The following is a 282,735-nucleotide window of genomic DNA, read 5'->3' on the forward strand; positions in this document are numbered from 1 at the left end:
TTTGTTGAGCACCTACTGCATGCATGGCACTCAGCACTTCTGGAGTAAAGCACACAGTCCCCACCAAAGGGGCCTACTGTGACTTGTACCACCCAGTCCCAGGCACTGAGATCTGAGATTACCTCATGTAACACTGTCTCATGTAACCCCCACACCTCCCGGTCCAGGCCGCACCCCAGAGGTCAGGCTCCCCAGAGCCCAGCGCTGCATCACACGAGGGCCGGAGCTCAGTAGGTGCCCCACGAACGGGCTCTGAAAGACAAGGGAATGAGGAGTGTGAGGAGTGTGGGATGGGCAGGATAGACCCATTCCTAAAAGAGCAACCAATCTGGCAAACACAGCAGACATTCTGCTTTTGGAAAAATTTAATAACACAGTGGCACTTGTTCATGGAGACTAATAGAAACACCACACAATCCCACACTGCTGAACCAGCCAGGGGATGGCTCGTTCTTCTGGGAAACATTTCCCAGGCGCCTACTATGTGCTGGAGGGAAGGGAGAGAAGGGAGAGAACGCAGGCTGTCCACCATAGGAGAGGCTGGAGGTCAGCAGATATTCACGATGGCAGGGAGAAAAGCGGCAGGTGCAGCCCAGGACACTTCAGAGGCGGCGGCGTGTGCTCAGGAAGGACATACGGAAACGTGGAGAGGTGCGGCCCAGCAGAGGGACCAGCCTGCACAAGGCTCAGAGCCTCCAAAGAGCACGTGGGACTCCCCTGGCCAAGAAATTTACCTTCCAGGAAGGCGTCCTGAGGCGCTAACTGCAGGCTGCCCTGCTATTGCCGTAGACAGTAGCCCCAAACTGAAAACAACCTAAATACCCATCCAGAGGGGATCATTTTTTTAAATGACAGTATTTCCAGGGAATTTCAAGAAGCCAAATCATGTTGCTGAAATATGTATGGTGGGAAAATGATGTCCGTGCTCAGCACACATCCCATGAAGGGGGAAGCGGTTACATGACAGTGTGCCCAACTCTACGTTTTGAAAAATGAAAAATAGAGGGAAAGAGAGAGGAAGAAGACAGGAAGATGAGCAAAAGGTCAAGATTACGATGCTTTTTTACTCTATTTGTGGGATCTTTATTTGCCTCCTACTTTTCTGCGACCTTCAGCATATCGTGAAGGATAGGGGTGTGGAGCGTGCAGGGAGGGGTGTGAGCGGAGTGTGCGGTGTGTGTGAAGCAGGGGCTGGGATGGGCTGGAGGTGCCGGCAAGGCCCAGGCCACAGACAGCTCTAGTGCCTCATTGACATTGTGACCTAAGCTTTCTCACCTTCTTCCAAGGTGATAGGCTCGGGGCCAGCATGCCAGGAATGGTTATTATCCAGCAAGCATTCACATGCACTGTGTTGGGCCCCAGGAATCACGCTGGTGGAGAAGGCCAGAGGAGTTCGGGGAGATGAAAGTCAGTGCAGAGGGGTGGGGGAGAGGCTCCCAGGATGAGGGGACCCAAGCTGGGGCTTGCAGGATGAAGTCTGGTTTCACATCCCTGCCTCTGCCAGCCCAGGTCTGTCTGGATTCTCAAGCAGCCCAGTAGGGCGTCACCTTTAGGCCAGCTGTCTGGGATGGGCCTCATCGCAGCCCTTCCTCTAGGCACAGAGCTCAAGATGGAAAAGCCATGCCCTGTCAGGGTGGCCCTGGCCACCTCCAGCAGGCTCGAGTACAGACTACAATGACTACCCTGACTCTTGAACCATGCCCTGACCACATCCTGCCTCTGCCACTTACAGCTGTGACTCTGAACCCCAGTCTCTTCTTCCATAAAGACAATGCTCTAATCTCTACCTCAACAGCGGTGCACATAGAATGTCTGGTATATGGTCAGTGTTCAGCAAGTGGTGGTGGTTAACATGTCATATATAGTTCTAGATACCAAGTCTGGGAATCTGGATCCTAACCCAGTTCTGTCACTAACTTGCTCGAGATATTGGGACAGTCTCATGACTCTCTGAGCATCAGTTTTCTCAGCAGAGGAGAAGGGGATGTAATAGCTCACTCCTGGGCATGCTCGTAGATGAAATGACAAGATGTGGAAAGGCCCCAGCGCTCCTCCAGACCCCCCGCTTGCCCCTGGCTAGAGGTCCAGTCAGGCTGTTGTCCGAATGAGTCCCCACCCCACTCCATGGCACTCCCCCCATGTGACCCCAGGCCATCACCCAGAAAGCAGGTGGGAGCTGGATGAAGGACCAGCCCAGGCAGGCTCAGCCACCCCCTGCAGCCTGCAGGATCCAGGAGGATGCTGCAACCCACAGCTCTCCTGAGGGGAGGTCAGCGCCTGGTGCCACTCCTGGCTGTATGGGTGGCCTAGGCTCCCAGTACCCATGGGCCCTGGCCCCTCACATGCTGCCTGTGAGCCCTTTACTGTTTTTAAAGAACTTTTCCAGATGCATTGTAGATGGTTTATTTCTCATAACAGCCTGACTGGGACCTCAGTAAGGGGCAGCCCTTGCTGTGAAGGGAGACTAGAAGCCCCATTTTATAGAGGAAGAAACTGAGGCTCCAAGAGGGTTCAAGACCTGTCCAGCTAGTGTACAGTAAAGTCAGGACTATAAGGCCAATCTTCAGACTCCAAGACACCTGCTCTCCCCTCTACCCAGCCCTGCCTGGCTCCCCTCAACACCTCCCCAGATGCCAGGCTGGCTCTTCCCACCCCACCAAGTTCCCCAGCACATCTCAGACCCCATCCCAGCACTAGCAGGGACAGGCAGCTCTACTGAGCTGTCCAGGGTCCTGGCTGGGCCCAGCCCTGTTCCACAGCCTTCCCTGATCTTTCCCTGGCTGCCACCTCTCCGACCTCCTGGATACCAAAGAAAAGAAGTGGGAATGTGTGAACTTGGGCTTGCCCCCAGGGCTCCCATCCCTGCACTGCCTGCACCCCCTGTGTGCCCTTGGACAGCACACTTCAACAGTCAGGGCCTCAGTTTCCTTTTCTGGACTGTGGGCATAGCATGGGGCAGGCCAGGAGGTGGTTCATGTTCGGTGAACTTCCATAGATGTCTCTGCCACCTCTGGGCCAGGCAAAGCCTGCCCTTGAGCGATGGGCTCACATGCTGCCAATGACCCCCCGCAGCTGAGCTTATGACTTCCTCAATGGCCCTGAGCTCAGCATCGCCATCCAGGAGGTAGATGAAAGCACCACCTGCCTCATGGGGTCTGACAGTGCGAGTGGCACACAGGCTGTCACCTGTCCCTGAAAACCGGGCCCCCCAGGCTTGGGGATGTTTTGTTCTGCTGCTGGGTCCCTGGTGAGCTCACGAACCTGTCCTTGCGATGGCACTAGGCATCTGCTGTGTCCCTTTGTCTCTCTGGGATGGCCCCACGACAGGATCATTCACCCCCCACACACACACCCCTGCAGGTCAACGGTGATTCCAAAGCCAACATGGGGAAGGAGGGAGCCAAACCAAGTCTGCTGCTGGGACCTAGGAACGGGACAAGAGAGAGGTCCTGGCTCAGGCCGTGAAAGCCCAGACCCAGACCTCTGCTGACCCCTACCCAAATGCTGCCCCCACCCATACCAGAGAGGTCCATGGGAGGCTCAGATTAGAAGGGGCTCGGGACATGGGCCTGGGTCCCAGCACTGGCATCCCAGCAGGGAACAAGCAGATAGCAGGGCCCCTGGGGTGGGCACAGACCCTGGAGCAAATACCTTGGGGAGCAGAGAGCTGGGGGTGAGGGCACTAGGCACTGGCTCAGAGCAGTCACCTCCTCCAAGGACAGTGAGACCCGAAACCAGGGCGTCCCCATGCACTGTCTCCTGTTCCTTACTCCTGCATCAGGCAGCACCCCAAGTCCTGTCCACCTGCCTCCTGAATCCACCTCCGATCCCTCCCATCCTCCCTGGGGTCCCTGCTTACCCTATCCCCCTGCTCCCCACCCAGAGTGAGGGTACCCCTCCCCAGCTTAGGGACCCTCAGTGGCTCCCCCTTTGCTCTTAAGTCTACATTATGTTTGCGGGGAGGGGGAAGGTCCTGCCTGTCCTTCCAAGGATGTACTTACCCAGACAACCTGCCCCTCCTGGCCCAAAATGGGACTGCGGCTGCTCTGCCCACTACCTCAGCCCACGGCCAGCTGCAGGGCCTGAGCCTGTGAACCTTGGGTAGGATCAGGAGCCAAGGGGGCAGTCCTGCAGCATGCTCAGCGGGGCTTCTTGCTACACAGGTGCCTTCCTGGGTCCAACTCCTGTGCCGTCCAGAGTGCCTCCCCTGTCCCTCTCCTGCCAGAAGCCCTCCTCACAGCACCCCTTGCTGGGAGAGGCAGTGCAGTGAGCTGAGGAGAGCCCAGCCTAAGGAGGGCAAGGTGCTGGACTTGTTGTCTCGACTGTAAAATGAGGGTAAAGATATCTGCCTCTCAAGGTTGCACTGACTGCATGGGAGGGATGAGGACTGTGAACTGCCTGGTGCTGACTCTGCCTCCCAGCAAATACACATGCCCCAACCCCTTCCGCAGCACAGTGCCCCATGCTACCGGACCCCAGCTCCCTTCCTGCCACCCAGCAGGCACTCAGTAAACACGTGAAGCACCAGAATGGGTCAGATGGAGGAATCCCCAGAAGCACCCCCACTTTTGTTGATGCCTGAAATCTGCCCAGTGGGGAGCCATTTTCCCATGGTGAAAGGCAGTATCCCAGGGAGGCAATACAGTAGAGCTGGGGAAGGGACAACAGAACCAAGATAGGAGCAGTAGAGCTGGGGGAGGGACGTAGACCTGAGGGTGGTGCAGTAGGGCTGGTGGAGGGACAGTAGAGCTGAGGGTGGTGCAGTAGAGCTGGGGGAGGGACAGTAGAGCTGAGGGTGGTGCAGTAGAGCTGGGGAGGGACAGTAGAGCTGGAGGTGGTGCAGTAGAGCTGGTGGAGGGACAGTAGAGCTGGAGGTGGTGCAGTAGAGCTGGGGGAGGGACATTAGAGCTGGAGGTGGTGCAGTAGAGCTGGTGGAGGGACAGTAGAGCTGGAGGTGGTGCAGTAGAGCTGGGGGAGGGACAGTAGAGCTGGAGGTGGTGCAGTAGAGCTGGAGGTGGTGCAGTAGAGCTGGTGGAGGGACAGTAGAGCTGGAGGTGGTGCAGTAGAGCTGGGGGAGGGACATTAGAGCTGGAGGTGGTGCAGTAGAGCTCGTGGAGGGACAGTAGAGCTGGAGGTGGTGCAGTAGAGCCAGTGGGGGGACAGTAGAGCTGAGGGTGGTGCAGTAGAGCTGAGGGTGGTGCAGTAGAGCTGAGGGTGGTGCAGTAGAGCTGAGGGTGGTGCAGTAGAGCTGAGGGTGGTGCAGTAGAGCTGAGGGTGGTGCAGTAGAGCTGAGGGTGGTGCAGTAGAGCTGAGGGTGGTGCAGTAGAGCTGAGGGTGGTGCAGTAGAGCTGAGGGTGGTGCAGTAGAGCTGAGGGTGGTGTAGTAGGGCTGGGGGAGGGACATTAAATCTGGGGTTTGGGGTGCAGCACAGCTGGGCAACTGTGCCAGTGTCCTCGTGCTGCTGCCCCCAGCTACCCTCTTTGGGAAAGAAGGCCCATTCCCCGCATTCTTGGGGCCCACATGTCTCCTGGGTCCATCACTCCACACTTCCCAGTGGTCTATTCCTACTTTGGTGGTCTCTACTATTCAGGAGGGTCTTCCTTCTGCTGCGCTGTAGCTTCCTCCCCTTTTGCTCCTCACCTCACCTCCAGGGCTGCACAGCACCTTGGCTCCCTCCAGGAAGGCCTGGAGGAGCCCTGAAGCCATCAATAAAACTCCTTGAGCCTGCTGCCCCATAGCTCCACAGCCCATCCCACACCTGAACTGCTCCATGTTGGTCCCCTTCTCCAGATGGCCTCCAGGCTCTCTCTTCCCTCAGGGTGTGACAGCCAGACTAGCTGAGACCAAATGCAGCTTTTAGGCAGACGTGGGGTGAGGAAGAACCCAGCTAAGCAGTAGCATGCTGCTGTAGTGGCAGTCATTCACACCTTAGTCTGTATGTTTCCAGCCCTTTAAAAAGCATATTTGAGTCCGAATCATCAAAGTTAGATCTGAAAGGGACCACAGTATTCTCCTCCAACCCCACTCTATATTCCCACTGTATAAAGAGGAAAACTGAGGCCGAGACTGAGTAAGAAACATAGGAGAAGGAACACTCTGTGCCCAGATTAGAGGGAAGGATAGGTTCCCAAAGAGGAGGTCAAGGGCATGGAGGACAGAGCTAAAAAGAGACTTTTGTGTTTCCTCCATCCAGGATTGTTGATGCCTACTTAGCAGAGGCCTCAGAGGCTGCTGATAAACCTTACTGTGCTAATTCATCAGGATAATCACCCATTTTACAGATGAGGAAAGCGAGGTTGGAGCCCTCGAGTGACTTGGCCAAAGGGTGCATTGCAACCCTGCTCAGATCTTCATGATCCCAACCTTCACAGGTTCTCACTCCCTGACACTGCTCTGCAGGCTGCCAAAGGGAAGAGAAAGGTGTGTGTGTGTGTGTGCGGTCCCCAGGCTTCCACCCCAATGGGACTTCACTTGCCCAGCCTCTCTCCTGACTCCCACCCCATACTCCTCTGCACCGCCCTGCCTCTGCAACCCACTCCACTCACAGTGACCAAAGACACTGTGTTTGAGCCTCCCCACTGAGCTGGTCCCTCCACACATATTAGGTCTTTAATCCTCATAACCATTAGGAAAGGTGGTGTTATTATCTCCTGCTTACAGACAGTAAACTGGGGCTGGGAGAACAGACTTGCCCAAGTCACACCTTGAGTCTCTTGTAGGGCTGGAATGGCAGCCAGTTCTGGCACCACTCCATCCTCTGGTCTCTAGCTGTCTGCTGCTGCCTGCACCAGCGAGGATGGCCCAGGCAGGGGCAGCACAGAAACTGCCAAGCTCTACACCTTGCATCATGTGTCCACAGCAGACATCACTCATTGATCACAGCACTTGTTCCTATTAAACCAGGATGCAGCCGCAGAATCCTTGCACAGGGTTCCAGGCAGCCACTGGGAGGGGCTGGCCTGGAAACAATGTCCACTCGCCACTCCTGGCCAAGCCAATGTTCTCTGGGAGCAGTCTGAGCATTCCAGGCCTGCCTCCTGCTCTTATTCAGCTGTGACAGAATCCCAGGGCATAAGGCTGGAAGGACACTTTGAAAACCTCTAGCACAGAGGTAGAGAAAGAGGTGACCTACCCCAGGCATATAGCAAGTGGTCGAACAGCCCATGCTCCAGGCCAGGCCCAGAACTCCTGGCTGGGGTCCAGCAGGGCTCTGCAACCCTCCACGCTGCCCTCTCTCCCCAGAGACTGCCTCCATCTCACAGCTCACAGCTCTCTGGGGACTCCAATTCCCCGTCTTGGAGATGACCACACTTGGTACCCCACTGATACGTGGAGACCCCACTAGTTTAAACCCAAAGCTGCAGCCCTTCCTGAAGCCCTTCATTCCTGTCCCTCCAACCTCTCTCGCTCAGAGGCCCCTCTCACCAGGACCCCCTTTCCCTCATCCCCAGGCCTCCCCAGTGCACCAGCCCCTTCCACCTGCATTCATGCTCGCCCACGTCTCCTGACCTGAGAAGCATCACCTTGCAGCTACTGTCCGTCTCTTCCACCTTTTCAATCGAGTTTACTTTAAAAGTCATCCATGTGTCCCCTCTCTGCTTCCTTGCCTCCTCAGGCCAAGGCAGGGTCATCGACAGTCCCCCGGTGTCCATGACGGCCTTGCCCAGACCTCACTTGTCCTGCTCATTTCTGGCCATATGGATCCCTTCCATTGCTCTCAGGACAGAGTCCAGCCTCCTGGCTGTGGCCCTTAAGTCTCCATGTTCTGGTCCCAGAGTCCAGCCTCATCTCACCCTATTCTCCAGACACTCAGACCAACTTCCTTCTCATTTGCTCTGGGACCGCATGCTGGCTTAGTCCTCTGCACCCTTGGTAACCACAGCAACAACAGTAACAAAGCTATTGCTTGTCTGGAACTGCCATGTCTCCAGCACTGTGAATGAATGAATGAGCCAGTCCCATCCTCCATCAACCCTATTTATCCATGGACTCCAGAAATATTTATTGAGCACCGACTATGTGTGATACACTGTTCTAAGCACTGGGGATACAGCAGTGAACTGTGATGAAGGTATCAGGTGCAGAAACCAAGGCTCAGAGAGGTTAAGTGACCTTCCTGGGCTCACACAGCCATGAGGTGGGCTCTAAATTCTGCACCCATGCACACTCCCATTACATTGCCTCCCTGTGGGCCACGCACTCCATGACCCTGCCCACCCCCGCCCCACTCCCTCGGTTGTCCCTGGAGCCCAGCACCGTCGGCGCTTTGTTCTCCTCCCCAGGGTCCCCCTCCCACCATCCCCATCACCCAGCCGCCAGCCCGGCTGCTTCCTGCCCTGGAGCCGCTGCCAAGCTGTCAGCTCCTGTCATCACCCCAAGGCAGCCAGAGGGAGCCCCAGCAGCAGCCTTGGCACACACCACCTCCAGCCACTCTGCAGCCGCCAGGCCTGCAAGCGGGCACCCAGCACCAAGCCCATGGCTGCAGGAGGTGGGGAGGGTCAGCACTGGGGAATCCAGCCCTCCCCATTACAAATAAGGAAACTGAGGCTGGAGAGGAAACTTTGGGGCTTAGCCAGGCCTCCTTTGAAATTGGCTTCGTAAAACTGACCCCTCAGAAGTCTGTGGACAGCAGTTGCCTCTGCTGGAATGCTCCCCACTCAACCTGCCGGCCCCTCAGAGCTCATGCGGGTGGGCACTGCCTCAAAGGAGTACTTCCACCCAGGTCGAAGCTCCCTCTCCAGTGCTCATGGCACCACCCCAGATGCCCGGACAACCATCAGCCCTGGGTGGGCACTCAACACTGAGGCAGCTGAGGGGTGGGAGATGGGGCTTCCCAGGGCCCACTACTGTCCACCTGCCAGCGCTGCTTCTCCCTGAGCATGTGCACCTGGCGGGCTCTTTATAATGCCTGCATTCAGAGGCTGGACCTCTGTGTTCTCAGAGCCTGTTTTCCTCGCTCTGAGTCCCCAGACACAGCTGAGGGCTGGGCAGAAGGACATGTAGCCCACAGGGATGCCAGCAACCTTAGGACACACTGTCCCACAGCCTTGGTATGTGGCGAGGATGAGAAAGCCTGGGGTCACCCAGGCCTGAGGCCAGCCCTGACTCCAGGGTCACCTACATCGAATCCCTTCCTGCCCCTGAGGCTTAGCTTTCTCCTCTGCCAAACTGAGTCTGAGTCTTGCTGGTGGGACCACTGTCAGGTGAAAGGAGGTGACGGAGATTCTGCCGCCCCCTCTCAGAGTGAGAACTCTGTGAGCAGCAGGCGGGCCCTGGGAGGCAGGCAGGCAGCCGAACGGCCCTGTCTGGGGCCTTGTGAGCGCTGGCAAAGCCCCTCACCGTCTGCCACCTCGGGGCGCGATGGAGGGAGGCAGGCAGTGCCAGGACGGGAAGTGCCAGCACGGGCAGCCGCCAGGACTTGCTGGAGGGGCTGTCTAGGGCTGGCCTCGGCGCTTGCCCAGCAGCAAGGGAGAAGAGCCACCGGGCTGGGTGACAATTTGGGCTGCAACAGGAACCAGGTCTGGAGAGCTTAAAGAGAAAGGTTGTTTTCTGGGTGTGGGCAGGGGGTTGAAGTAAAGGGTGAGAAGTGCCTTGTCTGGGCACCTGTCAGTCACCACTGGCTCCAGGCTCCCGGTCTCCTCCCCAGCTTGGGTCCCCTCATTGGTTCCTGCTTGGGTCAGGTGTCCATCCTGGACCCATCAGCCATAGCAGAGGCAGAGCCACACGGCACAGAGTGAGCCTGGCCAGGCCCAGAGAAGGAAGAATCTGTGGGCAGGGCAGTCACCCATGGGTGGCTTCCCATTTTACAGGGGGAGGTTGACAGTCCTCAACAAAATGTCCCTCTGCAGTGTGCCCCAGTGCTCTTAAACCTGTGGTGGGCAGGAGCCAGGTGTGTCCTGGTGAAGAGGAGGGAGAAGAGGAGGGTAGGGCTCCAGTGGAGAGGACTCTGGGGAAGGCAGGAAGACTTCAGAGCATGCGGCAGGACAGGCATGACAAGGTCCCTGTTTTGTGCAATGACACTGGTAATGGGGGGCTGGGAGTGGATGCAGGACAGGGATAGAAGGTAAACAGCTGGGCCGGGCCACAGGGCAGGTGGAGGGAGAGGAGGAAGCTGGCCGGGGTTCCGGGGCACACAGTGGTGCTTGCTGAGTGAGATGGGGGATCGAGGCCGGGAAGCCAGCCAGGCAAGGACTAAGAGTTCAGTAGGAAACATTTGCAGCATGAGGTTCTGTAGGGTACGCGGGAGAGATGGCCAGAGGGCAGTGGCCACAGGGGAGAGAGGCCTGAGCTTCGACTGGGGACTTGGGGGTGACTGGCAAGAACAGAGGTGGCCCAGGAGACCAAGGGAGTAGTCAGATCACCTGAGAAATGCCTAGAAGGAGGGGGCCCAAGGCCGAGTCCTGAGGAACCCAACATTGGGGAGAAGGATACAAAGAAAACAGAGGAGCAGCCAGAGAAGTGGGAGGAAAGCAAGGAGGGGCAAGACCTGGTCCAGGAGGGGAGAACAGGAGGGCCCCGGTGAGAGAACTTGGACTTAACAACTTGGAGGTCAGAGGGGACCTTTAGGAGATGGTCCCCAAGAGGGCTGGATGAAGGGGGTGGGAGCAGGAGACACCCCAAGCGAGGCGTCCCTCCATGCCTCCCATTCTCCAGCACCACAGAGTGATTCTTGGTTATGTTGAGAACGATGACCCCAACATCCATCAGGGGCAGAGATTTCTTTGGCTAGAAGGAGCCAGTGTCCAAAACGTGTTGGGAAATGGCTGCATTGAGTTCCCGGGGCCCCCTGGCATAGCCGAGGTTATGCCCATTTTACAGATGGGAGAGTGGGTGGAAGCAGCTCATTGGAGGAGACATGGCAGGTCAGTGGCAGAGCTGGGACCAGCATCAGGTCCCCCGGTGTCCTGAGCTCTCTCCTCCTGACCCTGACTATGACTCTAGTGATACTACCAGTGAATGTCATGGCCATTGCAGGGGAGGGAGACTCTGGCTGACTTCATCTGTTCAGGCCTCCGCCCTCGCTCCGGGAGCCTGAGCTGGGCCTCTCTGTGGCCACAATGCCCTCTCCAGACAGCCTGGTGAGGCCGGCAAGAGTCCCAGCCTGCAGGTGCCCCGGCTGTCACCGGGAGGCCTCAGGTGGGAGTCAGCCCCTGGGGGGCCTGGATGTCCTGGGCAGATGCCCACTCTGGTCAGCACCAGCATCTGGACTCCAGGAAACAGCCACCCCACACACCAGAGACCTCAGGAAGGAGGCACGGAGCAGAAGGGCTCTCAGACGGGGCCACCTCCAGGACTGCTGAGGCTTGCTGGAGCCAACACGAGTGCTGGAGCTTGACAGGCCCAGGCTCACACCTGGCTCTGCTGCTTGCTACCTGTGTGACCTTGGGCAAGTCTGGACGCCCTGTCAGAACCTTAGTCTCCCCATCTGGAGAGTGGGGCTTATGTGCCTGTCCCCAGAACTACCATGAGGATTAAGTGAGTCGCCCTGTGACGAGTGGCCTGGCACGGAGAGGGAGGCACCCTACGTACATCAGGTGTTGACCTGAGGACCAGCAGAGAGACAGAGATGGACCCAGTGCAGAATCCAGCCTCACGCGGCTGACGGGAGAGAACAGACAGCAGCCCGCACGCCCAGCACAACAGTGAGGCGGCAGCGCCGTGGGACCGCCGGAGCCCGTGTCTCCTCCGAGGACGATCCTGTATATTTCCCACCACCCTGCCTTTGCTGCGCTGTGCCCGGCACATCACACCCATCCTTTGAGGCTTTGGCTGACCGTGGCTTCTATCTGCACCATCTGGGCTGACAGGTCCTAACATGTCACGTGGTCCCAGCTGTCCTCTTTGGCAGCAGTCATTGGTGCCACACGGATGGCCCATTTGAAGCTCATGTTCAAAACAATCAGCCACTCACAGGCCCAGGAGGCTGAGGAAGCCAAGTGGACCCCCCACCACTCATGCCTGGCGCAAGGGAGGTGGGCAGGACCAGGCAGCCTGCAGAGGAAAGCGGGTGTTTACATCTCAAACAGCGGCTGAGGACTCAGCTCCAGGGAGGTGCAGGCGCCCAGGTGCCAGCCTCATGTCTGCCCCTGTCCCCAGGGTTTCTCATTGCTGCCCGCAGCCCGGAGCACTGATTAGCTCAATTTGTCTGCAGCGCGCGCAGCGTGTGCCATGTGTGGGTGGCGGACGGGCTTCGTCTCCGCGTGCTCAGGGAGCGGCCTGTGCATGCTCACCCTCTCTGAGCTGGCTTCCTCCCGGCTGGGATCCGGCAGACATGGAGCCTGCTGCCGAGCAGCCTGGCCCTTAGCAGAGAGGCAGGGCCCACCCTGCTCCCAGCCCCAGCCCCAGGCCACCACCCCAGCTTCATCAGCCCCCCACTCCCTCTCTGGGTTCACCTCGCGGTCTGCAGCATCGCCATCTGATCACTGTCAACACTGCCCCAGCAAACCCCATTCTACGTCTTGCATCAGGCCCCGTGCTCCATACTGGGGATGCAGAAACGTGAGGACAGGCCTGGAGCACAGGTGCTGCAGCCAGACTCCGGCCTTGGGGATCACCAGCTGGGAGACCTTGGGAAAGTTCCTGCACTGCTCTGGGCCTCATTTCTTCAATTGAAAAATGGGATGGTGCTAACCACAGGCTCCACCTCATAGGGCCATCGTTAGGAATAATAAGTCAGGGCAGGTAAAGTGTTCAGAAAGGGCCTGGTACCACCCACAAGCTCAGCGGATGCCAGCTGTTGGTACCTCGCTGTCATCATCAGGGCTGGGACCAAGGGAGGGTGCCAAGGACTGTAGGTCCAGAGGCAGGAGAGGATGCTTTACACTCATTACCACCAACCTGGAGATGATGTTTTCAGACCCACACAGTAGAAGAGGAAGCTGAGGTCCCACCAAAGCCACCAGGCCGCGAGGAGCCTGGATTTGATCCCCCAAGCCCAGGTGAAAAGGACTGGACAGGGAGGGAGGGGAGAGTGCACAGTGTTTTGTTTTGCTGGGGAGGTGGCTTCTGGGGGCCTGCCCAGGGCCCACTAGGGCCGATCCCATTGTCCATGTCCCTTAGGAGGCCAGCAGCCCTGTGGCCCCATCTCCAGCAGAGCCAGGATAACCATCCCTCCCACTGGTCCACGTGTGCTGACCCAAATGTCCCCTCCTCTGAAAGGCCATTGAGCTCCCCACGGTTCCAGCCCCAGTGCTGGGCTAGACCTGCGCTGCACAGAGCTGGGGACAGAAACAACGCTGGCTGGTCCTCACCTTCCAGGCTGGTGGAAAGAGCGGAGTGGGTGGGAGTGGCCATGAAGAGTCCCCCTCCTCTCTCAGAGAATCCCTTCAGGCCCATCTCCTGTTCTGGATGTCTCGAGCCCCAGCACCCAGAAAACAGGATGGTGTATCTGTGAGCAAGCAGAGCAAGGAGGCAGCTCTGGTGGAAAAAGCCAGGTAGCTGTTGGTCAGGGCTGCCCCGTGTCTGCACAGCGAGAGCCACAGCACCCAGGGGAGGCCTGTCCTGACCGCAGCTCCTTGAGCCTCAGTTTCCTCAACTGTAAATAGGGCTGATGACATCAGGCCCCGTGTCACAGGACTGTGGGAAGAGCACCCGAGATCCAGACTGTCAGGTGAGCACTCAGCAGAAATTAGCTTCAGCTCCACTTGAATCATCGCCGCCCCCACCCACTTCCCACCGGCTTTTAACATGGAAAAGGTTTTGCAGAGGGTCACAGTCATGCAGCGGTGTTTTAGGGGTTACAAAGATGGGGGGACATGGGGGCACAGAGACCTGGCGAAGTGGGAAGAGTCCCACCAGGGGGTCAGGCACACGTGGATTCGAGTGCTGACTCCATCATGTAGGAGCTGGGTGACCTTGGTCATGTTGTTTAACCTCTCTGAGCTTCTTTGCAAGGATTAAAGGGAAAAAGGTACATGAAGGGTCTGGGAGGTGTCTGCACACAGTGGGAGCTTAATTAATGTCAGTCTCATCAAAGCTTCGCTCCTTGAACTTGTGAATAGTGGGGGACGACTTTGTTCACGCGTTTATGCACTCTCTCTCCTCCGCACTCTACCCCACTCTCTCTCTCTCAGAGCCCTGGTGGGTAGAGTTTGGCAGTTTCTACGGTGTAAACATTCCCATCACGGTCAACGTCAAGCCACCAACCTACGCACAGCATTGGGAACAGCTGTGCACAAACACCAGCCCCGTGACACCACGGCCTCCTCTCCTTCTCCGTCACCCCCTCCTCCTGAACCCCATGCCCTCCTACCACCCAGGCCTCATTTCTGGTCCTCACACGTGCCAAGCACGTTCCTGTCTCAGGGCCTTTGCACTTACTGTCACAGCCTCTGCCTGCAACGTTCCTCCCATGCTTGTGGCATGGCTGGCCGTGTCTCGCTTTCCAGAACTCAGCTCAAATGTCACCTCCTCCAAGAAGCCTGCCCTGACCACTTCATTAATAGTATTTCCCCCAACCCCCACTCCTGCCACTCTGTGATTTCGTGCTGTTTTATTTCCTTTGTGGCATTCACTCAGCTTGAAAGTGCGACACACATTTATCTGTCGTGTGTATTTATCTGTTTATTTTCCGTCTCACCTGCTACAGTGTTTGCTCCATCAGGGCGGGGCCTCATGCACTTGGTCACTACTGTGTCCCGGGTGTTTAGCACAGTGTCTGGCACACAGTAGGTGCCCAGGCACTATTAACAGCACAGAAGAATGAATGAACAGTGAATGTCAGAACCTACCTGGCCTGACCCTCCCAGGCCCTGCCAGGCTCGCTGCCCCCTCCCCCTCCACCGACTCCCCCTGCAGCAGCTCTAATTGGCAGAGGCCCCCTCCCCCCCAGCGGCCCCTTGACTGCAGCCCCATTGTGGAACCTATAATTGCAGTCTCTTGCCTCTCCCCCCACCCCGAATCTCCCTCTTCAGCAGAAAGACAGACTCCAGCCCTATTGTGCAGCCCCTGTTGACACAGGGATGACCTCACCGGGGCCTCCTAAGATGAGGCCCAGGAGGGGAAAGGGGGGTGGAGAATAGAGGGTGGGGGGGTGGCTGGGCCCAGGTTGGGAAAGGCCTGGAGGCTGTGGCCTGGGACAAAGGACCGGAGCGGGGTGAAGCCCTGAGAGAGAGAGAGAAAGTTTCCAGGGGTAAGACAAGGGCGCTTTTCATTAGCGGGGATAACTGGGGAGGGGGATTAATCCTTAAGAAAAGACTCCAAGGGAGGCCTGAGACAGGAGGCCATGCGTTTGAGGGGGATTTTGGAGACTCAGAGAGAGACCGACCTGGGCCTGGAACCTGCCCGTTACGCAGCCTGGATCATGACTCCCTTGCCCTAAGGCTGTATCCTCATCTGTAAAACAGGTGAATAGTAGTACAACACCTTCCGTGTGGGAGTGTTAAGGGGTCTATATTAGACAGTGGACATCAGGTGCCAAGTACGCAGTACGTGCTCAATAAATAGCGACTCCTCCCCGCCCTCTGACTCTGGCTCTCTCTCCTCCCTCTTTTATGGACTTTGCAAGCTGTACAGAGCTTGGCAGGGCCCCTCCCCCAATCGCCCCAGCTGAGCCCCCACCAGCGTCCCTCCCACTCTGGGCTCCTGAGCCCAAGGCCAGGTGGGCCTGGGAGGCCCTTTGTCCTCAGGTGCTAGGCCAGGGCAGGGCCGCCGGGCACCTGTGCCCGAATCTCGGCCGAGGGCTCCTGGTTATTGCTCTAGCCCTGAGCACCTCTCCCTCAGCCCCCTACCTGAAGGCCCTGTAGGAGGGGAGCCCTGGTTTGCTTTTTGCTATGGGTCCCTCTCTGTGGGTCAGGACAGCTGCTGGATGGAGGCAGCCAATTGTGCAGACCTGGCGAGCCCTGCGTGCTAGAGGGACAGTGTGGGGCTTGGTGAGGACAGAGAGTAGGATGTGACAGAGAACGGGAAGCCAGCCAGGCCTTCCAGCTCCTGTCTGTGCGTAGCAGACACCGTGGTTAGAATGTGTCGGCACCACATCTCCTTCAGGAGCGAGTGTCGTCCAGAGCAAAGCTCCTCACGTTCATTAGCTCCTTGGCCAGTCTTCTATCGAGTGTGGCTAAATTGTTTCTGGTTTATTACTTCTATTTTCATTTGCATTTTACTGAACTTACTTCCACTGGCATCAATATCATCCCATATGACATTGTCCCTGAAGATTCCATCTTCCAGTAGTTTTCAGCCCTGTCACTCTGCCCCTCATAGCTTCTGCCACCGTGGGTCTCCTTTGGTGGCCATTTTTTTCTGCCACGGTCATTTCAGAGACAGATGTTGTAAGTTCTAAACTTAGGAAGATTTGATTCTTCCAACAGTCCCTACATCAAGGTTTCCGGGTGCAGGTTTGAGTTGAGGTTGATAATTCTCATAACGAGATTCGTCCTGCTCTGGGAAAAGTACTCGGGGCTGTGCCGGCTCGTTGCAGCGAAGAGCTTCAGAGCTGTTCAAGTACAGGGTCAAACCACCCTCGGGCTCACATGCCCTGAGTCCGAATGTGGCCCAGGTCCATGCCAGCAGAATCAGAAAGAGAAAAAAGTCCATGGAAACTACAACAGTGCAGTCCAGGCAGGACCACTAAGGGCCCAGACTCTTAGGAATAAAGGTTTGGGTCATGGGACCAGGACCAGCTAATGGGCTGCTCCTTGCTGTCTGAATGTCTGTGTCAGGCCCTGGTTATTGCTGCGGTGGGCAGCTTCCAGGAGGCCCCCAAGATCTCTGCCTCCCGGTATTCACACCCCTCCCCTTCAGTGTGGGCAGGACTTGATCCTAACAAATGGAATACAGCACAGGTGGCCGGGTATCACTTCTGTGATGAGGTTACATGGCTGATAACTTCTGTCTCGCCAGCAGACTCGCTCCCTTGCTGGCTTTGCTAAGGGAGCTGCCATGTTGTGAGAGAGGGACATGTTGTGGAGAGGCCCACATGGCAAGGGGCTGTGGGGGCTCCCCACCAACAGCCAGCCAGGAGCTGAATCCTGCCAACACCCTCGTGAGCTTGGAAGTGGATCCTTCTCCAGGTGAGCTTTCAGGTGAGACCACTGACCCTGTTCCAGCACCTGATTGTAGACTTGTCAGAGACACTAGAGCAGAGTGATACCCACAGAAACCATGAGATATTGAATGTGTTGTTTTAAGCTGTGGTCATTTGTTATGCAGCAGACAACTAATCCACGGGGCGAACAAATAACAACAGTAATAGCAGTCGTATGTAGATGTGTTTACAGACTGAGCACCTGCTGTGTGCCATTTAGATGCTCCACAGGCCTTATTTATTCCTGACATCAACCATCACCGAGTATGTTTACATTTACAGATGAAGAAACTGAGGCTAAGGGACGTTATAAAGAATGTGATGCACCAGAGCGTGGCTCTGAGCTGAGAACTGGCTGTAGACAGGGGAGAAGGTCCAGGAGCAAACATCCCACTTCCCTTTTTCGTCCCCCATGCACCACTCGTCCACATGGTCTTCCTCTTTGGGTGCAGAAACCCTTTATCTTGTCCCATGAGTGATCATATGGACAAATGGACCTGCAATATCTTTCTGCAGACATATTTCCCAGAAACATAACATCAATTTTACCTGCACTTTTAATAAGCATTTAATGCCTTCAATTGTCTGGTGGTCCATTTGCAGGGGAAACCGAACTGATCATTTCTCACTTCACCTGCCGTACGGGAAATAGATTCAATTAGAAAAATCTATCGCGAATTTGAAAGCTCTGATTCTATAATTTCCTACGGGGAAGACATGTAAATTGCGTGTTATTTAACACCCTTTCATGGCAGGTGAGTTCCGCGGGGGGCAATTATAATCCGCTCTCCACTCGTCTTACGGATTCCTGACAGGGGAAGACGGGGGAGGGATAAGAGAGAGGAGAGGGAACAGGAGAATATGTTGAAGGCTGGTCTCCAGGTGGCTTTAGGAACCCCTGAATTTGAAGAGCCTAGGTGGGGTCAGCTGGTTGCTGCCCTCCTTCCGGGCACATGGGCCAGGCCCCCAATTGCTCTGGCCTTTCCCTAACCACCTGGAGAATCACCACAATGGGGTAAGGTGGTCAGGATGCCCTGACCTGCACTCCAGCTTCTCTGCCACCAGCTGTGTGGCGTGCAGCTGTCCCCTAACCTCTCTGGCCATGTTCCCTGTGTGTTTTATGGGAAAACCGTAACACTCCCCAACCTGAACTGTTGGGAGAACCAAAACCAATACCAAACGTAAAATAAAAAGAGGGGGGCTTTGCAAACGACAAAGCACTGTCCCCCCGTGAAGGGTGTGAGCAGTGGGAGCCAGGCTCTGAAGCACCCCCTCAGGGTCTGATTCCCACCCGCTCCTCATCCCCACAAACTCCCAAGGAGGTCTTTCTCTAGTAAGACCCTAATCTTTCTGGCTAAGGGGTTTTTCGAGGTATTTCCTCCCATACAGTTGTAGCAAACAGGCTCTGTGCACCTCCATACACACACACAGAACACAGACCTGAGTAGATGTCTCTGGAAGAATGTTCAAGAAGCCAAGGGGCCTCTGGGTTAGGAAGCTGCGGAGGCGGGGAGCAAAAGGACCTAGTTTTTACTTTATGCCTTGTGTACTGCTTAAACTTCCCCCTTCCTCCCTCCCTCCCTCGCAAACATTCATTACCTATTCAAAAGCATGATTTTGTACATTTATGCATGGATTCATTTTGAACACATGAAACGTGACCCAGGGCTCCTCCGTCTTTCCCCCCACCCCGGGCCCCTCCTTCCCGACCTCCGCCCGTCTCCTTCTCTCCACAAAATTTGAGCACCTGCTCCAGCCAGACTCTGGCTGGGCTCTGCTGAGGGTGACCACTTCCACCTGGAGCTGCCCCTTGAAGCTGCCCACCTGGAGCTGGTCCTTGAAGGAAGCGCAAAAGTCTGCTGCTCCCTGCAGCGAGCTGCGAGCAGACACACCCCAAAAGCCAATACATTGGGATGGGGAGCCCCAGACAACCCTGTGCAAACAGCAGGGCGCCCACTGGCCGGCAGGCGGGGGCGGGCGCCACCTGCTGGGCGCAAGTGAGGCGTGCACGCTGCCGCCTCGGTCCTTCAGAAAGGCCTGCTCAGGACTCCGCTGCCCTGGGCCACTCGTCCTGGGCTCCTGCCCAGAGTTTCTCCCAATAGCCATTTCAGGTGTTTTTCACAGACGTGACATTTTTACATATCAAAGTTGTGTCAGACACTATAAATCTTCATTCACTCTCCAAATGCGTACTGAGGGCCAGCCTGGTTCTAGGCAGCAGTGACAAGGTGACCAGCAAGATATTCATAGTCTCCGCGGGCTCTGAGGGCTGAGGCTGAGATTAAACAATTCACTACACAAGGAACCATTTAATTGCAAGCATAACCATGCTTAATGGGGAAGGAGAGGGTGCAACACTGTTTCAGTTGATCTCCCCAACAGTTCTGCAAGGTAGGATTGACTGCTATTTTACAGACAGGCTGAGAGAGGTGGAGTGACTCCTTTAACATCACACAGCAAGGGGGGCTAGGGCTCAGATAGGAACCCAAGTCTGCCAGGCCCCAAGAGGCTGGGAAGTGCAGGGTCCCCAGCAGACCCACTGCCAGGCTGCAGAAGTAGCCACAACTTCCTGCCTCATAAGGCCATGGGGAGCAGCTGTTTCTCCAAAGCCTGGTTTCAGTGGGTTTTAGACCAGGCCCTCTGCAATAGCTGCATTCTCCTCCCATCTAAAGGGACGAGCAGAGTCCTGAGTCCTCAAACACCATCTGCCAGAGACTGCCTTCCTTTCCCCATCCTTCATCAGATGAATCCACCATCCTTCAGAAGGGAGGAGGACCCTGCAGTAAGATGTAGCAGTGACTGGCCACCCAGGAATTGCCATCTTCTCCCCAGCCTCAGTTTCCCCTCCTGTCCAGTGAGAAGTCGGACTGGACAGCCTAAAGGTCAAGTTGATCTGAAGTGTTATAATCCTCTCCACCTACCTCCCTTCATCAACCAGTGCAGAGACAAACAGGCCCATCAGTGGTACTGGGGGGTCCTCAGTTTCCCCGAGGTGACCCGTTTTGGGGAAACCAAAGCCAAAACATGGAGGCAAACCGAAATGCCAGGCCACGTGGCAGCTCCAGGATGCAGCAGGCAGGACAGTCTGGCCTCCCTTTGGGATAGCAATGCACCCGCGGGCTGCTGGGAGGGCTCAATGGGCCAGACCCCTGGGCCTGTGCCCTCCCTCTCTGTGTTTGGGCCCCTCACTGTATCTGAAGACCCTCCTTGAGCTGGAATCTGAAGCCCCTCGTGGGCAAATTGTGCACTTCTCTAAATGTGGTGGCACAGATGGGGGGTCCGCTCTGATTCCCGGTCCCTGTAGTGCTGCTTCCAGAGCTGTGTGCCCTTGGGCAGGTTATCGGCATCCTGTCTCATCATTTGTCAAACAAGGATGGTGGCAGGATCAGACAAGATGCTCCTATGCGGCAGAGGGCAGTACGCCTGGGGCATCGTTAGTATGCACACAGTTAGCCCTGATGGTGACTGCTGCCCAGGCCGCCCCAGGGTGGCCTCCCCACATGTGGGGAAGGATGGACGGGCAAACGGTGATTGCGCACACACCAATCACCTTGCACAGTACCTGGCACTCTCGCATCCAGTACCTCACTTAACCTCGCAAAAACCTGTTTCCATCCCCATTTTCCAACTGGGGAAACTGAGGCCCAGAGAAGGGGAATGTTAGTCCCAGTGTCACATGGCTCTGGGGCAGCACTGGAATCAAACCCTGGTCTCCAGGGAGGGTCAGCTTCTGCTCATCAGGGAACAGCCAGGACCCTGAGCCTATGTCCTGGTGGAAAATCACAGACCCTCTCCTCCACATCACAGCCAGCACCTCCCCACTCGGCCACAGGGCGGCAGCAGCAGCCCGGCCATTGCCGGCTGCAGGCAGTGCGGCTTCTGCTCTGCCTGGCAAGGGGAGCCCGGGCAGCAGGCCAGGCACAGAGGAAGAGGGGCTGGGTCTGAGGGCCTCTCGGGTCTGAGATGGGCTCAGGCTCAGTCCTGCCGCCTCCACTGCCTCGGTGCAAATGCCGAAGGAAAAAGGCTGGGGGAGCTGGGAGGCCGGTGGAAGCTCTGTCTTGCCGTGTGACTTGGGCAAGTCCCTGTCCCTTTCTGGGCCTCAGTTTCCCTGTAAAATGTGGGTGTTAGTTCAAGTCAGGGATTGCAAACTGAAGGTCTGCAGCTTTGTTCAATCTGCACAGGGTTTTTCAAAAATTGTAAATGGTTGGGACTGGCTGGTTAGCTCAATTGGTCAGAGCGCAGCCTTATAACACCGAGATCACTGGTTCTGATCCTCATACCAGCCAGATGCAAAAAAAAAAAAAATTGTAATTTGTTGACAGCTTATCCTCCTCCAAAATAGCCTGGCCAGGCAGGAGGTTGATGCGGCCTCCCCCACCCACCTCTGCCAGCATCCAGAAGCAGCATTCATGGACGTGGGCACCCCCATCTCCCAAACCAAAGCCTGAGCCTGTCAAGCTACCCAGCTCTCCAGAGACAACCAGGAAATGAAGCCAGCAGCCCCCAGTAAACCAGGCTGGAAAACTGGCCTTCCAGGAGGCTCTGACAAGGCCCCTACCCCAGCTTGTCACCTGCCATCCTCAGGAAGACCACCAGGGTCCAGGGCAGCCTGTCCCCTTTGGCAGGGAAGGCTCAGCCTCAGGCATGGGTGGAAACTGATTATGTTTTTTGGCCTCACTTTTTCTCCTCTGTAAAAATGTGTATAAATCCAGAGTGGTTGTGAAGTTTGAAATTTGTGTGTGTGTGTGTGTGTGTGTGTGTGTGTGTGTAAACCCATTACAGGGCCCACGCATACTAATCATATATGTCTACATCAGTCCATCCTGCAATCCCACCATGAGAAGTTCCCTGAGCCCCTCTTCCACTCTCCCCTGTCATCCAGAACCAAGTATGAGATTCTGGATAAACAGACTCCAGGACAGCAGAGGGGTGGGACATCAGGATCTGTCGAATCCTGTGGTCCCTGGATCCCCCCAAGAGGAGCTATGAACCCATCAGAGCAGTCATGGGAGGGGGATCCCTGAGTCAATCTCCGTATGTCACAAACACTTGCAGACCTGGGGTGCATGTCCCCAGTGGCGCAGCCAAGTTCCTGATAACCTTGAGTACTTCTGCCAGGCCAGGGCAGGGGAGACTAATGAAAGGGGTCACTGGACCACTGACTGGCTCCAAGCCTCCACTTCAGAGAGAAATGGAGCATGGTGGTGTCGCTGCCTCCATGAGGATGAAAAGTGGTCTCCAAAGGCTGAGCAGTTTGCCAGGGGCAGGTGCAGGGTCTGGACTGGGAGGCCATATTGGTTCGTCTTCCAGGAGAGACAGGCCACTTGCTGAAGCCTTGACCCACTGGCGACAGCCTCCAGGATGTCCACCAGCCAGTCACAAACTCAGTCCGTCTGAAGCCAAATCACTGCCCTCCCATCAGCGAGTGGTACCACCGCACACGAAGTCCCCCAAAGCCTGAAACCTGGTATCATCAACTCTGAGTCCCTTTTATCCCACATTCCACATCCAACCTGTCACCAAGCCCTGCGGATTCTCCCCAGGCCCACCTTTTAGGATGACAAAAATGGCCTTGAACTACATCATGGCTGTCCCTTTGGACTAGGGCATGTGCTTTTTACTTTGTCACAGGCTTCACCGCTCCCTGCTGCATCCCTGACTCTGGGACCCCATATCTAGCATTGGGTTGCACTATGGTGCTGTTTTTTTGTTTTTTTCAGCTGGCTAGTACAGGGATCCAAACCCTTGACCTCGGTGTTACAAGGCTGTGCTCTAATCAACAGAGCCAACCAACCAGGCCAGCACTGAGGTGCTCTTTACAGTGGAAACAAATATTTCTTTACCCCATCGACTGTGCAGAAAAGAAAACTGAATGGAGAAGCCTGCCTCTTGAAGAAAAAAAAAATCAAAGACTTTTTCTTCATGAGAGAAGGCAATTTCTAAGGACCATGCAACCAAAACGTATAATATGTAACGTGTATAATGTATAATATTTCTTACACTCCACCCACATTACCCATTTTGGACACCTGTGTGACGGTAGGTGTTGGCATCCCTGGATTGGAACAATCACAGAAAGAGAGTTACAGTGGGGTGGGGGTGGGGGTGGGTGGACGCAGAGGGAGAGTCAAGTCATGTTAGCTGACTTGGGTTTCCTCTCCGGTCCCCAAAAGGGGGGGTGGGTGCGCAGGTACTACCCCCTATCAGATTCATGGTCACTGCCACTTCCACACAGACCCTCCTTAGTCTCCCCACCCAATGTCCATGGACTGGACCCCTCCACTATCTCCTGCCCACGGTGCAAGTTGTGCAGCCTTGAGCTGTCTCACAGGCTTCAGCCAGGTGAACTGTGGCAGGTCCTGCAGACAGCCGGGGCCAGCTGCAGGTGCAGGGAGAAGTCTCCGAGGTCTTGCTTACATCTTGGTGTCCATCCCATGAACACTCAGGGCTGCCTGTTCCTGCGATTGAAGTTAGCACCCCACAAGGTGGAAATTATTTATTTGATCTAAACCCCTATGAAGAAAGAAGGTGTCAATGTCCCTCCCATCCCTGACCTCCGCTGTTGCATAGAGGATGATGTGAGTTGCCACCTCCTCGGCTGCGGAACCTTCCAGAATCACAAAGTGCTGCATCACCTTTTAATGCCATCATTCTTTGTTATCCATGGAGGCTGGGGTGCTCAGTCTAGACTAAATCCTTGGATTCCATGCTTGCCCTGTGATGGGGGCATCACAAATATTTGCAGCTCACAGCCAGTCTGTCCCCCTGCTCACCAGACCCAGTCCAGGAATGAGTGACCTCTCTCATTCTTTCCTTTTATTTTTATCCTGAAAGGTACAAGGTTGATCCTGGGTTTATATTTGTTATTTTTCCGTGTATAAAATTGTGACTGTACTCATATTATCCATACAAAATAGTGTTTATAACGTATCTGTTACAGAATAATAATAATGAAATGCTCACCCATGTACTCACCATCACCAAGAAACAGAGCATTGCTCCTCCCTAGACGTTATCGCTACCCTGAATTTTGTGTTAACGGTTTCCTTGGTTTTCTTTAAAGATTTACTACCTATGATGGTCTTGCCTGTTTTTGTTTTTGTTTTCTCCCAATTTTTTTATTGTGATAAAGTACACATCACATAAGATTTACCATCTTGACCATTTTTCAGCACACAGCTCAGTAATGTCTACGCTGTACTCACATTGCTGTGCAATCATCACTGCCACCCATCCCAGACTCTTTCCATCTGAAACATCTTTTTAAAATTAGTTTTCTAACTAGTTGTAGGTGGTGTATACAATGCAATAATTTTGTGTGTGTGTGTGTGTTTATATATTGAGAAAATTACTACACTCTTGATTTTATTAATTTATGGGTAAATTCTTTTGGATTTTTTATGTGTAAATGATCATATCATGTTAACAACATTGGTCTCATTTCTTCCTTTTGATCACTATGCCTTTAATTTATTTTTCTTGTGTTATAACCCTAGCTAGAACCTAGACCACGATGTTGGAAAGAATTGGCTACAGCTAGATGGCCTCTGAACTTAAACATGATGCTTTCAATAGTTCATTATTCTGTATGAAATCATCTATATCTATCTATACGTGTGTGTACACACACGCACGTGCCTCTTTCATTTCTCTATCAAATTAAGGATGTTTCTTTCAATTGCTAGTTTGTAAAGAATTTTTATAATAAATGAATGTTAAATTTTATTGAATAATTTTTTCATCTATTGAAATAATTATGTTTTCCTTTTAAACTGCTAATGTGACGAATTATGTTAACTAATTTTCTAATAATAAGCCAATCTTTCATTATTTGTAAAATAAACATAACTTAATCGTGATGTACTATATTTTTCAATTGTTGCTGAATTCGCTGTGCTAATAATTTTAAAGAATTTTTGGAGTAAAACTGACTTGAAAGTTTTCTTTATTGCACTGTCTTTATCTGATTATCAAGTTTATGCTAACCTAACAGGGTAGGCTGAGGAGTGTTGACTATGTTTCTCCAACTCTGGGTAGAGATTTGGGTAAGCTCCAACTTATCTGTTCTTTGAATGTTTAACAGAATTCAGGTATCCAGAATTGACATCTGGAGCAGATATTTTCTGTATAGGAAAACTTTAAGCTACTATTTAATTTGTTTAATAAGTATAGGACCATTCAAGTTTTCTATTTCTTCTTTAGTCAATTTTGATAAGTTGTACTTTACAGAAATTTGGTGATTTCATTTAAGATTTCTAACATATTGGTACAAAGTCATTTATAATATTCTTATATTATTCATTTAATCTATGAAGCATTTAGAATTATGTCCCTTTTTTATCCTTAATATTGTTTATTTGTCCACTCTTTTATCTTAATCTTGTAAGAGATTTAATGTTTTTATACTTTCAAAGAATAATCTTTTGTCTTTGATTATCCTCCCTTTTTATTTTATTTCATTAATTTCTGTTCTTATCTAAATATCTCATTCCTTTTGCTATCTTTGGGTTTATTCTACTGTTCTTATTCTAACTTCTTAAGTTGGATTCTTAGCTCATTCATTCAGAGCATCTTTAATTTGCTAATACAAGCATTTGAGAATATAAACCATCCTCTAAATGCCACTTTGTTTGGATCTCGCACATCTTGATACAAAATATTTTTGTTAATGCTCAGTTCTAAGAATTTTCTAATTTCAGTTGTGATTTCTTTTTTGGCCTGCTGATTGTTTAAATGTACTATTTTTCCAAAAGTAGTAGCATTTTTCAGTTGTCTTTTTGCTTGTCAACCACTCACTTGTTTAGATTGTGATAAAAGAAGACAGTGTGTGTCCAAGTTGTGGGAGATGCTGTGAGTACTGCCCAGCTTCCTCTTCTAGAAGGAGTACTTACTCCCGCAGCTGCTGGGAGAGCTGCCGGAGGACGTCCCTCAGCTGTCAACTCTCCTTGGAGGTTGCCTGAGCTGCAGAAATTGCCTTGCCCAACCAGCGCTGTGCTTCCTTCAATGGGCAGCCTGCATTCGATGGCTGATCAGTGCAGGACTGTTAAAAGCCTGGCCCCTTACCCCAACTCAGGACAACTCTGAAAGACCATCCCAGCTCCGGAGCTCTCCCTGGAGCTAGCCAAGCCTTCCATTGGTGCTGCACTTCTCCCCCTGCACAGACCTGCTCCCTTCCTGCTTTCCACAGATGCTGATCCCAAGCATGTTCCCTAATAAAATTCCTGCACCCCAATCTCCATCTCGGGGTTGGGCTCCTAGGAGATCTAACCTGCGCCCCTATTCTTTGAAATGTGTTGAGGTTTGCTTTGTAGTCTAGTATGTTTTCTAAATGTTCTATGCATGCTTGAAAAGAATGTGTTTTTCCTAATTTGGGGGTTCCATATGCTACATGTTGATTACATTAAACTGTAATTGTATTTCCCAAATCTTCTCTATGAAGAGTTACTGGCCCAAAAATATTCCATCATGAAGGTGGATATGTCTCTCACCGTTCTTTCCATTTTTGCTTTGCACTCATGTTTTTTTTTTGCAACTATGATGATATTAGTAATACATAAACTGAGAATTTTTGTAGCTTTCTAGTAAATTGAACTTTCCACCATTATCTATTGACCATCTTATCTCTAATAATGCTTTTCTTTCGTAAAGTCTATTTTTATCTTATATTATTACTGCCACAGCAGCTTTCTCTTTGTTAGTATTTGCCTAGTATATTTTTTCTATATTGGACTTTCAACAGTTTGGGGTCCTTATGTTTGAAGCATGCCTCTTGCAAACAAAACATGATCTAGATGTTTTAAAAATTCAGCCTGACAATCACCTCTTAACTGAAGAGTTTAATCCTTCTACATGTATTACTGATAACATATATTTAGATTAATTTCTACAGTCTTATGAATTTTCTGCTCATACTACCTTCCTGCCCACAGCCCCCTTTCTTGCTTTCTTTTCAATCATTCGAGTTTATATCTTCTTTTTTTGTCCCAATTTTTCTTCCTGAATGTTTAGAAGTTATACACTGTGACTAGTTTTTAGTGGTTACCCTAGTTATTTACACTGAGCACATAACTAAGTCTAAACTTAATTAGTATATTTGCCCTCCTCTTAAATAATTGAAAGACTTTGAATATTTGAATTTTGATTGTCCCTCCCAAATTATACAGTATTGTTTAATATTTTAGTGTTAGCCTGTTTTTTTCCTACTGTAAATTAGACATCATTATTGTAGAGTCATACAGGTTATGTTCGTTTATTTTTCCCCCAAATATTTGCCCATGTGTTTGCCCACTTTTCCTTCCTATGTATCTGGCCTTTTCTCTGGAATAATTTTTATTCCATCTGAAGTACATTACATTTAGAATTTTTCTTTAGTGAGGATCCTTTGGTGATAAAATTTCAGTTTTTATTGGTCTGAACATGTCCACTCTCATTCTTGAAGGACACAACAGAGTTCTAAGTTGACACATTTTTTCTCAGCACATTAAAGATATAATTCCACCATCTTCTGGTTTTCATTGATGACAGTGAGAAGTCAGCTGTAAGTCTAATTATTGATCCATTAGAGATACTCTTTTCTTTCTCTGAAGCTTTTAACATCTCTTTTTTTCTCTTATGTTCCACAGATTTACTGTGATGTATCTAGATGTGAATTTCTTTTTATTTACTTTGCTTGGGATCCACTGGGCTTCCTGGATCTGAGGTTTGTTATCTACAACAATTCTGCACAATTGTTAGCCATTATCTATTTGTGTATTGCCTGCTCCCTCATTCTATTAGCTCTTGCTAGAACTCTGAATAGATATACATTAGGCTCTCTCACTATTCTTCTGGATAATTTCTTTGGTTATACTAGTTCACTAATGCTCTTTCTTCAGCTGTGTATAATCTGCTGTTTAATCTGCCCATTGAGTTTCAAATTTCAAGTATTATATTTTTCTTTTTCTTTCTTTCTTTTTTTTTTTTTTTTTTTTTGTGACCGGTAAGGGGATCGCAACCCTTCGCTTGGTGTCGCCCACACCGCGCTCAGCCAGTGAGCGCACCGGCCATCCCTATATAGGATCCGAACCCGCTGCGGGTGCTGCTCTCCCAGCGCCACACTCTCCCGAGTGAGCCATGGGGTCGGCCCATATTTTTCTTTTTTTTAAGTTTTATTTGATTCCTTTCCAAATCTGGCTGTTCTTTAAACTTTCTCGTTTTCTGCTATTTTCAAACTCCTCTCTTATTTCCTTAAAAACATAAAAATATTTATTTTAAATTTGTATTCTGCATATGATAATTTCAAACCTGAAAGCTCTGAGGATCTATTTCTACTGTCTCTTGTTTCTGCTGGTTCTGTTTCTTTCCTTGTGAAGTTTATTACTTTTCACTGTGAGCTACTCATTTTCTTTGGAACTTTATTTGCAGACATCCTATAAGGCCGATATTGTAATTGAATTCCTCAAGGGAGGTTTAGGGTTTGCTTCTGCCACTTGACTAGGGACACTATCAAGCAGAGGCCACATTAAATTAAATTCTTGATTTGAGTTTTCTTTTCTTTCTTTCTTTCTTTATTTATATTTTTTTTGGTGGTTGGCCCATGTGGGGATCTGAACCCTTGACCTTGGTGTTACAACACCATGCTCTAGCCAGCTGAGCCAACCAGCCAGCCCCTTGAGTTTTCTTGAAGCACATAAATAGCACGAATTCAAAGTGAAAATCATGTGACGGCCAGCTCTGATCACAGGTTCTCAGTGGAGGTATTTTTCTCTCAACCCAGTGTCAAGGTCAGGGCAGGCAGGTTTCCTTTCTGTTTTCTTCCACAGAGTGAGATTTACTTTTCAATCTTTCTGACACTCTGGACATAGACCTTTTGGAGTCTAGCTTTGAAGGGGTCTCCTATTACATCTCCCCTTGGGTGAAGACCAGACTGTATCTCCTGCTCCTTGCATCTCACAGCTATCAAAACAGAGGCTTCAAGGCTCCTACCTACACTTGATCTTGGAGATCCATCATTTTCTTTTCATGCCAACTCAGCAATGTATTTTTTAAAAAAGATTAAAAAATATTTTATCCAGCATTTTAGTTATAATAAAGGGGGTAATTAAAGGTATCTAATCTGGCAGACTGCAAAAACAGAAGTCCTCTCTAAGAAGTTTCCAGAGCTTGCTTTGGCCTTTACCCGTTCTTCACTTTGAACACGCACAACATCATACTATATTTATCTGTGGGCAGTTGTGGTTATTTTTCTCTCCACATGGGCTTCTCAAGGGCCAGGAGGGAGGGAAAGTTCATTGTTCTCAATCTTGATATGGTCAAAGAACAATGAAGGCACTTGAGAAACGTATGAAGAAAAGTTGAAAAATTGAATGAATGAACGATTCCTCATTGTAACAGCTAACCCACGTCATCTGCAACGTCCCAGATTCAAGTACAGCCAGTGCCCCAGGCTTGTCTTATGATCCCTCCTCGTGTGCAGGGGAGAAAGGACAGCATTTGTGCAGGTATTTGCACACCTCCCACTGTGAGTCACGGCTGGCCTTCTGTAACGAGGACATTTCAACCAGGATATGGTCACAGACAGCTTCAAAACTAACCTGTAAAAAAAAAGTTTTAAAGCCACAAAATGAAAATACTTCTTGCCGGTTGGAATCACACCAACCAAATTTGGGGCCTGTGGGTCTTAACAGCCCTAACCAGAAGGCCCAACTGACGGGCGTCAAGAGCCAGGCAGAGAACAAGCGGGTGACTCAACCCTCATCTTTCTTAAAATGGAACCATGCCTGGTACCTAAATATACACAGGTCTTTCAAAACCTTGCTCCTTCTCCCACCTACCTACCTTCACACTTCTGACTCAAGGGGGAAAAATAACCCACCAGCAATTCATCTTCTTTAGGGGCTGCTGGCAAGCTTATAATTTTTTTTCACAGCTGAGTTATTTCTGATGTCGGTCCTGGCAAAAAGAAGCACAGAACAACAGTGGCTGGGAGACGCTTGGAAGCTGGGCCAAGCCAAACAGTGTCTAAAAGTCTACAGCTGAGCCGCCAGCCTGCAGAAGTGTGTTTTAACTTTGCAAAGAACTCCTTAAAACACTCCTGCTGTAAAGCCAGTTGAGAACAAGGGTCAGAAAGGAAACTCTTATGAGTTATAATGCGAGTCTCAGCCCTGAACATGCGGCCTCACTCACCCCTTCTGAGGGTGTGGGAAAAATCACAGGACACTGGAGCTAAGCAGGCCCCGGAGACCCCTGGTGACTGCAAAGTCAGAGGTGAAAGGCAGGCTCGTGAGTTGGACAAAAGTGGGTTTGAGGCCGTCCCCTCCTCTTCTCGGCTGTGTGACCCTAAGCAAGTCGTTTGGCCTGAGCCTCTATTTCCTGAGCCATAAAAGACCGCTGATGCCAATAAACCCCGTCAGAAGGCTGGCATAACAATCAAGTAAAATGCCATAATTCGTATAATCACCGTGCTTAGCAAGTTTCTAGTGCTTACCAAGGGCTCATCATGACAAATGCCACATTTTACATTTGTATCGACACATATGAGATGATGACGGTGATGATGATGATGGCGAAGAAGGAAAAAGGAGGAGGAGAAGAAATTGAACCTGAGAGAGAAAAAGACATATTTAAAATCATTTTTTAAAAACTGGTCCATGGCAGAAGCAGGATTCCAGCCTAGCTCTCCTGACTTCCAGCCCTGGATTCTTCTACCACGGCCTGTTCCAAACACTGCAGCCAGACTCTTACTATGACCCCTGACGACCGACATCCCTAGAGTAGTTAGTGCTCCCCCAGGCTCCCCCACACATCTTCTTGCTTCTGCTTCATATCAACTTTGTGAGAGAATCTGGGTATACCCATCTTGCAGATAAGGACACTGAGAGGCAGAGAAATAAAACGACTTGTCGAATTCTTGCAAGTCAGTAGCAGAACTGAGATCTGAATTCAGATATCCTGGCTTGAGATCTGCCTCCCTATGAGAAAGTTTTCTCTTCTAAAATATCGGATTACTCTTTACTGAGGCCAGGTCCTGTGCTCGCTCAGGGGATTCGGAGACGAATTGGAACCACTCCTGGTCCTGATGACATTCACAGGTTAATGGACCAGACAGACATTAAAAGAAATAAACAGGGGCTTTCTAGAGAGATGACAGATTCAACACCTGCATCGACTTTTTCTCCCTCCCCAAACTCTATTAAAAGGGTAGTAAAGAAGCGTCTTCAAAAGCCAGAAACTCAGAGGCACGGAGAGGGTGGGAGAGGAGGGAGCGGCGACCAAATTTAGGACACTGAGGAGCAGATGGACTAATTTTGCAGGTGAGGAAGCCACTGCTAAGTTGATGAGGAGGTCAGTCAAGAACCCACTCTTCTCACACTACAAATCCCCAAAAGATTGGGGGTCTGGGGAAGCAAACGGGGCTTGGCTAAGATGAGGGGCAGCCAAGCGACACCCCGCACCACCACTCCCTGGCAGAAGCCTGGAGGTTGACAGTGGAGGGGGTGAGGCAGAGGCCCTCTGGACGGGCATACATGGGCTACTGAGGATCCTAGGATCTTCCTCCTGTCCACATCCTAGAACACTAGCAGCCAGGCTTTCACCTTCCAGGCAAGAGATTGGAAGAGCTCTCTCCAGGGAAGCACCGGCCCAAGGGAAAAGATCTTTACGTACAAACATTAGTATTTCCTCAACTAATCATCCCAGCCAGCTGACTCCCAGAGAAGCTCCTATCACCAGGCCTCACCCAAACATTCAGAAAGACCCATCAGGTCTCAGTCTCCATGGACAGGCAACCAAGAATTGTCAGACATGGGAGAAGAGCAGCATGCGTGAAACAAACAATCAGACAAAGGCCCCTTGGAGGAAACAGAGACTTTCTGGGGCGAGGAAAACTTCAAGGAAAAAAAAGCTGTCCTTGGGGCTGACCCCGTGGCGCACTCGGGAGAGTGCGGTGCTGGGAGTGCAGCAGTGCTCCCGCCGCGGGTTCAGATCCTACATAAGGATAGCCAGTGCGCTCAGTGGCTGAGCACAGTGCGGCCAGTCACAAAATGACAAAAAAAAAAAAAAAAAAAAAAATGCTGTCCTTGATATCCTTAGAGAAAGAAGAGAAGATATTGTACCCATGAAGCAAAAACAGGATACTACAAAAAATGAACAGACTGAGAATTTTAAGAGAGCTCTTGGAAAACAAAATAACAGAGATTTTAAATACTCAATAGAAGAGCTGGAATATAAATTAAGGAAACATAATAGAAAGGAGAGCAAAAGGACAGAGATGGAAAATAGGAGGTGTGATGATTAATTTTATATATCAACTTGACTGGATCATGGGGTGCCCAGATATTTGGCTAAATATTATCTCAGAGTGTGTCAGTGAGGGTGAAATTAGCATTTGAATGGGCAGACTGAGTAAAGCAGGTGGTCCTCCCCAGTGTGGGTGGGTGTCATCCAATCCTCCAGGGTATGAATAGAACACAAAGGTGAAGGGAGGGCAAATTTGCTCTCTCTGCCTGACTGCTTGAGCTGGAACATTGATTTTCCCCTGCCCTCAGACTGGGACTTACGCCATCAGCCCTCAGGTTCTCAGACCTACACCACCGGCAACCTGGGTCTCCAGCAAATAGATTGCAGGTTGTGGGCCTTCGCAGCCTCCATAATCACATAAGCCAATTCTCTATATATACATAAAGAATTATATATATAAACATACATATAATAACCTATTGATTCTGTTTCTCTGGAGAGCCCTGACTAATATAGGAGGGAAAACAAAAACAAAAACAATGGAGCAGTCCAAGAGGTCTGGCATCCAATTAATAGAAGTTCCAGAAAGAAAGACCAAAGAAAGTGGAGGGAAGGTATTCACCAACAATTTTGGATATTTTTCAAAACAAAAAGACCTAAATTTATAGATTGCAAGGATCACCAAGAACCCCTCCAGGCAGTGCATAAAAAGAGTCCTATACCAGGGCACCTCATCATGAGTTTCTGGGACAAAAAGAAGATCCCACAAGCTTCCAGAGAAAAGGAAGTGTCACACATAAGGGTCAAGGATAGCTCTGGACTTTTTGACGGTAACACTGGCAGCTGGCAGGCGCAGGGGCAATGCCCGCAAAATGCTCGAGGAAAAGCATCTCCAACCTAGATTTCTTTACCCAGCCAAGCTATCAATCAAATGTGAGAATAGAGTGAAGATATTTTTAAATATCCGAGGTCTTGAAACACAGTTGGTCTTCATTATTCTCGGATTTCATATTTGCAAATTCACCTACTTGCTAAAATTTATTTGTAACCCCCAAGTCAACACTTGCACGAAGTCACTGGAAGACATGCACACGGCAGCAAAATATTTGAGTCTCTTGACATGCACATTCCCAGCTGAGGTCAAACAAAGCTATGCTCCGTCTTACTGTAGAAGCACATATTGTAGACAAGTGTCCTTTTCAAGGTCTGTTTAGTGCCCCGTTTTTCACCTTTTTTGTGCTTTTTCTTGGCAATTTCCTTCTTTAAAATGACGCCCAAGCACAGTGCAGGGCAACTGTCCAGAGTTCCCAAGCTAAAGCAGGCTGTGCTGTGCTGTATGGAGACAATGCGTGCTCTCTCAATAGAGAAGCTTCGTTCAGGCGTGAGCGGTGAGCTGTTGGTCATGAGCTCCATGTTCATGAGTCAGCACTACAGATTAAAGAAGGCGTCTTTAAGCAGAAACACACATAAAACAAGGTCATGTATTGATTGGTTGTTGAAAATATTCTGACCACAAACTCGTAGGACCCTAACCCTGTGTACTTCCCCTCAGAGCAATGGCTCAGGATGGGCTGATTCAGTGCTCTCAGTGACTTTACGGAACGAAACTGCCATGAATGAGAATCCAGTACATTGCCCTTACACCCTTTCTCAGGAGGTTTCTAGAGAAGATTCTTCACCAGAATGAGACGATAGATCAAAAAAGAGGAAAACATGAAACACAGGAAACAGGAGAAAGGCAAAGAGATCCCCAGGCCTCTGGGGAAGGGAGCCCCCAGGATGGCAGCTGGGCCCTGGGGTCTGGGGAACAGGCATGGGCTCCTGCAGGCTGACACGAGCGGAGAAGACCTGGTGCATCTGGAGTCCTGCAAGGAAAGTTTGGGATTGAATTAGTGACAATTGTGTAGAAAACTATGCAAAGGAGAGACAAGACTAGTTGAGGACGGGGTACCACCATGCAGGGACGGGTGACAGAGATGGAGGCTTTTCCTTATCCTCACACTGGTCCAGCACTTTCTCTGTTGGGTGCTGGGTTTTACATGAATTGACTCATTTAAAGCTACAGCCCATTGGGCCGAGCCCGTGGCGCACTCGGTAGAGTGCTGCGCTGGGAGCGCGGCGACGCTCCCACCGCGGGTTCGGATCCTATATAAGAATGACCAGTGCACTCACTGGCTGAGTGCCGGTCACGAAAAAATGACAAAAAAAAAAAAATAATAATAATAATAATAATAATAAAGCTACAGCCCATCAAGGCTGGGTAGACAGCTCTCAAACACGAGGGTGGATAATTAGTCCAGGACCACACAGCTAATAAGTGGCAAAGGAGGTTTGGAACCCAGGAAGGTGGCTCCAGTCTCCTTGCCCTTAATCACTGAAAACAGAGGTGACCACCAGTCTAAGACTGCAAGCACAGGTCTGAGGACATGGGAAGGAGCATGTGGTGACAGAGGGCCAGGAACTGGAGAGATCCTCACCTTTCAGAATGAGGTCACTCGGTAAGGCTGACAACTAAAACAAATCCAGATGCAGTCTCAGAGGCACTTTATTTGACAACACAGAGGTAAAAACCAAAATAATTAGTTAAAGGGGGTGAAATAGTTGCCTCTGGGGAGGGCACATAGGACAGGTGGGGGACCGGGACAGGGAGATGCTGTTTTTCTTAACAGACCTTACGGAATTATTTGCCTGTATATGTTTGATAAAAATAAAAAGTAAAAGTAAAGAAAAGAAGTAAGCAATGTTCCCTAATCCTAGATGGAGCCCGCAAGCCAGAACTGTCAGGGCAGGGCCAGGGGTGCAGGAGCCATCGCGTTTCTTGTTTGCTCTTGAGACTCCGCCTTTGACCTGACAGACACAAACCCTGGCCCTCCAGCATCACATGACCTATGGCCCCAGATTGGCTGGAGATCCCAGCAGGGAATTGCCTGCGGAGGACCCCATCTGCACTGACCTTTCTGCTCATTCTGGGGCTGCTGGTCTTGACCTATTGATGTCAACTGCAAATGAGGGATCATCCCAGGGCTGCTCTGCCGGCCCCTCATCCCAGACCGGTGCTCCGAGGGCTGTTACCTCGCACACTAATGACACAGGCACCGACACATCAGGCCCTCAAGAGACATCCCCAGCACCTGAGGTCACAGAGACAAAGTAGAATCCATGGGGGGCGGGACACTAATTCCATCTCAAATCACACGTTGGTGCCCCCACTTCAGTCCAGATGGGACTCCCTGCCCCTTTCTCCTGATGCCCCGCACTCTGACCCACAGTTGTGGGTGACAGCTTTTACTTAAGAGTCACAGGTGACAACCCCCAGAGCACATCATCTGAGACTGAGTATTAGACGCCATTACATACACATCAACCCCCTCTCTTCCCTCTTCATGTCAAACAACAATCAAAGTTGCTGCAGAATAGAGACAATTTCCTTCCTATGGGAATCTCAGATCCTAAAAAGCACACTTTTCCCCCTCACAGCTATGATGACTGTGTGTCATCTAGTCTGTCCCCCACCCTTCTTTTAGCTCGAGCAGACGCTCAGCCAGAGGAATTAATACTTCCTCGCCTGCTGAAGTGAACAGGGTTCTTGTGAGGGCCAAATGAATCACGCAGGCCAGGGTATTTGGGGAAATAAAAGAGTGAGAAATCCAAAGAATATTTTGAGAAATGCAAGCAATCAGCCCTCTCAGATGTTAAAATAGATGATTAAGTCCCTGATTAAACAGCAGAGCAGGCATGAATGGAACCCAATGGAGAGCAGAGAAACTTTCTCATGTATAAAAAAGAATTGAACATGTGACAAAGTTGTCTTCAGTAGATAAAGAACAACAGAAGGAGTAGCAAATAAAAAATCAACTTGGATGCATTCTTCACACCTTTCACGTATGCTGAAAAAAGAAACTATTTATAAAGCAGAGAAAATCCGAGAAAGACTGGCCAAGTATATAAGTGAATATTGACCAGATCACTGGAGAAATGGGAACTTTCCAAGCTTTAAAGTCATCGAGGAGATTTTTTTTAAAGAGAAAGGAAAGCTGATTTGACTGTACAAAAACAAAAAATCTTCTTTACCACAGAAAAAAATTAACAGGATGGAAAACAGATGGACAACCCAACGGAAAGCAAAGGGTTAATATCAATAATCTATGAAAATCCGATACTCACTGGTAAGAAAAGCCTTAAACTAACAAGGCTTTTATTTTCTTCTATTTTTTGGAACTTGAAAAAATGATACCAAATTTCATCTGGAAAGATAAACATGTGAGACCAGCCAGGGAAATTCCAAGGAAAAACAAAAGTAATGAAGGAAGGCTGGCTTTACCAGATGTTAAAACATATTATGAAAGTACATTAATTCTTAAAGTTTAGTACTGGAAAAGAAATAGACAGCTCAACCCAGACCAGAGTGCGGAAATGGATGGGAACATATGTGGGAATTCAGGATGTGAATAAAAGAGGCGTTTCATATCAGAGGAAAAAGATGCATTGTTTGAAGCACAGAGCTGAGATAACTGGGTAGTCAGCCATCTGGAAAAAATAAAGTTGGATCCCTACCTCACCCCTTATACCTATATAAATTCCAGATGGACCCAAAATGTAAACAAAAAAATTGAACTGTAAAAATTCTGAAAGAAAACATGGGTGAACTTACTTATAGTCTTGGAAAGATTTTTCCAAGCAGGATACAGAACCCAGAAGTCAAAATAAAATTCACTGGGGAAAATAAATAAGTGATAAATCTAAAGAAAATTTTGAAAAAGGTGAGGAATAAGTCTTCTCTTATATTAAAATACATGATTAATAGAGAGCACAGAAAGAGGCTTTCCTACATAAAATAACTCAGTAAATGGTAACAATAAATAAGGGGAAGAAAGTTGAATCAATGGAGTTGGGACACCACGTAAGGAAAAATATGTTTAAATCAATTTTCACATATACATATACTGAAGAATAAATTATTTATAAGGCAAATAAAATCCTAGAAAGATTGGCCAGGTGATAAGGTAATGTTGACCAGATCCCTGGAGGAAAAGACACTTCTAAGCTTTTTAAAAGTCTGGGTCAAAAGAAAAGTATAAAGACAAAAGCTAAAGAAGGACTGACATCTCGTAGGATTAATTGCTTTAATTTAGAAAGTGCCCATACAAGTGAGTGCAAAAAAGCCTTGTAACCTAACTGAATATTTGACAAAAGCTGTATATGAAAAGGAAGTGCCCAGAAAAAAATTAAAATGAACAATAACCGTATGAAAAATATTCAACCTCACTCATATTTAAGAAATGTAAGTTTAAAAGATAAGATGCCCATTATTACCTATCAAATGAGCCGAGATTTTTAATTTTGAAAATATCACGCGTGTACGGAGACGCAGCCGTTCCCAAACACTGTTAGTGTGGGTGTGAACCGGTCCGCCCCGCTCCGTGTAATGTCTGTGTGATTCTCGATAAGTGCATGGCCAGTCCCCGTTCACAGACATTCTGCGGAGATATTTTTCTAGTTTTAGTGTGAAAACCAGTACTGTGATGAATGTCCTTGAACGTGTATTTTCGTATACATATGTAAATATGTTTGTATGAAAAATTCTTGGCCATGAAATGGCTCTGTGAATGGGCCTTTGCATTAAAAATTGTGTTGGATAAGTCCAAACTGCCTTCCCACAAACTTGCAGCAATTTACACTCCGACCAGTCATCTGTGAGAACACCTGTGCCCTGTACCTCCTTCAGCACCAGAGTTATAACATTAATACTGTTTTAATTGTTAAGTATGTAAAAAAAAAAAAAAAAGAACAGGGTAGGGGCGGGGATAGGAACCAACAGGAGCTACAAATTGTGGCACAAATGTAAGAAATCTTTCTCCGTTCTGCCTTTGCCATTTACTTGCCATGAGATCCTCAGCATAACGCCTCTCTGCTCTGGTCCTGTTTCCCCACCTATATAACGAGGGGAGTGAAATAGATTGGTACTTCTCAAACCTACTCACCAAATGACACAGACGAGTGAATCGCTCTTTCCTCTGAGTGTCTGCAGAGACAGGGATGTGTGGGAGGTAATCCCAGCCAACTCTTCCCTTCCACACACCAGAGAGACAGCCGCACTAGGGGCTCCGCTTAAAGCAGACAGGGCTCAGGCCTCATTCCCCAGCTGTAGCCCAGGAAAGAGTGGAAGCCAATGTCTACTCTGTTCGAGAGGCTGTTGTTTTTTCCTGCCGTGAAACAGGTTGGACCCCAGGGCTGCCTTTCCTGGTGTCTTGGGTGTGGGCCATTCAGCATTGATCTGGTCATAAACTTGATCTTGGTCAAAAACCGTCAGTGGCTCCCAATTGCTACACCTCCTGATTGATTCTGACCTTGAGGCTCCAGATTCTAGTTCCAGCCTCCTTCTATGGTTTGGCCAGACACACAGTCTCCATTTCCCACAAACTGAGCTTTGAAAGTACACTTTATCTGGGGGCTTTCTTTCCCTCAGTCCTTTGTTCACCTGCAATGTCCTCCCTTCTGTCTCTGTTAACTTCCTTTGCCACAATTGTGTGCACCCTTGCATAAGAATCTATGGTGTGTAATCTGATGTGGAAATCAAAGGGCCTAGGCTCATAACAGGGAAAATCTATAAGTTTTCTGACTTGGTGAATCTTAGAGAATCTAAGGGGAAAAAAGCTTGTATATTCAAAATAGTGCACAGTATAACTACAGTTGAGTTTGGGTGTGTATATATGTGCAGGGAAAAAGACTGGAAGGAAATATATTAAACCTGATTGCTCTTATCTTTGAGTATCTTCATAATAACAATAACAGTCACAGTGGTGATGACGACAGCTTACAGCGTTGGGCACTCCATGCCAAGCACCACACTCAACATTTGACATGTCCTTTTTATTCATTTTTATATTTCTCAAGTTCTCTGCAATTTTTATGTATGACTTTTATAACCAGAAAAATAAGTGCTGTTTTCTAGCATACTGTAGTTAAATCATGACAGGGAATGATTTTCATGTAATTAAAGGCAGTTTCTGGACACAGACAGCTGAGGTCAGACTCCCCCCACCCACCTTCCAGATGGAGCTCCCAAGTTTCTTGACCCCCTCATGTCCTGCTCAATCCCCCTACCCCTACAGCCCCCCTAAAAAGGCCCACCAGCTGCACCCCCACTGCACATCCTGAGAGGAACAGAGCTAGAACCCCATATCCCAGGAGTCCCCTCCCCTGGCCTGCCTGAACTGCCCAAGCTTCCACAGCTACCTGGCAGGAGGGTGGTGGTGAAGAGCTGTCTCTGGCAGTCAGACAAGCCAGGACCCTGCTGTATGTCCCTGTGTGAACTTGGCCAAATGACGCCTTCCTCTGTGCCTCAGTTTCCCCATCTTGTAAAATGGCCATCATAGCAGTGCCCACCTCCTTGGTAGACCTGTGTGAGAATGAAATGGGATGAGTTAAGAAAAATGCTGAATCTAAGTCCCGGCACAGGGTAAGCACTCCATAAATAGGTGCTCTCATCACCATGATTATTATTATTTGTTACTAATTTGTTGAGGGATGCTCAAAGGCAGACAGACAGTCCCCTCAAATAAGTACTTACGAAGAAGTCCTCTGGACCGAGGCCCAGAAAACCAGAATTTTAAAAGGATAAGTAGTCTCCGAGAGCTGGACAAGTCTGGGCAGCTGGAGGGGAAAGGGTAACTGGACTGCAGAGAGAGGTCTAAGCCCTGGACAATGGGCACCGCCTGAACTAACCAGGGCCGCTTCTTTGAGTCGTGAGAAGAGCTATTTTCTTGTTTAAAGCCTTAAAGAGCTATTAAGTTGGGCAAATCACTGGTAAAACAGCTGGAAACCTAAGTAGCAATTTAAACAGCCCATTGCCCTTCCATCCCGGTGACACAGAATGTGAGCCGCCAAGGCAGGCCGTTTATGGGTCTGACATTGTCAGGCCTAAGAGGATTGAGTGGGGACCCTTCCCCAGGCTCTGAATGCAGCCAGAGCTTTATTTAGCAAATCCACAGTTTCTACCCCGCCCCCTCCTCTTTTTTTTTTTTAAGTGAGCAGACCGAACTCTGATTTTCCCTCTGTTCTCTCCCCAGCCCCCTTGAATCAGCCCATTCTTTCATTATGTGGAACTAATGAAGGCCTCGCAGAGTCCCTGCTCAGGAACAGGGCCTTTAAATAAAACATGTTTCATTGATCAACTTCAAAAAGTCTTTGGTGGGGTTGGAGGTGGGAGAGGGAGGAGGCAGTCGGGGTGGGGTGGAGTGGGGGAGGGTCTCCTGGCCCCTGGGAGGAAGACCATGGGGAAGTCTGCGACCGGCGAGTGACAGCCCAGGGAGGAGGGGGCGGCGCATAATGTCTGTTTCTGTCCCCAAGATCCAATCCATTTGTTTGTTTTGTGGGCCAGCGATTCTGCAGGCGCCAGGGCCGCCTGCCTGAGGCCCCACCATTCACCCGCAGTGAACAGAAAGGAGGGCTGGATTGCTTTAAGTTTTTTATTTTATTTTTTCTTAATCTCCCCACAAATAAAAATTTTGGCCAAACAACCAGAGCTCTGGCCTTGGAGCAGTCCCCCAGGAAATGTGGTTGCCAGCTCTAAGCTTCCCTAACATCCATTCCAGCAACCTCCCCTGGGGCGCACAGTCTGAGAGGGGAGGCACCGCAGTGCAAGGACAGTGGAATCCCTGCCTTCAATAAATATGAGTATTTAGCGAGCACCTACTATGTGCCAGGTGCCTCTCTGGATTAGCTTTATTTTTATGGGTTTTTAAAATTGTTTTAATTGCAAAAGCAGTTGACTATTGATTGCAAAACAATTCCGTGACACACTATGGCTACACACAGAAAAGTCGAAGTCCACTAGGGACCTCTCAATTCCACCCCTGGAAGGAAACCACTGTTAACATTCGGAGGTGTTGCTTTTTGAGACTTTCTTTACACAAATACACACACACACACACACACACACACACATATACACACATACACAAGCAGACATGGTTTTCTAGTTTGTTGTGGGTTTGAAAACACAGGATCACAGATCTTGTTTTAAAACTTGTTTTTGCCACAATGTAGAAGGAACATTTTTTTCAAGACACTCCTTATTTGCTGCATATTCGTATTCTATTGTGTTTATGCCATAATTTACTCGGCCATTCCCCTACTGGAGGATACTTAGGCTGTTTTCAAGTTTTCCTTGTTGTCAGTGATAGTATCCCAAACACCCTTGAATGGATATCTCTGTTCATGGGCAAGTATTTCTGTAGAGATTCCTGGATGGGAAATTGTTGACTCAAAGTTAGTTGCATTTTATTTTATTTTTATTTTTCCTTTTTATACAATATGTAGCATACGGTGCATTATGCATTCATCTTAAGTGCTCAGCTCAATAGCTTTTACACATGTATATAACTGTGTAATCCCACCCAGACCAAGATACAGAACACTTTCAGCACCCTAAGAAGGCTCCTTCATGTGTCCTCCACAACAACCCCCTCCCTAGAGGTAAGAAGGAGAAGTTTAAATTTTGATAGATAAGCCCTGTATAAAATCTGTTCCAATTTACCTCCCACCAACAGTGCCCAAGACTGCCCATCTCCCAACAACCTCGCCAGCACTGGATGTTTCTGATCTTTGTTTTTTTCTGCCAGTCCCACAGGGGAAATATGACTTAGTTGACCCCTTGGATGGGAGTGAAGCTAAGCTTTTTTTCCCAACAATACTCTGCCTTTCAGTATTTCCTCCTTTGCAAATTTCCAATGCACATCTTTTGTCCATATACTCTAGTCCCTTAAGAATTAATTATCTGGTCCCCTGAAGCTTGGGATTGGTCTGAGCCCCTTTCCCTCCACATTCTCTAATTCCTCTTCCCTAATACTTCCAAACTCCTCACCTTGTTAGTTAAAGAAGAATTTAAATATCCTCCTTTGTTTGCTTTTGTGTACCCATCTTCCTGGTATTTTTACCCTGGAACACCTGGGACAAGTCACTTAACCTCTCTTAGCCTCAGTTTCTCCATCCGTAAAATGGGGAGAGTCACACTTTCATGGCAAAGATGTTTTGGGAACAAGGCGAGATTGTAAACAGCCAGCTCATATTAAGAATTTATTCTCTCAGCCTTTTCTCAGGTTCCAAAATGAGGAGCTCCCCAGAACTGGATTCTTGTAGCTGAAAGGCAAGGGAAGACTAGGGATTTAGAGGCTCCAGGTCCACAGTGGTGAGGCCCCCAAGGTTTAATTTAAAGCAGTTTTTCTCAAATGCTGGGATCAGAAGGGTCTAGACTGTTCCTCAAAGAGTGTTCCAAAGAATCTTAATAGATGCTGCATGATTAAAATTAAAAGGATGTGGGTGTGGCCAAGCCAGCATGGGATACACTGGGCCAAGAAAACATATGGATGCCTCTGCTGCAGGATCTCCCAGGACCCTCAACGTGCCCACAGCTAGGTCGACTTCCCAAGAGGCAGGGTGCACGTGAGGTAGTTCCCTAGTGGATTTGACCGTGAACTCCCAGAGCAGCAGGAGAAGTACCTTAGGTTTCTGCTCTCAGAAAGCCACCTATGAAAAAGACTTGGGGTAGAGTTAAACAAATGCCTTAACCCTATTTGCAGCCTCCCTACCTAGACCAGAGGGATCTTTCTAGAACACAAATCTGTCATGTCATTCTCTTGCCCCAAGCCCTCCTGTAGCCACTGCCAGGATAGAGTTGGAGCTCCCTGCTCCATGTCCACAGCTGTGCCTTCAGAACCACCAAACTATCTGCAGCTACCTCTGCTTCCCAAGACGTTTCACGCCTCTTCTTCCTCCACTTGGAATGCTCTTAGTCCCCAAGCTACCTGTTGAACTCCTACTTTTATCCTACAAAATCCTACTTACATCTTCTGTAAAACTTTACCCTCACACGCATGCTCCTCTTCCCCCTGCCAGGCCTGTTGAGTTGATGCCTCCCTTTTTATCACAAAACTTTATGTTGTACAGTCCTCAACCCAGCCTCTGTCTCTCTGAGAGATCACTATCTGCTCATTTCTATGCCTCACTAGACTCTGGGCTCCTGGAGGGCAGAAACTGTACCCAGAACAGTACTTGGCATAAAGTGGGTCAATTGTTTGTTGAATGACTCAATGAATGTCACTCTAACAAAATGTTACCCAAACAAAAGCGCAGTGGTTTGATGACAGTTGCTTTCTTCTCACTGAATTCTATGGAATTAATTATCCAGGCACAGAAACCCAAAAAGAAAGTGAAAGCCCAGTCATTGGCTTGGCAGGGAAGGCACTGCCAAAAATGCCACTGTCCCTCAGGTTCACATGAGGTAATGTCCTCTCAAGTCCTTCCTGGACAGTTCATGGTGGCAGAGCACAGAATCCCTTTCCCTATCACCCATAACTTTGGGGGTATGACATTCTCCCTGCCTTTCAAGGCCTAGTGACAATGCCACCTCCTCCAAGAAGCCCTCCTGGAAGTATACAGCAAGTGCTCAGCCGAAGTTTCCTTTCTTCCTTCTTTTCTCCTAGAGCACAGCATCTGCTGTGCCTGCAGCCTGGCCTCCAATGCCCCTTCTGGCCATGGCACCCCTTTTGGAAATTCCCCAATGCCCCACAGCCTATAGTCTGGTGGGCTCACTGGGCAAGCCCTCCAAACCACCCTGACCAGTGTCACTCACTAAACTTTCTCCTGGGAACTTGAATATTGACTCAAGGCCAGAGACTCATTGGAGCTGACTCATCCTGGCCCCTAGTCCCTGCTGCCTGAATCTCCAAGCTGTCTTGGTCCTGTCCCTTCTGAGACTCAGGTTTTAGGTTGTACTTTATTAAATGAGGTGCCCACCTCCTTCCGATCTTGTGTTGCTTCAGTATTCACAGCCACAATCAGCGGCCTCTAAGCCACGTGCCAAAACCCACCCAAGCCGGCACTCCCTACACTTCTTTACATGTATATCTTGATACTTACTCTATCCTGTCTTAAATTTATATCAGTATTTATTGAGTACCAGCTGTATGCCAGCCACCATGACTGAGACTCTACATGTGTCATCTCATCTCTCTCACTGAGCCCCAGTGATGAGTTTTTTATTCTCATTTTACATATGAGGAAACCAAAGCTCAGAGAGGCAAAGCACCTTCTCTGAGGACACACAGCTGAGGGTGCACAGCTGGCTAAGCAGTTGTGTCCACTCAGGTCCAAAACCAATTCATGTGGTCAGTAGCGGCAGACTTGCAGTGTAGCAAAGAGAAACAAAGGCAGATTTGGGAGCATGCCCCTCTGGCTGGAATCTTGGCTGCCTCCTGCAGAATTCATTGTGTCAGAGTCTCCCTCTCTAGCCTTGAGCTTGGCATGGGTGGGGGCTGGGTCTCTTCCTGTTTCCCTAGCATCTGGTACAGGGCCGGGCATGGAGTCATTGCTTAGTAAATTTCTTTCTAAATGAAATGAATTCTCCTGCGTCTTACTGGACACTCTCACAACAACTAAATCACTCTTATCCTTTCTCTAACAACTTAGGTGAGACCAGCACAGGCTGCGGCAGGGGGTACTTAACCTTTCTGGGCGTTAATTTTCTGCAAAACAAAGAAGATGGGATTCCCAGCCTCAGCCTTTGACTATAAGAATCAAACAACATGATGGGTGTGACTGAGTCTGGTGATAAACTGTGGAGTCCTGCACAAATGCCCAGTGTCACTATCACCGTGACCTGCCGCTGCTACATCACAACTATGATGCTAGTTATCAAAGAGCATAGCTGGCCTTGGGGACAGGAGAGACCAAACTCCTTGGTCAAGCTCTCCCTGGCCAGTCTCCACTCCCCCAAATTCCTCAGAGATAAGGATGTCAGGCAAGCGGCTGTAATGGCTCATTGTGTGTGGGGTGCTGTGTCTGTCTCCAGCCAGTGTGGGCAGCTGTGAGGACCCTTTTATCATGGTGATACTTGCACCCTCCCCCTTTGTGCTGGAGACAGTCTTAGAGTTGGACTAGATTAGGCCTAGAACTGGAGAAGGACTAACATCTTCCATGCAAAACAGCAAAACTATAGACCTCTGGGCCATGAACCCTTGACTTTTTTCTGAGTCTCAGAACGCTGGGACGTTACTGACCAGCATTATTGCTTCCTATCTGTATATCATCACTGCCACTAATTAGCCTGGGAGGAAGATGTTTGAAGGGAATCCAGGCAAATGTCTCCACTGCCCACATATTTTGAGTGTCTGCTCTGCTAGACAACTTGCTGGGCACTGGCAGAAGAAGGGAGAGCAGGAGATTAGTGACCCCCTAATGCATTTGTGCCCCCAAATTCATGGGGTCCCCTCTCTGCATGCAGTGTTAAGGCTCCTGCCCCCCTTGCAGCCTTGACGCCCTTATGTGGCTTCCTGACGGTACCAATTCTTTAGAGGACAGTGTTGGTCTTGGGTTTAGAGAGTTGCTTGCAGCCCAGGTAAGTAGCGTCCTTGGACAGGGGCCCTGGGAAGGGTACTAGGTAGTGACTCCAAACGGCAGAGGAAACCAAAATGATGAAGGCTCCTCGGATTTGGGAGATACTTAGGAGGTAAAATTGACAGGACTTTGTAACATGTTTCTGAGAAGCAATTTGGCAACAGGTGTAATGACAGAAAACTTGATTCCCTTCTACCCAGTTATTCCATCTCCACAGATTTACTTTAAAGAAATTACCAGAGATGTTGGCAAAGATTTAGATGCAAGGATAATCCACTCATTGTTGTTTATAACAGCCAAAAATTGGAAACAGTCTAGACCTGTTAAGTGAACTGTGGAGCACCCCTGCAATGGAATACTACATGACCGATTTAAAAATCACATTTTAAAAGAAGATTTCATGCTTATGATTCTGAATGAAATGAGAGGAAACAGGTTGCAAAAATAATGTGCATGTTGAATGAAACTAGAAAAGCATGCTGAGCCAAAGAAGCCAAACAGAAAAGAGTACACCATTATGCATGATTTTATTCATATAAATTTCTACAACAGGCAGAATTAATCCATAGTCAAAGACATCAGATCAGTAGCTGCCTGGGTTGGGGGCTTGGGGCAATTGACTGGGAAGGACAAATAGAAGTTTTGTCAGGACTGGAAATGTTCTCTGTCTTGATTGTGGTGGAAATTACACGTGTGTATGCATTTGTCAAGACTCACTGAATGGTGTAGCAGCTGTGGAAAACAGTAGAGCAGTTTCTCTAAAAATTAAATGTAGAATTACCATATGATCTAGCAATTTCACTTCTGGATATATACCCAAAGGAACTGAAAGCAGGAACTCCAACCAATACTTCTAGACCCATGTTCATAGCAGCATTTTTCACAATAGTGAAAAGGTGGAGACAAATGTCCATCCATGAATGATTCAATAAACAAAGTATGCTATATCCATACAATGGATATTATTCAGCCTTAAGGAATAAAATTCTGATACATGCTACAACATGAGTAAGCCTTCAGAATATTAAGCTATGTGGAAAAAGCCAGACACAAAAAGACCATTCTATGATTCCTCTTATATGAGGTACAAAATTCATAGAGACAGAAAGTAGAACAGTGGTTACCAGAGACTGGGAGGAGGAGGAGGAATGGGGAATTAGTGTTTAATGGGGACAGAGTTTTAATTTGTGAAGATAAAAAAGTCCTGGGGATGGGTGGTGGTGATGTTTGTACAACAATGTGAATGTACTCAATGCCACCAAACTGGACACTTTTAAATGGTTAAAATAGTAAATTTTATGTTATGTACATTTTACCACAATAAAAAAAATTTTTTTTTACTCATTGAACTATGCACTGAAAATGATCCATCTTATTATATGTAAAGTATGCCTCTATGAAGATAATTTAAGTAAAGTAAAAAATAAATAAATATAGAGGCCAGAAAAATATGCTGTATGTGTACTACAATCTTAATTTTATTTTCAAAAATGTATATGCTCATAGAAAAAAAGACTGGAAGGAAATACAGCAGAATGTTAATTGTCATCCAATCTGGGTTTTTTCTGTATTAAGCAGATGTGACTTTTTAAGTTGGGGAAAATGGTAATTTTTGTGTAAAAGGCATTTTTGCGCAAATCAGCATTTGCAGGGGCAAGTGGGTGAGCGCACACTTGTGCCTGCATTCAAAGCACCCACCACCAACCCCCTCTTCCCACTCCCACTCCTGTCATGCTGCTTAAACAATGCCAGCAGCCCAGTCATCCTGGTAGAGAGGACTTGGTACAGGCTACATTGTCGCTAGAAAAAGAAAAGATTCTAAGAGAATTTCGACGATCAAGTCCACTCCATGACTCTCTGAGGCAGAGTTCCAACAGCTCTCTATCTACCACTGCCATCCCATCTTGGCATGGTGGCTCCTTTTGTTATTCAGCTTCTGGGAGAGACCTTGGATGACCACTCCATACACACCCCTTCACACTGTATCTCCCTGCCCTACTTCAGTTCTGTGCAAAGCCCTTCTCACTACCTGAGGCTTTTCTTGTTTCTGGTTTGGTTGTTCATCCATCTCCCCCAGCTGGCCTGTGAGCTCCATGAGGGCAGGCTCACTGCTGAATCCCCAACACCCAGAAGAGTGTCTGGACAAAGCATGTGCTCAATAAACATCCTTTGAGTGGATGGGCTACTAGGCTGCCACGCATTCACTGCCTAGCCTATTTTACAACAGCGATCTAATGAGAGTCTCATACTCACTCTGTGAGGTTGGCATTCTTAGCTCAGTTTTACAGATGGGTATACTGAGTCATAGAGAGGTACAGTGGCTTGCCCAAGGTCACACAGCAAGTAAGTGGCACAGCTTGGATTAGAGTTCTGATCTGCAGAGTCCTTGCTCTTCCCTCCACCCACCTTGGACATCCAAGACTGCAGGACAGAGGGAGGACGGAGGAGCACTGGACAGGGAATCAGGAGCCCACAGCTCCTTCCCACTCTGGCTCTGATTGGCTGGGTGATCAAGAACAAGACTTCCCATTCATTCATTCATTCATTCACTTATCCATTCCACAGGTAGTCAAGGAGCTCCAGTTCTTGCTGTCATTGGAATAGTCATGGAACATGATGTTATTTGTCAGGAAGGAAAAACTAGAAACACTTTTAAATGACTCAATTGACTATGATAGTTACACCTGTCCGAGTGGCTGAGCGTGTACTCTGGAGCCATAGCACCCAAGTTTGATTCCTGGCTCTGCTATGTGACCTTGGGCAAGTCACTTAACCTCCCTGTGTCACATTCCACAACTGAAAATGGGAATAATAGCAACTACCTCATCGGGTGGTTGTGGAATCACATAAGTTAATTAATGTATGTAAAGTGTTTAGAACAAGGCCTGGCATATGTGTTATTCGTCGATGGCATCATTTCATGGAGATACCCCCTAACTCCATGCAATGGTTGAGCAGGGCTATTTTGGCTGCAAGTGACAGAAACCAACATAACTGTCATAAGAAGGGATGACTCAACCAGGGCCTCAAACACTGTCGGGTCCCTCCTGCCCCTCCTCTCTACTCTCTCTCTCTTTCCCTCTCCAACTCTCCCCTTTGATTATCTCTGACTGGTGGATCCATTCTCTCAGGCCAGCTGTCCACACAATTGCAGAACCACAGTGACAGGCGGCTCTGGACACCCATCTTTACTGCTTTATGTCCGCATAAGAAAGAAGACACACCCCACCAGCTCCACTTAGAGAATTCCAGGAAGGCATCTGACTGGCTTGACTTAGTCACATGTCCTTGCCTGAACCAATTATATAGCCAGGAGGTGGGATACGTGAATGGCCCAGCCAGTCACCTGCTCAGCTATGAGGCCTTGGGTGGAGGTCTGGAAGGGATACTAGGTAACCACAAAGTCTAACTAACCTACACACTGTGCACACCCCAACATTTTGACCTAAGCGGGAGACAGATCCACTAACTGATAAGTTCCAGGTTTCAAAGCTGTATTAGTGCCTGCGTGGGGAATCATGCAGGGCATATTTGGGACACAATGCAGGGCTGGGCTCCGAGAAGAGGGCCCTGAGCTGAGCCTGCATCTATGTCACCAGGCCCAGGGGACAGAGAAGGGCATTGCAGGAAGAGAGAATGGAGTGAGCTGTGGCTCAGAGGTGTGAGGCAGCACAGAGCGAAGGTGAAGCAAGCGTTCACCAGGCAGATGGCTGCAAATGGAGAGGTCCACAGGGCTCCATCTCCAAGGGTCTTGAGTGGTCTTTGTCCTTCAGGCAGCAAGGAGTGGAGAGGTCAAGGTCAGGCCAGTCTTTTGAGAGCCGACTTTGGCTACTCTGGTGGGGATGAGTTTGAGCCTCTGTGGAGTCATTTAGATCTCAACAAAGCTAGTGGCCGAGGGGATGGAGAGACGTTACAGGGGCTGGAGTGGCGTGAGAAGAAGCAGGAGGTGCCACCCCTAAGACAGGAAGCCCTAGAGGAGCAGGCTTGGGTAGGAGGAGCTGAGGGCCCATTCGGTGGAGTTTGAGATGCCTGAGGGGGCTCCAGGTGGACATATCCAGGGGCAATGGATCTGTGAGACTGGGCCTCAGTTTCCCCATCTGTACAATGAGGAGCACCAGCTGGGCTGTCTCTAGGATTCTTTTGGAGCGTTTCCTGTCGATGTGTTCATGCACCCACAGCCACGAGTCAATACCATAAGTGCACTCCAGAGGTGATGGGTGGGCACACATCTGCTAAACTGCAAGGCTCTGCATGACGTGCTCATGAAGGAGAAGCTCTGTTTAGGACACTCTGAGAAGCTGTTCTTGGTGATGCCCTGTCTCATGTGCCTCCTTGGCATTCTGGGGTGGGGGGTAGTTCCAACAGCGTTTGGAACTGTTAGAAAGATGAGAGAACATAAAACTGGGTAGTACCTAAGATCAACCATGTGAATTATGAACTGTTACAATTTGTCTGGCCACTATATAAAAACCACTTTTCTCAATATCAAAACAGAAAAGTAAAACTCGAGGCATTACAGCCAGGAGCGCCGTATCGCCTTTGTGCCCTTCAGCCCTTTGAAACACTGGGTGTGTTTTATAAACTGGTAAGATTAAGAGTGGGTCTTGGGGGGTCATGCAGATCTGGGTTCAATCCCACATTTACCATTTGCTAGCTCTGTGATCCTGGCCAGGGGGCCTGAGTCCCAGTTTTCTCAGTTCTAAAGCGGGGATAGTGGCAGTTCCTATCTCACAGGATTAACAGATGCAATGCACAGCCCAGCCCAGCAAGTGCTGGGCACATGGGACACTCCACAGATGCTAGCAATTGTTACAGCTAGGGATGAGGCAGTGGTGACAGGTCCATACACTGAGTGTCACAATTTAGGCAGATCCTTTCAGAGTTAGAACATGGGCTCCTGGAGACTGAGACTCACATTTGACAGGTCAAGCCAAGAAATAAGGCCTGTGTGGCCCAGGGTCACTTAAGGATTGCCAAAAAAGACTTCCCTCAAAGGCCTAATGAAGCATGCAATCAACAGGGGTATCATGCAATTTCATTTTTAATAGAAAAGAATAACAAAAGCCTCTAAAGTCATCAAGATTGGGCTTCATGTCCATGTAATGACATTTTACACTTGCAGAGAACTTTTTCTCTGAGAATTTTCACAACTGTTATTTTATTTATTTATTTTTTGTGGCTGGCCAGTATGGGGATCCGAACCCTTGACCTTGGTGCTATACCACTGAGCACTAACCAACTGAGCTACCCCGCCAGCCCCTCACAGCTGTAGTTAATCAAAAGAATACTGCCTGAGGAAATTTTTTAAAAGACTAAGATGTTCTTAACCAGTTGGATATTACTACCATCAACTACTAATAGTAGTAGTATTAGTACTAGCAGTAGTAGAGATTCTAATAATAATAGCAGCATGTGCTGACTGCCTCTGTATACAAGGCATGATGCATATCTCATTTAATCCTCCCCAGAGCCTAGTGAGGAAGACATTGGTATCTGTCCCATTTTACTGATGAGGAAACTGAGGTTCAGAGAAGTCCCACACCATTCCTACCTGTGTTTAATCCTCCAGACAACTCCAAGAGATTGGTTAGACAGAGGAGGAACCTGAGGCCCGCAGAGGTGTTGCGTGATTTCATCAAGGTTACAGGGCTGGCAAGTGAAAAAGGCGCAGACTGAACCCAGTGCCAATGGCTTTCCCAACACTGAGGACCGGGGTCCTCCACAGGAATCAGCATCACAGAGGGTGTGCCTGGAAATAAGGAAAAGGGCAGCTTACTTCCTCCTCTCCCCTCTTCGCCTCCCCAGACCTGTATGAGGCATCACCAGGGGGAGCCAAAGGGCCCCAGATCGCCTGCTCTGGGCACCCAAGGACTGTGGTCCTGCTGACAGACCCAGCTTCCCCACGGGACACAGAGGATGGAGGTGGACAGGAGAGAACGGGCAGCTGAATTCACCTTGCAAGGCCCCATCAAACAGCCAAAGAATTATTTTCATGGAGCAGTAAGAATTCTCAGTTAAATGATGTCTGTCTGGTTTCTTTGTCCATTCATTCATTCATTCATTCATTCATTCGACAATAATTTCTTACGCCCCAGCTGGGAGCTGTGGCCTCAGACACATATCAGCTGTGAGCCCTGCCCTCAGGAGCCCCCACTCTGGAAAGAGACAGATGTGAAACCCAGGATGAGCTGGGCTCTGTTGGGGGAAGCCCGGGGATCTATGGGAGCCCAGAAGAGGCCCTACACCCAGCTTGGGGGCAGGGGTTGGGGTGTGGGCAGAAGAGGGGGGTGAGACTCGTGAGGAAGGGGAACAAAGGGTGCTCCTGGCAGAGGGAGGCACACAGCCCCAAGGGTGCGAAAAGCAGGATATTGGTGGGACTCTCTTTGACAGCAATTTGGTGAGACTGGGACTGCTGGGGAGGGGCATGGGGTGCCTCATTTACCACACAAAGAGCTCACAGGTGGTTCGGGAAGTGATGGGAGCCATGGAGTATTCCCTCCCAAAGTCACTGCGAGATTCGTCCTCTGGCCTTCAGTCTCCTAGCTCAGTCTCCAGCGGCTCCACAGCATCCCTTGCTGGAGTCCCTGCCCGCCCATCCCACCCCGGCACAGACAGGCCAGTCTCTGTGGGAAGCTCTCCATCATGTCACTGTCACATGTGCACAGTGCTCTACAGTTTTTGAGTTGTTTCCACAACACTCTCTGGCTCACTTTCTTGGTCCTTACCTTCTCTCATGGACCTTGGCACATTTTCTCCATCTGTCCTTCCTTGTCCATAAGGGAAATCTCCTCATGCTTTGGGCCCAGTTCCAGGTCACCTGCCCTGGGAGGCTTCCCTGACTGTCCCCCGGGCAGAAGTAACCTCCTTTTTCTCTGCCCCGTAAGCCTCATCCTTTAGTTTATCTGCAAGGGGCTCACAGGTGTCTTCTCTCCACTGCCCTCCTCCCCTGCCCTATGACTCCCTCACACAGACCCTGATTTCCTTCTGGAAGGAAGCACTTTTTCTCTGTCTGCACACTTCAGAGGTGTTAGTTCACCAGCAAACTTGACCTGAGCAGTTACTTGGGGACGGGCTGGGGACTAAAACCTAGTAAGAGAGCTGCCCTGGGGCTGTGCGGGTCACTGCCTCTATTTCTGCTTTGATCTGGAGGAACAGTGTCAGGAAGATTCCCTGCTGCCATCGAGCTTGGGGGATACCTGGCCAGGGGTGGGGAGCTCCCGATGAACACACACATTAAAGGATATTGTTTCTAGCAGGACAGAGTCCCTCGAAAGGCCCTATTGCCAAATCCTCAAGATTATATGTGGTTCTGAGGGAGTTTTTTCTCTCAGAAACCCAAAGCCACAGAATTAAGAGGGGGACAAAATAAAGCCTGATAACAGAATCTCCCAGGTTAAATACCAGCCAGGAGCAAACTTGCTGAAGAAAATGTCTGGAGTGGTGGGGTGGGGGGCTTAGTGGAGGCGAGAAGCAGCCCTTCCTTCCTCTCTGGTCCTTTCTGATCGCCCGTGTGGGGGACCTCTTGCCTCAGCCACCAGTCTAGTGCCACAAGCTGCTGAAGTGAAGTCAGACTGGAGCAAGAGCTGGCTGGACACAGAGTTAACTTCCTGGGGCTGAGGGGATCATCCACAGATCGTTGCACAATATGTGTGAGGGTGTTGTATGTGTGTGTGAAGGTGTGTGTGAGTATGTACATGTGCCAGAGGGTCGATGTGAGTGTGTGAGGGTGTTGTATGTGTGTGAAGGTGTGTGTGAGTATGTACATGTGCCAGAGGGTCGATGTGAGTGTGTGAGGGTGTTGTATGTGTGTGAAGGTGTGTGTGAGTATGTATGTGTGCCAGAGGGTCGATGTGAGTGTGTGAGGGTGTGCGTCTGTGAGGACCTATATGAATGATTGTATGTGACAGCTCGTGTCTTACGTGTGAGAGTGTGGGTGTGTGTGTGAGGGTGTGTGTCTGTGAGGACCTATATGAATGATTGTATGTGACAGTGTGTGTCTTACGTGTGAGAGTGTGGGTGTGTGTATGAGGGTGTGTGTCTGTGAGGATCTATATGAATGATTGTATGTGACAGCACGTGTCTTACGTGTGAGGGTGTGGGTGTGAGGGTGTGTGTCTGTGAGGATCTATGTGAATGATTGCATGTGACAGCACGTGTCTTACGTGTGAGGGTGTGGGTGTGAGGGTGTGTGTCTGTGAGGATCTATATGAATGATTGCATGTGACAGTGTGTGTCTTATGTGTGAGAGTGTGTGTGTGTGTGTGTGAGGGCGTGTGTCTGTGAGGATTTATATGAATGATTGTATGTGACAGCGCGTGTCTTACGTGTGAGGGTGTGGGTGTGAGGGTGTGTGTCTGTGAGGATCTGCATGACTGTATGTGACAGCACGCGTCTTATGTGTGAGGGTGTGGGTGTGTGTGTGAGGGCGTGTGTCTGTGAGGATCTGCATGACTGTATGTGACAGCACGCGTCTTACGTGTGAGGGTGTGTGTGTGAGGGTGCATGTCTGTGAGGATCTGCATGACTGTATGTGACAGCACGTGTTTTACGTGTGAGGGTGTGGGTGTGTGTATGAGGGCGTGTGTCTGTGAGGATCTATATGAATGATTGTAAGTGACAGTGGTAGTGCGTGTCTTATGTGTGAGAGTGTGGGTGTGTGTATGAGGGCGTGTGTCTGTGAGGATCTATATGAATGATTGTATGTGCGAGCACGTGTCTTACGTGTGAAGGTGTGTGTGGGGGGGGGCGTGTGTCTGTGAGGATCTGTATGACTGTATGTGAGAGCACGTGTCTTACGTGTGAGGGCGTGGGTGTGTGTGTGTGTGCTGGGGGCAGGGAAGGGAGTTGGTGTGGAAGGGAAACGTTGGACGCAAACTGGTGCAGACAGTGTGGACAAAAAGAGAAAAGTCCTGTCTTTGAGTGGGGCCTGGAGAGCAGGAGAAGAAAAAAGGAGCTCTTATTGGTGGTTGTCAAGGAGATGGGCCTTGGGGTTTGCTGAACTTTCTTCCCTTAAGGCGTCCTGCCTCGAGCTGAGAGGGGCCATTTATTTCCCGCCGCGGGCTCAGCCCGGCCGAGGCCGACAGGCGTCAGGTGTAGGCCCCAGCCGGGCCAGAGCAGTTCTGCGACCGAACCCCCGGCCCGCCGCCCCGCGCCCGCCCCGCGCCCGCCCCTGGCCTCGCACTCACCCGGCAGCAAACGTCGCCGGCCCGGGTCGCCCGGCACATGGGCCGCGCCCGCGAGGACTGACCGCTCGGGGGCGTCGTGTGCCGCCGAGCTGTGCCTGGCGCCCATTCCGGACCGGGTCCTGCGGCTGTCCCGCGACAAGCACACTTAGGGGCCATTGTCCTTTGGGGAGTGGTAGAAAGTTCGCTTGAAACATCCGATTTAAACCGATCTTCACGACTTCTTCACATCTGGCTTGTTCGCTGCCGCCTCGCCCGCGCCTGGCACTCAGTAGGTGCTCAATAAACGTGCACGGGCTGGCTGCGCGGACAGGGCCGCTCTGCGCGTCGTCACTACGGACGGAGGCTGCCGGGCCTTTCCCGACCTCAGGGAACCGCTTCGCAGGCCCCCTCCTCCCCCTCGGGCGAGGGCGCGCTGGGGGCGGGGAGGGTGCCGCTCCCTGAGGGGCGACCACCCTCGACGACTGGAGCTGAGGCGGGGCGGGGGGCGGCCTCTGAGCACGCCCAGCCTGGCCGAGGCGGTGCCCCCGGCGGCCGTGCGAGCCGGCCCGGGGCCCCCACCCCCCACCTGCCGCCCGCCGGAGGGGAGGGGGCGGCCCCGGACGCCCGCGCCCGCCCCTCCCCCCGCGGGCCGGCGGCCGGCGCCCATTGGCCGGCCGCGCGCGGCGCCCCGCCCCCTGGCGGCCGCGGGCCAATGAGCGTGCGGCTGTCAGCTCGTCAGCCGCGCCGGCTCGGTGGCTCGGGAGCCCGAGCGGTGGCGGAGCAGCGAGCAGCCGGGAGCGCTCGCGGGAGCGGCCGGTCGGTGGGTCGGTCCCCGCGCCTCGCACGCCCGCACGCCCGGCCGGGCCCGCAGCGAGCATGGGCGCAGCGGCCGTGCGCTGGCACTTGTGCGTGCTGCTCGCCCTGGGCGCGCGCGGGAGGCTGGCGGGGGGCAGCGGGCTTCCAGGTAAGCGCCCCGACAGAGGGGCCGCGGGCGCCGGCGGGCGCCGGCGGGCGCCGGGGGCTTGGGGCGGTGGAGGCGCGGTCCCGGCGGCCCCCCAGCCCGCGCCGTCGGGAGGGCGGCAGCCCGCGCGGCCCCGCGCCCGCCCCGCCTCTTTGCAAAGTAACTTCTGGGGCTAGCCCGGGGCGCCCCCTCCCCGCAGCCCGGGCGGCCCGGGGCTCCTGGAGCCCGGCGGGGCCGCAGCAGGGGCGGGGTGGGCTGAGGCCCCGGGGAGGGGAAGCGTGAGGCGGGAGGAAGAAAGAAAGCGCGACGGCTGGCCGACGGGGGTCCCGGCCAGCGGACCGAGGCGGGGCAGGGACCCCGGAGCCAAGAGGGGTGCTCCCCCGGGGGAGAGGGGAGCGCGGGCAGAAGGAGGGTCGGAGGGGCGACGGGAGGAGGTGAGCCGAGGGGGAAAGGACGGATAGAGAAAAGGAGGGCAGGGAGGTGGTGGGTGGAGGGACAGACGGACAAAAAATGAGGTTCAGAGGGAGCAGACAAAAGGACACGGGGAGAAGCCCGGAGAGAGACCAGAAAGACCGGAGGGGGAGAAGGAGGCAAATGGACAGCAGGAAGGAAAAAGACAGATCGAAGGAGGGGGGACATGAGAGACGGACCCCCACCGGTGGACAAGAGGAGAGAGCAGGAGAGGTGGAGACAGATGGACACCAGAGAAAGAGATAGGGGACTGGGGTGGGGGTGGGGGACAGAGGGAGGGAGACAGAGAAGGATGGAAATGCCGGGAAAGCCATGGACAGATGGACAGTCCGACAGGAAGGGAAGGAGAGACAGAGGGGAAGAAGGCAGAGGGGACAAACAGACAGACACAGAAGGAAAGAGGTGGATGGGAGCAGGAAGGGGAGACCAGACATGGGATATCAGTGGCGAGGGGATCCAGGAGAGGAGGCAGGAGACACTGGAGGAAATGCACATGAGAGGAGGTGGGCTTACCACGGTGATCCCCTGTCTTCCTGCCCTGTCCCCTCCTGTTCTCTTGTTGTCTGGAAGGGACTCCCTCTGTAGAAAAGCTAGAATCACATTCTCTCCTCCCAGGTCTTCAGAGGAGCTTCGTCCCTTTCTCTCCTTGGAGGGGGAATGTGGGGGGAGTCTCCTGCCTGCCTTTGCTCAAGCTGGCCTCCCAGTAGTCCGTTTTGGGGCAGTGTGGGGTCTTTTCCTGAAAGTCACGCCCTGAGCAAGGATGCTAGGCCATTTAAACTATCTCACAGTTGGAGCCATGCTTTTTTCCCTGTGCCCCCCTCCTGGAAGCTGGGCCCTGCTGCCCGTACCCCAATGTGTCTGTAGGTGTCTCTCCCAGGCTTTGGGGCCCTTCACCTCTGTGCAACTGTGTGTGCCTCTCTCCACCTCTCTGTTCCTCTTTGTGTCTCTCCATGTCTGTCTCTATCTCCCGTCCCCCTTCTCCCCTCCGTGGAAGCCCTGTGACTGTGAAACCCCAGCGGCCGTTCCCCAGCATAAGCAAACCAAAGTCAAGGTGAGCAACCCATACTGGGAGAGCTGGGCTGCCCTGCACCAGGAAGCTCTGCCCAGGCCAGGGAATGTGGCATGAGGACCTGTAGGGACAAATGGCCTGTTGACTCCTCTCCCTCTCCTCGAGCTCACCTGCCCTCTCCCCACCCCCTTCTCCCCACACATAAGGTGTGTTGGGAGATAGCCCCACCCAGCCCTCACCAGCATCCATCATTTCCATCCCGATGAAGACGCTTACCTGGATGGGAGATTAGGGTTGGGGGGCTGCAAGCAAATCCAGAGCCCCAGGCAGTTTCCTTTCCCTCATTCCCACACACTGACCCTTCAGAGTGGGAAGAGCCATCTCTGTGACCAGCTGACTCTGCTGGTCCTGTCTCAGATGTGGCCCGTGCTTCCCCCTGGAAGCATGTAGGTTGGCCCTCTCTGGCCTCTGGCTTCCTGCCCTTGAGGCAGTTCTGCCCCTGCACGGGGGTCCCTCTGTTGCCACTTCCCCAAAAGGCCCCAATGTTCCTGCTGGCCCCTGGCCTTCATCCACCACCTCTGGCCCCCTTTCCACCCTCCCTGAGGGCAGCTGTAGAGGATGGCCTGCCCACTTGAGCAGACACAACCACCCTGAAAAGCCATGCCATGTCTGTGTGCATGTGTGTGTGTGTGTGTACATGTGTGTACGCAGGGAGGTCATTCTGTTGTGTTGCTTTTTGATGCCTCTCTTTCTTCAGGGGTGGGCTGGAGCCTTGGGGGCTGGGGCAGAGGAGGAAGAGTCCTGGGGAGGGAGGAAGTGGATCTCTTAGAGAGGCCCTACTTACAGATTTGGAATCCAGATGCCAGACAGGGGGCTAATTCAGAGGGGACATCTCTGGGGACCAGGCAGCTTAAGGTGAGGACAGAGACTCAAAGAGATGGGGACATTCCAAACTTGCCCCTGCGGGGCTACGCTCGGGGTGATGTTCTCAGGGTAGCTGCTGAGGGTCCCTTGTGCTGCTCTCCTGGGTCCTTCTGTCTGTCAGTCATACATCTGTATTCACAGCTTGCTGGAAGTAAATGGCACATAGAAAAGCTTATTCTGTGCTGGACTCTGGTCCCTGCCCCTAATGAACTACTGACCTATTAACAGCACTCATTGGGCTCAGTTCCCTCATCTACAAGAGGAATTAAACTGCATTACAACTAAGGTTCTTCTGGCTGGGCTATCCTGTGCCCCAAGGGTCCTCTCCATGTCTGAACTCTGTGTGTGTGTGTGTGTGTGTGTGTGTGTGTGTGTGTGTGTGTGTGTGTGTGTGAGAGAGAGAGAGAGACAGAGAGAGAGAGAGAGAGAGACAGAGAGAGAGAGAATGCATGGTTCGGGTGAATACACAGATACACAGAATCTGTTTTGCATTATTTTGCCACGGCAGCTGTTCCAGACTGAAGGTGTATATGTGTGTTAGGGGTGGGAGAAGGCAGGGAGTACCAGGAGCCCTCAAAACCTAGACTGAACTTGAATTTAGAAGTTGGCATATGAGAACCAGTTTCATATCTAGATTTCTGAGGTGGGGAGGAGAATGGGGGAGATCAAAACTATCGATGAGCCAAGTTTAGGCCAGTTGAGGGTGTGGTTTTGCCTCTGGACACTCCAGTCTGGGGATGTGGATGCCAGATGAAGAATCCAGTATTTCTACAGCCTAGGGGCTGGGTGGGATCCCATGTTTAAGTCACCTGCAGGAGCCTCCTAGCATGGCCTCTGCTCACTGCTCCACCCTAGCCTCAGTTTCCCCATCCGTAACCCTTATGGACTGGATTTAAATTCCTCCAAGGACACTTCTGGCTTTAAATTCTAGAATGAGGAGAGTAGAGGAGGGTTGGAGTGTTGCTTGTGGTGAAAGCAAGACACACAAAAGAGAGCCATTTCCTTGATGTGTCCCTATGCCCCAGCTTTCTCATCTTTTCAGTGGGAATAATAGCCCTGCTCAGTGGGACTGTTGTGAAAACAAATGAGATCAAGCATACTGGTAGCATTGCGCCTAGCACAGTGTAGCTGCCCCAAAGATGCTACCAGTTGGTCTTTGTCACACAAGATTGTCATGTGACAGCTGTTATTGTTAATTACCCCAACCATCAATGGAAGAGCAGAGGACAAGCTCCCCTACCCCATACTGTCGCTGCCTGCTTCCCTGGCTACACTCACCTGTTGTTTCTCCCACCCCCCAACAGGGGCAGGTGATGTGGATGAGTGCTCGGAGGGCACAGATGACTGCCACATTGACGCCATCTGCCAGAACACACCCAAGTCCTACAAGTGCCTCTGCAAGCCAGGCTATAAGGGGGAAGGGAGGCAGTGTGAAGGTGAGTCCAGTCCTGCCCTTCTAGCCACACCCTGTGGCTGCTGGGGGCCCTGCAGGTGGCCAGTGCTCCACCATTTAATGCCAGGCAGGGCTCAGCTGCCAGCCGCACAGTGAGGGGGGCTGACAGCACAGTCTTCTCTCAGCCTAGGGAGGGAGGTTGCAGGCTTTCTGGGAACATGAGATGCTTCCCTGGAGAGTGGAAGCTGGAGTCATGGGTGCCTGACTCACCCAGGTTTGCAACATTTTGTTTTTTAAAGACATTGAGATGAAGCATTGAATGATATATTTGTGCATCTGTCCCTTACTGGATATATGGGGGAGTAAAGGCCTGGGGTGAGTCTCTCCACACAGTCCCTAACTTTAAACACAATACCACCTGTGTGGTCTGTAGCTTCCCACAAAGGACCTGCTCAGTAGCTGGCCATGGTCACAGGAGACATGAGGCTGGCTCAGGTCTTCTGTCTCAAGCTCCAGAGCTTGGACAGGGTGGTGGATTGGTACCATCTCTCTGTCTGGCCTTTCTTCCCTGCACCTGGGCTGGTGGTTTGTCCACCTGGCTTTAGAAACTGCCTCCCTGGAAGGTTGGAAGTCAGAGAGAAATGAGCAGTCTTGGCTGTGTTCTGGACTCTCCAAGCCAGATGGAACCATTGAGAGCATTTGTCCATGAGGGTCTTTTCAGTCATCCTGACCCCATGGGTCTAGGGCAGGGCCCAACCTCAGGGGGCTGGAAACACCTCCCTCCATGATTGATGTGCACCCCTGGATGGAGCCACTGATCCAAATCTTCTCCATTCACTCCTATTATATAGAAGAGGAAAAATGAAGCTCAGAGAATAGAAGCAACTTTTTAAAGTTCCCAGCTTTGTGACATACTGAGGACTGTAACCCAGCTCTTCCAATTCCCACTCAGTGACTCTCTAGCATCTCCTTTTCTCCCTGAGCCCTGCCAGCTTAATTTTTTGAAGCATGAGAGCAACTTGTGAGAACAAGATGGGGGTACCCGGTCTTTCTGTCAACAGGCCTAGCATTTTATAGGAGGTGCAGCCACACCTCCTTGGGATGCTGGCAGTATAAATCCATCTCATTTATTGAGCATCTACTTAAGGCTGAGTGCTGGGCAGATGACATCATCCTGGATCATGCCTGGTTTGGTCATATCCCTGGCTTGCTAGAGGCCCGGAATCTGGATAGGGGCACTGGCACCTACCACAGACCTCTGGAAGGAGGCAGATAGAGCAGGTCATGAATGAGAGGCCTGGCGGGACAGCCTCCCCAGCTGCTGGAGGGCGTGGAGGATAGCTCAGTGGTTCAGGTGGCACATGCAAGGCTGTGTGTGACAGCTCTCTGACCCTCTGCTCTGCCCCCCAGACCAGTGCCCTGGACAGGGAGGGCCATAGGCAACCCCCATCTCTGCTGGTTTAAGCCACTGACCGGGCCTTTTCCTCCCCGAGCCCAGCACCAAAGGTCCTCTCCCGCTTTCTCTGCCCAGGAGGTCCATGCTTTGTCTCCTACCTGCTCCCTGAAGACATCCAGAGTCCAGCTTTAACTCCCCATTTTGCTTGAGCCCTGGATTAGCAGTCAGACTCTTGTCCCAAGCCCAGCTCTGCCACTTGCTGGCTCTGTGGGCCTCATGTCCTCACCTGCTAGAGGGGGAAATCATTTTCCCCTCCTGAGTGTAAGGATGAGAGAGGAGGAGACTTGTGAATCAGCACATGTTGAGTTGCCACCTTAACAATACATGGACTGACTACTAGGAACCAGGGGAAGGACACCATGTGGTCACTTGCTCCCTAAGTCCCCTGTGAGTGAGTGCTGGCAGGGGTTCTGGGGACCTAAGTGGACCTTCTCCCACTTGCACTCAGGTTTTCTCACCCCTGGGACCCACCCACAGTCATCAATCAGAATTGACACAGCCTGCCAGAGTGTTCACCCAAGGACCATCAAATCCCCCACTGGCTTCCCTGTGAGGACTTGGGACTTTGAAAAGTAGAAGGGCTGGCAGGCCACATGCAGGGGTGGCCTGAGGGAGCTTGGAAGCCATGCAGATGTTCACTTCCTTAGCTTACAGATAGGGAAATGGAGGTCTGAGTGGGGAGGGGTCTTGCCTGAGTTGCAACTAGAACCCAGGTTTGGTGGACCCATTTCTCCCCACTATTTCTGCAGGTGGTTATCACTATCTGTGGCTTTCTGTTTCTAGAGGAGGGAATAAACAGTCCATTTTCAGTTGAGCATAGTGGTTAAAAAATGAACTTTGGAGCCAGAGCTTCTTGGGTTCAAATTCTGCCAGGGCACGTTACTTAACCTCTATTTGTTTATCTGTAAAATGGACATACTACACCTACCTACTTCGTACCATTAGTGTGCAAATTAAATGAGTTAATATATTTAAAGCATTTAAACATAGCTGGCACATAGGTGTACTGTATAAGCATTAGCTGCTGTTACTGTGATGGTGATGATGATGGCAATGTTGATGGTGTTGATGACAATGGTAATGATGACGGTGACGATGGTGGTGACAGTGTTGATGATGATATTGTTGATAATCACTATCATCATCATGTTGACATTCATGATCATAATTTTCTTCAAAATGTGAAAAGGGGTGAAGCTTTGTCTTTTTCCAACAATTCCCAGGATCTGAAATCCTTGGAAAATGGGGTATTCTGGTTCATTGACTATACCTATAAATCATACGCATATATCCATATCCCCACAGAGACATACGCGTACATGTGTCATTCGCCGATGACCATTTACCAAGAATGTACAATAAAAAATACATGGGAGGCTTTCCTGTGGTCCTACTAAACCCACTTCAGGGATGGCAAACATGCTGTCTGTCACCTTCTCTTCCACAGCAGACATCAGTAATCAATCACTGTACCCTCCAGACAGTCATTTCCATGGTAGATGAAACCTGTTTTCCCTCACTGGGCTCCTGCATCTGTGGGTCCTGAGCTGGTGTGAGGTTCTACAGAGGTCAGGGTTGCAGTTTTGGGGGAAATGAGTACCCTGTCCTACAGATCTCATAGACTTTGCTATTTCCTGTAGTAAACACAGAGGATGGATTCTCTGCAAAGCAACGTCTAAGAGCGTAGCTTCCACAGTCTCCCCAGTTCTTCATGAGAAGTGGGCCCAGGTTGTGGGTAGCCCTATGTGGGGCTGATCGAGCCTCTTATGTCCTTAATTGTGCACCTTGGAACTTCTGCTGCTTGTGAAATCCTCTTCAGTAAACCCAGCACTGGAAGACGCCTGCCCCCCATTCTGAGGACAGTTTCTTACTACACCTTCAAGGTCATCTTGCTAAGTGGCCAGTGTACATGTGATGTTAATGTGGCCTCCACCTGAGCAGCCATATTGCAGATGTGTCCAGAGAGCAGTCAGGGGCCTCAGGTGGTCAGCATAACACTGGCAGGGGCTTGCCGCAGCCAGAATGAGGTGCCTCAGACAGCTGGGAAAGGCTGAGCAAGGCTGAGAATAAATCAGGGTTCCCTGAATGATTCACATCTTGATGGAATCTGAAGCAACTTGAGTTAAACACATGGATGTGTAAAGTTAGAAGAAACTTTAAGGGCATCCTGGGCAGCACCTGTGTTTTTACAGGTGACCACCCCCCCTCCTGTCCTCCCCAGACCTGCACCCTCCATTGTAACCCATCTCACATTGCATTTATGTTTTCTCACGTCTCCTCCTGGAATGTGGGCTCCTCAAGGACAGGTCTCTGGCCTGTTCAGCTTCCATCCCTGGTACCTAGCACTGGGTCTGGCACAGGTCACAGAAGGCATTTGTTGGGTGAAAGGGAGGGTAGATGGTCCCAAGGGTCACCTCCTCCAGCAAGCCTTCCCTGGTTCCCCAGACAGAGCTATCACCTGTGAACCTCCCTCCTCAGAGCTCCTGTCATACTAAGTTGTGATGACCTGCATGACTTCACTCATGGCTGGGCCCAGAGCTGGTGTCGGTAGACAGTGAATGACCATTATCAATCCTGGGGGTACCAGGAAAGGCCTCCCAGAACCTCACAAAGTCTGAAGGTCTTACAGATGGGAAAGTTGAGGCCCGAGAGGGGAGGGGACCCATTTAAGGATATCCAGTATGGACCAGTGTCACAGTTAGCCTGGGGAAAGTGGGCCCCAAGAGGTCAGTCTCTAGCCAGGTTGTCCAGAGGAGAGGCAGCAGAGCCTGGATTCCAACCCCAGTCAGCCATGGGGTTCCCAGCAGCCTGTCTGAAAGCATGAGGAAGGTTTCCTTAGCTATGGAGTGATAGAGAGGGCTGCGGAGACCTTTTCCTCCTTTAGCGCCCCCCTGCCTTGCTGCTACTAGCACGTCTGAAAGAGCAGCAGCAAATGTGAAGGGCTGAGAGCACACCAGCCTTCCTGTAACTGCGAGGTGACACCACTTGGGCTTAGCCCAGCTCTCAGCTCAACCACTTTAAGTTACTGTTATTTTTTATCCTTTCCTCCCTACCCACACTCCAGTACCACTGTCTTTCTTTTCTTCTTCAAACTTGCCAGCTCCTTTCTACCTTGGGGCCTTTGCACATTCCGTTTCCCAATCCCTCTCCACTTAGCAAAGCCGAGGCATACCCAGCTCACCCTGCCCCTTGGGCATGGGGCTTTTGGAAGCCGCCAGGACAGGCCCTGCGCTGGCCTGGTCTGAATTAGCCAGGCCTGTTTATGCTCATTCTGCCAAGGGGGGCAGGCTGGGGGCGATGAGGGAGCATTTCATCCCCTTTAAATGCTTCAACTCATTTAATCTTAATTGCCTTGTTTTCATAGACATTTGCTAAGGAAAAGGACCAAATTATGGCTTGAATTGGGTCTTACTAATCTTAATTAAAAGCTCTCGTTTATAATCAGGACCAGGCCCCAAACGAGGAGCAAACCGCCCTCAAATGGCTTGTTTAAATAACTAAGACCCTCTTGATAATCACTGTTTAGTCTGAACCCGCAGCGCACATCACCCCTTCTACGTGTACTTAATTTTTTAGACCATTTATTCAAGTGGTTTATTCCACTTGCAAGTTCCAACTCCAGCCTTTTCCAAAATGCTATAATTAAAACTCTTGGGGGAAATAATTTTTGTTTTGGCCACAGTATATCAAATATATTACTATTTTCCTTTTTTGTGTGAAAAGGAAAAAAATGACAACCTTATGGCCATCAGAGATCACAAAATTAGCATGTATGTAATGAATGTAAACAGTCACTTCCTGAATTTTATATCCCCAGGGTCTACTTGTCAATCACTGAAGTTAGGTAGATTACAGAGCATGTTATTAAAGTGTTTTAACAAAACTCCTAATAACATACCCAGTGATCCATTAGGTTTAACATCAGAAAAAAACCTTAAAACCAATTGGCCTTCTTAGGGAATAATGTCCCTGACCTTATTAAATCATTTTCATCGTCATTACTGCGCACTTTATTGAAACTCCAGATAAAATTCTGCTTTTTGGGAGGCCAGGAAAGGCCGTAGGAGGTAGGGTTGGAGGAGGAAAAGGGGAGGAGGACAAATTCTTCTCCTCCAAGTCTTAAAACTTGCAATTATGCATGCTAACGTGTGTTCTGCGGAAGATGAAAGCACTCAAGTCCAGCAGAGCAGCGGGCAGGAAGAAATTGGATGTGACTTAAAATTCCAGGTTGTTGTCAATTAGCAATTAGGCTGCACTGCTTGCAACCAGTCCCAGCTCGGCCGCAGAGTTTAGGCCTCTTGGTGAATTCTCGGAGCCCATGTCCATTTTTAGAAGGTAAAATAAAGCTCATGCTGTTGGCATTTCTGCATTGGAGGCAAGTGTGCCTTTCTGAGCCTCAATTTGACCATCTGTAAAATGTGTGTGCTGGACTGGATTCAGTTAAGTATCAAGCGGGTTCACTGAGCACCTACTCTGTGCCAGGTTTGGTGCTGGGGCCGAGACATGTTTCCTGCCCTTGAAGACCTTGCCGGTTAGTAGGAGAGACAGATTGGGGAAGACATGTTCATTATAGGGTGTAGAAAGTGCAGCAATGGAAATACAGACAAGACTCAGTGGGGGTGAAGAAGAGAGATTGCTTGTCTCTGCCTGAAGAAGGGAAGAAATTAGGGAGGGCTCTATGGAGGAGGTGTCGCCCGGGCCAGGTTAGAAAAGCAGGGCAGAAGCAGGTCTCTGACATTCCTTCCTGCTCTGATGGTCAATCGAAACATTTGTACCGTGGATTCAGAGGCCTGTGTTTCGGTCCTTGCTGACCCAGTAAGTCTAGCGAGTGACTTAACCATCTTGAGCCCTGGTTTGTCACCCATCTAATAGGAGCAACAACACCTGTGTTATGGAATGTGCATTTGAGCAGAGATTTGAGGAGGGAAAGGAGCTTCACTGTCGGTGAGAGGATGTTGAAGTCAGCATCGGTGCTGCATGTTGGGCTTTTATTTCTCTAAACCCCATTTCTCCCAGGGTTAGGGGTCTCTGCTTCAATCTTCCCCCTGCCCCTCATCTCCGAGCTCCCCGGGCAGCAGCCCCTCTCTGCCCCCTTCCTCAGGCCCTCTTGCCTCCTCCTGGCCGTTTCTTATTGCAGTGGCTGTATTTGTTTTTCCATCAGAGGAATGCTAACCAGAAAAAAACCATTATTTCTAAGAAAATAAACTATGGACTTGTTGGCCTTTGAATGCTACTGAAATGGATGATGGCCCTCCCCGAAGGCCTTGAGACTACGAGGGCTGGGGCTTGTGTGTGCCAGCAAGGTCAGGGGCTTCAGAGGGTGCTCTGAGGGGGTCCTCCAGATGGGCCAGGGCTGCCCCTGGAAGGAGAGAGTTTAAAAGCCCAGCTGGCTGGCTAGGACTTCTGGCCTGGACTAATAACAGCTGCTGGTGTTCATCACTCCTCTCTCCCTCTGGGTCTCTAAGATTCACCCCTCTCTCCAGGAGCTCCCATGCCCTCTGTCTGGGCCTCCTTCCCATTATGTCAAGGGGAGTAGAGCTGGGAATGGGTCTGTGGGGACCTGGATTCCAGCCCTGTGTGACTTGGGGCAGGTTCGTGGACCTCTCGGGCCTTAGTGTGCTGACTGCAAAGTTCAGGGGTAGGGGGAGGTGGACAGTAGATCCCAGACCCCTCGGACTCCTGTTGTGGGCAGCTCCTTCCTCAGGCACTCCTGGCTTTGGTGGCGCCCAGCGTTGGCTGTCTATGGGGGTGGTGGGTGGGCTTCTGCTAGGCTTAGCCGCCTGTACCTTCCCACTGCCAGCACTGTGGGCAGACATGGGCATGAGGTTGTGTTCATCTGGGTCTGGGTCATTCTCCCCCTCTAAGTTGGCAGCTCCTGTGGCCAGAGTCCAGGCTGAGAACAAGGGGCTTGTCCTAGGGAAAATGTTGGCACAGAAGGGAAGTTGGCAGAGAGGTGACTTGATCTTCAGCGAGGACTGTGGACCTTGGACCCTGGTTCACTGAGATGTGGGACTTCTATGGACAATCGTTTCAAGGCTAGGAGGGCAGAGTCTGGAACCAGCCTGCTGGTGCATGAACTGTACCTTTGCCACTTATTAGCTGGGTGATCTTGGGACAGACTCTTGAGCTCTCTGAGCCTCACTGTCTTTTTGTTTGAGATAAGGGAAGTGAAGACCTTCCTACCTGGGCTATAGTGAGGGTTAAGCCACTTGCCATTAAGATGGTGTCTGGTGGGAAGTTGCCGCTGCTGGTATTTTTATTACTATTGGAGAGAAACTCCACTGGGGGATTTGGAGAGAAAGAGAATGAAATGGAACTGCAACAGGCCAGCAGGTCCTGCCAGCTGTAGATCCCATGGGTGGCCTGTGAGGTTAGGGCAGGAAGCCTGAGCTGGCAGTCCTGAGTTCAAGCTGCTTTCAGCACCTTTCTTGCCGATGAGATTAGTCCCTCAGTTCTCCTCTTTGAGCCTCAGTTTCCCCTTTATAAAATCCAGGGCAGTGGATCAGAGGAGCCCTAGGATCCTGGCTTGCCAATTCTAAGTGGCAGCTCAGACTTTCTGGCAACCTTGTGTTTCCAATTTGCTTCCCATTGAGTTCAGAGGTGGTTGGGCCTGTGCAGCAGCCCTTTAGATCCTGCAGTCTGGGGGTCTAGGGTATCTCCCCTGCCTTTTCTTAAGGGGACAGGAGAATGACCATGCCTGTAATTGGCAGGAAGGAGCAATAAGGACTTAGACTCAGACTCATGGCTGGCAGGGCCCCCGAGACGCTCCTCACTTCCATCTCAGACCAGATTGCTTCAACGTCCATTAATCGTGATGCCAGAGCCCAGGAACAGCACACAGTGAAGGGTTCAGGGTGTCTTTGAAGGAGAAAGGAAATGATTAACTGGTCCTTATCCTATTGGTTTGGCAGGGAAATCCTCCCTGGTTCTTGGGAGCTAGCACACTACCATGAACCCAGGCTGGACAGCTGGCATTTGAGGTCAGTTCAAAGTGAGCATCTTTCTCGTTTACCTGCATCCAGGCAGAGTCCTGGAGACCCACCTAGCCTAGTGGATAAGAGCACCAAAAGCATTAACTTTTTGGGGGGAGGGGGGGGTTACTTTTAAAATAACTTTATTGAGTTATAATTCATATACCATACAATTCGCCCACTTAAAGTATACAATTCAGTGCCTTTTAGTATATTCACAGAGTTTTTCATCCACTACCATAATCAATTTTAGAATTTTTTCTTGACCCCCCAAAAGAGACTGCATACTCCTTAACCGTCACCCACCCCCCACAGGCCTTCAACCCCTCCAGCCCTGGAAAACCACTAATCTGCTATCTGTCTTATAGATTTGCTTTCTTTAAAAGCTTCATGTACATGAAATCATACAATATATAGTCCTTTTTGACTGAGACAGTATTAACTTTGAAATCAGGTGGCCTGGCTCGATTCCTGGCTCCCTTGGATTAGCTGTGTGACCTTGGGCAGGGCAGGCAACATCTTTCAGACTCGGTTTCCCTTGCTGGAAAATAAAGATGTTGGCACACACCTCTTATGTCATATGTCCAGAGCCTGCCTACCGCTTTACACATCATAAGGGTCAGGGAGGCTATGATCATGATAATCATTCATTCATTCAATGTTCAGCAGACTTTTGTTGAACACACTCTGCTAGGTTCTGAGGCTTAAGCCAAACAGGACACAGTTCTCGTCCCCATGGACTTGGAGCATAGAAGGACACATACATAAGCGGGAGTAATGATAGTGTTTGTTCAGGGGGTTGTGGAGCCCAGAGCAGGAGCAGGGGTGGTGTCTGCCAGGAGATGAGCAAAGGCATCAGGGAGCAAGTGATGCTGGGCTCACTGTGCAGAGGTGAGTCCATGTTTGTGAGGGAGCAGGAGCTCCAGGCAGAGGGAAGAGCATGAGCAAAACTGTGGCGGCCTGAAGCCACATCAGGAACTGGGAGAGGTCACCAGGCAGCTCAAACCCCATGGTTATCATGGATCACAGAGTATGTGGAGAGGAGGGAACCTTCCCACCCTCTGGCTGAGCCACGGTCATTGTGTGCAGTTAGGAATGAAAAAGTATATAGATTTGTGTTGGTTTTGCACAACCTTTGACCTTTCCCGTAATTAACTGCTGGGCCCACTTCTGGCATTGTCTCAGCAGAAGGGAAACCTGATCGATGGATGCCAGGGGACTGCGGAGAGCAGGTCTCATTACTCAGTCATTACAAACCCAGAGCTTAACCCTGCGCCACCGGAGACAGGGGGCTTAATCCTTCCTGCTAGGCAGCCCAAGAAACTACCTTCCCGTGAGCGTAATTAGCCAACAAACCGGATTAAGATTTATTCATCAGTAAGGACTCAACTTCCTAAGCCATACATCTCTCCTAGAATGGTTGCCTGATCTAAGGAGTGCATGGTTTTTCCTAAAGCTCCCAGACAAAGGAGAGGACGTGCTAGCGCCCAGCCAGGGAAGGGGTCTTTGTTAGAGCATTTGGTCTCTGCTGTCTGTGAGGAATGTCTAGAAAAAAATGCCAATTTCAGGGGGAAATGAGAAGACATTTTCAGTAATGATCTCTGAGAGTGGAGAGTCGGGTGCTTTAAAAATCCCTATTTTGAGAAGGTTTCCAGTCCTGATTTTCAGGAAAATGCCCTAAAATAGTATTAAAATGAGAAAGCACTCTGATTCATTACAATAGAATCTTTTAGAAGCTAGGCACCACAGAATAAATTACATATTTTATGGGGCAATGAGAATCAATTTTGAATTAAATGAAAAAAAAATCCATCCTACTTGGGTTCCAAACCAATGTTGTTGGCACATAACCACAGCTATGGGATTGTGTATGTGCACATGCCATTTTAATATAGAAAAAGTAGAACTGTGACCTTTCAAAAATCCCATAATGAGCAGTTCCCCATACTGTTTTTCTCTGCTCTATTGGATACTTGGAGCTGTCTTCTGTTGATAATTGAGTTTTCATTAAAAAGAATTCCAAGCTGGGGAAGGAACAGGGATGCCTGGAATGAGTTGTTGGACTTCTCATCTTCAGTGTTCAGAGCTCTGAAAGCTGGTCAGATCGTTTGTCCTGCCCACTTTCTCTGTTCATATGAACCATCCCTGTCACCACCCCTCAACTATCACCAGTCCCTCAATCTCAAGGGTAGGTACAGACTTTGGAAAAAAAAAATGCATATGACATCTCTTCCCCACCTTTCTCCTTAATGACTTTTTGAAGCATGAAGCACTTTTAAAAAGTATTCATCTCATGTACCCTGAGAATGTGGCTCCAACAAGCAAGAATAGAGCCCACATTTGAATGCAGCCACTGGCTGGGAGCCTGGAGACAAAGTGTTTGGATAGAAGGGTGGGTGTTTGGATCAATGAGTAGTATATGGATGGGTGGTGGGCATTTGCATGGATGGATGTTTAGGTGAAAGGAAGGATGGGCATCTGGCTGAATATTTAGATGGATGGATGGATACATACGTGCCTATTTGGGTGTATGGATGGAAGTTTGGCTAAATAAATGGATGGGTGAATAGGTGATTGGATGACTAGAAAGGTGGTCGGCTGACTGGATATGTAGATGGATGGATTTGAGGAGCATAAATAAATAAATGGAAGAAAGGTTGGGTGGGTATTTGAATGGATAGGTTGTGGGGTGAGCAGATGGATGGAGAGTGGGTGAATGGATGGGTGTTTGGATGAACGGATGCATGGCTGGCTGGTTATCTGGGTAAGGATAGGCGTGCACACATGCGTATATGCGTGGGTGGATGGATGGATGCAGAACAAGTGAAAGGATAGATGGGTGAATGGGTGTTGGGATGACTTGATAATACTTCCTTGGTACTCAGTGTAAATGCACCAAGGGTGAAACAACATATATAAAGTACTTTGCCATTACTGGCATGTCATGGGCGCTCTAATTTATTAGAAAGGATGCGGGCTTTGTAGACTGAAAGACCTTTGTTCTGATCCTTGCCCCACCACTTACTATGTGCCTTTGAGCAATTCCCTAACCTCTCTGCACTTTAGTTTGCTCAGTCATAAAATGGAGTTAACATACCTACTCCAGACGGTTACTGCGAGAATTAAAAGGACTGGCATATGTTTCAGGAGTAGATAGCTGCATACTGCCTTCTGAGGTACAACATGAGACAGAGAAAAGATTCTTTTACCCAAGCATGAAATAAATGTCCTTTCCCCCAGTGTGATTGATCCATCCTAAGTCATGTATCCACCCAGGGACAAATAGCAGTTGCTAGTGGCACATTCTGTTTGGATTAGACTGATCAGGCTCTACCCCCAGAGCTGGGACCAGACCAGCTACCCTTGAATCACCTGCTTAAAGGAAGGAAAGGAGAGCAGGAACTATTTGGGGGCTGCTGGGTCACATCAGATGAAAGGTCATACTCATGCTGACAGGTAGTAGAAATAAGTGACCTGTGGACATGTAACCATGTTAAGGCTGTATAAAAGCCATGCTTTGGTAGTCAATTAGATGTCTAGGGAGCAGTGGAAGGAAAACAATATTCACTGGGATGGGGAACCCCAGTGAGGTGCAGGTTGGTGACTTAAAGTTGGGCTATATTGCCTTTGGAGTATCTGTGAAAAACCCAGGGAGAGAGGTGGTTGGATTTGGAGTGTCTGGGGCTCTGGAGAAAGGCCAGGAAACAGAAGGCTGGAAAGTGATCAGTTATCTCTTGGTCTTTATAAACCTATGTCCCCTTTCAATTAACATAAAATCTTACATCCTCCTTTAATGTCATTTACAATTTCTAACTGTGTTAAATATCACAATTAAAAATAATTCAGGTGCATTGCAGAATTGAGTCTGCTTCCCAGCTGTTGCAGATGGCCACAGCAGGCAGGTTAGGCGAAGACTGCTGACTCTTGGGCCTTTGGAGACCAAGGCTCCTTTGTTCTTCCCTCATCGTTGCTGGGTGGGTGGGCACCAGGAGTGGGCCACAGAACCCAGACCCTGCACTCTGGTGCTTTTTTCCTGCTGTTTGCACTGGTTATCTCCTCTGCTCTGCAGCATCTCTGTTTGGCAGGTGTCTGGGCAGTGCCCAGTCACCTTCAGAGTCAGGGAGCTCACCACCTCCTGAGACAGCTTCTGCCTTCAAGGCGGGCCTTCCTACCAGTGCATGTTAATTGGTCCCCATGGCTAACCCCCACTGTGAGCAGCTCTGCCCCAAAGGCCGGACCAGTGTGAAGAGAGCATGGAGCTCAATGTCTGCCTGCAGCTGCTCCTTAGGCAGTTGAGGGAGAGGCCAGGCTTGCCTTCAGTCTCCTCTCTTCTCCAGAGGCCGCATCCGCTCTTCCATAGCTAGAACCCTGCCTCAAAAATCCCTTTTCTCCCAGGTAGGGGACGGACTGCTCCTTCCCGCCTGGTTGCACGTAGGGCTGCACTTCTGGCTGCGTCTCAGGCGGGCGTGGCCCAGGGCCTGTGGAGGTCAGATGGGTGTCGGCTGAGGAGGGTGAGCCCTGGGGCGGAGGATCCACTGTGAGTCGGGCGCCCCTGAGCTGGGCTGCACTGGTTTGAATCCCATCTGTTCTACTTCCTAGTAGATGACCTTTGGCAAGGTTGTAGCCTCTCTGTGCCTCGGTCTTTTCAGTGCTTTTGTAAAATTGCAATAATGAGAATGGTGCCTACATCCCTGAGTTAGTGTGGGGACTGTGAGCAGGACTTGGGCGTAGAAGCAGCTCATTGAATGTCAACTAGGCGTGTTCCTATTATTCCCTGAAGTCTCTCAAATCTCTCTGGAACTCCAGAGCCGATAGCCCTTTGACCCCTGATGGGAAATGTTGAAAAAGACTCAGCAAAAAGGGTGACCTTTACAAAGGCCATCAACCATTGTTGACGAGACAAAAGCCTTTGTTATAACGAGGAAGCTGGAGCAATTGAAATCGAGGCATCAGACGCTGACGTGGAACTATTTGGGGGATTTAGTGGACTTGTCTGTCATTCCACACATTACACTTTTTGGTGATGTACAAAGTTAATTTTACTCGATACCCCCTGGTTCAAGACAGCCAGCTTTCAGGGATAGTAGGCAGCATTCCCACATGCTATTAGTGTTGAGAGGCTTTGGAGGGAGGCAGAGCTAGATGTGAATCTTGCCTGCTTCACTGTGGTAGGAACTGGAGGGCACCCCACACGTAGCCACCCAGCACGTAGCCCTGCCCTGCAAGGTGGTGGCCAGCCTTGTTTCAGAGCCAGGATCTTCACTTTTATAATCCTTGGGTCCCCATTCCCCAGGAAGGACATCAGTGAATATCTCTTGAGTCATCCTTGATCAGTCAAATCCTGGTGACTTCAGTAGTGGTGGGAGAGGGGACCCTCCCAAGCTCTTCCTCTGATACCTTTTGTGCCCCTCATTTTGCAGACATTGATGAGTGTGAGAATGACTACTACAATGGGGGCTGTGTCCACGAATGCATCAACATCCCAGGGAACTACAGGTGCACCTGCTTTGATGGCTTCATGCTGGCACACGATGGACACAACTGCCTGGGTGAGTGATGCAGCCGTGCCCTACCTTCTGGGCATAGCTTGCCTGTTTCTCAGCTCCAGCTTTCCGAGTTGAGGGCTGTAGGAAGGCTTGTCTCCTTTGGCACCTTGTATTAGTTTGCTGGGCTGCCATAACAAAATGCCACAGAATGGTTGGCTTAAACAACAGAAATTTATTCTCTCAGGCTTCTGGAGGTTGAGAGTCTGAAATCAAAGTATTGGGAGGGCTGCAAGAGGGAATCTTTTCCAGGCCTCTCTCCTAGCTTCTGGTAACCTCAGATATTCCTTGGCTTGTAGATGGCATTCTTCCTGTATCTTCACATTGTCTAAGCTCTATGCATGTCTGTCTGTGTGTCCGAATTTCTCTTTTTAATAAGGATACCAGTCATATTGGATTAGGACCCCTGATGACTTCATCTTAACCTGATCATCTGCAAAGACTCTGTAGTGAATTGAATTATGTCCCCCAAAACTCCCTGAAGTTTGCATTGTGTCCCCCAAGTTTTATGTGTTAGAAACTTAGCCCCCACTGCGAGTGTTAAGAGGGTGGGAAATCCTATTATAGTAATTGAAAGGTGGAGCCTTGAAGAGGTGATTGGATTGCAGTACCATGCAGTAGTGAATGGATTAAAAATGGTCAGGGGCATGGTTCTGAGGGCTTTAAAAGAAAAGGAGAGTCTGTCTCTCTTTTGCTGTCTCGGCTCTCTCTGCTTCCACCATCTTGCAATGTGAGACCCCCAGGTCACTGTTGCCACCACCAGATGGACTTTGGACTTCCCAGCCTCAGAAATTGTAAGCGATAAATTTCATTTTTCTTTATAAATCACCCAGTTCAGTTCAGTGTATTTTGTTATAGAACATAAAAAGGACTAATACAGACCCTATTTCCAAAAAATGTCACATTCACAAGTACTTGGGGTTAGGACTTCAACGTCTTTTGAGGGGACATCATTTACCCATAACAGAGGTGGTTTGCAGTCTGTAATCGGAGAAAGCCCAGGGCTCTCAAGGCAGAAATTTCTGTGTCCCAAGCCCTCATTTGCCACCGGCTGCTGGATAACCAGGGTCACAGCAGCTAGAGCCTATGGGGTAAGGGCATGGACTTGGCAGGAGCGTGGCCATGTCTGGGTCTCAGTCCCTTGTTGATAGAGGGAAGCTGTCAAGAGCAGCTCCCTCCCAGGGCTGTAGTGAGCAGTAACTGTTGTAACCTCCAGACAGCTGAGAAGCAGGCCTGGCGCAGGGGGGCCCTCAATAGCTGGCAGCTGTTGCTATCATCATGGTGTCTGAGCCTCGTCTTCTCCTCTCTAAAATGAGCATGATTATGACACCTACTTTACAAAGCTATGTGTAAGGATGAAATGACACAGTATGAAGTGAAGTGACCAGCACTTAGTAGGTGCTAAGTAGTCAACGAACGGGCATTGTTATTACTCTAGGTGACTCAGCTGCCTTTTGTGATTGAACATTTAGATTGTTCGCTTTTTTTGTTCGTTTTTATCATCAGAATCCAGAGGTCATTCTGGGCATAAAACTTCATCTTTTTTGCTGTTTTCCCAATTGTTCGCTTAGGAATGCTTCCCGAAAGTGGAACTACAGGGTCAAAGGATCATTTGAATTTTTTACAGCCTTCCATGCAGTGCTTTCTAAAAGGGCTCATCTTCCATTGTGCCAGCTGGTTTGTTGGTGCATGGTATAGGAAACTTGATGTCCTGGGTACTCTGGAATTTTCCTGTTAGTGGTATATTAGCCTTAGATTTTCCTACCTGTTTTTGTTTAGTGCAAACTGGATCTCAGATGAGCTTGTTATGGGAAACAGATCTGTGAACATGTAATTACACCCCAAAAAAGTGCCAAAACAGAGGACTGGACAGCAGGGTATTGAAGCCCAGAGGAGCCTTAGAAGAGCTACCCCTGGATGGGGTGAGGGTGGGGGTGAAAGTGGGGCTGACTCCCCAGGGAGGCCTCCAAGAGGAGGTAGCATTGAGAGGGACCTCCAAAGGTTGGGGAGAAGTTTGCTGGCTCAAGAACACAGCCTGAACAGAGAACTGCAGGCAGCTCCTTGAGGCTGGACTCAAGAGGTAGACAAAGCCTTTGATTACATTGTAAGGAACTGGGACTGTACATTTATTGTGCCAGATACCAGGGTAAGTATTGTCCTAGTGTTATCTCATTTAATCCTACCAAAATGTAAGTGCTTAGCTTTCCCAGTTGTTTGCTTCTTTTCAAGACGATAGAGAGGGTCCATTTTAGTAATTGATTAGTCAGTGAAGGCAGAACCAACAGTCCCTGGGGGGCAACCATTTCAAAGCAGCAGTGTCACCCAGTGGTCAAGAGGACAGACGTGTGATTTTTGGCCAGTTGCTTCACCTCCCCATGCCTAGGTTTCCTTACCTGTAAAGTGAAATTCGTAGTCCATATCTCATGGGTTCTTGTGAAGATTAAATGAGATCATAGATGTAGAGCATGTAGCAGAGTGCCTGGCACCAAACACTCAAAATGTAACTGGCATCGATCTGGTTACCAGCTTCCAGATGGGATGTTTTGATGTGAGCTGGTTTGGCATCTCCAAAACTTTGTGGGGGCCAGAGCCCTCTGTCTATACTCCCTGGGCTGGGTCTGACTCACGGGGTTCTCCTTCTAGCCACAGCACTGCTATCTGTGCAGAATCACCTATTTGTAAACACCCTTGTTCTTGACTGTGACATTCATACCTAGTGCCTCCAGCACCCGACGCCACCAGCCTCCAGACTAACGGAGACAGTGACGTCTGTGTGGGTCTTTGTTTCAACATTGTTTTCACAATGGATTCTTTTTGCAGTGATTAATTTAAAAGAACTGGGTGAGGGCCGAGCCCGTGGCGCACTTGGTAGAGTGCTGCGCTGGCAGCGCGGCGACGCTCCTGCCGCGGGTTCGGATCCTACATAGGACTGACCGGTGCACTCACTGGCTGAGTGCCGGTCACGGGAAAAAAAAAAAAAAAGAACTGGGTGAGACTCCCCGCTCCTCTGCCCCCCACCTCTGAGCACAGATTGCAACTTGACACAGCTCTAACTTGCACATATGGCAGCCGAGAAAAGGCTCTCTCTGTTGCTCTTCTGCTTTTAGCTGAGAGCAGACCCTTCCCAACAGACTTCTTTCTTTTTGTTTGGTCTTTCTCCTTCTCAAGACAAAACTCTGGGTCTCGAGAAGTCAGATGTTGGTTCTCACTGGCTCCGTCCAGCCCAGACGGACCTTATGACCTTGAGCTAGTTGTCTGACCTCTTAGAGCCTCAGCTCGCTCCTCCGTGAAATACCAGAAGCACTAGAGTACCTGGTACAGTGTCAGGATCGTGGGGCTTGGTAAATGTCGCCTGAAACAAATAATGCTGACAGAGAAAGCTGGGCTTGGAGTTTGAAGATTTAGGCTCAACTTCTGGCACCACCTTGAGTTTTATAGTTTGGGACCAGTTCCTCAAACCCTCAACACTTTAGTTCCCCAGCTATGAAATGGGTCAGAACACCTATCTCAGAGGGTCAATGTGACGATTAAATCTGTAAGTAGATGTGCAGAGCCGTACGTGCCGATGTAAAGTTCCATATACGTGCTGAATATTGTCATCATGTGTAGCAGAGGCTTCAAGCTGGCAGCCCACAATCCTCATCGGGCCCACAAACATATTTGGTTTATCCCCACAGTGGTGGTGTTTATTATTATTGAATTATGTGTCAACAGTTAGAAATTAGGGAATATCCCATAAAAATTGATATTTCCAACATCACTCCTCCTTGGCCACAGGCAGCCAGCCCCTCACATTTATGGGACTTGGGCCAGGAGTGCAAATGAAGGCACCAAGTTTTTATCCCACGTGGCTAAATATTTCAAAGTAATTATGAAGCTCCAAAACTAGAAGGTACTCTCTCTTGCACGTGGACAAATATTCTTTCCTAGTGACCTGGAAGGCTGGACTTGAATTTAGAATTCTAGGATTCCTTGGAGTTTTGTGCCAGAAAGTAGTAGCATGGGCAGTGCCCGCATCCCTCCTCTGGCTCCATCCACACCACAGTGAAGCAAAGGACACCCTAACCTGAATGCTCAAGCTCTGTCTTTTTGCTCAGACCTAAGTGTCATCGGTCTCTCTGAGGATTGGCAGGCTTGGGGCCATTTGGCCAGGAAATTTGTAGGTCCCAAATACCCAGGATGTGGTCTAGAATGGTGGGTATGTGTTCCAGGTGCCCATGACCCCCCTGTGGACTCCTTTCTCCATGGGGAAGGCTGTAGCCTCAGGAGAGGCAGAGCAGGAACCCCCAAAGCATGGGTCCCAGGGCAGGGGCATCTCTTGCCCACATCTCAGTGTGGTACTGGAAGCAACTGGAGGAGCTGCACTGCAGCTGCCCTCTTTGGAAGGGGGCATGTACTCTCCTGTTTCCCACAATCCCCACCACTCCCTATTGTCACAACCAGTCAGCTTTGGTCATTTAACTACCTGCTTGGAATTGCATTTGTGCTGCCTGACACAGTATCCAGCACAGGGCCTGCCCCCCATGGACATTCGGTGGCTGTGAGAGGCTGTCTAAGTCGTTGGAAGTTCTCCATTTTCACTGCCTTCTGCAGTCCTGACTGCTCCTGGTCAGTCACTGAACCTCACCCTACAACTCATCACCCATAGGGGACAGTTAGGCCCATTTGCATCCCCTGTTGTTTTGTCTCCAGAAGTCTGGGTCATGAATCTTGTCCGTTTGTAACATTCCTCTCTGAACCACCACTGAATTCCTTAGGGATGATGGCTGGGGTAAAATCCTGATCACCTTAGAAATAAACAGCACAGTTTGAAAGTGTTCTTAGTTAGTTAGAAATGAAGCTGATGGCTTAAGGGTTATTTTCTTGCCTAAGTTTTCACAGTTGAACCTTTTCTTTTCTTTCGAGTAAATGAGGTTATTTTCTTGTGGAGATGGCTTGCCTGTGACTGTGTCCTGGAGGGTGGCCAAATCTGTCCTCTGGGGAGCAAAACCCTCTCTCTGTTTGACATCTTTATTGAGGAATTTCTCAAATATAACAGAAAATGACACCAGAGGGAATTGAAACCATGATGAGATCTTGCTCGACCCAAAATGACTGCTTTTAGCTGTGTAATTACTTGAAATAGCAGTAGTTCTCTTTGAAAAATATTATTCCAAACTCCATGCAATTGGACAGCAGAGCCATATTTAGGCTAATAGAATAAGAATTTTTTTCATCTTAAATTAAAACCAGCAGTAGATAATTTTTTCCCATCTCCACAAATCAAGGCTCCTTTTTCTCTAAAGCCATTAGTTCACTTAGCCAGATGTTTTCTTTGACCCCGATCTTTACCTTGACTTACTGAAAAATGTTTCCAAGTTGCTCACAGTTTGAATTTCAGACTTGCTTCTCAGCACTTTTCTCCCTTGATGAAGAGAGAAGTCATCTATAGCCAGGTTCAGCAGAAGAATTGATTTGTTAACCAGATCACTCCATTCCCATTAGTATTTATTGAGCACCTACTATATGCCCAGCCCAGTGCTAGGTCGACAGTTCTACTTAGGTGAGATGAAAGAATTTTCGTTGAGTTTCTGCCATGCACCCAGAGTTGCCCAGGATGTCATGCTCATGTTCTCTTATTAGTCCTCACAGCATCCATGGGCAGAAGCCATTAGTATACTCTGTTTACAAATGAGGAAACTGAGGTTCAGAGAGGGAAAGTGACCTTCTCAAGATCATACAGTCAGTAAGTGTAGAGCTGGGACCAGAGACCATGTCTGTGGTTTTGCCAGTTCAAGCCTGTAAGCCTGCCCCCACTGCCCACCCCGTGCCCCATAGCACCCAGACAGCACCAGTTCTGGGAGCCCACCCCTGAACCGCGCTGGGTTCCCTCTCATAGGGTATTAGATATGCACCTCTGTCCCTGTGCATGAGTTTGGAAGACACTGAGGGCATTCAGAAATCCTAGCATCTGCTGGCCAGGCTGGTGGTGGCATACTAAAAAAGGGCAGAGGGCACCCCTCACTCCAGAGTTCACATCAAGGGTGCCTCCTCCCAAAGCCTGTTCTGCCTCTCTGGGCCAAAGTAAGATCTTGCTGCCTTGTTTAGGTGCCTCCCACCACCTTGCTTCAGTGTCTTCTGACACCCTTGAGCTTCCTTTGGGATGTGGTCACACCTCATCTGACCATGCAGAGCCCTTCTCTTCCAGAACCCTCCTCTCATGGCTCCCTCTGCTTTCACAGTAGTAGCCAGTTCGTGCACCCATTGGCTGACGAGGCCCCTCAGGCCAGAGCCCTGCCAGTGTCTTCCCCACACCTCTCACTCTTGCCCACCTGTGCCCTCAGGCCACCTTCTTTCAACCCGTAGAGTCCTTCTACACATCTCTGCTGTTGACAAGCTGCTCCCTTGTGACCCCTCCTCCCCAACATGGGCCTGATGAGGTCCTGCTCGCCATTCAAGACCCAACCCAATCTGCCCTTGCTCTGAGGTCTTCTGTGGCCTACAGCACATGGCACACCTCCATTGTAGCTCTATGTTGGGATCCTCTGTCCTTCCCAGGAAAGCAGAATGTGTTTTGTTTATCTTTCCATCTTTCTCTCCAGAACCTAGTGCAGTATCAGGCATGTTGTAGGCATTTAATAAATATTTGTCAAATGAATGGATAAATGGATTTGTAAAAGTGCCCTCTCACCTGAAAACCCTCTCACTCAGCAAACCTCTGCTAGGCTCATGGCAGAAATAAAGATGAACTAGACAGGGCATTTCTCACAGGGTTACCAAGTTTGTGAGGAAGGTGGAAATATTCACAACTGTTATAAAAGGTGGAAGGACTATATTAGCAGTAATACTAAAGATTTCTACCTAATATTCATTTGTTTATTCAAAAAAATTGTTCCAAGCGTCTACTCTGTGCCAGAGACTGTGCTAAAGATACAGTGGTGGAAAAAAGTGACAGCATCCCCACGTTTATGAACTGACATAATAAAGGGAGAATGAAAATAAACAAGTAAACATGTAATTCAGTAAAGTAATTAAAGTCAGGTCAGGTCCACTGAAAAAATAATAAAGTTAAATAATGTGATAAAAAGTGATGTGGGGAAGGATGATAGCATTGGATAGGGTAGGATTCTGATGACTATTATTGCATAAAAAACCAACACACACTTAGTGGCATAAAACACCATCTTATTCTGCTCATGGATTCTATAGGTTAGAAATTCAGACAGGGCACAGCAGGGACAGCTAGTCTGTGCTCTGCAGTGTCTGGGGCCTCAGCCAGGAAGACATGAAGACTGGGGATGACTTGATGGCCAGGAGCTGGAACCATCTGGAAGCTTTTTTGCTCATGTCTAATGGTTAATGTTGGCTGTTGGCCAGAATACTTATGAGTAGCCTCTCTATTTGGTCTTTCCACTTGGCCTGGTGTGAGCTTCCTCATAGCATGGCAGTTGGGTCCCAAGAGAACAAGATCAAGTGCTTGGAAGTTTTACAATCTGGCCTCAGAAGTCACTTACACCAAACTCTACCAGGGAAGGTGGTTACAAAGTTCTGCCCAGATGCAAGGGGAGGAGACATGGGAAGGGACCTCAGAGGAGGAGGAGGAAGTGCCATCTGAAGATCTAGGGAAGGTCCTCCATCCAGGCAGAAGGGGGACTAGTGCAGTGGGCCTGAGATGGGGACAAACCAGGTGAGTTTGGGGACAGGTCAGTGTGGCTGCAGGGTTGGGAGTAAGGGAGAGGGACCGGAGATGAGTTAAGGAGGCAGGCAGGGGCCAGGCCATGTAGGGCCTTCTCTGCACTAGAAAGGGGTTTGAATTTTACTCTTAAGTTCACTGAGAAGCCATGAGACATTTTAACCAGAGATTGACATGTTCTGATTGACATTTTAATAAAAATTCTTTGTGGCTCCTAAGTAAAGAATGTGTTACAGGAAATAAGGGGCAGAGTGGCTTTGGCAGAGAGACCACTGCAGATGTTGGTGGCTCAGTTCAGGGTGACAATGATAGAGGTGATGTTTGAACTCAGAATATATTTTGAAAACAGCCAATGGGAATTGTTAATGGATTAGATGTAAGAGGTAAGGGAAAAAGAGTATCAAAACCAGCTGCTAGGTTTTTGTCTGGAGTTCCTCTGTGGCTATGCTGCTACGGCTGCGATGGGGAAGACCTGAGTTGGGATGGAGAGTGTTTGGCTAAATTCTGTTTGAGATGATTGTGTTGGGGATGATAAACAGCCGAGTAAAATGGAAATAGTGTACAAGTTCAGAAGTCTGTGGAGCACTCAAGCCTGGGGGAAACTGTGAGAGCTGTCAGCTTCTAGATGGCTTTGAAAGCTGAGATCGTAACATTCATTCATTTCATAAAGAATTCATGAGCACCTGCCTTGTGTCATGCCCTCAGCTAGGAGCCTGCAATTGGGAGATGGATGACATCTTCCCTGATCTCAAGAAGCCTAGGGAATCAGCCTTGCTCTAAACCTGGGATCCATCACTTGCTCTGCAACCTTGAGCAAGTAACTTAGTTTCTCTGGGCCTGTGTATCTTCTGTAACGTGGGGCTGATAGCAGCATCTATCTGACAGGGAAGATACAGAGACCGAATGACATGAGCTTTGTAAGCACATACTGTAGAGCCTGATGCATAACAAGGGCTCAACAGATGTGAATCATCTAGTTATCAATTATGCCTACTGTGCAAAGTCAGAACACTTTTTAAAGAAATTGGATGTGTTTTTGAGCTGGCAAAGATGTAGGGGACGAGCCTGGCCCCTGGGCTGCATGTGAAGCCCTTTGGCTGAGACCCGCTCCTCCTGTTCCCATGCGGTGCTCCTGCTGCAGGAGGTGCTGCTGAGCAAGCCCTCCCTTCCTCCTGCATTGGCTCTTACACTCGTCATCCATTGACATGGGGTCTTGTGACAACAGGGCTTCCAATCCCAGCTCTGCCATGTACTTATTTTGTAACCTGGGACCCATCACCTCATTTCTCAGTCTCAGTTTTGGTTTCTGCAAAATAGGAATGGTCTCTATTGATGAGGATCAGATGAGTAGATGGATGTGCAGGTGACTCTCAAGGCTGCCAAGTGGAAGGAGAAGAGGAGGAGCAGGAGGGGCACCTGGGAGACTCCCAAAGAGGCCAGAGTCCAGCTGCACCTGGGGGAGAAAGTCACCCGTGGACGTCCCAGATGCTCCATGTTGGCAGTGGTTGCAGCTCTTTCCGCACTTCATCATGCCGCCTCCTCTCTGGCAGGATGAAAGGGCCTGCGCTGCTGCGGCCCTTTTGAAGGCACCCCTCTCTCATGCTAGAGGACAGCTGGAGACAATGTGTTGCTCTCTTGAACCCCTAATGAAGGCTCGAGTTGCCTCTGTTTATTTGTCTTTATACTTCAACAGCTCAAATGCATTTCTTGCTGAGAAAAAAATGCTGATCATTTTAATGTAAAACTAAACAGCTTCGGGCAGTCATATACTCATTCCATAAACACCAATATTTTCTAAGATAAACTCAAGAGGTTTCTTCCTCTTCTCTTTATGCCACCTCCCACCCCCCACCTTTTCCCCATTCTTGGCCCACAGTAAGGTGATCCAAACATGGTTGGAGGGATTTGATGTCAAAGCACAAATCAGATTCAGGTCTGCTTCTCCTCTTGGCTTCCTACAACTGCTAATCTGATGGAAATTCTTTGGCCTAAGAAAAAGAAACACACTGGACAGAGTTGTGCATCTTTACAAATGGGCTTCCTTCTTTCCCCAAATCACTACAAGCAAGGGGAGATCCTGGAACGGGGTGTAGGGAAGCAGATTGATTTAGACCCAGATTTGTTTGTGGAGTGGAGTAGCCTTTCACAGCCTCTTGCCATGGCCAGCTTGGGGATTTGGGGGTGGGGGGACAATAGGGTGCTTCTTACAGAGGGGGCCAGGCGGGAGCTGTTGTGAAAGAGCAAGCAGTGGGCCAAGAGTCAGGCTCTTTCGGCCCCTGACTCATTGGGGGACCTTGGGAAACGCCTTGCCCCTCTGCCTCAGTTTCTCATCTTATGTGAAATAAAGAGATGGGATTCAACCAGTGGTTTTCAGATTTTTGTGAGGTCTTATGTATAGCAGCAGAACCCTTTATTTCAAGCAGAATCATGCGGTAGTCATGCTGCTGTGGCTGAAGTGGGAGGCAAGACTGGCTGGGATCAGAACCCTGCTCATCACACGGCCCGTCTCCACCCCTGCCAGGTCCCTGGAGCTCCAGGAGCACAGTTTGGATCCCCTGGCTGGGCTGCTGTGTAAGAGCCCTTCTCCCTCCAGCATCTTGTGACATGGCAGCATGGCATTCATATGATTGGGCCTCAGGACAGTGGCCAAGCTCTTTGCTGTGTCCTCCTCATCTCAGCAAGACACAGTTGCCATCTACCTTTCCTTCCTTATTTCTCAGAACTGAGATCTCCAGCATGCCAAACAGCTTTCGTCCCCTAACCACCCACCCTTCCCTTCTCTAGTGTCCTTCCACTGGAGTCGCCCTTCCCCAGCCTCTCAACTAATGCTTTGTATGGCTGACCCACGCTTGTCACTCAGGACTCTGCTAGGCTTCAGCCCTCAAGCAAACCTCCCTGAGCTACACACCGTACCCCAGACTTCCTTCTGCTCGGCACTGAACTCCCAGGACTGACACTGGGCATCCTGGGGTGGATCTTCCTGACTTCTTTGGGAACTGCAAGAGTGCTGAGCTCCAGATTGATTTAGCTCTTCATCCAGGGCCTACACAGGCCAGGCCAGAGCAGGCTCATGTGTGTGTGATGGAGGAATGGGTGGGTGGACAGGGAAGGAAGCAGAATATTTGGTCCTGACCCTCAGGAGGAGCACAGCTTCACAGTGGTGAGTGTACACTTGAAGCTGGGTAGGTCTGCTGGGAAAATTTCCTGGCAGCCTCTGGTGGCCGTCTGATGGCTCAGGACTCCCCAGTACACATCTCCATTCCCAGCTCCTTCTAGTCTGTTTCTGGATGCAGGGAGAGCATGGTCTTGGGAATCACACGCATTGGGCCTTGACTCCTGGCTCCCTCCCTAGCTGGTGGTTTGGGGCCAGCTCTCTGCTCTCACTTTTCTTACCTGGAAAAAGGCGTGATGTTTCCAGGAGAGACTCTAGGAATAGAGTGAGGTGGTCTGTGTGAAAACATGGTGGCAGGCACACAGGAGGCATCAGGGCATTCACCTCCTTACTCTTCCTCACTCTCCCTTCGGTTGTCTGTTCAGGTCAGGGATCGATCCCAGATGAGGCCACCTTTCCCATCAGTAGGAGTCTTTGTTAATGGTCAAATATGTTCTCCTTTGAGCTGAACTCTGTTGTCACTCCTCCTGGTGCTAGCCCCACCTTTGGATAGGTCTCGATTTGGTGACTTGGGGAAGAAGTCCTGCTCTGACCCAGGGCATAGAATACCAAGTCCATAAACAGCAAAGAAAAACACCCCTCTGTGGAAGACAGGACGGGTAAGCAGACACTTGCCTTCATCTGTTCCTATTTGTAATCCCTATGCCAAGAGCTTGGTCAGAACTCTGAGAAATAAACAAAAATGTGTCTTGTGAAAGCTCTTTAAAAAGACCCTACCATCAAAACATGTGCCCCAAACCAGACCCTGAGCCATGTACCTAAAGCGGGCATTAGCAACAAATTAGGGTGTCCCAGAGTTTCCATTCCAGCACTTTCTCTGCTGACAGTCTTGCTTATCTTAGAGCAGCCTGGGCCCTGGGCAGTGTTTAGGGTCACCCTGTACATTTGCTGGGCCTGTCTGTGTCTGGGTAAATGCTGCAGCAACCCTCCTCCCCCAGCACCAGCAGGACAGGCCCATGCTGTTTATAGTGGCCATTAGCCAGCCCTGTGCACTGGCTTGCTGGTACCCCTCCCTGTCACCCACCTTGTTCCAACCACATGCAGCTAGAAATAGACCACTGACAGAGACACCGTGCACCCTGCTGGCACTCTTTATTTGTAAGAAGTGGGCAGTTATGGCAGCTGCCCAGCTGCTTGGTCTGGGGTCTTTAGCAGCCTCCCAGGTGCTACCTTAACAGTGGGGAGAGGATCCCACAGGCTGACATCCCCACTCCACCCCCCAGCTCATCTGCTGGCCACCAAGGGGTCAGACGCTAGTGGAGTCATTTGGGACCAGCAGTTGGTGGAGGCCCCTCTGAGTGGGATTTTCATGGGGCCCCTGTTGCCATTGGGGGAATCTGGCTTCCTTGACCTGGCTGGCAATTGGCCCCTTGTGATCTGGCCCCTATCTGCCACTCCAGCCTTTCCTTCTCTCCCTGTGCTCCTAACAAACTAAATATTAAACCTGTTTCTGAGCACCTACATCCTCCAGGCCTCTGCACATACTGTTCCCTTGCCTAGAGAACCTTCTCCTCTTGCCTGTCTCGAGTACTCCAGCTCTTCCTCCTGCACCTCTTCCCTGGCCTCCTGTGTAGAATGATTTCCTCCCAACTCTCTGCTCCCCTTGCCCTTCCCACCCTGCACTCAGACCAGCCAGAATCATACCAAATTGCAAATGTCTGTTTACTTACCCATCTTCCACACATGTAATGATTTACACAAAAACACTCAGAGAAATCAAGAGAAAAGACAGAAAATAATTCCTCCATTATCTTGCCACCCCAACAGATCAACAATTTTCCTGTCTTGATGTCTGTGTCCAGTATTGTCTGGTATAGACATAATTTTATCTGGTTATAATCATCGCATTGATGTTTGTATGCTTCTTTCTCCCCAATATTCTATCAGAACTTTTTTCACTGTTGATACATAATCATGTAGTCAAGATGTGGGAATGTAATCAAAGCCCAGAATGTGGGGAGCTGGCAGACAGTGGGCGCCACGTAAGAGCTGCTGCTGCTTGGACCGTCTGGTTGGGACAGCACAAATACCCAGGAGAAACGATTTATAACATGGCAAACATGTGCTCTCTGTCAGCACATGCCCCCTGAGTGCCCATATCTGCCAGATCAGAGGTTCTTATACTAGTTAGATGTGGCTCTTGCCCTCAGGAAGCTCCCAAGCCGTGTGGAAAAATAGTTCCAATATGGCGTCCTTTGTGTAATTGATACTAGGGTGTGTGCAGAGAGATGGTACAGGGTGGGCGACTTGTCCCGCCTGGAATGAGTACATGGTCCCCAGGTGGGAGCAGAGATAGAGTGAGGGAAGGACATTTTAGGATGTGGTAGCAGTATGTGCAAAGCTTAGAGGTTAAAAAGTTTTGGCCAGGTAGGAGAGTGGGCTCGTGGGTAGATGGTGGTGTCTCTGTCCGATGAGCCAAGCGGGCCAAATACTCCCTGGGTCTGAGACCTTGAAGTTGATACCCACAAGTGTAGGAATGTCAGCGGATCACCAGTGGTTGCACATCGGGTACTCCACAGACTTGAGCCTAGCTCCCAGCCCTTCCTGCCACAGCCACCAGAGCCCTACTGTCAGACCCCACCTGCTACTCCAGCCTCTTCATACACACACGCACAGGCACACACATGCAAACCACACATACACATGTGACCCACCACATCTCACCACCAAACACACCTTCCCTGCCCTGGTCCTCGCCTGGCTTAGAGAGAGGCTCCCCGCAGCTCCCTGAGGGCAGGCCTTGGCCTCTGCCTCACTGCTTGTCCCTGCACCAGTGTGGCGCCTTGTGCCCTTGTTGAGTGAATGAATGAACAGATGTGCAGCTCATCACTGAGGTTCTCTGGGGGAGGACGTGGGCATTAGCACGAGGCCACCGCGTTTGCAAACACTCTGGGGCAGGAAAATCAGTAAATTTTGTGCAAATTAACAGGGGTCCAGCAGGGAGTGATGGGAAGTGAAAAGCTCACGGTCTTCAACCCAGGAATCCCACCTCTGGGAATCTATGTGAAGGAAATAATCCCTAAAATGGAAAGAACTGTGGCTGACCAGATGTGTCCTTCACAGGCAGGGAGTTTATTAACAGGGACGGAATAGAAACAACTGTACCAAGGGCCTTGGATAGAAGGTCACTTGCTTATTGGAGAAATAAGCAAGTAAGAGGGGTGGTCAGGACTAAGTCACGGCATGGAAAACACTTTAACTCAACTTTCAGTGAAAGAGGAGGTAAATACCATCTACAGGATGACTTGTGATTAGGAGGAAATTAGCACATGAAAAGAGACAGAAACAAAATAGATGCTTATAACCATGGTTGTATCTAGAGTGTAGGATCGTTGAAACATTTTTTTCACTGTTTTTCAAAATTCCTTGTAAGTTCAAGATCTTAAATAATAGACCAGTTTTTATTGGACAAGCGATAGGGAGCCATGCTAGGTTCTTGAGGGGAAGAATGCCATGGAAAGGAAATGGCCACAAACTTAGACTGGAAGAATGGGGTTGGCCCTGGAGAGGCATGGCTGTTTCTCTGCTGCTTCAGCCAAGTTCAAGGGCCCCCTTTTCCATGAAGCTCCCTGGTGCCTGTGCTCAGCCCTCCACCTCTGCTCTCTTACAGCCCTCTGTCTGGCGCTTTCTCCAGTGTGTCGTCTCTGATGAAACAAAACAATTACTTAGTCATGGTTTCCACCAAATGACCCACCCCAGAGCCTGACAGTGAGGGACTGCTGAGTGCAGGAAGGAACAAACCAACACATGTTGAGCCCAGTTAAGGAGCCATCACAGGACATAGGGCAGTAGGCAGAGCAGCCTGGATAAGGCTGTGGCCACAGGCCTAGGATGTGCTGAGGGCCCTCACACTACTGGAGACCTCTCGGGTGGGGACTGGGGTGCAAGCGAGGGGCCCTGGCAAGGAGGAGGAAAGAACAAGCAGTCTCACAGCACTCACTGGCAAGTGGAAGGGCCTGGGTTTTACACTCAGTAGCTTTGGGAAGTGGAAGAAAATGCCGAGTTTCATTCGGAAGAATTAGTGCTCGAAGGTTCAGAATTCCAGACAATACTGAGGCTGGGAAATTTATGCTGGGAATAAATCAATCCATTTGGCTAGAGTCAGGCAGGGTGGACAGGCCAAAGGACCTGTGTCAACTGGGGTGTGATGGGGAGCTCCTGGGCCTCTCCTTGGTTCGGGGGACTTTTTTGCAAGGAGCAGGACTTCCCCTGCCGCCCACGCCCACAGGCCGGTGGAGATAATCACATCCAGCTGGGCCTGTTTTAGTTCTGAGGCTGTTCACTAAGAATCCTGTCAGAGCATTTCCCCTTTCTTTCTTGGAGCTTCTCACTTTGGTTCCGTGATTTGTTTGTTTGGTTTTCCACCTTCCCTCTTTCCAGTCCTCCATTCTTATACCCATCAAAGGAAATTTTTAAAAACTCCACTGCCTCCCACAGATGTCCAACCAGGATCACATTCACATTTGCTGCACTGTCAGAGGCCTAAGGGTGGGGATGAAAGCATCCACTCCCCATCCTGGCTGTGTCACTCACGTGCTGGGGGTTGTGGGCAGGCTGTTCACTGCTTGAAGCTCCTGGTTACACTACGACCGCCCTGGGCTGAGGTGAAATGAAATACTGTAAAGAGAGTGCCTGCCACAGAGCAGGGGCTCAAGGAACAGGGGTTCCTTTCAGTCTCCTGCAGCCTCATCTGCTGCCCATTCTTTAGAGGGTAAAGGAATTGCTGGTCTTGCCATCGGTGGCTTAGGCAAAGGCTAATGAAGTGTCATGCAGGAAGGGATTCCACTCTGTCTCCACACTCCTCCTCTCTCCACCCACTTCCTGAAACACTGCCCAGTTAGAGTGGGTTTTCTTCAGTAGAATACTTTGGTCCTCGTATCAGTGAAGATGCCAACAAAGCAGAACATGCTGAGCTGTGCTCACTTACCGAGACCCCCTGTGTGGGTCCATTCATTCACTGAGCAGACGTTATAAATGGCACTGAGCACCAAAGCCACAGGCTGGCAGTGACTGTGAGGGCATCTGGTTCTCTTGCATCAGGATCTCCCACAGGCAGGATGTGCTCACCCCCATGATGGGGCTCACTCCGAGGCAGGGCTAAGGCAGGCAGCTCTTCTCTGACCAGCCTTCTCTCTCGCCTCTTGTTGTACTGATGGCCTCAGCCCCCAACCCCTCAGGACCCACTGGCGGCCAACACACATTCCGATCACTCATCTAGAGCTCCTTTCTTGACTGGATCCTGGTACTGCAGGGCCTCATGGGAAGCCCCTCTGCAGCCCACACTTTGTAGGAGACAGCACCGAAGGCAGCTCATCCCTGATGGGACAGGCCTAGAGGCTCTATTCCCCGGCCACATTTTTGTAGTGCTCAGTCAGTTACTCAGTCCACAGACATATATTATATGCCCCATGCACTATTAAAATCCCTGGGATACAGTGATGCTCACGACAGACATGGTTCCAGTTCTCAAGGACTCTGTATTGTCTTGGGAGAAACGGAGGGAAACAATCACAGAGATACCAGGTGGATGGAGCATGCTGTGAAGGAAACAGGGCAGGGAGACATGATGGAGTGGCTTCTCTGCTGCTTCAGTTAGTGGCCAAGGAGAGTGTCTCTGGGAAAGAGACATGTGAGCTGCAGTCTGAAGGGGATGGAGCCAGCTGTGGCAAGATGAGGGAAGAACATTCCAGACAGAGGAACAAATGCAAAGGCCCCGAGATGGGACCCTTTCCAAGGTCACCATGCAGAGAATGATAGCAGGGCAGTGGGGGCAAGAGTGGAAGCAGGGAGGAGGCCGCTGGGGAGGAGAGTGCAGTAACCCAGGCCAGAGGGGAGGGTGGTTGGCCCAGCCATCCTGGCGGCACAGGTGAGGAGATATGCTTGTCCTTGGAGTTCATTTTGCAGGCAGAGATGACAGGACTAGACCTGCCGAGGGATGGATGCGAGGCTGGGGAAAGCAGTATCAAGAATGACTGCCAGGTGTCTGGCTGAAGCGACTGCAGGTTGTGTGGCCATTTGCTGAGATGGGGAAGGCTGAGGGCAGAACCGGGCTTTGTTGTGTTCTGCATTCGTGGGAGGTGCAGTTAGGAGTTCAGCCTGGGCCTTGTTAGGTTTATCATGCCTGTTGGACATCCAAGTGCAGACGCTGGGTCAGCTGTTGAGGTCTAAGTTTGGAGGGCAGCAGAGCAGGCAGGCCTAGAGGTTCAGGAAGCATTGGCAAATAGGTAGCTGGTGATGCCATCAGACAGGGTGAAATCTTCCAGAACAGAGCGTAAACCTGGAAAAAGTCTGTGTTCAGTTCTGGTCTGGGCCAACTTTAAGCACCATGACAAGCTGGGGCCTCCCAGACAAGGGTGACCCAGGTAGTGAGCAGGCCAGATGCTAAGTCAGGAGGGAAGCAGTTTAAGGGACTGAAGCTGCTTCACCAGAAGGCTGAGGCAGGGCTGAGTCGCTCCCTGCTGGTGTGGTTTGTTGTTGCTTTTCCAATTTGGAAGGGGCAGCATCCTTGTTCACCAGCTGCTAACATTGTTTGGTGGTTTGTGTGTCCCAGGCACTCTGCTAAGTGCTTTACCTCCACTATTTCTTTTAATCCTCAAAACACCTCAGATTCTATTGTCCCTGTTTTACAGAGAAGGAAACTAAGGCCCAAAATGACTAAGTGACCTGCCTAAGGTCACAGAACAAGTTACTCACTGAATCTTGTACCCCATCTGGTATGACTTGCAGGGCAAGAGCTAGGTCCCATAAATAGTGGTCACAGGGCAATATCACATAGATTATCATAAGAAGCCGTCAGCAGTCTGAGCTAAATAGCAAACTCTTAGTCCTTAGAGATATAGGGCAGTGGGGGACTGCAGGATAACAGCAGGGGTTGGAAGGCAGGGCTCAGAGGGAGGCACAGTGAGCAGACCCTGGAGTCCAGCAGGCTTCAACAGCCCCGGCCTCTGCTGGGCTGGCTCAGCGGGTCTGCATGTGAGCACTGGGCTTGCTGATCTGGAAAGGTGACCCCACCACTCACGTGCCTCATCTCCTAGCCCTGAGCCTAGAGTCAGGCCTAGCCCAAGGGGCTGCAGTGGTCGAACATGTGTCTTCAGCGCAGAGCCAACTTGCTGGAGAATCAGGAGCCCCAGAGAAGGCCTCAGCTGATGCCCACATCAGGAAGCAGATGGTCCTGGGAGACCCCAGTTGTACCTCCTGCCTGCCTGTGCCAGCAGCTCTTGACAGCTCAGGGAGTGTTCTGGATCTGGCAGAACTCAGGCCCCAAAGCTCTAAGACCCATGTGTATATTACCCAAAATCTAATCCATCTGGTTCTCATTTATTTACACTTAACTCATCAAATGCAATTTTGCAAGAGCCGCTTGATAGCCAGGAGGCTTTTCTGCCTAAGCCACTCTTCTGAAAGGAGCCAGGGGAGGGCTGGGCCTCAGCCCTTGGGGCCAGGTGGGAGCTCTCAGTGTTGGAAGTCAAGTTTGGTTCCTAAGATGGGCTGGGTGCCCTGCCTCTGTTTCCAGCCCCTCGTGGGGAGCTGGGACACCAGAACCAGCACAGGGCCTGACACACAGTAGGCTCTTGGCAGCCATGAAAACATGGGTGGGGTCCGAGCAGAACACAGGGTCTCCTCTTTTTCAAATCATGAAATGTCCATGGAAAACACAAAGCAACCAAAGCTAGATCCAGAGGTAATTTTTAGTTATTATAAATAACTGCAAACTTAGATTCTTGGTCCAACGTAGGACAAACAGCCAGCTATTAATAAAAACAAACACCAGCACCTTGGGCCAAAAAGCTGACCTCATGGGCAAACCACAGTGCTGCCTGCAGAGGCCTTTTGGATGTAGATCAACTTACATCCTGCTGGTGTCACCTCTGGAAACCCTTCTTGCTGGAAAAATACCATGACCCTCACAGTGCATGGGCCCCATCCCAGACATGACCCTTCAGTGGCTGGTGGGAGGCAGGGCCTGGGGTGGGTGCGGCCTGCACCTGTGAGGAGGGAGCACACAGAGCAGAGATGGGCAAGAGTCGTAGTTGATGGCTGTCTGCTCCCCATCCCAGCATTCAGACCTGTGCTCAAGCAGGTGCTGCAGAGTGAGAGGACGGGGACCTGACCCCAGAGACCCTGTCAGGACTTGATCTTTGGTGCAAGATGCCATGTCCTTTTCCTACGAGAGTTGTCACAGAGGCCAGTGCCCACGCAGAACGGGTTGAAAGACAGGGCTGGAGGCCAGGAGATCCAGAAGTGTGCAGGCCACACCTGTAGGGGGAAGTGAGTTCCAAGATGTGCCATGGAAGAGGGGGAGACAGATGGGCAAGATAGGGAGGAAAGGTCAACAACCTTGGTGACTGCTTGGGTGGGAGAGTGTCAGAAGGGAAGGGGCTTAGAGGACAAGATGGTTCAGGCCTGGGTGGCTGAGTGGGGTTAGGGCCAGACACTGAGCCAGAGTGAGGCCCCTCTTTTGCCCTCCAGGTGATCAGCCTTCCTTGGCACCCTTGTCTCCTTCCCTTCCTCCCACCTCCTGCCCTCTCACCACTGCTGGCTGAACATGGAGTGCTCACTGCACACTGGGAGCAGCTTTCCTCCACCCCTGGCCCAGAAGAATTAGGGACTCCATCAGTTCTGGTGGCACAATCACAGATGCATTTGTGCATTGAAGGAGAAAGCACATTCACCCAAGGAGGCTGCAGGCTGATGCCTTGCAGAGTGCTCTCAGGCTGGTCCAGGCAGCCCATGGAAGGCCCAAGCTAGCCCCTCACAGAGCTAGGGCCTTCAGACTCCTCTCTCCACTCTACATCCTTCCATTTGGTTACCAATTGAAAGTGTTTCCTGAGAGGAGCTTCCTAGAGTGCCCCAGAACCCATGGAACATCCTCCCTGCTTTGTAATAAAGTCCCCATGCTGAGGAGCTCCCTCAGCTGTGGTAATAAATAAAGATGAAGGACCGTGAGCTTTCAGCAGAATTCAGAGGCAGAGAGTTCCCCCTACCCCACCTGGAATCTACTCAGGGGTCCTGGATCCCAGGTTGGAAACAGGCCCAGTCAGGGCTCTCACTGCACACAGGCTCAACCCCAGCCCAAGGCCTCAGTGGTTGGTGACACTCTGCTTGTCAGGCTGCACAGATGCCTTTCCCAAGAACTGTACTCCTTGCCAGCCGGACTGGTGGGAGGACCCAGATGCAGGGCCAGGGTTTTTGAGAGCATTGTGAGGTCCTCTTGGGGAGGCGGGGGAGACACAGAGTAGCTGGAGCCTTGCTGAGCACTTGCCTCCACACCCAAGCCCTGACTCTCTTAGCACAACATTTCTGAACACTTCCTCCTCCTCCAGCCTCAGGTCACAAATCTCCCTGCTCTCCTCAGCCCAGCTACCACATCATCTCCTCCAGGAAGCCTCCCATCTCTGTGCTGTGGTCCAGTGCACTGGCAGCTTGGTGAGGGGAGGGACTTAACCATCCATGCTCACTTTGGTGTCCCTGGCAGCTCACAGAGTATATAGCACATACTCTGGTGCTTGGTGTTTGTAGTAAATGAATGAACAAAGACATTTCAGGTGGATTCAGAAGGGCAAGAAGAACTTCATTCTGGACAAGCAAGGGGAGGCTGTGCGTGTGCACATGCAGGCAAGTGTGAACAAGTGGGATGGGTTCACAACTGTAGAAGTGGTGGGACTACTGGAGAGTGGTGGGGAGGTGGAAAGTCTGTGGAGAACCCCGAGTGAGCCCTCTCTGTGTGCCCGGGAAGAACCAGGACCGTACTCTGCTCCAGTGGACTGGCCTCCTTGGGGGGTAGTGAGTCCCTGGCACAGGCATGTGCAAGCACAAAAAGTGCCATCCTGCTGATACATAAGCATACCCACTCGTGGCCCAACCCTCTGCAAGGAGCAGCTCTGTCTTCATCCAGAGCAGGGACAGGACAGCCAAGCCCTGTGGTCCAGGGCAGAGGAATTACTTAGCAAACAAAGGCAGGCCTGATGTGGAAGGCAGGGGAGGAGTGAATTCTCCTGGGCACCAGGAGGACTTCACAGAGGAAGGGGCTTTTGCACTGGGTTTGGAGAGATGGGTGTACAGAGTCAAGGAAGGTTTGTAAACATGAATACCTAGGTAGCTTATTCTTACTGCCATGATTGGGCTTGAAGTGTCCTCCTTATAAATCAAGTCATGGAAGAGCAGGGTTAAGAGCTGGACTCATTGGGCTTTAACTCCCCCTTCTGCCTCTTCTATAGCTTTGAGCAATTCTCGTCCCCTCTCTGGGCCTCAGTTTTCTCATCTGAGTATCAGGGAGGATATGAATAATGTCCCCTATGTGGAGCTGTCATGTGGATTTATTAAGATAGTGCCTGAGCACCTGAGCTGGGACTTTGCCGGCAGTGAGTGCTGTTATTTATGACAATAAGGCTGCCAGCCCCGCCCAGCCAGCCTTGATGTTCACCTCTGTGGGTGGGCACGGGGTGCGGTGGGATTCCCACACAGGGACCAGCTGCACAGGCCCGTTAGGGCAAAACCAGTTGGTTCCATGGGGCAGAGAAGGAACAGGCTTGCACGTGCCACAAGCACTCCAAGAAGACTTCCTGGAGATCATAGTTTGCAGTCCCTGAAGCTCTGGCACTTCTTGTGGACAAGGCCTGGGACCGCCCACAGGCTGCAGTGCAGGGCAGGCACAGAACTCAGGGAGCTTGACTCCCAAGTGTAGGCTCCCTTCTTGCCATGAGGGCACCTCTCATAATGCAATGTGTTTCTAAGTGCTGCAGGACCATGGAGCAGAATGCTGGGCTCGCCCCACCCCTCAGAGAGGACCGAGGGGCTATTTCCCAGGATGCCATGCCAGGCCTGGAGACGTCCTACAGATGAATTCTGTCTATCCTGAGCCTGTGGGCAGCCATCTCATGGGCCCAACTGCTTCAATTGGTCACTCTTCATACCTCACTGTGGGTCTCATTTGGAGGCCTGGAGACACAAGGGTGGAAGCGGGTATGAGAGGGGCCTCAGGCCCTTACCCCTACCCTTGAAGAAGTTGATAATGGCCTCAGGCGGCCCAAAGGAGTTCTGCAGCCATGATTTCCTGCCCTACTTAGGGCGGGGGTTGAGGCCTGTGTTTGGACCACAGTGGAAAAAGGGTGCAGAGGGTCAGCCCTCTCTTCCCGCCTGCTTAATCTTAGGGCTTTATCATTTGAGAGTGGGGAAAAGAAATGTTTACATGGCCTTGCATTTGTTTCAAATTATTCATCAGTGTTGGCGAGTCATTGTTCCCTGTTAGTGTAAACAGCCCTGTCCCAAGGCCCAGCCACGCTGCCAGGTCATTGAGGGTTTGTAGATGGTTACGTCAACCGCCCTTTAGTTCCTAGCTTTCAGTGAGGTAAAGAGCTGGGCCAGGCCAGATGGCTGCAGATGGGTGGCACTGGAGATCTTATTCATGGCGGGGATGGAGTAGCATTTCTGCACCATGATTTCAGCATTTGAGGGTCTATATCTGTTTCATTTGCTTTACAGCTAAACCCTTCTTAGGGCTGGGGATGCCAGAGTACAGAGCAAAGAAGGCAGTGACTGTGACTTGAGAGGGGGCTGGCCTGAGTCCTGGAACAGCTGTCTGTGTTTCAATCTCGTGGTTTTGTGTGTGCGAGAACATGGGCATAGACACCTCTACAGGTGGTGTTGGGCCAGAGATGGAACTAACCACACGGATGCTAGGTCATTGTTAATGCTTCTCATGGCAAGCTGCATCTAGGGTTCATGAGCATGTGCTCATGTGAACACTCGGACTCGAGCGCATGTTAGGAGTAGCTGGTTCTTCCTAACATTGGTCTGGACACACTTGGTGGCACAGCCAGTTTGGCAGGAGGGCCATAGGCACATGCTCTGGAGCTGGACAGAGGGTTTGAGTCCTGCCTTTGCTCTGACCCACTATGTGATGTTGCTCAAGTTACTTCAGCTCTCTCATGCCTTAGTGTTCTCATCTATAAAATGGAGTCAGTAATATGACCTATTACACGCAGGTTGCTTTGAGGACCTAGTGAGGCCTCGCAACTGACACATAATAAATACTCAAGAGATGTTAGCTTTGTGTGGCTAATTGGATGAGCAGGATATGGTGCCTGGCTTGGAGCTGGTCATAGTCCAGTGCAGACAGACGCAGAAGGCAGGCACACTGAGGTATGGAGGGGAGGGAGCCACTCGCAATACTTTGGGACTGTCCTCAGTAAAGGTGATATTGGCACTGGCCCTTTAGGGAGCCATCAGCAAGACTTTGTTGACTGGAGAAAGGTATTCAGAATAACCCCTCTCTGTCCTTCCCAGGCTTCCCTGGGTCAAATCTCAGGCTCGTGGTGTGCTCCTGTGGCTCCTCTCAGCAAGAGCCACCTTTCCCTTTTTTGCTATAACTGTTGGTGGCTTTTAGAGTTCAGAGCTCTGCCTCCCTCCTCTGGCTGCCACACGGTTGACATTTGAGCTTGCCAGAAAATAAATGACCCGCCTCACCATCAGCCTCAAAGGCAGCTGCGAGGTCTCTTGGGTGGTAAAGTGGTCTGTTGTCCGTGAGCTTAAATAGGACCCAGCTGAAATTGTTCCAGAGCTGAGTCCTCTCACAGTTCAGTGCAGGTCACTCTGCCTGACTCTTTACCTTTTCACATCCTTTTGGTCCCAATAGTAAAAGAAGTCTGTTGAAAATAACTGTATAAAAAGCTCAATGCCGAGAGAGAGAGAGAGAGAGAGAGAGAGAGAGAGAGAGAGAGAGAGTGTGTGTGTGTGTGTGTGTGTGTGTGTGAGAGAGAGAGAGTGTGTGTGTGTGTGTGTGTGTGTGTGTGTGTGTGTGTGTGTGTGTGTGTGTGTGTGTGTGTGTGTGTGTGTTGGGGGCTGGGGATTGGCTAGAAGCAGCCAGTAGCTCACTTTGCTTTTGTGGTTTTCTATATTTGCCTATTAAAATGACAATACAGACATGGAACATTAAGGTTTAAGAAGCCCTTCTTTCATTAAACAAACTGACAGAGTGGGGGGTTATGACTTTGGTAATTGAAACATGCTGTTCTGTTCAAGACCAGAACTCCATAAAGACTCTTTTCAGCCAACACCACCCTTTGTGCCAGTGGCCTCTGGTCAAAATGAGTGTCAGCCCTGAGGTCTGTCTCTCCTGGAGAGTGGGAAAGACCGCTTGGCAGCCTTCCGCCGCAGTCTTGGCAGCCAGGGTCAGGGCCTTTTAAAAACCTCCTCATTCTCTGGGCTTTTGAAATCAATTTGCGGGGCACAGGGGGTAGCAGGCTGCCCTGTCCTCCAGCCTCTCCCTAGCTCCAAGGTCTTGAGCTGCCAGTTGTAAACCTGAGGTATGACTGAAGAAAGAGAATAGTGGGTGAGGGTGGCAAGGCTCCTTGTGTTGCGGGGAGATGGTGCAGGCTGCACTGTGTTCCTAGAGAGGGGGATTCTAGCAGCATCAGGGAGAGCCCAGGTTTGGGATCCTGCCTCTGCCACTTATTATATGTGGGACCTTGGACAAGTGACTTTGCCTGTCTGATCTCAGTTTCATCATCTATAAAATGGGCTAATACCTGTATCTGACTTACAGGGTTGCTATGAGGATTAAAGGAGGTAATATAGGTAAGATGCTTAGAACAGTGCTGGGCGTACAGGATGCACTCAGTCAGGGTCAGCTAGTATAGCCACTGTAACAGGCTATTACTGTGGAGTCACTCTGGGGAGTTCTGTTGTGGAGTAGCACCACGGAGTACCACCATGGAGTATTTCCACGGCATACCACTGTAAAGTACCACTGTAGTGTAGCACTGTGGAGTGCCACCATAGAGTACCACCATGTAGTACCTCCATTGAGTACCACTATAGAGTACCACTACGGTGTAGTGTCATGGAGTATTTCTGCGGAGTACCACCATGGAGTGTGTCCATGGAGTGCCTCTGTGGAGTACCACCATGGAGTATGTCCCTGGAGTGCCTCTGTGGAGTACCACCGTGGTGCAGTGCCATGGAGCCCCTTCATTGCAGTCTGAGGAGATTGATTGCATCCGTGTCCCACCAACCCATCACTCCCACATCTAGCTCCAGGTGTGATTTTTTCCTCTCCCTTTCTCTTCCTCTTCTTGTAGATGTGGACGAGTGTCAGGACAACAATGGTGGCTGCCAGCAGATCTGTGTCAATGCCATGGGCAGCTACGAGTGTCAGTGCCATAGTGGCTTTTTCCTCAGTGACAACCAGCATACCTGCATCCACCGCTCCAATGGTGAGTATGGCCTGTGCTGACCAGACCTGCCACAGAACAGGGGACACTGTGTTGAGAGGGTGGAACAAGACCCTGGGTAGGGACTACCTGGCATCCAGTGCCACTAACAGAATGCTGTACAGTGGGACTCTAGAGGCCCCAGGCATGGTTTTTATTAGAAAACAGTTTCTGAGAAAGTAAAGGCAAAAACATTTAAAAGCTACAGAACTCAGATAATAAAGCAGAAACACTTAATGGACTCCTTAGAATTCTTAGTGTTTGTTTTGGCAGTTTCCTCAAAGACAAGATGGGCCTGCTAATCCCAAGCACTGCAGTGTCCCCAGAAGGACATAAAGACTGAGCTCCCTGGCTGCTGGGCGCTTGCTCCAGTCATATTGTCCAGACGCCACACAGGTGGCTCCCAGGCAGTCAGGAGCTCATTTGCTCCTTGTGAGACCTCCCAGCTTTGCGCCATGGGGTCAAGCTGCCCAAGATGGAGGCAAACCGCATAAATGAGGACTCTGAGCCCAAACAGAGTTGTATAAGAAGCAGATTTATGGGGAGAAGGGAGTGAGTGTGGGGGGAGGGAGTCCTGCTTTCATCCAGGAGAGGGGATTTCACAGGGCATCTGCTCCGAACAAGTAGTAAACTCCCTGAGGCTGGGGTGGCCCGAGTCTCTTCAAGGACTTATGTGCTCTGTTTCTTTGAAGAGTGCTTTTTCCCCAACAGCGCTCCAGGTGAAGCCGTGAGGCCCCTGGTGGAAAGGAGGGTGGGCAGGAAGGGCGGTCAGTACGATCCCTGTTTGGCCTGTAAGCACTTGCTGTACTGAGGAGGAGTGGGGTCAGGAGAGGTGATGACACGGGGCCATGCGCTTCGTCTGAGCTGGATGCAAGCCTGTGCACCGCCTGCAGACCACCTCATTCCACCCTTGGCAGCCTGGCAAGGGGCTGAATTGCGATCCGTGGATAGGTGAGGGAGCTCACACCCAGTCAAGTTGGGCAAGTGGGAGAGTCAGGATTTGAGCCCAGACTCACTAGCTGTGGGGCTCACTTCTCAGAAGGTGATAAAACTCTTAAGGAAGGAAATGGTGTAGTGGCATAGAGAGTGGCTGGAGCTGAAGGCCTCTGTGAGGAAGCCCCATCTGAGCTGAAACCAAATGATGAGAAAGAGCTACATGGAAGTATGGGAGGGAGTGCACCAGGCAGGACGTGCACAAAGGCCCTGAGGTGGGAATGGGCAAGGCACGTGTGACAAGCAGAACAGAGGGCAGGATGGTGGAGCACAGTGAGCAAAGGGGAGAGGAGCCCAGGATGAGGGGGGCTGGAGAGGCCAGGTCAGTTGGGTCTGGTGGGCTGTGAGCAGGAGTTTGGATTTCATATAGAGGGCAGCCATGGCAGAGCTGGTTAAGCAGAGGTGGGAAAATGGTGCTGGAGGGCAGAGTGGAGACTTTCTGTGGGAACACAGATACTTCCAGGGGCTGGGCATCAAATGAATTATGCAGTGGCTAGTGTTGGGCAGGACCTACCTTGGGCATATGTGGCTCACCCCACCCAAAGGCCCCGGGTGGCCAGATCCTGATTTTTAAGTGGAGCCAGGAATCTAGACTTAACCAGAATACAGATTTGGGATTCTCCACACCTATCTGCATTAACCAGCACGTGGATTAAAGAAGTTTCTTCTCTGGTTGGGATTTTTGTATGCAATCTCCAAATTTTTAAATCTGGGCAATGAAACCAATCTAAAAAATAATGGTTAACTTCTTATGCCTCCCAAAAGACAAGCAGCAGCATTCCCAAGGCTGAATGGAAAGTCTAAAGAGGACAGGGTGTGGGCTGACCACTCATTGATACTCTTTGGGGGAGAGAGGGACCTGGGTGACTGGGCAGGTTGCCTGCCTCTCTGAACCTTAGTCTGTTATTGTGACAGTTGCCCACCATTAGTGTCAACCACAGTAATGATCGTTATAGCTCAAAATCAGCATGTTGGAGGTTGCTAAGATTGAGCTTGTTTTGCACGTAAGTGACATCTGATTCCTGTGGCTCCTGAAAGGGCCAATGGATCCAGAGCCATTTGGCAAATTAGATTCCTCTTGTCACCTGACTCTTCCTAATGCCTGTCTAGCTCTTTGGAGCCTCCCCCCTGAATAGGGGGAAAAGCATGCAGACTGGCTTTGATTAGATGGAGCCGGATGCATGAGAGGGGTTGGCCAGGGTCAGTCGAGGCTCCTGGCTGAGAAACAAAACCATGGGGCTCAGCCCTTCTGAGTAACCCTGCTGCCCAGACACCAGCACAAACCCTGGCCTGAGGCATGTGGATCTGACCCAGGCAGCGATCAGGAGTATGAAGTTCTCAGCTCTAGCTCTCCATGTAACCTCTGTACAGTCACTCCTGCCTCTTTGGGTCTCTTCAATTGCAAAATGGACCAGTAATCCCTCCCTGGAGAGAGAGAGACCCATTTGGGGAAAATGATTTGAAGCCGTCAAGTGCAACACCGGCCCTAGGGCTGGTGACTGATGTAGGCAGCTTCTTCAGGTCTTTAGAACTCAGGCTTGATTTGGGGACACACATAGGCTGTTCCTCTGTCCCTGAACTGGGTGGGAGAGGACCCAGAGCCTTTGGGACCTAGCCAGTCTCCTCCTGTCCAGCACTCCCAGTGCCAGTTGTGGCACTGTGATAGCCCACTCTCCTTCCATTCAGTCCCTGGCCCAGCGAGCACTGACAGCCCCTCCTCTGGCACACAGCCCCAGGGCTCAGTCCAGGCTCAGTCAGCCTCTGCTGTCCCTGACATGGCCATGCGCCTGGACCGCCGAAGAGCAAGCACCTTCAAGCTCTCTCCCTCTCCCACACTTGCTCTTTTTGTCTCTAACTTATGTCATATTTATGCTTCAAGAAGGTGCTGCCTCCTGGATGGGCTTTTCCCTTTTCTCTCAACAAAGAATTCTTTCTTTCAGTATGACCAGAATTGATTAGGGAGTAGAAAGGGCTCTGAAAGGCCTGGGTCTTACTAGCTATGTGATTGCAGTTCACTGTTTAATTTATCCATTCATTCATTCATTCATTCATGTGCCAAGTGTTCAGCTAGTCCCTAGAATCCCAGACATGGTCCCCTGTGAAGCTTTCAGTCTAGAAAGGGGTTTGAATACTAAATAAGGATCCTAAGAATTACTGTATAATAATGAGCTGAGAAAAAGTACTCTGGGGCTTCTTTGGCTTTGGTTTTCTCATCTGAATAGCAGACACATTAACGATAACAGTCTCCTCGTTGGCCTGGTGAGGGGTGGCTACTCTTACTCACACCGATCCAGCACCACCACTGGTTGCTGATGGGCTGTGGGTTTGAGATGCCTGTGCCCCTCTACACAGGAAGCTGTCCTGCAGGGCTGTGCTCTGAACCAATTGTTGTCCTGCCTCAGCAGTGGTGGAAAGCACTAGAGTGAGAGAAAACGTCACGTTGTTCCCACAATTGTAGGAAGCAACACAGGTTTACAAGAGGGCTTCAGGGGCTATGTGTGGCAAGGCCCAGCACAAATGGGCCCTTTGGCACCGTGGAAACCAGCACTCTTGTTTCCCTGCTGTCTCTTTGTTACGCCATAATAAAGAGCACAGATCCTGGGGCCTGGCTGCTTGGGCTAGAAGCCCAGCTCTACTGCTATCTGGGTGACCTTGAGCAAGTCAACCTCTCTGCTTCGTCAGTAAAATGGACATAATCATAGCACCTATTTCATAAGTGCAAAGATATTAAAAGACAATTTCAATATATGTGGGCTCTTATTATTGTTATTTATCACAGGTAAGGAAACTAAGGCCCTGAGGGGCAGGAACTCGCCCAGGGCCCCACAGCAAGCCAGCAGCAGAGTCAGGACCTGGGTGCTCTCTGAGCGAGGCTCTGCTGATGCATGCCAGGTGCTGCTTGAGGGCCTGTGCTTCAGCTGAGAGGGGAGGGGAGAAAATCAGGAGTCAGACCTTGTCCTCGAGAACGAGTGACGAACTAGCAAGCTGGTGGCCCTCACACTGGGTTCATCTGTGTGCAGGGTAGCACATACCAATGCCTGGGGCCCATCAAGATGGCCAGCCTCCCTTGTTCATCTGAGTCAAGCTCATGAACGCCTGCTACCTATCCAGCTTTAGGGCTGCCCTCCAGGGTGGCCCGCCACTCTCCTTCCTGTGGAGATTTGAGCAGTGTGCCAGGGTCCTTCTCCTGGGCACAGGCAATTGGGAATCAAGACACGGGGAGGGTGCCAGAGCCCTGTCTGCTCACACTCCTCCCCAGGCCTGGGGTACCCCCCACCCCTATCTACTGACTGTGCTCCCACCACTTAGTCCTCAATGAGAGCATCCCATATGCTGGACAGCCCGTCCTGAGCTGAGAACCCAGGGAGGATTGTTGGGCTCTGCCTCCCCTGTGCTGTGGTGGCTGCCTCTGTCCCCTGCCCCCCATTGTTGTTGGCTGCAAGCTCCAGAAAGCAGGTTTCTACCTCATAGCGCCTGTGTCCCTGCAGCTTGGGAGCTCCCTGTGGGCAGGGACCGTGTTCACCACATCTCTGAGTCCCAGTGCCGACTTGGGCCTTTGGAAAGGATAGAGGGAGGAAGGACAGGGAGAGGACAGTGGGTGTGGGCAGGGCATGGATGGAATGGAAGTGTGGCACGATGGTGAGCCATCAGGCATGGGCAGCATGGAGTGCTGGAACAGCGCCCAGTTCACAGCGTCCTTGGGTTTTACAGCCAGATCTTGGCCAGAGTATGCTAGTGGATGATGTACTCTGTGCCGGGCTGGGGCCAGGCGAGAGGGATCCCAAGGCTCTATCTATAAGAGCCCCTCCTGGGAGAAACCAGGCCACCCAGAACAGAAGCCCTGCTGTGCTGCTCTTTGCCTGGGGGTTTATGTACCAGAACAGGCCTCAGGGCAGCCCAGGCAGTGCAGACACATAGGCTAATGTTCTCCCAGCAAGGGCGCTGAGAGTTCACCCGAGTGCATTTCACCTTCCGGTTAATGTTCTTCTGAGCGTGTTTAAATGCGTGTGTAAGTACATGTAGGAAACCACATTGCCCTCTCTCACAGGCTTTCCTCATGGGACTCGTGGCCACGTATTCACAAAGCTCAAGACTTAATCAGGAGTGATGCTGGCTCCAGCCAGAGTCTGAGGTGGGGGCCAGAAATAGGAAATCTCGGCTTCCAGAGCATAGCCCTTTGCATAAAATGATGATGATGATGACAGCAAGAGCTGCATTTATCGTGTGCTTACTATGTGCCAGGCCCTCATTGCATCCTTACAGTACCCCATTTTTCAGATTAAGGAACGGAGGCACTGAGAGGTTAAGGAACTTGCACAAGGTAGTCTGTGGCATCATAGGACCTATGCTCTGCCAATCTGGCCCCAGGGCCTGGGCTCCTGACCCTCAGCTAGTGGAGAGAGCAGACAATAGGGAAAGTTCTGGGACCCCCTCTCCATAGAGAGGCCCTAAGGTGCAGCAGAGATGCCTTCTCAAGTGGCAGCACTTGCAGTTGCAGGTACCAAGTGTGCCTCTTTAAGCACCAAGAGTTCAAACAACATTTTGTGGTGGAAACTTTCTAAAATGTTTCACACTTCCCTTCTCTCTTCATGGAAAGGAATGGCATGAATTGGCTTGGCCTCTTTTTTCCTACAATTTGCAATTTTTGTTGTGAACTCAGTTATGGAGACAGCCACCCCTCTCAGGGCCAGAAAACATTTGTTAATGTTTGTCCTGATGCCGAATGTCCCCAGACGTCTGTGCTGAAAGTAAGCACTTTTCTTCGATTCTGCTGTTGTTAGCTGTTATATAGCACTGTCTTCTAGTGGGTCTTGCTCTGAAGATCAGCAGGCATGCTTTCACATACATATACCAGCTAAGAGACTGAGGGACTCTGGGCTTGTTGATAAAGTGCATGCGCCTTGGGACAGCTGTTTTCCGCATGGGAGCTGTTTTCGCTTATTTCCGAGTATGTAAGTATACTCTGGATGACTGAATTGTACAAAGATGACCTCTGGTTAAATTAGGCTTAGTTATTTTGCTTATTAAGTCCATGCAGTAAGTATTTTGGGGGTCTGTTCACATTATCCATAAGCTTGCAAGGGTAAATACCTAAGTGTAACTAGAGACAAAACAATAGGATTTTTTAAAACCTTTTATTTTAAAATAATTGTAGGTCCATAAAAGGTGGCAAAAATAGTAAAGAGAGGTCCCATGTACCCTTTACCCAGTTTCCCCCAATGGTAACATCTTACATCACTAGAGTACAATCTCAAGAGCAGAAAATTGACAGCACAGTGTGTGCATGGGTTTCTGTGCCACCACAATCAAGAATTTTTATTTTAACAATTGAATAGCTATGTATGCTTTGCCAGGCACTGTTACCAGCGCTTTACCTGTCTTAACTAAGAGGACTATATCATTTTACATCCAAACCAGTACACTTTTTGAAAGTGAAAGGAGGCACTATTAGTAATTGTGCCAGGGTAGCTTGTATAAACTGGGACTGTCCCAGGCAAACTGAGATATATGATTATCCTAATATTGCCTCGTTTAATTTCTTAAACTCTGAGGTGGGTACTAATTTAAACCATCTTTTGCTCTATCCTTTGAACAATCCTTTGCACTAGCTACTCCTATGTTACAGATGTGGGTCAGAAGTTACTAGGCAAATAATGTGCCCAGGGTCACGTAGGGTAGTGGCAGGACTGGAACTCACATGGTCTGAGTTCAAATTATGACCACCTCCCATGGCTGCCTCTCAGTGTTTAAAGGGACCATAACTACCCAATGGTTTGCCCTCTTCTATTTTCAGATGTGGAAATTGAATTCTAAAGATAAGAGGGACCTCCTTGCTGGTCAGCCTGGATTGGGGCTTTGGTGCCCAAATCTGCACATGCCTGGGCGTAGCATGCTGGGTGGTTGGTGCAGGCCCTGAGGAGCAGGGCCAAGGGGCTCAGCCAATGGGTGTTCAAGACAGAGAGAACTGAGCTCAGTCTAGGGCCTAGGAACCTGCAGGCTGCAGAGAGAGGGGTCAGAGAAGCCTCTGAGAACAGGTGGCCACCGAGAAGGCCTACTGGTGGAGAGTGGGCAGGCGGTCAGTGGACAGAGGGGCCAGTGTGACTGGGCAGGGCTGTTGGATTGGCTTCCAGTGGGGATTTGTGGTGGGAAGGAGAGGACCAGGGCTAGAGGTGTCATCTGTGTCCAGACCTGGGCTGAAAGTAATGGATTGGAGGCAACCGACCTTGAAAAACAACTTAAAGTAAGACTCTGAAGACAATCAGTCAGAATCTCTGGGTAGAGGTGCAGTGAGGCAAACCAGGCCTGCCTCGTCACCTTTTTGGGATGGTGTCTGAAGCAGAGAGGGTCCTCAGACATCACCGAACCTCCAGTGCCATCTCACTGTGGGGCAATTTCGTGGCTGCCCCAGGGCCACAGAGCCTGGCAGGATGAGTGCCAGTGCTTGCCCTAATGTCTGTTCATGTCTCTACACCATGCGGCTTCTCTGGAGGAGAAGGCTTGAGCCCCTGCCTCGTGCCCAATACTTTCTTCTGTGGTTGCTTTTGATTTTGTTTCCAACTTAGCTAGATTCCAGGTCCACTGCTTCCCCTGCCCCAAGTGCTCTTCTCCTCGTTTCCCACTGGCAATCATCCAGCTGCTCCTTACTGCCTAAGTCCTTTGTCCAGGCCAGCCTGGCCTCTCACCATGGTCAGCGGTTCTCTGACCCACTAAGATTTCACGTTGTTCTGGTTGGCCAGAAGAGTCCATGTCCCAGCAGCCTTCATTGCCTGTTGAAGAGGGCAGGCCCTGGGGCTTAAAGTCAAACCCAAAGCTGGCGGAACTGAAAGGGACATTTGAACTTTGCTGTGAAAGTGAAGGGGCACCTTATCAGTCATAAGGAGTCAGGAGTGTGATTCCCGTTTTACGAAGATCATACTCGCCAAGGGTTGAAAAGGGAGATGAAGCAAGGAGCTGGGCAGCATGAGTGCCCAGGGTCTAGAATTCACACAGGGCCAGCATGGGTGGACAGCAGGATGGCTGAGGGGGAAGGTGACAGGAGAGTGGCTGAAGGGGAAGTGAAGAAGGTTCAGTGGGGGGGAGGTGACAGACAGGTGGCTGAGGGGGAGATGACAAGAGGATGGCTAAGAGGAAAATGACAGGAGGATGGCTGAGGGGAAGGTGATCGGCAGGTGACTAAAGCGGGAGGTGACAGGAAGATGGCTGAGGGGAAGGTGAGAGGCAGGACAGGTAGACCTTCAGCAGAGCCCCCTGTCTGCCTCAGGTTTACACTTCAGAGAATCCCATTACCTGTGTCACATAGGTGCAGAATATTTCAGTGGTGGGTAGCTCTGGACAAGCTGGGGCCTTGTTTTCTTTATAGCAGGGAACCCTGGGTTCAGAGGCACCTGGGGCTCAAGGCGGGACCCTTCACTCTCTACTTTTTTTAGCAGACTGAAAATGCTGTGTCCTGCCCAACATCTGGCTCAGTGTCTGATTCACAGTGTCTAGGAAAGGCTTGGCAAAGTGCAGATGCCCGCGCTCCCCTTCCTGATCAACTGGCTCAGGCCTGGCCCAAGCTGGGGCCTGAATCAGTCACCAGGACTTGACTGGCATGAGTGGGGAAAAGCTCAGGTATTGGGACTCCATTGGTCAGGAGCTCAGGACGCTTGTGGAATTTGGGATCTCCCTGCAGGTTTTCTAGGGGCTTGGGGATGGCAGGACTCTGCCTGCTATCTGTACTGCACTTTAGTGACCTCGTGCCCAGCTCCTCCATCCCACCTCTGTGGGTAGCACTCCGAAGCCCTACTTTCATGCCAGAGCAGGTCCTCCCAGAACCTACAGGCTATGGGAGAGGCAGACCCGAAGCAGGTGCCAAGCAGACAGTGCATGGAGGGCTCTGGCAGATGCGTCACTGGTGCTGCAGGAACCTAGGACAGAGCTTGCTTGGTCGCTCACTCACTCAGTCCGTCAGTCAGCAAAGAAAATTGCCTGCTTAATCTGTCCTTGCTGCTATAACAAAATAGCTGAAACAGGGTAATTTATAAAAAAACAGACATTTGTTCCTCACAGTTGTGGAGCCTGGGAAGTCCAAAGTCAAGGTACCAGCAGATTCAGTGTCTGGTGAGGGCTGCTCTCTGATTCGTAGATGGCACCTCTTGCTGTGTCCTCACATGGCAGAAAGCAGAAGGGCAAAAGGGCTTAGCTAGTCCCCTCCAGCCCTTTTATAAGGAACTAATCCCATCTGTGAGGGCAGAACCTTCATGACTGATCACCTCCTAGAGGCCCCACCTCTTAATACTGTCTCATTGGAGATTAAGTTTCAACATGAATTTTGGACAGGACACAAACTTTCAAACCATAGCACATGCTTACTGCATGATGGGCTTAAAAATAAAGTGTGTCCTTGAAGTCCACACTCAGACTCCTAAGCAGGTGGAGGGGAAGCTTGCGCTTCACACATCCTCGAGTCGGCCATAGTCAGAAGTGTTGCAGGAGCCAAGCACGCCCTGCCTCTGGGATCTGAAGCCCCTGCTTCAAGCCCACAGCAGTCTCGGGACTCTCTGGGGGACTCCTTGGCAAAGGTTACCTGAGAGTTTTCAGGTGCAGATTCCCCGGTGTTGGGACAGGACAGAGGTCTGGTGGTTCTTATCACAGGAGCAGACTTGGGGGCAGCCTGCAGCTGAAACCCTTGTCCTGGGCCCTCTCTTCCCCATCCCAAACTCTTGTCTCTCCTGCTCTCACTTGCCCTTGGACTACAGGCAGACTGGACCCCACCATGCCCTGGCCCTGTCTCAGGCCACAATTATCCTCACCAGGCCCAGCTCCATCCTCCTGCAGCTTCGCTGTGGTTTTCTACTCGGGATCACCTCAATGCTCACAGCCACCCTGTGAAGTGCTTCTGACAAGCACTATCATCCCCTTATAGGATGGAAAACTGAGCTTTGCTGTGCCGCACTGTGAGGCAATGCTTCAGGATCAGGAACCAGATTTCTTATGGCCAAAGCTGGTTCTTTTTCTCCTGTTCCACCCCACTTCCAGACTCAAATAAACAAGCCGATGGATAGAGAGCCACTGTCCCTCTCGAGCCACCCTAGACACATATTGGCTTAAGATCCTATCAGTGCACCTGGCTGTCAGGCTCCCGTTGGCTCCTCGGATATGATTCTCACCCCTGGGGTCTGGGCCAGATCAGCTGTGCTGGAATAGGGACATTACCTGCTCTGTTCCAGGTCTTTCCATTATCAGTCATGGGTGCTGGGGCAACATGGCTGAGAACTTCCTGTTTGAAATGAGGGGAAATAGTATGGCCATGCCCAAGAATCCCACACTAGCCACAGCAGCTGCCCCCTTTGGCCACTCCTTGGCGTAGACCAGCCAGGCTGGAGCACCACGGCGGGATGCGTGGTGTTGTAGGTTCTCTTTGCTCCCCTGCCTTCTAGAGACCAGGTGGGCGGGAGAATAAACAGCTCTAGTACTTGGTGGGGAGATTTATGGTGCTACTGGAGGAGGCCTGTTGTAGCCCTGTGCGGTCCGGAATGGCCCTTGAGGTGGGGACAATAAATCCAGCCCATTATTTTTTATGAGCCTCCCACCCCATAAACAACTCCTTTGGCTGGTGAGCCTAGCTTCACGCCCCTCTCCTAGCCTGGCATCGAGCTGGTGCTGGGGACACCCCAGTACTGACTTCATGACGTTAGCAGTGGAAATTTTCCCCAAGCTACAGAACCTTCAGGTTTCCCAGTGTGAAGAGTGCGGGGCAGGGGGTGAGCTGCAGGACAGAAGGTGCCAGACCAAGAGGTGGCAGGCCTAGCCCTTCTTAGCTATGAGTCCTGATTGGCCTTGGTTTCTTATCTGTAAAACAGGGAAAACATTAGTATCTTTGATTATGGAATTGTTATGAGGTTTAAAATGAGATCACATATACAAGATACATCCTCTAGAGTAGCAGTACCTGGCCCTGGGATCAGCAGAACTGTGTGTTGCTTTCCATATGCATCATATGATGTCATATGCATCATAGCTCAGCATTACTATGGGCTAAGCACTGTGCACTAATTTTGACACAAGTCATTGGATCCTGAGAACATTCTGTGTTGTGTCACTCTATTATCCGATTTTGCAAGTGATAAAATGGAGGCTGAGAAGAGATTTGTCCATAGTGAGTAAGCAGCGGAAGCAGGAATTGAACCCAGGTCTGACTGATTCCTAAGATTAAAGACACTGAGTGAACAAAGGATGGAGGGGCAGGAGTAGGGGATGCTGCACAGCCTGGATCCCCTGTGGCACAGGGAGCCCCAGCCTCACCATCCTGCCCTCTGCTGGGGGCCAGGCTGCCATCCTTTGGCTGAGTTAGTACAGTAGCTGCCCCGGGTCTCCCTGCCCCCTTGACCTTCTGATGGTATCCAGGGCCAGTGCTCCACCCGGCCTTCTGGCCATGTCATTCCCCACTCAGGACCTTTCCATGGATCCCAAGAGGGCTCTGGCTGGGACCTCTATAGCTTCTCCCTGCTTTGCACATCATGAACCAGCCACAGCAAACTCCTTGTCTCTTCTGTGTCCCTGCCTCTGCTCACACAGCTCCCTCTGTCGCTCACTCTGAGAACACTCTGATTGAGCGACACCTCCTCCCTGCACCCCTCCTGATTCCCCAGGCAGAGCCAATGGGTCCCTCCCTCCTTGGGCCTCTCTCTCTCTCTCATTCATTCCCCACCCCCAGCCTCCCTGCACTGTCCCTGGTGTCTCTGCTCCCAGGCCTTTCTCCCTCAAATGAATCTGCCCTTGAACACAAGGACCTCTTATGCTCAGATGTCCAGCATGAGGCCTGGTAGGGAGCAGCAGACAGGAAAAGCTAAGGAGGTGTCATAGAGCTGAGGTCCATCAGAATTGAAAGGGCCCTCCCTGTGTCAAAAGCTGGCCCACAGCCTGTTCTAGGATAAAGTAGCAGAGGCCCAGAAAGGGAAAGGCTGTATGACCTGTCTGAGGTCACCTCGCACGTTGGTGGCAGAGCTGGGACTTGCCCCAGGCCTCTAGGCTCCAGACCAGAGCCCACCCCCCACACTGCAACCCACAGCCTAGCTTCCCAGCCTGGGATTTGTGAGCACAGACCTAGCATGTGAGAAGCCATCCAGATCCAGGGATGTGGGTTCAGAAGCCACTGGGTAGATGCCTGGTTGGCAGTGTGGAACCAGCTGTGGTGATCCTGGGTCATCTGGGGTCTGATCCCTCCCCAGCCTCTGTGGGCCTCATTAAGGAAACTGGGTTGTGACTGTGGCCATGAGGCCTCAGACTGATCTCCTGGCAGATAGACTGCCCAGCCACACTCTAGCTGCAGCATTCCCAGAGGCTTCATCTCCTGGCCGAGAAAGGCAAGGCACGTTCTAGTCCCCCAGCCTAGTGGCCGCTTGATTGTCTCACAGGACTCTTTCTGTATTTACGTCCCCTTGTGCTTTTTTCTGTTTCTCCTCAGCCCCCAGCCCTGGCTCCTCCTTGGTCCTCCTAGCCCTCCCAGGGCTTCTTTAGTCTCCTCCCTGACCCCAGAGCCAACTGTCTCCTGGACAGGGTCCCCAAGTGGAGCATTCTCACCTGCTCAAAACCAAATTTTCTTTCCATCCCCACAGATCTGTTCTTCCCAGCATGTCCCACATCAGGGAGGGGCCCCCGTTCTGCTCACCTCTCAAACTCGGCAGCCTTCCTCACCCCCACTGCCGTGCCTTCTTTTCTGCAAACATTTGTGTTGCTGATTGGCGTCCCTGCCTCTGCCTCTTCCCCATCGCTCCTCCACACTAGCCAGGGTGCTCTCTCTCCAAAGCCCAAATCAGTCCTGCCCCTCCTGTGCCAGATACCTCTACCTTCACTACCTCCCAAGGTCTCTCACAGTCCAGCTCCAGCTCCTCCTGCCTCCTGGCTTCTCCCCACCTGCCTGCTGTTCTCCCTGTTAATGCGCGTGCACGCCCTTTACTAGTTATCAGCCTGGGTGTGTGTTGTTTTCTCTGCCTTGAATGTCATCCTCCAGTCCCCGCTCTTTCTGGAGACGTTTAGTCTCCCTTCACAGCCGAGCTCACTTTCACCTCCGTGAATCTGTCTCTGCCTCCTAGGCAGGCACGTCTTCCTCTTGACTTGCATTCAGTTCGGTCCTCTGCTAGAGGACCAGTGTGCAAGCTCCCAAGAGGAGCAGGGACATGTCTGAGTCAATTTTGTGTTTCTTATGCCTCACACGAGGCTGGGCACAGAGGAAACATGCTGAATGGAAGTGAAAAGGGGACTAGATTCATCTCCTGAGGGATATAACACCTGAATTGTGTGTGGCATTGATTTTACAAAGTGCTTTCCTGCCCCTCCTGCTGGGCAGTATGCACAGCCCCCTAGAAGAGGGCTGCCCAGGGGTGCACAGTGTTTTGTTATTTCTCGTGGTTCTGTGGTTTGGCTGGGGGTTGCTGCCGCTGCTGTCTCGCCCGGCCTCCCTCCTGCAGATAGAGTCAGCTTGCAGGTCTGCCGTTCTGCTCCCTCCACCAGGCCTCTCCAGCATGCAGTCTGAGTTTGTCTGTCAGTTCAGAGATACCCCCACCCCAGCCTCACTCCCAGCCTCCCACAGGCTCATGCCTGCAGGCCTCTGTGTGAGCTGATTCAACATCGCCAACACTTTCCTCCCTGCTGCCCCAGCCCTGACTCTTGTTCCCCAGGGCACATCACAGGCACCCACACGTTTGTTTACTGAGTGAAGTGACAAATCAGCAGCCCATTTAAGTTAGAATAAGTAGTGGAAATTGGCTTAAGTTCCCAAAGGTAGTTGCAGCTGCCATTGATCGAGCTCTTGGAAGAGAGAGGAGTCCTTGGCGTTTTTTGAGTACTTACTGTGCCTGAGCCCTTGAGCCCCTGCCATCCTTGAAGGGCTCTGGGAAGTAGCAGCTGCAGCCCATCGTGCCGGGGGGGCGGGGGGAGCACACACAGCTAGTCGTGACACAGCCAGGACCCCAGCCCAGGACTCTGGCTCCACAGCCCATGCTTGTTTCCGCAGCACGTAGGTAGACAGTGGCGGATAGTTGCTGGCTGTGGCACTGGGGAGCTGTGCATGTCCTTAAAGAATCTCCTGCTAGTGTGTCCCCCAGTATCCTTGTTGGCTTCTCCTCCCCGGTCCCCAAGGGCTGCTGTAGGAAGACTATCAGGATGCTGCCACATTGCCCCCTCCCCCAACCCTCAGTACCTGGGCTCCCTCCATCTAGTCACCTGTTGGGAAAGGGAAGCAGACTTGTTCAAGGAAGGCTATGGCCCAGGGCTCTGTGTGAGCTATCTGGCAGTAGTAACTGTAGGACTGAGGGTAACACTGGACAACCTTTCCACCCATGGCTTTCTTTAGGGTCCTTGTGGAGGGAGGGGTAGGGTTGACGGATAAAATGCAGAGTGCCCATTAAAACCGGGATTTCAGATAACCAATGAATACTTTTTTAGTATGAGTATGACACATGCAACATCTGGGACATACTTATACTCAGAAAGTTATTTGTCATTTATATGAAATTCAGATGTAACTGGGCACCCTGTATTTTTATCTGCTGAATCTGGCAACTCTGGGGAGGGAATAAGGACCTCTCCAGCCTCCCAGGCCTGAGGGGAGTGGATGCTCAGGAGGCAAGTAATTCTCTCCAGCAGCCTTCTCTGGTCCAAGCTGCCAGGTCTGTGGGGGCAGAGAAACCTGTTTTTATGAAGTTGCCTGTTTTTCGGAGAAGCTTTGACTTGATTGTGGTGACACCTAGTGATCGGCCTGGGAAGCTTCAGTAGGCGAGGAAGGGCTTAGCCTGGAAGGGGATTTAGGCAAGGAGGAGCAGGCCAGGAACACAGCTCCAGAGTGAGAAGCCAGGGCACTGGGGGTGGAGGAAGCAAGCCAGCCTTTATTAAGCACCACCTGCATCTTGACAGGGCCTGTAAGAGAATCTGAGCTGGAGGCTGAAAGCCAATTGACAGTCCCCAAACAAGGGCAGCAGTACTTTGCGAGCCACCCCCTAAAGTGACAGGAAGAATGCCAAGCTTGAGAGTCAGGGGTTACGTGTGGACTCTGTGGTGACTGCTGCATGAGCCAGGACAGTCACTGTCTTGTGGGCTTCCATCTCCTCAGTAGAAAAGGAGAGGTTTCATCTAGATGCTGTCCAAGGCCCCTTCCAATTCTAGCTTTCCAGAATACTGGTGCATTCTGGCTATTTGCCTGCCTGTAAACACAAAGCAGGATGGTTTCTTTCAGAGCCGTGCCCCATGTCCATAACCAGTGAGCTGTCAACCAACCACTCCACAGGTGTTTGTTGAATACCTACTACGGGCTTGACTGTTGTCTGGCCATGGTGATAGCAGAGCAGGATGAAAGGCACAGACAAGGAGCAGTCTGGGTGTGTGGAACGGCCTGCACCCGAATGGAATACTGGGGCCTGAAACAAAAGAGCACTCCCTAATATTTGTGGAATGAATGGGCACATAAGCAGGCAAGCAGATGAACCTGGAAGACATTGAGAGCCAAATACCATGAGGTGTGGACTTTTGTGGCTGGGCAGTGAGTGCTGAGAGGAGGCCAGTGCATGCCCAGAAGGGCCAGTCCTCATGGGGGCCCTGGCAGTGCCGTTGATCCCTGAAGGAAGGGCTGGGCAGACAGGCCAGGGCAGCGGGCATGTGGGATAGGTAGGAGGAAGAGCCAGGCAGAGTGAGTCAGCCTTAGCTGGGTCACATACCCACCTGGGACCCAGGGGCCCAAGAGGCTCCAGGGGATAAGCTCCTCTCCCTGCTTCCAGTGTGGTGTGTGCTGGCCAAACCAGAAGGCGTAGTGGGAAGGAGGACCCCCTTTGGGCCTGCCGTTGGAGTGGTCTCCAGCGGGTCAGGTCCCTACTCCACCACACAAGTTGGGAGACCTGGGGCACCTCTCTCTATCTCTGTTAGCCTCAGCATCCTCACCTGTCAGGTGTGACTGCTGGTGGTACCTGGTACTCAGCCATTGAGATATTCAATTAGAAAGGATTGCAAAGAGCCTGCCATCGGGCCTGGTGTAGAGGAGCTCTGGGTCAGTGGAAGCCCACAGTCTTCAATCCCTCCCTTTCCCCAGGTGGAGCTGCACCTACGATGCTCCTGTTCAGCTGGGGGTCTAGTCTGGGGCACCTTGCTGCTGCTGCCCGGCCAGGCCTGGATTTGCCCTGGAGGATGTAATTTTCGTGGTACAGCATGGGAGGCAGAGCCCTGTGTTTCTGCTGAAGCCCAGGCAGCATAATGAGAGGCTGAGAAGCACCACCACTCCAGGGGCAGATGCTGTTAGCGTGTCATTAGGGGATCAAGGTGGAGCCAGACCAGCGGGTGGGCCATAGCTCCCTATAGCCGGTGGCCAGGCCTGGGCCTGCACATAAACAACCTACTGGTGCCTGAGTGTTGGCCCCTGTTCTGACACAGGCTCTGAAACCTAGAGTGGCTGAGCCTAGGCCTCTCACCAGCTCAGCTGGGTTCAGCAAACATTTCTTGTTCATTCACTCAGGGTTAGGCGCTATGCCTAACCTAATGGGTATGCCTAATGGGTAATGGGGGAAAGAGGTAACCCAGGCATGGGCCCTGCTCCCTCGAGGAACCCTAAGGAGCCTTGAGGGGCAGGGGCTGTGGGTCCCAGGCATGGTCCCTAATCTACCCTAGGCACTTGGAAGAGGGTAGAAGCACGGAGGGCTTTGTAGAAGAGGTGACACCCAAACAGAATCTCAAATTACTGGTTAGAAGTTGCCATTCAAAGAAGGAGGTAGATAGTGTATTCCTGGCAGAGGAAACCACATTCCCAAAGGCACCAAGGTAAGAAAGGAGGGTGGACTGTGCAGGGTGACTGCTAAGCATTCCCATCGCCTAGGGCTCACAGCAGGACCAGAACAGGGGAGACCAGCTGGAGAGGCAGGTGGCCTAGCCTTGTGGGCATGTGGTGCAGGGCATTGAGAGGGTTGTTTGCAGTGGGAAGACAGATTTATCCTCTAGAAAGCTCCCTCTGCAGCTGGAAGAGGGCAGGTCGTCAAGTCAGACAGAACAAGGTTTAAGTTTTGGCTCTACCATGACCTACTTGAGTGACCACGGGCAAATGGCTTCATCTCTGTGAAGCATGTCTGTAAACTGGGGATAAAGCTACTTACCTTACAGGGTGATGATGTAAATGCATCTCCATCCTTGTGCCAGGCCTGAGGCTGGGCCCTGGGGAGTCAGGAATGAACAGGGCATGCTCCCAGCCTTCAACAAGCTCTCAGTGGGTCTGAGGAATCTAGAGACATTGCTCCCGATTGGAGTGGGACAGGGTCAGAAGTCCTCCAGGTCCCCTGGAGAAGCTGGCATCGGGATGGCCTTGGAGAAACAGTTTCGAAGTGTGGAAACTGCCTGGGGTTGGGAGGGGTGGGGCAGGCAGCTGGGTCATTCCAGTTCTCCAAATCAAAATTGGGAAAGCTAAGGGATAAAAGAGGGTAGCCCCCAGGGCTTCCCTGCCCCTTTGCTCATTTACGAAATGCTCCATCGCCTCCTGGAAGTCCACTAGGAAGGTGGGTTCTGGGTCAAACCCAGATTCACTGCCCACCCATCCCACACCGTATCCCTTGGACAAGTTACTGAGCCTTTCTTTGTCCTTCTCTCCTCACTTGTAAAGTGGGGATAACTGTGGACTTGGATAAGTTGTCACTGAGGTTTCAAGGAGCTTATTCATGTAAAGTGCTTAGTGTAGAGTGGGTGCTCAATTAATGGTAGCTCTGGTTGTCATCAGCCTCTGGCAAGTTCCTGGTGAGCCTGTTTTGCAGCCCCTCCCCCTGCCTCAGTCACCAATCTCTGTGTGCCTCAGTGTTCTCATCTAGGAAGTGAACGTAGTGCCATAACACACCACTCCTGGGGCTGTCAGGAGAATTAGTGTGAACACGTATCCACAGTGTGTGGAACAGAGCTCGGCATACAGGCAGCTCTGGATGAGCGTACGCAGCTCCCATTGCTGTCATCGTCATCTCTCCCACCAGTCCAGTCCCTGCAGCTGATCCTGTGCCTTCCCCCTCGGTGGAGTTTTCTGATGTTTCCTTCAACCCCCTCAAACTCCTTGGAGCCCCTGTTTGGATTTCCCCGCAGGGCTTGGACAGCTTGCGGAGTCTGGGCGGGGAAGGCAGCGGCCTCCTGCCCACCCCTCTCCCCGCCAGGACTCCGGCCTCTTTCTCGTCTCCATCATTTTCTGTTGATGAGGTGAAGGGGAGGAAAATCCTTTCCTCCCGAGTTGAGGCGGAAGGGCAGAGCAGGGTAACTGTTCTTTTCTCCCTGCTCTGCCGTTCCCAGCTTGCTGTCCCTTCCCATGTGTTTAAGGGACATGGATGTGGAAAATGATGTTATTGATGAGGTCGCTATAGCAACGACCCTCAGGAGGCACACATTCCACTCTGCTCTCCTGGGCCAGGGGCCCCAGGCAAGGCCTAGCTTCTGAATACAAACACACAGGGCCTGCTGCTGCCCCTCCTTTAGCTGCATCCGGGGCCTTTGCATTGCGGAGGATGGGTGTGCATGCTGCCTTCGTTTCTTTCTGTGCACACTCTAGGGGAGTATCCAGAAATGATGGAAGGCCTTTGAGCAAAAGAGACCATGGTGGGGCTGTCAGAGGGTCCAGAGAAGGCGGCAAGGATCTGGGGGAGGGGCCCACTGGGAGGAAGCGCTGGGCACTTGGGAGAAGAAGGCACACCCCAGGGCTTGACCCTGCCTCTGCATCACAGTGTGACAGACACGTCTTTCCCCTGCTCTGACCCAGCACTTGTTTGTGAAACAGGTATGGCAACGGCCACTTCTAAGGTTTGTTGTGAGGGTTCAATTAAAAGTGTAGTCAGGGCCCAAGTTCATACATCGTGTCTTCCAGAAAACTAAGGGGAAGAGGCTCTTAAATGTATCCCAACCCAGCCTTCCTACCTGTCCCCACAGCTACTGCCCTCCCACCAGCCTCCTTCATCCCTTTTGGGGTGGTAGCAACAGCCTCCACACTTGTTTCTGGCCTGCAGTCCTGCCCCTCCAGGGCACCTTCCACACAGCATCTAAAGAGCTTTCTGACACTTAAACGCATCACTCCCGTATTGACAACCTTTCTGTGGCTCCCTCCTGCCTGGAATGAAATCCCACAACAACCCTAGCTGCACCCTTAGCCAGTCACCTCGTTCACCCAGAGAAGGGGCTGCACATTTAGTGCACACCTGGGAAGCACGTCCTACACCTGTCCAGTTTTACACAAGTGGAAACTAAGGCTCAGAGGTGAAGTGAATTGCCCAAGGTCACACAGCAAGTGGCAGAGTATGAATTTGGACCTGGAGATGTGGCAGCAAAGCATCTGTCTCCTCATTACTCCCTGACTCGTCTTGGGCACCAAGGAGACCCTTGGTCTGAGTTTGCAGAATGTAATTGGATTTGAATGGGTTCAATCAGATTATATTCGACCTGGCGCACAGCCTGGCCTGATGGACACCAGGCCTCTGAAGACGTAGATTTCTGGGAATGACTCTGAAATTCTATCTTACTTCCCTTGAGGAGGGGAGACAAACAGGGCCTCTGCTGAATTCATCACTCTGTGGCTCTCCCCCTATCTAGGCCAAGGGAGATGTTCTATGGCTCCCAAGAGCAGATGTGGTACTAAGCAGGGAGCCACAGGAGGACATTTTGAGTCAGGGCCCTTCAGTCTCACAGGCTCACAGAATCCTGCTCTGTGCCTGGCCCTGGGCTGGGTCTCAGCCTCTGGATTGGGGTTGGGCATGAATGGACTCAACCCTGCTCTTGAGGAACAAGCAGGCTGGCATTAGTGGAGATGTGGAAACAGTCTGCTAGCTGGAGCTGGCCAGAGTGGGCCTGGCTGGCACAGAGTTAGGATGGGGCAGGGGCTGCTTCTGAGGCCACAGCAGAAGGGGTGGAGCAGTGGACCCACAAAGTCCCTTCCAATATGGAGGCCAGGGCATTCTCCTGGAACAGAAGTGCTTGTACTAAACATCTCACCTGCCCCAGGGTTCGCCTTCTCACCTTCAAATGTCTACCTGGCCTCATGGCTCTTGGTGTAGCCAGCCCAGTAATGCTACCTGCAGGAAGGAACAAGCTGGCATTTTCTCCTCTTAGCTCACTACCTTCAGGATGGCCCTCCTGGGAGAGGGCAGGGAGAGAGTGCCGCCCACTCTCACCCCGAGTCTGTGAGGCACAGAGGAAGCCATGCATGCTGCAGGTGGTAGAGCCAGTGCCCTGTCTCTGCCTCAGCCTGCTGTCCCAGTCCCTGTGCCACTGTTGCCTCATCTGTAAAGTGGGGAGCTGGAGGGGCCATCCTTAGACCCTCCTAGTTCTGGGGTCCCTTCCAGTCGAGGACACCATGTTAAGTGAGGGGGAAGGAGTTCCACAGTGACTCTAGGACTTCTCAGATCCCTTAATACACGTGTGTTGTAAATTTCCTACACCAGGCATCCAGGGTGCTGTGCCTCATAGAACACACAACCAGAACTGCCACAGTAGCATTTTCAACTTGCCCCCTAAAATAACGGACAGGGGGTTTGATCTGTTCTGAGATAGGACAGCCTTTATTTCTCTCTTCTTCCTTCCTCTCCCTTCCTCTCCTTTTCCATCCTTCCCTCTCCTCCACTAATTTTTCTTCTCTTTCTTTCAGCCACTGTTTGCTGAGCCCCAACCCTGTGCCAGGCCCTGTGCTGGGTGCTTATGATACAGAAAAGAATAAAGCTCAGGTCTCCCCTCAGGTTACCTGTGGCTGGCGAGAGAGAGAGCAACTTAAGCAACTGTCCCCATTTAATGCAAGGCAGAATGAGCAGGAGCAAAGCAGAAGCGCTCTAATAACAGACATATTTTGTTGAGAACCTGCTCTGCCACACACTATATAATATAGTTATCTCATTTGAGCATCACAGCAACCCTAGGAGGTACACAGATTATTACATCTCCATTTCACAGCTGAGAAAACAGAGTCCCAGAGAAGGCTAATCAAAGACTCAGGTATAGTGTGGGGTGGGTTCCAGCCCTGAGCCCCTCTTTTAAGTGCCACAGTCTTCCTCAAGGTGCCTTGATGGTGGTGAGCACATGGCCAGGCTATCTTATGGGCCTGGAGCTGGCCTCTCCTCTGGTGGCTTTCCATGTGCTCATTCAGTAAGCATGTAAGAAAGACTGGTTGTCTGCTGGGTGCAACCACAGTTCTAGGTGCCAGCACCTGGCAGTGAGCAGGACACATCTCCTGCCTAAGGAACGTGCCATCTAGTGGGAGAGACCAGCAGCAGGAGGAGATACAGAGCCACCCATCAGCATCTTTCGAACTGGGAGGAAGAGCACAGAGAGCCAAGAAATCCAAGACCAGCTGGCATGGTCCACAGGGTCAGAACTTGAGCTGCTCCAAGAAGCAAGAAGGCATCAGTTAGGCAGAAGAGGAATCAGTTTTCTAGACCAAGCCCAGAGAAGGGGAGGTTGTGAAGGAGTTGGTCTCGAAGGCAGGCCATTTTGCTCTCTACTGCTTGAGAGGCAGCCAGAGTCTGCCACCCTCCATGGAGCAGCTGCCATGGGTGTGGGCCAGGTCTGCCCCAGGCCTCTCTGGTGCCTCTAGAGGGAATGGAAGGCCCACGGTGGCTGCAGAGGGCCCCATCGGGAACTCAACCTCTTGAATGGGCAAGGGGGTTGGAAATCTCATGCGGTTTGTAAAAGCAAGAGGGGTGGTGTAGTGGTCAGAGACGATGTCCTGTGATGCAGGGGAGCTGGGACAGCATCCTCACGCCTTCCAGTGACAGCCATGAAAGGTCAGAAGAGGAGCCAGGGGTTATATGCTTTGCTGAGGGGCTGCTCAGAGAGTTTCAAAGGAGGCAGCATCTGAATTGGCCTTGAATTTTAATAGGCTTTTAAGTCTACAGACAATTAGCAGTACTAGGCAGCATGGATTATGCCAACTCTATGCCGGATTCCTAATTCTGTTCACCCCAGGAAGCATTTGCCGCCAGTCAGCCATCTGGGTCCCACAAGTGTAGCCCAGTGATCCCAGGGTGGGAGAGCCATGGCTGGGAGCCCAATGTCATAGGTTCCTGTAAAGCTACATGGCTACACCATTTGTCGGGTTACAGCAATAGCTATGCTAAAGCCAAAACGTTTTTTATACTAAGTTTCCATTTGTATTGCCAGGGCTAAGGCTCAAACCCTTCAAACCCATTGTACAGACTGGGTCACCAGACCCCTCACACACAGGTCCATGAACTAGGTAATTGAGAAAGGTCCCGGGAGCCATTGGCAGATGACACGAGTTCAGTCCTCAGCAGCAGCAGCAGCAACAGCAGGGCCTCCTGGATGGTCCCAGAGGCCCTGGCAGCAGCAGCAACAGCCTACAGTAGCAGTACCCCCGCCCCCCAGGGGCAGGGGGCCCTGTGGATCAGAGCCGCTCATCCTTTGTACTTAAGTCCACAACCCAGGACACCTGGGTGCACATGCGCAATTACATTAGACAATAACCAAGGAACACCTGGGCGCATGTGCGTATTTACATCAAATGCTCGGCGAGATTCTAAACATCTGAGGGGCCTTGACCATTTTCCTTCACTTTCCCTATAGTTCCAGCACTGCTATATGGTCTAGAACATTCCCTTCCCCATCTCAAGGGCTCATTTTCTCCTTCTGTAAGATGTATAGACAAGATGGGCTAGAGGTCTCTTGATGGACCTGTGACCTGTAGTCTCTCACTTGACCCCTGACCTCATAAATTCTGGAAACTCCTCACAAATCACCAGGAAGATGAACATCAACTGGGGTCAACAAAAGGGGGTCTGAGCTACTCCAGACAGACAGGGAGGAGAGGTCAAGTCTGCTGGGGGTTGGGGGGAATGTCCTGTAACCATGGGTGACTAAGGACAGGGGGCCAAATGTCCCTGACCTAAAAACAGCTCCACAAACCCCACCCTTACATCTGACCTAGGGCAGGAGCTTTGCCTCTTGGGTCCCCAGGTGTCATTTACAGTGCAGCTCACAGACCAAGGTTTGGCTCTAGACCCAGGCACCATGCCCTTGTTTTCTCCCTAAGGGATCTCCATGTGGATGGCTGGCACACACCTGTATGTGTTGGGAGGGGGGCGTGCATGTGTGCACATGTGTGCAGACAATGTGCAATGGCAACCCAGGAGCACACCATTTGATTGTGACATTTCGTTGGCTATGTCTTTTCAGCCTGAAATTTTCTCTCTCTCTCTCTCTCCCTGGCCCCCAACCCCTCTCTTGTCTCTTTTCCCAGAGGGTATGAACTGCATGAACAAAGACCATGGCTGTGCCCACATCTGCCGGGAGACGCCCAAAGGTGGGGTAGCCTGTGACTGCAGGCCCGGCTTTGACCTTGCCCAAAACCAGAAGGACTGCACACGTAGGTAGATGGAGGCAAATGGGTCAGACATCCCCACACGTCTCCTGCCATTGCTTTGTGGTGGGTCTGTCCAATCGGCTCGATGTTGGCCAGGGAGGACTCTCGGCCCCTTTGGGTGGAGAGAAGGGCAAGGCCAGCTGAAGGGGCCGGGGTGAGTGGGGTGCGGTGCATGAGGGACAGAGGCTGTGAACCCCAGGCTTGGGGTTTTCCCCACCAGGCATGACACCACTGACACACCCCAGGAGTTGGGCTAGATCTTATGTCTGGCCCTGAGCCCGAGCTCTCCAGCAGGAATGGAGGGGCTATGGACAGAGGTATAAAAGCCCAGATTTCTTGATGGCTCTGGGAAGCCCTTGGTAACAGAATAGTATAAAGAATGAAAGGAGCGTGGTTCTGGGGGTTCCATTCCGGGCTGTGCTGACCTTATTTCCAGGATCGAAGATGAGAGCTCGCAGTCTGACCCCTAGAGGACAGACTGCAAATGGTGATACCCTGGGATATCTGGGTTGAATGAGGCCTCTGGCCAAAGGCCCCATTTCCAGAACCTGTGTGGAGGTCTGCCTGCAGAGCTCAAGAGTAATCCATCCTCTTAACATAGTCACCCAGCTCCCCAGTAGGAGTGGGAGCCGGGAGACCAAGTAGAACAGTGGCTTGGCTGAACACATTCATCTAGTCCTCAAACGCTTCAGACCCAGCATACCCTCCCGACAGCTGTAGGAGATAACTGGGATTGGCCTCTCCTCATCGGGCAGCAGGATGTCCAGACTGATGTCATGTTTGCCCTGTGTCTGCAAAGAGCCAAGGGGGGCTGCTGTAAGCACTTTGCATCTCTGGCCGGACAAGTGCTTCATACCAAGCCCGCCTTCTGATGCAGAAAAATAGTACAGAGAAGTCCAATCCAAACTCTCAGCAGAGAAAGTGGTCCTCACCTTGGCTGTTGAAATGGGAGACTGAGGCTGACTCGCTGTCAAAACAAACAAACAAAAAAAGCCTTTCTTCCATCCATCATTCTGTGGAGAAGACAGCTGGCCCTTGGTTCCTCCGTCATCCTTAGTCACCATGGTGCTCTTGGTTGTCATCAGCTCTCCTTTGGACTCCTCCTTTCCCAACTCATGCTCTCCTTGAACACTCAGCAAGGCCCTAAGGACACACATGCATGTGCATCAGATGCACCTGCATCCATCGCCAAGAGCTCGTGTTCTAGCCCATTCGGGATCCCTCCGTTCCCCAAAGCAAAGGTGCTTCCTTCTTCCCCAGCTACGGTTCAAGTCCTCTGCTTTGTTCCTGGCTCTTTCCTGTGGGATAGCAAAGATAAACATATATGCTGTCACCAAGGGCAGGACCAAACAGGGACCGTTTTGATTTGGAAATGCCCATCTCCAGCCCCGAAACTCCAGCCAGACCCCCCCCCCTCTCCCCGCTTCTCTATACCAGACTGATTCTTTTAACTACAGAGAAACCTCCTGCCACCTGCCCACTTTCAGAACAGAAAATGCTAACTCCAGCTTTCCCAGTCCTCCCTGTTGGGTGATCCAAGTTTCTTCACAAAAAAGGCTAAGGACAAGAATACGTGGAGTTGGCAGGCTCATTGATAGCCTTGACCAGAAGGAAAGTGCTTTCCTTCGATCAGAAAATGGGCTGCGCACCCACTCTGGGCCAGTGCTGAGAAGAGGGCTGCAAGCCGGCATGGCTTGCTACCTAATTCCATAATTCCATCTGAGACAAGTGCTCTAAGAGGGACAGTTTGCCCAGAGAGCATCTCCTGAGAGGCTGGCCTGATTTGAGAGGTCAGGGGTCTATGAGCAGCTAAGACCTTCCACCCCTACCCCAACCACCCCCTGGTCAGAGAAGAGATAAACCCTTGCCCAGAATGTTTGCTGGTTTCAGAAACAGCAGTCCCACCCTCACCGCTGGGTGTTGCCAAGGTGTGGAGAACCTGATGTGATTTCAGGGGCCAAGGAGTGGGTGACTGCCCTGCAGCCTCCCATGAAGGGGCTGCACATGTGGCTGCCAAGCCAGTCCAGCTTTGGTTCCTTCTGTGTGGTTAATGAGACAAGGTTAACGTAAAATTAGCTATGAGACTTTCGCTGTAGCCCTTGAGGTCACATGTTGTCCAGGAACTTCTGGATCTCAAGTTAGTTTGGGAGTTAAGGCCTGGCTTAGCCAGCCTCTCTGGACTAGGAAGACCTCAGGGCTCTGCACCAAACTGTCCCATCCCTCCGCACCAAACTGTCTCATCCCTCCAGAGCCCAGGACCCACACCAGGGCCAAAAAGGTTTTCTCCATCCTTCTCTTTGCCTTCTGAGTTTGGGGCTCAGGTATTTCCAGGCACAAGCTCTAGGCTCTCCAGGTGCTCAAAGGCTCATGCCTCAGGGCTCTATGAGATGCACAAATGCCTGTGTGGAAGGAGCAAGGGGCCCTGAGCGTAAACCTCTCTCAAGTTGCCTCAGACAGGTCTCTGTGTCCTCGTTAGGATCATTTTCAGGGCACAGTCCATCTCCAGGAGCCCAGACTTGGGAAGAACTATCTGCACTATCCTGCCTCCTGCCCAGCTGTACCCCTGACCACTCTGAAGTGGGGCTCTTCTCAGACCTGGAAATGCACATGATGTCCAGACCAAAATGGGACTCTGCCTGGGTCTCTCCTCCTCACTTGAGATCTGTGCAGAGCCACAGCCCCCTGGAACCCATAGCTTTGCTGGGTTAGAGCTGTTTCAAAGATGAGAGAATGTGACTCCAGGATGCCAGCTCCACCCTCAAGTGCTAAGAGAAAAGATGCTCCCGAGGAGGAGGGGCCAGACGGCTTTGCGCTCAATTCCCCAGTGTTTCCTGAGGTATCTTACAGGTCCTTGAAATTTCGCCCTAGAAGTTAGATCCCTATTTTGGGTGGTGGTCAGCTCCCTATGGAAGAGGGAGCAGCCCATTAGAGCCTCTGGTTGCTAAGGACAGCATGTGGGACGCTGAGCTTTCCCCATCAAGCCATGCCCTATATCCTCCTTACCTGCTGTGGAAACTGCATATGTTCAAGTCTAAGGGGGCCACCATCGCTCAGAACAGGCCCGTCCAGAAGGGTCTGTGTTGTTGTTTTCATGAAAGGAGAAGTACCTGAGAAATGCCATTGCAGAAGTCAGTTCTGAGATGTTTGGAATTCTTCCCCAAGGAGTTGCTCCCAGTGACTTTGCTCTGTTACCACCATGCTAATGGGTCAACCTAACAGAACGTAATTAATTCAAACTCTCAGGGCTTGAAGTTTTTTTTAGCCCATAGCTGGTCTGAGATTTATTTTTGCATATTTGATCATCATTAGTGTTCTGCCAGGGAAATTAAGAGTATAGACCGAATTCTGGACAAATGGTGAAGGTATCTAAGAAGGCCCCCCACCCCTGAGGCCCTGGGGTACCTTCTGCTGGCCGGTGATCGGTTCGCAGTTGTCTCAGGGGCATGATAAAGCCGGGCTGTAAGTATCCCTCCCATAGAGATCCCAGATCCCCTTGTTCGCCTCTAGTGATATCTCACCCTGGAAAGTGAAAATGTGTTTTCTTTTAAATAAACTTGACTTATCATTTTTCTGCTTCAGACTGGCTCCTTTTTGTTTAGCCCTCTTTTCAGCTGATCCAGGTTGCTGATGTTGTGAACCATCTTGAGATTCTGGGCTGAAGGGCACAAGATCCTTCAAGCCACAAGCATTGCAAACTATGTAACATGTTTTATCAAGGTCATTTTTAAAACTGCACCTCACGTGACATTAATCTGTGTTTGGACATTGCCAAGCTGGAAGGATTAGGGCTTTGAGGGGGTAGAGTTTGAGATAGCCACTGGGGACCCAAAGAGGATGGTCATCCGTGGAGACATCTTTCCACCCACCCCAAGACAAAGGCACCTTGAACCACGGGCCGCCATCTCCCCCCACCACACACAGGTCGTCAAGTATATTCTGGTATTAACAGACATTTGTTCCATCGAGACGGGCAGTTTTAAAGTGTCTTGCAACGTAGGAAGGATAAAACTGTCTCGCTTATCCCTGTCTTCAGCTGTGTGCTGGCTCTGTTCAAAGCCCAGACAACCCATTCTCTGTGCAAGACCCTGGAGGGGCTAAAGTACAGGGAAATGTGTGTCTGCTGCCTGGCAAGCCTCAGCGATCCTATTCACTGACGATTTTAGACCCTCACTTTCCTTCCTTCCCCATCCCTAAGAGAAACAACCTACACCAACAAACTAATCGTTTTTGTTGTCCTTCTGTGTATACACTTTGGGCCCAACTAGTAACCTGTAACTATGGAAACGGAGGCTGCCAGCACAGCTGCGAGGACACAGACACGGGCCCCATGTGCGGCTGCCACCAGAAGTACGCCCTGCATTCAGACGGTCGGACGTGCATTGGTAAGTAGGCGCCTCTGCCGTGCACACCCTCGTGTCACCCTGCTCCCCAGGGGGGCACACCGTGTGGCCCGAAGTCTGCCAGCACCCTGCCAAGTCCCGGTTTCCCAGAGGGAAGCTTAAGGGAAACAAGGAAAGGAAGGCCCCATGGTCATGATGGGAATGACAGGCGTCCCCAAGGGAAGCTTTCTGTGGAGACATGTCCAGTGTCCTGCAGCCACCCAGGGCCGAGCTCCTCTACTCTGTGCTCCCCGCGAATCCTGACTCAGGCCTCCCTGACAGGAAGGGGCCGTTTCTGCATGTCCTCGTCCTTGATGTGGGGACTAGTCCACAGGTGGTCTGTGGGGAGGAGGAAGGTGTGTGTACCTAAGAAAGGCACCTTCTAGTTCTGAAGTGCAGCTGTTTCCTCCCCTAATACGGGAAACGCACAGCCAGACTCATTTAATCTGTACAACAGCCACCGTTCGTTATTTGAGCTGCCCACAGCTGTCTGGAAAACCAAGAGGTTTTCTCAGAACATTGCTTTAAGTCTTCATTGTCCTAAACTCCAGGGGAGATGGATGGTGTGAATCCTATGTGAGGTTTGGGTGTTTTAACTGCTTTTCATTCTGAGCTCACGGGACTCTCGCTGGACGTCCCTTCCCATTCAGTCCGTTCCCAGCAGTTCCCCTACCCCATCTGTTACATGGAGTCTTTTTTTTTTTTGAGTCTCGGTCACCTCCTTCCTCCTGGTCCATATTTCCAAAGGGAAACTTGAATATTTGTGATTATTTCATGCTGTAATCACTAGTAGATTTTTTTTCTCCCACTCAAAAGTAATAGTGAATTTTTTAACTGAGAAAGAGGAATTTCAAATTGGTGCCCAGAGTTCACCCTCTTCTTTCTCTTTAATGTTGGCAAACTTTAGAAACCCAACACAGTCAGTTATCATCTTTATTATTTTTTGTAAAAAAAACAAACAAACCCATTTCTTATTGTCAACTCAGAATACATTTCTTGAGGGACTTTCAAGTAACAGAAAAGGGGTTGGTAAGCAAGCAAAAGCACATGAAGCCCAGAGTTTGCTGTTGCATCCTGTACCCTGTGACTCTGCCCCTTGTGTCTCAGGGAGCTGGGCACTGGGCACTGGGCCGGGCGGGGCACTGGGCCGTCACCTCCATAGTCTGGGGCTGTAGTCACAGGGTGCTGCTGCCTGCGGTGATTCTCCCTTCCTCTGTGTGGTCTCTTCTTTCAGACAGCCATTTTTTATTTCATTTTATCTCATTCCTCCTGCTTTTCTGGTGATGGTCCCTGATTGCCTGTCTTGTCTGATAACTGACGTTCATTAATTATTTTCAGAGCCAAAAGCCAAACCAAACCAACCAATCAAAAAAAAAAAAATTAAAAGCCAAATCTGGTCTCAGACCAGTGTCTCTATTGCAGCCTGATCCCATCTAGAACCTCCTCTCCTCTGGCCTCTCTCCCGCTGCTGTCCTGCCCGGGGACTCTCCTGGGCCACACCGCCTCCCTCCTGTCTCGTCCACTCGAGGTCTCCCTCAGAGTTTGCCGTCTCCAGTGGAGCCGGCTCTGCGGCCGCTGGACCAGTGCAAACAGCTGCCGGGCCCGACACACACCCGGCCTTTGTCTAACACATCTTGTCTTTGTCCACCTGACTCATCTTTTATTATTTTTCTATTTTTTGGTGTCTGCTGCATGTGAAGGTCCCTGCTTGGATCTGCTTTCTAGAGTAACTTCCCGAGTGCCCTCTTTCCTCCCCTCTCGTTAGAAATCGTTTTCTTTACCCAACTCCTGCTGCTGTTGCTTCCACTTCTGGCCAGGATGAGAAACCTTTCATCTGACTTTGCTCACTCTTCATCGGTCCCCCCCTCGGGAATGAATGTCGCCACACATTTCCAACTGAGCAGAGAAACCGAACCAGCTAACCTCACTTGCTCCTCCACAGGAAGCATCTTGGCAGAGCTTTGTGCCCAAGTGGCCAGAATGCTCCCTGGCCTGCCCTAGGCCATTTCTCTCCCGCACACTCCTAAAACGACTAACTCCTCTTTGCAACCCCTCGTTGAGCACTTGAATGTTTAGCTCTAGTCCTCTATAGACAAGCAGGCAACCAGCGCTGCCCAAATCGATCCCATGGTTTTTCTGTCTATCCAACTAGATCCATTCTTGTGTGCGTGTGTGTATATGTGTACATGCCTCCGTATGTTTTGTTCTTAATTTTGCATGAGTGTTTGACACACTTTTGCGTCCTCGTGACAGGGCGTCTGCTGTCCCAGGTGCATCCATCACCGGACCTCGCAGCCCTGTTCCTTCCTGTGCCTTGTCCTATGCCTGCCTTTGCAGCCTGAGCTGTGGGGGTGTGTAAGCGCTTGTGCCTCTGTGAGCACCTCGGTGGTGCTGTCTGCTTCTGTGGCCCTCCGCAAATGAGTCCGGTCCGCTCTGACCTCAGCCTTCTCCTCTGTTTGTTTGCACATGGGCCCTGTGTTCCATCTGTGTCCCAGAGCATTTTGTGGTCACCCTTCCTTTTCTGCATGTCTCCTCCACCCCGCCCTCACTACCTCTTTGCTTGGCCCTAAACACACCCACCGTGGAGGTTCCTGGGATTAGCCCCTTGGTGAGGACACCGTGCTGGCCCAGCGTGCTGTGTTGGCTTTGTGTGCGCCACGCTGAGAGGCGGACTGTCTTGGGCCGCGGGAAGTGGGCTCTCATTAACCACCGGCTCCGTGTTTGTCCCTTACTTGTGTTTTAGAGAAGGATGAGGCTGCAATTGAGCGCTCTCAGTTCAATGCCACGTCAGTAGCTGATGTGGACAAGCGGGTGAAACGGCGGCTACTCATGGGTAACACTTTTCTTCCACTTCCTTTGTCATACTTGCACTTTTGTGTGTGTGTGTGCTGATGTGTGTCTCAGGTGTGTGCTAGCATGTGAGTATGAGTGTGTGTGTGCTTGTGTGTGGGGTGTGTGTGCTTGTGGGGTGTGTGAGTGTGAGCATGTGGGTGTGAGCGTGTACATGTGGGCATGTGTCTGTGTGGAGTAGGGTGTGCCCACCTGTCTGAGTTATGTGTGTTGTGTGACTGTGGGGGGCTCTACTTCAGATGCGAACTCACTTTTTTCTTTGTAAAGTTTGTATCCTCCATCAAACACGTTTGTTTCTGTTTGTGTGTTTGTAGCAAAGAACCCAGAGCAGTGTCTAATGGCCTGTGCATGTAAGGAGACATTTGCTGTAAACCTCCTCTGCTTGTAGTAAACCCCCACATTTGCTATTAGGACCCCCAGCGTCAGCAACATGGAAGCTGAAGAGGGCACCAGTGTAGAGAAGGGTTCAGGGTAGCACAGTCCTTATCTGTCTTCTCTCCTAAAGGGGAGGCCACCATCCAGTACCTCTAGTTCTCAGGGGACAAACCACCTTGCTCTCACACACCACTCAGGGTGTCTTGGGAGGCTTGCCGGCAGGGCGGATCCTGGGCCAGTGTGGGGAGAAAGAGAAGAGGAAACGGCTGCTCTTGGACAGAGCTCAGTCTGCAGAACAGAAAAGCAGGTCTGCCTCCTCATTCAGTCATTCCTCGTCCATCACTCAGTTCCACAGTTCTTGGGTTGTGGGCCTCACGGATGCACCAGCTGCCTGGGGCCTCCTGAGCACAGCTGTAGTGGCCTGGGACTGTACAGCCTTCTTTGTGTCACTCTGATAGCTCACACCCGCCTTGGCAGCTGTGGGGTCAGGTGGCGCAGTCTCCATTTCTCAGAGGGAGGAACTGAGGCTCCCTGGGATGCCCTGGCCTACCCAAAGTCACACACAACCCCACGTAGCTGAGCTCAGCCCAGAGGTCATGACCATGTGGGCTGTCTCAATTGTTGGGGTCACAGGACCATGAAGGTCCCAGAGAGGTAACCTAGTTTCATGGTCTTCATATGGATCTCCGAGGGCCCCAGGCATCTAGAGAGGAAGGACGAAAGAGGTGGGAGGGCCACAGGGAGTGACGTGGCCTTGTGTGCTGGTGAAAAGGCTTGAGGCCTGCCCGCCCCCTGGGGGTTTTGAGGAACAAAGTAGATCATGGGACTGGCTGCCAATGCTCTATGAACCTGAAAGTCTGTGCTAGGGAGGACAGTGTAGCCCTGTTCTCAGATGAGAATACTGAGGGCCAGAAAGGTCACAGCACTTGCCTCTGGTCACACAGACAGACAGAAAAAGCTTAGGTGGAAAGCCAGCTTTTTGCAAATTCTTTGGACAGGGTTGTCTTGTTGACTTGAGTGGTCTGAGTTGGCCTGGGAAGAGCTGGAAATGGCAGAGGGGGTGGGCTTTGCTGCTCCAGCCTAGGCCCAGCAAGCAGGTGTGACCACTATCCTGCAGGAAGGTGCGAGTCCATACTGTGGACTTTGTGGAAAGGTGGCTGGAGTGGCTAGTGGGAGCCCCAGAGCTGTCAGTGGTCTGAGGCCACACTCAGGTCTCAGAGGGCCCAGGCCCCCTGGCCACGCTTACTAGGAGAGGAGGGCTGGAGATCCAGAGCAGGGCAGAGCCAGGAGCTGGGCCCCTCAGGTACCCTGCACCCTAGCCAGGAAAAGGATAAGTGGCAGAAGAGGGCTGAGCTGAATTGACATGAAGCAGGTGGGTGTGGGGTGGGTGGGGAGTTGGAGAGGAGGGCCTCTATATTTGCTTTTTTGTAGTTAGACTCAGGGGATAATGGCCCAGAGCCAGATCCTGGAGCAGGTCAGGAGGCAGAGTTGGGGAGCAGGTTGGGAGATCTGTGCCAGGCACTGGGGAGGGGACCACATAAATGGATGATGATTGGCCTCCCCTGCATTCCCACCTCTCTGATGATCAAAATCCTTCCATCACACCCCCTTAGGACCTGTCCGATCCCACAGGCAGAAGAGACCTCTCTCCTCTTGTCTCCCTACAGCATTTACCATGGGGACAGGGCCAACAGCCAAGGCCTCACACCCCGAGCTAGGTAACCAGCCTCAGAGGCTTCTGCGAAAGGTTGATCTTGGGGCCCCAAGTCTAGAGCACAGGTGAGCCCCTACTGCAAGAGCTCATGATTGTTAGCACCTGTCTCTTCTGAGCACAGCCTGTGTGGTGCAAACTTAGGGTCCTGTTGGACTTTAGGCCCAAACTGGTAGCCCCCACTGAGTGTGGCTGCTCCCAGGCTACTTTAACAGAAGCAAGGTGTGGAGAGTAGGGGAGGGGACTACCCCTACTCTGCCCTGTGCTGGTCAGAGCACATCTGGGCTTCACGTTCAGAGCCAGGCACTGCATGGGGAGAGCAGCCTAGGCGGTGAAGGGAATCAGAATTGGGCCAACCTCAGCTGTTAATGCTGCCAGTGTTATTGGCCTGTGGGAGGCAGTTTAGCCTGGTAGATCCTGGGGCTGGTGGCAGCTTGAGTCCTGTTTGGGGACTTCTTTGAGGAGAAAGGGACAGGACAGGCAGAGGGGGAAGGACCCAGCAGTAGATGAGGAAGGTGAGACACTGAGGAGTTCTACAGCAAGATCAGACCCTAGGCCACCTGGCTTCAGGGTCCATGCCCTTTCACCACCATGCCGGCCAGCCCCCCACAAGAGGACAGATGAGCGCCTGGTGTGAGAGGAGACGAGGACCAAGTAAATGCACCACGTGGTCTGATGTGAGCAGGGCCCCTCACAGTCATGGTACAGGGCTCCTCCCGAGCGGGCACCTGTGCTGCCGTCCCCTGGTGGCTAAGATGGCCTCACAGGTGTCTTCCAGCCATGAGAGACTAGTTATCTCCTGTATCAACAGGGTTTATTTTTAGAGTGGGTAGGAAAGGGGGCAGGTGCAGGGGAGAGGGGGAAGCTGCAGGGGAGAGGGGGCAGGTGCAGGGGAGCTCAGGCCAAAGGGCTCCTGGGGCACCTCTTGCCAGCTCGATGAGCCTCTGTGGGCACACTCCCTTCTTTGTCACTCTCCATGGTGACCACACATGGGGAACAGACTTGTCCTCGGGTCCAGGGTGAAACCTCCTTTTCCCTGTATGCACCCTCCTTTCCCCGTGAGGTATCCAGGGCCACACCCCCCATTCTGGACGGATGAGCCATCAGAGTCTCCGAGTGGGCCTGTGGCCTCAGAGCCACAGCTCCTCATGGTGGGCTTCCTGCTCCAACTTGCCTTGCCACAAATAGAGGTGTGAAGTTTAGATTTCATACACTCTTGCCAGCTATGTGACCCAGAATTGTTTCAGAAATATTTTGTCCAGACTGCAGAGGTCACAGTCCCTTAGAATCTGCAAGTCATTTAATTAGCAGCCTCACCTTTTAACATGGCCAAAATCCAGGACAGAAGCAAAAAACAGAGGGCACAAAATACGTGAACTGAAACCAAGGCACTTTACCTGTATTCGAGCCTCTCAGTTCCTTGCTTGGAACTTGCTTGCTCTTTGTTTACCCAAGTTCTAACATTTTGGGTACAAGATTCCCAAGTTTAGAAACCAGAAGTGACATGAACACACCAGGCTTGACTAAAACCCTGCAGTGTTACTTACTGTAACTCACTGGCTGCTTTCCTTGGGTGCTTAGATCCCCATCTCCTGGCAGCACTGACAGCAGAAAAGGCCAGCTCTGCTAAAAACTGCTGGGGGAGGACACTGTGGTTCAGAGGCATGAAGTAGCTCCAGCTCTGCCGCTGGCCAGGACACAGCCGGAATTCCGGCTGTTCGTTCATTGTCAGTCTAGAATGTGTAGTGTGGATGGGGAGAGAAAACCTCCAGAGGGGGTGGGGGTGGGGGTGGGGTCTAGCAAAGCGGCCTGGGGCATGTAGGGCCAGGCAGCCCTGCTCCACCCTTGGGTTCTCAGTTGCACCCAGCAATTGCTGTTCATAACAGTTACCTCTGTCACTGAGCACAGGCTAAGAATTAGGTTAGTTATATTTACTTTAAAGTGGCCTCAAAACATGGAACCACTTTTAGATTCCCATTAAAATCAGTTAAACTTTTTGGATTTGAAGGTTGAAGTGGTTCAGTTATCCAGCAGACTCACTCCTGTGAAATGTCTGAGTGTGCAGCTGAGGGTGCAAAGCCAGTTTGCCACAGGCCCCTGGGACTCCTCAGGATTGATGAGATGCTGTGGGTCACGCTTGTCAACTCCCGGTTTTAAATCAAGTTCCTTTCCCAAAAGCATACTTAGGATAGATGGTTGCTGCTGCTAACAAATTACCACAACCTTAGTAGCTTAAAACAACACAGATTTATTGTCTTCTGTAGGTCAGAAGTCTAATGTGGGTGTCACTAGGCTAAATCAGGGTGTCAGCAGGGCTGGTTCCTTATGGAGGCTTTAGGGGTGAATCCCTTGCCTTCCTGTGTTAGTCCATTTCTGCTGCTTACAACAGAATACCTGCAAGTAGGTAATTTATACAGAAAAGAGGTTTTTTGGCTCACAATTCTGGGACAGCTGCATCTGGCGCAGGCCTCAGGCTGCTTCTACTCGTGGCGGAAAGAGGCAGGCAGCTCGCAGGTGCAAGCAGATCACAAGGCAAGAGCAAGCAAGGGGGACAGGGAGGTTCCAGGCTCCTTTAAACAACCAACTCTTGCAGAAACCAATAGATCAAGAACTCATTCACTACCTCCCCTCGAGGGAGGGTATTAATCTGTTCATGAAGGTTCTGCCCCGATTACCCAAACACCTTCCAGCACTGCCATGTTAGGGATCAGATTTTGACATGAGCTTTGGGAAGACAGCACATCCAAACTCTATTACTTGCCTTCTCCAGCTTCGAGAGGAACAGGGCCACCCACTGCATTCCTTGTCCTGTGGCCCCATCCTCCATCTTCAGAGCCAGCAACATCGTGTCTCTCTGACCCTCCTCTTCTGCCCACCTCTTTCACTTTTAAGGACCCCTTGTGATCACACTGGGCCCATCCAGATAACCCAGGATTATCTCCTGTCGCAAGATCTTTAACTCAATCACATCTGCAAGGTCCTTTTTGCCATGTAGGGTCCACAGGTTCATGGGAATTAGGATGTGGGTATATGAGGGGGCCATATTCTGCCTAAAACAGATGGTTCAGCTTGGGCTTGGAGGAACATTGGTTAAGGTGGAGCCCGTACCTACCCTCTTCACTGGCTTAGGCCCAGGACCACAAAGTTCCCAGCACATGGTGGGGGCTCTGAAACCAGACTTGATGGTGTGGGATACACCCTGCCCTCTTTGGGTGGGCTCCTGTCACCCCCCAGCAGTGGGCGCCCCCCTTCCTCAAGCAGTATCAGGGCATCTTCAGCCCACTCCCTCTGCCGGAGCTCTTACTCCTCACCAGTGCCATTTTGTCACTCTGCAGTTGCATAGTGCTTTCTGATCTGCTCTCCAGTGAGTCCCCCCACAACCCTGTGAAGCAGCCATCCCACTTTACAGATGAAGAACCTGAGGCCCTGAGAAGAGAAGCCACGTGGTCAGTAAGCAGCAGTCTGGGCCAGTGTCCTGAAGGCATTAAATGGCAGAATTCACAAGCAGCCCATGCCCAGGAGAGCAGAAATGCCTGACCTCCAGGCCAGTGACCCCAGTCAGAATTGACCTTCAGCCCCTACTTTCTCTGGGCCTTGCACTCTGCCCAGCCTTCACTTAAACCTACAGCTGCCCTGAGAGCTGGTGTTAAAGTATTTTTTTGTAGGTGAGGAAATGGAAGCACAGAAAAGTTGCTAGGAACTCCTCTCCCTGCACTGCTGCCGCTGGCATCTGCCCAGCAGCCTGCACCTCTCCGCCTGGCCCTGTTTAAATCCACTCTTCTCTGCTTCCTCTCGTGGTCTGGCTGGGAGTGGGTGCTTGGTGATGCCTGTGGAGCTCAGAGCAAATGGGGACACTGCCCAAGAAGCAGCTCCTGGTCTGAGGGGACCCCTGAACCCTTACTTCTGCCTCTGTACCTTAAGAGCCCTCTTCATAGACATTCCTGAGGATGTTGCCAGACAGAGCCTAGGACCAGCCCCAGCATCTGTGATTCTCTTGATCAGCAAACATTGCCTGGGCCTCTCCCAGGAGGGAGGGCCAGAGGAGAGGTGGAAAGCTTTGACCTTAGAGACACACTGCCTGGGTTCCGGTTCTGTCCGTTCCTTGGCAGGTTTCCTCACACCTTCTTGGGAAAGTTTCTTAACTTCTCCCTGAGCCTGTTTGCTCATCTGTAAAATGGGGATCATAGTAGTATGTACTTCCTAGCGTGTGAGGCTGAAACAAGCTAACGCATAGAGAGTGGTTAGAGTGGTGCCTGGCGCGTAGGAGTAGCCACTGCACATCAGCTATGTTGACACAGTAGGGGCACCAAGGTGCACACATGGGAAAGGGAAGTGGCCAGAAGGGGAGTTGTAGTGAGCAGGCAGGACACGGGTGGAATCCGGTCTTCCCCTTGGCACTTCTGTGCCCTTCCTCCCTCAGACCTGTCTCCCCAGCAGTCTGGCCATCTCTGTCCTACCCACTCCCAGCCAAACCCTCTGGGGTGTGAGGAAGCAGCTGACACTGGGCCGCATGGCCACACTTGGGGCCCCCTGCCTGCTGGGAGGAGGAGAAGGGAGGAGCTCTCCTGCTGCAGTTCACGGCGCTGCAGCCTTAGCCCTCTGGGCCCTGGGTTTCCGTCCGTCTCGTGGGCATGATCTGCTTCACCCCACCAAGCTCAGAGGAGATGGAGGTGAAGAGAGGATGCGAAGAGCCGGGCACACAGGACAGCGTTCCAGAAGGGGCTGCTTCATCATGAGTATTCCAGAGAGGGGCTGGAGAACCAGAAGGCCAGGGAAGACTGGGGAGAATAGGGGCAATTATGGTAATAATGGCCAACACTTGCAGGACACAGACTGTCCCAAGCCTTATTTTCCTGCACAGCCACCCTGAGAGGTCTAGCCAATGTCATTTCTCATCTGGATACCCACTCACACTCCTCCTACCCCACCCACCTGCTGGCTCCACGCCAGCCCCCTGTCCATACGGGGGCTACCACCTGCACCTCCTTTTCTGCAGCCACCATCTCCAGGGCCCTGGGTCTCTCCTGATTTCACCAACCTGTGTCCCACCCCCACCCCACACATCCAACCCACCTCCTGGAAACCACCCTCTGTCCCTCAGGCCCTGCTCACTCATCCTCTCCTGGGCTTCCTGCCTTGGTGCCACCCGTCACTCTACCCAGGCACCATCTTGGATGGTTCTACCTGGCAAAGGCTCATCCAGACCTCGCTGGACATTCCTTGCCTCCCCCCATCCTCAATACCTGCCCCTCCTCCACCAGCATCCCCTGACTTGGGGCAGAGGCCGGGTCTGTACCAGCTTGGTGACCCCTCAGAGAGCATCACAGGGTCTTGCCCACAGCAGGAATGTGGGGGAAGCTGGTTGGCTCAGTGAATGAATGAAGGCTTCCTGGAGGAGGTGCCATGGGATGGGTGGAGCTTCACTGCTCAGACAGGCAGGTATCCAGCTGGGAGAGAAGCACAGGAACCCGGAGCCTGGATGTGCTTGGCAGCGGGAAGGCACTTAGGCAGATCTGAGTGCTGGTAAAGGAGGTGATGACGGAGAGTAGTTCCCCAGGGCCAGGTGCTCAGCAGGAGGCCTGGCCATAGAGAAGGGGACAGGCCCTGTCTCAGGCTGAGCTGTGGCCTCCCTGCCCACAGGGTTCCAGAGCGAGGTTCCTGTTAGAGAAGGGTCAGGAAGTCAGGCTGTACCCCAGTCACTGGACTGGCCCAAGTGGCACTGGTCTCTGGTCAGCTCAGGCCCCCCACTGAAGCTTGAGCTCCTGCCCTCAGTTGGGCCTCACACATGCATGACTGAGGCTGCTAGGTCATGTGACTCATCTGTGTCAAGGGGTAAAGTGGGTGGATGACCGATGCCAGACAGGGCTTACTAGAAGAGGGGACAGGGCGTTGGCTGGCCCCAGATGGGGAGACTACAGCTTAGAGGGTGTGTGAGCCCAAGGCCACCCTGTGAGTTGGGCAGAACCAGGGTTCCTGTGGCCTGGGCACTTTTGGGGACCAACCCTAGCTGGAGGGGTTCCTCTGCTGCCTAGTCACCTGCTCAGGGTAGCTAAGAGTGGAGGTGAGTCCCATAGATGGAAGGTGACCCTGCTCCACCACCCCCCACCCCCACTTGCTTCACACTCTCCCCCATCCTGGTGAAGACTGGGCACCTTGACTCCCACGTGCTCTCTCTGGGGCTCAGCCCTCATCTAATCTCCAAATACCCGAGAACACTTCTCATTGCCCCCCCCCCCCCCCGTCCCTCTCCCCTGGGCTCTGGCTCAGCCGCCTCCCTGTCTCCCAGTCCTGTCTGCCATGGGATGGCAGGCAAAGCCATCTTTCTTAGGAACAAATCTGAGCATGCCCCTGCCCTGCCTTCACCCTTTCCCAGGTTCCTGGGCCTCAGGATTTGGTCCAGTGGGCTCCAAAGCCCTTCCAAATGTGACAGCAGCCACATTTCTGCCACCTAATTACACCTCTCCCACCCTCACTTTCTGATGTTTTAACTAATCCAGTCCTGGTCCCCTTGCCCTGCTAGCACCCAGGAGGTCCTGGCGTGGTGATGCTGTTTATCCACTGTAGCCACAAATGAACGGCACCCTGAAGAGCAGTGCAATTCTTCGTTCACCTGCAACCTTAGGAAGAACCCCAGTGTGTAAAAGCAGGTGAAGCTGACCTCTGCCACCCTGCCACTGGCTCCCTCTCACCCCACCTACCTGGGAGGCAGAGGCCTGCTCCTCCTCTGCCCCCCAACCCCCATGCTTATCTCTAGCTGGATCCAGCTAAGAGTGGGCCAAGTGGTGGCTGCAGACCAAGGGTTAGTTGGCAGCTGACTGTTGACTGGGGAGTAGCCAGAAGCTCATAGCATCCTTAGGCGAGATTTCCTGGTCTGACCCGAGGGAGTTGGGGTGGTTTCAGGTTGTTCACCCAGGCTGTGTCTTTGTTTTAAGGACTACGTGTTTGTTCTTAGAGCAGAGAAATCTTTGATTAGAATTTTGCTCCAATCAACCTGATTCCTCTTCCTGGCCCAGATTCTGGAGTCAGACCTGGGTTTGGTCCTGGCTTCTCCAGTCACTAGCTATGTCAGCACACCAGAGTCAACCCACATCTCTGAGCTTCCATTTTCTCATAAGCAAAAATGGGTTGTAGTCTCTGGAGAAGCTTGGATGAGACACTAGATGGGCAGAGCCTGGCCCTGGGTGTGGACCATAGCAGGTACTCAGTCACATCCCATTCTTTCCATCTCGTCTTCTCCAGGCCGTTAGCATTTTGCTAGGGCACTCTGGAATGCCACTGAGGAACAAAACCTTGAATGACAAGTCCCAGACAATGAGGTGATAAGCCCAGGGCCTGCTTGGCCTTAGTCAGATCACATTGGTGGGCTGATGGAAAACCTGGAGAACCAGCAGGATTAACAAGCACCTTTCCACAATCTGGACCCCCGGGAGGCCCGCACAGCTCACAGGCTGGAGCTCTAGAGAAAGAGAGAAGACAGACTCCAAGTCCCAGCTTCCCCCTGTCCCTGGTCCCATCTTTGTGAAGTCATGAGATAGGAGGGGTGGGAGAAGGGGCCGCACCACCAGGAAGGCCCTATTTGGAAGCACAAAGGTTCGTGCTCAGGCACTGGGCACTTCCTCCTGCTGTAATATAAAGCCTCTGTGTTCTTCCGAGTGGACAGGGTATTCAAGACCCATCAAACCAAATGAGGAAACCTCTCCCAAGGTGTGCTTTTCTTGCTCCTGGGTCCCTCAAGCCTCCTCCACCCCCTTACTGCAGACTTACAAGGCACTGTCCCTCAGGTCCCAGTGGCTTCTGCTTTCTGAGTACCTACCAAACGAGCACGTGAGAGGGTGGTTTACGATATTCACAGCACATCTCTGGAATCATAACCTCGCCTGGTACCTCTGGAAGACAGTGCCATGACAAAAATTTACTTCACCAAAAACTCTCCTGTCCAGGGCAGTTCTTGGGTAGATGGAGGTCCTGCAGGGTGCTGTGGGCCTTCAGGCTTTTCATTTCTGTACGGCTGGCCAAAGTCAGCAAAGGTCCTCAGTGGGCCTCAGAGCCACCTGGGCTGTGTGCTAAGAAGGCCAAGACCAGGACCCACCCAAGGAGGAGCGTGGGCAGGGGCCTGCTAGCCTCAGACACAAGCAGCACTTCTGAGGCCTCTTTTCCCACTTCCTCCATGGGAGCCCCCTACCTTGTCAGTGCTGCAGTCCCAACCTCCACAGCCTCCCTGCTTCCAGCTGCACCGACCTCCCTTCCCCCCTTCCCCACATGCACACACTGTCACCAGCATGTCACCCAGGGCCCAGCTCCACTCACAGGCTCTCATCCAGCAACTGCCCTCAGCAGATGGCTGTCAGGAGTGGCCGTCTGCCCAGCCACAGGCATAGCAGGTGTTCCAGCAGAGGTGGGGAGGCAGGAGGCAGAGGCAGCGTGGTTAGGACCTGGGCACAGGCACTGGCAGATAGGATGAAGTCCCCACACCACCACCCCTACTGAATGACTGGAGAGGTAGCATGAGAGGCCACAGCCACTGTGCCCAGAACCATGCTGGACACAGCCTGCTGCACAATACTAATGACAGGCCACAGGGTGTCCTGAGTTCAGAGGGCCCCTCAGGAGACAGGGCACGTGAGGGAGACCAGGGTCACTGTGGAAGGGCCTTATCAGGGAGTGTGGCACTTATCCCAAAGTGATGGGAGCCATGGAGGCTCAGCAGTCTGCTAAGGGAAGAGGGTCAGAGGGCAGAGGAGAGGGCAGATCAGCTGCGAGTACCAGTAACTAGCCCCTCTGCACAGCCAGCTTCAGCTGATTCTAGTGGCAGAAGGGCGGGTGGACCAGTTGTGACTGAGGCCTAAACAGGTTGCAGTCAGAGCCTTGGGCTGTTCCTGCCACCAGGGTCAGGCCTTCAAGGGACAGGGCAGAGGTAGGACTGGCAGAGTCTCCTTATGACCCTGGGCCTACACGGGACCCACCAGATCAGAGCCTCTGGAGTTAGGGTCAGGCTCAGCAGTGCCAATATGCACATCAGTGACTCCCGGGCACACCGCAGGTAGAAAGCCCACCACCTAGAGGGGAGAATCCTTTGCTCAGTGTCCCCTGGTGCATTGAGAGTTAAGCCCAGCACACTGGCCTCTGGGTCCACACCCCATTCTTGTGGACCACCTGGAGCACTCACCATGGCCCTACTCAGGACAGCATGCAGCACTGTCTCTTCTCAGCCAGGTGAGCCTGCCTGCTGACCTTCAGTCCCACCCACCTCAGCTTCCATCTAGCCCTCTCGGTGCCCTTGACTCTGGCTGTTGCTGGAGATAAATCAGGTTCATCGGCACCCTCCCCTGCCAGGCCCAAAACAGGGTAGGTACTCATTCCCCTTGCTTCATTTCATTCCTCATGGGGCCTCCAGAATCCCTGCTCATCAATTCAGTCATTGAGCACAATTCATCAGTCACCTCCTGTGCATGGGGATCACACTGACATGGCCCTGCCTGGAGAGAGTGTGGTCAAGGGACAGCTCACACCACATGAATAGACAGCGCTGCCATGTGGATCAGAGCCCAGGGCAGGGCTCAGGAAAGCTGGGGGACGCAGTGCCTCTCGAGTCCTGAGGAATTCATTAGGCTGGGCGAGGCGGCCATCCTGTAGAACCCTGTGGAACCAGGGAGTGCAATGGGGCGTGGAGTAGGAGGTGGGCAGTGTGAGAAAGGCAGGGTCCGGGCCTTACTTTGTCTCCCCTGATAAACTTGATCTCTGAGGCATGTCAGGTTCATTTCTGGAGTCCCTCTTCCCCAGCCACCTAGCACCCATGACCCATCTGCTGCCCTGCCAGACTGTGGTCTCCATGAAGCTAGGGACATAGGCACATCTGCCCAGTGCAGGGCAGTTCAGGAAGTAATTGCTGAATGAGTCAGCAGCTGACTTTAGGGCTCTGACTCCATACGCAGCGGTTCTAAGTGAGCACATGGTCACAACCATAGGACGGTTTACAAAGCACTGGCACAGTCACTGTTTCATCTGGGCCTAGCAAGAACTACAGTAAATATTCTCATCTCCACATTACACTTGAGGACAAAGACTCAGAAGCAAACGGACTTCCCCAAGCTCCCACAGCCACCGTGTGGAACCCTGACTCCATAGCTCACGTTTTGTCCGCTACACTGTGATTGAGACTGCCCTTCAATGACCTTGCTGGACCTTGCCCAGACCTAGGGCAGTGCAAGCATCCTCCCATCCTTTGCCACTGCTTCCCTCTGTCAGAGCCCTGGCCAGGCTGCACACAGGGCCTGGCCCAAAGCAGGAGCTCCTCGCCCACCCAGAAAGACCAAAGACTGTGCCTTTAACTTGTTTGGGATTTTTCTCTTCACACTTTAGAGCCCCAGTCAGCCCCAAGCGAGGCTTCCCCTTTGTTACCCAAGCCCTGTAGGGTAATAGTTCTCTCCACTGGCTGGCCAGGGAAGCCAGGGCACCATGGGTGCAGGTGCCTTTCTGTGAGCCACCCTGAGGGACCTCTGTCAAAGCCCCAGTTCTCTGGACTGGTCCAGCTCACTCACCAGCTTAGAGTCTCAAAATCCTGGGCTCAAATAGTGGCTCCTCCCAATAGTTGTGTGACCTGGACACAGCGACAGCTTCCCAGGTGTGCAACCTGTGTAGTTTCCCAGGACCCTGCCCTTAAGAGGGCCCACCATTGGTTTAATACGCTGCATCTCTGCCTTGAAATTCTTAACAATTTTTGAACAAGGGCACTTCGTTTTTATTTTGCACTGGGTCCCATAAATTTTTTGGCCAGTCCTGCATGGACAAGTTACTTTACTTCTCTGGGCCTCAGTTCCTCACCTGCAGAAGTACCCCACTTATGAGGCTGCTGTGAGGCTTGTTGAGGTTAGTGATGAGAAGGTGCTTTGTTAACCATAAAGGGCCGTGCTGCGGGAGGTTTTCTTCAGGTGGAGAACGAAGGCCTTTAGAAAGAGCCCAGCAGCTGTCATCTGGAGCCTGGGTACAGGGAGAGAAAGTGTGCAGGGCAGATTCCTGGGACAAAAACTCTTTGAGGTTTAATTCTGCCCTCTTCCCCTTCACAGTCCCAGTCGCCTGAGGTTCTGGTGGCAGACTCTAGCTGCACGTCCCCGTGCGTGTTTCTGGATGGGGTGTGGCCTCACAAGGCAAGCCTGCAGAACCGCTGCTTCCCTCGAGTACCAGCTTCTCCTTGGCCCCTCGGTGGGGGCGGGGGCTGGGATGGGGATGGGAGCCCACTCACCCCACCTCCCTACAGGCCAGAGATGCCGCTGCTGCCGTCCCCAGCTAACATTTGCTGCTTGCATTTGGGGTGACGCTGTAATTAAGACTGCCTGCTGTAGGGAGAGGACAGGGCCGTGTGTTTTCTGAATCTCTCTCTGAGACAGCATTGGCCTAATACCAGATCTGGGTGACCTCTGGTCTTGGGGGACAGAGGTGATGCTGCTTTTATGAGTGACTCAAGAGATGAGGGTTGTGGCGGTACCCCAGGCTGATCGCCATCAAAGGCAAAAGGCCTCCTCAGTAGCACCCAGGAGCATCTGCTTGGAAACTTGCAGGGAGTAGGTGCTCAATCCCACCCAGGCCAGCCTGTGCTATAATTAATTGTAGACTTTAGGCCTCAACCCCCATTTAGCCCAAAGGATGTAGGTGGATTTTGTCACTGCTCTTTGCATATATGTTACATTTTACATTGTACATCTGTTAACCTCAGAACAATACAGCTAAGATGGGCACGGCAGAAGCTACATCCCTGTGTTGTAGAGGTGGGGCTGGAGGCCCAGCAGCCAGGGTGGAGGTAGGGACAGGCTGACTGCCAGTTGCCCCCTCCACTCACCCCGCCCCCACCCAACGCAAGGCCTGGCACAGAGAAGGCCCTTGGGGAATGATGTCTCCAAGCATTCTCACATGAGCCCGAAGACATGAGGGGTAGACTCAGTTCTCTAGCTACCCATGGTAAGGCAGCAATCTGGAGGAGGGACCATTTGGAGGCTGTCATGGTCACATAGGAAAACAGTAGTGGCCTGGCCCAGAATGGCAGCAGGAAGAGCAGGGGCGATAGTCAGGAGATGTTAAGCAGCAAGACCGGGCCCTGGACCCTAGGTGAGGTGGAGGAGGGGGCTCCTAGGAGTCACTAGGGCTGATCAGGGCAGCATTCATGGAGGCAGGGAATGCTGGAGGAGGAGCTAGTAGGGAAGGAAGGCAGAGGGTTGAGTACAAGTTGCCAGTGGGCATGTGCTTTGTTATGCAGGCCCTGGAGCTGGGTCTGGCTGGAGGCAGAGATTTAAGCCTGTCAGGTGGGCCACTGGCCTCAAGGAGCCATGGAGGTCAGAGACAGACCTAGTGGGTCCCATCCAGTTCTGCCACTTAGTCTGCACAGCCGTAGGCATGATCCCCAATGCTCTGCACCCGTTCCTCGTTAGGGAAATGGAGGGCACTGGAGCTGGGAGTCAGGGTTGGACCTGGTGTGTGGTGGCCATCATGACAAGGCACTATGGGGTGGAGTGGGGTGCCCAGCACCCAAGAACAGTCCATAAGGCCTCAGAGCCCCTCACTCAGAGCCTGAAGTTTAGGTGCCAGCCACTGGCTGCGGCAACACAGGGAGACTGAAACTGTCCACTGCAGGAGAGAGAGTGCAGTGGGGATTCAGAGAACAGGTGACCATGCTGCTCAGCCCCAGCCCTCTCTCTCAGTCTCTGTCCAGCGGGCAGGTGAGGCCAGCAGATCCCCAAGGTTCCCTTGTTTCTTGAAAGTCGAGATTTCACGTCCCATTGGTGCCTCTCAGAAAGGAAAGGACCTACAAGATCCTTGGAGCCCATTTGGATGGGTCATTTCTCAGGGACACAGCCCCAGTGCCTGCATCCTACCCCACCTCCACCACCGCAGAGAGGCCCAGTGTGTCTCAGCCCAAGCTCTTGGCACTCACTACTCCCCTTGCCCCCTTCTAGTGTTCCCCATCTCTCCAAGGCCCGAGCCTTAATTGCCTGCACCTGGAAAACAGGCACATTCTATGCCCCCCTCTCCAGAGAGGGGCTGTCCCACATAAAAGGCACTCAGCAGAGTAGGTCAGCTCTTTGATTTCGGGGTGGGGGGCGGGATTTCTCTCTCTGATTGTGAGCCCAGGAGGGGAAGCTGCATGTGTTGAGCAAGTACTCTGTGCCACGACCCAGGCCAGGTGCTTTTCAGTGGGGACTTTATTTGATCCTCACCTCCGCCCTGGGAGGGAAGGCTTGTTGTCCTCATGTCCCAGGTGTGGGTACTGAGGTCCAGCCCCAAGGGGTGGCCTGCCTGCGTCACTCAGTGAGCAACAGAGCCAGGATTTATGCCTTGGCCTGCCCACCTCCTCTGCCTCAGTAGATGGTCCAGTAGAGAGCCTAGAGGGCATGAGCAGGCCAAGCGCCAGTCAAAAGTTGGCCAGCACTGATGTAGAGGCCAACATGCACAAGTACAAGGAAGGGCAGTGGCCTTCCTTCTGTGTCTGGGGCTTTAGGGAGGATCCTTGCGAGGTGGTCCTTCAGCTGGGCCTTGAAGGGTGAGTAGGCAGGAGGCCTCCAAGCCACTGGACCAGCACACTGCAAAGGCAGGCATGTGGGAAGGCACGCTGTTGGCTCATACAAGCTGTCCATACCTAGCTGGGGGGCCAGAATTCATGGAGACATACTGAAAGACAGGCCAGGAAGCATCAGAGTCAAGGAGACGCCTCTCGGTGGTAACTACATCTCACCCTGTGATGGTGAAGACATTAGCCATAAGCAGGAGGATGGGTGGGCCCCTGTTGCAGGACGACACCCAGCACTGCAGCCCTGCAGAATCGCAGATGCACACTGGAGTGTGCGTGCACACACACACGCAGAGAGGAGGAATGTCGGGTCTCCTTATCCCCCTGTAACCCCCCTCTAAGGTGAAGTTCAGAGGAAAGGCACTGCGAATTTGATCTAATTACCAGCACAGACTCCTGGCAACTGAAAGTATATATTCATTTATTCATTCACTACGTTCATTCCCAAACTACTCCCAGAGAGAACTGAAGGCAGCTTGCAGAAATGCAGACATCACAGAAGGACAGACACTAAGAGAATAAAATGATGCAGGAGGACCTTCATGGAGAAGAGTCATCAGGGCCAGGCACCCAGGTGAAACCACAGTCAAGGCAGGCAGGGGAATTCAGTTGTCCCTCTACTTCCTAGCAGCAAAGAGAAGAGAGAAGGCCACTCAAGCATAGTTTCCACAAGATAAAAGCCCACCACATGCTCGGGAGGAAACCCAGTTGGCAAGGATCAGAGGTCCGGGAGAGCAGCTCCTCTGTGGGTGAGCTGGCCCTGCCAGGCCTGGGGAGGATCACTCTCAGCACACATCGGCTTCAGTGACCTCAGTTATGCCCCCAGCCACTCCAGCCCCTTTGAATTTTGCAAAAGAAAAAAAAAAGCACTAGACAAGTTTCAAGTGGACAAAAACCAGATGCCTCTGGCTTATCGTTCAGTGAGAACAGATGTTGGGCCGAGAGCCTCATCAAGGTGATGCATGGTGTACGGGCCCTGAGAGCCTCCCCTCCAACACCATGGCCAGGGCCGCAAGCCATTTTATACACAGAGGAGTTTGGGAGCCCCAGTAGCCTCTTGATAATCACCAGTTCAGACTTGGAGTCTGAGACCAGGCAGGGCAAAGATTTAGGAATTAGGCCTTGGGCAGTTAAATAGCAGCCAGGCCAGTGTCAGCGCTGGCCCCAAATAGTGATATTGACCTTTTTAGCAGTAACCTTTACCAGCATGGTCCTCTGCAAATTGCAGACAGTTTGCCCATCCTTTATCCATTGTCATTCCTCCTCACTAGCGACCCCTTGGGAATGGTGTCATTCTCCCATTTTACAGATGGAGAGCCTGAGGCTCAGAGAGGCAGTGCAGCTTCCCTAGGGCCCCACAGCTAGAGGGTGTCAGAGCTGGAACTTGAGCCCAGGTCTTCTGTCTCATAGGAGATCTCCCATGGACAGAGAAAGGCGGTGGCTTCTGCTCAAGGAGGCTGAGTGTCTGTCTCTTTTCCTCCTCAGAGACATGTGCAGTAAATAATGGAGGATGCGACCGGACATGCAAGGACACAGCCACTGGCGTGCGGTGCAGCTGCCCGGTTGGATTCACACTGCAGCCGGACGGGAAGACATGCAAAGGTCAGCTCATGGGGCCATGTTGGCATGTTCCTGCCTGTGCTCACCTGGCACAAATGCAAGGCAGGCAGGAGTGGAGGCCAAGAGCCCCCAGGCACTTGCACAGCTGGGCCCAGCCGCTGGGCTGGATGGGGGACTTGGTGTGCGTGCTCAGCCATCACCTGCATTGCTGATGGAGAGGCCAGGAAGAGGGAGGATCAGCCAGAGCCAGGGGGGTTCAGGAGAATGCTGTCGCACAGCACATCAGAAGGTTCTTGGGCCAAAAAGTTCTTATGTCAAATAATTCTACTGCGCATTGGGTTAAACAATTAAACGAATGTCTTCACTGTAGGACTTACTGGTCCTTCAGTGACTGGTTGTGGCTTCCCAAGGGTGTGGAGTGTGGTGCATTTCCTAACCACTGAAACTTTCATTGTAGCGGGTCTTACAGAATCGGTGGGGACAGCCTGGCGCAGGGCCATTCGGGAAGCACAGGTCTACTTATACAGGGGAAATATAAGGACACTGTTGTTATCACTGAAGGAGCAAAGTTGTGGTGGGATCTCAGCTGAAGGCATAAAGGCACAGGAGGACTTGTGTTTGCCATTAGAAGATAAGGAGTTGGGAGGATCTGAGAGTGATTGCAACTGCAGGAAGGAGGGAACGGGCTGATCTGCCTGCCGGGTGCTGGCAGTGAGAGAAGGGAAAGGTTTCTCTTCCCATCCACTCTCTGATTCATCCCACACAGAGTTACTGAGCATCTCCGGGGGCGTCTTGGACCCCTCAGGAAACAAGAAGCAGGGGATCTGGGGAAGGGAGAGCTGGCCAAGCTCTAGAGACAGGCGTTGGGGGAGGAAGGGGCCAGCCACCCACAGAAGACCAGGCCAGGCAAAGGCTGGAGGTGATTATGGAACCCCAGGAAGCCACACGCCCTCAAGGCAGGGATTTAGAGCTGAATGCCAAAGCCTTCTGCACAGAGGGGTGAAGCCAGCAGCTCAGCGCCCCCCAGCGGCTCCATATTCCCTTCAAATCCCTTCCTCCCCCCTTGCCAGGAAGGGGGGATGCGGGGGGCAGGGTGTGGAAGGGGAAAGGAACTAGAACTTCCAAAGTCCAATCAGTGAAAATATTGAAAACAGAGGTTTAAAGTGACTTAAAATAGTCCAAGGTGGACTTATTTTTAAGCCTGTAAAAATAAACAGCATATGATTTCTCCTTCTTGCCAACTTGCTGGGAAGAACACAGTGATTATTGACAGAAATAACAGTTCTTCCGCCTGTTTATTTGGAAATAAAGCCCTTCTGTAGCCACCACTCAGCCCGTTAATAGCCATGGTGCGTCCCTGGCAGGCAGGCAGGGGGGTGGCATCTGAGTCCTCGCCACATGGACTCGATGCCAGAAGTGACTGGCCAAAGAAGCCAGAGGTCTGTGCAGATGTGGGCGTCCTCACAGCCCAGGGAAGTGCAGCAGGCCGGCCACTTGCAGTCGGACTCTGGGCCAGGAGGGGTAGACTGGGGCTGCGCTGCCTCCCTCTGAGGCACAGCACTGACCTGGGGCCGGGGCGGGCCAGGGCTTAATTCCTGAGGTGAGGCCAGGGCTGCCAGGAATGGGGGGTTGGAGGCCAGGAGCTCACCACTGGGAGCCGACCTGTCTGGGCCGGAAAGGGGCCTGGGCAGTCATGTGGCCAAAAGAGAGCAACTAAGAGAGGAGCCCCTGCTGCCCCCCATCCCGTGGTAGCCTGAGAGGCACTTGTTCCCCCACACACTCCATTTCTGGGGGAGGGGAGGCGCTAAGGAGAGCTGTCCACACAACCGCAGGCCCACGAGTCCGAGCCCCCCACCCGGCCACCACGTTTCCTGTAGCTCTCCTTGCAACAGTCGGGGCCCTTTAACCAGGGCTGCCCCTGCTCAGCTCTTTGGCCAAACCTCCACTGTGGACATGGAGCCACAAGTCTGTGGCTCGAGTCACAGTCCCTAGGGCCCTGGCTCCCACTGGCCTGCGGCAGGAGGTCATCTCACTCACTCATGTCCCAGATGTATTTTCTGGGCCCTCCTGTGTGTAGGGCCAGGGAGGTGAGTGAGCAAACAGACACTCCCTGCCCCACCCAGGTTCTCTGTTGAATGCAGAAGGCAGCTTTTAATTTTTAAAATCACTAAGACAAACGTGTATTACAGACCCTTCCTGCTGGAGAGACAAGTGCGGCATGGTGGGAGAGCAAGGAATGGGATCCTGGCTTGTGCTGGAGGTGGGAGAGGTCAGGGCAGGGGGCTGGAGCTGGGGGGAAAGAGGCAGCATTAATCAGCAGTGGAATGGCAGGGAGGGGCACATGGGCAGCATTTCCAGCAACGTGACTGCTGTGCAGAGGCTGTGAGATCAAGGACCCAGGTCTCGGAAAGAGGCAAAGGAACTGGCCCGGCGGTGCTGCATAGTCAGCACTGAGCGGGGGTGGCACAGGCCCCGGTTTTCATTCTGAAACAATCCCAGTCCGCTGCTTGTCCAGCAGTCTCTGGGCAAGATCTGGAAGATGAGGCAGCTACTGCCCATCACCCAGGCTTGAGATGACAGTGCTTGGGCCAGGGGGTGGCAGGGGAGGTGGAAAAGAGCAGAGTCTAGATATTTCCACAGATATTAGAACTTAAGGGTCATGGGACTGGTGTAGAACTGCAAACTAGGAACATCATAACATCTTCAAGTCAGGGAGCCTGAGAAGCCAGACGGTGACCTTCAGACTCCTGAGTTGGTGTCTTTGGGGTTCTCCCAGCTCTGGCTGAAGAGATGTAGACAGAGGGATTCCCAGCCCCTCAGCCAGGGCACACACCCTCATCCTGACAAGGGACCAGGGGAGGATATCAAAGGAGTGGTTTCAAGCTTTCAGTGTTTTCTGCAAGCCAAAAAGTCATCGTCAAGCAAGGCTTGGAGAGTAGAGGTAGCAGAGGGTTTAGAAAACGCAGAGCTGAAAACCCTCTGCTAGTGGGGATGACGTGGAGGCAGCAGTGGGAAAGGGGGTGTTTTGCCTAAACATCAGAGACATGGGGGACCTGGAGGATTTGCCCCAAGCCCTAGCTTTGTTTCGAGTGTGAGCCAGGCAGGGAATCCAGTCACAAAGCTCTCTGTTTGGTGCTGCACCCCGCTTGGTATTGGGAGGAGGGCATCTTGCTAATTCATCCTTCCGAGAGGAAAGAGGTCCAGGTCATCAACTCCCTGAGCTGGAGGCTGGCTTTCCCTCAGGCACACCAGCCCCTCCTCCCAACTCCTCCCAAAACAGGCTGGGAGAACCCCCACCCACTGCCTGTTTCCTGTCCTCCCTCCCCAGTGCCCTCGGCCAGGCAGGTGGCCTGCCAGGGCTTTTATCTGAGTGGGAGCAAAGGTGGCCTCACATGCCCCCTACCTGGCCAGCCCAGCCCAGCAGCTTGCCCTCCCCATGAGGCACTCCAGGGTGATGCCAGCCCATACCCCTGTGCCCTCCCTCTGTTCCCACCCAAAAGCCCTCACTGCATGGCCCTACCTGGGTTGCCAGGCTGTGCCCCCTCAGTGGGGTGGGCAAAAGGAAACAGGAACAGTTGTCCTACTGTGCCTTCCTATAGTTCACCCCGTCACCTGGCACCTGCCTCCCCCATACACACTTGCTCATGCTCTGATGTTGGGTGTGCATCCCAGTGTTCCGCTCATGGCCCGAGGCCCCACCCTTCTCTCAACCCTCAGGTCCTCTTCATTGTCTGGGATCACCTGGACTCACTCACTTATTCATTTATTCATTAAATGAACATTCCTAGGCAGTCACTCATGCCGGGCACTGGGGCACCAGACAGGAGCAGATGCCTCCATCTTTGTCGTCCCTGAGGTCCCTCTTGCCCCTGAGGGCAGGTCCCATGACAAGGGGACCATCTGACTCTGGAGAGAACACTAGGAAAGGCTTCCCAGAAGGGCAGTTTTTCCCAGGCATGGCGGGGTGGGTGGGATGGGCCCTCCATCCCTGCAGAGGGTCAGCAGGTGAGCGGCAGACTGCAGCCATGCCGGGTGAGGTGGCCAGAGTCCGGGCCGCCAAGGCATTCAGAGAAGAGGAGAAAAGGCAGCCTGGCCCAGGCTGCAAAGGGGAGGGCTGTGAGTCTCTGCAGAAGGGTGGGGCCTTTGTCCTGGGAGACCGGGAGGCCTCAGAAGACTTGTCAGCAGGTAGGGGACGCAGCCAGATTTGTGTGTGGAAAGTGGCTCTGACGGCCTGGTGGAGGGCGGGTAGGAGCACAGTGGAGGAGGGGAAATGGAGAGAGGGACAGAAAGTACAGCCCTGGGGGCTCATCAGAATGGGGTTTGAGGGGCCACGTGAGCCCAGCAGCCCCCTCTCTGTATCCTGGGTTAGAGCAGGGGAACAGGGACTTCCCCCCACACTGTTACCCACGCAGCCAGCTACACCAGCCTTGGGCCTCAAGCAAACATGCCACCCTCCGCCTGTCTGGTTGCTATGACAGCCCTTAGCTGACAGGCCCAGATGGGGAAGGGGATGGATTGGGGGTTCCAGAAGGCCTGAGAAAGCAGGAGTCGTGATCATGACCACGTGGCAGCCCCTGTCTGCTTAGCACGTTTAATCTTCATAATGACGCTAGGAGAGGTGCCGGTTAGCAACCTGGTGTGCAGACGGGGAACCTGAGCCTCAGAGAGGTACCTTTCCCTGCCCAAGATTCCACAGCTGCTGGAGGCAGAGTAGAGGGGGCCTCTGTTCTCCTGCCTGAGGCTTCTAGCTTAGAAATTCCCTCATCTTCCTGTAATGCTGAGGGTTGTAGGGGGCAGGTGATGGAGATGCCTGAGCCTCTGCCCTGGACCAGGCCACACTGGACTTCATGTCTCTCTCTAGTTGCTCCAGGTGAGTGTGATGTGTACTGGAGAAGGCCTATCTTTGGGGACAGAGATGCTGGCTGAGACCTGGTTCTTGCACATAGTCCTGTGACCTCATCTATAACATGGGAGCTCTGTTCTCCCGGTTGTTTGAACATCGTGTGCAATGTTGCCACAAAGTACTTGGCATGAACACCTCACAAAGGCTCCAGAATGCCCACATGGGGCCTCTCAGACTCACTCTCTTTAGCCCCACGTTCCTCTAATACACTGGACCAGAGACTGGGTTTTTGTTCTGGTGTTGTTGGGGAACATTCTGTAGAAACACTGCTTTAGGACTTTTGGGCAGGCATCAAGTGCAGCCTGTTTGGTTTGAGGAAAAGGAAGTGAGAGCAGCCTGGTGTGAGGCTCGGCCTGAGGTCAGAGTCACTGTGATAGGAACGAGTCGCCTCTGTGGGGCTCAGTACCCCCGTCTGTAAAATGTGGACAGGTTTACCTTCCTCCCAGCGCAGTGCCCATTAGCCGTCTGGGCACCTGGCCCAGCACCCACATTCAGGACAGGTTCAGTAGATGCTGGAATCTGCAGCTGGCAGTTCTGCGGAGAGATGGCCAGTGACCAGCGGGGAGAAGATCTTTCCGTTTTCCTTGCTGTAAGGGGCTCTTCCGTTGCTTCCTTTCTTTTCCTCCAGATCTCAGGGTAAGGCCACCATCCTGATGCTCATGTCTTCTGTTGCTAAGTGCTGGGTCATGTCAGGAGGCCAGGGCCCAAGAGGAACTTTGGAGTAGCAGGAATTGTATCTCCTGGAGAAGAGGCCCCTTAGGGACAAGGCCTCTGATGGCACAGAATGCCAGGCTGATCTGGGGCCCTGACAGCAAAGCCCAGATGAGCAGGACACTCGGACGGGGGGAGGGACTTGACCAGGGTCAGGGCTGTGCTCAGGCAGCAGGCCATGCTGTGAGGGAGAAAGCTCCTTGTCACCTCAAGTGTGTCAGCAGAGGCTGCTGGCAGGGTTGCTCAGAAGAGGCATCATTTATTCCATGGGATTGGGACAGGTGGGCAACTGGGCTGGGGCAGTGGGAAGGTGGTCAGATCCAGGTACACAGCCCAGCTCCCCATTTAGCAGCTGAAGCCTTTGCACCAGGTACTTTACTTTCTAGGCCTCAGTCTCCTCATCAGCCAAGGGTCAATAAAACCTACTTTTTAAAAAATTGTATTGAGCACTAAGTAAGCACCAGCACCCTAAGGGTGTTACTTCATGTATCCTCATGGTGTTCCTCACAGTGGGTGCACTTCCTGTCTTCATTGTGCTGACAGCCGGCCAAGGCTCAGGGGGTTCCAAATAGCTTGCCCGGTGGTACCTACCTGCTCCAGCCTCACTGCCCTCTAGGCTGCCTCTCTGAGTGTGTGGAGCAAAGGACACGGTGGACATCATGGTCCCTGCTGTCCTGCATGGCACAGTACATACCAGTTCTTCTCTGTTCTGTGTCATGAATACCACGCTCACCGAGTCTTGGGGAGGGGTGGATCTTGGGGGAGCTGGGCCTGCCCAGTGTAACCCAGTCCCCTGACCCCCACCCCTGTGAGACAGGCCCCCATCCCTATGCTCAGTTGGGAAGTCTGAGACCAGCCCTGGCAGTGGGCGACAGACAAGTCAGTGCTGTCCCTCCACTGGGTCATCACCCCCCCGCCAAGTACACAAGCTCAGTCCCTCCCACTTGGCTCCCACAGACATCAACGAGTGCCTGGTCAACAATGGAGGCTGCGACCACTTCTGCCGCAACACTGTGGGCAGCTTCGAGTGTGGCTGCCGGAAGGGCTACAAGCTGCTGACTGACGAGCGCACGTGTCAGGGTGAGCCTCCTCCCGTACCCGGGGCAGCCCTCGGGGCCTGGGACAGCCCCATCCTCCTCGGGTCCCAGCAGGCGCAATGTCCCTTCCTCCTGGGCTTATGCAGGCTCTAGGAGAGGAGGTGAGCGTGTGGGTGGGGTCGGTGCCCACTGCTGGGCTGGACCTGAGGGTGACCTTCCAGTCCTTACATGCACTCCTCACCACCCTGCCTTCCCTGTCCTTTATGACTCCAGAGCCTATCCAGTCCAACCTGTCCCTTTTATAGATGGGAAACTGAGGCCCAGGGAGGGATCAGCACATGTCCCAGGTGGCACAGTGAGTTGGTGGCCAAGCTTGTCAGCTCCCTTCCCAGGTGACCCCCAGGCTTCCTTCAGTGGCCGGACTGCTCTGGCTTCGGAAGCAGGATGCTGCCACCTGCTGGAAGGCTTTGCACATTGCAGGCGCCCTCCAGCAGTCCTTCCTTAGGGTCCCTGGGTACATGCTTGGAACAAGGACAATGGCCGGAGGGGTCCGGGCAGAAGCCAGGAAGCCCACGACAAGTTCATCAGATGTCCAGGATGCAGTGGAAGCCCAGAAGATGGACAGCGCAGAGGGGTGGTCAGGGAAAAGGGTTCCTGGGGAGGGTTTATTGGTGAAATGCTGGAAGGATGAGTAGGCGTTTTCCAGGAGGAGCCAGGCAGGTAAACCCACCTGGAGATGGCACTACTGGGCTGAGGGAGTTTGGGGACCATAAGGAGCTCAGTGGGGCTGGATGAGGCCATTGGGAAGGAGAGGGAATACCCTGTGGGACCAGCGTTGGGAGAAAGTGCAGAAGGAGGGGGCAGGGGTATCCCATGGGCAGTGTGGGGGTTCAGTTTCCTCACTGATGATTCTGCTGCAGTCTGGGAGTTTTATTTCTGTGGGGTACCTGTAGGTGCAGGCTGCACACAGCATAGTCTGGGTGGAGGACTTGGGCTTCTGCCTCTTAGTGCAGCTTGAGGCCTTGACGTGTGAGGGATGTGCTCCACAAGGGCCCTGAGGAAGGCAGGAGCCAGAAGCTGGCAAGGGAGGCTCCAGGACCAGCCCATCCTGGGACTCACTGTGTGACCTGGGCCAGTCACTTCCCCTCCCCGGGAAGCCTCTTCATCCCTGGACGGGCATCCTGGCCCTGTCTTCCTCTTAGGGCACAAGGGCCTGTCAGAAGCCTCTGTCCAGGCCCCAATCAGGACTCCTCTGCACTTAGACTTTGTTTCTCGGTCGGCCTTGTTGAGTTCTGTGGAGGACTGAGAAGGTCCTTGACCTTGTATCCCCAGCTGCCCCCTGAGAGAGGCGGGCAGCTGCTGAGGAGAGGTGAGATGGCATGCCTGTTTCTGGGCTCTGGGACAAGGTTCTGTCCTCACCTGCCCCCCACCCCCCACCCCCACCTGTTCCTTCTCCACCCTTTTGCAGGTTTATCTCTCTGAGACCCTGGGGCTCTGGGTTCCTCAGGTCCATCAGGAGGGGTCCAAACTCCCTTTTCTTGGCACTCAGGGACCTGGAGGTGGGGACCCAGACACCTCCCTGGTCCCCCTGGAGCTCCACACAACACGATCCCCTGGGCACCCTGTGCCTTTGCCTAGAGCACCCTTCCTCCGCTCTCATTCCCTCCTTCCAAGCCGGCCCCGTCCTGTCCTTCAAGGTCTAGCCCAGGTGCCCCAAGCACCAGGAGGTCTTCCCAGATGCCCCCAGGAGGCATCACATCCTCCTCTGAGCATGTGCAGTACGATTCTTTCCTTGTGTTGGTGTTTTGTAAACGTACATGTATGATGAGTGTGTGTGAAGTCATGTGAACTAACACAGTGAGAGAGTGAACTCTTAACTGCTGTGTCCATGGAGGGCCAGGTCATTGTCTGCTTTGCTCTCAGGGGCCCCATCAGCTGTCCTGTGGGAGCCATTGTCCTCATAATTTGTGGCTGGGACAGACTTGTCTCCTCTGAGCATGTGGTTCATTTCCTCCTTTCCAGTAACAAGCACTCCGTGACCTCCCTCTCTCCCTCTTTACCTTGACTGCCAGGAGGCTTATAATCAAATTTCATGTACTATTAGAGCTCTCTTTTCAACCCTTATGAATAGCATTCCCCTCTTCCCCTCTTTCTGTTTGTGTTCTTTTCCTTGTTTTCTTGAGAAACATCTTGGGGTGGTGGGAAAACACACTTTGGTCAGCCTCCAAGAGGCCCGGATGCATGTCCCAGTTCAGCAGCTTCTTCAGGGCCCTCGAGCAAGCCCCAGTCAGTTTCCTGAACAATCCCTTCTATTCAAGATATTTCTACCCTGCTCACCTCCAGAAAAGATGTGAGTTGGTTTCTGACCTAGGAACCGAAGGTTAATGGAGATAAAATAGAAAGTCAAGCAGCAACAAGAAGTCTAACATGCACTGTGAGTCAGTTCTGTACTGAGCCTCAGGGCCCAGGGACTGTCCATGTACAGATGTGCTTTGAGTGACTGAGAGTGACAGGTCATGCCCACCCATCACACCCTGAAACTACTCCCCAAACTTTGTCTCCCTTTGGCCACGCAGACATTGATGAGTGCTCCTTCGAGCGGACCTGTGACCACATCTGCATCAATTCCCTGGGCAGCTTCCAGTGCCTGTGTCACCATGGCTACACACTCTACGGGACAACCCACTGCGGAGGTCTGCAGCCCGCCCGCCAGGGCCACCTTCCCCCCGAGGCACGCACCTGGCCACATGGCCCCCTACACTGCACCCCACACCCCAACACTGACCTTGACCCTGGTGGGCCTAGGAAGGACATCAGCAAGGCTGGGGATGGCTGGGCAGAGGGGCTTAGCCAAGGGCAAGGTGGGGGGGGGAGACAAAAGGGGAGGGGGGCAGCAAGTATCCACTAGGTGCCAGGCCTTGGAAAGGCTGTGGGCATAGGCATAGAAATCACATTTACCCTAGTCCAGAAGGGGCATGGCCAATACACAGGAAATCCCAGTTTGTTCCAGTGAGAGAGGGTCACAACAGAGAAGGGCAGAATATCAAGACAATGGGGGGATCCTAAAAGAGGAAAGTTTGGGTCAAGATGGGGGGAGGCATTCTAGAGGGATCAGCCTGTGCAAAGGCACCAAGGCAGAGGCAGCACAGAGGGACCAAGAGACAGTGGTGTGGCTGGAGCCCACAAGAGAGGGGAGCGTGATGGGAGATGCAGACAGGGAAGCAGCACGGCCGTGCAATTCAGGGCTTCGTGAGCCCAGAGGGGACTTGGGGTTTTATTCTCAGTGCAATGAGACACAATTGGAGGGTTTAAATAGAGGTATAATGTGGTCAAGTTCATGTAACGAGACGCTCTGGCTGCTGTGTGGAAAGGAGAGTGCCATCCAGAGTAACAGTGGGGAGACAGCTCCTGACATGGGAGCCGAGCTACTGGAGCTGGGGCAAGGTGGGCAGGGGTGGAGAGGAGGGGAAGGTTCTAGATGTACTTAGGAGCCGGGGCTGAACTGGTGGGACTTGGTGTTGCATAGGTGTGGCCAGTGAAGTTGGGGGAGCCAAGGATGGACCTGGTGTCTTTTGCTTTTCTGTGACTTTGGGATAGCCACATGTACTCTGCAGGGCAGCTTGAAGGTCAAATGGGGTCAGGCAATGAAGTGATCAGGGTACAGCTGGTGCTGGGAGTGGCTTCTGGAGGTGGGCTGCAGATTCTTCTGGAGGGACACTCAAAAATCTGGGCACCACTTCCCTGGGCCTGCTGCCGCCTGGCATTCAGGCATCCTCAGGGCTAACAGAGTATGAGGGTCCAGCCCTTTCTTCCCACCTCCAGTGGGTGCGTTTGGTCAGAGGAGGAAGGGCCTTAGAGGTGACTTCTTTCAACCTGGCGCCTATTGTACAAGAGAGGAAAGTGAGGCTGGGAAGGGGACTTGTCCACAGTCCCACAGTGAGATCAGGCCTCATGACCCTCGGGCCAGTGCTTGTCCCCTGTGCCACAAGACCTGGCTGGATTGGAACTCTAATTGTATACCACCACCTCTGCCCTCCTCCCAGTCTAGGTGCAGCTGCCCGAGTTCAGAAAACTGCTGAGGTTCCCCAGGGAAGGATGTGTATTGGTGTCTGTGAGGAGCCTTATGCACCCGTGTGTGTGTGTCATGTACAGCTACATGTCTGTGTTGCATGATGGTATCAGGCTGGGGGTGGGGTCAGGAGATTCTCAGCCCTCTTGCCCTGCCAGCCCCATAGGTGTGGCCTGGGCTAGCCTGTCCAGCCTCCCCTCCTGCCCTTACTCCCACCTGTGCTTGCAGATGTGGATGAGTGCAGCATGAACAACGCGAGCTGTGACCAGAGCTGCGTCAACACCAAAGGCAGCTATGAGTGTGTCTGCCCACCAGGGAGGCGGCTCCACTGGAACAGGAAGGACTGTGTGGGTGAGTGGGGGCGGCTGGTGGGACCACCCTGCCTGGGCTCCTCCCCTTGCACCTGGAGTTGGGATGAGAGGGGCAGTGACTTTTCCCAAGTGAAGGGGAGCAAGGCCAGGCCACCCTCTTCCTATGCGCCTTGGGTTTCTAGGCAGGGGCTCTCTGTTGCTGGAATATGGCTAATGGGGATGAGGGCTTGCAGAAGAGGTGGGGGACATGGGTGGCAGAGCAAGCTTAGTGTCAGCCAGAGGCACAGAAACAGGGACCTGCGAGGGTGGGAGGGCCACAGAGGTAAGATCTGAGAGGTCATTGTGTAGCCAAAGCCAAGAGGCACAGGGACCCCACTGGTATCTTGCGGGGCAGGGGCTGGAAGTTTAGATGGAGCAGATATGGAGACCTCACCTCATCCAATCCCCCTTGTCCTGCCTAGGGAGCTGAGGGGTTTGGGGGTCACACAGGGTGCAGCAGCATCAGGGCCTGGACTGGGGAGCACCTACACAGAGGGGTACCCCTGACACCAGCCCCACAGTTGGGGGTGAGGGGTCCTGCTAGAAAGCACAAGTTTCATGCACCCTCTGTCCATGAGCTCCGGGCACCATGGATACTCTAGGCTGAGTTCTGGATGACCCCCCACATTCATTGGTTCCCCAGATACCACCACTACCTCCTACATGCCTAGTCCTCTTCTGGGTGCTGGGAATATGAGCCTACCCTCTGGAACCCACTCTCCAGTCCTTGCCCTGCCATGCTCTATGTCCCTAGGGCAGCCAGAGTGAGCCTTGTAAATCTAAGCCAGAACATCCCTCTCTGTTCAGAGTCCTCCAGTGACTCCTCGTTGCACTCAGAATCAAAGCCACAGTTCTTAGAATGGCCAAAAGTCGACCCCCAGCTGGCCTGATCTCCTTATACCCTCACCCTCATTTGCTCCATGCCAGCCTCCCCGACCTGGCAGCACCTCTACCCTACCCTGAGCCCAGGCCCTGCCCTTCTCTTGGCCTAAGGGGTCCCCCCCAGCATCCTCCACTCCTCCCTTGCTGTGGGCGTCCGGTCAGTGAGGCCTGAGCTCCCCACCCAGAGCAACAGCGCCACCCACCTCTACACCCCTCTAGACCCCTTTGCTCTCTGGCCTTCTTTTACTTCCACAGCCCTTCAAACCACCAGACGTAATATGTATTTTACAGGCTTGCGTTGGGTAACAAGAGATTTCTGTGACCCATCCGCATTTGGGACTTCTCTGAAGAACCTCAGGTTAAGGCCTCTAAATGATAACTTCATACTTCTGAAAAATTCATTTCTATTTTTCCAAAAGAGGAGGGATAATAAAGACAGTGAATTTTTTGAGTAATTTATAAATAACTCTCCCAATAAGGTGTCCATATATTACTAAATAAATAAGGTTGGAACATCTCAAATAAGGAACAGAGTATCTAATATTGTAGCTCCTGTAAGAGCTGTTATATTTTTTCAGTAAGGGACTGCTTCAATTTATCCAGAAAATGAACGTGCTAATATTACTAGGATGTATTTATAGCCCATAAAGTCATGAGGGGATGCTCAAAGGGCACCTTTGGGTTTGGTTCCAGAGTATCTTTACAGTTTACCCAAGACTGTGTTGGTTACAGAGCAGTCATGAGCTGGTCATTCCCTCTGCTACCCTGGAAAGTTTGTCACCAACATTGCCTAATAACATAGTCAACTTGTCCCTTTGGGAATGAGTTGTCCTAGGGAAGATGTTAGCAGAAGTCCATGTGAGGTGGTCTGCTGGTGTCGCGTGGCCAGCCTGGCCTCTCCAGAAAGCATCCTCGTGGTTCTTAGAACTTGATCGTTCCCCTTTCTCCTTTTCGGAATAGGAAGCCACATATAGTGTGGGGGGCGGAATCCTTGAACCTCTCCGTGGATCCGTCTCTCTGGACTTTGCGAGGGCCTCGCCTAAGGACTTGAGGCAAAGCACTGTTTAGCAGGATGAGCTGTGAAACCATTTCCTCTGCCTTCCAGCTCTTCCGTGGTGGGCTTCTGTGTTAGTCCACTTGGTGCTGCTATAACAGAACACCTGAAACTGGGCAACTTATAAAGAGAAGAGGTTTATTTGACTCACGGTTCTGGACAGCCTCGGCTGGTGTGGGCCTCAGGCTGCTTCTACTCATGGAGGAAAACAGCAGGCAGCAGCGGGTACAAGCAGATCACACGGCGACAGGAAGCAAGAGAGAGGGGGGAGATGCCAGGGTCTTTTAAACACCAGCTCTCACGGGATAAAATAGAGCGAGAGCTCACTCACTGCCCTGCGCCCCAGGGAGAGCATTAAGCCATTCGTGAGGAATCTCCTTGTGACTCAAACAGCTCCCAGCACCGCCACATTGGGGGTGAGATTTCCACATGAGTTTGTGGGGGGACAGCACCACCAAACTCTATCCGCCTCTGGGTTTTAGTTATGGGCAATGAACCTCTTTGTTTTCGTAGCATTCCAAAGTTGCACGTTACTCCAAAAGCTCGTCAGCTCTCTGTAAATATTTATGCTTTTATTTTTAGCAATTTACACATCCTGGAGAGGGCCACACGTTGGGCTGCTAGAGCCAGTTTGGGTCCCTTAGGGCTGGAGCCCAGCCTGGATAATTCTTGCATCTCCTTCCTGGTCTTGTCCCTCTTCATTTTGTTTTTTGTGTTTATTAACAGATTTATTGATATATAATTCACATGCCATAGAATTTTACGCTTCAGTGGTTTTTTAGTATTTTCATAGAGTTGTGCGACCACAATAAATTTTAGAGCATTTTTATTCCTCCAGAAAGAAACTCCGTGTTCATAGCAGTCACTCCCTATTTTCCCTCAAGCCCTGCAACCCCTGGCAGCCACTCATCTACTTCTGTCTGTATGGATTTGCCTATCCTGAACTTTTCATAGAAGTGGAATTATACAGTATATGATCTTTTTGAGTAGGTTATTTCATTTAGCATGTTTTCAAGGTTCACCCGCGTTGTAGTACATATCAGTATCTCATTCCTTTTTATTACCAAATTATGTTACATTGTATGTATGTACCACATTTTGTTTATCCTTTCATCAGTTGATGGTCATTTGGGTTGTTCCACTTTTTGGCTATTATGAATAATGTTGCTGTGATGTGTACAGTTTTCTGTGTGTATATATGTTTTCAGTTCTCTTAGGTATATATCTAGGGTTGGAATTGCCGGGTCATATGGTAACTCTAACTTTTATTTTTATTTTTTTATTTTTTTATTTTTTTATATATATATTTTTTTAATTTTATTTTGTCGATATACATTGTAGCTGATTATTGCTCCCCATCACCAAGACCTCCCTCCCTTCTCCCTCCCCCCCTCCCCCCCAACAATGTCCTATCTGTTTGCTTGTCGTATCAACTTCAAATAATTGTGGTTGTTATATCTTCTTTCCCCCCTCCGGTTTTTTTTTTTGTGTGTGTGTGTGTGTGTGTGTGTGTGTGTGTGTGTGTGTATGAATTTATATATTAATTTTTAGCTCCCACCAATAAGTGAGAACATGTGGTATTTCTCTTTCTGTGCCTGACTTGTTTCACTTAATATAATTCTCTCAAGGTCCATCCATGTTGTTGCAAATGGCAGTATTTCATTCGTTTTTATAGCTGAGTAGTATTCCATTGTGTAGATGTACCACATTTTTCGTATCCACTCATCTGATGATGGGCATTTGGGCTGGTTCCAACTCTTGTCTATTGTAAAGAGTGCTGCGATAAACACTGGGGAACAGGTATACCTTCGACTTGATGATTTCCATTCCTCTGGGTATATTCCCAACAGTGGGATAGCTGGGTCGTATGGTAGATCTATCTGCAATTGTTTGAGGAACCTCCATACCATTTTCCATAGAGGCTGCACCATTTTGCAGTCCCACCAACAATGTATGAGAGTTCCTTTTTCTCCGCAGCCTCGCCAGCATTTATCATTCAGCGTCTTTTGGATTTTAGCCATCCTAACTGGGGTTAGATGGTATCTCAAGTGGTTTTGATTTGCATTTCCCGGATGCTGAGTGATGTTGAGCATTTTTTCATATGTCTGTTGGCCATTTGTATATCTTCCTTAGAGAAATGCCTACTTAGCTCTTTTGCCCATTTTTTAATTGGGTTGCTTGTTTTCTTCTTGTAAAGTTGTTTGAGTTCCTTATATATTCTGGATATTAATCCTTTGTCAGATGTATATTTTGCAAATATTTTCTCCCACTCTGTTGGTTGTCTTTTAACTCTTTTAATTGTTTCTTTTGCTGTGCAGAAGCTTTTTAGTTTGATATAATCCCATTTGTTTATTTTTCCTTTGGTTGCCCGTGCTTTTGGGGTCGTATTCATGAAGTCTGTGCCCAGTCCTATTTCCTGAAGTGTTTCTCCTATGTTTTCTTTAAGAAGTTTTATTGTCTCAGGGTGTATATTTAAATCCTTAATCCATTTTAAGTTGATTTTCGTATATGGTGAGAGGTATGGATCTAGTTTCATTCTCCTGCATATGGATATCCACTTATCCCAGCACCGTTTGCTGAAGAGGCAGTCCCTTCCCCAGTGAATAGGCTTGGTGCCTTTGTCAAAGATCAGATGGCAGTAAGTGTGTGGGTTGATTTCTGGATTCTCTATTCTATTCCATTGGTCAGTGTGTCTGTTTTTACGCCAGTACCATACTGTTTTGGTTATTATAGCTTTGTAGTATAGCTTAAAGTCAGGTAGTGTTATGCCTCCAGCTTTATTTTTTTTGCTGAGCATTGCTTTGGCTATGTGTGGTCTTTTATTGTTCCATATAAATGTCTGAATAGTTTTTTCCATTTCTGAGAAAAATGTCTTTGGAATTTTGATGGGGATTGCATTGAATTTGTATATCACTTTGGGTAGTATGGACATTTTCACTATGTTGATTCTTCCAATCCAAGAGCATGGAATATCTTTCCATCTTCTTGTATCCTCTCTAATTTCTCTCAGCAGTGGTTTGTAGTTCTCATTATAGAGATTTTTCACCTCCTTGGTTAACTCAATTCCTAAGTATTTTATTTTTTTGGTGGCTATTGTAAATGGGCAGGCTTTCTTGATTTCTCCTTCTGCATGTTCACTATTGGAGAAAAGAAATGCTACTGATTTTTGTGTGTTGATTTTGTATCCTGCTACTGTGCTGAAATCATTTATCAATTCCAGCAGTTTTTTTGTAGAGGTATTAGGCTGTTCGATATATAGGATCATGTCATCTGCAAACAGGGACAGTTTGACTTCATCTTTTCCAATCTGGACGCCCTTTATTGCCTTCTCTTCTCTGATTGCTCTGGCTAGTACTGCCAACACTATGTTGAATAGGAGTGGTGAGAGTGGGCATCCTTGTCTAGTTCCTGTTCTTAAAGGAAAAGCTTTCAGCTTTTCCCCATTCAGGATGATATTGGCAGTGGGTTTGGCATATATGGCTTTAATTATGTTGAGATACTTTCCCTCTATACCTAACTTATAGAGGGTCTTTGTCATGAATGAGTGCTGAACTTTATCAAATGCTTTTTCAGCATCTATAGAGATGATCATATGGTCCTTGTGTTTGAGTTTATTAATATGGTGTATCACATTTATTGATTTGCGTATGTTGAACCAACCTTGCATCCCTGGGATGAATCCCACTTGATCGTGATGAATAATTTTTCGTATGTGTTGCTGTATTCTGTTTGCTAGTATTTTAGTGAAGATTTTTGCATCTATATTCATCAAGGATATCGGCCTGTAGTTTTCTTTTTTGGTTATATCTTTACCTGGTTTTGGTATCAGGATGATGTTTGCTTCATAGAATGAGTTTGGGAGATTTGCATCCATTTCAATCTTTTGGAATAGTTTGTAAAGAATCGGTGTCAATTCCTCTTTGAATGTTTGGTAAAATTCTGCTGTGAATCCATCTGGTCCTGGGCTTTTCTTTGTTGGGAGCCTTCTGATAACAGCTTCAATCTCCTTTATTGTTATTGGTCTGTTCAAATTTTCTACGTCTTCACGGTTCAGTTTTGGGAGCTTGTGTGTGTCCAGAAATTTATCCATTTCCTCCAGATTTTCAAATTTGTTGGCGTATAGTTGTTTATAGTAGTCTCGAATGATTCCTTGTATTTCAGATGAATCAGTTGTAATATCACCTTTTTCATTTCTAATTTTTGTTATTTGAGTCTTCTCTCTTCTTTTTTTTGTTAGCCATGCTAGTGGTTTGTCAATTTTATTTATCTTTTCAAAAAACCAACGTTTTGATTCGTTGATCTTTTGAATTGTTTTTTGGTTTTCAATTTCATTCAGTTCTGCTCTGATCTTAATGATTTCTTTCCGTCTGCTAACTTTAGGTTTGGATTGTTCTTGTTTTTCTAGTTCTTTAAGGTGAAGTGTTAGGTTGTTCACTTGCCATCTTTCCATTCTTCTGAAGTGAGCATTTAATGCAATAAATTTTCCCCTCAATACTGCTTTTGCAGTATCCCACAGGTTTTGGTATGATGTATCATCGTTTTCATTAGTTTCAATAAATTTTTTGATTTCCTGCTTGATTTCTTCTTGGACCCATATGTCATTAAGTAGAAGGCTGTTTAATTTCCATGTGTTTGTATAGTTTCCAGAGTTTCGTTTGTTATTAATTTCTAGTTTTAATCCATTGTGGTCTGAGAAGATACATGGGATAATTCCAATTTTTTTGAATTTATTGAGACTTGATTTGTGACCTAATATGTGATCTATCCTGGAGAATGATCCATGTGCTGATGAGAAGAATGAATATTCTGAGGTTGTTGGGTGGAATGTTCTGTAGATATCTGCCAATTCCATTTGGTCTAGAGTCTTGTTTAGATCTTGTGTTTCTCTACTGATTCTTTGCCTAGATGATCTGTCTAATATTGACAGTGGGGTGTTCAGGTCCCCTGCTATTATGGTATTAGTGTCTATTTCCTTCTTTAGGTCTAATAGAGTTTGTTTTATAAATCTGGCTGCTCCAACATTGGGTGCGTACATATTTATGATTGTTATGTCTTCTTGATGGATCAGACCTTTTATCATTAAGTAGTGTCCCTCATTGTCTCTTTTTATGGTTTTTAGTTTAAAGTCTATTTTGTCAGATATAAGAATAGCTACTCCAGCTCATTTTTCTTTTCTGTTTGCATGGTAAATCTTTTTCCATCCTTTCACTCTTAGTCTGTGTGAATCTTTATGGGTGAGGTGGGTCTCTTGTAGGCAGCATATAGTTGGGTCCTGCTTTTTGATCCAGTCAGCCAGTCTGTGTCTTTTAATTGGGGAATTTAAGCCTTTTACATTAAGAGTTGTTATTGAAAGGTGTTGATTTATTCCTAGCATTTTATTGGTTGTTTGGTTGTCTTAGGTTTCTTTTGTTCCTTGCTTTCTGATTTACTGTTTGCTTTCTTTGTTTGGTGGTTCCTTAGGTTGTAGATAGTGTTTTTGTTAGCTTGTTTTCTCTTCATGAATGCCATTTTTATTATACTAGCGGGTTTAGATTTTTCTTGGGTTTTTATGGCAGTGGTAGTTATTTTTCAGGAACCAAACCCAGTACTCCCTTGAGGATTTCTTGTAAGGGTGGTCGTGTGGTAGTGAACTCCCGATGTTTTTGTTTGTATGAGAAATATACTATTTGCCCCTCATTTCAGAAGGATAGCCTTGCAGGGTAGAGTATTCTTGGCTGGCAATCTTTGTCTTTTAGTATTTTGAAAATATCATCCCATTCCTTTCTAGCTTTTAGGGTTTGTGATGAAAAGTCTGATGTTAATCTGATTGGGGCTCCCTTATAGGTGATTTGAGGCTTCTCTCTTGCAGCTTTTAAGATTCTCTCTTTGTCTCTGAGTTTTGCCAATTTGACTATGACATGTCTTGGAGAAGGCCTTTTTGGGTTGAATACGTTTGGAGATCGTTGAGCTTCCTGGATCTGAAGATCTGTGATTTTTCCTATACCTGGGAAGTTTTCTGCCACTATTTTGTTGAATATGTTTTCAATGGAATCTCCATTTTCCTCCCCTTCTGGAATACCCATGACTCGGATATTTGAGCGCTTGAGGTTGTCTGATATCTCTCTCAGATTTTCTTCCATGTCCTTGATTCTTTTTTCTTTCTTTTTGTCTGCTTGTGTTATTTCAAACAGCCCATCTTCAAGTTCAGAGGTTCTCTCTTCAACTTCGACAAGCCTGCTGGTTAAACTCTCCGTTGTGTTTTTTATTTCGCTGAATAACTTCTTCAGTTCAGCAAGTTCTGCTACATTTTTTTTCAGGACATTGATTTCCTTGTACATTTCCTCTTTCAGATCCTGTATACTTTTCCTCATTTCATCATGATGTCTAGCTGAGTTTTCTTGTATCTCATTCAGTTTCCTTAGAATTATCACTCGAAATTCCTTGTCAGTCATTTCAAGGGCTTCTTGTTCTATAGGATCTAGAGTTTGAGATTTATTAACTTTCGGTGGTGTACTTTCTTGATTTTTTGTATTTCTGGTATCTTTTTTTTGGTGTTTATTCATTGTGGCAGGGGCTTGCACAGACCACCGGTTTGAGACTAATGACTAACTAGGATGTTGCTGTGGTTGCCAATTTGGTATGGCTCCCTCCGTGACTGCTCAGTTGGCCTCTAGTGCCTTGTGTGTGTGGTTGCCTCGGGTCTTGGGCTTCTCCGGGGAGCCACCTTTCTGGTCAGCTTGGACTCTGCTGGGCTGGTGGATCACGTACCACAGGGTGTGTGATCTCTGTTGAGCTTTCACTTCCTGTGCAGGACTTCTCCCCGTTCCGTGTGCTCTGGCCCAGGCTGTTAGATCGTGCAGTGGCGACCCCACCGGGTGTGTGGTTTCTGTCGAGTCTCCGCCTCCCTGGCCGCTCGTCTCTCCCCTCTGTGCGCACTGTGCTGGGCTGGGGCGTGTCTTCTGCACCCCTCTTCTATCAGCTGGGCCTTCAAGACCCTGCTCGGCACTGCCTCGCCCAGGAAGTCTACCAGGTTTCTGCTAGGCACAGACGACCGGTCGCTCTGGGTGCCTTTGTAGCACTGTGTAGATCTATCTCGGGTCTTGTTCACCTTTGTATCCCCCCGGTATAAACCGAGCCTAGCGCCCGCCTGCAGCCTGCTCTCCGGCAGGTTCAAGCGGACCTGGGAACTCTCCTACCACACTATTCCCAACCAGAAATTGGTTAGGCTTTTTTCCAAACTGGTGGCCGCAGAGATGGTATCTGCCTCCCAGTAACAGGAAGCTTACCGGGGGCCGGAGTCCAGGGTGTGGTGGAGTGACAGTCGGCCCGCCCGTACTTCCTTGCCTTCCCAACACTGGCCGGGGATGCCCCACGCCACCAGCCCCGCCAAAGAACTGGGGAGGGAGTGGGAGAGGAGGCCGGTCTGCAGGCTCCGGAAAGCCCTGCGCCAGGCCAAGCAAGTGGGAGGGCTCAGTGATGGCCGAGCAGGGCGGAGCTGCCCGCACCTGGGAAAATGGAGGCAGCACCAGGGCGGTGAGTGTCCTGGTGGTGCAGGCGGGAGCCAGGTGGGCATCCACCCCCCGAACAGAGCTGGACCAGGGGGTCACTCACAGTGCTGTGCCAGGTCGGGTGCTCGCTCTCTGTCTCTGGTTTGTCGCCTTCCGTGTTCGCGGCTGCTGCCGCCTCAGGTGGTTCAGTCGGGGCGTGGCTCGGGCGCTCCCAGGAATCTTCTTTAATGCCGGCCTGAAACCTCGAATCCTGAATAGGGCAGCTGGCCGCCTTCAGCGCAGCCCCGGCCTCCGGGATCCTGGCTACATCCACAGCAGCCCTGGCGCCGTGTTCCCTGTTTCGAGACTCGCTTTTGCAGCTAAGAAACAGTTCTTTTCCTGCTCCACACTTCAAAGCTGTTGCCTGTAAATGAGGCAGCCTCTCCTGCCAGGGGCAAAGTGGCGGTCACCCCCCATGACCGGCCAGCAGCAGCGGTCCTCCCTTAAGAGATGGCAAGAGGAAGGTCCACAAGTTTCCCGGCTGCCTGAGGCCCAGTGGCCGCCTTTTCCACCTCAGCTACTCCGCGCGCCAGCCGCCGCAGCCACCGCCATCTTGAAACTCCCTTCTCTCGTAACTCTAACTTTTAAGGAGCTTCTAAACCATTTTCCAAAGTGGCTGCACCAGTTTACATTGCCACCAGCAATGCTCCAGGGTCCCTCATCCTCACCAACACTTGTTATTATCGAATTTTTTGATTATAGCCGTCCTGGTTGATATGAAGTGGTATCTTGTGGTTCTGATTTGTATTTCCCTGATGGCTAATGACGTTGAGTATCTTTTCATGTGTTTATTGTCCATTTGTGTATGTTACTTCAAGTAATGTCTGTTCAGATCCTGTGCACTTTTTTAATTGGGTTATTTGTCTTTATTATTCAATTTTAAGGTTTCTTTATATATTCTAGAAAGAAGTCCCTTATTAGATATATGACTTGCAAAGATTTTCTCTTATTCTGTAAGTGCTTTTTCACTTTCTTGATGGTGTCCTTTGATCACAAAAGCTTTTAATTTTCATGAGATCTGTTTTTTTTTTCAGTTGCTTGTGTTTTTGGTGTCCTTTCTGAGAACCATTGCCTAATCCAAGGTCCCAAAGATTTACACGTATGTCTTCTTCTAAGAGTTTTATAGTTTTACCTCTTATACTTAGGTCTTTGATCCATTTGAGATAACTTTTTAATATGATGTCAGATAGGAATCCAGCTTCATTCTTCTGCATGTGGCCATCCAGTTCTCACTGCATTATTTGTTCACAAGACTATTCTTTTGTCCCATTGAATTGTCTTGGCATCTTTGTCAAAATCAAATGACTGCAAATGTGGGTTTATGTCTTGACTCTCTGTTCTATTGATCTGTGTGTCCTTATGCCAATTCCCCACTGTCACTTACCATAGCTTTACAGTAAGTATTGAAATCAGGAAGTGTGAGTATTTGTATTTCATGTTCAAGATGGATTTGACTAGTTTGATTTTCAACTTTGTTTTTCATGTTTAAGATTGATTTGACTACTCTTGACCTTCCCTTGAATATCCTTATGAAATTTAGGATCTGTTCATTTTTAAAGTAAGTCCCATCAATAAACAATACCAAGTCGGGATTTGTTATGTAGTATCCAGAAGATATGTTCTAGATCTGAACACTTCTGAAGTACAGAAATACAAAGATGAGTTTTTCCTTCAGGAAAGGGTAAGAGAGTTGTTTAATGTGAATATGAAAAGGAGAAAGTAACCAGACACTATAATTAGTTACTTAATAAGCAATTAAAATATAAATAAAAGTATTAATTAAATATTAAATTAAAACATTGGGTATTTCCAGTTCACAATAGGGATCATACTACGAGTGGTACCGTGAGATTTAAAGGTCATTCTACTGCAAGGTCTGAAGATGTCTCAGCTTTCAAGGCTGCAATTGCTCTGCAGCAGGGAGAACACAAGCTACTGACCCAAGGAGATGAATGGGTTGTTAATGCTCGCCATGTTGTTGAGTTTATACTTCCAGAGCATGGCCTAACTTTGGCATGTTTATACCAAAAAAATATATATATATATATGACAGTTTAGGAAGACTCAGTCTGCATTCTTACTGGGTTCTGTTTCACTTGTTCTGCTGTTGTAGAAGCTTTTGCTCCAGGGATTCTGTTTTTGAATCATATATAATATAGGTACGTTAAGACTACTATCAGCTATAATTTGACTCCTGTGTAAAGAATTTTCTGGGACTTCTAAAAATAACCCTGTTAAGAGTATTTTATCTGGCAGTTCCAATTGCAGAATAGATCCCTCCCCACTACACAGGTAGAGCCTTTGTCCCGGAGAAAGGAAGGGTGCTTCTGTTCTGATAAAGGTCCCAGAGGAACACTTACAGGTTGGAACTTGGGAAAGAACTGGGGATTGTTAGGAAGCCTCACTACTTGAATGGTTTTAGGAGACCAAAATGAATCAAGTTTCTATCTCTTCAAGCCTTCCGCAACTTCCTATACACTCTCACGCTCTCCTTTTACTGTCTTCTTTGACATCCTCCGCAACCAGACGTTCTTACTTTAAGATTGACGTACTTTTTTTCCTTTTTTAATTTACTGCCTGTCAGTTTGCCTTTCCTCTTGCTTTTCAGGCAACTTTAAGCTTTACTCTGAGAGACTTGATGTTCTGTGGTAGTAGAATGAATGGCTTATATGGTGGACTCTGGGTCTGAGAGTTTGCTCCTTACTAGCTGAGGGAGTTAGCTCCTCCTGTTTTCTGGACGCTGGCAGAAGGCATGAGACTCCTGGGTCAGAAACAGAGGACTTTATTACTCTCGTCACAGTAAGCAGCAAGGGCAACGTGTGTGTTGGTTTCCCTTGTGCCCCTCCTCCAAGTCCCATGGGGGTGACTCAGTGGGGTCCAGGTGGCTGCTGTGCAGGCAGGGGGTTTGCATCCCAAGCCGAGCTTGGGAAAACTCACCACTTTTATAGTGGACAGAAGCCAGCCTTCTCTTTGTCTGAGGGGAGATGCTGCCTCTTCCCTCAAAGTTGCTGGCTCTCTCTGCATTCTCTGCACACCCAGCCACAGCATGAAGGGCTGGGAGGATTTCCTCCCCCCGAGCAGCCCCCACATGAGCAAGAAAGCTGTGGTGTTGTCTGTGTGTACTGACAATTCCCTTCTGGAGTTTTGAGAATATACAGGAAACTGTTGGGGGCTAATGTTTACTTCCAGAGGTTGTGGATAATTGTCCTTCTGTTCCTAACCAGTATGAACATCAGTTCTTCCAGCAACCTTCTTGCTTGCTTTATCTACAGGTGTTCTGATCTATAGACTCTCGATTCTTTGCAAAAGAGGACTTTTGATTTGGTATTTATTTGAGTGCCAGATGTTTTCATCTGGAGGGCCATGAGGTTTTTTCCTAGATTATTTACTTTCTAATACTCCTTGAAAGTGTTCAGCCACATGTTGAAGATTTTCCCATCCTGATTTATTTTTCTGACTAAGTCCCCTATTTCACATGTGAGCCCATTTATAAAAAGAAAAGACAATGCTCCCTGTATTTTGGCTTTTGGGTCTACTCAAATGTATTGTTTGAAAGTTTAAAGTCTATGTTTAAAGTGTCCTATTGAATCATATTTATTTTGTTCACAATTTTGAGTCTTTATCCAATTTTTTCTTAAGGGAAAAGCTTCTGAATGCCTTGTGTACTATAGTTCATATTTTTCTTGTTATCTTAAGGCTGGTTTTTTTAATTATGCACAGCTAGGTATTTAAATCTTCTCCTGACCTTTACCATCTGCTGCCTTTGATCTTTCTTTCCCCATCCAAGATTCCAACAATTAAGTGAACTCAGTAGTACAGGTCGGATCACCCAAGGCAATAACTATCCAACAAAATCCTGAATTCTGAAGCAAATGTTTGTCTATCTCCTAAAGTTTAGGAAAATTTAATTTAGCACCCAACTTGGCCCTAGATCAGACTTTAAATTCAACATTATAGATCTGTTTTCTGGTTTAGCAGTTTCAATGGAATATTGTACAATGTGATTTTTCTTTCCTGAGATAAACCCTGAGGAAGGAGTTGCTTGTGTAAGAGGTCAAGGGCAGGAGCAGAAGGATGGGATGAGGGTAGTGAGTAGAGAGAGAACTGCAAGAAGGTGGGTTTCAGAAAATCTGGGTGGGAGGAAACTGAGGTTTACCAATGACAGAAGCTGACTATTGAATGATCGGTACTTTGTCTCCTAACTTTTCAGAGCAACTCTTAAATATGTAATTTTCTAGTTTTGACGTGTCAGAAGTTCCCATAATGATCACTATTATTCTAAGTTGTTGGTGGTGGTGATGGTGGTTTGGGTTTTGTGGCGGGCAGGGAGGGGGCAGTTTGCCATTTACCAACACAAGCACAGGAGTTAGGATCTTAGTATAAATTAATAAGGATGCAGGAGTTCTGTCAGGACAATTGCAGCTTTGATATAACAAACCGTGATAATCACTACAGTCAGTCAAAAGTGTGTGCTTAGCCTAGCGTCCCAGTTTCCCCCAACCAAACAGGCTAGAAAGGACCATGTGTTCAGTCACCTGACAATTGTCCCTCAGGATACAGAGAAAACAGAGTGACCACTTTCCCATGTTGGCAGAACAGGAGTGCCTCGCCAAGATTTTACAAGGGACCCAAGGCAAGGTCTGCCTAGTCGTCTGCACAAATTGGTCCACAGTTTAATGACCTCTGACCATTGGTGCTTGGGGCCACCTTGGGTTGGGCTGGAAGAATGCAGGGCCTGTGTCTCTATCTGCTCCCCAGGGAGCACACCCTTATATATCTAGCAGACACAAGACAAGTCAGAGCAAAATACAACCCATGGGATAAAACTTTACATAATAGTCAAACAAGAGCAAAGGCAAAACACACAGCAGAAGAATATGCAGGTTAATGGTGCACCTGCAAACCAAAAGGTCTGATTACCCAACCAAAAACCTATGTAATAACTGTATTAATTAGCATGAGAGCTCAACAAAACAAGTAAGAGTTCAGATCTTTGTTGAGCTGCACTATCCTGGAAACCGTCTGAGGGACAGATTAAATGTGGGCACAAGGGGCTTAGTGAAGGACATCTGTGGGTCCAAAGCTCTCACAGAACATTACAAGCAAGGGTTTTCTAAAACAGTCTTGGAGAAACCTTCATAATTGGAACCAAAGGATAGGATCACCACTCAGTATCTTAAGCCAAAAAGCCGAGTTTATTGCTTATTTAAGTAAAGAAGTGTTCATCAGGAGGCTCATTGAGCAAAGCAAACTGCTGGTTTTTCATAGGGATTTTGGGAACAGTTTATTTTAGGTTGTGTCAGGATTAGGTTGGTGAGAGTCTTAAAGTGTGGCTTGTGTTGGTTACAGAAGGGAAGTGGCACGACTGAGCCTGGAGGGCTGGTCACTGGAGTGGTCCAATTGCTGACTGACTCAGGGTGAGGCTGTGACTGATGAGCTGACTTCCAGAGATATGTCACCTAAGCCAGTTGTCATTGCCAGTTAGACATCTGTAAAACCAGTTCTATATTTACCTATAGAATGGTCAGTCTTTTCTAGGAGTCAGGGGAATTTTTTAACCCTCTAAAGATAAACACATGAGAAATTCTGAAGAGCTCAGGCTTGGACATCTTCAGACACCTAATGGATGTGTCAGGGGCTACCCCAGAGAGATGGTTCCTAGTGACCCTCCCATGCTTAGGGGTCAGATCACCACCAAGAAGACTGAGTTTATTCATAACTTTTCCTTCCCCCAGACAGGCTTGGACTTCCTCTCCAGAGAACTCAGCCCTGCCCTTGGGGAGCTCCTGGTCTGGGGATGGGACATGAACCTTTTCACAGATAGCTGGGACTGATGTCTGAGGGGTAGAAGGAATAAGCCAGCTATCTGGGCCCAGCGTCCCCACACAGCAAATGAGTCTGGACCCTGCCATCTCTGAGCCCTTCCCACCAAGATTGTCTAGCCATGAGAGGGAGATGTGGGGGGAGTCCTTGTTAGTCCATGCTCGGGGGCCTGCTGGCTCCAGGAAGCCTCCACCCTGGCCCCTCTCAGGTCCTTTCTTGTGTCTTCCTTCTCCTCAGAAACAGGCAAGTGCCTTTCTCGGTCCAAGGCCTCACCCCAGGCCCAGCTGTCCTGCAGCAAGGGGAGCGGCGTGGAAAGCTGCTTCCTTTCCTGCCCAGCCTACACACTCTTTGTGCCAGGTAATCCCAGGCTGTCCCTGGGTTGGGATGGTGTTGCACAGGGCCTTCTCCCCTGGGGTCCATCTCCTGCTCCCTGCTGTTCTCCAGGAAAGAGTTCAACCTAGGAATGGGGGGCCCTGATCATTGAGTGATCCTGGGCAGCTGTCTGGCCTTCTGTGGGCCTCAGTGTCCTTTTCAGTAAATGTGGTGGGCTCATTCCTGCCTGACCACTTACCTTGGTCATGTAGCAGAAACAAACTGATGTAAAGGTCAGTCCTGACCTTCATCTTGTTCAGCAACCCCTTGTAAGCCCCAAGAATCTGGCAGGGAGGTGCACCCAGGCCCATCTCACCCACTGGCCTCTCTGCAGACTTGGAAAACAGCTACATCCTGAGCTGCGGTGTTCCAGGTCTCCAAGGCAAGATGCTACAGAAACGCAACAGCACCAGCTCTGGCACTGGGCCCAGCTGCTCAGGTAGCCCCTTGGCCTGTCCATGCTGTACATCTGGGGAACCCCTTGGCTTTGCGTCCAGCACCATGCTTGCAGGGGAAGGAAGGGGCACAACCCAGGGAAGAGCTTTCTGGTCTGGACCCTGCCCAGTATGGCCCAGGATACTAGAGATAAGCCAGGGCCATGACCTAGAAGCCAGCAGGCTGCAGGCTGAGTCCCAGCCCAGGGGCAGTGGACCATGAGAGAGCTCTTTTGGCTCTGAGGTCATGGCACCAGAGTGGTTCGGTGACTGTAAAATGCTGTGAGTCCACAGATCTCAGACTGTCTCAGTGGAGTGAGAGGCATCTGCTATGGCAACTAGGTTCTGAAAGCTCCCAGAGTCAGAGCTACCTTGAAGACCATGCCCAAGCATTACCAAGGCACAGCACACTCCCAGCCCTTTGGGACTGACCTGCCAGGGCCCAGTCAGCACAGCACAGCCCACCCTCCTGCCAGCTTAGGAGAAGGGAGTTGTGTCTGCAGCAGCTTTTCTTATTCAGGATGCTGAAGTCAGTAAGAGAGGCACACTCAGTGCCTACCTGATGTGATTCTGAGCATCTGTGATTGTAGGATTCTTTAATCCAAGGGGCCATGATTTGGTCTTTGAGGAATCAACTGTTGTGGACATCAGTAACACTTCAAACTCCCTTCCCTTCTTTGCTCCCCTCTCTCTTCTGTTCTGCCCTCTTTCCTAAAAGCACAAAGCACATCTGCTGGCTTTGATGATGGGCAAGGAGGTGGGAGGCACTTCTTTCCTCCTCCACAGAAGACCCCTGACTAGATGGTCCCTGGGCTTGAGCTTGACCCCACCATCCACGCATTCACTTTTTACAGGCTTTGCAGGGAGAGCAATGGGACAGTTGAGTCCCCCCACCCCAGGAGGGCTGTCGGGGCAGACTGGCCCCAACCAAGTCTCCCCCTCAGCTCCAGGTAGATTTGTCACCCGGCAGCCCCCGTCCCCTGCCACCTCCTTGCCCACAGGAGAGGCCACCACCTGGGGGGATTTTGGCTTTCCCCAGATGCCCCCACACCCCCCATCAAGCAGAAGGCTCGCTTCAAGATCAGAGATGCCAAATGCCACCTCCGGCCCCACAGCCGGGAACGAGCAAAGGAGACCCTGAGGCAGCCACTGCTGGGTGAGTGGGCCATGTTGTTACCAACCCATACCAAGGGGGAGGTGGCAGAGTCCCCATGCCTGGGAGCTAGAGGGCCACAGTCCAGCGGGGCTGGGTTCCCAAGGGTGAGATCCTCTCTGCATACTTACCACCATGGTTTCTTAGTCCCAGGAGACATGCCTGGGGCACTGCAGACACTGTCTCTTGGGAAGAAGGCTAGTACGGTGGTGTGATGGACTTAGAAGAGCTGAGTGGGAGACCTGGCTCAGCCACCAACCCATCATGAAACCCCACACTAGTCCTAGCCTGCTCCAGACTCAGTTCCCCATCTGCACCATGGACTGTTAGGCACGGAGGGACCCTTGCCAATGGGTGTGTAAGGCTAGGTAGCACCCTGCTCCTGCCCATGCCACCTCTGCCACAGAGGTCTCTTCTTTATGCAGACAACTCCCACCTGACTTTCGTGACCCTCAAGTGCGACTCCTCCAAGAAGAGGCGCCGTGGCCGCAAGTCCCCATCCAAGGAGGTATCCCACATCACAGCAGAGTTTGAGGTTGAGATGAAGATGGAAGAGGCCTCAGGTGGGTGAGGGGGCTGCTGCAGACCTGAAGGAGGACAGAAGACTGAGGGGCTGGTGGGGGGCTGCTGGGCATGAAGCAGGGTCCCCCAGAACCACAACTCCTAGAGGCAGAGGCCAGCCAGGCAAGCAGAGGGAACTGACAAGGGTCAGCACCTATAGCCCAGGATGGAACAGCGGCCCAGGGGCAATGAGAAGAAAAGGGCTCAGGGGACCACAGAGACGGCCACATGGCCTTTTCCCCCACTACATCCTTGCTAGGACACTGAAGGGCGAATGTGTGCAGCCTCCCCAGAATGGCTGAGCCAAGGACTGTCCTTCCCAGGTTCCAGAAGGGGCATGTAATGCTAGTTATGTTTCATGCCAATGCTTTCCTCTTGGCTGTACATGAGTGTTGAGTTGTGACTGAGGAGCTGAGATCTGTCAGCCAGTGCATGCAGTGTGAGCCTGGCCCTGGGCTTGGGCACCATGGAAAGAACAAACCAGCCCATGGCCCTGCCCAGGCAACACTCTCAGCCACAGGGAGGCAGACGTGCACACAAACTACCCAGTGCCAGGTGAGACTCTAGGTGGTGGGGCATGAGAACAGAGCATAGAGCTGGGGTCTCTCCACAAGGGAGGGTCTCAGTAGGCCTTCCCAGAAGAGGCACCATTAGAATCTGAACTTGAAATCAAAGTTAAGCAAGTAGAAGAGATGTCAAGAAATGGCATCCAGGCAGAGGGAATAGAATAGGCAAAGACACAGGAGTCAGAGAGAGCAGGATGTGTCCAGGAAGTAGTGAGTAGAGAAGGGTGGCTAGAAAGTAGAGTTCACAGTGAGTGTCGGAGTGCTGGAGGTTGAAGCTAGCAAGGCAGGCAGAGGTCTGACCTCGAGGGGCCTTGGACTCAAGGCTGGAGAGCTAGAAACTGTCCCAGGGACAGTAGCAGTCCTCAAGGGTGCTTGAGTGGCAGAGGCCTGATTTGTACTCAGATCTGCTGTGTGGCCTTGGGCAGGTCACGCCTCTTGGAGCCTCAGTCACCTCATCTGTCAGGTGGCCTGACAGCAGCAGCTTGCCCCAGGGCTGTCGTGAGGACACACTGAGGTGATCTAAGCAGAGGTCCAGCCCAGTGCAGGGCCTGGCACAGTGGAGCCCTCAGCAAGGACAGCAGTAGCTAGCAGCATTGTGAGTTATTCTCGTTGCGTCTCCCTCCCCTGCAGACACCTGCGAAGTGGACTGCTTACAGAAGCGAGCAGAGCAGAGCTTGCAGGCCGCCATCAAGACCCTACGAAAGGCCATCAATCGACAGCAGTTCTATGTCCAGGTCTTAGGCACTGAGTATGAGGTGGCCCAGCGGCCTGCCAAGGCCCTGGAGGGGCAGGGGGCGTGTGGCACAGGCCAGGTGCTACAGGATGGCAAATGTGGTGAGTCCCTGCCCCTGGCCACTCAGATGTTGACTCAGCAAACTTTCTCTGTCGTTCCTTGCACGTGCAGCCCAGGTGAACGGCAGTGGGCATACAGGGGAGACGGACACGTGGGGAGGAGACAGACATGAAGGCCTCCCGGGGGAAGAACCACAGCACTTGTTGCCATCGCTGTTATTTAAAGAGCACCCCCCGGTGCTGGGCCCTGGGCCTGCGATCCTCAGCCTAGTCCTGAAGGGCTGGGGGGACAGAGAGAGGACAGGACAGCAAGGCCACAGTGGAGGGTTGTAAGGGGCCACAGGGACCAGAACAGGCACCTCCCCAGTCCAAGCTGTGGTTCGAGAAGGCTTCTCAAAGGAGGAGGAGGCAGGCGAGGTGAGACCTCAGGGCTGACAAAGAGTTGGGGAGGCTGAGTCAGAGTAGGGATAGCAGAGCAGTGATGCTGTGAGGCCGAGGGCTGCCCCGGAGGGCAGTGCGGTGCTGCAAGGAGGCAGGACAGCAAGCCAGGCCCAGGTGAAGTGGCTGGTGACTTCACCGCAGCCCCAGGGAATGGCCTCTGGAGAGGGAATGGATTTAGAGGCAGCCCCAGAGTCCTAGTTGCAATGGAGTGTATGTTCCTGTGGGGAAGACAGACAGTGAGTGAGTGAATACACGTGCAGGCAAGATGAGGCCGAGGTGACGGGCCTTGCCGGCCACGGACGCTGCGTGTGTTCAATGTGGAGCCCCTGGAATGCTCTAAGCAAGGTAGAAACATCTGCTCTCTGCTGTCGGCAGGCTGACTGGAGGGAGGGCAGACCGTGGAGGCGGAGGCCGTTCATGGCATGGTAGGGCCTAAAACCAGGTGGAAGCAGGAGAGGTGGAAAGAATTAGACACTTTCAGAGGACACTGGAAAGGGCGGTGAGAGAGAGAAGGGCTTCCAGGACAACTCCAAGGGTCTGGCCACTTGGGCAGAGACAGTATCATTTGCTGATCTGGGGCAACTTGAGGAAGAGCAGGCTGGGCGAGATGGAGAGTTGAAACCACACACGTTAAGTAAGAGATGCTCATGAGTTACCCTCATGAAGGTGTTGACCGTGCAGTGGGAGCTGTGAATCTGGGGTGCAGCTCAGAGAACAGGCTGGCCAGGGACGTGCACTGGGAAGCCACTGGAGAAGAGGTAGTACTTAGGGAAGTGGTCGTATTTAGGAGCAGGGGAAGCTGAGAGTTTGGCTCAGACAGTGGCACTACCTGTACTGCAGGTAGAGCTGCACTACAAGGGGGACAGGGAGGGGCTTGGCAACATCACTCTTTTATTTTTAATAACTTATTTTGAAATCATTTCAAACTCGGAAACATTATCGGGCTGAACAAAAAAGCTTCCGTATTTTCTCCATCCATATTCCCCAGTTGTGAACATCTTACAGCATTTGCCACATGATGCTGTCTCTCGTGTGTGCATGTGGACAAGCATGCGTGTGCATGTGTGTGAGTGCGTGTGGAGTCTACATTACCGTCCAATCCACACACCCATTAGATTTCAACAATTTTTCCAGCAATGTCCCTTTTGTCTTCCTGGTCCCAGCTCCTATCCGGAACACATGGGATACGTGGTGGTTGCGTCTCTTCGGACTCCTTCTGTCCGGAGCACTTCCTCACCTCTCCCTCCTCTCCTGCCCTCGGCAGGACCTCACGTTCTCTAGGCAGATGCTCAGCAGCTGCCTCTGGTGTGTCCTCATGACCAGGCTCGGGGCCTGCACTCCAGCGCCCCCATCAGCAGGCACAGGGTATCGACCCAGCCCACCACTGGGTACTCAACCTTCAAGCACCATTTTTCCTTTGATTAGTATTTTCTTGGGACATATTCTGAGTTTATATACCAGTATCTGTTCCTCCTCAAACTTCCACCCACCAGCCATAGCGTTCATTGACAACTACTGCCAAATCTACCATGTCTATGATGGTTGCCAGTGGATAGTTCCTATTTCTTTCATTTCTTCTACATTAGGTAGTATTTTCCTATAAGAAAGAGATTTCCCTTATTCCCCATGAATGCGTATATCTATGTAGCTGTGTATCAGTCTATCTGTGTGTGCGTGTGTGTGTGTGTGCGTGTGTGCGTGCGTGCGTGCGTGCATGCGTGTACATATCTATATCACTGTGGACTCAAAGATTCCTTTTACTCCTTGGGATGTAATCCATTCCTAACATTATTTAGTTCAGTGCTCAGATTGTCCCCAATTTAGCCAGTGGGCACTCCCTCAAGCTGGTTCCAGTGTCCTTCTGTCCTGACCCATTACTCATTGACCCTTTACTTTCTGGCACTACAAGATGTTTGAGACTCAACTTGTACTTTCCTGCCTGAGCCCTGGAATCAGCCAAATCTGCAAGGACTTCTGGTTCCTTTGAGAGGAGGATAATATATTGAAACCAAAATCTTGGGCACTCATTGCTACTGGAGTATCGTTGCTTCTAGGCTCTCTCATTGTACAGAACTAGACAGTATAGGTATGTGTATACTGTACATACACGCGTGCATCTATACCATTTCTGTGGGAGGGTGTGTGTGTCATGAAACCATGAGTTCACACCATTACCTCCAATTCAGCACCTCAAGGTTCTTTCTGAGCTCTTCCCTCTCCATGGCTGTAAATATCTCCTCCAGCAGTGAGAAATGTGGCCCCCTTTCTCCTTAATATCCTTATTTGCTCATCAGTTTACTTATTTGCTCTCTCTTCAGCCACCACCTCTGCACTATTTCCCCTTACGTCTTCCTATCCCCAGCTGCCAGGCTCTCTTGTCCCTGTCTCTTTGTAGCCGCCAGTTCCTCTGCACTGCCCCATATCCACAGGTGCCAACTCCTCCATACCGGGAAGGAAAGGGGAGGGAAGGGAACTTGGTTTTGAATGAAATGGCTGTGGGATATTCAGGTGGAGACATCTAGGAGGCAGTTTGGTAAATGGGCCAAGAAGTCCAGGCTGGATGACAGGATGTAGAGCAGAGAGTGAACAAAGATCGCGGTGGAGCTGAGCCACAGGCATTTACAAGAGGGCAGAGAGAGGGGTCTGCAGAGAACTCTGAGAAGGAGCAGCCACAGGAGGCACGAGACCAGGCTTAGACCTCTAAGGTCCTCATGGATTGCTGCTACCTGTGTCCTGCCCCAGGCTCTTCTGGGATGGGTCTGGGGCCCCTCTGGGCCCTTCGAGCCCCAGGGAACAAGGGCTGTGCCACATCTGGGAGGAGAAAGCCTGGGCTTGAGCACATAGGGGTCTACCACCAGCTACCACTCCCCACCTCCACCTCCAGCAGTCTTTGCACTTTGCCTCTGCAGTGGCCTGTGGGCCTGGCACCTACTTCAGCGGCGAGCTTGGCCAGTGTGTGCCATGCATGCCAGGGACCTACCAGGACATGGAAGGCCAGCTCAGTTGCACACCATGCCCCAGCAGCGACGGGCTTGGTCTGGCTGGTGCCCGCAACGTATCCGAATGTGGAGGCAAGTGCGGGCGGGGTGCCAGCGGTGGGGAGTGGGGGTGGGGCGATGTGCAGGGCATGGGCTCCTGTTGTTTCCACTGAGGCTCCCAAAGCAAATGCCCAAATGCCTCATGTGGCCATAGAACATGGCATTTTGGAAAGCTCTTTACCATATCCAAAGCCTTTCACAATTTCTGTGCAGTCACCACTTACAAAGCGCATTACAGATCCCAAAATGGCCACATGTCTCAGGTTACACTGTAGCAACTGAGCATTTTACTGTACTCAGCATACCTTTAAAGTTGCTTCATGCAGTGTCAAAGGACTTTATAATGTGTAAACGCTTTATCATTTACAGGTCAACTTATGGTTTATAACGGAGGTACGTAAGTGCTTTATGGTTGACCAAACATTTTACATTTTATGGAACACTCCATCGTCATCGAAATGCTTTACAAACGTATCATATGCTTGAGCAAAAACTTTACTCTACACAAAGAACTTTACAATTTGCCCTATAGATGATTTGGAAAGCTCTTTTTCAACTTAAAAACCTTTTCCATTTACTACCCCCACTTAACCCCATCTATGAAATGGGCTAGTAGTCTTGCATCAGCCTCCCTTCCTAGGCCATTGTGGGGCTTACCCAAGAGAATGCATGGAGAAAGGCTGAGCACCCTAGAAGTGTGCCTGTGAGGGTGGGGAAGCAGCATCCTTAGGGGCATGGAGACCTCCAGCCTTCTCCTGGGGACAGAGGAGTTCAGAGCCCAGTCCTGAGTCTGCAGGCCGCTAGCTGCTCTCTGGCCCACTGCCCCACCCAGGAGTGTGATCTCCACCCCAGGGGAATGGTGACTGTGAGAGGACAGGGTGAGCACTGGTGGGAGATTCATCACTTGGTTAGAAGTTGAGGACAGGACACTAAACCGCCCCTCACCTGTTGCTGGAGCTGCCGTCTTCATTCTGACTTTCTCTGGAGTGCTCTGTTCTTTACGTCGAGCTGAAATTGGCTGTCCTGTGTCTCTTTCCTTTGTCCCAGAGGCACCCTTGGGTACCTCAGAGACCCTCCCCAGGCCCTCCCCCTTCTGCTCTGGCCCCACCCTGCTGACAGACAAGACAGTGTCAGCCTGGAGCTTAACAGGCCAGTTCCTCCTGTAAAGACACCGGTGGGGCCTGTCCCCTGGGGAGAGCCCCTCTGAAATAAATAATCTTCCCCCTCCACACATGGGGTCCCCACTTCCCACCTTAGCAGCAAGGCCACTTTCTCTTTAGCCCCCAGCCCTCCTTGCTGGTGGGAAAAGGAAAGCCAGGCTTGGCCAGGGCCACACAATGAACTGCCGGCAGCGTCCGGGCTGAGGACCCAGCCTCCCACTCCCCAGGCTGCTGCATTCTACCCACTCCACCCCACCCTGGGCCTTGGTTGCCTTGGTGCCTTTTCCAGGGGCAGGCAAGGGCCAAGAGCAGGGCCTGGGGCCACTTACAGCCTCAAGGACTGTGGCATCCGTCCCCCCACCCTGAACTGTGACCTCTGACTTCCAGGCCAGTGCTCTCCAGGATTCTTCTCAGCTGATGGCTTCAAGCCCTGCCAGGCCTGCCCCATGGGCACGTACCAACCCGAGCCCGGGCGCACCGGCTGCTTCCCCTGCGGAGGGGGGCTGCTCACCAAGCACGAGGGCACTGTGTCCTTCCAGGACTGCGAGGCCAAAGGTGAGGATGCCCCCCACCTGCCTATCCCGAGGGCAGGGCTGGGCTGCTCTGGGGCATTTTCCATGAACGCCCCTCATCTCCTCAACGTGGCAAATCTCCAAGGTCGGAGAAGGAGCCTGGAGCCACCAGGCAGTGCACATGGGTGACTAGCACTGTGCCATGCACTGAGACAAGGACAGCGGTTACAGTCGTGAGTTTGCTGAGCACCCAGGAGCTCCTCAAGGCACTGGGAGGGCTTCTGGGAACAGGAGGCGCTTGGGCTGAGTCTAGAAGGAATGTTGGGAGGGTGAGGAAGGTGAAGGGGGCCGGGAGAGCAGCCTAGGCAGTGGGGGCCAGGTCAGAGGAGGCTCACCTGAACTGCAGACTCCCCTCTAGGGCTGCCAGCAGACGTGCTCCTGCAGTTCTGTGTCCAGCCACTCCACTCCTCATTCACCAACCCCCCGCCACCCCTGCCCCTCTCTCAGCTGAAGGCCCTGCTTCCCCTTCCACGTGGTCCTTCACTGTGTCTGTCAGTCTGTGCCGCCAGCAAAGGCCAGGAGGCAGGGCCCTCACTCCACAGAGCTTGCTGCCTCTCCAGATATTCCCCTAATCCACAAACTGCTGAATCTCCCATTCTAACAGAGAAATGCCCCCTCTCTAGCCCCGCTCCAGCTCCAGCCATGTTTTCCTCCCTTTCCCCCTAGCCTTGTGGAAAGTGTCTGGACTCGCTGTCTTACTTCCTCCCCTCCCTTTCTCCTCTGAACCCCCCTATTCACACTGTCACCCCTATGACTCCCCAGAATTACTCCCATCAAGGTGATCTATGTGATCCCTGCATTGCCAGAGCCATTATCAGTTCTCAGTCCACATCTGGCATGGGCCCCCTCACCGTGCTCTTCCTAGCTTCCAGAATGCTATCCTCACTTTGTCCCCCCACCCCACTGCTGTGGTAGAACTTGGGTGGCGGGAGGTCATTGGAGCCATAGGGAAGGGCCTTGAACTATGTGCTGAGACATACCTCAAGGTAGGGGAGGCCCCAGGGGGAATGTTCCCATGCCCTTTCCCACCAGCACCCCTCTCCCGCCCATGTTTGTCCCCTTCCCTGCAGTGCACTGCTCCCCTGGACACTACTACAACACCACCACCCACCGGTGCATCCGCTGCCCTGTTGGCACCTACCAGCCCGAGTTTGGCCAGAACCATTGCATCACCTGTCCAGGCAACACCAGCACTGACTTCGATGGTTCCACCAATGTCACACACTGCAAAAGTAGGCACTGTTCTTTCCCGTGGCAAGGAAGCTGGGGATGCTGGGAGGAGCTGGGGCCAGTTGTGGGGACAGTGAGACCTAACCTCACACCGTGTCCACAAGGGGACTGTTGACTTCTCCCATTTCATCACCCCCGCTCAGCGGGACATTCCCAGGAACCCTATCATCTTAAGCCTGATGGCCCAGTGGGGCAGCCCTGGCTTAGCCCACTCTGTGGAGCACCTGTCCCTCATCAGTCCTTATCACTCACCCAGATGCAGCCTAAGCCTGTGCTCCAAGCCAGGCCGTGCTCTGATTTCTGGATCGTGGGGAGAAAGCAGCCAGGCCCCTGTGCCAGGGAGGGAGCAGCAAGGCTTATGGGGGCAGTGGCCAAGTGCCAGGCCTTGCAGCTCCAAAGGCACAGGCCATCTAGGCTGCCAAGTGGACACAAAACAGGCGACCTAAAGCAAGGGGAAGCAGGGTGCTGGCTGTGGACAAGGTGTGGAAGGGCCAGGGGAAGGTCAGACAGACCTTGTGTGTGTGTGAGAGGCGCAGTTTAGCCAAAAGAAACGTGGGCAACATAAGACGACTTGGGAAATAGACACAGTCCCCAGCCTTTCACCCAGCAAGTCATTTGGGCATAACAAAGAAGATGCTACCTTTTATTCAGGTATTTTTAATTCATTTTTTAGAGTTCTCTGGGGCATCTTTTCTGTTTTTTTACCTTTTCCTAGTGAACGTACAGCCAATCATCCCCTGCCAGGGCTGCTGGCCATGTTTGGAACAGCTTACAAGTCCGCAAAAGGGGATGAGACCTAGAGGTGGCATTCATCTCCTCTGCCCAGGGCTGTCCATCCCATAGCAGAAGGACAAGCACAGTGGGGGAGCTCTACAGACATGGGGTTTTAAACCTCCTAGTGGATAGCAGTGGGGAAGCCACATGGGAAGGAAGCTTCTGGAATGCTGCAGGTGGAAATGAACTACTCCCCAGAAATGTTGAAGTGAGGAGAGGATATTTAAATGAAAATGTATGGGAAAAATATGTATACTTAATATTTACACTCAGGCCGGCCCGTGGCTCACTTGGTAGAGTGTGGTGCTGATAACACCAAGGCCACAGGTTCGGATCCCATATAGGGATGGCCGGTTCACTCACTATCTGAGCGTGGTGCTGACAACACCAAGTCAAGGGGTTGAGATCCCCTTACCGGTCATCTTTAAAAAAAAAATTTACACTCAATTCCTTTTGCAGAACTAAGGTGATTTATTTTAAAAGTTTAAGGCTAGGAACCGTTTAGCTCATAAAAACATCATGTTTGGCCTATTTTAGGTTGAACAGCTTAGTTAAAAAAGAAAAGAAAGGAAGACATTTATCTTTTCCTCAGTATTGCTTGCTTGTTCCCTTCTGTCTGGCTTGTCCTGAGCCTTCCTGCCTCGGGTGGGGAGGGTGGCCATGCCTGGCACCCGGTGGGGCTCAGTGAGTTTGGCTAAGTGAGTGGACAGATAAGTAAATGGAGAGAAATGGCAAGTTGGGTCTTCACCTGGGCTTCCACACCTGAGACTTGGCTGAGACGCGAGATCTGGCAAGGAGAAGCAGGGATGGCTGGGGGAGCTGACCGCCTGCAGGGGCACTGAGAGGGCCTGCAGGAGGAGTGAGGGCTCCAAGCCCTCTCAGTGCCCTTGACAAGGCCCAGCCACAGGGAAATAGGTGGGGTTGCATCAAGTGAGGCAGCCCAGTAAGAAGGAGCCACTGGGGCTGGGACTCAGAGAACCAACAGGCATGAATGGGGGACTTGCCCTCCTGCTGAGGGGGCAGCCCAGGCAGGAACCCTGAGGGAGATTGGCTTAGGGTCTGGCTGGCTGGCACAAGAGGGTTGGGTGGAGGCTGGACTGAGGAGGGGACAGGCCAGCCCTGTCCTGGGCCTGCAAGGCTGTGTGAGGGGCCAGCCGGCCAGGGAACCCACCCAGACGAGCCTGACCAGGCCCTCGGGCCACGGTGCCCACAGACCAGCACTGTGGTGGAGAGCTTGGCGACTACACAGGCTACATCGAGTCCCCCAACTACCCCGGCGACTACCCAGCCAATGCTGAGTGCGTGTGGCACATCGCGCCACCCCCCAAGCGCAGGATCCTCATCGTGGTCCCTGAGATCTTCCTGCCCATCGAGGATGAGTGCGGCGATGTCCTGGTCATGAGGAAGAGCGGTACGTGCAGGTCGCAGGGCAGGGGACAGTGGAACCAGAGACAGTCTCAGCCATGTGCCCACACTCCCCACCATCTTGGTACAGCTCCACCAGGCAGGGATGGCTGCCCCAGTGGGGCGGGGGGAGGGCGCTGGGGCTCAGAGGAGACGGGTCACTCAGAGTTCACCAGCGAGGCAGGTTTGAAACCCACTGGGTCTGACTGTAAGAACTGGACTTTGCAGAGCTCTGTGGAAAGGTCTGGAAAGCTTAGGGTATGCCCTAAACATGGGAATCAGGACCTGTCAGGTCTGGTCTCAATTCTGGCCACAAGCCAGTCTCTCATCCCAGTCGTCTGACGAGCTACGGTGCCCCTTCCCACCGTTGCCTGTCACACCTCCCACTCCACAGTTCTCCTCGCCTCCCTCTGAGGCCTGGGGGAGCCAAGGGCCCGCCCATGCATGCACACAGGACGCCTGCCTCAGACAGCCCATCCCTTCCCCTCCCTGAGCCCTAGACTCCTGGCTCATCAGCCCCCATGATGAGCTTCAGGTGAGTGAAGGAGGGAACGGGATGAGCAGAGGGCTGGCCTCTCAGCAGTGGGTGTGGACAAGTGTGTGCTCAGATGGCCACAGCAGCCAGCGAGAAAGCCTGGGAAGCACCTGAGCCCCCCACGGGGACCTGGTTCAGTCCTTACGGTATATCTAGCCTGGGGCCCTCACTGCCGTTGCTGGGCTGTGGGTGCCCTCAGGAAGCAAGCTCCAAGTCAGAATGGTAGAGGAACAAGGCCAGGGACCCAGACAGGCAAAAACACGCCCTCTTGTCTGGGCCAAAAACGTCTCTGGATACATGGAGACTGGCCAGAGGAGCAGGAGATGAAGGAAGGAGGGAAGCCTGTCATTTACTCTCTGTAGTGCTGTACATGTGTGCAAGCACATGCATGTATCACCTGCTCAGTGTAGCTCATGAGCCAGACAGCCCCAATGTGCAGTGGAGGGGCTGAGGCCAGAAAGAGCCAGAACCCAGGGTCCCACAGCCAGTCAGAGCCCAGCCCAGGACCACCTGCCCCACCCATTCCCGTCACCGGCCTCACTGGCCCCCAGCAGCCTCCCTTCCACCTTCCACCTGCAGGGCCGAGCTCTTGGGGAGCAGACCTTCTACCTCAAGGGCACCTCAGGAGGGACCCCCAGGGAACAGTGAGGAGGCAGGCACCCCAGGGGTCAGCAGACTTGTTCATCAGCTCACAGGGAAAGGGGACTGCCCAAGTCCAAGCCTCCGGCCTCAGCAATCCATGCTGGCTCATCTCCCACATCTTCCCTCAGCTACTACCCAGCCCTGGCTTGTGCTGGGTGCAGGCATACGCCCTGTCATGGAGGAACATTTGGCTGGAGGGAGGCAGAGAGAAACCAATAGAGAGGACTTCACCAGAGCAGAGCAGAGCAGAGCAGTGGTAGGTGGGGAGGGGGCAGCCAGGGAAGCTTCTTAGAGGAGGGGGCGCAGAACTGGGTCTCAGAAGGATGAGTAGGAGCCGAGATTGAGGACAGGGAAAGGCACCTGAGGCAGAGGGAACAAGCACAGAGACCAGCGAGCTGGCTGTATGGGAACCAGGTGTTGCAGGTGCTGGTGGCTGAGCAGGTAGGGAGGCAAGTGACCTGAGGCAGGAGGATGGGGGTCAGTGAGGAGCTGTGAAGCTGCAGGCAGCCCAGCAGTGGCACGGCGCCCCCACAGCCTCACCCACATCTATCACCACCTACGAGACCTGCCAGACCTACGAGCGGCCCATCGCCTTCACCTCCCGCTCCCGGAAGCTCTGGATCCAGTTCAAGTCCAACGAAGGCAACAGCGGCAAAGGGTTCCAAGTGCCCTATGTCACCTACGATGGTAAGGCGCAACTGTCTCTTGACAGCCCCCTGTGCGCCAGCAGCCACAGAGATGCGTCACCCATCCCTGCCCTCAGGAAGCTGCAGCCTAGCAGGGGTACAAAACCAGAAACAGAATACCCTGAGGGGCCAGATGCAGACAGGCCTGAGGGCACCGGGCGGTACAGGTGAGGGAGTGATGAGCCGTGTCTGCAGGCTTGAGAAGCTGCCCGCAGAGGGTTCTGAGGGTTAAGTTGGGGTTTTCTAGGTAGCCAAACCCCGAGGAGGCCAGTGCGGGTGGAGGGAAGCCCGGGTACAAGGCGCAGAGGCAGAGCTGTGTCCAGCCACAGCCTGCCTGAGGCCAGAGCGGGGCGGGCAGAGGCTGCAGGTGGTGGGCAGTAGCGGGCTCAAGCCCCTCGCCGCCTTCTCTCCCCTGTGGAATGGCTGCCCAGAGGACTACCAGCAGCTGATAGAAGACATCGTGCGCGATGGGCGGCTGTACGCCTCGGAGAATCACCAGGAAATTTTGAAAGTGAGTGAGTTTGTTAAAGGGAATCCACGTAACCCTGGGGTGAGCCAGGGCGATCCCTGCCGCCAGCCTTGAACCTTGGTCTCCTGGAGAGATGAGGGAGGGAGGGTGGTGACAGGAGAGGAGGAGGAGCTGGGGTCAAAGAGGCCCTGGGGGCAGGAACTGGGCCCTGCACATCTGGCCCCCCAGTCCAGGAAGCCTGAGACAAGGTGTCTGGTGGGGGCATGGTGACCAGAACCTGGTGACATGGCCCTTGGCAGGTTTCTTACCAGCTGTCAGCCTGACTTTCCTCATCTGTGAAATGAGGATAGTTTAGCATGGTGGTGTCCCAAATGAGTGGAAGCTACCCACTGCTGTTGTCCCTTGGGAGCCACTTGCACTGTTAAGACTAGTCTCCCTCCTCTTCCTGCTTATGGCCTGGATAAGCAGAGCCACCTTGTCATAGAGAGGAGGCTGTGACTGTCACACAGTAGGTACTGGCCAGAGGCCCAGGGATGTGGTTCTCACCATGTGAGGCCAGACGCAGGGGTCTCCTTGGGCTGGGGGTTGGCCCCAGTTCAGCCTCTGGGCAGCAGTGCCCTCAGCATGGAAGCCCAGGGTGCTGTGGAGGACAACAGGGCCGGGGCCACATCTGCCTGGCTACCCCTGCTCCAGCTGTCTCCGCATCTGAGAAAATGGGTGATTTGCAGAGTCCAGGGAAGACTCGCCTCTTGTGTTCCAGGCCTGTGATTGGTGGTGCTGCCGCACACATTTCCTCCTCAGGCCCCCTGTCTGTTTGGGCAGAAAGCAGAGAGTTGCCCTGGCCTCTGCATCAGTCCATCTTGTAGATGGTGCCTGACTCTCTCCTTCTCACCCTCCCCTGCCACCCCGGCCCCTGCACCCTCAGCTCCACCCTGCAGCTGGGAGCATCTCTCTAGAACTGGAAGTGTTCCCATTGCTCCTCTTAGGACACAAACCCTGGCCAGCAGGGCCACCGTCTGCATCTGCAGCAGCTCTGTCTCCACACTCACTACACTCTCACTCACCAAGGGCCTCTCAGGAACATTCTTCCCCCATCCCTTTCCTTAGAGAATGTCCCATCCTTCTATTCTCAGCTTACACGTCCTGTTTGCTGGGCAGCCTGCCTGGACCTCCCTTACCCAAGCCACACCTACCACAGACTCTTAGAGTCTCACATGTCCCTCCTTCTTGGCACCCGTCAGCATTGCACTTTAGGTTTTTTTCTAGGTTTATTTGGTCCCAGACCCCTCATGGGGGAGGAGCTGCTCCGGTTCAGGCTCCACATTATGTCTCCAGCATGTAGCACTGTGCCTAGCACAGAGAAGGAACACCACTACTGTTTGCTTCTCAATGGCGTGATGCGTGTGTGATGAGTGTGTGTGGTGTGTGGTGAGAATGTGGTGTGGTCAGTGTGTGGTGTGTGTGTGGTGTGTGGTGAGAGTGTGTGGTGTGTGGTGAGAGTGCGTGGTGTGTGGTGACAGTGTCTGGTGTGGGGGGGGTGAGAGTGTGGTGTGGTCAGTGTGTGGTGTGTGTGTGGTGTGTGGTGAGAGTGTGTGGTGTGTGGTGAGAGTGCGTGGTGTGTGGTGTGGTCAGTGTGTGGTGTGTGGTGAGACTGTGTGGTGTGGGGGGGTGAGAGTGTGGTGTGGTCAGTGTGTGGTGTGTGGTGAGACTGTGTGGTGTGTGGTGTGTGGTGAGTGTGTGGTGTGTGGTGACAGTGTCTGGTGTGGGGGGGGTGAGAGTGTGGTGTGGTCAGTGTGTGGTGTGTGGTGAGACTGTGTGGTGGGTGTGTGGTGTGGTCAGTGTGTGGTGTGTGGTGAGAGTGTGTGGTGTGGGGGGTGAGAGTGTGGTGTGGTCAGTGTGTGGTGTGTGGTGAGAGTGTGTGGTGTGGGGGGTGAGAGTGTGGTGTGGTCAGTGTGTGGTGTGTGGTGAGTGTGTGGTGAGAGTGTGTGGTGTGGGGGGTGAGAGTGTGGTGTGGTCAGTGTGTGGTGTGTGGTGAGACTGTGTGGTGTGGGGGGGTGAGAGTGTGGTGTGGTCAGTGTGTGGTGTGTGGTGAGTGTGTGGTGAGAGTGTGTGGTGTGGGGGGTGAGAGTGTGGTGTGGTCAGTGTGTGGTGTGTGGTGAGACTGTGTGGTGGGTGTGTGGTGTGGTCAGTGTGTGGTGTGTGGTGAGACTGTGTGGTGTGGGGGGGTGAGAGTGTGGTGTGGTCAGTGTGTGGTGTGTGGTGAGTGTGTGGTGAGAGTGTGTGGTGTGGGGGGTGAGAGTGTGGTGTGGTCAGTGTGTGGTGTGTGGTGAGACTGTGTGGTGGGGGGTGAGAGTGTGGTGTGGTCAGTGTGTGGTGTGTGGTGAGACTGTGGTGTGGTGGGGGTGAGAGTGTGGTGTGGTCAGTGTGTGGTGTGTGGTGAGACTGTGTGGTGTGGGGGGTGAGAGTGTGGTGTGGTCAGTGTGTGGTGTGTGGTGAGACTGTGGTGTGGTGGGGGTGAGAGTGTGGTGTGGTCAGTGTGTGGTGTGTGGTGAGACTGTGTGGTGTGGTGGGGGTGAGAGTGTGGTGTGGTCAGTGTGTGGTGTGTGTGTGGGGTGTGTGGTGAGACTGTGTGGTGTGGTGTGTGTGTGTGGTGTGTGTGTGTGTGTGGTGAGTGTGTAGTGAGTGTGTGGTGTGTGAGTGGTGAGTGTGTGGTGTGGTGTGTGTGTGTGGTGAGTGTGTGTGGTGAGTGTGTAGTGAGTGTATGGTGGTGTGAGTGTGTGGTGAGTGTGTGGTGCGTAGGCTGTGTGTGTGGAATGTGTTTGTGCGGGTGTGTGTGAGAGAGAGAGAGACACACGAGTGTGTGCCAGGACAGGTCAGACACAGAGGCAGCAAATGCAGCCAAGGTCACCAAGACCACGAGCTTCAAGCCTCAGGATGTGGTGGTAGCCATTTGCTGAGGAACTTCCCCGGGCCAGGCTCTAGGACTCTGCCAGAGTCACAGTTGCTGGGCCTGTCCTCAGGGAGACCACAGCCAGGGCTCACATCTACTTAGTTTCTCCTCCAGAGTGGCATTTCCCACTTTAGAGATGAGGACACTGGGACTCAGAGCGGGGGCCCAGCCTGTAAGTGACACCAGCCACACATGGGCTGTGTCTGCTCCTGTGGCCGCTGGCTCTGTGAGCACAGCCCCTGTTTGCTGCTTAGCTCCTCAAGCAGACCTGTACTGAGCACCAGCGTGGATCAGACTCTGCTCACAGCAAGGCATGCAACCTTCATCACAGCCCTGAGAGGGGGAGCGTTACCCCACTGTACAGATGGAACAATGGAGTTCCGAGGAGCAGAGTGGTTTTCCTGAGGGTAAAGAGCTGGTGAGCAGGTGGTGGAGCTGCGATTCCAAACCCAGATCTGTTGGCCTCCAAAGCCTGTGCTCTATGCTCAGTGTTTTCTGGTTTTCAAAGTGTTGTGTTTTAGTATTTTTGCAGCAGAACCCTTTTTTATTAAAATAATGGTGGAACCCCAACAGTTAAAACCAAAAGACTATATTAAACCCAATTACACTATTAAAACCAAATAGGGTCTGTGGAAGTCCTGAACCTCACCAGCCAACCCAGCCTCTCCCCATGCCCCTGGCCTTGCAGACACCCCGTAGCCCCTTCAGGACCCCAGCCTCAACCCCACCTACCCAGCCTCACTGTGTCTTACAGGACAAGAAGCTGATCAAGGCCCTCTTCGATGTGTTGGCACATCCACAGAACTACTTCAAGTACACAGCCCAGGAGTCCAAGGAGATGTTCCCACGGTCCTTCATCAAACTGCTGCGCTCCAAAGTGTCCCGATTCCTGCGGCCCTACAAATAATGCTGCGGTGCTGCCCTACTCGGGGATGTCCGGGTATACCAAGGCGGGGGGGAGAGTTCCTTCCCTCCATGGTAGAAGCTGAAAGGCGGCTCCACGTTGTATTGGGGAATCCATAATGTGTGCCCTTCCAGAAAGCCCACCAGCCCGTGGAAGGCTGAGACCGAGCCCAGGCACCCCTCAGATCCACCGCCCCAGTGTGAAAACATTGCTTCAGCAAGCCTTTCTCCCTCCTTCTGCCTCTTTATTTCCCACAACACCAAGAGTGCTCTCTCCTAGGCCAGCTCTAGCAGGATGCTGCCTGAGCCAGATTGTCCCATGCCCAGCATTTGGGCAGCAGGGTTGCAGGTGCCCTCTGCCTGATGTTTTAGGAGAGGAGTGTGGCCGATGCTCTCCCCTTGGAGGTGCTGGGAAGCTTGGACCTTTGTAATCCAAGACAGGAAGCCAGGCCACGGAAGGAAGGGTGTGGGCCATCTGTGGGGGTTGATACTCCTGTGTCGATGTCCACAGGGCCACCACAGTCTGCCAACTCCTCCGGCCATGGGCACAGGACATGGGTGCTTTGTTGTCGGGCTCTAAAGATTCTGTGACGGGATGGAACAGAACTGCTAGGGGAGGAAACTGTAGGTTTGTGCTTTCCCTTGATAGAACATCTAATTAAGTACTATATATATATAAATATAAATATAAAATATATATACTTCTATTTGTGGGTACTTTAGGAAAATCCTCTTTAGTAATGTAAATATTAATTGCAACCCCGCCTTCTCTCCCACGAGTCCTTGAGAGTCACAACTATGGCTGGTCTCCCTGAATGATTAAGCTGCTCCTCCAGGCACCTGCCCGCTCTGTGCACATGAGCCTGGGAAAGCACAGGCTGCCTGGGGCACGCTTTTGAATACCAGTTCTTTGGGAACTGGGCTCAGATGCTTTGCTGTAGTGTTGGCCCCACCCCAATCCCCTCACAAGCAATGTCACTGCCCTCAGATGGGACACCGTAGAAAGCAGTTTATCCTTGGACCCACTCCTAGTGGGCACAGGGGCCCAACAATAAACTGCTGAAGGGGCCTGGGTTCTGACCCTGTGGCAATGACCTTGGAGTGTGTGCTGTGCCCACATGTCACCCGGAAGCAAGGCCTTTCTCATGGGAGTGCAGGCTGTGCAGCCCCGAGGGGCCTCAGACAGTGGCCACCCACTTCTCACTTTACCAGTGAGGAAAGCTGAGGCCCAGGGGGGGCAGGTGGCTGTCAGGAAGCCTGGCTCTCTGTGCAGTCTCCTTTCTGCTACACCAGGCTGCCTCCCTCTCAGAGTCTCTGTTTATAAAAGAGAAGTCTGGGGTGTGACCAAGTTGCAATAGGTCCCACTCGACTGGAAAGCCAGCGCCTGGGATGGAGCTACTAAGACCTGCAGTGCGGTGAGGCCTGTGAGGCCTCGCCTGATCATGAGACTGCTTGCTACCAGCTCTCGGACTTGCATAGAAAATGGTCTGTATTTTTTGGGTCAACAAATATTGAAAATCCCAAGGAACATGGAAGAATCTTAAAATGAATTCCAACCACCGGCTCCGAGTCGCCTCTAGGTTTCCTCCTGGTCACCCCAGGCCCAGTCTGCCTGATGAGAGATGAGTTTGACAGACATCTGTGGCACATTAGGACTGTAAGGATGGAAGGCAGGCAAGTGAGGTCTCTGGAGATTCAGGGCTTGGTGACGAGGTAGGCAGGTCATGACACATTCTACAATTCAAAAAAGGTCCTGAAACTCAGGGATTACTCATTGCCATTACGTATGTCAGTAACAGCTGAGTCTCCAGCATGGTTAATGCTGCCATCAGCAGCCTTGTCTGCCAAAGTCCAACTCAAGTTGGGGACTGGGGGAGCCTCTGCACTTGGTGGGTAGGTCAGTGTGAACTGGTGAGCCCTCCCAGGAGCACAGTGCCCCTCCCCTGGGCACATGCTATGCAGACCAGCCTTTGTCAAGCCATCAGTCATCCCAAGAAATTAGAGCCCCCAGCAACAGCTACCAAACGGAGGATACTGGGAGGGGTTTTGTTTCTTTATTAGGGTTCTCCAGAGAAACAGAACCAGTAGGATATATAGATAGATAGATAAGAGGGGATTTATTATGGCAATTGGCTCACAGAATTGTGGAGGCCAAGAAGTCCCATGATATGCAGTCTGCAAGCTGGAAAACTGGGAAAGCTGGAGGTGTAGTTCAGTCTGAGTCCAAAAGCCTAAGAAGCTGGGGGGTGCTGGTATAACGCCCACAGTCTGAAGACCTGAGGACCAGGAGTGCCAGTGTCCAAGGACAGGAGAATATGAACATCCCAGCTCCAAAGAGAGAGAATTTTCCGTTCCTCCACCTTTCTGTTCTACTCAGGCCCGCAGTGGATTGGATGACGCCCACCCACACTGCTGACAGCAGATCTTGGCTCAGTCGACTGATTCAAATGCTAATCTCCGCTGGAAACACCCTCACAGACACCCACAAATAACATTTTACCAGTTATCTGAGTATCCCTTAGCCCAGTCAAGTTGACACAAAATTAACCATCCCACTTTTTAAAGTTTTTTTTTTTTTCAGTCCTCTCAAAACACAGACCAGAAAGAGTTCTCAACCCCTTTTGAGCTCTTTCTGCAACTCCTTTGGATGTTTTCTGGCCATTGCCACCCGTGTACCACTAATGCAACCACACATCTCCCCTCACATTCCAGGACTCACCACCACCATGGTCAGGCCATGCCCAGTGTCCCCAGGGAAGATCCAGGCAGGGGCAGATGCAGACGCGGGGCTCTCATCCTTCCCTCGCTCTCAAGAGCTGTGTACCTCCTGCCCCATGCCTGAGCCCTTGAGTGTGAGGTAGCCAGCATCCCAAATCCACCAGCTGCCCCCCAGTCCCTATTCAGCCCTCCCAGTAAAACTATCTCCTGAATCTTAAGTCCAGGGGTGGAGACTGTCCTGGATCTTCACATCAGCCCCACATTGGGGGACTTAGGGGTCCCACTATAAAACCCAAATCTAACTCAGGTCTTCAGGGCCTGGTGGTCCCAGGAAGAGCTCCCTGGACAGCAAAGCACATTTCTTCAAGTTTGCATATGGCTGAAGCTGGTGGTAGCTTGACTGACACATGGTGGCCATGCCACCTGGTTCAAGGTAGAGGTGTAGAGAAAAGGGAATGAGGGGACAAGGACTTGCCCAGGTAGGGCAAAGCCACATGACAAGGCCCGAAGAAGGATGGAAGCCAAACCCAGGGAGCGCAGGAGCCTCCCGTGCTGTTTGAGGGAGAAGCCAGAAGTGGAGGAGCAGAGCCAGAAACAAGCACAACCCACTGTGGGCTTTGGCCTTGAGCAGCAATGGATCCTCAGTAGCTGGTCAGTCAACAAACTCCCAGCAGCCACACTGCACCCTGTGCTCCCAAGGAAAAGAGCAAGGGAACAAGCTTCTGGAAACCAAAGCTTTGCCATTTGGCCAGGCCTGAAAGAGGATGCCAAGGTCTGCAGGTTAGTGGGGCATCATGCCCTGGGGCAGCCAGAGAACCTCTGTGGAGGTGGGGGTGGAAAACCGAGCTGGCTCCCAGGCAGTCAGGTGGGCCGCAGGAGTGAAGGGGCCGCAGCGGTGGGACCTGGGAGAAGCCTTTCTGTCGCGCATTCCTGGCATCTCCCAGCACTCTGCTCCACAGAAACATGCTGAGGAAAGGGAAAGAATCTGCCACGAGGTTTGGTGGCCTACCAAGCCCCCAATACGTTGAGGTAGAACTGAGGATGGCCTGCAGGGAGGTGGCCTCATTGCTACCCAGAATTAGCCTTTATATTTTCCCACTTCTTCTCTTACCTGAGCCAGAGTCTTGCGGCTGCAGTGTTGTGCTGACCTCCCTCCTCCTGCTTTCGGCTCTCCACCCAGTCTCTCCAGCAGCACAAGCACCCTGCGCACCCCAGCCTCTGCACCCCTCACCCCAGCACAGGTCTCACTGGCCAGCAGTGGTGACCACGGCTCCCCAACTCTGTGCACAGAGGGGACATCTTTCTCAGCTCCTCGCCCACCGCTGAGGTGCAGACACACAGGCTGTGAGGCCCAAGTGGAGGTCTCTGGCAGCTTTCCCCCTGCCAGCCATGGGTTTGGGACACACAGATAAAGAAGAACTGAAATAGGAGCCAAAAAGCCCCCAGAGAGTGATGGCAAAAGAGACCAAACTTGAAAGCTTTAATAGAGAACCTCTCTCCCCGACCTGACAAACACGGTTTTTCTACCTGAACTGTCCTCTTCGCTTTGTGTGCACTCAGTCTCTGAGAGACGTGGCCATGATCACCGGGCAGCTTCTCAGACCTGCAGCTCTCCCACCTGGGCTTTTCCACGACAACAGACTCCAGCCTGCTGGAGCCGTAGTGGGTGCCTAGTCAACACTCTGGGAGTTGAATACTATTCCAGTGCCTCCACACCCCAGCCGAAGAGTAAGATACTGAAATAAGTTGGGTCATTTAGCAAACATTTACTGAGCACCTACTGTGTGCCGAGCTCCTAGAAAGACAGGAAACCAGTGCAGTATGTGGACACAAAGATTACACAATCTGTCCAGGACAGTGGGCTCTGCCCCCACAATCGCCTGCTGACCTCACCTGGCAGTCGGTGCCTAGGAAGGGAGGTGCCTCTCTTCTCACCCAGGGACTCCAGCTGTTTTTGCCTTCTCTATTCCATGCTTGGACAGTGGTCAGCCTGGCAAACTGCATCTTATATTGAGGCCCCTCTTCTTCACCAAAGCTACACATGGCGGCAGCTCAGCCCTTCTGAATAAGGTGACAGCGCCAAGTGGAGGTCATTCAGGCCAAAGCCTGAAGGACTTGATGTTGGAGTGAAAATGCTCATTGAACACGTGGAGACAGAGCAAATAGCTCCTACTCTCCCCTGGCTGCCTCTGCTTCCGCAGCACCCACTGGTGGCTAGCCCCTCCTGGAAGAAGTCCTGAGCAGGACTGAGCTGGAGTTTGCCTTATCCAGACTGCCCTGCTTCTTGGAAAGGCCACCAGGTGGTGGTAAGTCATCCTCAGAGCTCAGGCAACACAAGCATGACACTGCTCTTCCTCCCAGCACCCTGCTCAGTTGGCCCCCATTGAATGCAGGGCCCTTTGCATACCTGAGGCCTCCTGAGCTCTGTGCAGGACCACGCCAGCATGGAGGCCCCTGGATGGGCCCTCTGAAATTGCCTGTACTCCCCTAGTCTCAACAGGCGGGGAAGCTAACACTCATTCAGTGCCTACTGTGTGCCAGGCTCTGGGCTCAGTCCTTGATATCAACACATAGTCCTTGATAGCTACCCAGCCCTGTGAGGTAAGTGAAGTTAAACCCATTCCTTGGATGTGGAAATTGAGACTATGGGAGACCAAGTGACATGCTCAAGACAAATAGTTAGTAGTTCAACTGTTGGGAATCAAATCCAAGCCCATCTAATCCCAAAGTAGGAAATGTCTCTGTAAAATGTTGAACAGGGCTGGTCGGTTAGCTCACTTGGTTAGAGCATGGTGCTGGTAACACCAAGGTTAAGGGTTTGGATCCCCATACCGGCCAGCAGCCAAAAAAATAAAATGTTGACTAACTTGAATTTTATGGATTGGAAACTCACTAGGTCAGTCCTGGGAGTGGGAAGTCTGGGGACAGGGATACGAAGGGTAGAGAGAGAAGAGTGAAAGGAGGAGTTGAGGCCTTGTGGTCTTGAGTGCTGTTCCTTCTCTCCTTAACAAGCACTAAAACTCATTCGTAAAAAGGCCTGGCTCCTGCCTTCTCTACCAGGTGGCCAGGGTACTCACCATTCAAACGTGACAAGTGCTCATGCTGAGTCGTTCCTAGTGCTCTCAACGAGGCCATGCACAGACCTGGGGAGATGTCCCAGGTCCCATGCCAGCACACACATATCACAGAGAGGGCCAGTGCCATCAGCAGACAAGCAGTGCCTAGAGGGAAAAAGAGAGAACCAACTGATGCCCAGTGTTTTTCAGTCCAGAGGCCACGTAGATCTGCAGAGACACTTATTCTTCTGAGATCAGAACCTTAAATCACTCTGCACACACCTGGTTCACAGTGCCCTGGGAATAGGATACCACAGACTTGTACCCTTGTGCTCTCAGCCTTCACTCTGGGCTTCTGTGAAGATGCTGTATTGTCCAGACACTTGGCAATAACTGCCTACAAGAATGACAAATACCAATATAACCACATTTTCCTTTTAGTTGCCTCAAATATTCAAAGTTTTGTTTTTTCCATCATGTTCCCCCATATGCATGTAATTAAACATTTGTGAAAATCACTTTAATAATAAACAGGATATGAACCTAAATAATGCTCTTTTCTCTTATTCATCAAAGGTCATAATTGCGGTGGGGCGGTAACTGGAATCCAGAAAAGAAAAAAAATTTAAGAAATGTCATGACTGTTGGGGGCTGAAAGTAAAGCAGCTACAGTAACCTTCTGAAAAGTAAAGCAGTGAGTTTGAGATCTGCATGTGGAGAAATAGAAGGGCACACAAATTTAGGAAACAGACATGTTCCTAAATGAACTGGCAGAAAGTAAAATGCCCGTGTTTCAAATCCCATTTCTCCTGATAAATTACACGATGAAACGAGAGATATTCTTTTACATCAGGACTCTAATCTGGAGGTCATGGTCACAGTAAGCCTCAAGGAATCTGGGACCCCTCGAAATTAGATGCGCAATGCTATGTGTGTGTGCATGCACACTTGCACGCATGCATTTCTCTGGTAATATCGCCCATTGCTTTTATCAGATTCTAAAAGAAATCTAGAACTCCATAAAGGCTAATAAAAACTACTCTCCTCAATAACGAACCATCTGAGCATCATACACTCAACAAGAGAAAAAACAATTTATAAAATATCAATTAATGTTCCACAGAAATGATACTGTGAACACCAGGTCATTTCTTGGTTTAACAGAACGGTTTAAAAGTCTAAGAAGACTTCTGCATATATAACCAAAATAATTGAAAGCAGGGACTTGAACAGATATCTGTACACCATGTTCACATCAGAACTATTCACAATAGCCAAAGGATGGAAACAGCTCAAATGTCCATTGATAAATGAATGGATAAAAGTATACAATGGAATATTTATCAGTCTTAAGAAAGGAAGGAAATTCTAATACAACTTTGATGAACCTTGAAGACATTATGCTAAGTGAAATAAGCCAGGCACAAAAGGACAAATACTTGATGATTCCACTTAGATATCTAGAGTAGTTAAATTCATGGAGACAGAAAGTAGAATTGGGCTGAAGGAGAAGAGAATAGGTGTTAGTGTTTAATGGATACAGAGTTTTAGTTTGAGAAAGTGAAAAAGTTTTGAGATGGACGGTGGTACAATAACGTGAATGTACTTTTTGCCACTGAACTGTATTTTTTTTTAACTGTTAAAATGGTATACTGTTGGGCCGACCCCGTGGCTCACTCGGGAGAGTGCGGCGCCCGCCGCGGGTTCGGATCCTATATAGGGATGGCCGGTGCACTCACTGGCTGAGTGCAGTATGGGCGACACCAAGCCAAGGGTTGCGATCCCCTTACCAGTCACGAAAAATGACAAAAAAAAAAAAAATGGTATACTGTATATTTTGCCTATTTTACCATAATTAAAGAAAAGAAAGTCTAAGGAGAAAGTAATGATGATGTCTTCAGAACACACACCACACTAGACATTTCTACCAAAGCCCCATGAAGATAGTATCAGAAGATTAGGCCTCTTTAGACGGGACAATGAGATGAAAAGCGGCCTAGCCTAGGTCACAAACGTGAGAGAAGTGTGGGTCGAGTGTGGCCTGACTTGTTCCCCAGATCCCAAAATCCAAGATGAATTCCAAATTCCTTATATGTAGAAGGCCCATATTCTGGCTTGTTCCAGCCTCGCTCTGTGTGATGTGGAGATTCAGAAGACCTCACCTCTGATCAATCTGGGACTGACCTGTTGCACATTACAGTATTTCTGGACTTTCTCTCTCTCAACTCTAAGAGAGCTCAGTAATCAAATTCAGGCATTATTAGCAAAATGTGGATGCCATCTGTAGCCTTTTCTATCCACTTCAGAATTATGCGATTAAATACATAATATATTTGGACATTGAAATTCGCATTTTAAAGGAGTTTTTAAACAAGCAAGCTTCTGCCAATAGATATGAAAATGTAGATGTAGTAAAATTCCTAAAAAAACTTAACAACAAAAAAAATAGAAAATCAGAAGAATCTTATTACTAATAATTAAATCTGTAATTTAAAATATTTCCATAACTGTATATGGAAAAGCAAATGGTTGAAAATGGCCAAGACCCTTCTACAGAAGAATAATTTAGAACTAAGCCAAGCAGATATCAAGTGTTACTAAAATCTAGAGAAATTAAGACAGTACGGAATTTGTGCAGAGATGAACAAACTGACCAACTGAACACAACTGAGCCTAGAGATAGCCCCACACATATTTGGAATGACAGAAGTGTCACTGCTGCTCAGTGGGGAAGAATTAACTTTTCAATAAATAGTCATGGGAAAATCACTTATTCACATGTCACAAAAAATGAAATTGGGTCTCTATCTCATAGCATATACACATACACAAAAATCAATTTCAGATACCTTAAGTCTTAAATACAAAAGGAAAACTTAAAAATTTGTAGAAGACCTAGGAAAACATATTTCTGGCCTTAAGGGGGAGGGGTTTCTTAAACAAGGCATAAAACGTGCCAACAATGAAAGAAAAGATACATTTTATTACATTAAAATTTTAAAGTTCTGTTCTTCAAAAGACACCACACAGAGACAAGACAAAGCCAAATGGGAAGAAGACATTTGCAACATATACAAGGGTGCTTTGAAAACTTCATGGAAAGATTGTATTATCTTTTTACTTTATTTTATTCTATTTTTGTGGTGGCTGGATCTGAACCCATGACCTTGGTGTTATTTTAATTCTCTTTTTCCACAACTTTTTGAAGTACCCTCGTATAGCTGACAAGGGATTAGTACACAAAATATATTTTAAAAACTCCTACCAACCAATAAGAAAAAGGCAAAAGTCTCAATAAAAAAATGAGCAAAAGTGGGCTGGCCAGTTAGCTCAGTTGGTTAGAGTACCAAGGTCAAAGATTCAGATCCCCGTACTATCCATATGCCAAAAAATAAATAAATAAACTTGATGAAATATCACTTAAAAATATTTAAGGAAAAAAAAAGAGAGGGAGACATGTACAGGCATTTCACACACACACACGAAAACAGGATGGCCAATTACCATTTGAAAAGTTGTTCAACCACATTAATAGTAATAGAAATACAAATTAAGAAAACAAAGAGATACCATGAAGGCACTAGATTGGCAAAAATTAAGTCTGATTAATAAGAATCAGGATGTGGACCAATTTACTAAATATAAATGGAGAATCTCCTTTTTACATATATGTACCAGGAAACATACAAGAATATTTATAGCTTCACGTTTATAAGAGCAAAAAGTTTCAGATAACCTCAGTCTATCAGTGAAAGACTGCAATATAGTCACACAAATATTATATTATTACAGTGAAAACTAATTAACTATAATCTCATGCAACAACAGGGATATATCTCTAAAACACTATGTGCAGGAACAAGACCAGGATGTCTGTGCTCACCACTGTGCTGGAGGTTCTAGCCAGGACAATTAGGCAAGAAAAAGAAAGAAAAGGCATCCAGTCTGGAAATGAAATAAAACAATCTCTACTTGCAGATGGCCTGATCTTGTATAAAGAAAATCCTAAATAATTCACAAAAAAAGCTATTAGTGCTAATAAAATCAGCAAGACTATAGTATATAAGATCAATATACAAAAATCAATTATATTTCTATACAACAACAACAAATAACCTAAAAATTAAGAAAAAATTCCATTTATAATAGCATCAAAAAGAATAAAATACTTAGGAAAAATTCAGCAAAACAAGTGCAAAATTTGTACAATAAAAACTATAAAACATCATTGAAAGAAATTAAAGAAGATCTATATTCATGGATTTGAAGACTTAATGTTGTTAAGAAGGCAATACTCCCCAAATTGACCTACAGGGTGAATGCAATCCCTATCAAAATCCTTACTGGCTTTTATGCAGAAATTGACTTGCTGATCCTAAAATTTATATGGAAATGCAAGGAACCCATAATAGCCAAGACAATCTTGAAAATGAAGAACAAAGCTGTAGGACTCACACTTCCCATTTTCAAAACTTACTACAAACCTACATTAATCAAGATTGTGTGGTACTGGCATAAGGATAGACATATACATCAATGGATTAGAATTTAGAGGCCAGAAATGAATGCTTAAATTTATTGTCAGTTGATTTTCAGCACGGGTGCCAAGACCATTCAGTGAGGAAAAAACAGTCTTTTCAATAAGTGGTGCTACTGCATGGGGACCGGACCCCCCCTCCCACAACCAGTCACACCACCAGCACCTTGGGGCCTGCCCCAGGACCTGAGGCATGGAGCTGAAGACCAGACCCCCCACACACAACCAGGCACACCACCAGCACCAAGGAGCATGCCAAAACATCACCTCCATGTGGGTGGCCCACCACAGCTGCCACAATAACCACGGCTGCCACAAAAGCGACTAGATGCCACAACCACCATGCAGATGGTCCGCCAGCCACTGGAGTGGATTGACACAAGGAGAGTCACCAGCAGAGATCAAAGAAAATAAGAGGATGTCTCTCTCCACAAAGCCCATTCCAGAGTGACAGTAGAAGCATCTGCTCTATGATAATATTGGGGGACCTGAACACACCTCTCAGCATTGGACAGATCATCTATGTAACAAATCAACAGAGTAACCATTACTCTTTCAGAAAGAGAGAAGAAATCTGGGGTAATTAGATGGTTGGGGTGGAGGGAGGGGGCATAAGGAGAGATTGGACAAGGGGCATAAAGAATAAGTAAGATTTAGGGTCAGCCTGTGGCTCACTAGGGAGAGTGTGGTGCTGATAACACCAAGGCCAAGGGTTTGGATCCCTATATAGGGATGGCCAGTTGGCTCACTTGGGAGAGCATGGTGCTGACAACACCAAGTTAAGGGTTAGGATCCCCTTACCAGTCATCTTATAAAAAAAAAAGAATAAGATTGTAGCAATACATATGCTAATAATAGTGATTTGATCAACACATCAATGTTGAGCCCCAAAAATATGTATAATCAATTATGATTCAATAAAAATTAAAGAGAATTAAAAAATAAAATATAAATAAATGGTGTTACTGGATATCCACATGCAAAAGAATAAAGCTGGGCCCCTACCTCACACCATATACAAAGAAATTAATTCAAAGTGATTGAGGACCTAAATGTAAGAGTTAAAACTATAAAACTCTTAGGAGAAAACAGAGGGGTAAATCTTCATGATCTTGAATTAGACTACAGCTTCTGAGATATGACACCTTTATAAATAACAACCAACCAAAGAAAAAATAGCAAAATTGGGCTTCATCAAAATTTTAAAATTGGGCTTCAAAGGACACTATCAAGAAAGTGAAAAGGTAACTCAGAATGGGAGAAAATCTTTGCAAGTCAAAAATTTGATCATAGTCTAGGGCCAGCCTGTGGCTCACTCAGGAGAGTGCGGTGCTGATAACACCAAGGCCAAGGGTTCAGATCCCTATATAGGGATGGCTGGTTCACTCACTTCACAGAGCATGATGCTGACAACACCAAGCCAAGGGTTAGGATCCCCTTACCAGTCATCTTTTAAAAAAAAAAAAATATATATATATATATATATATATATGATAATAGTCTAGTATCCAGAATACAGAAAGAACTCTTACAATTCAACAATAAGACAAATAACCTAATTTTAAAATGGGCAAAGAATATGAATAGATATTTCTCCAAAGAAGACATACAATTGGCAAATAAGCACATGAAAAGATGCCCAACATCTTAGAGAAATGTAAATCAGAACCACAATGAGACACCACTTCACAGCCACTAAGATGACTGTAATCAAAAAGGTCAAATAATAACATGTGCTGGCAAGAAATGAGAACCCTCATACACTGCTGTTTGGGATGTAAAATTGTGCAGCCACTTTGGAAAGCAATTGGGCAGTTCCTCAAAAAGTAAAACATAAAGTGAGCATATGACCCAGCAATTGCAACCCTAGTTATATACCCTACAAAACTGAAAACACATTCATACAAAAACCTGTACATTCATGTTCACAGCAGCATTGTTCATAATAGCCAAAAAGTGAAAACAACCCAAACGTCCATCAACTGATGAATGGGCAAACTAAATGTGGTATATCTGTACAGTGGAATATTATTCAGCCATATAAATCAGTGAAGTACTGAAACATACTAAAATAAGAATGAATCTTGAAAACATGCTAAGTAAAAGAAGCCAGTCACAAAAAGTCGCATATTGTATGTTCCCATTTTTATAAAATATCCAGAATAGGCAAATTCATGAAATGTTACCAAACCAAATAGATCCGCTCACCCAAGTACAGCTAAGTCAAGACACTGACACCGGGTTGCAGTGAGGGAAATTAGGCATTTAATTACAAGGCCAGTATATTGGAGCAGGGGCAGCTAATGCTGAAAAACCCAAGCTCTTTGAAAGTTTACAAGCAAGGATTTTTAAAGGAAAAACTTAGGGGTTGGGGTTGGGGCTGGGTGACTAGCCTATGGACGTTTCTCATTGGCTGGATCTCAGAAGACAAAGGAAGAGCTCTGGGACCCTGCGCATCAATCTGCTGGCTCCAGTCAGTGTGCGGTCCTTGTAGTCAGTGATGTTTACCTGAGAGAACCATTGAGACTCAGGCTCCCTTCCCCGTTGGGACTGGATCCCTGGGAGGATGTGGGCTGGAGCTACTAGAAGGGGATAGCCTACTGGAGAGAGAAGCCAGTGCACAGAAGAGCAGAGCTAAGAGACAAGACAAAAAAACTGGATCCTGGTGATATTCTTTGAGCCCCTAAATCAAGCTGGACCTAAAGCCCACATGAACTCCTTTGTTATGTAAGCCAATAAATACTATATTTTCTTAAGCCAGTTTGAGTTGGATTTACTGTCCCTTGAAGTGGATAGACTCCACGCTAATATAAAGGGTGAGGAAGATGAAGGTGTCAGAGATAACAGGTTTTCGGTTAGTGCAACAACGGTTGCTAATAATAAAATAATTATGAGTATGATACATACAATCTTTATAGGCATAAGACTATAGGGCATGATAAATAATATAGTCAAACAATATCACCAAGATCCAGTTTTTCTGCAGTAATCAGATCTGTGAAGTAGGTAATAATTCTTACCTAATTACAATATGATTTTGTTCTTTACTGAATATTCAGAGTGAGGTCTTGCTGTCCCTGCCTACCAACAACCTGAGTAGTGCCTTCTCTGTGCCCTGCAAGATGCATGAAGCCTCAGGGAAATTACAGGTTAGGTGTACATGAAAACTGTGGGAAATAGATGCAGGGTGGTCCCACTCTAGATTGCACAAGTACAGAGAAGGCTGACTACTTTTGCTGCAGTGGTTTTCTCCTTTTATATATGGTATAAATCTAGCTTATTTATATATTGTTTAGTAGTATTTTTTTTTCTTAATGTGCAATAAACCTTTTCAGGAGAAATAAACTTTTTTTAAGAAGTTCACATTTAATTAAAAATTACTTCTGAATTTCCATTTCTCAAAGTTGATTATGAAAATGAAACTTCCATAGAATAACCTTTACTGACCTTCCACCATGGGGGCCAAAGAGATATCACTAACCACAAACCAGATGACACAATTCTGATGCAGAAGCATCGCACCCACTTCAAAAGTAAGTAATTATTTTAAGATGACCATGCCTGAAAACAAACTAACACGTGGAGCTACAGAGGTGTGTTGACATATCACTCTGTGAAGCATGACTCTTGATTTACATCAAATTACTTCTTCTACAAAAAAGTACTTCAGTGTGGCAGTAACGTTCTTCTCTGCACCCCTCACCTACTGGAGTTTGGAAATGTGAGTCTTTGAAGACCAACATGTGTCCTACAATGGCATTGAACAAGTCCCATAAACCAGAGCATTTTGTTCAGATTCAGTTCAAAAATTTTTAATCAAAATAGCAATTGAAGCGCCAAAGAAATTTCAGCCCGAGCTTTTTAGCAAACTACAATTATTACAAAATTGCAAACAGGGAGACATTGAAATGCATCCCCGTGGAGCAACAGAACTGAAAAATCAATGAGAGTTCAAAGGAGAATGATTTTTTAAATTCTGTAATTGCACTTTTAAATATCTCAACTTCTAAGGAAAAATCTCTTTTGATGGTACGCCCAGTTTTAATTGGATACATTTACATTCCAGATCCAAATATACAGAAATTAAGAAGGGCCACGATTTTGCAGCCCCTAAATTTGGTGAAGCATTCGAACGAATCTGAGAACTCCTCCCACCCGCAGGGAGTCTGCAAGTCGTCAAACTGCGTCTGTGGCGGGAGCGCAACTCTGCCGCACCCGCGTCTCCGCGCCCCAGGGGCCACTTCCGGCCCATCCCTAGTCTCTTCCGGTTCTGACCTCGTGGGACGCGGTATTTCCGCCCTCCCGGCAACCCCTGCGGCAGCCACCCGAGGAGTGAGATTAAAACACCTGCCCCGTCAGTCGCGCGTGCGCACACGCGGCCAGCCCCAAGCCACTAACGCCACCACACGTATCCTCCCCCCGCACGCACCCCGCCCAGGGACACCCGCGGCCTCGCAGGCTCCGCGGGCCTCGCGGCCCGAGCTTCGCGCCGGGCGGCCCGGCGGCGGGCGGGGGGGCGGCGGCGGGCCCGGGGAGAGGACGGGCTGGGCGGCGCCGGCGGGCGGGCCGCGGGCTGAGGCGGCACTGGAGTCGGCGCTGGCGCTGGCGGAGGCGCCATGGAGGTCGAGCTGGGGCCGGAGCGCAGGCCCGCGGAGCGCAGCAGCCCGGGCCCGAGTTCGGAGGAGGGCGCGCGGGCCCTGGCCGAGTTCGCGGCGCTGCACGGCCCGGCGCTGCGCGCCTCGGGGGTCCCCGAGCGGTACTGGGGCCGCCTCCTGCACAAGCTGGAGCACGAGGTGCGGGGCTCAGGGCGGGGGGCACCGCTCGGGGCCCTTCTGGGGGAAGGGCGCGGCGGGCAGGGGAAGCCTGCTCCCGGGTGGCCAGGCCTCGGGGAGACGCGCGGGGGGCGCAGGTTTGGTGATGAGGCCGCGAGGGCCGGGACGAGCGACCTGGAGGTTGGGGCCGCAGGGGGACGGTAGAGGTCTGTACCCGGGCCCCGAGCCGGCCGGGGCTACCGTGGGAACTGAACTGAAATGAGCTCGGGCTGCTGTGCGGGCCGGGCCTGAGCCGGGGCCCCCAGACATCGAGCCCCACCGCAGCCCCGCGAGGAGGAAGCTTCGTCACCCCCGTTTTACAGCTGAGAAAACTGAAGCTCAGGAAGAGGCAGGGTCTGTCGGGTTTGCAAGCCGGAAGCTTGCTGTGCGCGCACCACCTCGGCCGGAGTAGGATCCCGGGAATTGTGTAGCGTCACGGTGTGGTTCGTGGAACTCTTTTGTGCTTCTCCACCTGAGTTGAGCCCCCGGTCACCCTCCTTTTGCAGACTTAAAAAAAAAAAAAAAAAAAAAAAAACATGTTGGGGGAGATGGAGAAAGAATCTAGTGAGAAGTGTTTAGAGGTTCTCTCCCGTTTTGTGAGGGTGTCTCCCTTCTGCTCACCTGCTTGCCCTAACCTGGGCCTCCAAAAGGTCTCCTGGCATCCTGGCTGAGGGCTGGGCCCTGGTTGTTGGTTGGTTGCCCAGGTGCTGAAGCCAGAGCACCTTCCCAGGGCGGGCTAGTGGGGGCCTTTTTTTTTTTAGCGGGAGCCAGGCTCTGCTTCGGGGCGCTGTCTTCCAGGCTGAGACCAGCGAAGTGGTGATGGGGTGGACCCCAGAGCCAAGGAGAGGCTGTCCCAGCCAGGATCTAGGAGTCCCCTGAGCCTGGCTGCTGGACAGAGCCCCCACTTCTGAGCCCCAGTTTCTCTTTGTACAATCATTCCGGCTCCAAACATAGTTGCTTTAAAAAAAGGTACAGTGTTAGTGGCACCTCCTCACAATATAGCATGTTTTGCAATACAGTGAATTTCCTTTGCCCTCAATTCTGCCACTATTTCCTGAGTATTGCCCTAGTCCCAGGCCTGTGCTTAGGGGGAAGAGGACTCCAGTTTGTTAGAATAAAAGAGTCCCTGTGCTGAGTGAAAGGAGTGCAGCATAGCAATGCCCTGTCTTCTGCCCAGCCGGCGTCTACCAGCAGTAGACAAGCATGGCCCGGTCTCCATCGGGAAAGCAAGGATGGTGAGCCACGAGAACGTGGCTCCCACGGGATGGGACATGGGGGTGTCCTGAGAAGTAAGCTTCAGCCAGTGGCCAGCACATAGCAGGCAGTCACCAGAGTATAGTGTCCCCTCTGCCCAGGTCGCCCTTGCTGCCAGTATCTTTCAAGGGGCAGCCAGTGTTTTTCCGTGACCCACCCAAGCCATTGCGGGCAGAGCTGAGTCACCACTTTGCAGACACAAACCTGCAGCTATTACTCCCCAGTGAAACCTGCTGCTATGGGCCCACATGTAGGGGAGGGCATGCCAGCAGAACAAGCACCTGCCGACAGCACTGGAGTCCCTTCAGCCCCTGGCAAGGCCAATGGCCCTGGTGCCTTGCCTTAGATTGTACCCTGGGAAAAGATGGGGAGCATTTTAAAAATAAACGTCAGCTCTTGTTGGCACGAACTTCCCAGTTGCAAAACCACTCCCCTTCGTTATCTCCTTGGGTGCTCCTCCAGTCCCACCATGAGGGGCCTGTGGCCACACCCTTTCACAGATGGAGAAAGCCAGGTTTGAGGCAGGTCCTGTTATCACTTAGCCTTATACTGTCTGCACTTCCCCAGTAAGGGTTGGGAATAGAAGGCTGTGGATTTGGAATACTGGGGTTGAAGCCCAAGGTGTGGATTCTAGCTCTCTGAGCCTCTTTCCTAATCTCAAACTGGAGGGGAAGGCAGTGGCCTCCGTAGGGGTGCTGTGAGGGTTCCAGGAGAACCTAATTGGCTCAGTCCACTTATTCCCCACCTGAGAGCCTCTCCCAGAGAGCACCCAAGCTCCTCTTGTCCTCAAGGTCGTCCCTGGCCTGCTCACCCAGTGCACAGCCCTCCTGCTCCTGGGCCTTTCTACCTCCAGGCCTCGGCTCTTGCCCTCTCTCTACCTGGAGTTCCTTTCCTCCACCACCCCAGAGCCACATGTTTAAATCTTCCCCTTCCTTCAGAACTCACCTCAGATTATGTCTCCTTGTCCATAAAGTCTTCCCAGGCCCTCCAGGACCCAGGGCAATTTACCTGATACTCTCAACTAACCTGGACCTTACTCAGCTGTCAGCTCCCCGGGCAAGATCATGAGTAATTATCCTCACACCACCCACAGTACCCAGCCCGCAAGAACTGTCCAACTGCCATTTTTAATAGAGAAGTGAGAAACAGGTTTTAGGGAGAGACTAGCCTTCATTAAGTCCCCACTGTGCACTGCTTTTGTTCATGCATCTGTTCTAGAAGGGGGGTGATAACCCCATTTTTTTTTTATACAAAAGATGACCGGTAAGGGGATCTTAACCCTTGGCTTGGTGTTGTCAGCACCATACTCACCCAGTGAGCAAACCGGCCATCCCTATATGGGATCTGAACCCGTGGCCTTGGTGTTATCAGCACCTCACTCTCCCGAGTGAGCCACAGGCCGGCCCCTGACACCCCCATTTGACAAGTGAGGAAACTGAGTCCAGAGAAGTGTAACGATGGCAGCAAGTGCTTCAGGGCATTTGCCGTGGTCCAGACTCCTAAATTCTTTATGTGTGTAGTCAGTTAATCCTCCCAACAACCATCTGGTAGGTTCTGTTATTCCCGTTGTATGTATGAGGAAACCGAGGCACAGAGCGGTTAAGAAAAAGTTGCATATCTAGGAAGTGGTGAAGCCAAGATTTGAACCCACACAGCCTGGCTCTGGAATCTTTTCAAAGTCTCCCTTTGCTGGCTTGTGACGGACACACTGCATGAGTGTGGCTGCACCTGGGACCGGTCCAGTTTGGCTCTGGAGCACACAAGAAGAAGCTGACTTGTCTGCTTTACTTTGGCAGAGAAACTCCAGGAGCAAGGTCTTTATCTTCCTGTCCCACCCTGACCCAGGACCTCAGGCCTTGTTTTCTGCAGGCCTTGAATTGTGCTTCGTGGCTGGAGGAGGCTGTCCTGTGGGCCACCTCAGCTGCACTGGTGTTGGGTTGGTTCTTCTGGTGAGATGGAAATTGGGGTGCACTCCCAGATCGCTATGATGCTGACTTCCATTCACCTCCAATGTGACCAGAGCCATCCTCTCCGCCTTTGGGGACTCATTTTCTCTGTAAAGGAAGGGGCTAGACTGGAATGAATTCCAGCACATATATGTACTCCCATTTCCAACATGATATCTCGTGGGGCAAGGGGCCTTGGATGACAGCACAGGTCATAGTCAATGGGGTGGATTAGGTTTCCGTTCTGACTTTGTGATGTTTCTAGGAGCCTCAGTTTCCCCATCTGTAAGGTGGTGTGGGTATGTTGGGTCCTGCTTCTCTGAAGGAGTCAAGTTCTTTCTTCAGGCCCAGGTGTGTCACACTTGGTGGCTTTTCCCGGAGCCGAAACCCTGGCCTCAGTGAAGGGTTAGGGGTAGGGCCTCCTGCCCAGACTCCCTGTGGACCCGTGCTTGGTCCCCCAGGTTTTCGATGCTGGAGAAATGTTTGGGATCATGCAAGTGGAAGAGGTAGAAGCGGATGACGACGAGGCAGCACGAGCAGTGCGGGAGAAGCAGCCCAACCCAGGGAGTGAGCTGTGCTACAAAGTCATTGTGACCAGCGAGAGTGGGCTCCAGGCCGCAGACCCCAACAGGTAGGAGCCAGGGGTGGGCGTCAGTCACTGGCCTGGCTTCCTTCCAGAGAGATTTCGCCAAGACCATTACTGTTGAGGAAATAGCAGTAACTGCAAACACTTGTGTGCTCCCTGTGTGCCGGCAGCCTGTGGCATGCCTGTATGGACAACCGTGGTGTTTACACTAGGGCTTCAGGACAGCGTAGGCGCTAACACCAACACTGATAACAGTCCCTGGTAATCCTGCTGAATGGTTCTGAGAGCACCTCCCTGTGGCTTCACTCGGGATCACAATGGTGATGAGGAAACATGCAGGAAGGACTTCCACCGACATGCACTGGGCTCAGGCCCACCCTCTTCCTTAACTTCAGTGCAGCGAGCCTTTGTGTGCACCTGCTCTATCTTGCCCCGTGCCACTCGGGCCTGGGTACAGGTGCATCAAACACAGACGCTGTCCCCAGGAGCTCACAGTCTCTGAGCCCTACACCACGCACACTGGCACAGCCAGGCTTGGGAGGGGCTGGAGAGTGGAGTCCTGGGTTTTTGGAGGTTGAGGTGCTCACTACTTCACCTGCTCCTGGGCCTTTCTGCCTCCAGACTTTTGTCCCTCCGAGTCTTCTGTTGACAGGCCCCAGCGAGCTACTCCATGCCCGTCCCCTGCCCCTGCCTGTGGACACAGCTCTCCTCTGCATCTGCCAGGGTCACCCCCAGGTGTTGAACTTTGAGGGCCTGGTTTTGTGTATGGCATTGTCCAGACATCAGCTGTGAGCGTGAGAGCAGGAACAAATCTTCATTTACTTTAGGATATGCAAACAAGCCAAAAATCTAATACAAGCACAATAAATACTTCTGAACTTGCCACCTGACCTAAGAACTGGAATATCTGCTGTTCCTTGGATTTTAAAAGGGGAGCAGAGTTGTGGGTCCATGCCGGGGCTGTTCTGCCCATCAGGCACCTGTGCAGTTGGAGCCTCCTCGTGCAGCAGAACTCCATCCTGTGGGGTGGGAGGCAGCCATGGCCTCAGACCTGCAGTGGGAATGCCTTATTGTCTGCCACAGCTCCACCATGGTTTTGTGGGAGCTGTGCAGCTGGACCACCTAGGCTCTTCCAGGGAAACCAGCACATGTGGGCTGCAGGTGTCTATATGTGTGGGGACCTGAAGCCTCTCCCACAAAGAGGCCCTGGTGCTTCCAGGGTCCTTGTGGGGGGGTGGTGTAAGCAAGCTCTTTGTGATGTCTCCTTTGCATGTCTGCCCACTGGCCTCCCAGTGTGCAGAGTTTTTGCATTTGCAGAGCACGGTCGTGGGCCAGGCCTGCAGGGAGCAGGGTGGGGAGCATGGGCCTGCCTTCCAGTCGACTGGGGTGGGTTAGGTTTTCGTCCTGACTCTGTGGTGTCTCAGTCACTTAGTGATTGCTGCTGCGTATCACAAGTGCTTAGTGTGCAGGTGGAATGCTGTGTGTTTGGTTTCATTTGATACCCATATCAACCTGGTGATAGGAGGTGGGGGAACCCTCTTGCCTTATTTTAGAAGGTTGCTCAGGGCCACACGGAGTGAGCGGCAGGACTGGGATCTCGCCCTGGGCCCACTGGACTCCAAAACTGCATAACTATGGTTATAACTGGGGAGACCAAGTCTCGGGTTGGGTGCCAGGTCCCGGCCACATCCCTGGGCCTTGTCCTCTTCTCCGCATTTCTGTTTATGCCGTGCCACCTGGCAGCCTCACCTGTGGCCTGTGCCTGCAGCATCTTCCTCATCGACCACGCCTGGACGTGTCGCGTGGAGCACGCCCGCCAGCAGCTGCAGCAGGTGCCGGGGCTGCTGCACCGCATGGCCAACCTGATGGGCGTCGAGTTCCACGGCGAGCTGCCCACTGCCGAGGCCGTGGCCCTGGTGCTGGAAGAGATGTGGAAGTTCAACCAGACCTACCAGCTGGCCCATGGGGTGAGCGGCGGGCAGGCGGGCCCCAGGCAGGGGAGGATAGACAGGCACGCGGGCATTCACTGACCCATGCCCTCAGGGCTGGTGGGGGGCCAGTCAAGGACAGCAAACCCATTCCTGTGGCTTGTGGAGACCCCCTCAGGCTGGGCCTTCATCAGGAGCCTGTTCGCTCTTTCCCTGGGGCTGGTCCATGTTGGGGACCCAGGTGCTCACCCAGCCTTTGAGCTCACAGGACATAGCCCCTCTCAGACCCTAACCTTGGGCCAAGGTGACTCAGCTGCCTCTTTCCTGGCCCCTTCTGATTCTGTCACATTCTTTTCAAAGACCTTGGTGGTTCCTTGCTACCCTTGGGAGAAGGGTTGAGCCCCTTCAGCACATTCTCAGGCCGTCAACACTCACCCCTTCCAGCTTCTCCAGACTCACCCTCCACACTCCAGCCCCTCACCACTCGTAGTCTGGGGAAAGACACACACTTGTTTCTCATGATCTCAGCTTAGATGCCACCTCCTCCAGGAAGCATTCCCTGCACTCAAAGACTTCCCACCCACAAACAAGCCCAGATACATCCATGTGGTTACTGGGCTACATACCTTTCCGCACATTAATTGTCACACTGCAGTGCACGGGCCTGCGTCCTGGTCTGCAAAGGCAGGGCCTCTGTGCAGGAGGCCGTGGGCTAGTAAAAGGGTCCAGGGTGCATGGAAGACTCTCTGAGCTCTGTGAGTTGGACGTGGAGGGATGAGTGAAGGTTGATGTTCGGGTGATGGACAGATGCGTGAGGGTTGCCACATGTGCTGTGCCTGCAGACAGCTGAGGAGAAGGTTCCCGTGTGGTACATCATGGACGAGTTTGGCTCACGCATCCAGCATGCAGATGAGCCCAGCTTTGCCACCGCACCCTTCTTCTACATGCCCCAGCAAGTGGCCTACACGCTGCTGTGGCCCCTGAGGGACCTAGATACAGGCGGTAAGTCAGATGCGCGCCCGCCCTAGAGGATGGGCCTCAGCTGGTTGCCTACCCCCCCTCTGATGGGCTCGCATGTCTTGGTGCAGAGGAAGTGACCCGGGACTTTGCCTACGGAGAGGCAGATCCTCTGATCCGGAAGTGCATGCTGCTGCCCTGGGCTCCCGCCGACATGCTGGACCTCAGCTCCTGCACGCCCGAGCCGCCTGCCGAGTACTACCAGGTACAACCCACTCCACCCCTGCCTCAACCCTGGGCCTGTTTGACTGGTGGCTTCTGGAATGTTCCCCATCCAGTCACCAGGTATTATTGAATACCAGCTGGGTGCCAGGCCCTGAGCTGGCTGCTGTGGGAGGTGGAGAAGAGATTTGGGAGCATCCGAGAGACAAGGCTCACAGTCAGAGAGGGAACTGAGCCACCACACACCTTGGGCACCATCCCCAAACCCAGATCTCAAGGTGCCTGGCGTTGGAACCTGCCCTTTCAGAGGTCGGGTGGAGCTGGGGCTGCAAGCGGCTGGTGCTTCTCCTGTGGGGAGGGAGGTGTGGGTGTGCAGGTGGACTTGACTGTGCTCCTGGCTCGGCCCCATTCCCTCATCTCATGACGCCTTCCTCCTGGGGCACAGAAGACACTCTTCAGACAAATTTATCATCTCACGTGACTTTCCCAGTCCCTGGCAGGCAGATCCTCAACAAGCAGTTGTCACTATTGTCACTGTCACTGACAACAAAGGTACTTTCAGTCCGTGGGCAGCCTCAGGCAGGGCCTTGCCTGTACCTAGCTGGCTCATTCAGAACGCCTGGCTGATGGTGTGAGTCAACACAAAGCCCAGTACAAGGTGTCTGGCCAGGTTAGGGGGCCAGGGTGAGTGCAGCCCCTGGGCATGGGGAGGAAATGGAGCCTACAGGGACAAAGCCACTGCCAGGGTCAGTGGGGGCAGGGGGTTAACACCCCAGCTGCCTCCTGCCTCCTTTCCCTGTCCTCTGATCTTCAGCACCTTATGGTCACACTCTGCTGTGTTCCTTAAAACAACTTTACGGTTCTGTTTTTATCTTCATTTTACTGAGGATAAGGAAACTGAAGCACAGAGAGGCTAAGGAACTTGCCAAAGGTCACACAGCTGGTGGGAGAGCTAGAATCCAAAACCAAGGTGATGTGATAGCTTGGGGTGGAGGCTGCGGACTTGCCCCCTGTGTTTAAAAGTGCCATGATGTGCAAGCATCAGGTGCTTAATGAGTGCCTCAGCATCGTGGAAAGGGTTAAGCAGGTCAACTCGTGTTAGAGCAGGAGTGCCAAGGGGTATTAGCTGCTTATGTGAGTGCTGCTGATTGGGAGAGGTGAGCTGTGGTCCTGTTGGCACTTTCAGTCTAAGTCAGTGGTGATTGAATGAACCGTGCTGAAAACTAGGAGATCACTCTAGCTGATTCAGAGGTGTATTTAAGAGCCCCTGGCACCTACAACTCGTGGTTGCTTAGTGAACATTTGACTGAACGAGGTGTGGGGCGGGCGTGAGAAGGGCTTAGGGACAAACTTTTCCTGGTCTTGTGTTTGCTTGTTAATGGAACATGAATTAAAGTTAGCACTTTTCCTTGGGAAGCCTGTGCTGGCCAGGAAGAGGAGATACGAGGCCAAACCCTCCTTGCCTGAAGCATCATTGTTTTTACCCATTTGACCCGTCAGAATCAGGCCTGTGCTCTGGGCCCTGGCCATGCCTGTATTGGTTAGCTGTGGCTGGGTAACAAATTACTCCAAAACTTAGTGGGTTAAAACAGCAAACATTTATCATCTCACACGACTTCTGTGGGGCAGGAGCTCGGAGTGGCTTGGCTAGGGGCTTCTGGCCAGGGGTGTCTCTTGAGGTGCACAGGCTGCCCACCAGGGTCGCGTCATCTGAGGTTTGACAGGCCTGAGGGCCTGCTTCCCCGTGCCTCGTGCACACTCTTGGCAAGGCAGTGCTGGCGGTGGGCAGGAGGCCTAGCACCTCAACCCGTGGGCCCTCCACGGGGCTGCTCGAGTGACCTCCTGACATGGCGCTGACCTCCCTCAGAGCCAGGGATCCAAGGGAAAGCAAGGATGGATCCGCAGCCTTCGTGACCTCATTACGGAGGCCACACCCTGTCACTCCCTTTTTTTCCTGTTTGTGAGAAGCAACTCCTTAGGCCCAGGCCTCACTTGAGGGAGGGGTTTAGGCTTTGCCTTTCAAAAGGAGTGTCAAAGAGTTTGTGGACATGTTTTTTTTTTGTTTTTTTCCTAAATTTTTAAAAAATTTTTATTTATTTTTGTGGGGTACAGTGTGTTGTTTTAATGCATGCACATCTTGCGCAGTGGTTCACTTAGGGCAGAGAGCATAGTTTGTCCCCATTAGTTCACCCCAATCTTCCCCCCACCCCACCCCTTCCAGCCTCTGGTAACCATTATTCTGCTCTCCACTTTTTTTTTTTTTTTTTTTTAAACACACAAAGATTAACATCTTTCTTGCAAAAGAACTCTTAAAAATGTATTAGAAAAACCTAAGCAGAAATTTGGTGAAGGGCATGAGCAGATAAGTCACACACCCCAAAGAAACGCCCGTGGTTGATCAGTATATTCTAGGATCTGGTTGCAGGCTGCGTCCAGGGGGAGCAGGGGCGGGGCTGGCCTGGCCACCATCTCAGGATCCCGGGCGTCGGCCAGTTCCGCACTGGCCTGGGTGTGCGGGGACGGGCCTAGGGCCTGTGGATGTTTTAAACCATCCCACTGCTTAAGCTCAGAACAGCCCTGGGGGCTCCTCTAGGACCAAGCAGTCCCCGTCTGGGACAGGCTTGGCACCTTTTCAGCTGCGTGTGATTTGGAGATTTAGAACATTTTCCGTGTTTGGTTTTTTTTTTTTTTTGGTTTTTTTTTCTTTCTTTCTTTCTTTCTTTATCGTGAGCACCATCTGTTCTATACCTCATTCTTTTGATACCAAACTAGGACTGTTGAGCACTGAGGGACCTTGAGCCCCAGGATCCGGGGGTGGGAGTAAGGGTGGTTGGAGGTGTCCTTTCGCTGTGGGGCAATGGGGAAGGGTAGCCTCAGAACATGACGTGCCGGCACCAGGAGGCGTGTTCACGCTCTCCCTTCCTTAAGGTCTGTTTCCGCCTCCGCTGTGTTTCCTTCTAGGCCATTTTGGAGGAAAACAAGGAGAAGCTGCCCCTTGCCACCAGCCCAGTGGCACACCCCCACGACCACGTCTTCAGGTGCGTGGCCCTTTCTCTGCTCCTGCTGGGCCTTGTCCCCAGTCGCTCTCCCACACTCACCACGGTCCCCATGTCCCTAGAGCAGCGCCTGGCTCCTGGGCATGATGGTGACAGATGCCGAGATCCTAGAGTTCTTAGGATCACAGAGAAAGTGCTACAGAAAGTGGGAGAGTTGACAGGACTTCCCTGAGAAAGCAGATTTTAAACTCACTGTTAAAAGTTAAAAATAGGGACAGGCTATGGAGATGCTAGTGGTGGGCAAAGGGCACCCTGGGCAGGAGCATCAGCCTGCACTGGTCCCCCCAACCCCTTTGGGCACCAAGGGGTCGTGTCCCAACTCCACCACGTGGGGTTGCTCTGCTCACCTGGGTGCTCTGTGTTCCTTTGGTTCTGGAAAGGCAGACACATAGCCAGGCATGTGCACTCCAGCCTCTCCCAAAACCAGGGAGCCTGTGCCCAGTGTGAACATGCTGGCACCTAGATAGACACCTGGGCTGCCTGGAGGGGGCCTTCCCAGCAGTCTGCAGGGGTTGGCTGGTGGGTTATGGAGGACCAGGCAGGCAAGTCCCATGTGGGCCCCTTGTGGAAGCAGTGGCCCCACATTACAGGTGAGGAAGCGGAGGTGCAGAGAGCCATGCCAACCTGGTGCAGGGCAGGCTCAGGCAGGTTCCATCTCGGCCTTCCTGGGAGCCCCTCCCTGAGACTCGAGATACTTTTCCCTTGGTGCCCAAACCTGGGCCAGCCAGGGACGGGTGGCAGCATGCTCTGCTGTGCCCTCCTGCCGGGTCTGGGGGCTCCTCGCTGCTGGCCCCTGCCCAGCCGTCCTCCCCCTGCCTGAGGCCACGGTCCAGCCCATTGGTCCTGGACTCTTCCTGACACACAGTCCACTCCTCTGGGCAGAGGCCTCTTCAGGGTCCTCTTAGCTTCCTGCTCCTGATCGTGCTTCACAGTCACTGTCCAGCCCCACCCAGGGGGTCCAGCCCCTCGCCTTTCTGCCCTCCTGCTGGCTGCCTCCTGCCCGGCCCCTCTAGAAACCCATGCCAGGCAGGGTTGTCACCACCCTCCTGCCTTCACACTCAGCCCATTACTTTGAAAGTGTGGCTGTCTCCACCCCCCAGCAGATGGCTTACAGGAGTTTGTTGGGACCACATGCTGGCCTGTGGGCAGGCCCTGTGGCTTCAGAACTCTCCTGGGGCACCTTCTTCCTTCTCTGAGGGCTAAATTGTCAGCATATTTGTGTCAGATTATGCTGTCGACCCATCCTCTTTTTTTCCATGTGGGAGGAAAGAAGCAGCATTTATTATTCCAACTTATCCTGTCTGGTCCTAATGACAGGGAGGCGGACCCTATGGTCCTGTCCTACAGGTGGAGAAGGTGGGGCGGAGAGGGTCTGGGTTAGAATTTCACCAGGTACGTGGAGGAGATGGCGTCTAAGCCCAGGCTGTGCAAGGCAGAGACCAGAGCCCAGGACTCGCCTGGGGCTCATTCATTTCAGAACAGGTGGGGAGTAACTGGGCAGGCTGCTGTCCGGCTTCTACTGGGAGCGTGGGGCCAGGCCCAGCTTAGTTCGGGCCTACCCCGCAGGGTCTACACGGACATGCAGCAGGTGCTCAGCAGCCTCACGCACCCACGCTTCACCTTCACCCAGAACGCGGCGGACGCCGACGTCCTCTACAACTTCTCCCACTTCAAGGACTACAGGTGAGGGCCTCCCGGCTGCAAGGGCCTCAGAGCCAGAGCCTCTGGCTGCCCACCCCCCACCCCCCCAGGGCGCCTATCCTCCCTTTGAGCCAGTCATGCCCACCTCCACCTGCAGGAGGCTAAGCCAGGAGAGGCCAGAGGTGCTGCTGAACCAGTTCCCTTGTGAGAACCTGCTGACAGTAAAGGACTGCCTGGCCTCCATCGCGCGCCGGGCAGGGGGCCCCGAGGGCCCACGCTGGCTGCCCCGAACCTTCAACCTACGCACTGAGCTGCCCCAGTTTGTCAGCTACTTCCAGCAGCGGGAGAGACGGTGAGCCCAAGCACCCAGCCATGCGGGAGGAGACTCCTGGGACTTTGCATCACGTTCCTGTGACCCCCATCCTGCACCAATCCTCATACTGTGCCCAGCCTGCTCCTTAGTTGAGTGCCTACTATGTGCAAGCTGCAGGCTTGGGAGCCATGGGCACCGAGCACTGCACCAGACCACGTGTGCCATAAGCTGCTCTCCTTGCCTCTGCTGGGGCTGCTCCTTCTACCTGGAACACAACTCCCTCGGCTCTGGCAGACTCCTCCTCACTCCCAGAGGCCCAGCCTCTGACATCTCCCTAGGAGACATTGGCTGCCCTCCCTGTGCTGCCGGGGTCCTGGGGAGGCATTGCCAGGAGGGTAGGCCCCAGGCTGCAACCTAGCTGGCCCCTCTGCTCCCCAGGGGCGAGGACAACCACTGGATCTGCAAGCCCTGGAACCTGGCCCGGAGCCTGGATACCCACATCACCAAGAGCCTCCACAGCATCATCCGGCACCGGGAGAGCACCCCCAAGGTGGCCTCGCATTCCACTTGCAAGGGGTGATCAGTGCACGGGCGGGCCACCCAGAGGCCCAGGTGTTGGGGAGGGTCAGTGGTGATTCAGGGTCACTCAGCTCACAGAAGCTGGGACTGGAGCCCCATTTCCGAGAGCAGAGAAGACCTCAATTAGAGCTGTCCTAAGTGCATGTGACCTCAAGGTCCCTAGCACATGCTGCACTGCATGGTGTGCCTACACAGCAGGAGGGTGGTGGCCAAGCCTGGGCAGGGAGCTGGAGCCATGGCAAAGAGTTTATGATGACATGACATCCAGAAGCAGTCCTGGGGGTATGGCAGGACACAAGGTGGCATGCATGTGGGCAGAGGCCAGGAAGAAACGTACCACTGGGACTATCACCTGGGGACTTTGGACGGTGGGATTGGGGTGGGTGGAATTATGGGTAAGAATCTGTTTGCTCTCAAAATCTGGAAACTGGTGGGATTTTTTTTTTTTTTTTTCCAATTAAGGTAGAAGTGAACATAAAGAATTTTGCTGTGACACAGGCAAATGTTTGAAAGGGCAGAAGGAGTAAACAGCAGCTGTGGCTGGGCTGTGTCACCTAGGTGGAGCGTCCCTGGGGGACATAGATGAGAGGAGCTCCCACTCGTGGAGCCCAGTGTGCTCGGGGGGCACGGGGGCTCCGAGGTGCTCTGTTCTGAAGGCCTGGCTGAGGTGAGATCCACCAGTGAGCCCGCGTCTGTGTCCCCAGGTTGTGTCTAAGTACATTGAAAGTCCCATCCTATTCTTTCGAGAAGACGTGGGGAAGGTCAAGTTTGACATCCGCTACGTGGTGCTGCTGCGCTCGGTGAAGCCCCTGACGTTGTTTGTGTATGACGTGTTCTGGCTGCGATTCTCCAACCGGTAACTAGGGGAAATGCCTGGGTGTGGGGGGCTGGAGTGGGAGGGCTGGGCAATGGGGTCAGAAGTCCTGTGCTGGAGCTCCATCACTCACCCAGCAAGCACCCCTCTGAGCCGATTTCAGTGCAGTGACTCCTGCCCTGCCTGCTTGAGTTTCTATGCCAGCCACTGGAATGCACGCAAACATTCTTCGTAAGACAGGCATCGACATGTGATGAGGTGTGAAGGACCTACAGAGAATCTTTGCAGATAGCATGTCGCCCACTTGACCCTAGCTCTGAATGGGGCCATGGGGCCACCCCGCTTGCACAGACCAGGTTTCTGTCCTGAGCCTCCAGCTGGAAGCCTCTGTTTGTGACCACCTCCCATGGGCAGGCTCGGGAACCCGTGTGTGTGTCTGTGTCTGCTTGTCCTCAGGCCCTTCACGCTCAGTGACCTGGATGACTACGAGAAGCATTTCACGGTCATGAACTATGACCCGGATGTGTTGCTTAAGCAGGTAGGCCCCCACCCAGGCTCATGCACTGCTGGACCTCCTCCTCCCTCTCCTGGTGTGTGCTTTCTGTTCCCAGCCGTGTCTTGATTCTTTCCAGCACGAGAATGTCCCTAAACAATTCACACTGTTGTTTTGCATATTTAGGTTTTTCTGTAAGTATTATCTTATTGAGCACATCCTTCTGCAACTTTCATCATTTGCTGGGTATCATCAATGAGGCGAAGTGTAGCTGCAGGTCATTCTTGTGTTTTTCCTAGTTCTTTCCTATTAATAAACAGAGCCGCATGTGGAATACTCTGGAGGCACCTTGCTGTGCCACATCCGAGAAGTCCTCTAGGGGACTTGCAGAAAGGTAGTGGAGGATCCAGAGTGGCTTTGCTGACACACACTCCCCTGTGGCTGAGCATCATCTTGCTTCTTGTCCCTCTCTTGTCCTTGGCTGTGTTGAAGGCCAGTCCCTAGGACCCAGAGCCCCCATTTGGCCCCCAGAACATTGTTGGAAGTTGTCAGTAAGGGTACTAGGCACCTTCCCTCTGTGCTGTGGGTGTGTCATCCCGAGAGTTCATCTCTGACGCCCTGTGCATGGGGACATGTGTCCAGCAAGGTGTGAATGTTACGTTCCCATAGGGGCCTGTCCAGCTTGTCTTCCAGGACGACTCTGAGCTGACTGCCAGCTTACTCAGGTGCCCCAGAAGATCTTGCTGCCCCGTAGGCACTTCTGAGCCAGTGCCAGCAGTGACACAGGCTGGGCCCTGCAGACGGGGTCCAAGCCCTCAACATTCCATGTCTCTCTCAAGCCTCCTAGCAGCCCTGCAGAGTCACTTTGCTAGGAAGAGAGCGTCCTCTCATTTCACAGAGGAAGAAATGGGGACTCGGAGAAGTTAGTCTGCCTGCCCAGAATCACACAGCAAGATCCAGAGCTTAATCCCAGTCTCCTGCTTCCCATTTCTACCCTGAAGGGTTGGGGCCAGAGGCTCCTGCCAGGCTGACCTCCCGTGACCCCGGCAAGTGTGAGTGGTTTCAGGTCAAGGCAGGGGCCGGTGCCCCTACCCAGAGGAGGCCCCGTGGGGGCCCCGGGCAGAGTGTGATGGGCCCTGTGTCTGTTGCAGGTGCACTATGATGAATTCATCCCCGAATTTGAGAAGCAGTACCCAGAATTTCCCTGGACTGGTGTCCAGGTGAGTCCTGAGCCCACTGGGGGTGGGGGGTGGGAGAAGGTGCCTGGCTGGGGCAGGAGCCACCCCCTTCCCTCATGGGCTGAGTGTGGTCTTTGCCTCCTCTGGATAGTCCTTTGCTCACTTTAGCTGGTGAAGGAGACGGTGTGGGCTAAGACTGTCCCCTCTTTCCCACTCTGGGTCTGTGTGGGGCATTGTAGGGGGTTCTTAGAGGGAGGGGTGACCTGGAGGGGCATTTGGGTCACCCCTGGGACAGCCAGAGGACATCAGTCTGCCCCGGGAAAACAAGTTTGGAGACACAGGCTGGGCCTCCACCCCTGAGGTGAGCGTTTCTGGTGCTGTGTAAGCTCCTTGGTGTAGCAGGAGCCACAGGAGCTCCAAGGCAGGAGACATGGCGAATTTGCAGAGGGTGGACACCAGGAGTGAAGAGTGGGTGTTGGGCAGAAGTGGCTGATACCAGGTTCAGAGATGGGAAGGATGTAGGAGAGGTGACTAGGGCCACTGGGACTCAGACAGTGGCAGCAAACCCTGTACTGAGAGGCTGCTCTGGGAGGCCAAGCAAGCCCTGTGAACCAGCATCCCCCATCCCCAGGCTGAGATCTTCCAGGCCTTCACCGAGCTCTTCCGAGTGGCATGTGCCAAGCCGCCGCCCTTGGGCCTCTGTGACTACCCTTCATCCCGGGCCATGTATGCCATCGACCTTATGCTGAAGTGGGACAACTGTCCAGATGGTAAGGGGCTCCATCCCACAATCCAAACCACCAGTCCTCTGCAGCCAGCCACAATCCCGGGAGAAGGTGGGGGTTAGGAAGGGACACTGCCACTTCCTTGCCTGGTCAGCACTGCCCAGGCTGTGCTTTGGCTGGATGTAGGCAGGAGATCCAGGTTTGGGGATGCCCTGGTTCACCCACCGAGAAGGGGAAACGTCAGCCACACAGAGTGCAAAAGGGAAGGGCAGGTGGGCTGGGCTGGCATGCCGAGAGAGTGCGTGTGGCACAGGGGTGCATGCCGAGAGAGGGCGTGCAGAATAGGGGTGTGTGCTGAAAGATTGCATGTCAGACAAGGGTGCGCCCGTGGGCTCCTGAGAAAGGCCCCGTCCCTACCTGCTCCTGCCAGGCCCTGCACCTTTGCTTTCCCTTTTTGACTAAACTGAACGTCTAAACTTAAAGTGACACACTCTTGTCCCAAGGCCCAGAGGCAGCTTTGGGCTCTGTTGAGGAGTAGGTGTCAGGCCAAGCCACCCCACAAGGCCTGGAGATCTGAGTCCTGGGCGCTGCCCTGTGCCCGTCCACTGTAGCCCTGCCCAGCCTTCCCAGGGTGACCAGCACCCTCCCAGGAGCGAGATGCCGGCCACCTCCACACCACTCTATGCTTTGCCACCAGGGAAGCGAGTGATGCAGCCGCAGATCTTGGAGGTGAACTTCAACCCGGACTGTGAGCGAGCCTGCAGGTTCCACCCCACCTTCTTCAACGACGTCTTTAGCACCCTGTTCCTGGACCAGCCCGACGACTGCCATGTCACCCGCCTCCTCTAAGCCCTCGCTGTCTCTTGAGCCTGTACATGCGGGCAGGATCCCAACCTCAGTTCCTTGAGCTGCTTCTGTAAAGCACCCCCAAGCTGGCCTGGGCTGAAGCCTCTGCCCTCCTGAGCCATAGTTCGGCATCACACCCTGGGAGTGCAGGGCTTGTCCCCACTGTGGGGCAGAGCCAGGACAGTGATGGTGTCCCCAGGCTGAGTGTGCCCCAAGGCCCTGTCCACATCCCCTCGCCACCGCCTGTGCATTGATGAGTCTCCAGCTCAGCCAAGGGCTTTCTTCCTGGTGTCAGGAGAGCTTGGTCCTTGGGCTGCTGCGTTTCCAGAGGGCGTGGGGAACAGGGTGCTGTGGAGCGGGACCAGGTGTTCCTCAGCTGCATCAAACAGGTCAGGCAGGTTTCTTTTCCTCAGGGTTCTGCTCTCTGCATCTGGCTCCCACGGGCAGGGGTCAGGGTTCCATGCTGTGACTGCAAAGCTCTGTGTGACACAGACCCCAGAACAGCCTGGGGTGGCCGTAGCCTTGTGGCCCGCCCCAGCCCCACTAGAGCCTTCACCAGCAAACCTCCTGCTAAATCCCTGCGGGAGGCCTTCTCCTTTTGTTGCAATTCCCTTTCCATTTGGCAAGCGTGGGCTGACCTCTTGGTCACAGGCCCTGCCCCGGTCTGAGGTCGGCTAGGACACTGGTAAGGGGAGTGAGGGCAAGTGTGGGGTGCAGGGCACCAGGCGGGACGGCTGGTAAATGAACGTGAGTCCAAAAACTTTATGTTAAAGTAGGATGACATCTACCTGGGTCTACAGTCAAAGTGTTGAGTTTCTGTTATTTTTTAATTTATGGGAGGAAAATATAAAATTCTAGTTCTTTCCTAATTTTGTTTCTGAAATTTGGAGTCAGCTGCCAGCATTTTTTTGCGTAGCCGTTGTGCACCTGGGCCCATCTCACAGAAGGTGGGTGGGTGGGAGCTGCTTCCAGAGCCTTCCAGTGTGCAGGATGCTGCGGCTGGGCATGGTGGTGTGTGTTTCACTTTTGAAGCTAAAAGTGACCCTCCTTGTAGCACAGCTGCACACAGTTCTGCGTCCCCTCTCTGTCGGGACATGTGGGCTGCCCTCTGTTAGCAAGAGTCCCTTTGATAGCAGAGGCAGCTCTGTTGCTCCCAGGGTGAGGGTGGAGCCTCCTCTCTGCTCCTGTCCCTGGAAAGCTGCTGACATCCGTCCTTTTCACTCAATCTGTACTGCAATAAAGTATGCCTTATATGGCATCTGCCCCCTTCCTCTTTGGGGCCCTGAAAGAACTGTTTCCCTTGCTGTTGCCAAAACAAACAAAACAACCCAAATGCCAAGGTGTACTCTTTGAGAAAAGGAGAGAAAAAATAAGATGATGTTTACACCTACAAGTCCCCCAACCCAAGGCTTGATTCTGGCACTGGTTCCATTTCCAAGTGGGGCACAGGCAGAGGGGCCCATCCTGGCTGTGCCGCCTGAGTCTGAGCCGAGCCCTGGCTCCAGCGCTCGCACCAGGCAGACTCGCCAAGTGGCCTCCCTGTGCCCACTGCCTCATCCTGGGGGTGGGGCTGAATAGAGCCCCTACCTCCTCCATGGTGTCAGGAGGGTTCCACAGGCTGATGCAGACACTGGCAGGGGCAGCAGTGGCGCCACCTGGTGGCTTGGGAGGTCACAACATAAAGGCACAGTAGCCCCAGGAGCAACCCCATGGGGGGTTTCAGTGCCCCTCAGGACATGCCCGCTGCAGGTCATTTGTCCTCGTGGGGTTTTCTGTGCCCCTCGGGACAGATGCTTGCACCAGATCATTTGTCCAGAAGCACAATAGGGATGGTACACTTGCTGGCACCCAGTTCACCTAAAATCTGACACCCAGGAGACACAGACCCTGGAGCCAGAGGACCATACGGTCCAGCTGTCCCTAATTATAAACGTGCTTTTCTCCATTCCTAGATGTCCTTGCACCTCTGATTGGTGCAAGCGGACAACCCCCAAGGCAGGCCATCACCCAGGGACTCCATGGTCATGAAGATCAGCCGTCTCCAAGTGCTGAGGCAGTTGCCGTGGAGATGTATCCCACCAAATACTTCTTCCTGGTACTCACTGGCACCCTGGTCACTTTGTTGAAGAATGCATCAAAAGCCAGAGTTTGTCAGTGTCAGACATTTGGAGTTGAGAGAATCCCGGTAGTAATACTGATCGTACCAAAGTTCTGCAGGGTGATAGAAAAGAAATCCTAAACGTAAAACCCAAGATGCTGACAGTGAACTTTAGAAAGCGTCCTCGGTGATGATCTGTGGGTACATAAATGCACCCAGCGATGGCAGCTCTTTCATCCAGAGGCACCAGTGTATTGTAGAGTCTCAGTAGGGAGAGGCAGGTTTCCACTTGCCTAGTTCAGAGTGGCCGACCACAAAGTTGAAGTGTTTGAGGAACCCCTAAGAGTCATTGTTGCTTCCTTCTTCTTGGGCTGTGTGACTGGCCTTGCCTTGTGTCCTCTGTGACTATGGCCTAGAGAGGGAGGCAAATGCTTGGGTTTAAGAAAACCTCAACTGTGTGAAGCTACCCTTGGCAGGAGCAGACCAGAGGCATGGGCTTCCCTACTAGACCAACAGGGAAATTGTCAGAAACCTAAAGTCCTCGATGGATGGTGACAGCTTAGAAAAGGAGATGGTGCTGTCTAATTATGAACAGAGAAAGCATCGCAAGGTCATTAGCAGCAAGCTGGCAACCAAAATGACAAAATGCATTCTCTTCTTGCCCATTTTTCCAGGGCGTTTTTGTGGTGGTGTATGTTTTGTGGCCAGTAGGAAGTTGTGGGATACTGATTGCTAGAGATGAACAAATGCACGAATTTGTGGAATGGGCCAAACAGTCTGGATGAGCATTGCTGAAAAGACCCCAGAAGTCTCGAGTGCGCTTAAGGTGCACTTTCCGTACGTCCTAAGCATCTGGCACGCATGCAGGTGCCCTGTGGTGCTTCGAAGGGCAACCCCGCACCCTGCGAGAACCGTGCACACCCAAAAGGCATGCTGGGGCAGGAGACAGCCTGGCCTGTAAGTTCATCACTAGCAAGGACTTCTCTGCCATCTGGTGCTCGGACAAGTGTCCGAGGCACAAGCTTTGGAGGGACTCAATTCTGACCGTCTTGGAGAACTTTAGAATTAAGTTCATAAAAAGCCCTCGGAGTTCCCCATCTAACTCCTCTGCACTAGTAAGCATCAGGAGAGCGGTGTGGGAGCTGGCCGAGGGCTCAGCTATGTGCCATGTCTGAGAAGCTGCTAGATTCCTGCAGATCGTTATCTGTCGGTCATCAGATTCCACTGGCATTGAGGGCGGGGAGCCAGGGCCAGGGCAGGGCCCCGTGCGGCAGCCGCTGGACACGAGCCACCTTCTCTCAGCAGAGCCCAGTCAACTGTCTCCCAATCGTCTTCCCAAGCTTTCCGTAGTGTCCGGTCATTTCTGAACGTGCAGGTGGGAGAAGGACAGAGGTGGTGAGATGAGAACAGAGAGGAAGCAACAGTCATGGCTGCCAAGGTGATGCCGAGATCTCAAGTGTGAGCATCTGCCACTTTCGGGTAACTTTCGTCAACAGCAGGGGGCGCCTGGCCACTGGGAGGCGGCATGGCCAAGTGCTGCACAGATGGTGGTGGCTAACAAGGGGACAGAGGAGCACCCTTTCTCAGACAGCAGCCGCCGTGTGCCAGGCGTTATACCCTGTCTCACTCCAAACAGCTGCCTGGAGTGGGGGAGCAAAGCTGGGAGGGGCACTTCCAAACCCGGGCAGGTCAGGGCCAGCAAAGAGGCCCTCTCTGCTGGGGCTGGGGTTCTTATGGCCTCTGACACCTCCCTCGCACCGACTGGGTGTTTGTGGGGCTACCCGTGGTGGAGTGAGGCTGGCCAGAGTCTGGGTACCTATGGAGCGGGTCAGTTGGCGTCCCCAGCTCTGTGCCCAGCTCTGTCCTGGGCAAGACCAATTGGGAGCCCTGCTTGGGGCCCAGACAGAGCCAGGTGTGGGACTCTGGTTGTGGACCCAGCCTTTCAAGAGCCCGGACTGAGTGTCTTGGAAACCATAGGGAGGGGACAGCACCCCTCTCTCAGTGGAAGCCCCCAGCCCCAGCCCCATCCGTGCCAGCCACGCAGTAGCAGGAGCCAGTCTGGGCTCCGGAGTCAAACAAGGGGCCAATCCCCATGCTGCCAGTCTCCTGCTTCTCTGCCCTGGGTGGCCCACCTCACCTCTTGCGGGGTCTTGGGATGGTCCCAAGAAAGTGGGAAAGGCCTAGCAGGGCCCAGTCCTGTCTGGATGACACCGCCCAGATAGCTTTAGCAGCAGGAGGAGCCCCTGCACAGCCCCAGCCGGGGGTCCCACCCAAGAAAAAAGGCTGTTGTAGAAGTTAAGAACTTTATTTGGCTTATAAAATTCCACATTCGTGCTCTGAGCACTGCAGAAGGCTCAGGACGACGCTGTTCCCCAGGTGGGGCTCTGAAGCTGCTGGTGACCCCTTGGGCTGAGACCCAGACGGACCAGCAGGCCTGATGGCCATGAAAGCTTGATGGCCACCACCTCCAATGGTGCCCAACTGGCAGCGGCCACAGTCCTCATGGGCTGGGCACCCTCATTCTGGAAGCCGCCGGCCACTGCGCCGGCCTTGGTTGTCCCGCCATACACAGTAGTTGAGCGTGGTCGCAAAGGCCAGCCAAGCCAGGTAAGGGTAGAGCAGGCGGGCGGCCGGCGGGCTCACCCGGTACCAGGCCACAGTCGTGGCTGCTGCCGCCCCACTGGTCACCAGGAGGTCCACCAGGGCCTGCGAGGACACCGGGAGGGAGTCAGGGAGGTCTAAGGCTCCAAGTCCACATGATGTGTGTCCAGCTGCCCACCCACCAGCTGGATTTAGGAGTCAGAAGCTGCACTCAAACCCCCATTCCACCCTTGAGGGACCCAGCCAAGCCCTGCCCTAATCTCAGCTTCAGTTTTCTCATTTGTAAATGGGAACGGTCTTTCCCGCATGACCTGTGCCATGTGTAGGGTGCGTGTGACAGTGCTGTGAGGCGGACACAGCACCCTCAGGCGTGCGGCAATGGCTAGGCAGCCTCAGTCACGTCCCTTCTCCTCTGTGAGCTTGGAGCCTACCCTGAGGGCAGCCCTGGCCTCCCAGCATTGCTGCGAAGCTCTAACACAAACTCGCTGTGACGGTCAAGTGCAGTCCATGCCCCTGTGGTGGGCACTCCACCCCGGGCCTCAGCGAGGCTCTTTTGAAGGGGCAGCTAGTATTCAAGGGCCGAAAGGGCTGCCTGTGTGTCCCACGCAGAGAACCAGGGGTGATGTGGGTTTCCCTCCACAGCAGCCCCAAGCCCAGCCGCAGCCCCAGAGGCCTCAACCAGAGCCCACAGCCCTGCCTGCACTGGAGGAAAGTCGGCCGAGAGGAGGCTCTGGGGCACCAGTCTGCTAAGAGCTGCTAAGGAGACATTTGACCTGAGCTGTGCACCTTTATCTCCCACCACTAGACATGGACCCCGTCTGGGATGGGACACCTCAAGTCCTCCACAGGCCACCCCCAGGGACCAGAGAGATAGGCCAAAGCCACACTTACCCAACCCATTTGTCGGGCTCCAAAGAAGATGGGGGGCCATGCCCAGTTCAGGGCCAGCTGCCCGGCATACAGGCCCAGGGGAACCACAGCCTCCTCTGAGAAGCCCCCCAGCTCTTTCCAGATCATGTAGGAACCATACCTGAAATACAGGCCACCGGCCGAGGACCAGTCAGGGAAAAGGCCAAGCACCTCGCCCACCTCTAACACAACAGTGACAGCTCAGGCACACCCTGCCACTGACTGCTGTGCGTCCTCAGGGAAGTTGCTCAACTTCTCTGGCCTTCATTTCCCATAGGGTTGGTGTGGGGATTCGAGTTAACACATTGGCCTTCCTTACTTAACACTTGGCACTTGGGACATTCTGTAAATATTTGCCGTTACTGTCATCACCAGTGCTAGGAAGGGGGGAGCACATGGGGCGTGCGGGGGCAGAGGAGCTCTTCACCTAGCTGGGGGCACTACAGGAGGATGGGACATTTGGGCTGGGCCTTAGAGGATGAGTAGGAGTCTGCCCGGGGGAGAAACAGGACATGCAAAGGCTTAGGGGCAGGTGTGAGACCCTGAGTCAGTCTGTGTGACTGTACGGGGAGGCCTAGGGGGAAGGGGAGGCAGACGGCGGGCTGGCCGTGGGGGCTATTAGGTCCACAGGGGCAATGGTAACCCCACCAGTAACAACTGAAGCCTGCAGCGCGTACACGTGCCAGGCGCTGCTCTCACACCGTACAGGCGCTAACTCTTCTCATCCTTATCTCATCCCACTAGGAGATGGGCTGTGCTATCACCCGGCTTTACAGCAAGGAAACTGAGGCACGAACAGGTGCGGCGACTGTCTGAGCTCTCAGCAGGCAGTCGGTGGGCAAAGTCAGGAAGTGAACGCAGGTGGCCTGGGGCCGGAGCCTGGGCTCTTACCCACTACGAAAGGGTTTGTCCATATCCAGAGTCACAGGGAGCCTCCAAAGGGTTCCACCAAGAGAGGCTGGGGCCAAGTTTGTGCTTTATCAGGATCTCAATGGTGGAAGAAGGCCGAGGGGGCGTGGGGAGGCCCAGAGGCAGAAACAAAGGGACTCGGGCCGGGATGGGGGAGGAGAAAGCAGAGACCCAAGAAGTGCCAGAGCCCGACTGCATGGGGGGTGGGGCCAGGTGGCACCCAGGTTTCAGGGTCTTATTCCCATCAGAACCGCCAGGCAGCTGACCATGCCTCCTGGCTGTGCCCTGCCCCATCAAGCATTTCCTTTCTTCTGGGAAATTCCCTGGGTCCAATCACAGGGGACTTTGAGGCAAACTGTGGCGTGGGAGGGACTCCCGTGGGGCCTCTATTGCTAGCCCTGTGTCCTTGGGTGGTCCCTTGTCAAATGCATGCTTGTGAACATTAACTGAGATAAAGCCTGGCACTGAGCTCAACACATGGGAGCTACGAGCATTGCTGCGTTGCTGTCATTTACCTTGGAAGCACCCATGCCGCTGCCCATGGCCGATCTTCACACCTCGGGGCGGCCCCAGCTCAGCCAGGGTGCCAGTGTGGGGGTGAGCCGCCCGCCCACCCCTCCCAGGAGGCCCAGGAGGAGGCAGTTCCGCTGTGCAACCACCAGGGGGAGGACGCCCCCCAGCCCGCGCCCACCTACCCCATGGCCGAGTAGAGCGTGGCCCAGATGGGGCTCAGCGTCCAGCGGGGCGGGTGCCATGAGGGCTTCTGCAGGCTGTCGTACCAGCGGAGGCCCTCTCCACGGACAAAGTGGGAGCCCAGGAAGCCCCCCAGGCTGGGCGCCAGCGTGAAGCCCACGGCGGGCACCCAGGGTGGCGCCATGGCTGCTGCAGCTGCTGTTGCAGAAAGATCTGAAAGAGAAGACAGGGCTGGGTGAGAGTATGTCCCAAGGATGGATCGGGAGGTGCAGAGACACCTGTGAGGCTGGGAGGGGCTGGGTTCACGGCCACAGCCCCTGGGCTCAAGTGAACACATTTCCACCCGAACTCCTGACGCCAACCCAGAGGTGCCCCTGCCCCCACCTCAGCTCCTCTCCCAGCTGCTGGGGTCTCATGTTCTCCCAGACTCACCCTTGACCTTGGGTCTCCTGGCAGTGACCTCTCCTCTCCCGCCTCATTGAAGGCCAATTTGGGTCCCCTCCACCAAGAGGGTTTCTCGGCTCTGCCTCCCCAGGCCAAGCACCAGTGCTGGGGGCTGCACGAGGCCTTTGCGTTACTTTCTAGCAGGCTCATTCGTTATCCACCGCTCATTCATGCGGTGACCGGTACCAGACAGAGCCTGGCTCAAACCTCTGCTCCTCACTGACTCACTGTGACATCATGCAAATCATGTCAACTCTCTGGGCCTCAGTTTCCCCCCATAGAATAGGATAGCAACCTACCTTGGACCCAGCCCAGTGCACAGCATGGAGGAGTGTCTCTGTACACAGGTTTTCACCACCATCACCCCCACAGGCCCACCCTAAAACCACCACCCCTTCCCTGTGCACCAGAGAGGGAGAGCAGCCTGCCCGGGGTCGCACAGCACTCTGGGCCAGGCTCTGCCCGGGTGGCAAAGCTGCTCCCACCTTGTCACTCAGTTCTGTTGGGGTAGCAAGAGTTCAAGGCTGGGGTGCTCCTCAGCCCTCTCCCAGGTCCCCTCAGCAGCCCTGAGAGGCCAGCAGAGCCTGGAGAAGGCAAGCCCCTGTCTCAGGCACGGTGCTGCCACCCCCAGGGCTCGAGTCAAGTCCTCCAAGCAGCAGCAGAAGGAGCCAGGTCATCAGGTTTCTCCGTTAGGTGGGTCGGCCATGTCCCCTGCCTGCAGCCCCAAGGTCATGGAGTACAAGACTTATCCTGTGCTGAGGAGCCCACCGGGGCTGGGAGTCCAGTGAGACAGCAAGGGGAGCCCAGGGCTGGGCATCTGGGGCCGCTCCACTTGGACTTCAATGGAACCCTAAGCCCGTCAGCATCCCTGATGGGCCTCAGTTTCCCCACCATGAAATAAGAGGCCTGAGCGCTCACTAACACTCTGATTCTAGGTGGAGAATCTTGTCTGATGAGACAAGAAGCCACACACTGGATTCAGCTCAGCCAACTTGCAGCGAGGCCTGCCAGGGTGGCGGCTGGGGACCCAGGGGTAGGTGGGGTGGGGGAGGCCCTGAGGGGGACCTAGGGTCAGGGAGTAGATGCTGAAAAGACAGCGAGCACTTTCCCTACAGGGACACAAGAGGGACAAGCAGTCCAGGGGGAGAGAAGGAGCAGGAACAGTCAGATGGGGGAGCAGATGCCAAGAAGAGGCCGCTAAATCTGGGGCAGCAGGGAACTACCAGGACAGAGGGCGAAAGGGCGAAGGCCACCCCAGGGTGAAAGGGCGGCTGCTGGCCCGGGACTCCACAGAGCTCAGTGAAATTCAAAAGCAACCTCAGTGCCCAGCGATCAGGGACTCTTAAAGACTGGGCAACCCCCAAATCAAGCTTGTGAGGACTTTAATGATGGGAAACTTGTTCTCAACCTAACACTTAAGCAAGAAAGCAGAACGTAAAATTGACCACAGAATGACATCAATTTTAGCAAAAAATAGATAACATAGATATGCATTTTAAAATTGTAATAAATGCATGAGGATCTTAGCAGCAGCCATAATCACAAAGCCAGGCACGGCTGCATGCCAGGCCAGCGAAGCTCCAGCCCAAATCCTGTCCTTTAACCCTTGCCCTGCCGGGGAGCTACACGTGTTATCCGTCTGCCAAGGAAGACGGGGGGCACGAGAACTGGAGGAGTTTGCCCAAGGCCCCTCAGCAAGCGCGTGGCTTGCATTCCAAAGCCCACATTCGGCAGTGGATTTATGATGTGTTCGTTACATTATTTGTTATCCGAGATGTCTATAATGAGGATTATTTTAAAAGGAACAATGAGAGAGGGTCAGGTGTCCAGCAGATCCTGGTGCTGCCGCTTACTGACTACAAGTTCCTGCTCTCCCTGGCCTTGGTTTTCTTACCTGTTGAATGGGGACAGTTACCCCCCCCCCCAAGGTGGCTGCGCAGATGAGCAGTGACGACGCCCCTTGGTGGGGCTGGGCATGTGCCTTGTGTCTCTCCCTCCCCCTCCCTCCTGCCCTGCCCTCTGGCTTCTGGGCTACACATAACTGTTCATGGGGTGGGCATGGGGATCTGATGTCACTGCACATATAAAGGGCCACCTCCCCTGCAATCAGGAGAGGTACAGCTGAGCACTGGTCTGTGCTGCTGCGAAGTGGTTGTGATTCTGGGGACCCAGAGACCAGCCACCCAGCTGGGCTCACCACTGTGTCACCTTGGGCAACCCAGGCCACCCCAGCCTGCTGCTCATCTGCAGTGGGGACATAACGCTGCTCTGCATGTTTAATAAATGTTGAATCCACAGCAAAGTGACAGTACTTGGGGAACCATAATGTCCCCCGGAATGTGGCATGGTTTGGGCAAACAGGAGGCCTTTACATGGTACAGAGAGGGAAACTGAGGCCGAGAGGCTGAGGGCCAGGGCTGGGGGGCTCAGGCACTGAGCCAAGCCAGACCTCAGGTCTCCTTGGGGTGACCATGTGTGCCTTTTCCCAGGACACGTCCAGTCTCTTCCTGCTGTGCCCCACACTAATGGCCGCTCTCACTCTCTGAGTGTCCCTTTCACAGGTGATCAAGGTCAATGCCACCCATGTGAGACACATGGACACCATAAACCCCTTCACATGACTTACAGAAGTGGACACACTTGCCCAAAATGTGAAACCCCAGGTCAGTCATGAGAAAACCTTGGGAGGTGCTCCAGGGGAATATTCCACACAACCCCTGACGCACTCCAGCGCACTGCAAGTGTCCGGGTCAGGAAGGGCAAGCAAGGGCAGAGGGTAATGTCGGAGACTGCAGGAGACCAAGGGGACAAACACAACCAAGCCAACGTGGGCTCCTGGAGGGAGCACAGGGCAGACGGAGCACAGCAGTGGGACACCACAGGAACCCGAGCAAGGCCTGTAGTCGCTAGGGCTGTGCCAACGGCGACTTCCTGCTTTTGCTGAGCTGGGGGTGCTGGGGGAGGGGGTGCGGGGGGCATTCTCTGTACTACTTTTGTAACTTTCCTGTAAGGTTAAAATTAGTTCAAAATAAAACACTAAAAAAGAAGTATCCTGGTTTGGACAATAAACTGCACAGTCTCTGCTTGGGCTCAGTTGGGACTTTTGCTGTTTCTTGGCAGCTGGCTGGTGTGGAGATCAGAACCCCTGACCTTGGTGTGATCAGCACTGCGCTCTGACCGATTGGCCCGAGTGGCCCAACTGGCCAGCGCAGACTCCGTCTTTGCTAATTGCATCAGCCCCTCTTGCTGGTCAGGCCCTGAGCCCCGGACCCCAGCCCCTGCTCCATTGGCCACCAGAGGCCCCTCTGAACCGCCACTTCCACCTCAGTGACTCCCACTGGGTTTTTTTCTATTTTTCTTTAATTGAGGTGAAATTTGCCTCAAATAAAATTAACCGTTTTAAAGCGCAAAATCCAGTGGCATTTAGCATACTCCCAGTGTTGTGCAATCAGCATCCATATCAAGTTCAAAATCATTTTTGTCACTCCAACAGAAAGCCTGTACCCATGAGCAGCCACGTCCCCCCCCCCCCCCCCCCGGCCACAGCCATCTGCGCTGTCTGTGGATTTGCTGTCTGGGACATTTCATTTCCATGCGATCATACAGTTTTTGGCCATTGTGTCTGGCTTCTTTCTTTTTGAGCGTCATGTTTTAGAGGTTGGCCCACCTTGTGGCACGTGGCAGTACTTCTCCCCCTGCTTCTGTGGGCAGGGGTGCTCATGTCACCCGGCCACAGCACCCAGCCAGGGCCTGGCACACTCTCTGTGCCCAGGAAATCCCTAAACAGGACTCACCTGCTGTTCCAGCTGATGGGGCCTTATAACCCACCACCCAAGTCCCCTGTTGCACAGAACAAACCGAAGTCACAGAGGGGTGGTAGCTTTCCCAAGGCCTCAAAGATAGAGCAGGCTCTGGAACTGGGTCCCAGCCCCGAGCTCCTGCCCTTCGCGGGCCTGGCTGTGCTTATGCACCACTGGGCCAAGGGGAGCAGAGGGTCTGCCCCACCCAAGGGTCAGAAAGCAGGGAGCGCAGACGCCCCACGTCACTGGTAGGCAGGGCTATACCCACCAAGCTGAGTCACAACGGCTGGGCGGGGCTGGCTGGGGCTGGGACGGGCTGCTCTGGGATGGGGCCCCAGAGAGCATGGGAGTGCCCACAGCAGGGACAGGGCTCAGGCCCAGAAGATGAGCAAGAATCCAGACCTGGCGCAGCCTCCAATTTGCTGGGTGACCCCACAGAGCTCCTCTCTGGGCCAGGACTTCCGTGTGTCGGGTGGGTGTCACTGCCTGCCTATTTCCAGGGTCCTGGGGAGGCTCGAGGGAGGAAGGGACAGGGAAGCCACACCTCCCTGGAGCACTCCAGACACGTGAGGGGTGTGTGGTATCAGTGTTGGGGCCACTCTCCCATATCCTCCAGGGGAAGAAGCGGCCTCGAAACTGAGACCCAAGACTGAGACCACACAGTCCACATAAGCCCCTGACACTCCATAGTGACAGTGCCCCACACAGCAAGTCCCACCCTTGAGACCTGGGGCCGCTCACGGGGAGTGCCTCCAAAACAGAGGCCGAGAACGGGGCGAGGTGGCGGGTGCAGGACGCAGAGGCAGAAGGCTCGGGGCCTGGCTCCCTGTGGCCTCTGCGGGAGGAGCGGAGGCCCATCCTGACGTCCTCGTGTCATTTACTCATTCTGAGGCCGTGGGGCAGGGACCAGCTGCTTCTGGTCCTGAGCCACACCACCCACCCGCTCAGTCTCTATGGTGGACTCATTATGAGTCCCATGTTCCAGATGAGGAAAGTGAGGCACAGGAAACCTCAGAACTTTCTGGGTCTGTGTGATGCCAAAGCCCACTATGCCCCTCCCCCTGAGCTGGGAGTCTGCTGGCCTAGGCTCCGGGCCACATGGCCACTCACAGGCGGCTGGGTCACCTCCCCCCTCTCAGTCTTCCTCATCCTAACAGGCCGCTTGAGGCCTGCAGGGCCAAGGGCGGGATCCGGCCCACAGGCTGCTCCCACCCCGCGTCTGCCCAGTGCCAGAAGTTTCTCTCAGGGCCAACAGCATCACTCTCTCCATGCACGGTGCCCATGTCCCTGCCCTCACGGAGTGTCAGGCCCCACCTCAGTCCACAACCCTCCCCCACTGAGAGTGAGACCCAGAATTTCCAGTCCTTGTGACACTCACTCCTGGCCAGGAGACCCCAGACCCATAGCTGCCCCTGAAGTCTCATCTCCCGGGCCTCTGCGTCCCCATCTGTGGAGTAGAGGCTCAACTGGTGGGTGTCTGGGGTATCCTCCTGTTCCCTGACCCCAGAACAACAGAGCTGAGCCCCCCTCCCACTGCGCCCAGCTCCTCCTGGGCCTTGTCTCTCCCTAGAAGCCACAGCTGGCCCAGGACTTGTTTGAGTGCTTTTTTTTTTTTAATAACCCACGGCTAATCCTCTTCATTATCACCTTTGTGAACCTTTTTCATTATGAAATTAATCAGTGTAACAGACAACAGTTCTGGAAGGATCCACAACCAACTGGTAAGGGGGGTCTAGGATGGTGTGGGGAGTGACAAGGGGAATTTGCCATATGGAGAATGACTACTTTTTTATTTTTTATTTATTTATTTATTTATTTTTTTTAAAGATGACTGGTAAGGGGATCTTAACCCTTGACTTGGTGTTGTGAGCACCACGCTCAGCCAGTGAGCTAACCAGCCATCCCTATATAGGATCCGAACCCGGGGCCTTGGTGTTGTCAGCACCGCACTCTCCCGAGTGAGCCACGGGCCGGCCCGATGACCACTTTTTTAAACAGACAGCACATTCAGGTGTTGCTTGCACAATCAAAATAACCCACAAAAGAAACACAGATCCAAAAAATAAAATAAGGAAAAAGCGCAAGTGCGTCAGGTAAAGAACAGCCTCCCTCCCTGTCGGCCCAGGCCCCTCAGCCCACCCCTTAGGGACCTGCCATCAACGGTTTCTGGCAGAGCCAGCGGGACGTGGTCCCGTCACGGCACAATGTGCACACGCCACACTCGCAGCACGCACACGCCACACCACATCGGCCGGTGGAGGAGCCGGCATGGAATCGGGACCCCACCACACTAGCTAAGTCCTTTGGTGAGCCTCAGTTTCCCCCAGTTCCAACCGGGCCAGAGGCTTGTCCCCCTCCCCACCCTTGCTTCTCGGCTCCTTTCTTGCGGGTGGAAAGCTGCCCCCTGCTGCCCTGCGGGGCCCCACTGGACTCACAGGCAGCCGTCCGCCCACGTCCTGGCACGCCTGCCGGTGGAGGGCCGCCGTGTGCCCACGCCCTGGGCGCGTTTCCTGCACACACCTCCTCCGACACCCTCTCTGGGCCCCTGACCCTTTCGAGTCACTCACTCCTCCCTAGGGTACACTCGGGTCCTGCCTCTCCTGCCATTCATCCCAGAGCACATGGCTGGTACCAGTGACACCGGGCCCTGGCAGGCCAGCCAGAGAGGCTCCCAGGCCACGCTAGGCCGGGCATCTGCGACGCAGACCTCAGCGCTCCGCAGCGTGTTCAGGGCCGGAAGCCCCAAGTCCCCTCCCTCCGGTCCCGGGCGTGCTCGGCTCACCTCGAGCCCCGTGCGGGCTACAGCGCCCCTGAGCGGGGACCGCGAGTGGAACTGCGCCGTGCCAAGGCCAGCGGGGCCTCTAACCGGCTTTGGGCAAAAACCTTCCCCGATCCGGGCTGCCGCCCTCCCTGTGAAATGGGGTGTCTTAAGCGGATCAGAAACTCAGGGCTCCTGGGGCCCCGCCTCGCGGCTCATCGGGCGGGGGCTGCAGAGGGGGCGCCCGGCCCCGCCCCGGCGGCCGAGACTGCCCGCGTCCCGCTCCCGACCCCCTCTCCCGCCGGAGCCTGGCCGCGCAGGAACCGCGGACCCAGTGGCCGAGCCCCAAGTGCTGCCCCGAGGCCGCCCCTCGGGTCCCCGGCCCGCGGCTCCAGCCTCAGTTTCCCCTCCGGCCCCGCGCGGGCGCGCCCCGTCCCCACTCACCGGCGGCGAGCGCGCGCTCCGGAAAGGGCACTGCGCGGCAGGAGCTGGCGGCCGCTGTCCCCGGGACGCCCCGCCCCGGACACAAGTCCCGACTGGCCCCGCCCGCCTGGCTGCGAGCCCGCGGTGACGGCCGCCCCAGGCAGGTGGCGGCTCTTCTGGAGCCTCACTTTTCCCATCTGCAAAATGGGGCCACGGAGACCGCTCTCAGAGAGCGGGATTACCTCGCCTGAGGGCAGAGCCCTGACCGTCCTCCGGCACCGGCCCCCATCTCCGGAGGAGCACCCCAGTTCCCTGAGCTGTGGCCCCGGGGCCCGGGCACGACATCACCAGACTGAGGAGGATGCCACGCAGGAGCGCAGGCAGCCCCCCTAGATCCTGGCCCTCAGTGAGTGGAGCCTGCCGTCATCTCAGCCTGGAGGTGGCTCCAGTGTGCCAGGGGCACCCCCACGTGGCCGTGTGTCCAGACCCAGGCCCTTGGCACCTCCACTCCCTGCCCCATCCGCACAGGTTGTCTTAATACTGCCGCCCAGAGCCTGTCCCAGCGCCCCCGCTGGCTCGCCTGACAATGCCCCTCAGCCTGCACCAGCCACCCTGGCCCAAACTGACCTTCCAGGGGCCAGCGAGAACTGCCATCACTTTTCCCCAGGCACAGTGGCCTGGAGCTTCCTTGGGAACCAGCCAGGGCCGCACTGCGATTTTCCTAGGACCTGGCATTTTTGCCTTCGTGGGCCCCTTCCTCCATTAGAAAACAAACAAACATATACGTGTGTATACACACACACACACACACACATGTATATACATATATATTCTTTTGGGAGGAGGCACCAGGTAGGTACAGGAATCGAACTGTGCACCTTTGTGCTATCGGCACCTCACTCTAACCAACTGAGCTAACTGGCCAGGCCTATATTCTATTTTTTAACTATACTGGTATAAAGGCAAGTATAACTCAGGCTAGATTCTATTCATCTCTTTCTTCTGATTTTAAAAGAAATTAAAAAATTTTCATGTGCCCCTAGTAGTATTCTGGCCTTAAGCACTGTTCCTAGTGGAGCCTTCGGCCTGGCCACGCCTGCCATTGCACTGCCAGCCCTGCCCCCTTCCTGTAAGCTGCAGCCCTGCCTGGCAGAGCGGCCAACGTGCCTGCCCCGGAAGACCCATGGGGAGGAGGCAGTGTGGCTTCACTCCAGCCTCGCTCCTGCTGCACACAGGGCTCTAGGCCCGTGGGGGCACCCTGGGAGGCAGGGATTTCTGTCCCCAAATACCTGCTGCATACCAGGGCCAAAGGGAGGGACTGAGAGCAATCACCCAAGGCCCCTGCCCTCATGAAGTTCACACCCATTTCACAGATGAGAACACTGCTGCCTGAGGGATTCACCCTGCAGGTCTGAGTGCAGGTGTGGAGGCCCATCCTGCTGTGCCTGGCAGCTGCCCCTATCACTTCTGCCTCTCTCCTCTTTCCTTAGGGACCCCATCTGGGCCTGGCATAGCCTTTGCCTCTCTCCTGGGCAGCAGCCAAGCACCTAGCTGGCCCCCAGCTCCCCTCTTCTCCCCTCCAGCTGCTGCACGTAATCTGACCATGCCCCTCCTCTGCTCAGAACCCTCCGTGGCTCTCACTGCCTTAGAATCCAGTCCAAGTCTTTAATATGGTACTTGAGGCCCAGCCAAGCTGGACTCAAGCTGACTCCCGCTCTGTGCCTTTGCACACAGTTCTGCCTGCCTACACCCTTTGCCCCACCAGGAGCATGTCCACATGTTCAAGTCTGACTTCTCCAGCGTCGCGCCAGGAAGCTCTTCCAGAACCTGACTCTGTGGCACCCCCACTCTGAGTGGACAGGGTCCTCCTCCCCTCTGAACTCCACAGCACTGAGCATGGAGTCTCTCCTGGGCATGTGGCCTGTGCCAGCCTCTAGATACATATATATTGTGCCCCTCAGGGTGCCCAGCTCTGTGTTGAACCTAGTGCGTACAATACAATCAAATCCAGCCCCTGGCCTCAGCCCACCAGGGGAGGAGACATGGAAAACACCCTCCCAGTTTCCAGAGGACTGTCCCTACCTCGCATGCTCAGAGAGGTGACAAGACATCCCCAAGGCCACACAGCTCATCGGCAGTGCAGTCAGGTTGCACACCCAGGCGGTCCCGTCTGCTCTAACCACTGTGTCACTCGGCTTCCCAGTTCCAAGCATGATTCAGGTACAGAATTTCCTTATGTTTTATGTATGTTTTTACTTTATTACAGGAGTAATCCATGTTTATTGTAAAGGAATGGGAAAATATAGAAAAGATAAAGGAAAAAAAATAAGTCACCCCCTCTCCCATCACCTAGAACAGGGCACAGTCGACACCTTCATGTGTCTTTCCGTGCCATTCTCTCGGCAATGCACCTGTCCCTTTACAAGAACACTCCATGCTATACACAGTTTTGTAAATTGTTTTCTTCTCCCTATAATAAACCGGAAGCCTCTTTTTGCATCAACAGATATTTGCCTACAGTTTGTTTTTATTGTGAAATGTTCCAAGCAGAAATGTATATATGTGTGTGCACTTTAAAATGATAATGAAAAGAACATGGAGCGTGTGCATCCCCCAGGCTAATGAACAGAACATTCGTGCCCAGGAGCCCCTGGTGTCCTCCCCGATGATTGCTCCCCCCACCCCGGAGGTCACTTCTGCTTTGACTTTGGGGTTCAGCATGCCCTTGCTTTCCTTTACAGTGTCGTCGATACCACCTGGGCGTGTTTCCCAAGCACTTGGTTAGTTTGGAACAGGTGACGGCCAGCACAGACCTGGTAGGGAAGAATGGGCACAGTGGCAGACTCCTGGGAAGGTCAAATTCAGCCGAGCCTCTGGGGCACAGGCTGGCCTCAGCCACCAGGAGCACTGACAAATGCCCCCCTCGGGGCAATCAGAGGGCAAGCTCGTGGGAAAGGCTCCCTGTCGGAAGGGCTGCGGCAGGGACCTTCAGCAGGAGACAGGGACACAGGCTGTTGTGTCTTCCTGCTTCTGAGCTCCCTGCACCCCATGTTCAGATCTCAGGAGGAGGATAAAGTTGGAAGCTTCTGTCAAGTGGACCCAGTCTCCTCAGCTGATCCAGGCGACAGGACACAGAGGGGGAGAACAGGGCTTCAGCAGCCTGTGATCGAGACCAGCCAAGTGCAGACAAGAAGCTGGGCCGGGCTTGCCGGGCAGCGCAGCACAGCGGGGCTCTCAGTAGTGACAGCTCTCGGTACATCTCTGAGTCGCTGCTCCCAGGTGGACTGGCCGCACGAGCCTGGTACACGCACCACCCTGGGGGCTCACTTCACCACCTCCCTGGGGATGCCCTTGCCCCTCTCCCGGATGGATCCTCATTCCCTGGATTGCACATCTTCCTCCTCGGTTCCCCTTTGTCTGTGTCGAGCCCATCCTCCAGGAAGGAGTTGTTGAGAAAAGAGTGCGCAGAGGTAACACTCGGGAACCTGGCATTCTAACCCACGGCTGACGGATGCTTGGCTGAGTGAGAATTCCAAGGTGGAGACCGTGGGTCTTCAGAATCATGCAGATTTGCTGTCGTCCACCTGCCACATTGCTGGGCAGCAGGCTGAAGCCGTTCTGTTTCTGCCGCCTTTGTATCTTACCTATTTTTGTTTCGCCTGGATGATGTTAAGATTTTTGAACCCAGAGTTCTGAAATTTTACACTGATATACTCTGTGGGTCTAATTTCGTCCATTGTGCCAGCACTCAATAGGCTCTTTCAATCTGGACACTCATATACTTTATTTTCCGGAAATTGGATGATTTCTTTGATTTCCTCCTCTCCATTTTCTCACTTCTCTTTCTGGGACTCCTGTTCCTCAGAGTCCTGGATCTCTGGGGCTGGTCTTCCAGCTTCCCTTCGTCACCTACTTTTCATGTTTTGCTTTTTTGCTTTACCTCCTGTGAGGTTTCCTCAACTTTCTCTCCATGGCCTTCTGTTGAGTTTTTCAATTCTGTTCTATTTTTTTAATTTCCAAGGGATTATTTTTTGTTTTCTTAATTTTTTATGACATTCTGTTCCTGTTTCATGCAATATCTTCTCTTACCTCTTAAAGTTATCTAGGATAGTTTTCTTTAAACAATTACTTTCTTCTCAGATGCTTGGGAATCTCTCTCATGATTAATTTTTAAATATGAACAAAATAAGCCTGTGGTTGATATTTGCTAGTTTAGCTTCACTATAAGGTGAGCCCAGTGGGCCATTGTCCAGAAACTTCCTGGACTGTCGGTATGTTTAGGATTTTCCTTTAGGACTGGTCAGACGCCCCAGGGTCCTCCAGGTCCGTGCCTGGAGGGTTAGGGTCTGGCTCCAGGTTTCTGGGAGCTCACTGGTGGAGAGCACTGGAGGAGTTTTCGGCCTTCAGCCTTCAGTGTCCACCTGTTTAGAAGAGCACCCACATTCACTGCGGTCCCTAGCATGCCCAGACCAGAGACCCTTTTTGACCCTTTCCAGAGTTAAACCCCAGATGTTTGCCAGGGTGGGGGAGGGGCATCACCCAGGGGCTAGGGAGAGGGAAGGGATCTAAAGATCTAACTGTTTCTCAAAGACACCTTCGAACAGCCCTCTTTGTTTTCGCCTTCTTTTCACCCTTAGATCTAGAAGCAGCTTGTGCCACCAGTTCCTAAGCTTTTGAGGATTCTGTTGTATGAATAAGTCTGCTGGGAGGGATTTAGCTGTCTGGAGTCAGCTAAGTCAGGTAATACTGACCTAACTGCTTTCCAGCTTTCACAGATTCTGTGTCTGGGGTCCCCTTTCCTGTTCTTCCTGTCTTGGTGGATTTATGTCTTTAAAAGTTCCCTTTGCTGTGGATTTATGGGCTTCCAGAGACAGTGTGTGCTCTATGCATATCTTAACCTGAACTGTCTCCTCCATATCTGTTATGACCATAGCATTGTATAGATTTGCCATATTTCACTTAACTAATCCCCTCTGGTTGGACTTGCAGCCTCTCTCCACTTTGTTGTTGTTGTTGTTGTTGTTGTTGTTAAAAGTAAAGCTGCCATAGCCATCTTGAGAGTTAGGACTTTGCTCATTTGATAGTTTTTTAGGACAAACTCAGTGAAGTAGATTGTTGATGTGGTTCGTTATGGCTTGAATGTTGTGTCCTCCCAAAATTCATGTTGAAGCCTAATATCCAATGAAATGGTATTTAGAGATGGAACCTTTGGGAGGAAATTAGGTCATGAAGGTGGAGCCCTCATGAATGGAATTAGTGCTCTTGTAAAAAGAGGAGGAGACAAAGGATCTCTCATTCTCGTCTCTCCACCACGTGAGGTCACAAGAAGACAACCACTGCAAACCAGGAAGCTGGCTCTCTCCAGACACCAGATCTGCATGCACCTTGATCTTGGACTTCCCAGCCTCCAGAACTGTCAGAAATAAATGCCTCTTGTTTAAGCCCCCCGGTCTGTGATATTCTGTTATAGCAGCCCAAATGGGCTAAGACTACCTAGGTCTTGATGGAAATAATCCAAATGAAGCAGGTTTTCCAAAATTCACTCCCTTGGGATGTTTCATGAACTTGATGTCGACATCTAGTTCTTAATGTAAACAATGTATGTAGTTAGAACTGCTGATTTATTAATTAATGTACAACCTGCTGGTTCTGAATAAGCCGTTGAGATGTTGTTAAGAATAGCTGGAGCATGAAACCTCTGCTTCAGGTTGCACGTAGACGTTTTTGGTTCCCATGTTGTAATCAGTAACTAATGACTGTGATTCTTGTGTTCCATGAAAAAAGGACAACTGTGTTGAAACTTTCCCCTTCCCTTTTGAAACCTCCTTTTGAAACTCTCTTATAAATGCCTTTGCTTGTAGTAGACTTCAGAGCACTTTCAACACTGTTGGCTTGTTTCCCGGGTCCATCAAGCTTGGCTTTCAATAAATTTTTATAAAATTATTTCTGCCTTGACAGCCTTGATTTTGGTCCAAAATTTTCTCATTATGAAGTGTGTGTGTGTGTGTGTGTGTGTGTGTGTGTGTGTGTGTGTGTGTGTGTGTGTTTGTGTCTGGTCCTGCTAGAAGAGGCTGGCAGGAAATAAGAGAAGAGCAGAGGGGAAGAGAGGACTTGCAATGGAGTCAGACCTTCTCTCTCTGACACAGCCTCACGCCAGCGCTCAGAAGCTGGATAACCCAATTTCCAATCCCTGTTCTGTCATTAACCACCTGCCACTCATTCTTTGAGCCTTTCTCTACTCATCTGTGAATTAAGTGTAATAGCACCTATCCATTGTTGACCAAATTTAAGGCTGTCTTGAGGCTGTTGAGGCAGAAATGATACTGGGAGCCAAAGGTGAGGATAGACCCGGGAAACATCCTACGTGGACCCAGAGAACTGCTCCAAAGTTTATTACAAATAGCAAAGACTTTATAGACAGAAAAGGCTGAAGAAAGCAAAAACAAAGAACAAAAAGAAGATTGGTCATTTCAAAGTTACTTTCCTTGCAAGGTGGGGATAGGGAGTCAGAACAGTAGGAAAAAAATTGATTAGTTAACAAAAGGTTACTTAGGCTACCTCTTCTGTGTGAGGATTAAAGAGGAAACCTCATTATCATACTTATGAAGATTTAAACTGGCTTGCTCGGGAAATTGGCTGTTACCTCTTTCTCCTGACTTCTAGTGTAATAGCTTGAACAGAAGTGACTTCATTTTGTTAAACTTCTAAATTAAATTTTTTTCTTACTCTTGTAACCGGAACCCCATAGCTTGCGGCTGGACATTAGATAACAATGATTCTACAGGACCTGGTAAAGGGGCATGAAAATCAATGTATACTGAGAAGTACAATTAAAAAAAAAAAAAGAATACAATGATTCTTGTTCATATGATTGCTAGAACATAATGACTTTTGCTCACATTACACACAGAATAATTATAGAAGAAATTATGAACCCAGATGGCCACTCTTTACTAGCTTACGAACTAGATTGTTTGAGGTTAACAGAAACTGAATCCGTGACTTGACTTCTTGGAGGATGGTTGCCATGAATCGGCTCCCACCCAAGAAGTTCTTTGATGTTTATCTGCAATTTTATGATTATGTCTGCACGTCCTGTTATGGCCAACGTCCAACGGGTAAAAGAAATTTGCCCACGAGAACCGGGTGATACGAAAAGGAAAAGAGTTTATTTCTGGCAGCCAGGGCTCCGCAGGTCAATGCGCAGCCCCGAGTAGAAACCTCTCGCATGCACGCAGCTTTTATTTTTAGCTAGGCGGGGAATTTTTCACGCCTGACACAATCTAGCCAATGCAAGCAAGCCAGAGATGCATAAGCTAATTTTGTGGTTAGCCCTGTAGCCCTTCCCCACCCTGGATTCCCCATAGGGACTTTCCAGGCTAAAATGCAGAGCCGCCTAAAATGGCCTTGGCCATGCTACTCTGTTTATTCCCCCATTTATTTTAGCAAGCGATTTGTACAGAAGCAGAATGCACATGTTAAGGTCATTAGGGGCTGGGGCGTCCCTTAACAGTCCCTGCTTAGATCACCATGAATCAGCCCGCCCCGCCTCCCCGCCCCCCATCCCTATAAAATCCTTTGGCAAGTCTGGGAAAGTGGAGATGGTCTTTGAGACATGAGTCCACCACGTCCCCAGGCTGCCAGCTTCCTGATGAAACGCTGCCTTTCCTTACACCAACACTTGTCTCTCAATTATTGGCTACTGAGCAGGGAGCAAACGGACCTTTTGGGGGTTCAGTAACACTGGGAAGGCCAGACCACGACCCAAGTGCCCTGGAACTTGGCAGGGGTGACTCCACTTCGATGTTTAGTCTGGTGTTTTGGAGACTAGTGCAAGAACTTAGTCTAAAACAATGGGCTCCAATCATTTTTATTGAACACCAATCATTTTTATTGAACACCCTCACAGCATTGCTGTGAGGAGTTAAATAAGCTAATGTCTTATAAACACCCAGGGCTTTATTCAATTGCACAAAAATTTATGGCATCCTTGCAACGTGCCTGGCCCCGTGTCTGGTTTGCAGGAAACAAAAGAGAGCTGTCATCTTGCTTAGTGTTGCTGGGAGAATCTTATGCCAGGAGGAGGGTGGAGGAGCTTCAGGTACTCTCTACGTGCCAAGCAGAAAGGGTAAATGCCACACTGCGTTGCGTTTTTTATTCCACAAACGTCTGTCAAGGGCTCACTGTGGCGTCGTGCTCCGTGGGCGCCGCCGTGAAGGGTCCCAGAGCCGGGGAGGAACCCGAAACTGCGGAACCTTTCTTCCCGGCCTTGGCTGCCCCGGGCGGCCCGGCAGGAAATGCGTCAAGGACCACGCCGCGTCGCGGCGCCGCAGTCGGGCCCCGGTCGCCACGGTAACGCGCAGGCGGGAGGTGTTTCAGCATGAGGGTCCGGGTTGCGCGGGCCGCGTGGGCCTGGGGCTGGGGCGCTGGTGGCCGCCGTGGCGCCTCGAGCTTCCCGGTGCCTCCGCCAGCCGCCGTGGATGTGGCGGAGCTGCTGCGAGAGGCAACGACGGCGGAGGAGGGGCCGTGGGCGGCGGCGGCGCGGCGGGTGCCCGGCCGGTACTCCGTGCTCCTCTTCCCGGGCCAAGGCAGCCAGGTGGTGGGCATGGGCCGCGGCCTTCTCGGCTACCCGCGCGTCCGCGAGCTCTACGCCGCCGCCCGCAGCGTGCTGGGCTACGACCTGCTGGAGCTGAGCCTGCACGGGCCGCAGGAGGACCTGGACCGCACTGAGCACTGCCAGCCCGCTGTCTTCGTGGCTTCGCTGGCCGCCGTAGAGAAGCTCCATCACCTGCAGCCCGCGGTGAGGTCCCAGGCCCCGTGGCAGGCCGGGGAAGGTGGACCCTACCCGAGAGGGTTCCTGCCTGCCAGGCTGGAGTGTTCCCCCGTCTGAATCATTAGGCAGCTGCTTACTGAGTTCCCCATATATACCAGGCACGGTTCTAGGCGCCGAGAGTAAAACAAGGATTCCTGCCTTAGGGGAGCTTGCATCTTAGGGGAGACGGAGAACAGCAATAAATGTGCTATGTAAATTACACTATATGTTAAAGATGGTACGTGTTATAGAATGAAATACAGAGCGGGGAAAGGGGGTGTGGGAGTGGAGGGCCAGGTTGCGATTTCTAATAATCCTTAATCATTGAATTAATTATTAAATGATTTAAAGAGGGGGCTGGCTGGTTAGCTCAGTTGGTTAGAGAGTGGCATTATAACAACAAAGTCGAGGGTTTGGATCCCTGAACCATCAGCCATCAAAAAAAAAAAAAAAAAAGACTTAAAAAGGATTAAACTTCATCCTTAAGTGAAGGATCGTTGAGAAGATGACGTTCGAGAGTGTCACTTCACTTGAAGGTGGTGAATTGATCACTGTTACTGTAGTATCAGTGCAGTAAATGTTAAGCTAGTGTATGAGATCCCTCACCCTATTTCACCTTCATGACCACCTGATGAGGTAAATACTGTTATTTTAGGGATGAGGAAAGGAGATTTGGGAATATTAAAGGAATTAGTTAAATGGTCCTGTGGAGTTGTAATAACAACATTCATTCAGTGCTTACCCTGGGGCAGGTCTGTGCTAAGCACATTGTAGACATTATCTTCACATAGTTCAGCAGCCCTGTGGAGTAGGTACTGTCCTCTGTTTTCACAGATGAGATGACTGAGGTTCAGAGAGATTAGGGAACTCTCCCAAGCTAAGAAATCCACTGTCTGCGACTCCAAAAATCATGTTCCTTACTTCTGCGCTTAATCTCTACATACCGCATGGCCAGAGAGGCTGCTCTAGGGCAGAGGCAAGAGAATCCAGAGCCCTGGGTTGGAGTCAGCATGACCAGGGAGTCAACTGGGCTTTAACTGGCCTTACCAGGGAAATTCCTTATCAGTAAAGAAGCCGGACTCGTGACTGTCAAGGCCACGTCTGTGGGCCCGTTCTAGCTGGAGCACCAGGCCAGTGGAACCTGGCTCGCTGAGACACCGAATACCAGGTCAGCTCCCAGGTACAGAGCCCTGGAATGGAGCTCCCTCGAGAATTTGGTCTCACGTTCTGCATCTGCCACCACAGGTTATTGAGAACTGTGTTGCTGCTGCTGGATTCAGTGTGGGAGAATTTGCAGCCCTAGTGTTTGCCGGAGCCATGGAATTTTCTGAAGGTACACAGGAAGGGATTTGGTTTTGTGCAGAGGTGTGGCCTAGCTGGGCTCACTGGGGACAAGGGACCCTACCAAAAATGATACTGGACCCTCTCAGGAGTGAAGGGAAGGGAGCACAAGGATGGTAATGACATTGAATCTCGAGGATCAGACTTCACTGTGATAACCTTCTAATCCCGAAGGATTCATTAGGGATTTCCTTCCTTTTTGTAATCTCATGAAGTCTGCTTGCTTAACTGTACCCCCACCACCTTGTACACTCTTACTCCACCCACAGCCCCCCAGTGCCTGCCACATGTAGATGCTCAATAGATGTACATTGAATGAAAAAGAGTAAATGAATATTTGATTTTGAGCCATACCAGTTTTAACTTCTTAAGATTTTTGCTTATATTTAAAACAGTTAAACATTTTTGCTTATAATTAAATATGGTCAAGGGATTTGAATAGACATTACTCCAAAGAATATGTACAAGTGGCCATCATGGAAATGTAAATCAGGACCACAGTGAGGCTGGCTGGTTAGCTCAGCTGGTTAGAGCACGGTGCTGGTAACACCAAGGGCCAGCTGCCAAGAAAAAAAAAAAAATACAATGAGATTAACTCCACACCCACTTCAGATAGCACTCCACACCCACTAGGATGGCTTTATACAAAAAATAAAATAAAATAATTATTGTTACTGGCCAGTTGCCAAAAATAATAAGTATTGACAAGGATATAGAAAAATAGGAGCTCTCATACATTGCTGGTGGGAATGTAAAAAGGTTCAGCCGCTGTGGAGAACAGTCTGGCCGCCCCTCAAAATGTTAAACATATGATTACCATATGACCCAGCTTTTTTTTTTTTTTTTTTTTTTTGCTGGCCAGTACAGGAATTAAACTCTGCCCTTGGTGTTATCAACAACATGCTCTAGGCTGGCTGGTTGTTCAGTTGGTTAGAGCACAGTATTATAACACCAGTGTTAAGGGTTCAGATCCCTGTACTGGCCAGCCACCAAAAAAAGCAAAAGCAAAAAAAAATACCACACACACACACACACACACCATGCTCTAACCAGCTGAGCTAACCACTTTGTACTGCACTTTCAGCCTTTCACAAGAACTGTGGAGCAAATACATGTAAGAGCCTGTGGTCAGAAGTAGGAGAAAACACACAGGAAAGTGGAGAAAGCTTGTGGAAATCCTCCCATGCAGGCATTAAAGCAATAACTATGCAAAGTGTCAGGTGAAAAAGCTAAATATAAAATTGTAAATATGCTATAAATCTGCAAATTATGTACACATAAACTAAATTATGTACACATAAACTATGTGTAATAAAACAGTTTAATTAGGATGTTGAAAAATGAAACTTTTGGGCCGGCCCGTGGCTCACTCGGGAGAGTGCGGTGCTAATAACACCAAGGCCCCGGGTTCGGATCCCATATACGGATGGCCGGTTCGCTCACTGGGTGAGCGTGGTGCTGACCACACCAAGTCAAGGGTTAAGATCCCCTTACCGGTCATCTTTTAAAAAAAAAGAAAAATGAAACTTTTTCCTTAACAATAAAAAAAAAACCTGAGGTGAAATCCACATAAAATACAATTAACCATTTCAAAGTGTATAATTTGGTGGTATATGGTATATTCATAATGTTGTGCAACAGCAGCTCTCTCTCTCTAGTTTCAAAACTTTCATCACCCCATAAAAGCACCCAGGCCCACTAAGCAATCACTCCCATTTCTGGGCCAGCTTTGACCCAGCAATTCTGCTTGGAGGTATATACCCAAGAAATTAAAACATACACCACACTGAAAAACTTGTAGACAGATGTTTACAGCAGCATTATTTATAACAGCCAAAAGGTAGAAACAGCTCAAATGTTCATCATCGATGAATTGTGATATATCCATTCAATGGAATATTTTTCACTCATAAGAAGGAATACAATACTGATACATGCTACAACATTGTGAACCTTAAAAACGTTGTAAAAGTGAATGAAGCCAGACAAAAAGGTCACGTATTGTATGATTCCTTTTACATGAAATATCCAGAGTTCATGAGTCCAGTCCCTAGAAACAGCAGATTAGAGGTTAGCAGGGATGGAGGGAGGAAGGAGTGGGAGTGACTACTCAGCGGGCCTGGGTGCTTCTGTGGGGTGATGAAAGTTTTGAAACTAGAGACAGAGAGCTGCAGTTGCACAACATTATGAATATACCACATACCACCAAATTATACAATTTGAAATGGTTAATTGTATTTTACATGGATTTCACCTGTTTTTTTGTTTGTTTGTTTGTTTGTTTGTTGAAGATGACCAGTAAGGGGATCTCAACCCTTGACTTCGTGTTGTCAGCACCACGCTCAGCCAGTGAGCGAACCAGCCTTCTCTATATAAGGATCCAAACCCATGGCCTTGGTGTTATCAACACCACACTCTCCCGAGTGAGCCACTGGCTGGCCCTGTTTGTTTATTTTTCTTTTGATTGTTTTTTGTTTTTTGTCTTTTTCGTGACCGGCACTCAGCCAGTGAGTGCACCAGCCATTCCTGTATAGGATCCGAACCCGCGGTGGGAGCGTCACTGCGCTCCCAGCGCCGCACTCTCCCGAGTGCGCCACGGGCTCGGCCCTGTTTGTTTTTTAATTAAGGAAAAAGTTTCATTTTTCCACATCCTAATTAAACTGTTTTATTACACGTAGGTTATGTGTACGTAATTTGCAGATTTATAGCATATTTACAATTTTATATTTAGTTTTTTCACCTGACACTTTGCATAGTTATTGCTTTAATGCCTGCATGGGAGGATTTCCACAAGCTTTCTCCACTTTCCTGTGTGTTTTCTCCTACTTCTGACCACAGGCTCTTACATGTATTTGCTCCACAGTTCTCGTGAAAGGCTGAAAGTGCAGTACAAATACATGTAAGTGCTGAGTGAATGAAGATAGGTTAAGGAGAAAGGGTGCAGGGTCTACTACTCAGGCCCTCCCTGTTGTCCCATTAAACCCTGGGTGGGTCCCATGATCTCTCCTTTGTCTGTTCATCTCTCCTTCCCATCCAGGGAGCAGACCCAGGACCAGGATGTTAGCTGTCTAACAGTTACAGGCCAATCTTATGGTTCTTAATTGTTTTCCTGTTCAACATGATTTATTTTTAAATACTAAACTAATTAATAGTAACTCCAAGTTTTCATAACAACCCAGGTAGAGTGGATATTATCACCCTCATTTTACTAACTAAAAATCTGAGCCAGAAAGTTGTTACTTGCCCAAGGCAATGTAGCTCCAAGTCTGTTCCCCTTTACCCCAGGGTTTCTCAACAATGGCACTATTGACATTTTGGACCAGATAATTCTTTGTTTTGCGGGGGGCTGTCCTGTGTATTGTAGTGTGATGAGCAGTTTCCCTAGCAGTACCCACTAGATGTCAATAGCACTCTCTTCCAGTTGTAACAATCAGAAAATGTCTCCAGACACTGCCCTAGGGCAGAATCACCCTAGGTTGAGAACTATTGGCTTCCACCAAACCAGCTTTTTTTTTCCAAAAGATGACCGGTAAGGGGATCTTAACCCCTGACTTGGTGTTGTCAGCACCACGCTCTCCCAGGTCAGCTAACCGGCCATCCCTATATAGGATCCGAACCCGTGGCCTTGGTGTTATCAGCACCACGCTCTCCCGAGTGAGCCATGGGCTGGCTCCCAAACCAGCTTTAAGGGAGGAAGCTCCTTGGGTTAATTTTTATAGTGCCAAGAACAGCACCTGCTTTCAGCCGATGGAAGTAACAGCTGTGTGTAGTAGATATAGCTACGCAGAACCACGACCCTGTGGGCTGGTAATAAATACCAATATCAGTGTCTCCAGTGCAGAGTAGAACTTGGCCTTTGTCAGGTCTAGCCTTTCCTCCTCCATTATGTGTCTTGATTTTTCCAAATGCACTTCTCTCTGGATAGGTTTGTATGCAGTGAAAATCCGAGCAGAGGCCATGCAGGAAGCTTCAGAAGCTGTCCCCAGTGGGATGTTGTCTGTCCTCGGCACGCCTCAGTCCAAGTTCACCTTCGCTTGTTTGGAAGCCCAGGAACACTGCAAGTCTTTGGGCATAGAGAACCCTGTGTGTGAGGTGTCCAACTACCTCTTTCCTGATTGCAGGGTGATTTCAGGACACCTAGAGGTTGGTGTTGATGGGAACCGTCTTCACAGGCCCCAGTCGAGTATGGAGGGTTGGAATTGCTCCACACCTGTGAGGCCCCAGTAGTGGAGCAGGTGCTCTGCTGAGCGTGGTCTTTAGGAAGTATGCGAGGGCAGGGCGAGTGTGTGGTAGACTGAGCACTGAAGAGACGGGCAGGAAGCCAGGACACTGCCTGGTTTCACCACGTGCAGATGGGGGTCTGGAACAGATTGCCCAGCCCACATGTGAAGTAAAGGGGCTGGGCCACGTGATCTCCAGGCTTCCTACTGTAGATTCTGGACTTCTCACGAGTGTCCAATCTGGTCAGCCTGATCTGATTCCTTAGAGAAAGTAGAGCTGTTTGCTGTGGGATTGCTCTGCCATACCCTGCTTTTTCTTAGGTGTCTGTTTTTGCATCAAAGTTAATTTCCTTTTTTCTGTCCTTCTTCCACTTGCTGCTTCCCCAAACATTGTTTATAGAGTAGCTCCTATGTAACAAGTACTGGGGATACAGACTGATGAACCCAGGTTCCTGCCGTCAAAGGAAGACAAGTGTCAACAGATGACTGCAGGCCCAGGGTGTCAGGAGGATGAGAGCAAGTTTGCTGGGCAGAGGGGCACTCTGAGGAGAGGCAGGAGCCCCAATGGAAAGGGTGGCAGGGACTGAGCACCTGGCACAGGGAATGCCGCATGATGCAGACTGGAGCATGAGGGGCTGTGCCCAGGGCCAGGCGGTCATTTGTCTTACCTGTGCTGTCTGGGAGGGATTCCAGTTCATGTTTATGCACAAGGAAGCTGAGGCAGAGAAAGAGGCGAGTGCTCGGAGAGAGGAGAAGGAAAATTGAACCCAAGTCTGTCTCACTCTGGAATCTTCTCCACTCAACTATGCTCAGTTCCTCTTTGTGTCTAAGGGCTGCCACCCACCAAGTGTCCTTCCATACCTCCTCTGTATCAATGAGAGCCAATAGGTCCCACGTGTGACCTTTCTGAAATGATGGGACGGTCAGTTACAGTGGCCCCAGTTAATCATAGAGCTGGGTGTTCATTCCCTTTAGCAGCCTTGGAAAGAGGCCTGTAAATGGTCCAGGAGGGGCCCCAGTCAGGGCAGGAATCTCTCACAGGCTCCCAGACAGGTGCACATCCAGTTGTGTGATGACTCCTGGGAGCCCAGGTTTGTGTTTTTGGTATCCTTGGAAGTGCCACAGCAAAGAGCTCAGATGAGGGCAGGAGTACCCCTGTGCAGGGGACCCCTTCTCAACAGTTTTTTTTTTTTTTTTTTTTGTGGCTGGCCACTACGGGGATCTGAACCCTTGCCGTTGGTGTTATAACACTGCTCTCTAACTAACTGAGCTAACTGGCCGGTCCCCTTTCCAACAATTGATGTGAAGAACTACTTCACTTCTGCTAGACCAATGCCTGGGCTGAGGTTAGCCATGGAGGAACCTGCTGGACCCCAAGATTGTGGCCTTGACTCCTGTGGTCCTCACCTGGGACTTGACTTGGTTCAGCCGTTTAGTGAGTCCAGAGACCTTACGTGGAAAGCACTTTGAGACCACAAGTGCCACAGGAAGAGCCACTGGGAAGCCATCCATATAGGTACCGGTCATGCAAACAATCCAGGCATGGCAGGAAGGGCTTGGGTCACAGAGGCTCCCAGCCCCTGAAGCATTTCCCTCAGTGAGGTGGAGATGGATGGAGGGTGACGATGGATGGGATAGGTCAGTCAGGACAGGTGAGGTTGTGCTGTGGTAACATAAACCTGTCAGTGTCTACAGAAGTCAAGTGTGGTTACCATACCCAGTACTTGCAGGGCTCTGCTGCGCTTTGTTTATCCCCAGGGCTCAGGCTGCTGGAACAGTCTCTTTATGGAACATTGTTAGACTAAAAGGCAGAGGGAAAGTGAGACATGATCAGAGCACGTCCCCTGACAGTGCCTGGCAGGCAGTATATGCTCTTTCTGCAGGAAGAAACCCACAACCAAGAATAGTAATCCCTCCTACCCCTTGCAGGACAAACAGCTACCCTGTTATAATTTTTTCCCGTGGACCTGGATGGGCTTAGTGTGCAAGATAAAAGTAATTGCTAATCCTTAATATAGCACTTGTATGCCACGATAGTTCTCTTCACCATAGCTCTATGAGATAACTATTATCCCTGCCTTTTTTTGGCACTAGTATTTTAAAGATCTTTGCAACTTAGGTTGTCCGCAAACAGTTGCAAGTCCTTGGGCCTATTGGCTGGCCCAAGGCCCTTTCTAAGGTGCGCTTTAGAGAAGGCTTTTGGCTTGAGGGAGAAAGCTCTTTTCTTCTCTAAAGAAACCCCAGATGAGGCTGACAGTACCCCAGAGGTTCTAATGGCAAAGGCCCTGTGTTTTGTGAAATTGGGCTTGGATTTTCCTTCTGAATTTTCATTTTGAAGACTGTGGAGTAACAAGAAAATAGGCTTGTTAAAAATTATGAAGGGTAAAAAAATAAAAATAAAATTGTAAGGTAACAAAATTCTTATAGAAAACTAACACGTCAGATAGTGCTTTTCACTCTCTCACATCTTATCTGATTTGATCTTCTACCTTGTGCAGTAGATAAAACTGCTTATTTTAGGTATGAGAAAGAAGAGGCTCATACATGTGAAGGGATTTGCCTGGGCCACCAAGCTAATAAATGATGGTTCTGGGACAGACTCACGTTTAGCAGCTTTGGGTCTCTCTTCAGCCATACTATGGTCACCTTGCAGTTGGGGCTTGTGAATGGTCACATCCCTAAATGGGGTTGAGACACTGGATATAGAACTAATTTTAACTGGAATGAAAAAAGTGATTAAGGGTCATCACTCAGGGGTGGGCAGAATTAAATACAGGTGTGAATGTGGGGGAGAAGCATGTGACGTACAGAGGATTAAATACAGGTGTGAATGGGGGAGAAGCATGTGATGTACAGAGGACTAAATACAGGTGTGAATGGGGGAGAAGCATGTGATGTACAGAGGGTTAAATACAGGTGTGAATGTGGGGGAGAAGCATGTGATGTACAGAGGGTTAAATACAGGTGTGAATGTGGGGGAGAAGCATGTGACGTACAGAGGATTAAATACAGGTGTGAATGGGGGAGAAGCATGTGACGTACAGAGGATTAAATACAGGTGTGAATGGGGGAGAAGCATGTGACGTACAGAGGATTAAATACAGGTGTGAATGGGGGAGAAGCATGTGACGTACAGAGGATTAAATACAGGTGTGAATGTGGGGGAGAAGCATGTGACGTACAGAGGATTAAATACAGGTGTGAATGTGGGGGAGAAGCATGTGACGTACAGAGGATTAAATACAGGTGTGAATGTGGGGGAGAAGCATGTGACGTACAGAGGATTAAATACAGGTGTGAATGTGGGAGAAGCATGTGACGTACAGAGGATTAAATACAGGTGTGAATGTGGGAGAAGCATGTGACGTACAGAGGATTAAATACAGGTGTGAATGTGGGGGAGAAGCATGTGACGTACAGAGGATTAAATACAGGTGTGAATGTGGGAGAAGCATGTGACGTACAGAGGATTAAATACAGATGTGAATGTGGGGGAGAAGCATGTGACGTACAGAGGATTAAATACAGGTGTGAATGTGGGAGAGAAGCATGTGACGTACAGAGGATTAAATACAGGTGTGAATGTGGGGGAGAAGCATGTGACGTACAGAGGATTAAATACAGGTGTGAATGTGGGGGAGAAGCATGTGACGTACAGAGGATTAAATACAGGTGTGAATGTGGGAGAGAAGCATGTGACGTACAGAGGATTAAATACAGGTGTGAATGTGGGGGAGAAGCATGTGACGTACAGAGGATTAAATACAGGTGTGAATGGGGGAGAAGCATGTGACGTACAGAGGATTAAATACAGATGTGAATGTGGGGGAGAAGCATGTGACGTACAGAGGATTAAATACAGGTGTGAATGTGGGGGAGAAGCATGTGACGTACAGAGGATTAAATACAGGTGTGAATGTGGGGGAGAAGCATGTGACGTACAGAGGGTTAAATACAGGTGTGAATGCATGGGAGAAACGTGATATACAGAAGACTGCCGCTGTTGCCAGTGGTGACTTGCCTCTGTGTTTCTTCCTCTACAATGTGCTCGGCATGAACTTCCTTTCTTTCTCTTCCAGGCTCTGCAGTTTCTCCGGCAGAATTCCAGTAAGTATCACTTCAGACGCACCAAGCTGTTGCCGGTTAGCGGTGGGTTCCACACCCGCCTCATGGAGCCAGCCTTGGAGCCCCTGGCACAAGTTTTAAAGGCAATTGATATTAAGAAGCCTCTTGTTTCTGTCCACTCCAACGTCAATGGGAATAGATACATGCACCCCAAACACATCCGGAAGCTGCTGGTCCAGCAGGTGGTGTCCCCAGTGAAGTGGGAGCAGACGATGCACACCATATATGAAAGGAAAAAGGGCACTGACTTCCCCAAAACTTTTGAAGTGGGCCCTGGGCAGCAGCTGGGAACCATCTTGAAGAACTGTAACCTGCAGGCCTGGAAGTCCTACAGTCATGTGGATGTGCTGCAGGCTGGCCAGGATCCATCTCTGGACCCTGAGGAGTCTCCGCAGTGATGTTGGGGGCTCAAGTGGGATGACCCCAGTCTGTCCTCCTGAGTCCAGGCTGTGGCTGCGCCTGCCCTCCTTTCCCAGTGGGCTTCTCCTCCGAAGAGTGATTGAGAGGGATTGTGTGCAAAGTGCTACAAATGCCCCATAAAGCACTAAACATGAGTATTTCTTTATTTGACCCAGGCCATTTTTCCCCCTGAAAAAAATGTTTGGATGCTGGGGAAAGACAGCAGTGCTGCTTATGTCCCAAGACTGCCAGCTCTTGCCTCTTCAGCCCTGTGCACGGCAGGCCCCTCACCCTCTGGAGATGCAAAGGGCTGGCCTGTTGCCCTGTGGGTGTTGTGAATGCATTGGCAGGGCCTCGAGTTGGGCCTGTGCCGGGGGGCTCCACCGCTGCCCTGCAGCCTGCCAGCCACCTATGGCCAGAATCTTAGCTCCTTTGTCATTGAACCTGAAAGGCTTCAGAACCCACGTGGCCTTGGCAGCTATTCTGCCGACCCCCTCCCTTGACAGCTGGGAGACTGAGTCCCACTTTTGTTCATGTTTCTGGGAAGTGCGTATTGAGTGCCTGCCATATGTCAGAGTATGAATGACCTCTGTCCTAGTAGAAGAGTGTCCGTGAGTAAGGTGCCTGGGAAGGGAGGGCAGCTGAGGTCCCTGGTCCCCTGGGGTAGACGCCAGCTTCCCCGTGGAGAAGCCCAGGTCATCCATTGGGACTGTGGTTACTGTGGGTCTGCTGGGTGCCAGTGGCCGGGCCCAGTGCAGGCTGCCCTCTGAGAGCTCCCTCTCGGCTCCACACCAGGAGGCACAGCCTCTCCTCGGAGAATGTGGCTCTTTGTGTTAATATTAAATATGAGAAATTCTAAGCTGCTTGGGTGGTGGTTTCATTATTCAGTGATAGTGGGAAAACCTTATTGGGAGAGAACTCTCTGAATTTGCCTTAAAATGTTACTGTTGTAGACACACATGTCAAATCTTGGATAGGTTGTTTCTCAACAGGGTCCTGTTAGCCCCTGGGCATGTATTAGGGTTTTCAGAAGCAGAACCAGTAGGTTATACACACACACACCTGCATAGTGGATGGATGAGAGGGGATTTACTAGAGGAATTCGATCACATAATTATAGAGGCTGGGAAATCCATGATAGGCCGTCTACAAGCTAGAGACGCTGGGATGTCAGTAGCATGGCTCAGTCAAGTCTAAAAGCCTCAGACCCGGGAAGCCAGTGGTGTACTCTCAGTCCTAGGCCAAATGCCTGAGAACCTGGGGGGCTGTTGGTGTAAGTCCTGGAACCCAAAGGCCAGAGAACCTGCAGTTCTGATGTCCAAGAACAGGAGGAAAAGGGTGTCCCAGCTCCAGAAGACAGGAAACTTTTATCTCCTGTTTTGTTCTCCCCAGGCCCCCGGCCAATTGGATGGTGCCTGCCCACCTGGGGGGCAGATCTTCCCACTCAGTCCACTGACTCATGAAAAGCCCCTCTGAAGCACCCTCGCAGGCACACCCAGAAGGAGCGCTTTGCCAGGTATTCCGTCATCTAGTCAAGTTAACACCTAAAATTCACCACCACAGGGCAGAACTGTTCTTTGTGTGGGACCATCCTGCTCTCATGGGCAGCCATCCCCAGCCACTACGTGCCAGTAGTACTTCCAGGCACTGGGACGCCCAGACGCCCGCACGATTCCCCACAGCCCTGGCCGAGAACCACTGCAGATGCTGACATGGAACACGCTTCTCACCACAACCCAAGTGAGTGCTGTTTGGAGCACAGTAGTTCTTAGGAAGGAACTATTTCATAAAACTATTGCACAAAGGACTTCATTATTATTTTTACATACTCACTGAGTCTGCTCGAACCCCTCCCTGAGTGCTTGAAGTGAGGGCAGCCTTGGAGCCGTGAGCTCTTCACAGCCCAGGCCTGGGGTCTGGCAGCGCTGCAGGCAGGTGGGATCTTAGGGTCACGTTCAGCTCTGAGGAGCAAAGTCCCTAATAAAGGAGCTGCAGGGGTTTTGGGGGTTTCCTCTTTGCCGTGAGAACCTAGGCGGGTAGTCTGATCAGGGGGCCTTACTGCTCCCTGGGCAGGGCCCTTTTCTCCTTGTCCGGCCTGGTGCTATCGGATCCATCCGTCTTCTAAGCTGCAGGAAGGGGGAAGGAACAGCAAGCAAAGAGCATATGGTGCTGCCTTAAGGAAGACTCTTGGAAGCTGTCAACATCTCTGCCTGTAGTACAAGGGCTGCCCAGCAGGTAACCCAAAGGTGGGGCCAGGCAGGGTTCCACCTCCGACTACATGAGCCGGAGGCTGGGGCAAGCAGGCCCTTCCCCTGCTCCTGTGGACTTTGGATCTGGACAGAGTAGCAGGCTCAGGGCAGAGAGGGGGTCATCAGGGGAGCCTGGAGTACTGGAGTGAGGGTCTGGAAGGCCATGGTAGGTCCTATGTCCTGTTGCTTGGTGGGGTCCTGGTGGAATTCTGCTACCTTAGGGGAAATACTGATGCCGTCTTTGGTCCCAGGGCACTGGCAAGAATTGGCCCCTGCCACTGAATATTTGGGTCCCATGTCTGTGGGGAACTTTGACCTGTTTCTCCAGGTCTGCCTGGGATTGGGGCACTGCTCCTGCCTGGCAGGGACAGGTCTCCCTGGGCACTTTCTAAGAGACTCAGTCTCCAAAAATTCTGACCCGGCCAGAAGTTTTGTTCAGAAGCATTTGAAATGGACAAAGATAACTTCATCTTTTTTCTGAGACCACTTGCCCACAGGCCTAGACCAAGGGCAGTCATGGGCACACACTGTGCCAAGGAAGTGTGGGGTCGGTCTGATTTGGTGCAGCACACATGATGGGCCCTTTGTGCCCCCACAGCCTTGTTGCCTCCTGTGGAAAGTTGCTCCACTGCCCCCATATGGCCTCCACCCCAGCAGGTCTAGTGTCAGTCCCCAGGCTAGGGTCTGTGCCATCTACCCTGTGTGGCCTAGGACTGCCTCAGGGCTGCTGCTGTTGTGGCAGCAGAGTGTAATGTGGAGAGTCTTCAGGAATCACGGTGCCCCCAGGTGACAAAATGTCACCTCTGCCCCTTCCTGGGAGGGACAGGCCTCTGGTCCTCCCCTTTTCGGGGTTGAGGAGCGACTCCTAGTATTGCTGTTGACTCAGAGATTAAAGCCCATCTCACCTCAGGAGACTCTGGCGACCTAGCACAGGTGGCCTGGGGCTTTGGCCTGGCTCTGGTGTTTAAATTTACTGCCTTGAGACAGCAGAACCCAAAACGGCGGCCTCTGCTTTTCTGAACATTTATGGAGAACGTCCTCCATGCAGGGGAGGGGTCGTGTGAGGTATGGGGCAGGCAGGGAGGGAGGGGAGCCAGCACTGACTGGCAAGGCAGAGAAAGTGGCCCAGCCCTGCTGTGGCCAGCGACAGGCGCCAGCACAGGCAGCAAGCACCAGCAATGCCGGGCAGGGTCACACACACCCAGTAACTAACAGCCCCTCCCCCGAGCAGACAGACAGACCCCCTCATCTGGCCTGAACCCTCCCCTGTGGCATCCATCCAGGGCCAGCCCCACTCCTCTTCCTGAGGCGCCTGTGATCCCTCCACAGCAAGCTCATAAATCTGCGTAACTCCAGATGCGTCTCTGGTGCTTTGGTCAGTGGGGTTGAACAAGGATGACCCTCAAGGGCGTCCATGGCCAGGGAGGATGTCAAGACCACCAGCAGGGAGAGGGCAGGGCAGGAGCAGGGCTGGGAGCCTCCTCACACCACCACGTGACTGCACCTGCAGCAACGGTGAAGGCCCCTCACCTGTGTCCAGTTTGGGCTGCTAGAAATCTGTCTGCCCGGGCACTTTCTCCTCCCGCTCTTTTAGTAAGGATAATGTTGTTCAACTTGTCCCGAGTGCCTCCTGGTGCCAGGCTCTGTGCTGTCACCTCCACAGGGCTGGCCTTCCAACCCTCACTGCTTACGCATGAGCCCACCGGTCTCAGGCCTCAAGAATGGCCCTGCGCCCCCATATTTACTGCGTGCCCTGCCCTGTCTGAGCAACACCCCTGCTGCTGCCTCCAGGCCGGCCGAACATCTCTGCTGAGGGAAGCAGGTCAGGATCTGGAGCCACTACCTAGAAATGGGACAAGCGCCAAAGCCCCTTCCCGTCCGTGGGCCTCTGTCCTCATCTGCCTGATGGAGGCTGGACTGGATGACCATGGTGGCCAGAGGATCCCAGTTGGATCAGGATGGGAGGATCCTGCTTTGATCCGGACCTGGCTTAGTCTCTTACCAGATGCCTGGGGCACCTCAATCAATTCCCTTACCTTGCTGGCCCTGGTTTCCCACTTGTAGGGTGGCCTGTCTGGAGCTGGTGAGAATGAGCGTCTGCTGCCACAGGTGTGGGGGCCACAGCTGTGGGGGTGGGGCTCAAGGCCACGAGGTTGATAGAACCGTGGGCAAGACGCTGGCCCGAGGTGGGCCACAGCCTTCTCCTCCCTGCCCTGGCGGGGAAGGCCTCTTCTCACCTCCCTTCTCCTTCAGGGCAGAACTTCTAGTATCTGACACCCCCAGCCCACAGCCTTCCTGGAGAAGTTATGGGGCACAAGGACAGGAGGGCCACAGGCTGCCCCGGAGGCCTGACCCCGCAGCTGGTCTCCTCAGCCAGCACACCCCGCGGCCACAGGCCTTTCAGTGCTGGCATTCCGCCAGCCTGCCTCCACCCAGGGCCTTTGCACATGCTGCTCCCCCAGTCATGATGCCCCCCATCTTCTCCAGAGCTGGCCCCTCCTCAGAGGCCTGTTCTTCACTGTCCATCCCCTCCCCCCGCCACTTCCTCAGCTCCTTGCTTGCTTCAGAACACGTCCCCAATACCCCAACTTAGCTTACCCATGTGTTTTTTTGCTTCCCCAACAAGACTGTGAGATCTGAGCCCCTAACCATGTCTTTATCACATCTCCAGAAGCTAGGACAGAGCCTAGCACAGCGGGGGACTCTGCTGATACCCATAGGTGGAAAGAACTTTGCAAACTGCAGCACGGGCAGGACGATCGTGGGGACGGTGTCCCCAACTCCTGCAGGGAGAGGCTGCCCTTTGGGGGACGTGGCTTGGTCATCATCAGCTGCACCTTGGGGTGTGTTTCTGTTCCTTCTTCTGATGGAAGATCCCCAGGCTCCTTGTGAGGAAAAGCCACAGACACCCCTGGCCAAGTCCATGGTGGGTACATGATCAGCAGGTAGCTTATCCCAAGAACTCAAGAGAAAGAGTGCTGGGAGGTGGGTGGTCAGGGAGAGCTTCCTGGAAGAGGGGCCTCTGGTTTGGCCTTGCCATTTCCCTAGCCGTGCTGATTCTGCAGTGGGGTCCCCAGGGCCTTGGGTGTCCATGCTGGGTGAACCCTGGGATCACTTCCAAGTCTATAGCCTTGTTGGGGACAGGGTATCTGGGGTAGAGAGAGCACCCTCTCCTGGTAAAGTGGGGCATTAGGGGCCCAGGCCCTGGGAATTGCGTGGCTCTGGGCTCTCCCTGTGAGGTTCTGAGAGGGTCCCACATAGTTGGCTCTGAGATGGGTGACAAGGTAAACAGCAAAGACAAAGGGGACAAAGGCAGTTCTCAACGCTGTGAAGGCTGGACTTGGGGAGCTGCAGCACAGGGAGGCAGGAAAGAGACCAGGTGGGGCCGAAGGGTCTCCTTCAGTTTTGAGGCTAGAGGTGCAGGTGGGAGAGGGCAGGATGCAGGGACAGGGGTGGCCTGACCTGGCCTGGCTGAGGGTGCAGGGCAGCCTCGCCAGCCTAGAGCAGTAGGGAACAAAAAGGGCCTGGACGGGAAGCAGGATGAGGCTGGAAACAGTGCTGGAGAGCGGGAGGACCTGGAGGCTGGAGGCGGGCCCAGCCCAGGCTGGCATTTGAGGTCGGGGGGAGGCCCAGAGCCTAAGTTCTGGGAGGGGAGCCTGTGTGGGGTTGAAAAATAGCACTGGGCCAAGGCCTGGCCCTCCTGCCTTAGCCCCACACCCCTCCCCACCACACTCCTCCTCTGTGAGCAGAGCCATGCTGCACCCCTCCAGCAGGGGGCAGACGTGGGGGGAGGGGGACAGACATCCCCGTTATAAGAGGCACTGTAGGCCCAAAAGAAATAATCCCTAACAGTGGATTTCAGGCACCAGGGCATGACAAGGAGGGGCAAACCTTGCAAACCCCCGCGCCAAACCCCAAAACAGCATTTGTGGTCCTCAGGTGCAGGGAGGAGGCTGGGACGTGACTAGGAGCATGCCCCACCCCTCCCCATGATCTGCCTCCCCGAGGCAAGATGGAGCCCACGCTGATGCTGCAAACCCCAGAGAGAACCAGAGACCGGCTGGAAACCAACATTTATTGAGCTGCTCTCTCCACCCCTCAGAAATCTATTCCAGTAGATTCTCTGCCACGGGCATCAGACACGGGAGTGTGACCAGCACTCCCCCCGCTGCCTGCCATGTGACCAACCCACAGGAAGGCTCCTCCTCAGGGACAGGCCGTCTCACAGCATGGCCAGGGGCAGGAGAGCAGGCCAGCCGGGCCTCCGAACAGGGCAGTTAACCAGTAACGACCCCAGAGGTATAATGATTTCATTTGTCTTACAAAAAACAAAACTCAACAAAACCCAACAACAACGAAAACTCTGCAGTGTCCCAGCACTATCTTAGAGTTTAAATATAAAAAAGGGATCTTCAGGAAACACCAGTTAAAAAGACAACAAAACCAACAGGGCCGCCTGCCCCTCCAGGGCGGTGGCTGAGGGGCAGGGACCAGCCCCGCCCCGCCACCCGCCCCCAGGCCTCACTGGGGCAGCAGGAGCAGCAGCAGCAGCAGCAGCAGCAGCAGCCCAGGCAGCAGCACCTGCGGGACCAAGAGTGAGCAGCGTGAGCCAGCAGGCTCCAGGGGCCCTGGGGCCTTGGGGTTGAGCTGGGCGAGCGCAGGGTGGCGAAGGGGAAGCCCAGGTGCCTCACCAGACTGGAGGGGTCCACGATAAGGTGAGCCCACAGAGTGCAGGAGTTCAGGATGGGGGAGAGGACAGTGGCCCTAAGGACATGGCAGAAAAGGGGAGGCCAGCCCGGCCAGGGGGCTGCCAGCCTGCTGGGATGCAGGTGAGAACACTGGGCGAACACAGCTGAGGGACAGTCACCTGCCTTGGTGGTGGGCAGTGGGGAGTGGGCGGCATGAGAGCTGCTTGGGAGAGGAGGCACCTGTGCTGGGCAGGAGAGTCCTGTCACCAGCAGAGGGAGACACAGGGACGCGCTTCCATTGGTTTGTGCTCTCAGATTCATGCATTCGCCCAGCCCATCAACCAGGAGTCTCAAACCCAAAGGCCTGTGGGCCCAGGCAGACGTGGAAACAGGTGAAGCACAGGTGACAGGGAGTGGTGGGGACTGTGGCAGACCAGGGGTGTGCCCTAAGCAGCAGCCCCAGACCGCCACCACAGGCAGGAGTGCAAGTTGGGGTCATGACCTCTTAAGGTTCTTACCCAGGTCCTGGGGGTCTGGGATCTCCAGAACCTTATTACGTTCTCCCTGAGGTTGCTGAGACCGTCAATAAGACTTCCAAGAACACCCCTGACGCCTGTCTGGTTGTAGGTGAGAGCCAGAGCCAGGCTGTAAGACAAAGTCACTGTAAGTCACTGCAGGGACGGGGCAGAGACCACCTGGATTTCAGCCGACGCCTTCCCTGCTGGGGGGAGCAGAGGACTTGTCCCTGCCCCTGGGCGCCTCCACCCTGAGGGCCTCTCTCCATGGGCTGTTTGTGGTCAGAAATTCATTCTGATTTCCTGTTTCCTCCCCCACCTGCCTGCCAGCCCGTCATGTGGAACAGAAACCCCCCACTCTGCAGGTCACTGCCCACCCTTTTCCTCTCCAGGGAGCCCAGCTGAACGGCCCCCACCTCCAGGGCCTAGGGTTGAGCTCGCCCAGCATTTCCCTTTAAGTCAAGACCCTTCTGGATATGTGCTGTCTTGGCTTGATGAGGAAGGAGAGAAAGGTCCTTGAATTCTACTTTGTCTCTTGCCCAGGGAAAGAGAGGGGACAGGAACAGGCTCCAGGAGCAGGGGACGGGCAGCGAAGGGTTTCGGGGCTGCCTGGGAGTGTTGGGGCCATTTCCTTCCAGGGCTTCCTCAGGTGTAGCAGCCCTGGCTGACCTGGGCGTGTTACCTGTTCATGGCCATCCCAGGCAGCTGGGCCAAGCGCGGGCTCCTGAGGCGTAGGTCCATCTCGTCCCCAATGCAGGCCAGCCGCAGGGCCACCTGGTCACTGTGGGGAGCAGTCGTGCTGGTGAGGCTACTTACACCCAGACCCGCCCAGCCAAAGGTCCATGTGAGGCCAGGACTGGCCCAGGGAGAGGCGAGGGGCAGTGTCAGATCTGGGGCAGGTGGTGGGCTTCCCCTGTCACTCCTCTGGCTCCCACTTTGCTTGAGAGACACCCACAGGTAGACTCTAAAAGTGAAAAGATTCCCCCACTGGGTATGCCACAGGGGTGCCTGAGATGCCAGGGAAAGGGGCCCAGATGGGTGGCTGTCCCAGCCCTTCTCACCTGCCTCTAGTGGGAGGGCAGAAGCTTCTGGATACAGTCTAAGCCTAAGCCAAGGTAGACAGGTGAGGGGACACTAGTGCCTGGGGCATCTGCGTGATCCGCGGCAACCTGCCTGCACACCCAAGGATAACTGAACACACAGAAAACTTCGGTGCCCTGAGATTCCCTGCAGAATCCTGGAAGAGGCCCACCTGGTAGGCTTTGGTGGGAATGGGGGACCATGGGGATGGGTAGCTTTTGGGGAGTACTGAGCCTCCTCAGTCACTGAGGCTAGCTTCCCACGGGTCTCAGCTTACCCTCCTTCTTTGGGGGGGGCAAGAGGCTCTGAGACCTGTCCCCTGGTCCCCTATCCTAAAACCATCCCTGTTGTCATTACCCCTCTCAGAATGGAGGGGGCTATGGGCCCCTGCCTGGGCCCCTCACTCTAAACCAAATCCTTGTGTGAAATGGGGCAGGCACGCCCCCCTCCCCCAACACACACAAAGACTTAACTCAGGTCTCCCTGCGGCTCCCCACCTGCTCTCAGGGGCTTACCCACAAATTCCTCCCCGGTGACTCGGCAGCCAGCTGGGATTCCCAGGCAAGCGGCCTCAGGGCCCATGGCCAGGATGCCCCACCTGTGCCAGTCTCCCCTGGGCCCACGCTCCTTATTCTGGAGGTGACGGGGTGGGAGGGGCTCAGGGAGAGGGCTGGCTGGCAGTGGGGGGGGTTGGTCCCACCTCTGTCCTGTTACCCTGTGGGACCTCAGGAAAACACCCGCAGGCTTAACGTCCCCTGTCCTTATGCACTAATGGAGCAGGGAATGAGGAGGAGGCAGCCCTAAAATCCCAACCCGTAAGTCCAGGACTTGCATGACTGAGAGTCCTGAATCCTAAAGCAGAAAGGAAACATCCAGAACCCTGGCGCTGACCTCGGGCCTGTGGGCAGTGCTGCAGGAAGGACCAGCCCTGGTTGTGTCTGGCTGTTGTCTTCCAGCTCAGGTGGGGGCTACTGAGGTCAGTAGCTCCCGGCCTTCACGTTCCTCATCTGTACAATGGGAAGAACAAAGACACGCGTGTCCCCTGCCACCGGGAAGGCCGGGCGAGGCGGGGCAGCTGGCAGAGGGCTGGGTAGGGTTCCTACCTCTGCCCCGGCCCCAGGCACCCTGAGACCCCAGATAAGTCCCGCTGCCTCCAGGGGCCCTGTCCAGTCCCGGGAAGATCCCTTCCTCCTGCCTCAGCAGTGCCTCATGAAATCGCTGCCCTAAGGGCCAGGGCCGGGAACTGTATGGCCTCCTCAGGCCCTTTCCTGGGCCTTTCTCTTCCAGTTTTCTAAAATTAGACTCATCTCCTTTGAGGGGCCTTCATGTGGTCAGCAGGGTCAGGAAGGCCCCCTGTCCAGCTCCCTAAGGCCAAAAGCTGAGGAGTTCCTCTGCGAGCTGGCATCCAAGCACAGGGGGCTAGAGTCGCGTGGGGGTGCCACGTGGGCATGTGCCTCCATGACCATGCCCAGGGAATTTCCTCTGGGCAGCTCTGCCTGGGAGGCCATCTGTAGAAGGCCCTTCCTCACGCAGAAGGCCTGCTCTTCCAGCGCACCCCTGATGGTCACTGGCCAGGAGTGGCGGTGGGGGCCCACAGCGGGCCATCAGCACCTACCTGCCCTCAATGCACGTCATGAGATCAAAGTCCTCCAGGGGGTCGAAGTCCTCCTCCAGGGCGTGAAAGTGCTCCTCCGGGGGACCAGTCATGCCAGGGATCTCCATAGTCGGAAGGTCCGGGCCTGGCTCATACAGGAGGGTCTCAAGAAAGAGGTCACTGTAGAGACGTCTTACTTCAGACATTTCTTCTCTGAGGGAAAAAGAGTATGACTGGACCCCAGAACTGTGTGATCTGGGGGCTCACTCTCAAGTCACCTTACCCTAACCCTGGCCTACTCTTTTGATCTACTAAAGCCATCATCGTTAGAGCACAGCTTTGTAATACCAAGGTCAAGGCTTCAGTTTTCTGTACTGACCAGCTACCAAAAAGAGAAAAAATAAAAAATAAAGCCACCATCGGCCTCCCCACGGCCAGCTCCCACAGACGGAAACCTGCTCCATGCGGGCTGTGTGCCTCTGCGCAAGTCACCAAGTCTCTCTGTTCTCTGCAGTGGAGGAGCTGGAGATAAGTCACACAGGCCCTTGCTTTTCTCTTATTTGTGAAATAAAATCAGAGTATAAATGTAAAAAGTGCTCTGACACTGGTCCTCAAGAGACCGTAGCCAACAGGGGGACCGAGGCCAGGCTCCACCAAGACAGCAATTCCTCAGCACTGCTATTTTTGGGGGGCAAGGGTGCGGATTGCCATTTTTGGTGTCTACTATTGCTCTCGAGTAACAAAGATAAAAAAGCAAATCCATAATCCCAATTCACAGAGGACCATTGCAAATTCTTCGTCTTTTTTCCAAGCGCATCTGCACATCACACATTTTCCTAAACGGGATCGCTCCGTACGGAGTGTTTCCCAACCTCCCCTCTCTTCACTTGACTCTCTCAGCAAATGCTGTTATTTACCTCTCGAGATCCATTCCCCCGGCTCCTTGCTAATAAAATGCCAAAGTTCTTTGGGGTGGCCCTACATCCTTATTCACCTAAGCCAATCACACCCCTCCTGTTCCTCACTTTGCCAGCACCCCTTGCAGCCAGTGGTGATCATGTAACCCAGTTCTGGTCACAGATGTAGGAACTGAAAGCAGCTCTCCCTTCTTGCTGCTTCCAACACAGGAGTGAAGGCTGGAGCCGCAGCAGCCATTCTGTGACACTGAGGTGTTGAGCACGAGGACAGCCAACAGCTGGGAACAGCAGAGCAGAGAGGTAGAGAGAGACTGGGCCTAATGGCATCACTGCAACAGTGCACACCACTGCCTGCCTCTCAGTGTGTGCAAGAAAAATAACCCCCAATGTGCTCAAATCGCCATTCTTTGCATTTCCTGTTCCTTGCAGCCAAAGGCCTTCCTAACTATTATAATTGTGAATTCCCACATCAATAAATGCCTCCATCATCACTCATGATGGCTGGGTAGGATTCTGTGATCTGAGTCATGGTAATTTACCCCACACAGTACCAAACTGATCCAGAATGTAAAGGTGATAACCAGTGAGGCTCTGGAACCTAACGGCCTAGTTCAAATCCCACCTCTGCCAGTCAGTGGCTGTGTGTCAGTTTCTTCATCTGTAAAATGTTCTCAACCCAACATAGTGTGAATACCCCCTTCACCAGGATGTTGGGAGGATAAAATGAAGGAATCCCTTCAAGTACTTTGAAAAGAACCTGGCCACTGAGAGGGTGTAGGCAGTACCCATCATGACCTCTGTACTTCAACCCATTATTTTCTTACAGTGACGTCCTGGGTCTTTCCAATTTTTAATTCCTCAATCTGCCTGCACTTGAGAGCCGATAGAGCATTTTTTTGTTCAAAGAGGAGACTGGGGCTTGGAGAAAAGCTCATGATTGAGTCAAGAAGGGACAGAGCCCAAAGTCCGCCCCCCACCCCCCTCGGCCAGGTTGGAGCAATGTCTTTCTCTGAAGGGCAGACAGGACAGACACGGGGCCACCCTCCACCAGGGCCACCCTGGAGCTAAGCCAATCACAAACATGTGCTCACTGCTTGCTTTCAGCATTAAAGAAAGGGAGCCTGGCCAGTCAGCTCAGTTGGTTAGAGCGCAGTGTTATAACACCAAGATCATGGGTTCGGATCCCTGCTGGGCAGCCGCCAAAAAAATATTAAGTGTTAAAGAAAGGGAGACGGCTGGAAGTGCAAAAACCAGGCAGATGCTCTTGGGAACAGGAGGGTAAGTTTTGGACCCTCGAGGTGTCTCAGATGACCCTAGTCAGGTAATTCTCCACAATGCATCCAAAACGCACACAGTCGAGGAGATGGGCATGCACAGTGACATCACTGTGCCACAGAAAGGCACTGGGGGGCCTGAAGCATTCTAGCCTTTGACCTAAGGGCAGCCTTGTTCTTCATTCTAGAGTTGGGGGGGAAATAGATGTGCAGAATGTCTGACTTAACAGAGAGAGATGGCTGTTTCAGTTTCCTAAGAAGAAAACAGAGGAGGTTTCCATCTGTTACAGATGAAAGCTCACTGTGAAAGGCGCCGGGGCTGGAGGAGTCGGACGGGTAAACACAGCCCCACGGGCCACAAAGAGCCTGCGGCCTGGCATATGCCACCTGCACCTGTCACCTAACACCTTCCCCCACGGGTGGAAGAACTGTCAGGTCTGACCCAGTGGGCGGAGGGAGGATGGCCCCCCAGCACCCCAGCGAGCGCGGGGGGGGGGGGGGGGGGAGGCCGCCACCTGCTGAGGGCACCTGCAGGCAAAATGGTAAAAGCCCCAGCAACTCCCCTAAACCATCAGGCCAGGACACAGACATTTGTACAGGAGAGTCTAGATGGCACTTGTAAGATTGTAAATACTCAACACAGGCTCCATCCTGGGTGCAAAACTCTCAACACATTTGTCCCAGGCAGTGCTTGGTAACACTTGAAAACGAATGTAAATCTAAATCGCTCTGCAGTGCAAAGATGTTTAACAATACTTTAGAAAGCACTGATGACAAACTAGTATGGTGTGAAGACACTTTTGTAGACCAGCCAGAGATGACTTTCATCTGCCTTTTGATTTGGGCAATGCACTTTTGCATGGGATGTGCTGAGGTTTTGAACCTCTTCTTCTCCCAGGCCAAACTTGGACATCACAGGAGCCGCCCCAGAGCACTGACCAGCAGCCAAGAGGTCCGTTCGGGCAATACCATCTTCCAGCAGCGAAGTCTGACTTCTTTGTCTGTTTTGCTGCACTATCCTTTTGTTTAAAAGACACAGAAAGGAGAGCGTGGGGTGCTGGCACTCGCACAAAAGGCAGGGGGGATCCAAAGCAATTCCACACTGGCTCCTTTGGCCGCCTTCCAAGGCCCGCAGAACTTCAGCTTGGGGAGGAACACCCAAAAAACACACAAGTAGAAAACCAAAGAGAATCAGACTCCAATTGGAATGGCCAGTGAAGTTTCATGGTTGCCAGGTACAAGATCAATATACAAAAAACAGCATCCCTACATGCCAACCAGGAAATGAACATGGTAGAAAATAAATACATCTTTACAATAACGACAAATAATTAACCCAATAAAGGATGCAGAACATCTTTATACAGAAGATTTTAAAACCCCATTAAAGGACATGAAAGACTCAGATGAATGGAGAGACAAACATTCATGGATCTGAAGTGTATGTTGTACAGATTATAAGCAGTGTGCGTGTGTCGAGGTGGCATTTAAGAATTGTGTCCAGAGCCTCTGGCTGCCCTCAGGCTCCAGGCCTGGAGTGGGGTGGGGTCAGTTTCTATGCAAATGACCATTTCCCTGGAAAAGCAGCCCCAGTCCTCATTTGCATCCACCTCCCCTTCCCCTCCACTCCCTAGCCCGGGCCACAGTGGGACTTCAGCCCCTACACTGGACTGAGCCTCACCTTGACCCACCGCCCTAACATCCCCCTCACCCAGCAAGCATTCCCAGAATCCTTGGGCACCTGACGGAAGAGGGCCCCAGCCACCAGGGTTGGCTGCTGTCAGGGGTCTGCAGAGTCCACGGGGCATGCACGAGGAGTCAGTTGCCCACTCTCCGCCTTCCTTCGAGGCCCTTTCAGCCCCTGCAGACGCCTTCAGTCGGGTTGCCCCACCCACCTCCCAGTCACCCCCCTCACCTTGTGTTAACATCCTAACCCTCCCTATCCCTGGACCTCAGTTTCCCTGTCTGTTGTTAAATGGGGATAATGGCCCCCACCTAATGGGGCTCCTTTTCCAGATAAGAACCAGCACTAACTGCCTCTGATTAAATTTCTGGTTGATGCTTTTGAGCATCTATTACTGTCAGGCAGGGAGTAAGCCCTGTGTGTGGATTGATTCATTAACTGCTCACATAACCCTTTTACTGCGTCAAAGAAGTGACCTAATCTGAGCCTTTAGCCATTTTGCCTGGTTCAGACTTGACAGGAATGGAGAAGGCTCAATCCGCAGCCAGGCCTGGGCTGCCCCTGGGGCTCTAGATCTGAGTGGGAACTCGGGGTGTGCCCAGGGAGCTGAGGGGAGTCCCCTGCCCAGCAGAGGCCCTGCAATAGCCTCCTCCTGCTCTGGTCTCTCCTGGCCACCCCGCTGAGCCCCGCTCTGATGAGGCCCAGCCCTGTCCCCTCCTGTCTGACACCCACTCCAGCTGCCTTGCTGGGTCAGCTGGGCTCTCTCCAATCTGACCTCCACCAAGCAGCCTCGGACCTGACCTTGTCGCTGCTGTTCGGTTCCCAGTCTCTTGAGAGTGGTGCCACCCAGGCTAAGGGGTCCTCCCTCTTCTGGCACTGCCACTCCCATCTTGGACCCTGCTCTGACCACAGAGCAAGAACATGTGCTTCACGAGCTGTGCCTGTGCCTGGTCATGCCATGTCTCCCAGCCTTTGCACGTGTAGTGCCCGGCATAGAGCAGTCTAATGTTTGTTGAATAAAGGAACGAAGGCAGAGTATTCCCAGAGGACCCACGGCGAGGTTACTGCAGCTTCAGATCCAGGAAACTGGACTGGTTTTTAACATGTATATTCCCAGCAAATTTGCAAATGAGTAGTTGAAAACCTTTCTTTGGTGAAAGGAAGACAAACCTACCCACGTATCTCCTCCACCCTGTGTGCAGCCCACACTTACCCTCCTACACACGCACCAGTGGAAAACCAGCCAGTCCAGGGCCCTATTTTACCCAAAGAGGTTAGATGCAAATCTAGTGTGCACAGAAGAGAGCGCCACACCCTTGGCCTGGGGGGCTGAGAGGACAGAAGAGCACAGGCTCCCAGCAGCCAGCCTGCATGTGGAAAACAGCTCTGCACTTGGCTGGGTGACCACTGGCTCATCTGGAAAATGGGGAAAAGCCACCTCCCTCCCAGGTCGTGCCAAAGCCCGAGTAAGTAGAAATCTGTCCAGTGCAGCCCTCAGTAGGTGTCCAGCAAGACAGCAGGGCCGAGGCTACAGGACTCGGGGCTCCTGGTAGGGACCCTCAGACCCACAAGATCTCATCCAGTCCTGTTGAACCTGAGCAGGCAGGGCGCTAATGAGTTTCATTTTGCAGAATGGCCATCTGAGAGCAGGAGACCAGACAGGGAGGACCAGCTGAGGGACTCAGCTGGGAACCCCTGGCCCATCTCCTCCCTTGGAGCTTCCCACCTACACCGCTTCAGTCACCAGCCTGGCTCTGGACCGTGCTCAATGCAAGCACAACCCAGCAGGAAGAGCCCTAAACTTGCAGCCAGACAGACCTAGCTTCCAAACCCAGCTCTGCCACTGCTGTGTGACCGCAGACCAGTCAGTCGCCTAACCTCTCTGAGCCTTGTTGATGCATCTCAGAAATAGCACTACCTCCAGGACTGCTAAGAGGATTAAAAGATACACTGTTGCCTATTTTCTGCTACCTAGCAGGGGCTCCTTAAAGTTGGCTAACCGAATCAACAGACTCAAGAGAGGAGACCAGGAGCAGCCAGGGTCTGCTCACACTCCACAGTAGATCAGCAAGTTCCTGCCTCTCTAGAGGTAACTTGACAATAGCTATCTATCAAAGTCACACATGCATGTAACCTCATACCCCTGCATGTACCTGACCGTCTTCAAAAGATTAAGCAATGAATCTGAGGTGCTGCTGTGCAAAGATCTATAAGAAACCTCGCTACAGACACCACGCACGGAGATAACATTCTGTAACTGTGTTCCCACCTGCACAAAAACAAAGGCCAAACACTTCCACAAACAGACAAACACTTCCACAGGCATAGACTATATGCATGGACCACGTTTCCAAGGAGAAGCAAGATTAGTAAAAAGGAAGGGAAGGGGGGTGTCTGTGGAACAGAGGTGGGAGGGACACTAAATTTTTATCATGTTTCTTTTTTTGGCAGCTGGAGGTTGTGGGGATCTGAACCCTTGACCTCGGTGTTGTAACCTGACCCAGGCAGCCCTACATAAGCTTTTGTGACCTTGAAATTTTACTATCATGCATGTGGCTGCCAACACCAATTCAAAACTAAAGCACAAATCAATGTTAATAGGTTGAATTTATCTAAAATGGAGATTTGTCTCGAGGTGTACTTCAGGAAGCTCAGAGCACACACCCGCTCCCGCCTTCCCTCCCTCCCCACCATCTCCTCCCCACCTGGCCAGGAAAGTCCCAACTCTGCACCCCTCCATTAGGAACCCGCGGATGCCCAAACAGCCTGTTTTGGGGGTGGGCAGGGTTTACTTTTTATAAGTGACAGAGAAATAACTGGGAAAAAGGAAGGGAGAGGAAGAGGGGAAAAAAGGAGGGAGAGGGAGAGGCTGAGAAAGGCAGGAATTTCTCTGGCAAAAAGTTGGAAATTCACCAGTAATGTGGAAAGTGGCCACTTGGAATGGACCCCTGGGGGCGCAGGCACCCAGTCCTGCCCACCTACCTGCACTGCAGCCCTCCCACCTTGAACCTGAGCCCAGGTGCTGGCCTGATGCATTTGAACCCAGGTGCGGACAGAGCCAACCACTGGGGTCCGGTGGGCCAGGGCACAAAGTCCTCCCATTCCCACCGAGCTCCTGGCTTGCTGTGACTTCGGTAAGGGCTGTCCCCTCTGGGACCTTTGCTTGATGCTCTTGGAGACTCCACTTCCTTTTTATCTGCATCTACTGAGTCTAACCCTCCCCCAGGAGGAGAGCACTTGCCCCATTTCACAGACGGGGGACCTGGGTGGGCTCAGAAGTCTCGGCCGTGCAATCATGCCACCTGCAGCCTCCAAAAATACACTGCCCAGTTCCAGCAGTGTGGGTTGATACACACGGGGTTCTCTTTACTCAGGAAAAAAATCAGGAATGCAGCTTTGGCCAAAGAAAGAAGTCTCATCCTGAGGCCTAAAACGCAAAACAGCCAGCTGGCCCTGAGCTCAAGGCAGATGTGACCTGCCAGGCCCTGCCTATAATGCAGTCGCCGCCTGCCAAGTGTGTGACGGGGGAGGCTGCACGACAAGGAGTGTGAACCGTGGATGTGCCCGTGCAGGACTTTACAGGTTTCTCCCCACGGGGGGCACATTATCCCCATACATCCCCGGGGGCACTAGCTGTAGTGCTGGACAGGGACGCTCCCCAGCCCTCCCCCTGTGCTTCTCCTCCAGGCCCGTGCCACGCCTAGTGCCCTCAGCTCTGAGCTCCTCTTTTGGGGCTCCCAGGCCTCTGCACATGCTTTCCCCCCTGACTGTAGCTCCCCCAAACTTGGGCTCCAAAGCTGCCTCCACTGAAAGCTGAGGAAGTTCTCAGTCCCACCAGCTGCCCTGATTTCAAGCAGCTCTGGCAGAGTTGGGGACCTGGATCTGCAGCCAGCCTGCTCAGCCTCACCTGCATGCAGACGGCCCATGGGAAAGCTAGCTAAGGTCCCTGTGCCTCAGTTTCCTCCTCTGCAAAATCTACCTCCTGGGGTTGCATGAGGATTCATCAGGTTGACATTATCCGGGTAGAGCACTCATGAGTGAAGACTCAATATACTAGGTATCATTTTTTAATACAGAAAATCAGAAACGACCTCAACTGCCATCAACAAGGAAATCATTAAACCAGCTCCAGCACATCCCGACTGTGAGGGGAGTGAGGCAGGTTGCTGGGTGACAAGACCAAGACGAGGAACAGCCATTCTTCAGTGATGCCGTTTATGCAAATGTTTACCTTTCGCTGTCCATGTATGTGCGCATTATACATGAATGGAAACACATGAAAGAAGGATCTGGAAGGAAACTAACAGTGGTTACCTTTGAAGAGGTCAATGGGATGGATGGGGTGGTTGGCAAGAAATGGGGGAACAGATGTTAGCTTTGATCTACTATTTTGATTTTGACAGAGAGTATGTAATTACTGATATAATTAAATGTGTCATCCCTCACCCCAACCCACAGCAATCAATCTGTCTGTTGACTTATTGGGAGGCCTGTGCTGTGTGCTCCTGGTCCCTTCACCTCTGATACACTCATTTCCTCAGCCACCCCCAGGAATAACAATATGACCCACATGCAGGGCTGTGCAGAGGGTTAAATGAGATTTCAAACCCTGAGATGCTGCGGAAATCCTCGAAGCCTTACAGAGGCAAGACCTAGAGAAGCAGTGACTTTCAAATCCCCAATCTTACTTCACCCACGAGTGGCCCCTCAGGAGCCAGCACAGAGATGCAGACATGCTCAGAGGGAGAAAGAGTCTGTTTCCTTTTTGCCAGGCCTGTTACTGACCGAGGGCCGGCCTGTGGCTCACTCGGGAGAGTGTGGTGCTGATAACACCAAGGCCACGGGTTTGGATCCTATATAGGGATGACCGGTTCACTCACTGGCTGAGTGTGGTGCTGACAACACCAAGACAAGGGTTAAGATCCCCTTACCGGTCATCTTTTTAAAAAAAAAAAAAAAAAAAAAAAAACCATCCCCTTAGCAGAGACAGAAAACCCAACCCCCAAGCCTGCTGCAGAGCCAGCCCCACAGCGCTCTTATGGGGACTGACTCTGCCGAGGGGCACTCCGCCCACTGGACCCCTGGGTTCTGGTCCAGCTCGCTGGCTGTGTGACTTTGGACAAATTCTTAGCCTCTCTGGGCCCCTAACTCCTTATTTGTAAAACAACAGTTAGGGGAGAGATTTTCTTGTGTTTCCTTTTCTGCTCAAACATTTCTAAAAATACTCCAATCTGTACAGGAAGTGTAACAGAGTAATCATTCTCTTGACCGATTCTGAAATGACCCCAAAAAGGGGAACTCTGTGCTCTTCTATCACAGTTAGAGAAAGACAGAGTGTCAAGGCACCACATGGGGCTGCAGTTTTTAAGTTTCAAAAGCATGTACTTGAAGTTCTGAAATGTTTGGGCCTGAGAATAAGCAAAGGACAGTGCCCCACGGGGCGCTGGGAGGGCCCGGGAGGCAGACGTGGCCCTTGTGGTCTTGGTCCTTCCAGTTTTTAGGTCTCCCCTTTTACCCCTTTGGCACCTCGACCCCTCCTTTACAGCCTGCCTCTGCCTCGAGCACAACCCAGCAGGCATGGAGGACCTGTTTCTTCCTTCAGGCCAGGCCAGAAGTCACTTCCTCCCCGCCCTCCCCACGACAGAATTAACTGCTCCTCATCTGTGTTGTCCCAGCACCTTGGGTAAACAGACCTGGATTGGGCACTTAGCCCATCATGGTCTCATTAAATGTTTACCTGTCTGTCTGCCCCAGCCAGCTGGGAGCCTGTGCAGCCCGGCACAGAGCGGGGACCCAGTGAAATCGGGTGATGGGACACGGACAGCCCAGCGGGGACCAGATAGTTCACTGCAGAATAGAGGAATGAGGGATGAGGCTGAATAGGTGCTGGGCTCACAGTGGCAGGCAGCTCCTGGCTGGGGGACCCCAGAACGGATGCACAACCTTGCTGGTGTCACCTTCTGTAAAAAGGGCAGGAGGGAGAGCCCCACAGGTAAGTGCAGCCGTAAGAAGCAGGCGAGATGCTGCATGCACAGTATACAGTAAGTGCTCACTAATGAGCAGCTATCATCGAGTGAGCCTGCAGCTCAGAAGAGAGAGGTGCTGACCCATGATGACCATCTCCTGTAGGAGGCGCAGATTTCTCTTCCTCATGCACCCAGTCAAGCAGAAGCGTTTGTCCTCACCTTGAGGAGAGCCTCTTCTTAGCTCCAGGCTACACACACACAATCAGTGTCATCTCTTGGGGGCAAAAATCATTCAGAAGCCTCCCCAAACAACCAGGTGGGCTTCTCCCTTCCCGTACTCCCTCTCAGTCTGGGTAAGCGGGTACGTGATTCTCCCACCCCCAGAAAAACAGGCTTACTATGCAGTGCCTGGCGAGGCCAGCGGGTGTTTTGTATTGTCACATTCTAATATTGACACTAGGAAAATCAGCTGCCCGCCCTGTGGCCACCCTGTGCCCTGGCCACCACACCTGCCCCTCTCCTGCCAGCCTCGGGGTCAGCGAGGAATCTGGGGCCATGGACTTATTTGCTCAGTCTGTGTTTCTCCCAGGGCCCAGCCCAGACCAACCAGGGGCAAGACAAAGAGGGGACAAGGAAGCAGCCACATGTCCAGCCCAGACCCACAGCTGGCTTCCTGTTCGCTGCCGACAACAAAGCCTGAGTGTGCAAGAACTTCCTCCATAGTGCTTGGAAATGTTCTGCAGAGAAAAATAGTTGTTGGACTCTCATGGGCCCACGGCCAGGGAAGCAAGAAGCCACTATCTGTCTACCAACATAATAGGTTCGCTAAAAACAGGATGCTTTCCAGGGAGGGGAAAAGCACCGGCCGCGGTGCTGTGAGCTCCAAGACTCACTGGCAAACCGACTGCCCCTTCCGTTTATTTGAGTGAGCCCATCAGAAGTGAGAACATGGACTGTTAGCAGCGGCTTCTGATTTCTTTGCAGCTCAGTGAATCCAGGTATCATTTTATTTTCTTCTTTTTGGCAGCTGGCCAGTAAGGGGATCTGAACCCTCAAAGATATCATTTAATATGACACCTACTAAGCACCTAAAACTTACAATAATGAACACCGGTGCAAACTCTCTGTCCAGCTTTAGAGTTGTTTTGATGCCCAGGTTGTGACAGGCACAAGGATCTGCCATGTGACACTCCTTTCCTCATGGAACTAGCAAATGCACAAGATAATTTCAGACAGGGCTGGCCGGTCAGCTCGGTGGGTTAGAGCGTGGTGCTGATAACACCGAGGTTGAGGGTTCCTTTCCTGTACCAACCAGCCGCCAAAAAAAAAAAAAATCTCAGTCTTAGTGTCCTGAAGATGGCAAAACAAGGTCTTAGGACAGAGGAACTGGAGGAGGGTAGTCAGGGAAGACTTCTCAGGGGAGTGGCAATTGAAGCAAAGGAAGATAAGCTAGACGCCCACAGAGACTGGGCAAAGTGCGTCACTCCGGTGACCTGTTCTAGCCTCGCACTATCCCATGGGAGGCCTCACAGTATCCCTGGTACGTAGAGAAATGTCCCTGCTGAGACTGTCCCTATCAAAAAAACAAAAAGATCAACCGGAAGACATCTTCAAAGTCTGGTGAAATGAGTTAGCCGCCAAGGGCAAAAGACGTTCTGAGTTTTCAAGCACCAGCTGAAAGCCCACACCCTGGAAGCCAGTCTTCCCAGACACTTTAGGCATTTTCAACCAAAAACAAGCAAAACAAAGAAAACCTGTAAAACCTAACACTGACAAGGCTGCGGATAAGCCACAGCTAAATCAGCCGGTGACAGGCCTGTCACCTTGAGGTTCAGAGTGAGGACAGGGAGAAGAGAGGAGAGGAGACGGGGCAGGAGCACCACTGAGCGCGAGTGGCACACCTGCCTGCCCCGCCTGCCCGGGACGGGGCCGCTGGAACCCAGTGCAAGGACTTGTCTCTGCCTTTCCTTGGAGGACCTGGGGGCCTAGCTACTGCCTCAGACATCCACTCAGGGAACGACTGCGAAACAGTAACCATTAACACCAAAAACGTGCCACTGCTGAGAACTTTTCCAAGTGCCAGCTTGAGAACTGAGCACTTTCCAAGCACTCCTAAGGCATGCCCAACTTGCAGAAGTGAGGGGGAGTGTCAACTCTGGGGAAGCCACTCACAGCCCCCAGCACCTGGGCAGGCATCCCTCACATCTGGCCGAAAACCCCCTTGGAGACTCATGTTACAGAATGAGCAAACTGGGGCTCCCAGGGATGCAGCAGCCTGTCCAAGACGGCGAGGCTGGAAGCGGCTGCGTGGAGCGATGCCGGCCTGGCATCCCGCACGGGCCTTAGCCAGACGGCCGCATTTGGTGCCTCCCGGACTCAAGCCTCAGTTTCTCCACGTGTGAAATGCGGCCTCCTGTTCCCGGAGGCAGCGGTGCCGCCCGGACTGTCCCCTCCCTGCCTTGGGAACATGAAGCTGACACCAGCCCTTCCTGGGGAGCTGGAGCTCCCAGGTCGTTCTGTGACAACAGCAGCAACAACAGCAACGTTGCAACAAAAATGTTGCAGCAGCAGCAGCAACAACAACAAACAACAACAACAACAACAACAACATTACAACGAAAATGTTACAGCAGCAGCAGAAGCAGCAGCAGCAACAGCAACAACGTTACAACAAAAATGTTACAGCAGCGGCGGCGGCAACAGCAGCAGCAGCAACAACAACAACAACAACAACCAGCAACAACGTTACAACAAAAATGTTACAGCAGCAGTGGCGGCAACAACACACAACAACAACAACAACAACCAGCAACAACGTTACAACAAAAATGTTACAGCAGCAGTGGCGGCAACAGCAGCAGCAACAACAACAACAACAAACAACAACAACGTTACAACAAAAACGTTACAGCAGCAGCAGCGGCGACAACAACAACAACGTCCCGCCGCACGGCGTGGCTCATTCTAGGACAGCAGTGAACGGTTTACTAAGCGTCGGCTTCCAGGAGGCCAGAGCGCGACCACCAGAGTGACAAGCCCGACCCTCCCGGGGCTGGTGACGGCCGCCCCCGCAGGCGGCGGGACCCCGTCCCGGGTCACCGGAGGGAGCGCGCCGGCCCCAGGGCTCGGATTCACCCAACAGGACCCGGGCGCCGCGCCCCGGCCCGAGCCCCGGCCCGACGGGCGGCCGTGCGGGGACCCGGCAGGCTGGGGCGGGTGGCCGCGTGCACGGCCCCGTCAGGACTTTCTCCGCGTCGCGTACAGAGCCTCCCCCCGCCCTCCGCAGGTGCGCGGCGTCCCAGGGCGCCTCGGCTCCGGGCGGGGACAGGTGCCCGACGCCATCTTCCCGCTTTGGAGGACACGGGGCTGTGCTGTCGCGCCGCGCTCTGGCCGGGTCCTCGTGGCCCCGGAGGTGGGAGCCCGGTCCCCGGCGGCCGCTCAGGGGGGCGGTGCAGGGGCGATGCGGCCTTCGGGGCGGGCCGCAGAGGGGCTGTCCCATTGCACAGATGCGGAGACTGAGGCCCGCAGGGGCCGAGGCTGGCACGATCGCGGCGCAGGGACCTGGAGCACCCGGGCCAGAGAGGAGATGTGTTGGAACCGGGGTCCCTAGAAGTCGTCCCGCGAGTGACTCGCCCGGGACTTGCCGGGGTGCCGGGTCCCCCGCCTTCCAGCAGCTCAGCACCTGCGGCCGCGGCCCGGGTGCTTACCTGCCGGCGGCAGCGGGGTTGGGGCTCGGACTCACCGGGCGGCGGTGGCAGCGGCGGCGGCGGCGGCGGCGGCGGCCGGGAGGCGGACTGCGCGTGGCTGGGCGGCCCGCTCGGGACCCGATCGCCGGCCCCGCCCGCCCGCGCGCCCCGCCCGCCGGGCCCCCACCCCGGGGCGCCTCCCGCCGCGGGTCGGACGTGCCGCCGTCTCCCCGCCTCCCGCCGCTCTGCAGGCTCGGGTCGTCCCGCGCGCGGCTGCTGCACCGGCACCGGCACCGGCACCGGCGTGCACGCGGTCGGCTCCCAGGAGCATTACCGGATGGGTCCAGGGCCGAATCGGAGTGTGTGATCCCAGCTCTTCATCCGAATTGCTTCGCTTCGTCCTCACAGTACTCTCAAGGGCTCGGTGCTTTTTTCATGCCCCTTTTACCCACGTGGAAACTGAGGCTCAGAGAGGACGAAATGACTTGTTAAATGGCAGCGTGAACCCAGCATTCCAAACCTGGCGCCCTTTAGGCTGGCAGCTTTGGGGGTTAGGTATTTACAAACCTGTGTCACGAACGTGAAAACTGAGGTTCACCCTTGGTTGGAAGCAGCGCGGCGACCACCCCCCACACTCCCTCCTCCTTCCTCCACGCCCCTGCCCCACCCCTCCCCAGCCCTGGAGCCCCAGGGCCCAGCCAGACGGTCCCTACAGCCCCCGGGAGGAAGGAGAAACCAGAAAGGGCCCAGGCGGGGTGGGTGGGACCCAAATCCCCAAACCAGGGAGCGCAGGGGCGTTTTGGGGGTGGAGGAAGGCGGAGGTGCCTGCGGGGATAACAAAGTAACAACGGCCCCTGAGCACGGCAAAGCTTGTTTACCTCAGTCCTGCTCCTGTCTGAGGGCAGAAGAGGGGCAGGGTCTAGACGGGGCTCCCTCCCCCTAGTTCTGGTGTTGGCTACCTCTTGGGTACCCGCACCTTGTAATTCCCTTCCCCGGAGTGAGGTCAGTGTTACCCACTTCTCCCTCAGTGTTCTCATCTGTGAAATGGGATGACAGCGGGTATACCCTGATGGGCTGTTGGGAGGATTGGAGGAGATGAAGTTTGATAAACTCAGGCAGAGGGTAACCTCCCTCAGGGCTCTTTGTCCTCTTCTGCTTTTGTAGCCCTTTGAGGGCCCCCAAATTACATCAGCTCCACGCCCTACAAAGCCTGACTGGCCCTGACTGTTGCTGAGAGCCACAGGGCGCCTTACAGTCAGGAGTGGGGGACCCTACGTAACAGGGGCCTTCCTCCAAAAGCATTTTGCAGATGAAGAAATTGAGACTCAGAGAAGCAATGACACAGGGTCTCAGGGGCCAGTGAGACCTGGTGTGTGTGAGATGCTTGCAGAGGCTGAAAAGGCTGGTGCCAGGCACATGGTAGGCATTCAACAAACGTTAGCAGAACAGAGGGAGGGAGGACTGTTTGGGGACAGGGGGAGGGGTGGGTGAAAATATTTACCTTGAAAGTTCCCATGATAATATGCTGATCAAATGGAGGAAGAGGAGGAAAATCCATTCGGATAAGACTGCCCAGCCCCAGCCCCCAAAAACACAAACAAAGAAGGCCTTCACTTCCTACTTGTCCAAAATAGGCCCTGGGTGAGATGGCAAATGATAATAATAGTAGCAATAATGATGGTGGCTGCCACCATCCGTTCAGGTCCCCCAGACCCAGGGCTAAACACTTTCTCTTCTGTTATCTCCTGTGCTCCTAACAACAAACTGCCATGTGGGGCAGGAATGGCCATCCCTGTGTTACACGCACTAGAACACTCACAGGAGGTCCTTGTACAGGCAAGAGAGAACTGTGGCCCCATTTTACAGATGAGGAAATGGAGGCTGTGAAAAGGGAGGCTACTCCAGAGACCACCCAGCCCGTGGCAGCAGAGGTAGATGCAAGCCCACATCTCCCCTCTTCTCCAGCAGTGCCCTTTCCATCCCTCCACAGGTGGCCCCAAAACCTCCTGGGCCTCAGTTTCCTCATCTCTGTGAGGACCGCTGGCCTGTCCTGGGGTCATTGGGCTGTGGATCCTGCTCCCTGAGAGACCACCGTGGCCCTGTGGGGCAGCCCCTTTCTTCCCTGGAGACCTCAGTCCAGAGGAGCTGCCTCCAGTACCTCCCCCAGCTCCAGCAGGTCCCTCCCTTCCTGCTGTGGCCAGGAGCACTCCTATCTGTTGATCAAGGCTCTGTTTGCCCAGCAGACCCTCTGGCACCAACTTCTGGTTGAGTTTTGTCCTTGATCTGACTTTTCTTTGATCATTCATTTAACAAATATTGATCAACACCTACCATATGCTGGGCAGGGTGGTGGGTGACGGGGTCTAGAGGTGACACATTCTAGTAGAGGGCACACATGCAGGAGGTGGCAAGTGGAGAGTGGGGGCTGGGGGGGGTCCTTAGCCAGGGTGGTTGGGGAGGACTCGGTGAGGGGTGATCTTTGTGCAGACGTGACGGAAGTGAGGACACAGGCCC

The 282,735-nt window shown here is 51.9% G+C and overlaps 5 protein-coding genes and 1 long non-coding RNA gene across 6 annotated transcripts; 3 read left to right on the top strand and 3 right to left on the bottom strand.

Moving 5' to 3' along the window:
- Positions 1–29,483: 29,483 nt before the first annotated feature.
- Positions 29,484–39,602, bottom strand: LOC134361275 (uncharacterized). The gene is made up of 3 exons (XR_010021396.1): positions 39,476–39,602; positions 30,489–30,603; positions 29,484–29,595 (listed from the first exon to the last, which is right to left on the bottom strand). It is a non-coding gene; the product is annotated as an uncharacterized LOC134361275 (long non-coding RNA).
- A 15,908-nt stretch (positions 39,603–55,510) lies between these two features.
- Positions 55,511–191,380, top strand: SCUBE1 (signal peptide, CUB domain and EGF like domain containing 1). The gene is made up of 23 exons (XM_063115609.1): positions 55,511–56,009; positions 59,468–59,599; positions 73,404–73,532; positions 98,449–98,583; positions 121,787–121,912; positions 126,175–126,291; positions 129,032–129,121; positions 146,265–146,381; positions 152,911–153,033; positions 155,567–155,683; positions 157,288–157,410; positions 172,932–173,051; positions 173,401–173,505; positions 174,540–174,656; positions 175,079–175,216; positions 176,411–176,614; positions 179,923–180,084; positions 181,599–181,766; positions 182,854–183,015; positions 185,001–185,198; positions 186,903–187,055; positions 187,486–187,565; positions 191,228–191,380. The coding sequence occupies exons 1-23, from the start codon at positions 55,511–55,513 to the stop codon at positions 191,378–191,380; spliced, it is 3,468 nt and encodes a 1,155-aa protein (XP_062971679.1).
- A 14,842-nt stretch (positions 191,381–206,222) lies between these two features.
- On the top strand, positions 206,223–224,306 carry TTLL12 (tubulin tyrosine ligase like 12). Its single transcript, XM_063075193.1, has 14 exons — positions 206,223–206,480; positions 210,160–210,329; positions 212,053–212,251; positions 213,055–213,214; positions 213,301–213,434; positions 216,353–216,429; positions 218,014–218,130; positions 218,246–218,440; positions 218,840–218,951; positions 219,685–219,836; positions 220,251–220,332; positions 221,439–221,507; positions 222,097–222,235; positions 222,888–224,306. Exons 1-14 carry the CDS (start codon positions 206,304–206,306, stop codon positions 223,037–223,039), a joined length of 1,935 nt encoding a protein of 644 aa, XP_062931263.1. The 5' UTR covers positions 206,223–206,303; the 3' UTR covers positions 223,040–224,306.
- Positions 224,307–227,420: 3,114 nt separating this feature from the next.
- TSPO (translocator protein) lies at positions 227,421–237,763 on the bottom strand. Its single transcript, XM_063075955.1, has 4 exons — positions 237,693–237,763; positions 230,249–230,459; positions 228,627–228,765; positions 227,421–227,840 (listed from the first exon to the last, which is right to left on the bottom strand). The coding sequence occupies exons 2-4, from the start codon at positions 230,428–230,430 to the stop codon at positions 227,652–227,654; spliced, it is 510 nt and encodes a 169-aa protein (XP_062932025.1). The 5' UTR covers positions 230,431–230,459; positions 237,693–237,763; the 3' UTR covers positions 227,421–227,651.
- Positions 237,764–246,027: 8,264 nt separating this feature from the next.
- MCAT (malonyl-CoA-acyl carrier protein transacylase) lies at positions 246,028–257,427 on the top strand. The gene is made up of 4 exons (XM_063075676.1): positions 246,028–246,471; positions 247,729–247,816; positions 251,750–251,967; positions 256,124–257,427. Exons 1-4 carry the CDS (start codon positions 246,052–246,054, stop codon positions 256,565–256,567), a joined length of 1,170 nt encoding a protein of 389 aa, XP_062931746.1. The 5' UTR covers positions 246,028–246,051; the 3' UTR covers positions 256,568–257,427.
- A 5,911-nt stretch (positions 257,428–263,338) lies between these two features.
- Positions 263,339–266,900, bottom strand: BIK (BCL2 interacting killer). Its single transcript, XM_063115610.1, has 4 exons — positions 266,716–266,900; positions 264,703–264,801; positions 264,024–264,150; positions 263,339–263,512 (listed from the first exon to the last, which is right to left on the bottom strand). The coding sequence occupies exons 1-4, from the start codon at positions 266,898–266,900 to the stop codon at positions 263,339–263,341; spliced, it is 585 nt and encodes a 194-aa protein (XP_062971680.1).
- Positions 266,901–282,735: the final 15,835 nt, after the last annotated feature.

The sequence above is a fragment of the Cynocephalus volans genome, chromosome 12, assembly GCF_027409185.1.
Source record: "Cynocephalus volans isolate mCynVol1 chromosome 12, mCynVol1.pri, whole genome shotgun sequence".
Taxonomy (NCBI): domain Eukaryota; kingdom Metazoa; phylum Chordata; class Mammalia; order Dermoptera; family Cynocephalidae; genus Cynocephalus; species Cynocephalus volans.

Excerpts from the sequence above, each read along its gene's own strand:
- TTLL12 (XM_063075193.1), top strand. The coding sequence starts at position 206,304 with ATGGAGGTCGAGCTGGGGCCGGAGCGCAGGCCCGCGGAGCGCAGCAGC. Across the intron at positions 210,330-212,052 it reads CAGGCCGCAGACCCCAACAG|CATCTTCCTCATCGACCACG; the intron begins GTAGGAGCCAGG and ends CTGTGCCTGCAG. Across the intron at positions 212,252-213,054 it reads CCTACCAGCTGGCCCATGGG|ACAGCTGAGGAGAAGGTTCC; the intron begins GTGAGCGGCGGG and ends CTGTGCCTGCAG.
- SCUBE1 (XM_063115609.1), top strand. The coding sequence starts at position 55,511 with ATGAGCGTGCGGCTGTCAGCTCGTCAGCCGCGCCGGCTCGGTGGCTCG. Across the intron at positions 98,584-121,786 it reads CTGCATCCACCGCTCCAATG|AGGGTATGAACTGCATGAAC; the intron begins GTGAGTATGGCC and ends CTCTTTTCCCAG. Across the intron at positions 175,217-176,410 it reads GAAGATGGAAGAGGCCTCAG|ACACCTGCGAAGTGGACTGC; the intron begins GTGGGTGAGGGG and ends CCTCCCCTGCAG.
- MCAT (XM_063075676.1), top strand. The coding sequence starts at position 246,052 with ATGAGGGTCCGGGTTGCGCGGGCCGCGTGGGCCTGGGGCTGGGGCGCT. Across the intron at positions 246,472-247,728 it reads TCCATCACCTGCAGCCCGCG|GTTATTGAGAACTGTGTTGC; the intron begins GTGAGGTCCCAG and ends CTGCCACCACAG. Across the intron at positions 247,817-251,749 it reads AGCCATGGAATTTTCTGAAG|GTTTGTATGCAGTGAAAATC; the intron begins GTACACAGGAAG and ends CTCTCTGGATAG.
- BIK (XM_063115610.1), bottom strand. The coding sequence starts at position 266,900 with ATGTCTGAAGTAAGACGTCTCTACAGTGACCTCTTTCTTGAGACCCTC. Across the intron at positions 264,802-266,715 it reads ATGACGTGCATTGAGGGCAG|TGACCAGGTGGCCCTGCGGC; the intron begins GTAGGTGCTGAT and ends TGCTCCCCACAG. Across the intron at positions 263,513-264,023 it reads CCCAGACCCCCAGGACCTGG|TCTGGTGAGGCACCTGGGCT; the intron begins GTAAGAACCTTA and ends GGACCCCTCCAG.
- TSPO (XM_063075955.1), bottom strand. The coding sequence starts at position 230,430 with ATGGCGCCACCCTGGGTGCCCGCCGTGGGCTTCACGCTGGCGCCCAGC. Across the intron at positions 228,766-230,248 it reads ACGCTCTACTCGGCCATGGG|GTATGGTTCCTACATGATCT; the intron begins GTAGGTGGGCGC and ends CCTGTATTTCAG. Across the intron at positions 227,841-228,626 it reads GAGCCCGACAAATGGGTTGG|GCCCTGGTGGACCTCCTGGT; the intron begins GTAAGTGTGGCT and ends GTGTCCTCGCAG.